This window comes from Sminthopsis crassicaudata, chromosome 1, assembly GCF_048593235.1.
Source record: "Sminthopsis crassicaudata isolate SCR6 chromosome 1, ASM4859323v1, whole genome shotgun sequence".
In the NCBI taxonomy this organism is placed as follows: Eukaryota; Metazoa; Chordata; class Mammalia; order Dasyuromorphia; family Dasyuridae; genus Sminthopsis; species Sminthopsis crassicaudata.
In genome coordinates, this window is record NC_133617.1 from 437858946 (window position 1) to 438147303 (window position 288358).

Below are 288358 nucleotides of genomic sequence, written 5' to 3' on the forward strand. Positions count from 1 at the left end.
AGTCTTTCCTGAGGAAGTGAAGTAAATTATCATAGTCATTGTGGGGGGAGATCAGGATGTGATTCTGAAGAATAACAACCACCAAAATGACACTTTTGCTAGCAGTATTTCCCTTTTAGTATTTGTCTGTGCCAACAGGACATAATGACCATGTACCTTCCTCTTCCTGCTTCTAGTAATACAGTTGCAATCTAAAAGCATCATCTGCCATCCCTTCCACCTGCCCAAAATACATGTACCTTTATCCTATGAAAACAGAGCCAATGTACACCATGAGCTATGCATAGTCCTAGGCCTTACTGTCCTGATGATGGCCTGGGTCATTAGTGATAGTTATAATATTCATTTTAGTCTATATGTTTGGAGGGGCAATATGGACAGAGAGTTGACCTGGTACCAGGAAGATCTGGATTCAAGTTTAATACATTTTGGCTGTGTCAATTAATCTTCAATGCTCTGAGCCCAAGGTATCAAATTCACTGCTGCAAAAGTCCACAGTGCCTACCTTCCAACCAGATTAAAATGTACTTGGGGAATGTTTAACAAAATAAAAAGAAATACAATACAACATAAGTACTATTAATTTATGGTTTTCTAAGTAATTTTGTAGCCTGCAGGAGTCAATTTCTATTTTAATTTGGTACTCCTTCTCCAGGCAACTCTATAGAACTTGTCTTGAAGAATTTCTTCTCCCAAGAGTTTCCTGTACTAGTGAAATCACAGTTCTAGTCCCAATTTTATCCCTATTGTCCTAATAATATATTGGTTGATTCCAAATTCTGTTAAATTATGAACATCAAGTTTCTGTCTGTGAAGAAGATGGATTATCCTGAGCAGGGAAGGATTTCCATCAGTATGTTTTCTGTTGTGACAATGAGGCCCCTGTAGTAGCTATACCCTTTGGGACTTGAACATGAACATCTTCCTCTTCTCAGTATTTTCCATGAGCAATGTAGACTGAAACTGGCTTTAAAGTCCAAGCTAATTAGCTGACAACTTCCAGAAAGAAAAATTCAGAATTAATTATTAATCTTAATAATTATTAATTAATTATTAATCTATTAATCTTAGAACTGTTATCTTGAGTATGGATAGCTTTGAGAGATAGGATTGAAAATTAGCAAAAGTGGAAATGGAGAACAGATCAGGTGTCTATATGTTGAGAGTGAGAAAGGAACTGATATGCTCTGACAAATCTCTAGTATCACTAACTGAAATATAAGATTAATTAGGAAGCACAGGTTTAGATAATGGGACTTATCTACAATCTCATTAGACAAAATGTTAACATGTGGTAAACCTGAAACCATCAGATTTGCTTCCAGTCCAGCTCCCAGAGTTATTAATTAGTGAGAGGAAAAATCATTATGAAAGGGCACAATTTCCTCATCACCTCTGGAAACAACTGCTAATCAGTTGCCACCAATAGGCAGATGGATACAAAAACTCTGAGAGTGGCAACATACTCTAGCCTAGTCCTTGTTTGTGTTGGGAAATTTTATAGAGAAAGGGCCAGCCATCCTCACCAACTGCATGCATAAGATAGTCAAATCTGTAACAAGTAGCAAGGTACTTTCTTGCTTCAGTCACTATGCTCCAGGCCCCTTGACTTCCATCTCCCCTCAGACCTGATGGAGACAACCAAGGACCCTGAACACAGTTCCCTCAATCATCATCCTAGAAAAAAAAACTACAAAGATTTAGTCTGGTAATTAATTGTTCCTGCAAGTGCTTCAGTCACAACTATGGAAGACTTAAAAAAGAAAGCTTTTGTCATCAAAGTCGTTGGCTGAGTCAAATGGTTCAACATCAAAAACTGATAATGATTTTGTCAGTGGAAATAACATTAACAGTAAGGCTTACCATCTGCTTGCCTCTGTCCCCAAAGGACTATGGGACCTTTTCATATGACATAACTGAAACGTGCATATGTGATGTATCTCCTAAAGTAGAATGTGAGCTATTTGAGAGTAGATAGTCTTACTTTCCAATTTGTATCCTTAGTGCTTATCATGATTTGCAGGTGGTAAGCACTTAGTAAATGTTATATTCATTTGTTCATCCCTATGTAAAGGAAAAACAAATTATGGCTTTTTGAGCCATAATTGTTCATTTCAGAAAAACATACTTTCAATTTCTGTTGATGTTTTGGTTTAGGCATCTTTTTGTTGTTGTTTTGGACCTATAATTTCATTGGCCTAAGGAACTTTTAAGTTATAGAAACTTCCTCAATCTTCCGAGAAAGATTAGCAGATCATCTGTAACTTAAATTTAAAATTGCCTGGGGCACTTAAAGGTACATTGTAACACAACTATTATGTGTCAGAAACAAGATAAGAATGACAATTTAGAGAAACTAAGGTCTTTCTTCATCTTTTAAACTTACAGATTGCTTCTCAAGACTTCTAGTTGAAAAAAAAATAAACAGAAAGAGAAAATTACTTGATTGCAACTTGATTGATATGCCACCAGAATATCAGTAAAGACTGAAAAAAATGGCAGAAAAACTGTATGCACAAGTTTCTGCTGTTTCAGTGGTGAATCAAAACAGCCTAAATGATTTCTTATAAATGCATACTCAGGTCTGAAATACCAACTGAACAAAGTTCATATTGAAAATGATGTATCACAATGTCTATTGCTTCATTAAGTGTTCCAGTGGTTAGAGCATGCTGAATTTTAAGTCTGTTAAGTTCAACTAAGGTAGCGTGGCATTGTTAAGTTTAGGGGATTTAGTTGCTTTGGCTTTCATCACAGCCAGGAATAACAGAAAGTATGACATATCAATCAATTAATTGATCAAAGAGCTTACATTTCACATAAGGAAAGTTCTACAGTAGAAAGCACTCTGGCTATGGAGTTGTAATATCCGAGTTAAAATCTCATTTCTAATATGTCATTAGAGAAGCCCCATAATCTTTCTGGGCTTCCTTCTTTCTTTTGTACTTAGCTGATGAATCATCATTATTGTTGAAGTTACTCACTCCTTTCTTCTATCATTACTTCTTTAAAGAATAGTTCTCCCAAACTGTATCTTCTATATGAATCTCCATCTCCTTGCTAGATATCTCCAAGATGGTGTTTGCCAACACTTATCCAGCACTTCAAAGTAAAAGTGTTCAAATTCGTGCTCACTACCTTTCTCTGTAGTAAATATGTCCTCCTCCTTCTAACTTCTATTTCTATTATCAATGCTATCAACCTTTCAGTCACCCAAAATCTCAGGCATCTTTTGACTCTCCCCTTTGTCTCACCATCTCATCCCAAGTGCTCTTAATCTGATCTCCACAAGATCTCTCCCAATCTACTTTCTATTTCTATTGTACCTGTTTTAAATCAGGCTTTTATCACCTCTTGTCTTAACTATTATGACAACGCATGTGTGCTCAAGCCTTCTGTGTCTATCTAATTCAATCCATCCTTCCCATTGCTCCCAGTGTAAGCTTCTTATGGATCATGGAGCTGAGAGTTTAGAGGTCTTTAAGCTCAACAACCTAATTTCACATGAGTAAATTGAGATAAAAATGAGGTTTTGTGATTTGCCTACAGTAGTACAGCTACTAAGTATCTCGGGTAGTATTTGAATTTCTGAACTCCCAGCCCAGCTCCTCTACGCACTATGCCGCCAGGAATGGACATACTGATTCTGATCACATGGTTGCAGTGCTCAGTCCTAGCCTGTAGCTCCCCTTTGCCAGCCCAAAAGTATGAAGTCCTCATCCTAGTATTCAAGACTCTTCATAACCTGGTTCCAATGTCTTGCTTACTGAAGAGTCAATGATGTATAACAGAAAAAGCACAGAACCAGGAACCAAAAGACCTGATTTCAAATCCCATCTGGATCACTGACTTGCTGGGCTTCAGCCCAAACTAGATGATTCCTAAACTGCCTTCTAGTCTCCACATTCTGAAAGTGGTGATATTTTGATAAAATAGGTACATGATTAAACAGACTCTTTGAATGGGAGTTGTAAAAGCTATTTGTATAAACACTTTAGGGAAGATGAATTTTTGTGATGCTATCTCTCTATCTGATCTGCCTTCTTTTCGCCCTAGCTTTTATTGAACTTTAGAGGCGTTTGTGCCCTCCTAGCTTCAGGGAATTGTTTAGACACAGATGTCTCTAAGAACTGATTACCACAGGCATTCTTTATAATTCTTAATTGTCCTTGTGGATCATCTATAGCAGGTGTTAGGAACATCCTGCATATATTCCAAAGGTAGTAGATGGGCCAGTCTTCCTTAGCATTGGGGCAGATACCATCAGATCCCTGCTGCTTGAGAAAGCTGCCTCTGGCCCCGTCGGTGTCATCATGATTAGGACTTTCAAATCCCTCAAAGACTGGTGGCCTTTCTGTGATTCATAACGAAGTTAATGATACAGGGAAATCCCAGAATTCCTTTTGTCAGTTTCAATCTCTGATGAAATGCAATGGCAATAATGAAATATAATGGCAATTGCTTTGCAATCTGCAAAGAGCTATATTAAACTTTTTTTTTTTGGCATAATACATGCTTTCACATGCCTTATTTTGTGTAGCTGAAAATTGCTCAGTTGGGAAATCAGATTGAAAATCAAAAGGTCTGTGGTCCAAATCTGGGTATCAGCCATTTTAAAGGCAATCTGGTACAGTGGAATGAGTGGTGGTTCTTGTATGAAAGGGTTTTTATTTAGAGTCCACTTCTTATTTGTGTGATCTTGGACGAATCACTGACTTTCAAGTATCTTCATCTATAAATTATAGTTATCAGGGGCAGCTAAGTGGCATAGTGGATAGAGCACTGGAATCAGGAGAGCCTGAATTCAAATCTGGCTCAAACACTTGACATTAATTAGCCGGTAGGTTCTGGACAAGTCACAACCCCAATTTCCTCCAACACAAACAAACAAACAAACAAACAAACAACCCAACACAAGCAGGTATACTTTCCATATCATGATGATTTCAATATATCTATGCTGGCATAAGAAATGAAATGGGGCTATTTTTGGAGTTTTGTAGAAGGGGAAGATGCCCCTAACCACTCACTATGTGGAAGAGATAACTGCAAAGTATATGGCTTTTGAAATTCCTTCTGACTCTAAATCTATAAAATTGTCCCATTATAACCTCTATTATCTATAGTTTCCTTATTTATAAAATGAAGATATAAATAGCACCTATCTCATAGTATGAAGACTGAGTTAGTACCTTGGATACCTTAGAATCAGCCGGAGTCAGGATAAGCAAAAGTCCTTGGTCTTTATTCTTGGTCTTTAGGGGTAGAAGTGAATTGGATGGACGCAGGATCTCCACGACCTCCCTTCTCCTTATCTACCGCCAAAGTGACTCTGGTTTGTCTTACTCCACCCCCTAATCCCTCCTACAATTATCTGTATACACCAAAAGATCAAGCCAGCACAGAACAGGGGGAAGGGCCATTTTCCAAGCATATGCTAATAGAGTATTGTCCAATGGGTAATTAGCTTTACGTTCTCACTTGTCTGAAACCAGTGCACCTATTCAAAGTTTCAGCCCTTTACATCATAGGATCAATATAAGTGAACATTAGCTTTCAATGTTCTAGACATCATCCCTCTCGTTGCAGCCTAACATCATATTAGCTTTTTAGCTCCCATGTCAAGCTGTTGATACATAACAGATAGCTGACAACTGTAGTGTTAATTTTCTACCACAAAAGTTAAGTGACTTATCCAGAGTTGCACAGTTTGTAAGTGTTAGAACTGTGGTCAAATACAGCTGGTCCTGATTCACATGTCCTCATTTTCCTATAAACCACTAAAAATCCCAACTATATTTTTTCACAAGAATTGTTGACTAGTCATGAATCCCCAACTTAATACTTGTGCAGTTTAATTTTTGATCTCATGTGATACTTTACCTTGAGAAATTTTATCTTATTATATTCAGCCCCTCACATTTAACCTGTTATCTTGATCTTAATTATTAATTATTTCAACCAATGTGATAATTTTGTCTTGCAACATTATAGCATTTGCAGACTTGACAGGCATGCACTTCTTTATCTAAATCATTTGTAAATATGTCATGCAGTGGTTTTTCCATAAGTGCAAATCTGACCATATTACCTCCCTACTTAAACTCCAGTGGCTCTTCTTGATCTTCTGGGATCAAATACAAAATTTTCTGCTTGAAATTCAAAGACTTACATAACTAATCCCCCCATCCTAGTCTTTTCATATAGTATTCCTGACTATACAGTAACACTGTATTCAGTTTGTTTTAGTGACACTCGCTTCCTTGCTGCTCCTCTTCCAAGACTTTCTATCTTCTTATTCCAAGCATTTTCTTTTGCTGACCCCTAGGTCTGGAATACTCTCCCTCCTCATTTCACCAGATTTCCCTGTTTCCTTTATGTTCCAACTAAAGCCCCATCTTCTATAGGAAGTCATGCTCTCTAAATTCTAATGCCTTTCCTCTTTTGACTTCAGTTTACTGAATTCTTTGCTTTCTATGTATCCTGTACATTGTTTATTGTTTTCCCCATCAGATTGTGAGCTCTTTGAAGGCAGAAAATGCCTTTTGATTTTATTTTTTATTTTTTTTGTATTCTCAGCATTTAACATAGTGCCCAGCACATAGTAAGTGCCTTATAAATTTTTGCTACTATTATTAACAACAACAATAATAAAAAATGCTTATTGGTTGATTGACAAATATAGATCCCCTTCCTAATCATCTAGTAATCTGTCCATATGTCTCCTTTCTAGGCACTAACAGACAGACTCACATACACACACACACACAGACTGACAAAGGCAGAGCCCCTTCCTAACTATCTAGACAGATTACTAGATCTTTGTACTGGTTGTTCCCCTTGTATGGAATGTTACTCACCTTACTTATTTAAACACATACAAAATTCACTCACCCCATCTCATCGATTTCCTCCCTTCCTTTAAGACAAAATTGAAGCATCACCTTGTATAAAAAGCCTTCCAAATGCTTCCAAACACTAGTGTCCTCCCCCTCAAACCACCTTGCATTTTTAACTATTCCTAGTTTGTTTTCTTTCTTTTTATTCCATACTGATTTATGTGCTAATTGTCTCCCTGTCTAGATTAAGGATTGCTTTCTTAATTCTATTTCTATCTCCAGAAAATTCTAGAAAATTCTATTTTCTATCTCCTAACATATGTAGGTACTCATTAAGTGCTTGTTAATTTGTTGAATGATGAATCCATTCACTCCTCTCTCCTTTCCTACCCTACCCTCTCAGTTCTATGATGAGCATTCAATCAAAGACATTGAAGAAACCTAGGACTTCTCTCCACAGGACAGTTGCACATTACTGCCAAGTGTTCTAACCACTAGTTAGCTAACAGTGAGTGTATTCACTGTCAGATAATAATTTAGGCAATGGAAGGATGTGATTTATAATTGACTAAAGTCTACTGCACAAAAGAGTAGTCATAGGTAAAGTTAAGAATTCCTTCCATTTCTAGCCCAAAGGATAATAAAAATCATATAGTTTTTAAGCTTGAAAAGGATCTTAAAGACCATTCTTTTTCTTTTTATGACTAGGGAATTTGAAGTATAGAGAGGTTATGTAGCATATGCATATGCAAACACACACAATATGTATACATATGTATCTATGTGTATTTTGTGGGTGTGTATTTATGCATGTATATGCAATTGTCTTCATGTGTTGATCCTTATTATTAGAAAGTAAAGTACTTATTTTTATATTTCCAGAGATTAGCATAGTGCTTTGCGAAGGACTTAATAAATATTCCTTTCCCCTACCCTTTTGCTCCCTCTCATTTCTCCTCTTTGCACTTCTTCTCATTTCTCCTTTCTTTTCCTTTCTCCTTCTTCTGTCTCTTTTCTTTCATTTTTCTCTTCCTCAATAATTATTGAAACACTGGAACCTTCCTAAAATATCTATAACAAAAGGTTTTTTTTTTTTAATTATCTAATCACTCAAGATTGTAGGTTCATAAATTTACTAGAAAGGACCTCAGAAGACATTTAATCCAACCCTGCCATTTTATGGTTGAGAAAACTGAGACCCAGAGATAAGTGTTTTATGCTCCTATACCATCTTTCCACTGAAGAAGGCACTATGGTAGAAGTACTGGATTAGGCTTCAGAAAGCTTGAATTTTTTTTATCCTAGAAGTTACTAGCTTAGTGACTTTGGACAAATGACTTCATTCCTTCCCCACTCTTTCCTCACATCAGTGCTATGAGGATAACAAGGGTTGATGTGTTTAAGAGCACATAGTGAATTGTAAAAACAAACACACACACACACATAAAAAATTGAAGGATTATTATAGTCCCTCTCTCCCCACAAAAAATTTTGCTCTTTCTTAAATCTTGGGTCTAAGTGTTCTAGATTGTGAACACATGGTTGTATCCTGTGAGCCATAAGCTCTGACAACTGAGCATGCTTAAAGAGAGTTTGGTTAGTGGCTTGGGGAGAGATCAGCTATGCTGGCAGCTCAATTTCTTCAATCCCAATTCAGCTCTCAAGAGACAATTCTTCTGAAGTGATTTGGCCCACCCAGCTTGGAGATCAGGCTTGAGACAACTTTCCTGGTGTTGATCCAGACCTTACCTTGGGCATTAGCCTAGAGAAAGAGGAACTTAACAAGGCCACCCAGTTAGACAGAGTCCAACCCTAAGAGAAGAAAGAAACAAGATAGAGATTGGAAGGGGGAACAGAGGCAATGCTGAAGTTGGGATCAGAGCATATATTCTATGGTTAGAGAAAGCTGGGTAGGGAAAAGTAGACTCTTTGAGGCACTCTGAATCAAATATTCCAATATTGAATGCAATATGTTTTCCAGAATGAGATCTCCATAGCTAAAGTTCTGGGTAATCCAGGGGTCAGATTTCCTAGGCCAAAGGCCAGATGCAGTGGTCGTCCTAAGGCACACTTGGTTTATGGTTGGGCAAGGAGAGTTGTTCTTGGCTAAGATACTATCTTGGCCCAGAAAGGCTTCAGAGAGGGAGCTGATTGGGGAGGGGAAAGGAAGCTAGAGTTTTGTTAATCATGATGTGAGGATGTTTGATCAAATGATCTTTAATATCCCTTCTGTCAGAAATAGTACATAAACCCATGAAATCTTCTTTCTTGCAGAGATTGGGGCTTGGAATTACCAAGTTATTTCATCCTATAATTGACTTAAGAGCAGGAATGCAGCTTTACATTTAAAGTGGCAGACCATTGTGTATGTACATATATTTTATGAATTTTTTCTTGATATCAATTGTTTTCACACTATTTTTATTTCCAAGTATATTCCTCCTTACTCCTTTTTCCAAAAGCAACCAGGTGGCACAGTGAGAGCTGAATTAGGAAGGCCTGAATTCAAATATGACCTCAGACACTTACTAGCTATGTGACATAAATCAGAGCAAGTCCCTTAATTTATCTACTTTAGTTTCCTCCTCTGAAAAAAAAAAAAGGAAAAATAATAGCATCTGCCTTTCTTGATTTTTGTAAGAATCAAATGAAATAATATTTATAAAGCACTTGGCAAACTTTAAAGCACTACATAAGTACTAATTGTTATTATCCAGGTAGGCAACCCTTGAAATAAGAATAAAAAGGGGGGAAAAAGAATTCTGCAAAATTAATTAACATATATGCAATATTTTATATCTACAATTTTCTACCTCCACAAAAAAAAAAAAAATGGAAGGCGGTGTATTTTTTTTAGTCTCTTCTTTTGGAACCAGAATGATCTCTATAATAAAACAGTCGTGAGTTTCATTTTTGATCTTTTCCATTTATATAATCATATATTATTTTCCATATATCATTTTCTTTGCTCTGACTTCAGTATGTCTTCTCATGTTTCTCTTAATTATTCATCAACCCTCAGAGTTATTTTGACTTGTATTTCTCAAAATAATAGTTACCTAGCAAATTTTTATATGATTATTCTTTTGAGAACTGTCTGTTCATATCTTTTGACCAATTGTCCATTGGAGAATGACTTGATCTACATATGTCCCTTTTATGCCTGGCATATCAAATCTTCATCATCAAATATTTGATGAAAAGGTTGTTTTTTTTCTCCATTATATCTCTTATTTAGTTAAGATTTCTCCCCTTATCATAACTATAAAAAGTAACTGATTTGGTTCTCTCCTATTATTTTTAATGGTGCAACTTTTAATAATCAAATTGTATGTAATTTTTAAAAATTTAATAATCTCTTTCAATCGTATGTTAAAACATATTTTAGCATTAAAAAAAATTACATCTGGGGCAGGTAGGTGGCGCAGTGGATAGAGCACCAGCCCTGAATTCAGGAGGACCCGAGTTCAAATCTGGTCTCAGACACTTAACACTTCCTAGCTGTGTGACCTTGGGCAAGTCACTTAACCCCAGCCTCAGGGGGGGAAAAATTACATCCAAATTCTCTCCCTTGTTTTCTTTTCCCCCAGTTGAGAAGGCAAGCAATTTGATTTAGGTTATGTATGTGCAATAAAGCAAAAGATATTTGCATATTAGTTATGTTTTAAAAGTAAGCACAAACCAAAAAAAAAACTTTAAGAAAAATAAAGAAAAAATTTCAAAAGTATGTTTCGATTTGCAAGCAGAATTCAGCCATTTTCTCTGAAAATGAATGATATTTTTCATGACAAGTTCTTCAGAATTGTCTTAGGTCATTGTTTTATTGAGAATGTTGATCATCATACAATATTTCTGTTACAATGTACAACATTCTCCTAGTTCTACTCACTCATCAGTTCATGTAAGTCTTTCAGGTTTTTCATTTTCCCTTTGTTTCTGTTTTTTTTGGTTTTTTTCTTGAGAGGCAATTAGGGTTAAGTGATTTGTCTGGGGTCATATAGTTATTATCTGAGACCAGATTAGAAACTAGGTCATTCTGGCTACAGAGCTGTACCATCTAGCTTCCAGGTTTTTCTGAAAGCATATTATTCATTATTTCTTATAACACAAAACTATTCTACTCCAATCATTTACCAGAATTTGTTCAGCCATTCCCCAATTGATGGGCATCCCTTCCATTTCCAATTCATATTTTAATACACATAAATCCTTTTCCATTTTTCTTTTATTTTTAAAATCTCTTTGGAATACAGACCTAGAAGTGGCATTGCTGGGTCAAAGCGTATACAGAGTTTAATAGCCCTTTGGGCATAATTCCAAATTGCTCTCCTAATTGTTGGATCAGTTCACAACTTCAACAATGCTACATATCAATTTTGAGCTTATTTTGGTATATAGTATAAGCTAATGGTCTAAATTTCATTTCTGACAACCTGCTTTCTACTTTTTCTAGTAGCAAAAAAAAAAAAAAAAAAAAAAAAAGTTTTTCCCCCAAGTATTTTGTTTTTAGGTTTATGAAGCACTGGATTACTGAATTAAATTATTTCTGATTCTTCCACATCTAATTTATTCTACTTTTATGCTTTTCTATTTTATTCTGTTACAGTTTTGATGATTGCTATTTTGTTTTTAATCTCAGAAGTATTATTCTCCTTTCTTTCATACTTCTTTCATTATTTCCGTTGAGATTGTTTATCCCTAAAATATATTTTGATCTTATTTTGACTAGTTTTATTATAGTTACTTTCTAAATAGCACTTGATATCTATATAAATTCATTTAGGAAATATGCTTATATTTATTGTACTGGTATGAACACTATGAGCAATTCATATTTCTCTAATTATTTATTTTACTTTTTTAAAGATTGAGCCAGTGGGATTTAGAGGAATTGTCAAATAATTTCTTGGCCACAGATTTGTTCTCTCCACTGGAATTGTTTTTAACCAGTTATAGATTCATTTGGATTAAAAACCCAATGTTTCTAGGAAGGCTAAGGGAAGAATTATCCATCATTTATATTTTAGGATAAATTAGTTTAATTAGATTTGCTTTCTGTTTTAGGGAATATGATTCATTGATAGGGGGATTTCATTTTGTGCTCAGGGGCATTAGAGGATTGGGAAGTAGGGATGGGGCATGCTTAGGTAACTAGAAAAAAATAACAGGAGGATGAATATTTACAAGAAGGGGACCTAGAAAAAGAGTGAGAGAATTCTAAACATAAATTCTGCTCCTTTTGTAATTTTTCTTAGGGCTTGCCTAAACTCTGCCTCCTTTTTCTTCTTCCTGGGACCAAATGCAAAGAGTTTCAACTTCATTTTACTTTTGTCAGGTACCTGGACCCAATCACATTGTTAAAATCTAAAATCGACAGCCTGCAGAGATAAGGGTAAGTTCTGTGACATGAACTTCTTTATCCTAATCCTTCTCCTAACCCTCCCACAGAAACAGGGAATGACTTCCTATTCTCTACTTCCCCCATTTATTTGACATTTCCCCTTTTTCATCAAACTGTGAGTTCCTTGAGAGCAAATACTTTTTGCCTTAATATCCCCAGCACTCAGTTCAGTACTTGATGTACAATCAGTGCTTAATAAATGCTTAATAAATAATAAATCCAAAAACCTGGCTCCTTTGGAAATGGGCACTGAAACCCTAATGAAACTTTAGAAGGATAAACAGGGTTGAATTAGCCTATAAGAGCCAGCTCATGGAGGATTCTTATCATTATTGTTCCTGATTGACCACATATGAGGCTTTGAGGTGACCTTCCAGTCATATGCCTCATGGCTGAAGGACTAGATTTTGAAATGCCAGAGTCTTCTTATTGATCTCAAGCTGTAAGAACTAATAATTCAGTGTATGTACAAAAAGGAATGGCCAGCCCTTTGGCCTCTCTCTTCTCAGAATTGGGCATGCTCCAGGGGTGGTCTATGGGAAGGCCAATTCAATCTCAGTACACAGAAATAAGAACAGGGCTAGGCTGCATGACATAAAGTGTAAGCAATAGTGGATACTTGGGCCAGAATTAAACAATGGTCCTTGTTCCTTCTAGATTTGTGACCTTTGGACTCTGAGCCTAAGTAACGCAGGAGTTCTCAGCAGTATCATAATAGCCCCCCAGGAGAGAGATGTTTTTAAGATTCATGGAATTCCATCCATGCTGAGTTCTGTGGTTTGTCATCACAATTGTTACCCTATTATCTGTTCAAACAAGTTTTTTAATATCTTAAGTAGAAAAAAATAGTCATCAGGAATTTTTATGGGGAGGAGAGGGAAAAATGTTCTCAGCTTTTCTTTTTCCTGTTTGATATATTAAAAATAACAGAAAGATGGAAAACTAATATTATGTCTTTAAACAATTCAGTGCAAATGGTTAAGAAAGGCTGAGTAATGTCCCTTAAGCTTGTGAAGATACAGATGTGATATCAAGAAATGAGACAAATAAGCTACCACTATATCTACTAAAACTGCAAATGGAGCAGCCTTGGATAACACAAGCAAATGAAGCATTTGAAAATAAAGCAAATTATAATTCTAAAAGTTGAGCTAATTTATTCTTAGTTATAAATATGGCAGGTAACAACTCTTTCCAAGTCCTATAATATAGAGCACAAGGCTGTTGAGTCTCAGAGACCACCAGATCAGATACTGGGGATGCAAAGACACAGTCAGATACTGTAATATCATATGGGAAAGTGAAATTTGGCAGATGTAAGTACATTAATATGAAATATCAAATAATTACAGGAGGCAGAGGGCTTTAATAATGACTTAAGTAGATCTGAAGACTCTGCTTCCTTCCTTTGCATTGCAGAAAGTCTGATTAAATGATGAGTTATGGGAAGAAATTAGGTTTTCTCACATTCAGGGTGATCCCAAGGTATAATCCTGCATGGATCAATATTTACTTTATCCAGATTAGATCATTCCACCACCAAGTACCTTTTGGAATATGAAAACACCATGAACTAAGGCAAAAGAAAACTATGGTTTATGCAAGTTTTCATGGAATTTCCTCAGAAAACATTTCAACATATTTGAAAACATTTACATTGTTAATGAACATTATAGGATCTAGGTTGGGGATACAGGAGATGAATGGCCCATAATTTCAAGGTCTAAGCTCTAGTGCTTTTTTGCTAATATCTTATGTAGCCTTGACTAAATAATTCCTGTTATCCATAATAGCATTAAACAAACACACACTTATTAAGTGCCCACTCTATGCAGATCACAGAGCTAGGAGCTCAGAGAGATACAAAGTTTGTATAAGGCAAAGCCCATATAGTCCTGGAGCTTATGGTCTTCTAAGGAGACAAGACAGAATCACAGATAACTTACACACACTTGATAACTACATTGTAAAATTGTCAAACAAAATGTTATATTAGGTCTTAATAGGCAAGTTGTATCCAAAGGATATAGGTCAGTAGTAGGGATCAGGATGGAGTGGAAAGCAAGATGCAATTTAAGTCAGAGAACATGGATTTATATCTTGGCTCTGCCATTTACTTCCTGCAAGTAAGGTACATTATATAAATGGTGAGCAGAGGATTTGGTGATAATGAATGAGGCAAAAAGGCAAAAGTTAGAACTGATGGTTTTTCTTAAGTTAAAAAAAGAAAAATATGCAGTGTAGAGAATAATCAACAGTGTTAAAATCTGCAGAAAGATCAAGGAGTATTAGAAATAAAAAGTCATTGAATTTTGGAACATGTTTAAGGAAGAAGTCTAAATGCAAGGAGTTTTAGAAAGGGAATAATGAAAACCTAGGAGTACTAAATTTAGGCCATCTTTTTCAATAAGTTTATTCAATGAAAGGAAGGAGAAATATAGGCTGGTGAGTTGGAACATGGAAGTCAAGAAATCTTTGGTATGGAATATTGTATGTATGTATATATACACACATATATTATACATACATACACACACACACATATATTCTGGTTTTGCTGAACTGCTTTTCCCCCTTTTTTTCTTTGTTACAAGGGGTTCTTGTGTGTATGTGTACACACACACATATGTAGACACACACAAATTGTATAAATTTGGAAACAAAAGAGAGCAATCTGTTTTTAAAAAATGAAACTATAAAAAATTAGTAGTAAATAAAAATATACAAGGGAAAGCTTTTTTGGTGTAGAACCAATGGTTCAGATAGAGTCATTAATCAACCTTAAAAAATATGACTTTTATTTATTTATTTGTTTGTTTTTGTTTATTTTCTAGATTACAACACTTATCAAACTTTTGAAGCTGATGAAGATTGTGCAGCATTTCCATGTGAAATGTTACAAGTCTAAAAATATTTTTTCTTATTTAATTACATACACAGAAACTGAGACAGTGGTAAAAAGAAAAAAAAAAGAGGTTTAATCAAGTAAAAGCATACAGATGTATTCTTTAACTAAATGAAGACTACCACTTTTCTAACCAGAGAGAATAAAGGGAAAGGATATGATGCTGCTGAGATGTTTTGAGGAATATATAACAGGAACACAGGGAGCTGACTTCGAAATGGAGGCTGGAGGATCTCTCTAATGAGAAATCAAAGACGAGATCAGACTAGTATGTGATAGTGCTATCGAAAAGAGAAATGAAAATCTGAAATGAATTTTCTGGGGAAACAGAGCGGGAATCAATAAAATCAGTGATGGTTATGTAACATAAATTTGGGATGGGTAAAGTTAAGATAACAAGATCATGGACTAAGTGCTTGAAGGAATCTTAGAGGCTTTCAAGTTCAACCCCCTATTTTATAAATGAATAAACTGAGATCTAGAGACATAAATGGTCTGTCCAAATTCATACAGGTATTATGTTGCAAAACTGCTCCATGTCCTCAGAGTCTAAATCTAGTGTCCTTCCCTGCCATACTGTGGCTAGATAAATTTTGTGATTTTCTCCAGCAGTATCCCTGAAACAAGAGTGGAGAGATCCAAGAATAGATATATCCCAAAAAATATAGATTCATAGGCTACAAATAATGGAAGATCAAAGAAGCAAGTGATTATCAAATTAGAGGAGAAAGAGCCTTAGAAGTCATCAAATCCATATTCCTTATTTTACAAATAAGGAACTTGAGAAAGGTTAAATAATTAGGAGCAAACCTAGTATTGAGAACTAGATCTCAGATGTCAAATCCAGAATTCTTACTCTGCAGCTCAGGAGCCTATGTGATTTTAATGTAGCAGCTATAGTGAAAATAGTATTATTGTGAATTGATTATTAGTTCATATCAACCAGACAGCCATAATTAATTAGTTTTTGGAATTAGCTTGGAAATTATTTACTAAGGGGGAATAGTAAGATCAATGAACATAAAACATTCCCTCTAACCCAAAAGGTCACTTTCCCATAAGCAAAAAAGAAAACCAAGAGAAAGAGTAACTCAAGGTTCCAGTGTGTGGCAAAAAGGATCATTCACAATTTCTGGAAGTCGTTTTGTTAATTTTTTCTTGCATCTTCATGGAGTCTTCCTTTTAGGTATGGTTGTTCCATGTAAGGTCCTAAGGCTGCCTTTCCTTAGGACCTAGCTTTTCTTGAGGTCTTGATATGGATACATTATAAAATGTTCCCAGGACACTACATAGGATTATTACAGTAATCCTATAGGAAGTTCAAAATCTTCTGACCTTTTTAAGTACAAAAGGTCACTCTATGATTAAAGGGGAAAAAACAACAACAAAAAACAAAGAAGCTCTTCTCTTTTATGTCCCTATCAAAGCAAATCTCTTGGCCCTAACTTCTTCTACCACTGAATTGGCCAGACATCAGAAGCTCAGGTTCAGAACTGGCTTACTATTTTATTCAAATCCCCATGGGGCACAACTGACTTATATTCTATTACTGTACTTAATGAAGGTGTTGTGGTTATTCAGTTCTGTGTCCAACTCTCCGGGACTCCATGGGCTATAGGACACCAGACCCCTCTATCCTCCCTATCTTTCAAAGTCCATCTAAGTTCATTGTTTTCATGACACTATCCATTCATTTCATCCCCTGCCATATCCTTTTCCTTTTGCCTTCAGTCTTTTCTAATATCAGTCTTTACCTCCTCTTATTATATGTCCAGAATATTAAGTTTGTTTCAACATTTGCCATTCCATTGAGAAGCCTGAATTAATTTCTTTAAGTATTGACTAATTAGATCTTCTTGCTGTGTAAAGAATTCTCAAAAGTTTTCCCCAGGATCACAATTCAAAAGCTCTGAGCTTGAAGATGTACTTCTCTTGATGTTTTGATTAACTGATTGATTAAATAGAGATATTCCCACCTAATAAGAGGTGAGCAGACAGATAGGGATTGGCCAGGAAGATCTTAGTTCAAATCTGCCCTCAGCCACTAACTAGCTTTATGATCCTGGGAAAGTTATTTAACCCTATTTGCCTCAGTTTCCTCACAACTGAACAATAACAAAAATCTTATTAATTATTGTAAATGGAATGATTGATTTAATCAGCCTCCATCCTTATATATATATTAATAACTTCTAGCTTCTCAATAAACAAAACAGAGGCCCTGGGTAGTACAAAAACCTCTCTCTTTCCCTTATTTTTTCCAAGATTTAGGCAGGTTTTTGTTATTGATGTTGTTATTTTTTTTAGAAATTAAGATATAAAGCCATAGTTTCAAGGATTATTCAATTGTAGTTTTATTTATGGAATTTATGGAATAGTTCTGATCATTTTAAAAAAGAGAGAGAGAGAGAAAATTGATTCAAAGTTATAAGAAAACAAGCCATTCTTCAATTAATATATATGACCTATATATGTCTGCTAAGTATAAAATATACACACAAACAAGCATATATGTACATGCATATATATTTATTGTAGATATATATACATGCACATATTATGTGTGTACAATTTCATATGCACATAATTGTTAACATGTTATCTTTGTCATTAGAATGTCAGCTCTCTGATGGCAGAAACAGTAGTGGGTTTTGTTTTGCTTTGTTTGCCTTTCTTTGTATCCCCCTAGTATTTAGCATAATACCTGACACATGGTAGCCACTTTAAAATGCTTGTTGATGTTGAAGAGAAAGAAACAAGGATCTCCAAAGGTCTATATTGCCAACTGGAATGGCTGAAGATCAAGCATCTAACATTAGTTTAGGTAGTGGTGGACTGATCAAGATCTTGGTTGGGTTGAGAGAAATGAACTTACAGTAGCTTCAGAAGGTCTTCCTTGCCTGTAAGAACAGTGGAAGAGTTTTCCCAGCAAATCTCAAGTGATGAATGGAGTGCCCAAGGAAGTAATTGAAATATCTCAGGGGTCTCTGTACCAAGGAATTACTATGAAAAGGTAATATGGGACTTAAGGAATTCTTATCCTAGGAAACAACTCGATTGTCCTTAATTTTTCACCTCTGATAATGAAGATTATGAAAATGAAAGATAGATTAGTAGGCAGTATGAATACTTAAGTAGAGAGAAAAGCAAGAAAAGCCCTTCTATCTCCCAAACAGAAAAAAAAAACACAATAACAACTGTTGAGAAAGTTTGACATTTTTGACTCTCAGCTGAGGGATAAATCTGCAAGAAACTTATCCTCAATTTCCAGAGTTGTTGTCCAATAATCTTTATTTCTAAAGGCTAAAGCATACCTACATGACTTTCTTATTGTAGTTACATTCACACATTTTTCCTTTCCTATGTTTTTTCCTATTGAATGAAATACTGTACTCCAGTTACAAACATTACTTTCACAAGATTTCTCTATAATGTTAATTCTCTAATGTCCCATAGGGAGAATGGCCAATTACTTTTGCAGAAGATTTTCCCATGTTTCATTATGAATTTTCTGATATTGTCACAGGGAATGATGTCAGGGTGAAAAGTTTCCCACATATATTTATTTTATCTGAATTCTCTCCAGTATAAGTTTACTATGGGTGAGTTAGGAAAGGGCTTAATAAAAACATCATGGATAAATTAATTGAATTGTCCCATCAGACTTTACTGTTTTTACTGCATTCAAGAGGTTTTTTGGCATTACAGTAGAAAGATTTTTAGTTCTTCAATCAAAGAACCTGGATTCAATTCCTACCTATGATGCTTACTGCCTGCATGATCTTGGACAAGGTCTTTGGATATTAACCCTTTGAGGCCCCAGTTTTCTTGCTTCTATAATAAAGAGATTGGATGTGATAGCCTCTAAGGTACTTTCTAGTTCTAGATTCATGAATGAAAATAGAGAATTGCCCTAGCTCTCCCTCTTATAGGAACCACATAGTCTCTCATGAGGTGCTATGAGAGAAATCACTTATACTTCTTCTTCCTTCCTCCCTCCCTCCTTTCCTCTCTCTGTTTGTCCTTTCCTTCCTCCTTTCTTTCTTTCCTTCCTTCCTTCCTTCCTCCCTCATTCCTCTTTCTCTCCTTCTCTCCCTTTTTCCCTCCCTCCCTCTTTTCCTTCCTTTCTTCTTTCCTTCCCTCCCTTTTTCCTTCCTTTCTCTATCCTTCTTTCCTTCCTTTCTTTCTATCCTATCCTTCCTTCTTTTCTTTCTATCCTTTCCCATCCTTCCTTCCTTCCTTCCTTCCTTCCTTCCTTCCTTCCTTCCTTCCTTCCTTCCTTCCTTCCTTCCTTCCTTCCTTCCTTCCTTCCTTCCTTCCTTCCTTCCTTCCTTCCTTCCTTCCTTCCTTCCTTCCTTCCTTCCTTCCTTCCCTTCCCTTCCCTTCCCTTCCCTTCCCTTCCTTCCCTCACCCTGCCTCCCTCCTGCCCTTCTCCCACTTATTGAGAAAGCAAGCAATTTGTTAATAATTATATATATGAAGTCATGCAAAACTTATTTCATTGCAAATTGGAGAGTGAATACATTTTTTCATCTTGGGTTTTTTGGAATTTTTAGCCCTCCTGCTAATATTTATAGAACATTTTGAATGCTCCTGAAACCAATCAGCCTTCCCTTCACCATGTAATTATCTTACCAGAACCAGATATGTTACTTCTCTTTAATTTTCCCAGAAACAAGCTCCCTAGCTATCTCCTCATGGAAAGGTTGCACCAATTGTGTAAGCTGATAGGACTTATACATATGCCAGATCCCTATTACATATGAATAGATAAATGAATTAATGAACAAACAAGTAAGTGAAAAACATCTATTAAGGGCTTACTCTAGACAAATATTGTGTTACATGCTAGGGATGCAAACATAAGCAAACAAGATAATCTCTGGGAAAGACAGCATATGAAAGGGACCTAGAAATTGGGAGATGGAGGACAATACTATTATGTAATGCTTAGAAAGTAGTGAGGTGGCCTGATTTAATGCAAGATAAGGTTTCTGAACTCAGGACCTAAGAGGCTATGTTCAGCTTCTGATAAGGGTTTGGGGGAGCAGAGCAGAAATGACCAGATCCTAAGAATTCTCTACAATTAACAATTAAATTCTCTACAATTAAAACAAATTAAATTCTCTACAATTAACAATTAAATTAGCTTTCATAATCACATGAATCAAGTTACTAAAGAGATGGGATATATTGAGCTTAAATTATAACGAATAATGTCATTAACAGGAAATCTGGGTTTGTCTGTACTTTTGAAATTCTGCCTAGATTGCCCATGCTCTATTAATTTCTTTTTATTATTATCCTTGAAGAGTATTGGGAGAACATCCTCTTTATTCAGAAGCAAATACTTTGAGGATCCCAGGAAAAAAGTCCCAGAAAAAAAAAAAAACATACAAAATTTTTTAAAACCTTGTAAATTATACAAATTGGAGCAGAAATCAGGGAATGCCATTATACTGATGAGAAAAAAAATGACTAATAAGCCTTAGTTTCAAATATGTGGGGGTGAATTGTTTATGGGAAAGATATCAAACACTCTAAATGTTCCAATCAAATCATCACAAAAAACTACAAAAATCAAATTCATAACAATAAAAACATCAGTTCCTTAGTGAAATAGTTCCAACCATCTGGCATTCATATGGAGCTTGTCAGAGCTGTTATTGTACAGACATTAATGACCCAATCTTACCTCCAAGCAAGGGCCTTTCATTAACTACATTTACCCAAATCTTTGTACCTGGCTAATATTACCAGTGCTCTTTTTTCAGTTCTTTGTCTTGTTAAGTTTCAAATCCTGACCTCATACATAAGAAAGAAGGAAAAGAATGAACTGACAATTTATGTGTATAGAATAAAGGGGAGGTGAAGAAGAGGGGGAATTAGAGAATGGGAGAACTTTACTGTCCCCAGGAAAAAAAAAATTCCTTTCAATGTAAAATATGGTTTCAGCAGTTTGTTAGTTGATTCTTCTAAACATATCATTTACACCTATTTAAATTACATTTGGGAGTATTCTTTCATTACTCTTTACGAGTTGACTTTGAACAAATCTGTCACCATCAGAAAAGATTGAAGCCTGACCTGTGTACACAGAACAGTCAGACCTACCACATCTCCCATTATAGACTTTTTATTTTTCTTTGTAAGTACTAGCAATTCTATCTCAGTAGCTTTCCCCCATCCTCTGACATATTTGTCCTATTTTGGTTTCTTCTTCCTTCTTCCAAGCAGCTAGAGTGTTGAATTTTACAGTTATAAAGTCCTGAGTTTCAATGCTTTTTCATATTCCTAGCTATATGACTCTGGGAAAGTTTTTCTTGTGGTTGTTCAGTTGTTTAATTGTATCTGACTCTTCATGACTCCATATGGGGTTTTCTTGGCAAAGATATTGGAGTGGTTTGTCATTTCCTCCTCCAGTGACTTATTTAGACTCCCTTAACCTTGGTTTCTCTATGTGTAAAATTATATTAATAGTAGCATGTACCTCCAAAGATTGTTGTAAGGAGCAAATAAAATATTATAGAAAACTTTTATAACTGATAATTACTATAACCATACTATAAACCATTGTTCAAAATGGAACTTTACTGCAAAATTCCACATACAACTATTTCAGTTGCTTATTATTCCTTCAAAAAATTTTCCAAGTAACTAAATTAACCCATTGGCTAATTATTTATCTATGCCAATTACTGTCCTTGGAATCTTGAGGGTTATGCCATTGAATAAAACCTATACTCTTGTAAGTTTTAAAGTTATGCTAGGAAAGCTTCAAGTGTGATACTGGCAATAGACAGCTTTCCAAGAATCAGTTTAGCTAAATATGGTGACATTCTACCTCTGCAGAGATGGTGTCAGAATGTTAGGAAAGGAGACAGAAATGCATAAAGAGGTGATAGACTTATGATGCAGGATGAGACATATTTTTAGACAGAGAATATGGAAACTGATTTTCTTTACAATGTATATTTGTTACAAGGAGTTTCTTAAAAAGATACAGTAGGGAAAGATGGAAGAGAGGGAAGATATTAATTTTAACCACACATCTGAAGATGATTTATCTTGTCTTATATTAGTTATCTTATATTGTGTTTGTGATAAGTATTAACAGAAAGACTGCTATCATGAAAAGCAATTGCAGTTTCTGCAATTTTATGTTTTTATGTGTTACAAAGAATGAAAAAGTAGATCAAATTCTGTGAAGAAATCTATTAGGCTCTCCAAATTAAATTAATGTCTTCGTTGACAATTGGTTATTTCAAAGCAAAAGTAAGAACAAGTTGTAGTGGCAAAAAAATTCTTAAAAGTATGGGTCAGATTCAAAAATACAGCTTGCCCAGATTAACAGAGGAAGAAGTAAATTGGTTAAACAGTCCCATTTTAGAAAAAGAAATAGAACAAGATATTAATCAACTCCCTAAGAAAAAATCCCCAGGACAAGATGGATTTACATGTGAATTATACCAAACATTTAAAGAACAATTAACTACAATGCTATATAAAATATTTGAAAAAATAAGGATTGAAGGAATCCTATCAAATTCCTTTTATGACACAGACATGGTACTGATACTTAAACCAAGTAAGATGAAAACAGAGAAAGAAATCTCCAATCTCCCTAATGAACATTGATGCAAAAATTTTAAATAAAATGCTAGCAAAAAGATTGCACAAAATCATATCCAGGATAATACACCATGACCAAGTAGGATTTATACCAGGAATGCAGGGCTGGTTCAATATTAGGAAAATTATAAACATAATTGACTATATCAATAACCAAATTAATAAAAATCATAAGATCATTTCAATAGATGCAGAAAAACCATTTGATAAAATCCAAAACCCATTCCTATTAAAAATACTACAGAGTATAGGAATAAATAGACTTTTACTTAAAATAGTCAGTAGCATCTATTTAAAACCATCAGTAATCATCATATGTAATGGTGATAAACTGGAACCATTCCCAGTAAAATCAGGAGTGTAACAAGGTTTCCCACTATTACCATTACTATTCAATATAGTACTAGGAACGCTAGCCTTGGCAATAAGAGCCAAGAAAGAGATTCAAGGATTTAGAATAGGCAATGAGGAAATCAAACTATTACTTTTTGCTGATGATATGATGGTATACTTAGAGAACCCCAGAGATTCTACTAAAAAGCATTATAAATAATCCACACCTTTAGCAAAGTTGTAAGATACAAAATAAACCCACATAAATCATTACCATTCTTATATATCACTAACAAAATGCAACAGTTAGAGCTACAAAGAAAAATTCTATTTAAAGTAACTACTGATAGTATAAAATCTATCTGCCAAGGGAAAATCAGAAACTATATGAGCAAAACTACAAAATACTTGCCACACAAATAAAGTCAGATATAACCAATTGGAAAAAATATAAAATGCTCTTGGATTGGGCGAGCAAATATAATAAAACTGACAACACTACCTAAACTAACCTATTTATTTAGCGCTATACCAATCAGACTCCCAAAAAACTATTTTAATGACTTAGGAAAAAAAACAACAAAGTTCATATGGAAAAACAAAAGGTCAGGAATTTCAAGGGAATTAATGAAAAAAAAAAAATCAAATGAAGGTAGCCTAGCTGTATCAGATCTAAAATTATATTATAAAGCAGCAGTTACCCAAAACATTTGGAATTGGCTAAGAAATAGACTAGTTGATCAGTGGAATAGGTTAGGTTCAAAGGAAAAAACAGCCAATAACTTCAATAATCTAGTGTTTGACAAACCCAAAGACCCCAGCTTTTAGGATAAGAACTCATTGTTTGACAAAAATTGCTGGGAAAATTGGAAATTAATGTGGAAGAAATTAGGCATTGACCCATACTTAACACCATACACCAAGATCAGGTCAAAATGGGTTCATGACCTAGGCATAAAGAATGAGATTATAAATAAATTAGAAGAGCATAGGATAGTTTATTTCTCAGACCTGTGGAAAAGGAAGGAATTTATGATCAAAGAAGAACTAGAGGTCATTATTGATCACAAAATAGAAAATTTTGATTATATCAAATAGAAAAGTTTTGTACAAACAAAACTAATGTGAACAAAGTAATAAAGTGGGAAAACATTTTTACAGTCAAAGGTTCAGATAAAGGCCCCATTTCCAAAATACATAGAGAATTGACTCTAATTTATAAGAAATCAAGCCATTCTCCAATTGATAAATGGTCAAAGGACATGAACAGACAATTATCTCAGATGAAGAAATTGAAACTATTTCTAGCCATATGAAAAGATGCTCCAAGTCATTACTAACAGAGAAATGCAAATTAAGACACTGAGATACCACTACACACCTGTCAGATTGGCTAGAATAACAAGGAAAGATAATGCAGAATATTGGAGGAGATGTGGGAAAATTAGGACACTGATACATTGTTGGTGGAGAAATTTGGAACTATGCTCAAAGAGTTATCAAAATGTGCAATACCCTTTGATCCAGCAGTATTACTACTTGGCTTATATCCCAAAGAGATTTTAAAGAAAGGAAAGGGACCTATATGTGCAAGAATGTTTGTGACAACCCTCTTTGTAGTGGCCAGAAACTGGAAACTGAGTGGATGCCCATCTATTAGAGAATGGCTGAATAAATTGTGGCAAATGAATATTATGAAATATTATTGTTCTGTAAGAAATGACCAACAGGATGATTTCAGAAAGGTCTGGAGAGACTTACATGAATTGATGCTGAGTGAAATGAGCAGGACCAGGAGATCATTATATACTTCAACAACAATACTATATGATGATCAATTCTGATGGACAAGGCCCTCTTTAACAATGAGATGAACCAAATAAGTCCCAATAGAGTAGTAATGAAGTGAACCAGCTACACCCAGTGAAAGAACTCTGGGAGATGACTATGAATCACTACATAGAATTCCCAATCCCTCTATTTTAGTCTGCCTACATTTTTGATTTCCTTCACAGGCTAATTGTACACTGTTTCAAAGTCCGATTCTTTTTGTGCAGCAAAATAACTGTTTGGACATGTATACATATATTGTATTTAACTTATGCTTTAACATATTTAACATATATTGGTCAACCTGTCATCTGGAGGAAATGGTGGGGAGAAGGAGGGGAAAAGTTGGAACAAAAGGTTTTGCAATTGTCAATGATGAAAAATTACCTATGCATAATTTTTTTGTAAAAATTAAATAAATAAATAAATTATTGAGAAAAAAGTTCCTATTAAAAAAAAAAAAGAATTCATTATTTGACAAAAACTGCTAGGAAAACTGGAAATTAGTATGACAGAAATTAGGCATGGACCCACACTTAACAGCATATACCAAGATAAGATCAAAATGGGTCTATGATTTAGGCATAAAGAATGAGATCATAAATAAATTAGAGGAACATAGGATAGTTTCCCTCTCAGATTTGTGGAGGAGGAAGGAATTTGTGACCAAAGAAGAACTAGAGATCATATTGATCACAAAATAGAAAATTTTGATTACATCAAATTAAAAAGCCTTTGTACAAACAAAACTAATGCAGAGAAGATTAGAAAGGAATCAATTAGCTGGGAAAACAGTTTTACAATCAAAGGTTCTGATAAAGGCCTCATTTCCAAAATATATAGAGAACTGACTCTAATTTATAAGAAATCAAGCCATTCTCCAATTGATAAATGGTCAAAGGATATGAACAAACACTTTTCAGATGATGAAATTGAAACTATTTCCACTCATATGAAAGTGTTCCAAATCACTATTGATCAGGGAAATGCAAATTAAGATAACTCTGAGATACCACTACACACCTGTCAGATTGGCCAAGATGACAGGAAAAAATAATGATGAATGTTGGAGGGGATGGGGAAAAACTGGGACACTGAAGCATTGTTGTTGGAGTTGTGAATGAATCCAACCATTCTGGAGAGCAATCTGGAATTATGTCCAAAAAGTTATCAAACTGTGCGTACTCTTTGATCCAGTAGTGCTGCTACTGGGCTTACATCCCAAGGAAATACTAAAGAAGGGAAAGGGACCTGCATGTGCCAAAATGTTTGTGGCAGCCCTTTTTGTAGGGGCTAGAAGTTGGAAAATGAATGGATGCCCATCAATTGGAGAATGGTTGGGTAAATTGTGGCATATGAATGTTATGGAATATTATTGTTCTGTAAGAAATGACCAGCAGGATGAAGACAGAGAGGCTTGGAGAGACTTACATGAACTGATGCTGAGTGAAATGAGCAGAACCAGGAGATCATTATATACTTCAACAGCAATACTGTATGAGGATATATTCTGATGGAAGTGGATATCTGTGACAAAAAGAAGACCTAATTCAGTTCCAATTGATCAATGATAGACAGAATCAGCTACACCAGAGAAGGATCACTAGAAAATTAGTGTAAACTGTTTGCATTTTTGTTTTTCTTCCCAAGTTATTTTTACCTTCTGAATTCAATTCTTCCTGTGCAACAAGAAACTCGGTTCTGCACACATATATTGTATCTAGGATGTACTATAACATATTTAACATGTATAAGACTGCCTGCCATCTAGAGGAAGGAGTGGAGGGAAGAAATGGAAAAAAATTGGAACAGAAGTGAGTGCAAGGGATAATATTGTAAAAAATTACTCATGCATATGTACTGTCAAAATAAAAAAAATGTTTAAAAAGAAGTAATCCACACCTTTAGCAAAGCTGCAGGATACAAAATAAATCCACATAAATCTTCAGTATTTTTATACATCACTAACAAAATCCAACAGTAAGAGATACAAAGAGAAATTCCATTTAAAATAATTGTCGATAGTATAAAATATTTGGGAATCTATCTGCCAAAGGAAAGTCAGGAACTATTATGAGCAAAACTACAAAACACTTTTCACACAAATAAAGTAAGATCCAACCAATAGGAAAAACATTAAATGCTCTTGGATATGCCAAGCAAATATAATAAAGATGACAATACTACCTAAACTAATCTATTTATTTAGTGCTATATCAATCAGACTCCCAAGAAACTATTTTAATGACCTAGAAAAAAATAACAACAAAATTCATATGGAAGTACAAAAGGTCAAGAATTTAAAGGGAACTAATGAAAAAAAAAAAATCAAATGAAGATGTGCTTGCTGTACCTGATCTAAAACTATATTATAAAGCAGCAGTCACCAAAACCATTTGGTATTGGCTAAGATATAGACTAGTTGATTAGTGGAATAGGTTAGGTTCACAGGACAAAATAGTCAATAACCGTAGCAATCTAGTGTTTGACAAACTCAAAGACCCCAACTTTTGGGATAAGAATGCACTATATGACAAAAACTGCTGAGAAAATTGGAAATTATGATGGCAGAAACTAGGCATGGACCTACACTTAACACCATATACCAAGATAAGATCAAAAAAGGTTTACAATTTAGATATAAAGAATGAAATTATAAATAAATTAGAAGAACATATGAGAGTTTACCTCTCAGACTTGTGGAGGAGGAAGGAATTTATGACCAAAAAAGACCTAGAGATCATTATTGATCACAAAATAGAAAATTTTGATTATATCAGTTAAAAAGCTTTTGTACAAACAAAACTAATGCAGACAAGATTAAAAGGGAATCAATTAGCTGGGAAAACAGTTTTGCAATCAAAGGTTCTGATAAAGGACTCATTTCCAAAATATATAGAGAATTGACTCTAATTTATAAGAAATCAAGCCATTCTCCAATTGATAAATGTTCAAATGATATGGACAGACAATTTTCAGATGATGAAATTGACATTATTTGTACTCATATGAAAAGGTGTTCCAAATCATTATTGAGCAAAGAAATGCAAATTAAGATAACTCTGAGATACCACTACACACCTGTTAGATTGGCTAAGATGACAGAAAAAGATAATGATGAATGTTGGAGGGGATGTGGGAAAACTAGAACACTGGTGCATTGTTGGTGGAGTTGTAAATGGATCTAACCATTCTCGAGAACAATTTGGAACTATGCTCAAAAAGTTATCTAACTTGCATACCCTTTGATCTAGCAGTGCTACTACTGGGCTTATACCCCAAAGAAAGGAAAGGGACCTCTATGTGTAAAAATGTTTTTGTAATAGCTAGAAACTGGAAATTGAATGGATGCCCATCAATTGGAGAATGGCTGAATAAATTATGGTGTATGAATGTTATAAAATATTATTGTTCTGTAAGAAATGACCAGCAGGATAAATGTAGAGAGGCTTGGAAGTTACAGTACAGAAGTTACATGAATTCATGCTAAGTGAAATGAGCAGAACCAGGAGATCATTATACACTTCAACAACAATACTATATGAGGATAAGTTCTGATGGAAGTAGCTATCCTCAGCAATGAGAGATCCAATTCAGTTCCAGTTGATCAGTGATGAACAGAACCAGCTACACCCAATGGAAGAACAGTGGGAAATAAATATGGACTACTTGCATTTTTTGTTTTTCTTCACAGGTTATTTTTACCTTTCCAAATCCGATTGTTCTTGTGCAACAAGAGAACTGTATAAATATGTATACATATATTGTATTTAAGATATACTTTAACATGTTTTTTTTTAAAGTATGAGTCACTCTTCAACAATGAGATAAACCAAATCAGTTCCAATAGAGCAGTAATGAACTGAACTAGCTACACCCAGTGAATGAACTCTGGGAGATGACTATGAACCACTACATAGACTTCCCAATCCCTCTATTTTTGTTTGTCTGTATTTTTGCTTTCCTTTACAGGCTAATTGTACATTATTTCAAAGTCCAATTCTTTTTGTACAGCAAAATAACTGTTTGGAAATGTATACATATATTGTATTGAACTAACTTATACTTTAACGTATATTACATGTATTGGTCAACATGCCATCTGAGGGAGGGGGTGGGGGTAAGGAGGGGAAAAGTTGGAACAAAAGGTTTTGCAATTGTCAATGCTAAAAAAAATTACCCATGCATATATTTTGTAAATAAAAAGCTATAATAAAAAAATTTTTTAAAAAGATTGGGAAAAAAAAAGTATGGGTCAGAAGAAAAGATAATAATAAATGTTGGAAGGGGTATAAGAAAACTGGGACACTAATGCATTGCTGGTGGAGTTGTGAAATGATCCAACTATTTTGGAGAGCAATTTGGGACTATGTCCTATATAGAGGTATAAAACTGAATATATCTTTTGATCCAAGTGTCACTATTGAATATATATCCCAAAGAGATCATAAAAAAGGGAAAAGGACCCAAATGTGTAAAAATGTTTATTACAGTTCTTCTGGTATTATCAAGGAACTGGAAATTGAAGGGATGCCATTCACTTGGGGAATAGCTGAATAAGTTATGGCATATAAAAGTAATGGAATATTATTTTTCTATAAGAAGTGATGAGGAGGCTGATTTCAGAAAAGCTTGAAAAGACTTACATAAACTGATGCCAAGTGAAGTGAACAGAACCAGGAGAACAATGTATACATTATCACCAAAATTATGTGATGATCAACTGTGATGAACTTGTCTCTTCTCAGTAAAGCAGTGATCCAAGTCAATTCCAATAGACTTGGGATTGAAGATTCTAGTGCATCCAGAAACTAAACTATGGCAATTGAATGTGAATCAAAGCATAGTGTTTTCACCTCTTTTTTTGTTTATTTGCTTGCTTTTTATTTCTTGTGATTTTCTCCCTTTTGTTCTGATTTTTCTTGGACAATACAAGAAATATGAAAATATCTTTTAAAATATTGCACATAATTAACCTACTGACTTCTGTATTGAGGAGGGAGAAAGAAAATTTTAGAACACAAAGTCTTACAAAAATGAATGTTGAAGACTATCTTTACATGTATTTAGAAAAATTAAATACTTTTGAGAAAGGGGGGGGGGGAAAGAAAGTACAGGATCAAGATAAAGGAATGAGAAGCAAAAGACATATACCATGCAGAAGCCTCATGCTGTTGAGAAAACAATCAGAAAACGCTGGATGTGGCAGCAAAAAAATTGATTATATTTCAGTGAACAGGAAATTACTTATTGTTCACATGGTAAGCTATTGTGGTGTAGAGATTTAGTATTCCTTCCATACAAAAGAAAATCTAACAACAACAACAAAAAAAAAAAAAAAAAAAAAAAAAAAAAAAAAAAAAAACACCAAGAAATAAGTTAATAATTTGACTACAATTTTAGAAAGACCTCTGCAGATTATTGTTTGGGAATAGAGAGAAAAACAGGTAATTATCAGCTGTATATCACACTTCTAGATAAATTAATCATGTATTATAGTATAAAAACCTCACAAGCAAATCCATAAAATCAAAAATATTAATCAAATTCCTTATTCACCACAATGCACTAAAAATATATTCACTAATAGATTATTGAAGAAATAATTAAAATTAATTAGAGACTAAGTAAATCAAAACGAAAGAATGGATGGATGAATCAAGGAAGAGATAATGAGAACAATAGATAAATTCATTAAAGAGAACAATAAAAATGAGAGAGCATACCAAAAATTTTTGGAATGGAATCAAAGCAGCCTTTAAGGAAAGTTTATATCTCTAAACATTTATCAATTAGCATGCTATTCATACATCAAAATCACTCAAGATATACCAGAAATAACCTTATTCAAAGACAATGCATAAAAGAGGAAGGAAGTTTACCAAACATGTTAGCAACTGTGATGAAGGAGAACCATATCAATGTCCATGTTAAAGAGAAAAGTTGGTTGTTAGATCTGTGGTTGATAAGATCTTAATGCTATTTAATAGATTTCTACAAGCCCTGGAGCATTGTAGAGCCTTCTGGAAGTGATTGATTGATTGAAATAGATTTCTACCAGCTCTGAAGTCAGAAGGACCTGAGTTCAAATGTGACCTCAGACATTTAATACTTCCTAGCTGTATGACCTTGGGCAAGTCACCTAACTCCTCATGGGGGGAAAAAAAGTTTGACCCATTATACCCCAAAGAGATTAGTAAAAGATGAAAAGATACTACGTACATAAAAAGATTTACAGTGGCCTTTTTTGTTTGTTTTTTGGCTACTACTAGTAGTAGCAAAGAACTTGAAACTAAAGTGGTTGCTGATCAAGTAGCAAATTGTTACAGAAATTATGGTATATGAATGTGATGAATGATGTAGGAAATTATGAAATTGGCAGTTTCAGAGAAATGTAGTAATATTTTATGAACTGATGCACAGTAAATTTAGCAGAAGAACAAATTACATACAATAGTAACAACATAAAAAATAACACATAAACACACACGTACTTTGAAAAACTTGAGAATGATAATCAAAAAAATGATTAACCACAACTTAAGAAGACTGAATCATCATGCTACCCATCTCTGAAGAGGGAATGGATTCAAGGTGCAAAATGAAGCATATATAATTGGACACAGCTAATGAGGGAATTCGTTTTTGCTCAACTATATATCATTGTGAAAATATATGACTTTGTCTTCCTTTTTCTTTTCCTTTTCCAGGGAATGCAGATAGAGCAGCAAAAATAAAGAAAAATAGGGCATTGAAGCATCTTATTTATTTATTTATTTATTTATTTTTCCTGAGGCTGGGGTTAAGTGACTTGCCCAGGGTCACACAGCTAGGAAATGTTAAGTGTCTGAGACAAGATTTAAATTTGGGTCCTCTTGAATTCAGGGCTGGTGCTCTATCTACTGCACCACCTAGCTGCCCCAAAGCATGTTTTTTTAAAAATGGAGAATAGAAGGAGAACTAGAAAGAAGAAACAAAGAGAAATAGAACACTTGAAAGCCACAGCTAAACTTACATTCTTAAGAAGAAAATCTGGATGCACATAATATATATTTGCAGTTCTCTATATATATATAGACAGTCCCTTTTTTCCATTGTGGTATGTATATGGAAATGTCCTTTTTTTTGGTATTCCTTAAGCTTAGAATTTTTTTTTTTTTAAGAGAGAGTTTGCCCTAAACATCCATACAAGACGAAAAACTTTACACTGAAAATGAAAGATTGACTCAGGTAAATCCATGGAGGTTACAAATGACTAGTTGTCCCCTCAGAATTTTAGCTGTATCCATCACATACCAGAGGAAGATAAGAAGAAAGCTGAATACTTGATGTGCTTAGAAAGATTTTCCCAGCACCAGTAAGTGAACTGTTTATGCCAGGGATCATTCACCACTATACATATGAAGGAAAATAAGAAACTAGAATGTGGTGACTTAATTTTCTCTTTGTTTTAATGGCCTTGATAGCAGTTGGATAGGGGAGGAGAGAATTGGGAGAGATGCTTGAAAGTAATTCCCTGCAGATACCAAGTACTCCTTCCCAATGAAAATAAGGTGTTTGGACATAGAAGACTGTAGGGGAAATTCAGAAGCATTAACACCACTCAGATATTAATGCTTAACACTTTACTTTCATTTTCAGTGAAATGCTATTTAATTTAGTCACTAATTAAATGAGGTTTTTTTTGAGAGTCATAATGAGTGAGGAAAGCAAAACCATGGAACTGTGTAAATCAGGACAATGAGATAATGAACCCTAGAAAGAAAAATTTTAAAATACTTAGAAAGTGCTTAACTTAGGAACATAATTTAGGAAAACTTGGCTGACTGATGTTAGACACATGTACACAGTGAATGAGAAGGAAGCTTAAGGTTGGAGGTGGCCGCATGTGTTGGTGTATGTCCAGTTAAATGAGCTGGTACCACCTGAATTTTGAGCTCTATCTAGTGGGTTACCCAGATAAAATACTCTGAGTAGCTTTTCTGAGCTATGCCTCAAGCACTATCAAATGAAATATTTCTAGTCTGTGTATTTCTGGCATATTCAACAGAGAAGAGTTGAAATATTTTACCTGAGAATCTTCTTGAGAGTGAAAAGACATGGTTCTAGATTTCTCAGTTTCAACCAAATTAGGTTTTCTCCATTCAACTGGATCTTTAAACCTTGACTCCAGTTGCAATGGCAATTAGGTCACAATTTGTCCTGGCATCTGTACTAAGAAATACTTCCCCCAGACTTTAGCCAATGTAGAGACTATCTGATTCCAGGTTGAATATATTAAGTGATGTGTTCAAATAAACACATTTTCCATTCCATTCTTATTTCTCTTCAAAAACAAAAGAAATATTATAATCATAATAATGACAACAATAATTTTATATAGTTAATATTATGTTCCAGGCACTATATTAAGTGCTTTACAATTATTATATCATTTGATCCTCATAACAATCCTAAATAACTCTGAGATCTTGCTACTACTTATGCTTTTTAGGTAAACCGCTTGGATTGGCATTATTTTCCCTTAGGGTGGTAGGGTACAACTTCAACAATACATCAGTCAAGAGTACCACCATAGGCAGTTATTTTAGGAGAGAAGAAGGTCTTTGTCCTTATATGTGTAAATGTAGAGAAGGCTATTAAAAGTGAAGGATCTTTTAATCTATCCATTCCTAGAATTCAAGACTACTCAAGAAGTTTGAAACATTTTGGTAATATCTCATTTCAAGGAACCAAACAATAATTTGTAAATAGGAGAGAAGATCTAACCCAATAGTCTCAGGGACAGTTTTTGAAGGTCTTTTAATTCAGATTCTCTCTCACACGAATGCTAGGTACCTGAGCTGTTAATGAGGGCTTGTTTGGCTAAACTAACTAAACTAATTGTGACCAAGCAGGAGACTAGTTCTATTTCTTGGGTAGCCACATATTCTACAACAACAATTTGTTATCATAAAACTCCCTCTGAGCATGATTCCTGAACTCTGAAGTCATTGTACCTTTAATTATAACTCAACATAGAAAACTTTTCCTACTCATATAGGTAGCTGGAAACTTTTTTGTGAACTTCTTGAATTGTAGTTAACAACCTGACATGAAGTTCTTCAGCATTCTCTTAATCCCCAAAGTGATTATCCAGTGCTGACAAGCATTCCTGTAATGTAACAGATGGATTTTCCATTTTAATATACACAGCACATCAAATTCAAGCCTCTCTGAAGCTCTCTGACAGTTGTCTTGGCTTTTCTGTGTCTAACATCTGCTATCCTTGTAGCATCTCAATAGCATATGCTACCAAGGGTTCAAATTTCTTCTCTCCTAGCCAGACAATGGTCTGTCTTGAGAATAATGCCAAATTCCAATAGGGGGGCAACTTAGGGAAGAGTTATAGCATCTATCTTAAAGGTTGCTCAAGTGTCTGGGTCCATACTTCTGGAAAAACAGTTCCAATTAAGACTGTAGTGACATGTTCTTACTCTAACAGTTTTGCTATATTTGACTTGACACATAGTTATCCCTGCCTTTTTCAAAAACTCCAATGTTTAAAATATATACATGCGTGTGTGTATTCATTTTCCTTTTTTGAGAGTCAGTGTTGCATAGCAGATAAGAATATTAAACCTGGAGACAGGAAAACATTGGTTCAAATTTCAACTTTGGCACTTTCTTCATCTCTGCAAAGGGGATGATAATTAAGTATAACACTTTGTAGATGGATGTAAAAATTAAATGAGATAGTATAAAAATTGCTTTGTAAACATTAAAGTACCACATAAGTGATAGTTATTTTTTCTCCTGCTTTCACTTATGCCCAGGTGTATCTCTTCAAATCTGGAAACCCATTTCATCTCAAAAGCCAAATCCAGTCAACCAGCATAATGGGAAAAGCAACATGAAAAGAATTATGTATAAATAGGAGATAGACAGGACAAACTAGGAGTATTCTGAGACAGAAGGCACAAAGACTGAGGAGAACGGGGGGAAACCATGCAGAAGATGGGATTTTAAATAAAAGTTGAAGGAAGCCAGGAAGTGAGGGGAAGAGAGAAAGGATAGGGGATATAGTTAATGGAGTTGGGAAATGGAGAATTATGTGCATGGAACAGAAAGGAGGCCAGTGTCACAGGACTGCAAACACATGGAGGAGAGTTGTCAAGATGACAAAATAATAGGAAGCCATTTAGTAAGCCACCCTTCACAAAACTCATCTAACCAGATCCAGAAAACATCCAAGGCTTAATCCTAATGAAGAAATCCAGAAAAAAAAAAATCACAGTGAATCACTTGTCTACCCTGCTTGGCATAAGAAGATGGACAGAGAGGTCTATAGATACTGGGAAAGTTACAGGTCCCCAAGCTGTCTCTGAGATCCTAGAATAATATAACACTTAGTACCCTAATTCTGCCACTCTGAATCAGCTGAATTTTTCCTTTGGCTAACAAGGACTAAATACAGTAGCAATCCATTCTTGCTCAGTCTCAAACCCAGGTAAGGATCTTGCAAAATTTAGACTTGGGGGATGGGGAACAGACTTTGCCCCAGATCAGAACAAGTTTTCATATCCTCAGACTGTCCTTGAGATCATTAAATAACACAACACATGGTACCACAAGAAAACTGTAATAGGGCCCAGACCTTCCCTCCAGAAGTATCACAAAAAAGAAACATAAAAAGATAAACATGAATAAACAATGATAAGGAACTAAACAAAGATAAACTCCACAAAGTATGTGGAAATGATATATGTGAACCCTCTGAATCTGACCATTATCAGTGTTTATAAAATAAGACCAATTAAACAAAGTCTGGGAGTGCTTCAAGAAAAGAATGGAAATTGAGGAGAAGAGAAATACAAGAGGAGAAGGGAAAGAAGGTTAGGGGAAAATTATGTCACATAATCAAGATAGACCATCTATACAAATAAGGAAGAGGAGGAAAAGGAGAAATGTGAAGACTTGAGCCCCACTTTCATCTGAAATAGTCAAAAGAAAAAAAAAGATATGAACACAAAGGTGGATACAGAAATATTTTTCACTCAACTGAGAAATAAAAGGGGAGGAGGAAAGTAGAAGGAAAGCATATTAAGGAAAGGACAATAATAACAATAAAAATGACAACTTACATTTATATATTTCTTATTATATTCAGATATTAAATTTAGCACTTTATAATTATTATCTTATTTGATCTTCACCAGAACCTTGGGAGGTATCCAATATCTCTATTTTACATAGGAAACTGAAGCAAAAAAGAAGTTGTATCTTATCCAGAGTCACTCAGCTATTGCTTGAGGCTAGATTTGAACTCAGGGCTTCTTGACTTAAGGACTGGCTGTCTATCCACTGTGTCATATTGGATTAGTCCTAATCAAGACAAATTCTATGTATAAAAATATTTATGGATTTTTGAGATGACAAAAGAATAGAGTTCTGAGGAAATGCCCATAAATTAGAGAACTGATGAACAAGTCATGGTATATAAATTTAATGGATTTTTTTTTTTTTGCTGAATTTTTCTGAATTCTAATCAGCATTTAATTACCAACTATAATTCCAGAGAATTAGTAATGAAATATACTACTTACCTCCTGATAGAGTAATAAAGCACTCACAAGGAGACAAATTATGGGAATTTACCATGAAGGAGCCATGAAGGGAGAACTTTGAATGGAGGGAAGGTAGTTAGGTGAGAATGTATGCAAAAGGGTAGATTTAAATGATTAAAATAAGTAAATTTAAAATAAAAACAAAGTAGAAAAGAGTAAGCTATAAGAAAACTAGAAAAGGAACCAATAACATAGATAAATCATTGGTTAATTTTATTTAGAAAAGAAAAGAAAAAACAAATTACCAGTATCAAAAATGAAAAAGGTGAATGAACCAACAAGAAGTTGGAATTATTTTGCTCAATTATATGGTCAACAAATCTGAGTATTTAATGAAATGGATTAATGTGTACAGAAATATAAATTGCTCAGATTAACAGAAGAGGAAGCTGAATACTTAACCCAATTTTAAAGAAAGAAGTTGGAAAAAGTCATAAATGTACTCTGCAAAAAATCCCCCAGAACCAGTTAAGTTGCTCATGCCAAACATTTAAAGAATAGTTAATTCCAAAAAATACATAAACTTTCTGGGAAAATGGGCAAAGAATGAATTCTACCAAATTCTTTCTGTAACACAAAGGTGATTTTGATACCTAAACCAGAAAGAACAAAAACAGAGAAAAAAAACCTATAAATCAATTTTCCTAATGCAAAAATTTTATATAAAATACTAGCAAAGAGATTATAGCAATATATCACAAAGATAGTTAAAATTTCTACCAGGAATACAGAGTTAATTCAATATTAGGAAAACTATAATCAACCATATCGATAACAAAGACAACAAAAATCATATGATTATCTCAATGGATGCAGAATGTAGTCTCAACAAAATACAACATTCTTATTTTATTTATTTGTTTGTTTGTTTATTTACTTGCTGAGGTAATTGGGATTAAGTGACTTGCCCAGGATCACACAGCTAGGAAGTGTTAAGTGTCTGAAGTCAGATTTAACTCAGGTCCTCCTGACTTCAGAGCTAGTAGTGCTCTATCCACTGTGCCACTTAGCTGCCCCTAACATTCCTATTAAAAACTACTAGAGAGGCATCTACATTATGTACAATGTACATGTACATTATACATAATTATAAATGTATAATTGATATCATTTTGCTTGCCTTATTGATAGGCAAGGGAAAAAATGGATGAAGGGAGACAATTCAAAAATTTTTTAAAGAATGTAAAAATTATATATGGAATTGCTTGTCATCTGGGGGAGGGAGTGGAGGGAGGGAGGGGAAAATTTGGAGAAGTGAATATAAGGGATAATGTAAAAAAAATTGCCCATGCATATGTACTGTCAAAAAATGTATAATTATAAAATTAATTAATTATCAAAAAAATTTCCAAAAAAAAAAGAATATAAAAATTATTAAGAAAAAGAAGATTGGAGAATGATGAGGGATTGAGTCATGAAGCACTTGAAAAGCCAAATAGACCATTTTCTATTTGATTCTGGAAAAAATAGGAAGCCTCTGGAGTTTACTGAAAAGGGAAGTGAGATGGTCAGACTTGGACTATAAGAAGATAAATTTGCAACCAAGCAGAGTCTGGATAGGAGTACAGAGAGAGTTGAGGAAGAAGCTCAGCCAATAGGCTACTGGAATAGTCCAGGGGTGAGATGATGGATATATAGCACAAAGTGGTCCCAGTATCAGGAAAAATAACAAATAGTCCCTCCTGGACATATTAATCAGTATTGTGTATCTGTCTAGAGATTTCAAAGCAGTGCACAGAGTCTTTTCATTGTTAATGACATCACAGTACACAGTGTGTACTCCAAAGAGTTTGGGGTTACATTTACATCAATCCACTGATCTTTTTTTTTTTTTTTTTTCCTGAAGCTGGGGTTAAGTGACTTGCCCAGGGTGACACAGCTAGGCAGTGTGTCTGAGACCATATTTGAACTCGGGTCCTCCTGAATTCTATCCACTGCGCCACCTAGCTGCCTCTATCCACTGATCTTCTAACAAGTAAAGTCATTTCCATAACACACCCTTACACAATAATGTCCAACAGGACAGTATTCACTAGACACAGAATCTGCCTCAGTGCTTGAAAAGAGAATTGTTGGTTTTACCATTGTCAATGCTGAAAAATTACCAATGCAAAGCTATAATAAAAAAAAGAGAATTGTTTAAGTTTGATTAATGCTAATGCAAAAGATATGTGCTTCAACAAGTAGAACCAGGAAAACACTGTACACAGCAACAAGATTGTGTGATGATCAACTGATAGACAGCTCTTCTCAGCAATTCAGTGATCAAAGACAATTCTAATAAATTTTGGATGGAAAATGTCATCTATATCCAGAGAGAGAACTATAGACTGAATGCACATTGAAGCATAATATTTTCATCTTTTTCTTCTGTTTTTTTTTTTGCATATGTGTGTGTGTGTTTTCCCCCTTTGTTCTGATTTTTCTTTCCCCACATGACTAATATGGGAATGTGTAAAAAATAAATATATATGTATCACCTAAAAAATTAAATTAAAATAATTACTTTAAAAAAAAAGATGTTCTACTGATCAGAGAAATGCAAATTAAGACAACTCTGAGATACCACTACACACCTGTCAGATTGGCTAAAATGACAGGAACAAATAATGATGAATGTTGGAGGGGATGTGGGATAACTGGGACACTGATACATTGTTGGTGGAGTTGTGAAAGAATCCAGCCATTCTGGAGAACAATCTGGAATTATGCCCAAAAAGTTATCAAAATGTGCATACCCTTTGACCCATCAGTGCTACTATTGGGTTTATATCCCAAAGAAATACTAAAGAGCGGAAAGGAACCTGTATGTGCCAAAATGTTTGTGGCAGCTCTTTTTGTTGTAGCTAGAAACTGGAAGATGAATGGATGTCCATCAATTGGAGAATGGTTGGGTAAATTATGGTATATGAAGGTTATGGAATATTATTGCTCTGTAAGAAATGACCAGCAGGAGGAATACAGAGAGGCTTGGAGAGAATTACATCAACTGTTGCTGAGTGAAATGAGCAGAACCAGAAGATCACTGTACACTTCAACAACAATACTGTATGAGGATGTATTCTGATGGAAGTGGATATCTTCAACATAAAGAAGATCCAACTCACTTCCAGCTGATCAATGATGGACAGAAACAACTACACCCAGAGAAGGAACACTGGGAAGCGAATGTAAATTGTTAGCACTACTGTCTATCTACCCAGGTTACTTATACCTTCGGAAGCTAATAATTAATGTGCAACAAGAAAATGGGATTTACACACATATATTGTATCTAGGTTATACTGTAACACATGTAAAATGTATGGGATTGCCTGCCATCGGGGGGAGGGAGAGGATAATTTAGAAAAATGGATAAAAAAAAATAAAAAAAAAAAAGATGTGCTTCAAAGTGAAACAAACAAAACAGTGGCACCACTGGAATATTATCTCCAGATCTATTTCTGGCTTATCTCTGAGTTGATTATCAACATTGCTGTTTATGTGGAATACATTTTTATTTCAAATTCTTATTTGACATTGCTATGCACTCTTTCAGCTTCTTATACCACATTTCCAATTGTTTGCTAAATATTCCATTGGCCTCTTAAATTCAGCAAACATGAAACTGAATTCATCTTCTTTCCCCCAAAATGTACTCTTCCATCTAACTTCACTATTATTTCTAGGTTCTAGGTTCTAGGAATCAATATTTTAACCATAAGAAAGAAATTTCCCCTTTTTTGCATTTATTTGTTTAAATAAAACATCTTTTAAAAAAAATCACAGCTGTTCTAAATATGCTCCTCTACCACCCTTGTGAATTTTCTCTTTGGGGGGATTGTTCAAAATCAAATTAAAACCATGATTGTATCTGGGAGTCACTATCCAAATGGAAAACTTAGTACCATATTTGTTTTTCTTTCTCTCACTTATTATTCAATCCCACCAGTCAACAATTCCTAGTGATGTATTTTGCATAGTATGATCCCCTCATTTCCCTACCCCCTCCCCTAGATAGCAGTTAGACAAATACATATTAAATATGTTAAAATATATGTTAAATACAATATATGTATAAATATGTATACATATTTATCTTGCTTTATTTGATGCACTCCTCCAAAATCATAGCTAGAAAATGAATTTTCATTTTTCATAGATTGCTTTATAGATGAATATGGACTATAAAGATATATTCTCTGTTTAGTGTTGGGAAGCCCAGATTTAGGTTGTTTTCCAGAAATTCAATCGAAAAATGAAATCAGCATTAAATTAAGGTAATTTTCTTCTTTTTTTCTAAATTCCCTCTCTTCATCAGTGGCATAAACAGTGGAGTGACTTTTGAATGGGCAAGACAGACAAGTTAAACCTAATTGTCCTTTGCACAGATTATCTTCAAAATGACTATTTCTTCCTGTTGGGATATATATTAAAGTTTCATATGCTTATCAAATTTAATTTATTTTTTGCTCCAAATTTAATTTAAATTAAAACCACACAAGATAAATTTGTTGTAATGGGGCATTGAGGGAAGGGGGGAGGGGATGAATCAGGAAAGGCTTCAAATAAAAGAGAGTATTAAAGTCTTTGGATTCTTCATTGTGGCCCAGAGATGTCTTTGAATTCTTAGAGGCTATGCCTGAACAATTTCTCTGGCATGTTCTACCATGACAGAAAGGCTTCAAGCATAGACTCAGCAACCAATTCTGACTTTCATCTAAGGCTGAAATTAGCACAGCTTTAAGAGGCTCAACAAAGAAAGGCTGTGTCCTTTTAAATTTTGTTATCTCTTCAACAACTAGTTTGGTGCCATATGGTGCCATATATTGATCACAATTGAGCTCAATAAATATTCCATTTTGTTGTTGTATTATAAGAGTAGAAATTTTAAAATATTTTATTCTTAAAGGAAATTTTTTAAAAGTTCAGGTTCTAAATATCTAAAACTAATTGAATTAATACATCTGTAAATAATTTCATTAATCTATTCCAAATGTTAGTATTAGTTAGTATTCTGGTTAGCATTCATCCAAATCCTGAATCTAATGTTGACCCCATGTATGAATAGGCTACCTGAATCTAGATTTTCTCTTGCCCTTAATACTTCTTAGATTGAAACCATCAATGAGGATTTCTCACTTTGCCAATAAAGCAAGCAATAAAGCAGCTTTGGTAAGCTGGAACCAAGCCAAACCAATTCTGGATCTGGGATGATTCTTAAATTTTCAGTATGACTGTCTGCACCTCAAAGATCTGAAAATTCTTAAAATTCAGAGCTTGACTTGCAGTTTTATTGATAGTCAAGATCTAAGAAAGTGACATAGGAATTGTTAATTATGCAGATGAAATTTAAAAGTGTGTCCTGCCATGAATTTTTATTTTAATAGAATTAGTTGTTAAACATTTACTAGCACACTTTTGATGGAAAGACAATCTCCCATTTTCGCGCCTCTATACGGAGCACCATCTATGCATGAATGTACTTCCTCAGAGTCCTTATCTTCCTTTAAGATGTATCCCACTGTGTGGAATGGGTGTTGGACCCCTTTCACAAATTAATTAATCAGAGACATCTTCAGGTAAAAAGAGAAAGCATTTACTTAGTCCCTGCAAAGAGCACACCCAGGAGGTATCTCAGTTTCCCAATATGTGCCTGACCTGACAAGCCAGAATTAGAACACCTGGTTAAATAGGAAAAAACCCAAGCCTTTTCACTTGATAGTGTCCAATTCCTGTGGGTCACATAATTTCCTGTAACTTCACTAACTTTGTGCATCCTCATCTTCAAGACCTCATGTTCAGACTCTGGGAACAGGGATCATGGGACTTAGTCTCAAACTGAGAAAACTTCATCCAATCAGTCCCATTCAGTCCCTCCTCTTCCACTAGGGCATCTTTGTGACCTAGGCCTTCAGGCTGGTCCCTCTTCAGTACTAACTGTTATCTACCCTTTATCATTTAGAACAACATCTGTGTATTAGTGGAAGCTTTCAGGAACTCCTTTAGCTACTCCTGAATTTAGCTAAACCTCGAACTGCTTTAATGATTAAGGGCTTAAGTAAGCAGGTGACAGAATACTGCTGCTTAAAACAATGAGCAGGAATCAGACCCCACTTCCACCAATTCCCACTATCTGTCTTGGAAACCCAGTCATCACAGAACAGATTGGCATCTAGCAATCATAGAACTACAGCACTGAGGCCCAAAGGGCCATTGTCACACCATTCCCACTCAAGCAGTCCAGACCCAGATTCACTTGGGACAAAGGGACAAAGATCTCATCTTTTGGAACGGTTTGAGGCTGACAAGGGGCTTATAGTTGGCCCTACCCAATGAAGTCCAGATTGAAAAGGGGAGATAAGTGACTGGTAGGGGACAGCAGCAGCCTCAAGTGCTGAATGTCAGAATCAGGTCTTAGGTGACTTCATGTTGACCAAATGGTTAGAATTTCATGACTCAGTCTGGAAGAAGTAACTCTCACAAGTATATTAAAAATACAAAGACTAAATATGAGCAAAAGAGAAAGAATAAACAAAATGTAGTTAATATGGAGGTTACTAGGAACAGTAACAGGAATCAGGAATTCCACCCAGAGGAAGGCTGGGGGGGGGGGGGGAACAGAGAAGAAGAGGTTATCATAAATGCCTCTCATCCAAACAGCTTTTCCTAGGATAGATGCCCAATAATGTTTTCCCAAAGTTCTTACTTTTGTTACCACAAAGGAATAGGTGCAATGGGTAGAAAATTGTGCCATTCAGTGAGTATCATCTCTCTCAGCAAAAATCCCAGAGCTTTACAAAGAAAGGCTTTTACCCAATTAATACATGTATTAACAAAACATGTTAGTTTGTAGTCCCTGCAAGGGGGTACATGTGCAGGCCTTTTTGACAGTCCTTTCAGAATTTATATGCCTGGGAGCTATGAAGGAATGAAAGTGTCAGGAGTGGGAAATTAAAATTGCCATGGTCAGGGGCAAATGGGCAGCTGATCTGTAATCCTGTTTCCCTTTACCTGAAGTGAATTCCTCTTCCTTCAGGAAACAACAAAAACCTCTTTAGGTCCATGAACAGCTGGAACTAATTGTTTTCCCTGCATAAATCCCTTTTCTTTCCATATAGCCCCCATGATCATATAAAACATGAAAAAATTCATCTGAAGTTAGTTTAGATCTTTTGGAAGTAAGCAAGGGGTCTAAAATAGGGTTCCAGAGACCTCTAGGACCTAGCCCCACCTTTCATCAACATACAGTGTAAAAAACTCTAGGCAGATTATTTTAGCTTTCAGGGTCTTAAAAACCTTGGCCTGATCAGGGCATGCTAAAATTGTTTGCTTCTTCTTCTAATGAACAAAAAGGAAAACACCCCTTAGGCAAAGTGGGCCTTTAGATAAAGAAACTGTAGCCCCAGGAAGCAAAAGAGTTTATAAAGATTTTATAACAGCAACCAGAGAATCCTCCAGGGCTGGGCTGCAAATCAAAATATAATTTGTATACTTGTATTGTGTCATATCTTCAACTGGCCACTTGCTCTGATTACAGAAATATGCTATAAGAGGAAGAATCAGTAGAATCAAAGTAGTATGTATATGTGTGTGTATACATATATATATATATATATATATATATATATATATATATATATATATATATATATATATATATATATATATATATATATATATAGTATCAAAACTGGTCCTTCAGGTCTTGACCTAAGAGCACATACAGGATAAAACACCCTTAATGCAGTTTTACTTCCAGTAACTGTCCTAATTTTAACAATTCCTGCTGAAACCAGACTTGGGAATAATCAAGTGAGTTATTCAAAGATCACCACTAGGAAATTGAGTTCAGCAGAGGCCAAGATCATTCTTCTAATTCGTTCCCATTTACTAACTTCCATCTGTAACAATTTCTTTTGAGTAGCTTGTGGCATATTGCTTTCAGATAGTGGATCACTGGCTTGACAATCAAACAGTTATACCTGAATTTAAAATTCCAAATAAATATCAGCTTCAGTCCTGAAGAGATTTTTTTTTAATCACTAATAGCAATTCTCATTAATCAAAGCTTCAGATGAATCTAGATCTCAAGGATCACAGTAAGAGATTCATAGCTATTTTTCATATCTAAATAGATGGTTTTAAGTTCAATATTACACAAATCATTTTGCTTTTAAAATGATCAATACACAGAAAAATTCTAAATTGCATATTGTCCATAACAGAAACATGTTCAAAGGGACAAAGGCAAAAACTATTATTCTCAGAGTCTCTTTAAATAATGGGTACAATTTTACGATAACTCAATACAATCAATTAAAACTCATACAGAATATAGAATATCCTAATTTCACATAAAAGAACTTTTTCAGAATGAACAATTTCTTCATTCTTAAAAAAAAAAAAAAGTCAACTTCCTCCAATTGATGAGTTCCTGTAAACTTTTTGGAAATATTGCTATCAACTTATCAAATCAGGTTAAAATTCTACTCTAGATTTTTGTAATCATATTCCTTAAAAACAAGGAGACTTATGCACCTAGATAGATATTAAATAATTTGCTGAAGACAGATGGACACCTTAGTAAAAATTAATTGCTTTAAGAAAACTTGCGGGTCCAACAAACCTCTTAAAGCATCTATAGATTTGAAAAATAAAAATAAAAACTCAATTATTAACACCATGTAAATGTAGTCTGTTCCTTTAAATAATATAAGCAATTAATGTTTCTACTAGTAAGGGGGAGGGGAGCTCCAAAGAGCTGCAGTTTTTTAAAAAGCAGCGGTGGGGAAAGGGGGAAGTTAGGTTGTCAACTGACAATCTAACCTGACAAGGTCCTTTTACCCTTTCCTTTACTCAGAGTGACAGCCCTTCCTACCATGCTTCCCAATCCCCACTTCTCACAGTTAAGGGGTGACAAGTCACCCAGGATCCAGACTGCCAGTCAGACATGCCCCAACCTGGTGGGGTTTCTCCTTTCCACAGGCTTGCACCTTTCTGTCCAATCTAACTGTTCTCCTCTTTCCCAATATGTTGTGCTCTTTCCCTCTCTCCCTCTTTCCCTCTCTCCCTCTCTCTCTCTCTCTGACATACTCTGACACACTCCTTTCTCTAACATGTTCCCAATAACCTTTCTCTTTCTTTTAACATGCTCCATTTAAACTATTAATTGCTTTTGCAAATCAATCTTTCTTGTCCCTTGTCTTTAGATGACCTTCTTCTTAAACTTTAAACTTTAAGATTCACAATTAAATAACTTTGGCCCAATTTTCATAAAACTTATACATATATCCAAGCAGAGCCAACAAAATTTTAAGGCATAAATCATATTTTTACAAATTACCTAATATACTTTTAGAAAGCAATGCCATTAATTAGGGGGATATAAACATGACTTCCCTTAAGGTAAGCTACTGGAATTTTGTTTTAATAACCTATATTTTAACTTAAAATCAAATACAGCTTTAAATTTCCAATAATAGAAAATTGCTTTTATTATCATATCTCAAATAATAAATTTCACTAAACTGATTGAACATAGTTTTTGTCTCTCCCTCTGGCTCCATATGTTTCTGCTATAGTTATATTCTAGTGGGGAAAAACATGGAAGAAGAGACTCTCTTTACTCTATGCACTATCTTCCTCCAGGAGGCCCCTATTTAATTGAATTGCTTTGAAATATTAAATGGCTAATTACCAAATGAGTTGGAATCTACAGGAAAGTCTGTGCTTCCTTTTTGTTTTTAAACAAATTCTACATCACAGACCTGACATGACAAAGACATTCTGCACAAAGACACAAACACAGATAAAAATTATGTGGAAGAAAGCCATCCCTTCCCCACACACAACAGAAATATCTAAGTGCACTTTTTTCCCCTTTTCTTGCTTGGAAGATTTGCGTTGGACTGCCCCCCTTTCAGAGCATCCAGTCTCACAACTTGATCTCCTTGGTGTCCGTGGTCAACCCTTGGTGACTCAGTAGATCAAGGCTTGGAAGGAGTCACTTATCTTCCTGGCCAACCCCAGAATGTTACTGTTCTGTGTGATTAACAGAACCTCCTTCCTGGCTCACCCCTTAACCTGGATCATCAGCCTTGATAAGCCCAGGGCTCATGCCACCTAAAGGCAATCTAAGGACACTAACAGAGTGCCACCATGGCTCACTCTTACCCTTGGACTTCATCTTTTTTGAAGACTTGTGTGCTTTCTGTTTGTATCTGAGTCTCTTTCTTAGACCCATTCTTCACAGAAAAGGAGGCTGAGAATCTAAACTCAAGATTGGTCAGAGAAATCCCAACCTGGTGTCTGCCTTGAATCAGGATCCCAGCCATCTTGAGAAGCCACAGATCCCAGGCCCAGTCGCCATTAACTGTGTGGGACCAGTGCCAGACCCCCTTTCCCAAATTAACTACTCAGACATATCTTCAGGTACAAAGAGAAAGCATTTATTTAGTCCCTGCAGGGAGAGGCCCAGAACACCCAGGAGACATCCCAGCTCCCACCATGGTGATGTGCTCAACCTGATCAGCAGGAAGTAGAACACCCAGTTAAATAGGAAAAGATCCAAGCCTTTTCACTGGATAGTGTCCAATTCACTTCCTGGCTCACATCACTTCCTGTAACTTCACTAATTTCATGCATCCCTGGTTCAAGACCTCATCTTCTGGCTCTGGGAATAGGGATCATGTGACTTAGTCTCAAACTGAGAAAACTTAATCTAATCAATCATTCACCAGGTAATATCTTCTGCATGAAGCCTTGTATTCCCCAACTGCTAGTGCCCTCCTTCCTAAATTAATATGAAGGAAGTATTTACTAAACACTTATATGCAGAATGCTATGTTGGGGAATATATATAGAAAAATAATACAGTCTTCATACTCAAAGAGCTCACAGTTTAATGGAGGAGATAATATGGAAGGTTTTAACTATAAGTCAGATGGAAAGGTCTGATAGGCTTTAGGAAGCAGGAGCAAAGAAGATATTAATCCTTCAAGTTGTCTCCATCCGTATCTGAAGGAAGGTGGTGGTGATGGTTTGACTTGCCTGGCAGATATTTTCAGTCTCTTTCTCAGAATGTCTTGATACTTTTGAAATTGGTTAACAGATGGTGGTTACAACTGGTGCCTCCTCTATGGGAATTGCTTCCTTTGATGATAGGTGGGAGGGCTAGATTGGAAGTAGGATTGTGATGGTGTGGTGTGGTATTGACACTCCCAGGGCTCTTGTGCCTAATTAATTGTGTCATATATACTTGTATCTGTTTATTCTAAATATAGTTGCATTAATTCATTCTATTAATATTTTTACTGTATGTATTTTATATGTTTTTGTTGTCTCCCCAATTAGAATATAAACTTCAGTGATTATTTCATTTCTATCTCCAGTGCCTAGCACAATGCTTAAAATATGGTAGGTAATAATAAAGATTGATTGATTATTGAAAAAAAATGCTATTTGATCCAGTCATCTCAAATGAGAAAGATCCTAAACTGTACATCAGATTTCATAGCAACCAAAAAATTACAGTGGGTTAAGGAGCATGTTTTGAGAGCAGCTACTGAAACACTAGGGACTAAACCCCACCTTTCCCCCTCCACTCCACCTTCATACAAATGAGGGCAAATGGGTGTCTTCCTCTGAATTTGCAATAGTAAATTCTTTACTGTGGAGGAATGTGCTCCCTTGCGTGTGTGTGTGTGTGCGTGTGTGTGTGATTACTGCCATGTGTTTGCACACCTGTTCATGTGCATATATGCCCACCTGTACATGCCAGATTAAAGAAAGATTAACAGATTTTTATATCTTATGAAAAAACAAGGACATAAGCAACAAATAGAAACCTGGTAGTCTATTGCTTGGCATAGGAAACTGGATAGATTTGAAGTCACAGTTCAAATCCTGGCTTTCTGGTGATATGCTCTTGGGCAAATTACTTAATCAAGAGCAAAGTAAAATATTTAGCCAAAGTTTTTTTTTTCCTTTTATTTTCTTTTAAATATTTTTATTTTCCACAGTTATGTGTAAAACATTCTTTTACAACTTGTTTTTTAAATTTTGAGTTCTAGATTTTCTTCCTTCCTCCCTACCCCTATATTGAGAAGACCCCTGTGAAGTTGTACAAATTATTTCCATAAATCATGTTGCAAAAGAAAACATAGATTTCCCCTAGCCCCCCAAAAGAAAACTTTCAAGAAAAAAAAGGTTTAAAAAAGTATGTGTTAATCTCTATTCAGACACAATCCATTCTTTCTCTGGGTACAGAGAGCGTTTTTTCCTCACAAGTACTTCACAATAATCTTGGATCATTGTCATGTTGAGTCATTCACAGCCAAGTATCCCACAACTTTGCAATTACTATGTATACAATATATTTCACTTTGCTTGAGTTCATGGAGGACTTTCCAGTTTTTCTGATAGCATCCTGTTCATCATTTCTTATAGAACAATAATATTCCTTCATAATACCATACCACAATTTATTCAGCCATTCTCCAATTGATGGGCAACCCCTCAATTTCCAATTCTCTGCCCTGAGAAAAGAGCTGCTATAAATATTTTGATACATACAGATTCTTTTTTAAAATCTCTTTTTTTGGATTCACTACCCTTTTTAAAATATATCTTTTGAAATTCTTGCCTAATAATGATATTGTTAGGTCAAAGGATATACATAATTTTATAACCCTTTGGACACAGATTATATGTTTTAATCATTTATCAATTAGAGAATGACTTGTATTTTTTTTATAAATTTTATTCAATTACCTGCAATTGAGAAATGAGTTGCCCAGAGGTTTTTACCTGGCCCCCAGACAAATTGTCAAAGTTGACAAAAGATGGGAATATTCAGTGTTGGAAAGGCTGTAGGAAGCATGCTAGTTATGGATCAGTACACCCATTTTAAAAAACAATATAGAATTATGCAAATAATTGACTATATTGACTCAATTATGCAAACAATTGACTATGTGACTAAAGTGCTCATACCCTTTGACTCAAAGATTCAACTACTAGGCTTAAATCTTAAGAAAAGCATTGAAAATATGAAAGTTTTCATGTATACAAAAAATAATTATAGCAGCACTTTTCATGATAGCAAAAAATAGTAGACAAAGTAAATTCTTATTGACTGAGAAATGCCTGATCAAATTGTGGTACATAAATGCAATGTAATTTTACTGTTCTATAAAAAATGATAAATATTATAAATGCAGAGAAGTATTGAAAGATTTATACAATATGATGTAGAATAAAGTAAGCAGAGTCAAGAAAACTATATATATATATATATATGTATATACATATATGTGTACATACGTGTATATAAAATGACCACTACAACAAAAATGGAAAGAACAAACAAAAAACACTAAAAATAAATAAATATTGCAAAACTGTAAAGGACAAATATGACCTCAAAAAAGAAACACAAGATGGCATTCCCCACTCCACTTCTTTAGAGTGGTGGGAGGTCCACAGCTGTGGAACATTGCTTAGATTTTCATTGTAAACTAAACACACTTAGAGGGTAGAACTCTGGAGAAGTATACTTGAAACAAGGATACTTACAACAAGGTGTTAACTCAGTGTAACTGATGAGATAATGGTTCTTTAGTTTACATATACTTAGAACTTAGTATGGTGATGCAATGGTTCTCTAATTCACACATAATTAGTATGCTGTAATGATGTCATTGTAATAGAATATTTAAGGGCTGAGAGAACTGAGGATACAGTCAGTCAGACAGAGTGAACAATCTGAAGGAGACAGGCTGTGAAGGAGACAGTAAAAACTTTAGACTCTATTTCTGATGATCTTTGTGGTAATTATCCTGCTGAGACCAAGGCCCCTCCGGAAGACCTCCAGAAAGCTAGCCCGGATATTACATACACACACATCAATCTTGTTGGGTTTTTTCCTCGCTTCTTCCTCTTTATCTTATTTTCTTTAAAAATATTCTTTGAGGGGCAGCTAGGTGGTGCAGTGGATAGAGCACCAGCCCTGAATTCAGGAGGACCTGAGTTCAAATGTGGTCTCAGACACTTAATACTTCCTAGCTGTGTGACCCTGGGCAAGTCACTTAACCCCAGCCTCAGGGGGGGGGGAATATTCTTTGAGTGCAATTCTTTTTGTAAGCAAAATTACTGTTTGGACATGTATACATATATTGTATTTAATTTATACTTTAACATATGTAACATGTCAACCTGCCATCTGGGGGAGGGGGGTGAGGAGAAGGAGGGGAAAAATTGTAACAAAAGGCTTGGCAATTGTCAATGCTGTAAAATTATCCATGCATATATCTTGTAAATAAAAAGCTATAATAAAAAAGAAAGAAAAAAAGAAATGTTATTACATGAGGAAAAAAAAAATATTCTTTGAAATAGCTCTCTGGAACTGGAAAGGGATACTGAGAAAGATTCTGTAAAATATTTTTTAAAAAAGATATCAATAAAAATAATAAATGTTACTATGTGTTTGGCACTGGGTTAAACAATCAAATTTAAGCAAACAGGACAATCCTTGCTCTCAGGAAATTTACATTCTAATGGGACAATAAATAAAAAAGACCTGTTTCTGGTAAGGCTGAGGCTAGTCTTGTGAGCTTGGGAGTTCTGGGCTGCAATAAGACTAAAGTTAATTAAATCTTCACACTAAACTGGCCATATGTCAGGTCTTCAGGAACTTGTACTTACTTGCCTGTCATCAATCCATGTAAAACTGTTAGGTTAGTTTCTTTTAGTCACCTGAGTGCCAGAATTTATCTAGGTGTTGAGGCATCAATATAGACCAAGGGTTTCCAATATCTTCAGCTTCAAGGTTTACCACTAGTCAAACAATAGACTTGTATGACTACTTCATAAAGTTACTTGTTGTATCATAGATATAGAGCTGAAAAGGGCCATGTAGGTAGACTCCTTTGGACCTAAACTAGAGATCATTCAGACTACTAACCACCAGGTTAGGAAGGTAAGGAAAATGGGGTGCAAAAAAGTTAAGTGGCTTCCTAATAATCACAGAAGGAGTATGGTAGAGCCAGAAATTCAGTCTCATGTCTGGGAATCCAAGGACAGTGCTCTTTCAACTACAACTTGCTATTATGGAAATCAAATAAGAAACTATTTATAAAATGCCATGTAAATCTTTTAAAATTATGTAAATGCCAACTATTAATGTTATTTTTGTTTTTATTATGACAATTGGGTCCAATGTGAGGCCTTGAGAGATAGAGTAGGGGGAAAGAGGATAGGATGGAAACAGAGGGGGAAAAAAGAGAATGTAAATAATGGGGAGTGTTGGAATTTTATTAACAATTACCTCATATATCTCTCATGGTACCATATTAGTAGTCATCTGTCCAAAGGACTACTGCGGTAGAAGGAGCCACGAAAATTATCTAATACAACACCCTCTTTTTTATTTTGTAAAATGAAATTTACACAATTAACAAAAACTCATCTTCTCTCCCAGTCTCTCATCCAGTCCCTCCCTCCAGTCCCTTCGTCCAGTCCTACACTATGAGGGGAGGTGTGGAAAGGAAATAAGCTCCTTGTAACAAATATGAGCCTGGAAAGCTCTTCTTTCTGAGTTTGTATCTGGCCTCAACTACTTTCTAATTGTGTGACTCTGTGCATATTACTTAATCCTGTATGCCTCTGTTTCCTTATCTGTAAAATGAATTGGGGAAGAAAATGGCATATCACTTCAGTGATTCTTTGTCAAGAAAACCCCAAATGGGGTCACAAAGAATCAGGTATAACTGAAATAACTGAACAAAACAACAGCAAATATGAATAATCAAGCAAAACAAATTCCTGAAGTGGCCATATCCAAAACTTCTATATTTCAATCTGTACCTTGAATCTTTCACCCCTCTGCCAGGATCTGGGTAGCATACTTCATTATGATTCCACTAGAATCATGGTTGGTTACTTTATTGATTACAGCCTTAAGGCTTCAAAGATGCTTATCTTTAGAATTCTTACTGTTATTACAGTAATTACAGAATTACTGTTCTTATTTTAGAAATCACATTCTCGGTTTTGCTCACTTTATTCTGTATCAGTCCATACAAGTCTTTCTAGGTTTCTCTGGAATCATCCTGTTCATCATTTTTAAAAACACAATAGTACTTCATTACATTCATATGCCCTGTGTTCATTCATTCTTCAGGTAATGAGCACCTCTTTAGTTTCTAGTTCTTTGTTGTCCTGTCATTGCAATTGTTTTTACTCTTCAGGATTCCATTTGGGATTTTTTTTTTTGGCAAAGATCTGGGAGTGATTTTTGTTGTCCAGATCATTTTATAGATGAAGAACTGAGGCAAATAGGGTTAAGTGACTTGCCCAGAGTCACACAGCTAGTAATTATCAGAATTTAATCCAGGAAGGTGGATATTCCTGATTCCAGACTGAGCACTTTGTTTATTCTATCACTTTACTGCCCTTCTAAATTTTTATCATTATGCAAAATGCTACTTAAAAATATTTTTGTATTATGAGAAACTGCTGTCTCTTTCTTTCAACTCTCTGGGATATAGGATTAGTGGTGACATTGTTGGATCAAAGAGAACTCAAAGTTTAATAGCCTTGTGGGCATAGTTCCAAACTGCTCCAAAACCATTACTGTTGATATTACTGCTTCATCAACAATGAATTTATGTGTCCATTTTCCCAGAGCAGGACCGTTAGTTCCTCACTGCAAATTGACAATGATTCCTTAATGTCTGTGTTTAGAAAGTGCCCCATGCTTTAGGACTGGCATAGCGACTCAGGTTTTCTGAGATAGGAGGCTTCATAGTCTTTTTTTTTTTTTTAGGGATATTTCTTTTTTGTGGGGGGAGAGGGATTAAGTGACTTGCTCAGGGTCACAAAGCTAGGAAGCATTAAGTGTCTGAGATCAGATTTAAACTCAGGTTCTCCTTTCAGGAATATTTCTTGACTAGTTTTTCTCTGTTTTGCTAGCAAGTCTCCTAAGGTCACATATAGCTCTTAAATGGGAGAATAGAGAATAAAAAGCGTCTGATTCCTAGTCCAATACTCTTTGTTGTCTTTTCTTTATATCACAACTGTTTGTCAGAATCCTAAAATTTCATCTTACCCATGCAATATCAGGAATTCATAGTAATTATACTTATTACTAGCATTCTTGTCATGCTTTGTTAAGAGGGTTGAAAGTTACTGTCTCCCATAAATACCCAGCAAGCAAAGAACAGTTAGTCCCCATGTTTTGTATATTCTTCCAAATTTATCTCCTCAATATCTAACTTAGTACCAATTAACCTTGATATTCTGGTATTTCCTGGTTTTTATTGTATTTCAAGGCTTCCAGAAAATCTTTTCATTTCTAGAACTTTGGGACACCATCTAGTCTGTTTCAAATAATGGCCCAACAGGTTCCACATGTTAATGATTCTTTTTGATAGTGACCCACTTGGATTTAGAAACTTCAGGGGAAGGAGATGCACTAGTGGGGATAGCCTAAATTCATTTGTCAGAAGGAACAAGGAAAGTCCTATTCATTGTCAAAGATTTTTATTGGCTACATAAAATTGGAGCTCTGAGTGGCCTCAACTCTTTTGTCAGCAAACCCTTTAAAAGAGACATCCCAAGAGAACTTAGCATTTTCAGGATCCTGCTAAGCAGAATGGAGTGCTAATTGAACTAATGATCAACAGAGTTGAGATGGTACTGTCCAATCTTCTACAGAAGATTGTAGATGCTTTAAAGATAGTATTTCCATATCAAAGAAGGAACTGGGCTCTATAAATGAAGTAGAATTTCAGTAGCTCAAAAGAAACATAAGATGTGCCAATTTAGAGATATTTCCATTCCAAATGATCATGTTAATTACTTATGCCTAACCTAGGGTAGGGCACTCCAAGTTCATATTTGTATGATTAACCCTCGTCAGACACACTATATCTTGACTCCAACATAGTAAGGTCATTTTGATCCTCTTGAAGAGGATCCTCTTCAAGAAAGAAGAAAAATAACCAAGCTACCAAAAAATCAAAGGGAATTCCTAATCAATTGTGAGCTCTGTAGATGACCTCTATTATTTATTCTAACTGTCCATTGAAGAAATCAAGATTTCTTGGGGGCTGGTCTTTCCCCTTTCCCTATCCTTCCCTCTCTCCTATTTAAATAATTAAGGAGAATAGATGGTATCTGTCTGCAAGCCTGCATGGTTTGTAGGTATATCTGGTAACTAATAGAAACTTTTAAAAAATATATTTTATTTTTAATTTATTGAATAAAACTTTTTCATAACATAATACAATTTTTTAAAAATTGGTGGGAATTTTTAAAGCAAAAGAATGTCAGAGAAAATAGAATAGCTCTACCAGGGAGAAGAAAAGGACTCTGGAGATGTTACTCTTATCTTGCAAGGGAGTGATGGCAACAAATGATTGGAGAAGCACAGCAACTTATCTTCGATTTAACAGGAGTTTATTAATTCCAGAGCTAGGGGAGATCTTTAAAGAATGGCAGAGAATGGAAGCTTTTCTCTGACATTTTCTGCCCCCTCCTCCACTTGAATGGGAGAAAATATCTAGTAAAGACAGGGTGCAGAAATTATGTATGGGGCACTTTGACTCAAGGAAGTTGGGTATATCCTTGAGTCTAATGGTTGCTCATTTAAAGATTTTGATTTTGTTTCCCCTATTTTAACAATTTTTTCCCTGTAGGCAGAAGCAGCTGGATGGTAGAGGAGATCTGAATTTGAATCTTTCCTTACTAGCTCTGGGAAAATCTCTTAAATTCTCTCAGCCTCAGTTTTCTCATCTATAAAAAACTGGGATAATAATTAGCAGTTCTCTTACAAAGTTGTTGTGAGGATCAAGTGACATAGCATAAGTAAAGAAAGGGTTTTGGCAACCTTGAAGTGCTATATAAATGCTAGAGGTGATACAGTAAATAAATAATGCTGACTTTGAAAAAAAAAAAAAACTGTGTTTGAATCCTGCCTTAGATATTTATTAATGTGGTTAATATTAATTTTTTGATTTGGAGGATCCTGGTCAACTTACTTAACTTCTCAGTCTCATTTTCTTCACCTGTTAATTTATTACAATAATATATTGTACATATATACAATAATACAATATAGCTTGTTTATGCATAATTATTTATATGTTGGCTCCCTCATTAGACTATGAATTTCTCATGGGCCTGGATTCCCTTCTACTTTGTTTTGTAACTCCAATGATTGGCACTATGTCTGATATATAGTAGGCTCTTACTAAATGTTTATTAATTGACTAGGGACAATAACAGCACCTACTTTACAGAACTGTTGTAAGAATCAAATGTAAAACATTGATTAAAACATTAAATTACTATGTAAATGCTAGATATTAATATCTAGTACTGTTACACAGTACTTTAAGGTTTAAAATATTACTTGAATTATTAATTAATTATATAAAATATAAATATCTAGTATTAATGTAGTATTTTAACATTAAATATATTATCTGCTTTTATTATTTTATTAATGGCATAACATAATTTGATAATAAATATTAATACTAATGCTCTTATTGTGATAATTATTAATATGTAAGAATAGGATTAGATGACCTCTGAAGCCTCTTCCAACTCTAACACAAGAGCTATAAGGATCTGTGCACTTTTAAACTTTAGTAATAAGCTCTAGGGTATCTTAGACCAATGTATAAATAGCAACCAAATGCATTTTGGAATGGTGATGGATTCCTCTCCCTTTTCACTGGCAGATTTCAGCAACTAAAAAACTATGATTGAAATTTACAAACTATGCCTAGAAAGAAGCAAAGTTGAAGTCAGAATTGTCAACTTGAACAAGAATTTGAAATCATTAACCGATAATAATCTACATTTATACATATTTATGTAACACTTTTCTCAATCATATCTAGTTACTTCAATAAGCATGCCTTTCTACTATTCCAATTTAAGGAGGTTATGTAACTAGCCTCAAGTCATATAGCCAAATTAGTGGGAGGTTGAAATTCCACAAATGAGCTTTTTACCTGTTGCTTATTCACTTTGGGTTGAACTGACTTTCACGTATTCAAGGTAAAGTTTATCAACATGATTTCAGACTTTGGTAAATTTAAAATAATTCTTAAAAGTATCAATAATGAGGTTAAAAAATAAGATAAGTAGATTGAATAGCCTGGGACTTAGAGAGTTATCCTTGTTTGTCACTTTTTCATTGTCATTAAATTCTCTTTTAGCAGAGAAGGGAATGTAGGAAATTCTAAAAATGTCAACTTTCCAATTTTTTATTAACACTGGCAAAAGTTTGGTAGGAGATAGAGATAGAATTATTGGATAAAATAAAACTTATGGATTACAGTTACTATTACATAATAATATTCTTAAAATCCCAAATGTATCAAAATTTATATTTCCAAATAAAGAATATACTTCAAAATAATCACTTTGGGAGAGTACATTTTTCCCCTAAAGACTGCCACCATTAAAACATTTTTGTATCTCTTCTTTTGGAATTATCTTTCAAGTCAATTGCTCAGAAATGTCTCATTATTTTATAATCACACCTCATTTTTAAAAAATAAATGTTGTATTTTAAACTTTATTCAAAAGCTTGGCTCTGAAGGACATTTAGCTGTTTTCAAAAACAATGATAACAGACATTTAAATCTCTTTTCAAGGTTTACAAAGTACTTTACTTACATTACCCTCACTTGACCCTACAACTTTGTGAAGAAGGTGCTATTGTCCATATTTTTCAGATGAGGAAATACCACTAATAGGTAACTGGAGATTTTAATATCCCTTTCTCAGTTTTGGAAAAATCTAAGAGAAAGATAAACAAAAGAGAAAATAAAAGAATAGAGCACATTGGCACACTTGCTTTCATGACTTTTGATACCTTATTTTAACTGTTTTCCAAAGTAGCAAATCTTCATCTTTTAAAAGTGGGTCATATTTTGTGGATTAAGTAGTGGGTTTAGAACCATCAAGACCTCAGTTCAAATCCTGAATCAAATAGTTACAGTTTGTGCATGAAGCTACTCTCTTTCAGTCTCACTTTCTTCATCTGAAAAATATGAATAATAGTGAAACTAGACCTTATACAAGAGCTTGACTCTGAAGAATATTTAGATGTTTTCAAAAGTAATGATAATAGTTAACATTTAAATACCTTTATTTCTCTCTGTTCCTATCTAAAGAGAAAGAGAAAATTTTAAAAATCCTAATCAGAGAAAATATTAGGTTATTAATCAGTAATTTATTTTTTATGTTTTATCATTAAACATGGGTATTATTATTAAACATAGAACTATAGTTTTTTATTACTTTTATTTCCTGTTGATGTTATTAACTTTTAAAATTCTTTTTAAAAGCTAGTACGAAATAATTTTGATAAATACTACTCTGTAATTTAGTTTGACATTTGGTAATGCTATGCCTCTTTCATTCTTACTTTTTTTGGGGGGGAATTATTTCCCTTGAAACTGTAGATATTTTGTACTCCCATATGACTTTTTATTTTATCCAGTTTTAATAAGTATCACCTTACAGTTTGATTAGTACAAAACTTAATCTGAAATTTAAGCAATATTATCATTGAATAGCTCTTTATTTAAGTCTATTTCTGTCAATATTGTCATTTTATTTTTATAAATTTTTAGTCAAAAATCTAATTATATTAACTTTATTAATAAACAAATGTTCCAAAATGTGTTACAATACATTATTAAGGAACAATTTACATGTCTATTTACAATATTTTTATAAATAAGGTTTTGGTTTTTTTTTAACCTACATTTAGAAAATTGGAAATGAGTACAGACACAAGTTTGGTGGGGAATTTACTTAAATTACTTATCAGTAGAGAACCAAATTGGGGGCAGCTAGATGGTGCAGAGGATAGAGCACCAACCCTGGATTCAGGAGGACCTGAGTTCAAATCTGATCTCAGACACTTAACACTTCTTAGTTGTGTGACCCTGGGCAAATCACTTAACCCCAGCCTCAGAAAAAGAAAAAAAAATGAGAACCAAATTAAAATGAAAGAATAGTTAAGAAAAAAATACCTCTTTAAAAATTATTTTAAAATTATTAAAAGCAGAAAATATTTTTATAAATTTTATTTTGGTAAGTTATAGAATTTCATGCACTTTTTTGAGTTATTTTGAATGGAATTGCTTATATCATTTCTTTCTAGTTTTTATCAGTACCAAATAGACATAATTATTTTTTACAATGTATATAGATTTCCTTTTTATCCTGCAATTTTGTTTTAACTAGTAATCATCTCAATTAAATTTTCTATTGTCCTTCTGTAGAAATGGTTTCAAACTTAAAGAGAAAGGGGAGTCACTAAATTTACCAAGGATCCCTTCAGATTTCATATTGCCTTGATCTTAAAATGTAATATTACCTATATTTTGTTTTATTTATGTTTATTTTTTAAGTATTTCCCAATTACATTTGAATCTGATTGGGGGACATGCTATGGGCTATATTTAGGCCCTCAGGCTATGAGTTTCATAACACTGCTTTGGGGCATTCTTAGTACACCCTCAAAGCCTATAGGCATAGTTCTGCCAGTTTTGCTAATGTTTATACTTTTATTTTTATTTTCTTCTCTACAGCTATCCAAACTGCTGAGCTCAAATCTTATAGCTAGTAAGTATTTCTAGCTAGAGATATATCAAATTATAGTGGGGAGACAAATTTTTTAAGGACTAGGAGACTTATACATGCATGTAAGCTACAGGGAAGGTTGCTGTTTGTCCATTGTTCTCAAAAAAGACTTTGACATCAGGAGAGTGATATTTTGACTTGCAATTGAATTGCGTTTAAGTGAGGCTGGGCTGTGCAAAATCACCAGCCTCAGTCTCTCCTCCAGAGCCATCTGGATCCAATGGCAATGGACATGGATGCAATGAAAGATCTTGGCCTTTTTAAGCTAAGGTCTTTTCCAAATTTGTTTGACTGAGACAATGCCCATTCAATGATTAAGTCTAGGAAGAAATGAGGCAGAAAATGGTCACTTTTACCTAGTAAATTTAAAAAATAAATCAATCTGGGAGAGATTGACTCTTAGAGTTTCTGGATAAAATAGAAACAATTAGAGCTGAAACAAAGATCAAGTAAGACTACAGGAAAGGAGTCAAGAGAAGGAGTCCAAGAGATGGAAGATGAAAAAAGGGAACATCATCCAAGAATATCTGCTTATATAGCAGTTCTCTAGGGAAATTTGAATTAAAATTTTGTTATTTATTCTTGTTTCTGGGATAGATTAGCATGTTTAGAGTATAAGCCTAGACTCTAGGCTTAGAGAAAAAGGTCAGGGGTAGGGTGGGCTTCTATACTCTTCAGGAATCTATTAATTTTCCAATGTCTTTGCTGTCATAAAAAGAGCTGTTAAAAACATTTTTGCTCATGTAGATCCTTTTTCCTTCTTTAAGATTTCCATGGGATACAAACCCAATAATGGCACTGCTGTGTCAAAGGGTATACACAAAAACATGATTTCTTAATATTCTGGAAGGAAAGTAGGGATGTATGAGAAGAGTTCCTCTAGGGTTTAGTATTTGGTATAAATAGTGATGAGATGGTGATCTGGGAAGTCAAGGATGCCTTCAGCTTGCATATTGACTTGTTGGAGTGGAGAGGAAAAAAAATTTTTTTTAATTGAATTGACTGATATGATGGGATAAACATAAGACCTGAATAAAAAGCTATTTGCTGAAAGTATACAAAGAGCAAGGTGTGATTGACTAGATATCAGGCCATATATAAAAGATCTAGGAGTATTTGAATGGTAGAAACAATTTAGATCATTTGATTCCAAATCTTTCTCCTATACTTAGAGGCAGGTAGATGGCATAGTAGATAGAGAGTGCTGGACCTGGAATCACAAAATCTTGAATTAAAATTGAATCTTAGACATTTATTAGCTTTAGGACCTTGAGCAAATCACTTAACCTTTATCTGCCTCAACTTCCTCACCTGTAAAATGGGGATAATATTATCTACCTCGGTAAAGGGCTAAACATAGAGCCTGAAGTGTTGGTTTTGTCTAATTGTCACCCCATGGTAGTTTTCTTGGCAAAGATATGGAGTAATTTGCCATTTCCTTCTCTAGCTTATTTTACATTTTACATTTACCCTGAGGCAAACTCCGAGGCCACATTTGAACTTAGGGAGATAAGTCTTTCTGACTCCAGCCCCAGCATTCTAACTACTTCACTCTAGAGTTGCTGTGACACATAGATGGTGCTAATTCTCCCTTCTTTAAACCATACTTTTCTTCTCTTAACCTACATTAAGTGTACCAAAAGAGGAAGGTGATAGTTTTTGCATTTGTCAGAGGCCAAATGGAACATTGAGTTCCTTTTTTCTTGCTACATTTTAGGAAATACATTGATAAGTGTGTCCATGAGATTAGAATATGGTAAAGGGTCTAGAAATCATACCTTTTTAAGATACAGTGTGTTTATTCTGGAAAAGAGTCTGCCAGGAGGAATGGGGATGGATGACCTTTGAAGAATGACAAAATATCTTTAAGCATTTGAAAAGCCATGATATTGGAATAGAGATTATCCTAGTTCAGTACCAAAGGGCAGAATAAAGAACAAGATAGGTGGGGGTTGGGGTGTGGGGGAAGTTTTTGAGTTGCTCTTTAGCAATTGAGTTGCTTTAGCAATTATTGCTGTACAAAAGTAGAAGAGAGATAGCATTTTCCTTTTCACTGATTATTTTCCAGGGGGCAATTGTTGAGTGGGGACCATTATAGAGGTGAGTATGGTTCAGGTAAGATAAGGTAAGGATTGTCGACAATAATCACAGAGAAACCTCAGTAGTCATTCAAGACAAATGTCATATGGAAAGGGCAGTTCCAGGTAGGATATGCCAACAGGCATTTGTGTCCTGGACATCTATATAAGAGTGAGAAATAGCACAATGCTTGGAAAGCCAGGTCCTGGAAAAAGAAATGTTAGAGGAATGGTAGTGTTGAAAGGAGGGGAAGTGGTGAAAAAGGAGGAAGGGGAACACTGAAGAGGAACACTGAAGACAGTGAACACTTTCTTCCTCTTAGAATCTCAAGGTTCCTTCAAAGCTCAGCTCAAGAGCTATCTTCCTTCAGTTACAAGTTATCATACCCTCACCCACCAAATTATATTGTATTTATTTTGCAAACACATTATCTGTAGTTGGTGCAGTGGAACCAGGAAGCCCTGCCTTCAAATCTAGTTTCAGACACTTACTAGCAAATCACTTACCCTTCTTGCCTCAGTTTCCCCATCTGCAAAATGGAAATATTAATAGGATCTCTCTCCTAAGATTATTGTGAGGACGAAATAAGATAATAATTGTAAAGCACTTAGCACAGTACTTGGAACATAGTAAGGATTATAATAAATGCTAATTATTATTAACTATAATGTGCAAATCTTATCATTCCCTTGAAACCCTTAAAGACATTTTTTCTTTGCATTCCTATCTTGGGGGCTCAAACAGAGTAGTGAATTGGATTCAAGAAAATCTCAGGTCAAACTCTGTTCTTGCTCCTTCCTGAGAAAGGGAATACTCCATGACTTACAATGAATGCTCTTTACAATTCTAAATCTATGATCCTATGACCCAGTAGCTAGAATGTAGTATTATATTGTTGCTATGGTATAATAAAAGGATGAACATGCATCTATGTAGCATCTACTTTATCAGTCAAGCATTAAAACCCCCTGTCTCCTTTGATCCTTTCCACTTCCATGAGAGAGATATGATTATGATCTCTACTTTACAGGTGAGGAAACTGAAGTAGACAAAGGTTACATGATTTACTCAATATACCATAGCTAGTAATGTCTTAGGATGAATATAAGTTCAGATCTTTTTGTTGCTGGATTGGTTGAATAAATCAATGAATGATTACATGGAGATATGCCCAAATCTAGGGATAAAACTTCATGATCTCAATTTTGACTCAGGGGTCAATAAGTTCAATGCTTACTTAAATAATAATTTTTGTTATCTCACAAAATACCTACTGTGGTGCTGTAATCTACTAAAAATTTAATAAATAAATACTGAATGGAAATTACCCACAGTGAATTAAGACAACCTAGAGAATGAAATCTAAGATATGTCAAAATTTATATTTGGCCTTTAACTAAAGGTAAAACATTCACCTAAGCAGCTTGTAAATATGAAACTTGGAGAGAATTATTTATTTGCTATTATTTATTTTTAAACAAAAGATTATAGGGATCTACTGCCTCAAAGTATGGTTAAGTGCTAGCATGGTAGTTAGAATAGGGATATTACTGAATAATGTGTGAGGCTAATGTGGGTGCATTTCATTCAGTTTTTGGCTGTTTTAGAAAGATCTCCAAGTACACAGGTCCTAAGCATCTCCTGTTCACTGCCCACTGAGTTCACTATAGGTAAACAGGAGCAGAACAGGCACATTACATTTCTAGCTAATTATGAGTCAGAGAGGTACTTCAAGATAGGGACAAGACAGTGTGAAGTTTGGATAGAAGTTTGGAAAACAAGGATTAGTGATGGTTAAATGGAATGAAGGTAGGAGATGTAACACAGCATGGTATTCCATAAGAATGTAGGGATTATTTTCAAGGAATTTGAGTTCATATTCTACTTTGCCACTCACTAATTTGTGTATAATCTTAGGCAAGTCACTTTCCTTTCCTTGCCCTCAATTTCATCTATAAAATGTGAAAGAAATAACCTATATTATATCTAATGCCCCTTCTAGTTTGATGTCCTAGAATGATATTGATTTTTTTAAAAAATATGACAATTCTAATTGTCTCTCTTCTCCCATTTGTTTACATATTGTATACCATTTACCTGCAGTAGAATAAGCTCCTGAGGCTTTTTTTTTTTATCTTGATATTGCCTAGCAACTGATAAAGTTGCTTGATTGTGTGTGTGTGTGTGTGTGTGTGTGTGTGTGTGTGTGTGTGTGTGTGGACTAAATTTTATTTCCTTAGCATATGGAAAAGGAAGAAAAAAACTGATAGAAGAAAAATCTTGGAACTTAATGAGATTTTGACTGTATTCTTACATGGGAAGATGGTTTCTTGTAACTTGTAAGAACTTTTCTCATTATTAGGGCAGTTTAGAAGGAAATATATATAACAAGGGTGTGTTTAGTTGAATGTGAGGGGGACTATATAGGGAGAAAAATGATATCATGGGAGGATAGCAGGAAGGGAAATTTTAGGTATTTCTTTGGGTCAATGCTCAAGGATCTTCAAGCCTACTCCAACTCTGAAGTAGATGAAAACCTTACTTGATTTTTCACAAACTGTCTTGAGAGATTTTCATCTCATCTCATTTCAGTCCTCCCTCTTATTTTGTACACTGAGATCTTTTCAAATTTTTTGTAACATAATTTTCACATTCTCTAATTCCTCATCTCCCCCTTCCGGGCTCTTGTTGATCTTCTTGGGGCACCATCAATCTTTTTTTTTTTTTTTTTTTTAAATAAGATTATCCCTTGTATTCATTTTCCCAAATCTTTTCCCTCCCTCCTTCTACTCCCTCCCCTAGAAAACAGGCAATCATATACATATTACATGTGTTAACCTAGATACAATATATGTGTGTAAATCCAATTTTTTCTTGTTGCATGTTAAGAATTGGATTCATCTCTCTTCAGTTGTCTGTAAGGTGCTTGGTTCTTCTTTGGAAGCTAAGGCCGCGTTGGGGTGAACCCTCACTTCAGCCGGCAACTAGCACCACTATAAACAAGTTTCTCCTCAATTATCTCCCGAAAAATGGCCGTCTCCAAGCTCGCTTGCATCTACTCTGTCCTCATTCTTCACTACGATGAGGTTACAGTCACGGAGGATAAAATTAATGCCCTCATTAAAGCAGCAGGTGTAAATGTTGAACCATTCTGGCCTGGGTTGTTTGCAAAGGCCCTGAATAATGTAAACATTGGAAGTCTCATCTGCAATGTAGGAGTTGGTGGACCTGCCCCAGCAGCTGGTGGTGCCGCTCCTGCTAGCACAGCTGCCCCAGCTGAGGAGAAAAAGAAAGAGGAAGCAAAAAAAGAAGAATCCGAGGAGTCCAATGATGACATGGGTTTTGGTCTGTTTGACTAAATTTTTTTTGTAACATTAAATAAAAAGTTTGTCAACTAAAAAAAAAAAAAAAAAATTGGATTCCAAAGGTATAAGTAACCTGGGTAGAAAGACAGTAGTGCTAACAGTTTACATTAAATTCCCAGTGTTCTTTCTTTGGGTGTAGTTATTTCTGTCCATCATTGATCAACTGGAAGTGAGTTGGATCTTCTTTATGTTGAAGATTTCCACTTCCATCAGAATACATCCTCATACAGTATTGTTGTTGAAGTGTATAGTGATTTTCTGGTTCTGCTCATTTCACTCAGCATCAGTTCATGTAAATCTCTCCAAACCGCTCTGTATTCATCCTGCTGGTCATTTCTTACAGAGCAATAATATTCCATAACATTCATATGCCACAATTTACCCAACCATTCTCCAATTGATGGACATCCATTCATTTTCCAGTTTCTAGACACTACAAAAAGAGTTACCACAAACATTTTGGCACACACAGGTCCCTTTCCCCTCTTTAGTATTTCTTTGGGATATAAGCCCAGTAGTAGCACTGCTAGATCAAAGGGTATGCACAGTTTGATAACTTTTTGGGCATAGTTCCAAATGGGCACCATCAATCTAATAGGCCCTTCAGCTTTCCCTTCCAACCTAATCATTCTGGATAATGAGTTTTGGACTATTCTATCGATCAGATCTAGTGCCTTAGCTATCTAATTGGTGATAATCTCTACAACTGTTTGAAGGCTAATTATCCTATTCAACATATATATTGGGATTCTATATCCCCAACTTCCATCTTGAGCCCAGGTGATTGGCCCATACTCTTTAACTCTTCTTTCTGGGGGCCAGGTGTCACCCCAACCATTTGCATCTCCAGTCTAGGTAATAGATGTATCTAAACCCCCATTTCCCTCTTCCCAAATCATCATACAACTGAATTCCTAAATATTTGTCTGCCTGTTCAGGAAGAAAGAAAAAAAAAATTGACCTTATTAATCCAATATAACAGATCCCTGTCCAATTAAGAGATAGGTGAGTACACTGTGAGGTTAAGGTGAAATTCCTAGGGGAAAATATATCGGGTCCCAAACAGGCGAAGAGACCCAAAGTAATTTTAAAAAGTAATAAGAAAAGTGATATATAGACAATTACAATGCCCTCAGTTCAGAGATTGTATTCCCATTCAGTAGAGGCCCCACCTCAAATGTAATTTGAGGTCTCCTTTATTATCTTCAACTGTCTATTCTGATAAAGGTGGTGCCACAGGTTCTTTTGTTCTGGTATGATGTGTCTAGTCTTGTTCCTGGATCCATCCCAGCACGGAGTAACTTCTCATCCTTCCAGGATCGGATCAAAACCCAATATCCAATTTGAATTCTATGTACAGGAGGAGTCTGAACTATTAACCCTTTTTGTTGTAGTTCTTGTAAATGTTGTACCAATGATTTAACATATCTCTTAAGAAATAAATCCTTCGTCCCTAAAATAGGGTCCCACTTTCCCATATTAGCCTGGAAAAGATGACCATACAATAATTCATAAGGTGAAAGCCCAATGTCTCTACATGGCTTGGTTCTGATTCTGACCAGAGCAAGAGGAAAGCATTTAGTCCAAGGTAGTTGGGTCTCTAAAGATAATTTAGTCAGTTGCTGTTTTATTTCTTAATTCATCCTTTCTACTTTCTCTGAAGAGGGAGGAGGCCCTAATCAGATTCTGCAGTACTAGGGCAGAAAAACATGTTCCCTGATCCTCTCCACTACTCCATATCTGGAAATAATTGTTCTAATAAGACCTTGAGGCAGTTGCTTAGGTGCCTCCACCATCAGATGGTCCACTATGGCCAGCAAATATTTGAAATGACTCACTGGTGGCAGCCCAGTGAAGTCCACCTGGATGCTTTGAGATGGTCTGATTCCCGGAGGTCATCTCCATTTCAGGACCTGGTGTTGAGTAGCCTTGTTAGTCCTTTGACAAACTAGGTAGCTGTTCACTAGTTGTCAGGCCATAGTATATAGGCCGGGAGAAACATACCTTGTCAGTACAGCATCACATAGGTTTTGGACATCCCAATAACTGCCCTGGTGCAGTTGCTGAAGGACCTGCCTCATACTTGCTTTGGTCAGTACCTTTCTGCCATCAGGTAAGAGCCATCGTCCTTCGGAGTTTTCAACTGCTTCTCTTTTTCCTTATGGGTAAAACTTGGAAAGGGCAGAGTAGGGGAAAGTACAGGTATCAAGGTCATTATAGGAGTAATCTCCTGGTCTCCATCTCCCTTGACCTCCTCATCTGATAACCTACTTCCCCTTGCCCCAAAAGAATTTCCCATTTGATGTCCCTTTATATGTCTTACTGCTACATTCCTAGGAGTTTTCCAGTACCTCTCTCTGACTTATGTATGTTGGACCAGTTCTTTACCCTTACTATTCACAAACCCTCAATCTTCCAAAATTTTCCAAATATATGCACCACACTCCAGGCATATTTTGAATTGGTGTATGCATCCCCATCTTTGTCCCTCAATAACGTCAATGCTTGATTTAAGGCATACAATTCACAAGTTTGAGCTGATCAATGGACAGGCAAGACTGCCCTTGATAAAGTGACAGTTTGATCTCCATCCACAATAACAAATCCATTTTTCCTTTTCCCATCTACTATCCTAGAAGAGCCATTTATAACCAATTTACTCCCCCAGGTATTGGTGATTCTTGTAAATCCTCTCTTACTTTTGTTTGAAAATCAATTAACTCTAAGCAACAATGTTCCTCTCTGGGGGATGGTTCTATTCCAGGGGACAAAAAGGAGATAGGATTAAGATTAAAGGAAAGCCACTGGTCTTTTCTGCCCCCCTTTTATTAGAGCAAGGACTCCTAGAGCCACCCCTCCACCCCTCCCTCAACATTGACAAACAGGTGGAAAGGTTTTTCCAAGGTGGGGAGAGCCAATACAAGTGGTGAAATTAACAAATGCCTTAAGTCCTCAATCTTTTGATCACTCTCTTGATCCCACATGATAGAATTTGGACTTTCCTCCAGCAGATGCTTATACAAGGGTATGGTGTTAGCAGTATTAGAATCTATCCATGTCTGACAATGTCCTACTAACCCCAGAAATTTGCATAGCTCTTTCTTTGTCTTAGCTTTGGGCATATTCCTTCAATTCCAGCAGGGTCCAATCTCTTGCTGCCTTCACTAATAAAATGCCCTAAATATTTCATCTCCCTCTTTTGATACTCTAAACTCTAATCCTCCCAGGAAATTTAATAGATCAATGGTACAACTATCATTTACATACTATAACACCCAAGTTCCCATTACTGGCTGGAAATCTCTCATGCAATTTTCTTCTTCTTCTTTTTTTTTTTTTTTTTTTTCCCCTGAGGCTAGGGTTAAGTGACTTGCCCAGGGTCACACAGCTAGGAAGCGTTAAGTGTCTGAGACCAAATTTGAACTCTGGTCCTCCTGAATTCAAGACTGGTGCTCTATCCACTGCGCCACTTAGCTGCCCCCTCTCATGCAATTTTCAAGGATTCCACCAAACAAATTCAGGGACTCAGTATCGCTTTGCAGGAAGAGGCACCACCTCATTTGCTGCTTCCTTCCAGTCTCTGGATCTTCCCATTGGAAAGCAAAGAAGTTTCTACTATTCTCCTCAAAAGGGCAGCTCTAGAATGCATCCTATTATGCGTCCTGTTAAAAGTGGGGTATTGGCTGAGATTTAAAGGAAGCCAGAATGTTGAAATGAAAATGCTTATATAGTCAAGCAAAACTAACTCTTGCATTGACCATATCCCCCAAAATAATAAATTACGCATCCATCTGCTCTCTGAGTCCATCAGAGTCTTTTGGAATTTTGGTTGGTCAATGTGTTGGATCAGTCTTCAAGTTTCAAAGTTGTTTACCTTTACAATATTGTAGTTACACTTATCCTTTCCACATCTCATCTCCATCATGGGTTGGAAAAAGAAATTAAATGGGAATTTTGGGGGAGTTTTTAGGAAACTGTACATCACACACAAAGGCCAGAAAGATGACTCAGAAAAAGTATTTTTACTTAACATTGGCCTACATCTTGCCTGTAGTAGTATAAACATCCCCTACAAGAAAAAGGAAAAAAAATTAGATTTCCTCTCTGGTACAAGAGGTCAAAAAATTTTATGCAGATTTTCTGAATCTTAGAGGTGCAACTCCCCTAATCCCTGGGACATGGAAGGGATAATTATTGTATAAATTATTCTGCTGGTTCTGTTCACTTTATTCACCAGTTCATGCAAATCTTCTTGTAAATAAAATTTTTAAATGATCATTTTGCTTTTTAAAAAAGAATCATTTTGAATAATTCATTATTAATACCTGCTTAATTTTAATTTATTAAAATTGTTACTTTAAATAATTTATCTTCAATACCTGTTACATTTTTCCCATGATATATAACAATTAATAAAAGTTAAAATGTTTTATATTATTGTCTTAGTTTAATAGATTATCATATCTTTACATAGGATGCTGCAAATCAAGAAATATCATATCTCTAAGAAATCAAAATTTTGATTCTCACAAAGGGCAAAGTATAGTTCCACCACTGAGTACTCAACAGCTTATCATCAATGATAAATTAATCAAAGAACCAATGTAAAAGATGGCACAAATTGATGATCAGAAAATAAAATGGACCAGAATAAGGGATACCAGATGTGAGGAAGGAGATGAAAAAAGATATACAAGAAGAGATGTGGGTAGATTATAATCTCACTAGGAAAGGGAGTTATCAATTTTACATCAAATCATGGATTCATTAAAGGGATTCTAGAAGTTTATGATCATCTTACATCTAATAAAGTAAACAGGATTTTCTTCTCCAGTATGTTTCCATTTTGCAGATGAAGAATAAAGAAATATAGGGAATTAAGTGACTTGTCCAGGGATAACATATCTCATAAATATCTGAAGTGGGATTTGAACTCAGATCTTCCTGACTCCAATTCTGGTATCCTATCCACTGCACCACATAAGCTACCCCATTGGAATTTGAAACTCAGTATTTGTCCATAATGATTCATTAATATAACAGTGAAATGGAATTATATATATAATAGAATACACACACATTCCATTTTTTTTTAGAAAGGGATTTATTCTATTCCTTTCTAACAAATAGTAAGTAAAAACCACATTTGGTCTATTTCCTCTTTCTTTGCATTTTTTTTTTTTTTAATTAGAATTGAGGATGGCCTAAAGGCATGTTATTTCAGAAAGGAAACTTTTTCTAGAAATGGAATTTGGACCTATACTGGCAAGTTGCAATCCTTGATATTTGTTTAAGGTACAGAGAGGTTAAATGATGTGCTTAAGATCACAAACAAGTAATATTAGAAAAAGATCTTCATTCCAAGACTAGCTTTCTCTTCACTAAACCATGTTATCTCTCTCCTTTGTCATCCTCTTCTAATTCAATCATTAAGTAGAGTTTACAGAGCAATTGTCAGGTCAAAGAGTTAATTTTGAGAAGCATGATATTTGGATTTCGTGCTGACTTATCTCTTTTAAAGTCTTACATGTTGTTACTGAAATGTTTTATTTAATTTTTGTTGCCTAATCTCATTTTATGCCCTTCCCTTAAGGTGAAGAAATAGGGAAGGAAAAATCTTTTGTATCTCTATCTGCCACATCTTCTGCTTTAAATCCAAGCTTCTATTCTGATAAGAAAAGTCATGTTGCTTGAGGTTTTGTAATTATTAGCATTGATTTTTTTTTATACCAGTTCTGAGATGTCTAGAAAAATGTTGGAATATTCCCTAATATAAATTTTCTGCTAATTAGCAATGAGACCTGAAGAAGTCACTTCATTTTTGTTAGTTATTATTATTATTACTTCTTCTCTGACCATCAATTTTCTCATCCATAAAATATAAAATTCAGCACAGATAATTTCTAAAGTCCATTTTAGCTCTGACACTCTGTGGCTCTAAGAGCAATGTAAGGAAATGGACAGTCCAGTCCAGGATAGGGATTTAACCAGAAAGGTGCCAGGACATCAAGGAATATAGGGTTCAAAGTAAGAGACATTAAAGACAGAATGAATCAGGGTGAATTATTCCTTTTCTGGTACTCTGTTTTTCTTCATGTTTAATTCATGACATGTTCTTTTCCAATAGTATTTTCCCCAATACATGCAAAAGTAGTTTTCAACATTCATTTTTGTAAAACTTTGTGTTCCAAAATTTTTCTCTTTTCTTTCCTTCCTTCCCCCTTTCCCAATGTTGTGTCACAGTTCTCTTTTAAAGTCTTGACCTAGTTTCCCTAATTGTCCTACTCAGTTACTCTGCCTCAGATTATAACCATTCCCTTTTAATGTTAGGATAAAGATTTTATATTTTAGACCTTAGGCTATACTTATTCCCTTTCAATGTTTGATGGGATAAAGGTCTTTATCCATGTTAGACATCATTAGAATATCAGGAGCCTCTCCAGTACCTCCCCCAATTAGGTCAGCCCCATCCAGGTACCTCCCCCATTATGTCATTGTTCTTGTTACCCTATAAAGAATCTTGTGTATCTGACATTGGTGCTGGATTCTTTGAGACAATAGTGTTATTCAGCCCTGGGACCAAACATGGATCCATTTCTCTCTCCATTTAATAAATTCTCTATTGAATACACTCTAATTTCTGTCTTGCTCAGTTTCTCTGGCATTATACCAAGACAGCAAGCAAATTGATACAGGTTAAATATATGTAATTCTTTTAAATATATTTCCATACTTTCAATGTTGTGCAAGGAAAATCAAAAGGGGAAAAAAAAAAAAAAACATGAGAAAGAAAAAAACAACAGGCAGACAATAAAAACAAAGGTGAAAACACTATGCTTTGATCCACAGTCTCTATAATTCTCTCTCTGGATGCATTTTCCATTCCAAGATTCAATTTGAAATTTAAGCATAACTTTAAAAGTTTCTACCTTTTAAAAATTATTATTATTTTTCTTTTCCTATTCTTTTCATTCCTTGAAAAAAAACAACAACCAAAAAACTAGATTTAATTCTTAAAGGTACTGACCTAAACCTGGTGGTTGCAGGGGTATTTTCCCAAAGGTCTAGTTTGAACTTGTCTGTAAAACTTGTCTGCCTAGACAAACCCTGCATTTTTGTTCTTTCACTCTATTTTATTATAGACTACAAATGGAAAGACCAAAAAAAAAAAAGATGTTTTAGGGCAAGTAGCATAGGATTGTCCTGTATGAGAGCACACAGACATCTACCATGTGCCAGGCCTCTCATCTAATCAATATATCTACTCTGTGCCAGGCATTATGCAGAGAGGAGATATAATTAATAAAAAGATAGTTCTTGTTCTCAAGGATTTTACAATCTAATCAGGGAAGACAATACACAAAAGGAGGTAGGAAAGAACAGTGGGGAGACTTGTTGAGGGGTAATCTGGTGCCATGGAGATGAAACTAGGCAGAAGAGCAAATGCAAAATGGTGTGGACTAAGAGCCCACTTTCTGCCTTCTATAAAGAAAGGCAGTCAGAAGAGTTTAGCCCTATAATGAGAGGGAGGCTAAGGGAGATGATATCAATTTAGGCTTGAGTTAGCTTCGTAGAGAAGAGATTATTTTGGGACGATCATCTTGTTTTATGGAGTATAAAAACAGACAGAACAATAGATCCACTTAGTACACTTAGCAAGAGGTGTATATTTATGTGTATATATGCACATGTGTGTGTATATATATATATATATATATATATATATATATATATATATACAGAGCCACAAATATATACATACATAATCACATATTTGTGTGTGCATACACATCACACACATATATCAGCTAGAGGACATGATTAATTCAAAGCATAGATATTTAGTGAAATGATCCTTTAAGAAAAATTGCTACAAAACATCCCACTCTATCAAACCTGAAATGCACTCTCCCATAGATACATATGGCAAATGGAAGAATGTGCATACATGGAGAACATAAATGGAGAGATTCACCTGTAGGGAACATGAGTGGAGAGGCATACACACACAGCAAATATGTGTGATAAGTAGATGTAAATGAAGTGGATAAATTTAGGGAATCCATGTGGTCAGGTACATGGGAGGAGAGACAACTCATTCCTTCAGTACTAATATTATGTCCCTAATCTTCAAGATGGTTTTAATTTCTTATGGATTTATAGACTAATTTTATATATTTTTGGTTGGCCAGTGAAGGATGCTCCTATACTTGTCTGCAGCTCAGCTAAATAATGTCAGGTGCTGTTCTATACTGGATATGTAATTTCCACACAATATCGCTTGGTATAATTTCTACTTCCTCAGACTTTTGGCAAAGCAAAAATTACGATGGGTGTTGCCATGCTCTTTTAGGAAAGACTTTTCCCTTTTTTCTAAATTCTGTTGTAGAACTAGCAGCAAGGTTCAATTTTCTCCTTCCTTTAGAGCCTTGGTATAAAGATATTTTAGTTCCCCTGTAGGACATTGTTAGCCTTAGGTCTGAGGAAGCTCTAAGCTAAGCCTTCTCATCAATTAATACCTTTAGGGGGGCAGCTAGGTGGCACAGTGGATAGAGCACCTGCCTGAATTCAGGAGGACCTGAGTTCAAATGTGGTTTTAGACACTTAACACTTCCTAGCTGTGTGACCCTGGGCAAATCACTTAACCCCAGGTTAGTCTTTTCCAACTAATGGACTAGGCATCCTTGTTCAGAAATCTTATTCTAGATTTGATGACTGTCTAGCATAATTTCCAGATTTTTAGTTCCAAAGCAGGGCCATAAAATAGATAATAGCTTTTTTTCTGTTTAATTTTCAGCAGCTGGAGTTTTGGAGGTTTTGAGTTCCTCACTTTTTAACCCTAAGTCTCTTGCATTCATTAAAAAAAAAAAAAAAAAAAAAAAAAAAAAAAAAAGAACTAGAGAAAACATTGAAAAGCAACTCAGCAAATTCATTGCCTCTGCTACAAGTTAATTCTTTGATTTTTCTTTTGCCAGTTAGGTTTTCTGGCCCCTTTTCTTTTTTGGTTGTTTCATGTTTTCAGGTTTGTAAGCTCCTTTAGCTCAAGGATCATATCTTTTTTTTTGTTTCTTTTTTTCTGTATATACCAGTGCATAATTTCTGGGTACAGAACAGAGGTTAATCAATTTTTTTTCTCCCTTGAAATTACTTTTGATTTCTTAGGAAATCTAATGCTCTTGACTGGGGTGGAGGAGTGTAAAGTCCTGCTGTCTCCAAAGACTGCCGATCGCTCTCTGGGAGGAGATCTGCTGTCTCAACTCAATCTCTCAGCTGCCAACTCTGACCTAGAGCAGAGACTTCTCTTCCTCCAGAGAGCCGCCCTCTTTTATCCTCCCAGAGAATGGGTGTGGAATAACTCAGGGGCTTCTGGGAAAAAAATACTTCAACCAATGAACTTGCTCCTCTTAAACATTAAACTCCTCCCCAGAAGTTCAAAGGGGTAAAACTCCCTTTAAAGGCCAGAACTAGAGAATTGTTAAGTACCTGACTTAGCACCTAGTAAGAACCTAATATCTCATTATCTCATTAGCACTTAGTAAGAACCTAATAGAGGAGGGCTACATTTTTTACATGGAGAGCAATGAAAGTTGAAGGTGTATGTGTGTGTGTGTATGTGTATTACTCTTTTGTTTGCAAATGATCTTACTTTCAATGCAGCCTATGAAGCAGAGATGCATTGAATATTGTGGACAAGTTCACTCATCTTGGCAGTGTACTTTCCAGGTATGTACACATTGATGACGATTGATACCACATGCATTGCTAGAGCTATTTCAGTGTTTGGAAGACTCTAAAAGAAAGTGTGGGAAAGGAGAAGTATTAGACAAACTGAAGGTCTACAGAGCCATTGTGCTGACCTTTTCATTGCATGCCTGTGAAACCTGGGCAGAATACCAGCTCTATGCCAGGAAATTAAATCACTTTCATATGAATTGTCTTAGGAAGATTTTGAAGATCACCTGGCAGGATAAGATACCAGAAATTGAGGTTCTTTCTCAAACTAAACTGCCAAGCATTCTATTTCTACCACAGAGAGCACAATTCCTTTGGGCTGGACACATTGTTAGAATGTCAAATGCATGTTTACCAAAAAAATTTATTTTATGAACTCACACAGGATAAGCGCTCACAAAGTGGTCAGAAAAAAGAATACAAGAACACTTTCAAGATCTCTCTGAAGAACTTTAGAACTAATTGTATGCCATAAGACTCACACCCAGGATTGCCCAACATACATGCATGCCCTTATCAGAGAAGTGCTCTATGAGCAAAAAAGAATTGAATTAGCTCAGAAGAAACACAAGAATCTCAAAGTTAGAGTCTATACTATTTGTCCTCTTCTACACCCATAAAGCCATCATCCTCATTCTTCTCTCTTTTAGACTATTAATATCACTTTCTTATAAATCTCATTGCCTTGAGGCTCTTTCTGCCACAATCCATCCTCCACTCAGTTACCCTAAAGTTATATTCCCAAAGAGTTGATCTTAACATGCCATTTCCCTACTCTATATATTCTTGGGACTTTCTGTACCTCCATGATAAATTTTAAAGTCTTCTTTTCCTGGTATTTAGAATTTTTCATAATCTGACCCTATCTTACCTTTTCAGTCTTCTTTCACTTTACTCCTGTCCACATATTCTTCATCTCACTCTACATTTTTCTTTAAAAAAATAAAAAATAAAATATATATATATATAATATGTGTGTGCATGTGTATTAATAGTATTTTATTTTTCCAGATACATACTAAGATACTTTTCAACATTCACCTATGCAAAACTTTTGTCTTCTAAATTTTTTAAATGTGCAGTTTAGTTCTTCTAAATATTTCTTCATATTTATCATGCTGTGAAAGAAAAATCAGATCAAAAGGGGAAAAAAGTGAGAAAGAAAAAAAATCCCACAAGCAAACAAACAATAATAACAACAAAAGAATGAAAATACTATCCTTTGATTCACATTCAGTCCCCATAGTTCTGTTTGTGGATGCAAATGGCTCCTTCAATAGAAGTCTATCAGAATTGCCTTGAATCATCTTATTTTGAAAAGAGTTAAGTCTATCTCAGCTGATAATCACATAATCTTGTTACTATATACAGTGTTCTCCTGGTTCTCACTTCACTCAGCATCAGTTCATGTCTTTCCAAGCTTTAATGACCCAGTAGAGACACTGCTGGATCAAAGAATAGTTTTATAGCCTTTTGAGCATAGTTCCAAATTGTTCTCCTGAATGTTTGGTTCATTTCACAACTCCATCAACAAGGTATTAGTTTCCCAGTTTTCCCACATCCTCTCCAACATTTAATATTATCTTTTCCTGCCAGTTTAGCTAGTCTGAGAGTCAATCTCCACATTTTTAATCCATTTTGAAATGTTTCTACCATCACAAAATTCTCTTCTACATATCCTACAAATAATTTCTTTCTATTCACATAGCTGCCCTTCTGATGCAGACCCTCATTTCTACACTAATTCACTAGCCTTTCAATTAGTTTCTTTGCCTCATTTTTCACCAGTTCTGTCAATATTCCACTTAAGTTTTCAAAGTTATATTCTTAAAGTGAAGTTCTTGATATGTCATTCCTCTACTCATTAAACTCCAGTGGTCCCCTATTACTTCCAGGACCACACACAAAATCTTCATTTGATTTTTAAATCTCTTTACAACCTGCCCTTTTCCTACCTTTCCAGTCTTCCTACACCTTACTGCTTTTGTAATGTTCAAGTCATATAAAGATTACACTCTTTATCTAATGACTGTTTCTTCATGGCCTTTTCTACAAGTCTGGAATGTTCTCTCTCCTTGTCATTGCTTCCACGTTTCGTGTTTTTTGTTAAGTCTCAGTTCAAATTGCACTTTTTGTAAAAACCTTTCATTGTCCTTTTTAATGCTTATGCTTTCCCTCTGAGCTAGATACCTTGTATATCTTGTATTTACAAAGTTGTTTGTATGTTGTTTTCTCCATCATATTGTGAGTTTCTTCAGGGCAGGGACAATTTTCCCCCTTTCTTTATATCCTTATTGCTCAGCACATAACAAGATGCTTAATAAAAGCTAGTTGACTGATTTCCTAATTAGCAACACCTCTTCTTCCCCTACTTCATTATCAATATTGTCTATTATTTTATTTGGGTACATGAGTGTTCCCCTCCCCTTTTCTATTTCTGTCACCATAATAAAATCTATTGCTTTTTTTCCCCCGAGACAATTGGGGTTAAGAGAGTTGCCCAGGGTCACACAGCTAGAAAGTGTTAAGTATCTGAGGTCAAATTTGAACTCAGATCCCCCTGACTTCAGGGGTGGTGTTCTATCCACTGCACCACCTAGCTAGCTACCCCCCAAAGCCTTCTTTAAAAATGTGTGGCAATCTACTCTCTGATGGCTCCAGATTCCCCCAGGGAGGAGTCTGGTTACCAATTCCAATACCAATTTGTATTTCTGACACTTTGATTAATGAAGAGTGATTTTAATTCATTTGTTCAATGATTTTTCTTTTTTGTCTCCATATTACTTAGGCCTAGTCCAGTACCTAATTTAAAAGGTACTTAATGCATAACTCTTGACTTGACTTGAATTTAATTAGAAATACCCAGAGTCAAGAAGAAACAAGGTGTGGTAACTCCAATTTGAAGAGTTGCTAAGTTTCAAGATTGATGATAGACGGTGATGAAGCTTCAGCAACTCATAATAGATGCTAACATCTTGCTTGCTTGCTTGCTTAGAGTAGCTAGAAGAAATCAGCCAATACTTGGGGTTAGTAGCATTTTTATTTATTTATTTTTTGCTTTTCCAATGGCTGAAAAGGAGCAGCTCTTTGGGAGATTGTCCTGGTTTAGTTTGTGGAGATAGTACAATTTTTCAGACAATGGTTTGATAGGGGCCACATGACCTGAGAGTCCAGATTAACTGTGTGATTAGCTAGCTCTGTGACCTTGAGCAAATCCTTTCACTGATTTTGGTTTCAGTTTTCTCTATCAGAGATTAAGTTGGAATTCAAGCATCCTGACTTGGATTTTCTCCTCTTCTCTACAAGATTGTTGTACATCACTTGAGCTTTCATTGATCAATATATGTGTATTGCATAGTTCCTGAGTTGGTGCTAGGTAGAAAAAGACAAAAAAAAAATGGTGTTTGTACCTCAAAAGAGTTCATATAACAAGTAACACATATAGCACCAGAAGCTTTACTGAATATCATCTCACTTGATCTTCATAACCAGCCTGGGAAATAAGTTCCATTATTATCCTTAATTTTCAGATGAAGAAACTGAGACAAGCTTTGATCACATGATTTACCTAGCATCACCTAAAATCAAATTAGCTCTCAAGATCAAATAGTTAAGGGGGCAGCTAGGTGGCAGCTAGGTGGCGCAGTGGATAGAGCGCCAGCCTTGAATTCAGGAGGACCTGAGTTCAAATTTGATCTCAGATACTTAACACATCCTAGCTGTGTGACCTGGGCAAGTCACTTAACCCCAGCCTCGAAAAAAAAAACAACAAAAAAAACAACAGATTAAATAGTTAAATTTGAACTCAGGTCTTGTTTAATTAGGTTTGGCACTATCGACTGCGCCACCTAGCTGCCTCTTCTCGAACCTCTCTAAGCCTAAAATTAGATTTAGATCTGGAACAGAGACCATGTAGTACAAATACTTCTCAAGTTACACATAAGGAAAAGGAGGATCCAGGGAACTTAAATTAGTTGCTCAAAGACAAAGGTAACATTTGAACCTAAATCCTTCTACTCTATTTCCTAAGTGATATTTTCCCTATGAAAAGGATAGCACTGTATTTTTTCCACCTTAATTTGTATTGCTAAAATGGTTGAGGACTGTTAGTTTAGGAAATAGGAGTTTTATTTATAATTATTAATTTGGGAAAAGGGCGGGGAGTGGGGGAAGGAAGAAGGAGTCTCTCCACACAGTCTCTGTCTGTGGACCCGATTCGGTTTCTAAAAGCAAAATAGCCACAGACCGACTTAGGAGGAAAAAGGGGCTCTCTTTTTCTCTTTGTTGTTTACTCGTTACCTTCAGATAAATATGTAAATATTATATTAGGAGAGCTTCCCTCTTCACTTTTTTTTTTTTTTTTTTTTTTTTTTTTTTTTTTTACCAGTCCAGTTTATTCCCTAACTCTAATTCTACCTCCTGGAAACTTACAGCAAGAGGTAAAATTAGGAGACTTGGGGTGGGAGGTGGGGGTGGCGAGGCGGCTATAGCTAGGCTTTCTCGAGCTCTCCAGTTTGGAAAAGAAGACAGTCCTTTTCTAACTTCACAGAAGGCTTTTAAGGCGGAGAGCTTAGAACACTGTTGTGAAGAGAAGAAGAAAAGAGGAGGTGAAGAGTATTTACAGAATCTCCCGAGTTTATCTAAAGAATAAGGGCCGGCAGTCTAATAAGTTGTATTCAAATGAATGTACAAAGAAAAGAAAAGGAAGATTAGGTAGCTCGGATAATTTAAATACTCAGAAAGTTAACTCACTTCTTCAGCGAAATGGGTGGGAGCCCCAGCTAATGAATGAAAGGCTGGGGGAGGGAGAGAAGGAGAAAGAAGAGGAAGCTAGGAAAGAGGTGGAAGGGGAAATGGGGTGTGGTGCGTATAGCGGGGTGGCTGGGGATGCGGGAGGGATAAACAGCAGCTCAGAGCCAAGAGAAAAAAAAGGAGGAGGAAAAAAGGAGTCCTAACTTTGCACGCCTTCTACTTGTCTCCTCCCATCTTCTCTTCCACTCCACCCCAGTGGAGCGGCGGCGGCGGCGGTTGCAGAAGCTCCCCACCGAAAATCGACTTCACTATCCTTAGCCCGCCGAAAAGTGGGAGTTAAAGAGAACGGTCTCGCTTTTCATCCTCCTCTTGCTTATCGTCCTCCCCGCCCCCCAAGCATCAATTCTGCCCCTCCGACCTGCGCTCCCAGAGCCCGCACCCTCCCTAGGTGTGCTAGTTTAGCTCCCATTCCTTTCTTCCCCGCCTCCTTCTCCTGTCCCGACCAGTCTAGTCTTTGGAGTCCACAGTGGGTTGGCCCAGGCTAGTAAAGGAGCCGGAGGGGGGGGAGGGAGGGGGTCGCCAAGCTATGGTGTTCTCTTGGGCGCCCGGAGCTTCTGGCAGCCTCCCGGACCAGTGACTGGGGCTGGAGGAGTCCAGTGGAGGCGGGGAGGCCGAAGGGGGAGTGGTGCTGGAGATCAAGGGAGAAATTCTAGGCGGCCGGCCGGAGGACAGGGAAAGCTGGAGGAAAGGCTTAGAAGAGGGCACGGGACTGCGGGAATACGAGAGCATCTGGACCGGTTCTGAGAGAGAGGAAGAACGTCTCTAAAGAGCACAGGTAAGGGGTCGGAATTGCTGGATCTGGGGGAAATGGGGGAGGAGACTGGCGTTCTAGCAAGGATTCTTCTACGGGCTAGTGAGAGGCTTAGCTTTTTCTCAGTTTGAAAGTCGGACCCAAAGCATCTTTCCGAACGCCAAAAACTTTTTTGGAGTCACTTTCTTGCAGCCACTTTACAAGGTCCTTCCAACCCCAGCTCTGAGCTTGGGTGTTCTGACTTGGACTGTGATAGTTTGCCTCGGGCACAACCGAATTCCAAACTTTGCTCTTCTTGCCTCGGGATAGCTTTTCTGAGCCTTTGGAAGAAAGTTTCTTTGGTGTCTGGTGGCGCTAGTTCCCGCCCGGTGTACACCCGGAGGGTAGTTTATTGTGTAGACTTGGAGGTTAGGGTGTACGTGGAAGGGGCCGAAGCCGGAGCTTATCCCTGGGGTTATTTTCCTTTCCTCCCTGAGTAGGGGGAATCGATAGACCAACACCTGGGAACCGGTGCTTCTGGGGGCGGAATGGGGGAAGGGAGACAGTTTCTCCTGCTGCTTTTACTATTGTGGACGAGTCGGTAGCCTCCCTGATTACATAGGCGCTTGGGGGAGGGGGTCTGAGGTGGGAGTAGGGTGGGTGGGGGAAAATATGGGCAAGAGGGAGGGGCAGAGGGGGAAAAAAAAGAGGACTGGTTGGTTTTACCCTTCTAATGCTTAATCTTTAGCTGATTGGGATCTTGAGGGGGTGGATGCTTTACTAGGCGATAATCCAGCGTTTTAAAATGGGTAAACCTTACCCGTGCGTGTCCGCCAAATGGCTCTTGTAATTCCGAGAAAGTATATCTTTGACGGAGTGAATGTCCCAGTGTCTCTCTCTGTGTCTCTGTCTCTCACTGGAAACTTTTGCTTTGGGCTAGTTCTTAAATGTGGGTACTTGTTGCTAGATGTTGCCAATAATGGTTTGAAGTTTATTCTTTGTTTTTTGCTGGACGATATATACAGTAGTGGAGGTATCATCCTGGACTTAACTGCTTTCATCCTAAAGTAGGTGGTGGTTATGTAGCACTCTTACAGGGCCTAAAATCTACTTTGTCTCTTGCTATCTTTTCCTCACCATTTCAGGTTTAAAAAGTTGTCGGAAGTTTCTTTTCTCTTGGATTAGAGTGCTTCTTTTTCCAATTTCTTCTTTGCCCTCACCCTACTTTTTCCCTCCATCCCTCTCCAAATGGGCACTTAAAATAATCTTACTGCACTATTCTACCTACTTGTCTGTTCATCTATGAAGTTGAGACATGTAATTTAGACCCCAAGCTTCTGGCTGGCTGAAGTCTTTGTCTCCTGGGGGAAAGATATATACGTGTGTATATATTAAAATTATTTTAAGAAGGTGCGATCTTGTCTGGCAGGAATAATACACAGTAAAGAGGATGTCTTGTTAAAGTTGTGAGTTGTCTGGGCCATTACATGAATTTGCTTAGGGATCCTTGGTTTTTATTATTTAAACTGCAGTGGGAATATTGATTATTTTGTCTAAAATTTTCTTTTCAACCATGATAAGAAAGAAAATTTGAATATGTACTAGTTATGTTAAGTAAATATATAATCCATTAATTTATTCAACTTTTATTTTTAAGACATGAATAAAAATGAATTCAAGAAGAGATACAGTTTGGTGTAGTAGAAAAATTATTGGATTGAAAAACAGATTTGGGTTCTAGGTCGAAATATACTAACTTGTTGGGATCTTGGCCTAGTCACTTAATTTACTAGGGCCTCAGTTTCTTAATTTGTTGGACTAAATTTTAAAAAGTAAGCACTGTTATCATCCCCATTTTACGTTGAGAAAACTAAGACAGATGGAATAATTTGCTCAGATGATCTCTGAAGTTCCCTTTCAGGCTCTAAAAAAATTAAATAGATAATACAATATTAAATAGAAAATAAATAGGAAATCGTTAAAAAAAACAAAAAAAAAAACCAAAAACAGAAGGAGGAAAGTTAGGGTATGAGAGGATATATGAATGGAAAGGTCAACTCATGGAAGGAAACAATTGGGTGGAAGACAGGGAACTTAAACTTTCTATATCTTTTCTCATCTTTTCTCTCATGAGAACATCTGTAATATTGTTCTCAGTATTCTTGGAATACTTTTTTTTTCTTTTTAAGTATCTGACCATTACTATTCTTATTTTTTTTAATTTTTAAAAAATTTTATAATTATAATTTTTTTTTGACAGTATATATGCATGAGTAACTTTTTTATAACATTATCCCTTGTATTCATTTCTCCAAATTTTCCCCTCCCTCCCTCTACTCCCTCCCCTAGATGACAGGCAATCCCATATATTTTACATGTGTTACAGTATAACCTAGATACAATATATGTGTGTAAATCCAATTTTCTTTGTTGCACGTTAAGTATTAGATTTCGAAGGTATAAGTAACCTGGGTAGATAGACAATAGTGCTAACAATTTACATTTACTTCCCAGTGTTCCTTCTCTGGGTGTAGTTGTTTCTGTCCATCATTGATCAACTGGAACTGAATTAGATCTTCTCTTTGTCAAAGATATCCACTTCCATCAGAATACATTCTCATATGGTATCGTTGTTGAAGTGTATAGTGATCTTCTGGTTCTGCTCATTTCACTCAGCATTAGTTCATATAAGTCTCTCCAAGCCTCTCTGTATTCATCCTGCTGGTCATTTCTTACAGAACAATAATATTCTATAACATTCATAAACCACAATTTACCCAATCATTCTCCAATTGATGGGCATCCATTCATTTTCCAGTTTCTAGCCACTACAAAAAGGGCTGCCACAAACATTTTGGCACATACAGGTCCCTTTCCCCTCTTTAGTATTTCTTTTGACCATTACTATTCTTAAAACTGATATGCTGTTCCTTGGGTCTACCTTATTATTAATATGATTTATTCAACTCAAATTTACATAGTGGCATTGCTAATGCCATCAGAGGCTGTTAAGGTTCTATTTCATTGTGTAGTGAAATGTGCATTATTGCTATTAATATATAATAATGATATATCAATAATAATAATAATACATATTTGTATAGTGCTTCACAGCTTGCAAAGTTTACCCAGCTCTACCAGGGGTTCTCAAACTATGGCCCTTGGGCCAGATGCAGCCCGCTGAGGATGTTTATGAGGCCCACCAGGTTATGGCAAATGGGCTGAGGGGCGGAGACTGAGTGTGGGTTTTGTTTTTACTATAGTCCCGCCCTCCAACAGTCTGAGGGACAGTGAACTGGACTCCTATTTAAAAAGTTTGAGGACCATTGTAGACAATCTAAAAATCTAAAAATTCATCTTATTTTACAGATGAGGAAATTGACTCTAGAGTGAATAAATTGGTTTATAACATGACAGTAGAGAGGAGGGAAAAGTCTAGAATTTGAATCCACCTCTTTTAATTCCAAATTTAATTCTTCACAATACCCTAACAATAACCCAATGAAATATCAGGAACAGTTCAGTGGATAGATCATTGGCCCTAAAGTCAGGAAGATCTGACTTCAAATCCATCTCTGTCTTTTTTTTTGCTTTATATTCCTCAATTGTAATATGAGGATAATAGAGTGCTGGATCTTGAGTCTGGAAGACTTATCTTTCTGAATTCTAATCTAGTCTTGCTTGCTAGCTGTGTGATCCTGGGCAAGTCACTTAACTCTGATTGCCTACCGAGAGAAAGACAGAAAGTCAGTGACTTTGGAAATTCTGAGTGGCAACCTTTCCAGGAAGGTTCATTTTGAAAACCTCTTTAAAAGTAATATCATTTTTGTGGACTTTGATTTTTTAGTTATGCCTTAAACTTTTCACAGTTTAAATAAAGAAAAACTCAAGGGAACCTGTTGTTAGAGCTATTGGAAAAATGTTGAAGAAAAAAAAAATCACACTTGCTAAGTTGGTTTGCTACACTGTAATATTCATTCTGATATCAACCAATTTCAGGTCTAAGAATCATATTTCAGCTTGGCAGGGAAAGCTGCAGGCCAGGCTGAATAATGCTGTATCATTAGAACTATGCTTTTGAGTTTCAGTAAGACAACATTGTTGAACTTTAGTTGAGTACAACATTTTAATATGTCACTAATGTTATACAACGTATTTTTCTGTCTTTTGATTGAAAAAATTAATTTCCATATTTACATCAGGAACAATGGTATGTGGACTGTTTCATGCTGCCTAAATTGACCACAAATATTATTATGTTGTTGAACCCCCAAATGGGAAATTTGTGGTTAGTGCTCTCCTATTGTTTAGGTCCTTATCTACAAATATAATTTAATCAAAAGAAACAAAGTAATTATTTAAATAACTTGAGAGCTGTTGTAGATGATTCAAATGCAGTTGTGAGGGTGAACAATATGCTTCAATTAGCTATTTGAGGAAAATAAGTATTTAAATTTAAATCAAAAGATCTTTAAACACATGGGAGAAGACTCTCCTTTGGAAGATGTAATATGGGAATGTGTAAGAATTAAAGCCTATAAATGATGTGTTATTTGGTAGATGTATTTAGCCCATGTGTGAGTATGATTAAAATATAGTAGCACTTTGTTCCTTTCCTTTAAATTGTGGTGATTTTTTGTACTTTTGAGGTATTTAGAGAACTTAGTGGAAAAAAGTTTTTTTGTTTTGTTTTGTTTTGTAATGATTCAGACTTGGCAAGACAGTGTGATGAAGTACTCTATGAAAATACTTTGCTAGTAAAGAAAAATGGTTAATTACTTGGAGGGCATCTCCTGTAATTTTAATTTAATATGACCATTTGGTATTTGGGAGTTTTGGAAATAAAATTTTTTGTTGGTTTTTGTCTTGGGGGCAAATAAAGAAGTTAGAGCCTATGGGAAGAACATTTTAGAATGTTTAGAACTCAAGAGAAGACTTAAAAGAGAACACTGGTACCTCAGAGTAGATGATAATTTGCAAATTCTGCAAAATCCTCTTTTCAGCTCAATGACTATGAGCCTCTTGCTGAAACCAATAAAATAATTCTTTAAGCTAATTTAGTGTTGTTTTTTTCTGGGGGTGGGGTGGGACAGAGTGGGGAGAAGGGAGGAGTTGGGCTACAGGGCTGCACTGGTTTGCTTTCTTAAATGGTTATCTCATTACCTCTCATACAGAGAATTTCTAACAGTGAACCATATTCTAGGAGTTCATGTTATTTCACATAATGCTTCATTTACAAGGATGGGACAAGTACCTCTACTTTTTGTATATAACAGCTCCTAAACTGATTGGATCATATTTTAAAATTATTGTGTCTATTGAAACACATTTATTATTTATTTTTTTATTTTTTATTTACAAGATATATACATGGGTAATTTTTTAGCATTGACAGTTGCAAAACTTTTTGTTCCAATTTTCTTCTCCTTCCCTGCCATCTCCTCCCCCAGGTGGCAGGTTGACTAATAATATGTTAAATATGTTAAAGTATAAGCCAAATACAATATATGTATACATGTCCATACAATTATTTTGCCGTACAAAAAGAATCAGACTTTGAAATAGTTTACAATTAACCTGTGAAGAAAATAAAAAATGCAGGTGGACAAAAATAGAGGGATTGGGAATTCTATATAGTGGATCATAGTCATCTCCCAGAGTTCTTTCGCTGGGTGTAGCTGGTTCAGTTCATTACTGCTCTATTGGACCTGATTTGGTTCATCTCATTGTTGAAAATAGCCATGTCCATCAGATTTGATCATTATATAGTATTGTTATTGAAGTATATAACGATCTCCTGGTCCTGCTCATTTCACTCAGCATCATGTAAGTCTCTCCAGGCCTTTCTGAAATCATCCTTCTGGTCATTTCTCTCTCTCTCTCTCTCTCTCTCTCTCTCTCTCTCTCTCTCTCTCTCTCTCTCTCTCTCTTTTTTTTTTTTGTACAATTTTTTTAAAAATTATAACTTTTTATTGACAACATATGTTTGGGTAATTTTTTTTTTTTTTTTTTTTTTACAACATTATCGCTTGCACTCACTTCTGTTCCAACTTTTTCCTTCCCTCCCTCCACCCCCTCCCCTAGATGGCAAGCAGTCTTATACATGTTAATTATCTTATAGTATATCCTAGATACAATATATGTGTGCAGAACCAAACAGTTCTCTTGTTACATAGGGAGAATTAGATTCAAAAGGTAAAAATAACCTGGGAAGAAAAACAAAAGTGCAAACAGTTTACACTCATTTCCCAGTGTTCCTTCTCTGGTGTGGCTGATTCTGTCCATCATTGATCAATTGGAACTGAATTAGATCTTCTCTTTGTCAAAGATATCCACTTCCATCAGAATACATCCTCATACAGTATCGTTGTTGAAGTGTATAATGATCTCCTGGTTCTGCTCATTTCACTCAGCATTAGTTCATATAAGTCTTTCCAAGCCTCTCTGTATTTCTCCTGTTGGTCATTTCTTACAGAACAATAATATTCCATAACATTCATATACCATAATTTACCCAACCATTCTCCAATGGATGGGCATCCATTCATTTTCCAGTTTCTAGCCACTACAAAAAGGGCTGCCACAAACATTTTGGCACATGCAGGTCCCTTTCCCTTCTTTAGTATTTCCTTGGGATATAAGCCCAGTAGTAGCACTGCTGGATCGAAGGATATGCACAGTTTGATAACTTTTTGGGCATAATTCCAGATTGCTCTCCAGAATAGAATGATTGGATTCTTTCACAACTCCACCAACAATGCATCAGTGTCCCAGTTTTCCCACATCCCCTCCAACATTCATCATTATTATTTCCTGTCATCTTAGCCAGTCTGACAGGTGTGTATTGGTATCTCAGAATTGTCTTAATTTGCATTTCTCTAATCAATAGTGATTTGTATTGAAACAAATTAAAAAAATCTTTTAACAAGCAAAATAACTAATTCCACTATATGAAATTGACTTCTGATTACAACTGGATTGCTGCTACCAGCCTTTTATGTTTTGTTCTGGGGAAAGAACATCAAGACTCTTTTTTTTTTTTTTTTTTCTTTAAACATATTTTTTGAATGGAAGAATCCTGAGTTTATTTTTTCTTCCTCCCTCCTTCCCTTCCCTCCCTTCCCTCCCTCCCTTTCCTTCCTTCCCTCTCTTCCCTTCCCTTCCCTTCCCTTCCCTTCCCTTTCCTTCCCTCTCTTCCCTTCCCTTCCCTTCCCTTCCCTTTCCTTCCTTCCTTCCTTCCTTCCTTCCTTCCTTCCTTCCTTCCTTCCTTCCTTCCTTCCTTCCTTCCTTCCTTCCTTCCTTCCTTCCTTCCTTCCTTCCTTCCTTCCTTCCTTCCATAGGACATATTCTTTTAGGAGAAAAAATTTCAAAGTAATGGTTATTTATTAATCCTTAATATTTCAGTGGATTTAGTATGTGTCTTACATGTTTATTTCAAACATAATTATTTGATCAAAAATACAGGAAAGTGATGAAAATAATGAGAGGGTTATATTTCATGAAATGGAGATGGTAAGATCTAACAGTTTCTATCTCACAAGGTTATTATGAGGCTCAAATTGATGTCAATATACATAAAAGGTATTTGTGAAATTTTAATCCCTCTAAATATATGTTAAAAACATTTATTGCAGATATATATATGACTTTTAAAAATAGAATGTAATCTTCTTGTGGGGCAGGAACTGTTTTATTTTTATCTTTGTAGCTCAGTAGATAACAGAGTACCTGGCACATACTAGGCTTTGAATAAAGGTTCATTGATTGCTTGGAATTCATTACAGCATCACCAGTCTAAAATTTAGTAGTATTCCAGAAAGGACAAAGTTAATAATGATTTCCATTTCAAGGGATTTAGCTTCTATTTTTCTTGGTTTATCTTTATACTGCTGGGGGAAAAAAAAGCAGTGGGATATCAGGAGAGTGTAGTCCTGTGTTAAAACAAACATATGCATAAAGCTGAAAAAGAAAAGCAGGATTGTTAGGTTTAAAAGAGTGATTAAGAAGTATGATTAAAAGTAACCTCTTCTTTAAAAAGGAATAAAAAAGTAACGAATTAATTGGCAAAAGTTATTCCGGGTCCAGACAGTGAGATTTCTAGTTTGGTAATCATTGGATTCAGAAGAGAAGAGATTAACATACACTATAGTGTAATAGTATAATAGTCATTTTACATCTTGCTAATAGTCATTTTACAAACTATTGGTGCATGTGAAAGATATACGATTGCTATAAGTAGATTATAGATAGTTAGCGGAAGGGAAAAAGCACTTGCTGAGTGTCTATTTTGTGCCAGGCATTGTACTACCTAAGTAATATACCAGACTTATTATATAGTTGAGAATGATACAGAATGAGAAGTGAATGATTTTGCTTCATACCAGAGGAATAGCATACATACAGAGAAGATCTGAGATGTGCCAATAGATATAAGTTCTGAATCTTAAACCACAAATTCTGTTTTTAGCACATTGGTTGATTTTTCTTTCTTTCTTTTCTTCTTTATTTATTTGAGCTAAGTCTACTTTACTGCATCTAGTTTCTCATTGTCCTGTACCCCTGGCACATAGTAAATGCTTAACAAATGTTTGTTGACTCCCATTAGATTGTGAACTTCTTGGCAGTGACTATCTTTAATTTTTTCTTTTGGTACCCCCCGCACCTAGCACAGTATCTGGCACATAGTAGGTGCTTAATGAGTGTTTATTAGTTGATCTACTGCCAATATAAAAATCTATTTAGAATTTATATGTAGCTTAAATTAAATACTTTTGAATTGACTTGAGAATGAAAATTAGAGACAGGGACACAATTTTCAGAGACTAGATAATATGAAGTGCGTCTCTTTCTAGTTTTGAAGCTATACTTTGGGCCATTGAAGAAACTTCACTGTATCTCATATTTTACATTTGGAAAAATCCAAGTAATGAAAACTGCCTGCAAGGTTTTTGTTTTGAATGTTGGCATTTTTTGGTATTCTGCTTATGGCAAATTTTCTAGGTTATCCTTGTCTGTTAATAGGTACAGGAGTCAGAATTGTTGAGAGTTAGCATTGCAGAGCTTAACAACAAAACCTCTTTTGCTATTTTTGATGCTATCTTTGAATAGAGAAGTCCTAAGCACCAAGCTGTGGTGGAGAGGCATATTTAATTCTGGATTATTACAATGTGCTACTTTGTATGAATCCTCAAAAACAATCCAATCTGCTTGTGCTCCTGTTTCAGTTACTTCAGGGATATGAATGAATTAGAGAAGTCCTCAACCAGAAAAAACATTTCCTTATTTATTTATTTGTTTTTTCTTTTCAGAAGGGGGTAGTGGGTCACCTCCAGTAGAAGCAAGTTTTGAAGAGTGCCTGAGCTGGTGTGTACCATTCGTCTTGAATTGCCTATTATTGCTTTCTTGTATGACCTTCCTCAAAAAAGAGCTTTTGTTGGGATGATTTGAATGTCTGGTTGTTCTGATAGGGAACAAGAAAATAATTTCCAGCTGTGTTGAAAAATGATAAATATCATCGTAGAAAGTGTTATTTATACAAGTATCCTATATCATTTGGGGATGAGTGAAGGGAAGGGATGTTCCAAATCACATGTTGTACATCTGTGATCCTTTTCTTAAAGTGAAAAAAAAAATGTGTGTCTGGAGCATTTGGGAAAGCTAGAAAGTAAGATTGGTAAAGTTCCTCATTATAGTTAGTATTTTTTTCTTTTTCTTCCGATAGTAATAAATAAAGATTCTTCCTGAAAGCTCATTCCTCATTTGATAATGTTACTTTTTATTAGTGAACCTGTTGAACATCAGTTCAAAGGACAAGACTTTCCATTGAAATAACAGTTCTAATTCCTTGTACTAAAAATTTTTAAAAAGAGGGATATACATATTCATGATATGAAATTATCCTTTTAATTAGTGGGTACTTAATGTAGCTTGCAAATGAGAGGTCTATTTAATTTTATATATGAAGAAAGAAAGTGATAAAGATTAAAATTTTTTTTTTCTTTCAAGGTCCTTAAATATTCAGATACTGCTTTTTCAATGAGGCTTTATCCCAATGATATAACTATCTTTTCAACTATTTTAAAAATCTTTTTGAGATTATTAAACTTAAATTTTATTCATCTAGTCAACCAGATCCCTTATTACATACTCAATCTTGCTTCAGTAATGAGGTGATATTGAGAGAAGAGGGCCATTAAAAGGACCTTCTGTATGATAATGTCATATGATCAATCTGCAGGAATTTAAATAGTTCCTATTATGTTCCAAGCAGCATGCTTGACAATGTAGCTCCAAAAAAAAAAAAAAAAAAAAGAAATCCCTGACATTCTATAGGAGTTCACATAATGTACACATATATACCATGAATGAGGAAGCACTGGCATTTTAGGAGATTAAGAAAGGCCCTAGTAAGATATGAAAGTTGAGCATTATAAGAGGTACATGTGATAAGAGAACACATTCCAGACACATAACAGAATACAAAGCCATGGAAGAGACAGGAAATGGAATGTTTAGTATGGGGAACGAGAATGTCAGTTTTGCTGGAAAATTAGGGTATATTTTAAAAAATATATTACAACATAGTAAAGGATAAAAGCAATTCTAGAAAGGTATATTGTAGCCAGACAGTTAAGTGGCATAGTAGATAGTGCAGTGGGCTTGGAAACAGGAAGACTCATTTTCCTGAGTTCAAATCTGGCCTCAGATACTTCCTCCCTATGGGATACTGGGCAAGTCACTCAACCCTTTTTGCCTCAGTTCCTCATCTGTAAAATGAGCTGGAGAGGGAAGTGGCAGACTACTTTGCTAAGAAAACTCCAAAAGGGATCGTGGAAAGTTGGACAAGTCTGAATGACAACAGCTTATACACACACACACACACACACACACACACACACACACACACACACATATAGATAGCCATCTCCATATGCTCACATGCATACATATATATGTTTGTATGTACAGGTATATACAATCTATCCATGCATGTATACATGCATGCATACACACATATACGTACATATATATATATATATATATATATATATATATATATATATATATATATATATATATATATATATATAAAACCATCTCTTATCTGACATAGCTGATTTGCTTGTGTGGGCCCTCGTCACTTCTTGCCTGAATTGTAGCAATAGTTTTTTGATTGGTCTCCCAGCTGCATCTTTCTCCACTTCAATCCATTTCCCACTTAACTGCAAAAGTGATCATAAAATACAGATCTTATCACATCACTCCTCTGTTCAATAAATTCTAGTGGCTCCCTATTACCTTATCAAATGAAAAATCTTATCTATTTTTTAAAACTTTTCACAATCTGGTCCTTTACAACCTTTCCAGTCTTGTTATACTTTATTCCAAATGCTTCTACCCTTATTTTCCCTCCACATTTTCTACAGTCCCCTGTCATGGAATGTCTAATCTTTGCTGTTCCTTGCACAGGACCCTCCATCTCCCTGTCTATTTCCCATTCCTAGAATTCTCTCTTTCCTCTTATCTGCCTCCTGTTTTCCCTGAACTTTCAGTTCAAACCCTATCTTCTTCCAGAAGCTTCTCCTGATCCCCCACAATGCTAATGCCTTGCTTCTGTTGATTTTCTCTCATTTCTCATGTATGTGTGTGTGTGTGTGTGTGTGTGTGTGTGTGTGTGTGTGTATAAAATCTTGTACGTAAATAGTTTTCCTGTTGTCTTCCCCATTAAGTGGTGAACCTCTTGAGGACACAGGGATTTTTTTTGTTTTGTTTTTGCATTTCTTTGAATCTCTAGCTCTTAGCATTATGTCTGGCACATAGTAGGTGCTTGATAAATGCTTGTTGACTTGGCTTTTTAAACAACCTCCCAAAATTAAAAAAAAAAAAAAAAAAGTTGTTTCCCATAAAACCAAAGCTCTAGGTATTGTCTGTCTGTGCTAAGTATATACTTCATATAGACTTGATTTTACTTGTCTCTGTACATATTGTATCTTTTCAATAGACTAAGTCCAATGAAGTCAAGGAATTTTTCATTTTTGTCAGCATCCTCAGTATCTTGGACATAATAGATGTATAACAAATTGTTTAATTAAATTTATTTGTTGAATACATCTACCAAATATTTCAATTGTGTGTCATAGGATTTGATACAATATTTTACTTTTCTCTAGGAGTCATCAGTCAAACTAGGGAGATAAGATAGTTGAACCTGAAATTGATAACTAGTGCAAATTGTTATTTAGTCAAATTGAGGTCTCAAAGTTGACAGATATTCCAAGTTGAAAAGGCTTTTACATATTTGATTATTTCAGCAAAATAAAAAAATTAATTTGGAAAATTAAAAGGAGTGAGGGCAGCTAGGTGGCTGAGATAGAGCACTGGTCTTAGAGTCAGGAACATCAAATCTGACCTCAGACTCTTAGTAACTGTATGATCCTGGGCAGGCTACTTAACCTTGTTTGCCTTAGTTTCCTCAGAGTTATAATGAGTGGGAGAAGGAAATGGGAAACCTCTCTGAGTCCTTGACAAAAAAAAAAAAAATAAACAAAACAACAACAAAAAACCAAATGGGGTCACAGAGAGTTGACAGAATTGAAAGACTTGAGAGGAAGCCACATAGTGCAATATATAGTGTGGTACTCACTATCAAGAAGTCCTAGGTTCAATCTATTTCAGGCAAGCTGGGGTAAATTTTGGTAAGTCATTTACTTACAGATTACTATTTTTAGCTTTATTTCCTCCACTCTAAAATAAGGAGGCTTAGCATCCTGTATGAGATACCTTCTTGCTCTAATTCTCAAATGTTTTCTTGAGCTTCATGTAATCTTTATTTGATATTTCATTAAAACTGCCAGAATTCAGAAAATTGTTTAAATTTAAAATTTGCAATTGCTTGTTATTCTTTTTCCTTCTGTCCTCTCTTTTTATATGGAGCTGATTATTTTTCTTTTGGGTGATGGAGGTGTAGCTTTGTATGGGAACAAAAAACAGAAAACACTAATGAATTCATGTAACTGACCTTATAAGCTTTTCAAAATAAGGAAGTTGCTGACTCAGTTAAATGTTGCAATTCATAGCTGTCATTAAAAAACCAAATTTGTTAAGTGTATAATTGGACATAATGTGTGTGATTTTTAAAGAAAACTATATAGACCTGGTTAATAGATATTAATGTGGGCATATAGTGCACATACCTGGCAAACTAAAATATTAAACTGTCATGTATAGGCAGACAAGTACTTACATCATGTACACTAGAATTAGGTATGAAAGGGAAGAAACAAATGTGAGAATTTCAGAATGGGGCTGAGATTAGGGAACTTCTAGGTCTAGACTAAACAAGGTCAGGTCATTTTCCTATTGTACTTCATACTCTTGAGTTTAAAGAGAACAGCAAAATTGAAAGACCATGGGATTTGGAGTCAAAGGACTTGGGTTCATATCTCACCTCTGTGTGACACTAATTTCTCTTTAGCTGGAACATAAGGAGGTTGCCCAAGGTAATCCTCAGGGTCTCTTGCAGCACTATATATGTGATCTTATTTAAATACAAGAAATTAATGGGGAAGAAGAATGGAGTAAGAGGAGATATTTTTATGGGGGGGTTGTTTTGAATTTTTCTGTTTTGACTAATTTTGGACAAAAATTTGAAATCTTTCTAAAATTGTGAGTCTACATTTATGCCATTCAGGGAGGGTTTCACAGACATGTGGTTCTTTGAGTTGGCATTTTTTTCCTGTGTGTAGTTAATAGGCTTTTTTGGGTGTGCCTTAAGAGATAGTTGGGTGGATTTCTGAGTGCAACATTCTTTTCTCTCTATTTTTTTCCTTTTTGGCTCCTGTTGATTCAGGATAAACCACATTGAATGGAAAGGATGTTTTTTGATGTGGTCATGAAGCAGTGATAAAATAGTATATGAGACAATACATGTTACTAAATATCCAGGAGAATGTTGTTTTGCCTGAAATGCTGTATAGCATGGTTAGCTTATATGTAACTGGCTGCTTGTGTAGCTGGGTGTGAGCTCTCAGACAAGTGAGAATAGATTGTAGATCACTGTGTATAAGTCTTTATTTGAAATATTTGGAAAAAGTCCACTAGTTTTTCTTATGATCACTAACATGCTGCGTGTGTTATTGTGAAATCATTACTGTGCCACATAGACGCTTCACTTTTTCTCAGACCACGTGCAAAGAAGCTGACACTGCTTTTTTGTCAAATTATTGTTCTTTTATTTCCAACTTTGCTTCTTAAATGAATCTTAAAATAGTGATTCTCATTTAACTTAAAGCAGAATTTTTAAAAAAGACATTTGTATTTTTTTGTGGAATTAGTGCCATTTTTTTCTTTGGTTTTGACCTCTGACTATGGGGAGTCCCCTATTGTAGAAGAGTCTGTTTCCAATATAGAGCTGTAAAGATTTATAGTTTTTGGTTTTAGAGAGCTTATTACCTGGGGCATTGAGCAGTTATGTGCCCATGGTCATCCTGTTAGTATAAATCAGAAGCAGGATTCAAATCCATTTTTTTGTGATTTCAAGGCCAATCTGTTGACTATACTGTGCTGTTTTTCATAGATTTATATATGAGGTTTTTTCTTCTTCATTTTTTTTTTTTAATAAAAAGAACAATTTTAGATTGAGAGCTTATACTCTGTTAATGAGACATTACCAGTTGAAATTATTTGCTCCTTTAGATTCAGTGGAGAGGGGAAAAAATAGCCCAGAATATTGATGGTTTGGGCAAAATCTGTAACATCTAAGGCAAAGCTGTAGAAGACATAGTTTTTGCTGGAGACAACTGGACAGTGGGTATATTCACTCTCAGAGAAGAAAGGCAGGCCAGAAAGGATGGCTCCTCTTTACCAGCTAAAATGAACTTGAGGATGTTTCCTGTCAGATGACATTAGAGACACAAGATATTGGCAGCTTTTGTTTCTTTCCAATAGTTAAAAATGGTTGAAAATATATTTTTCTTAAATTTTTTTTTATCACTTTTCAGAGTATTTCAGTTCTTGTTGCATAGTGTTAATTATTCATTTCTTTTATGTTTAGAAAATGAAAATATTTGGCTCATATATGAATTATTTATGAAATTTTCCTTTGATTTTTGGAAGTTTTTGTTATTATTGAGCCCAAAAAAAGTTTTTTTTGCGAAATTCAGATATGTTCTTTTCTGTGTGTATTTTGGTCCTGCTTCATCAGCTCTGTTCCCTCCCTCATTTTTCTATTGAATATCTTGCTCCATGGTTGACTGGAGATCAAACATGAAATGTTTATGGGTCACTGCTTTCCATCTGATAATTTTGCCTTTTTATTTGTTATATTGAGGGGTTGGACCTAGTTAGAGAAGAGGAGGAACCAGTTAAAATCTGTCCAAATAGCTGTTCTCTAATGGTAAATGCTTTGCAGGCTGTAGTACCTGTGGAATTCCTCAAATGCACAGTTCATTACTCCCACACCAAGCAAAAGGCAATTAAATTCTATGTGGAAGTTAATGATCATCCTTTGGAGACTCCTATAAAGGATACTTCTGAAATTACAAAGGCCAGTTGTGGTAGGGAGAGGAGGAGTTGGTATTCTATTTAAGATAAGGGTAATTGAATTCATATTTCTACCACATGGCTCAGGTCAGTAGAAAGTTATATTAGGATTTTACATTTATAATTTAGGATTTGGTCTCTTTAGTTGTGGACTTTTTTTTTTTTTTTTTTTTAGTCTGGCATTTTGAGAACTTAGTTTTGTGGTAGTATTCTTTCTACATACTGAACTACTGCTTGGTGGAAATGGAAAAGGCAACCTAATCTTTTTTAATATGCCCCTCCACCTCTAACCACCAAAAAATAAAAATAAAACTCACTTGAAAGAATTGTATCAAACTCTGTGCTGAATTAAGATTTGTTTGTCCTGGTTAGAATATGCCATCAGTGGATGCATGAAAGGAAGATGTGTAATTGTGGTCCTTTTTATGGAGTATTTTATTTTTAATCTAAGCAAATATGGAAATTAAGATCTCTGTTGGGGTATACAGTGGAGGATAACATTTTAAACCTTGACATGGTTTTCTGCTCATAGTAAAAGTCTTCAAAGTTCAGATGCGGAAAATGGGGTTTCTGAATATAAGGAAATCACAGGTTAATTCTTAAGCTATGGTGGTTTCCCCTATGTTCCCTATGATTTCCTTGATGTTAATTTTTCACAGGAGGAGATGGTTTTAAAATTCTCTAGCTCCTATCCCATTTTCTCCTTAGTCCCCAAATCTGTATGCAATTGTTGAGTTTTTGTTTCTGTTATATGCTGTTACTTGATTTTTAAAAGATACCTTTTTATGTCAATTCATATATCCACCTCTCCTCTTCTATCTCCTGAACCACTGCTTTTGACAAAGATTTAAGATGTAAGAGGGAAAATCCAGCTTTAATTTTGTCATGCTACTTCTTGGTTTTATATGTTAACAGAGAGGAGGAAATATATTTGATTTTTATTAAATTGACTTAATTTATGTAACCATGGGTTCAAAGCTGGAAATCATTTAGTCCAATCCCTTTATTTTATAGATGGGAAACTGAACCTCAGAGAGATGAAGTTCTTTGTTCAAGCCAGAATTTGAATACAAACTCCTTGGTATAAAAACCAGCATCATTTCAATTATACCATGCTGCCATCCTTTTCTCCTCCCCCCTTTTTTTCCCTGAAGGATGTGACTGTCACTTAGATAATTTGGTTATTTTTTCAGTGACATCACCAATTAGCACTGCATAGAACAAGTTATTTCATCTCTGCCCTTGTATGTTCATTTATTTTGGAGAACATTGAATATGTGTCCTGAATTATCTTCTTTTCCTATCTCCTATACACTTGCTCCTCATATATATCCTGAAAATGAGCTTTTTTTTAACTGGGGGAAATTTTCTAGTGAAGTACAAATGAGGTCTGGGTTTAATGTGTGAGAAAGATTTTGCACACCAGTCAAATACACATGGGATAACTTAGTGGAACCAAGGAGCTGGGGAGACAGATGCCAATCAGTTTTTCAAGTTCACTAAGAATCATCAGGGGCAGCTAGGTGGCACAGTGGGTAGAGCACCAGCCTTTAATTCAGGAGTACCTGAGTTCAAATCTGAACTCAGACACTTAACACTTTCTAGCTGTGTGACCCTGGGCAAGTCACTTAACACCAGCCTCAAAGGGGGGGGGGGGAGGAGAGAATCATTAGTTAAATTTCTTGTGCTTAGTTAATATATACTTCTTTCTTCATTCTCATACATCTATAGAGGGCCAGAGAAGTTATTCTCAATACTAGATGAACATAAGAGAATAGAAAGGTCCTTATAAAAATGATTCAAAGTGAATATGATGGAGAGGAAGAAGAGTAAGCCTGTGCAGGGAACCCTTTTGCATACTCTTTGGAAGAATGTTGGCTGGCTCCCTGCATTCCTAGTATGCTTTTTGCTAATTCAGGAGAGCTTGTATGATAGGTAGTTGGAAGGGATAAGAAGAAAGGAAACTGGAGGAGCTCCCTGATTTATGTCAGAGTCATTCTTGATAATAGTAACAATTGGGGGTGGGGGACAGAATTTCTTTCTTTCAGCATCAATTCATGTTGTAGGAAAATGTGATAGAAAAGCATTTTTCTGAAACAATTCAGAAAATAAAAGTTTAAAAATAAGACAGGAAAGAAATTTTAATGGGGTTCTTTTGGTTTAAACCTATGATTTTATTGGCATGGAAATTTACTGGAGGTTCTTGTTCCTTATAATCTAGCCAGAGAAGACAATATATAGAGACTTATGTATATACCAAGAAGTTCAATTCTCACATTTATGATCTTTGAGAGTTGCTTGGTTTCATTTTGAAGTAATTTGCTCATAATCACAGAGCTAGTTTGTATTAGAAGCAAGACTTGCACCCAGTTTTATCTAACTACATTTTTGTAAAGAAATTATAGTCTGATTAGAAAGATACTCAGCAGAAAGAATTTAGGTATCTAGATTCAGATATAACCTGTGATGCTTAATGGCGGTTTTCTCATCTGCACCCCTCACTTCAGTAATAAAATTCATGCCTAAAAGTCCCTCTTGAATAGTATCACTTCTAATTCTTCCACTTAGCATTCAAAGTAATCTTAAAGCATTGTTTGATTATCACTCCCTAGTCAATGAATTTCATCACTTACTTATGGGATATAAAATCCTTTGGTTTTTAAAGTACCCTGATGACTTTTCTAGTATTATTACTTTACTCTGCTCTTCATCCTTCTTGTTGTTCCTTGTACAAGAATTCTGCTTTTTCTTTGCCTTTTCTCTCCTCCCACATCCCCATCCTTGAAGCTCCTTGAAGGCAAGGATTATCCCAATATTTAGCAAAGGTGCTGGTACATAGTCCTTTTTATATGCCTTAATGCCTTTTGCCTTAATTTTCATTCATCTCAGTTTTAAATGTATTTATCTGCTTTAAAAGAATACCACTACTTAGCAGGTTTCTTGTAGGATTGTGGGTATTTTAGATTAAAAACTAAATGTTTTGTGATTTGATTAATCTCAAAGCTTCTATTCAAGATCCCTCCCTCCTCTCTCTCTCTCTCTCTCTCTCTCTCTCTCTCTCTCTCTCTCTCTCTCTCTCTCTCTCTCTCTCTCTCTCTCCTCTCTCTGAATTTTTTAAATAGGCAGGATTATGAAGATTGATACCATTTGGATTTATTCTGTACTTTGCTGCTAATTAAATGGTGGAATTTTTTTTATAATGTATGAGAATTTTAAAAAAAAAATTAATATTATGTCATTAATCAGTAAGGAAATGTTTGAATGTAATGAGAGAAGTTTTTTCTTTTATAAAGAAAATATATCTTGTCTTGAGTACTTTCAATTTTAAAATAAACAGTAAAAACTTTATCAGTATCCTTGTCACTATTTTATTTTAGTATAGAAATAAGATAGTTAGAATTTTATAACTTGTGCTTCACCTATTCATTTCTAAAATTTTCTGCCTCTATGGATTTATATGTTGATTGCTGTTTTGCTGACTTGTTTTCCTTTTTGTTTTTATTTAATCATATCATTATTATTATTATTGTGATTATTTTTGAAAGGAAGGTTCCCTGGGAAAGAGAATGATATGAAAACAAGCTTTAAAAATATAACAATTAAAAAACTCTATCTCCACAGATATTAATAGATCATATTCATATAGGAATTATAGTTTTTAAAATACTTTATCTGAAAGTAGCTCATTTCGTTTTCATAACAGCCTTATGAAATATGAAGTGGAAATGTTAGTCCCATTTTGTGGATGGGGAAATTGATTTACCAAGGTGAAACAATCTTCTTGCTGAAGACTATACAACTGCTTCAGTGTACATGTATGTAGTCTCAAGCCAGGACTTCAACCTCACTTCTGTATAATCCAGTATACATCTAACCAATTTTAGGGTTCCTATGAATAAAGAAATGATTCTTATCAATTGGATTGTGTAGTAATTTATAGTCAAAAGGCAGGCCATGTGGTCCAATGGGTAAAGGATACTCCTTGGCAACTCAAGGATTCCTGTCTTAAATACCTACTAGCTATGTGGCCACAGGAAAGTCAATTTTTTTTTCTTTCATGAATGAAAAAGCATCTATTAAGCATTATATTGCCATATTGCCATTTAATCAACCCTTTCTCAAACTATAGGCATCTACTTTGCTGTCTCTGTCACTAAGAATGCATTTAAATGCTGTTTAGCTTGAGCTAGAAGTTTAGTGACTTGACTGAGTTCACACAGCTAGTAAGCCATTTTAGGCTGGATCTGATTGAATTCAGATCCTTCTGACTATAGGCAGAGTGCTCTATCCACTGTGCAACCTAGGTTGTTATGCAAGCTACAACAAAATGGAGAGTTTTTCTTAAAACTAAAGAAGATTTTGTTGATATTCCTTGCTTTTTGATACTTGAGGAATTATTTTATTTCTATGTTTTTCAAATGTCCTCAGACCTGTGTTCAGTTTATTGGGCATCCTGCTTCAGAAAATACTAATAGTAAGATAAAAAGCAAAAGATTCATTGAATTCAGGAAAATAAAAGTACTTTGGGGGAAATGACATATAGAATGATATATATTTTGGAAGAACCAAAAATGCATCATATTGTGAATGAATACATTGCTTCAATGGAATAGCTTGACATTTTTGGTTTTTAGAAGAAAAAATAGACATATTGCTCAAAGTCTGATCAGAGGGACATCATGACCCAAAGTTCTGGTCAGAGGCAAAATTAGAACTCACAGTTCCTGAATTTTAGTCTTGTTCTGAACATTAGATACAACACCCTTAATAATTAATGTTCTTTGTTATGTCACCTCTGAAAATTTAGCTCTTAAAAACAAGATGTGATTCAAATGCCAGATTTGTTATGGGAAAAGAACCTTAGACATACTGCATCTCCAGGAGACATTTAGCACTGTCCCAATGGGACACAGTACTGTCCTTGAGAGAGCTGAGTATATGCATAATGATGAATATATATGCTAGTTAGTATCTCATTTGGATTGGCTTGATTAGGTACAATGCCTAGTTGAAAGTGGTCCAGATGAAATCATAATTTGGGAATGAACTTTTAACGATGTTGTAATTCTTGAAAGATGAAATTGGTACTACTTTTTTTCCCCTTAAATATAGCTGTTTAGACAGATTATGGGAAGAGCAGCTTTAGAGTAGGAAATGTGGGTAAGTGTAATGTGGAAGAAAAAAAAATCCTAATAATTAGAACTATTAAAAAATATAATGGATTAAAGCAATGCAATGAGGTAGAAGTGTTCACTGGTTTATAAGTTTAGAAGCTATGCCCAAAGTCAAGAAGATCTGAGTTCAAATTTGTTCTCAAGCACTTAGTAGCTGTTTGATCCTGGACAAGTTACTTAACCACTGCCTTCATCTCCTGGAGAAGGAAATGGCAAAGCACTCCAGTATCTTTGCCAAGAAAATGCCATAGACAAAAATCACATAATTGAGCAAAAGGTTTTCAAGGAAAATGATCACTTCAAAGACACACAGAGTCTTTTAGTAAGGGATCTCAAAAACCATCTTGTCTATTCAATATCCAAACAAGAATTCCTCTGCACTGTATTTGAGAAGTGATCATTAAATCAATGCTTGAAGACCTCAGTGAGGGAGAATCAGCTCTTTCCCAAGACAGTCCATTCCATTTAGCTAGTTTCAATTGAGGATTTTAATTGGAGATAGTTTTCTTTTATTGAAAATAGTTTTGATTGTTAAAAAGGAATCAAGGCACAACAGTACTAGTTTTGAACCCACATTCTTTATGGATTCAAATTTCCTTTACTACTTGTTTCCTGTGTCAACAGGTCTTTTCAAATCTCTGGGCCTCAGTTTCCTCATTTATAAAATGAACTAGGGGACCAAAGACCCCTTTTAGATCTAAATCCATGATTCAGTGAAACATATACACTACATCTTTATTCTTGATAAATATTGAGAGTGAGAATTCTGAAAAATCCCAAGTCATTTGGGTAGAAACATTTCAAGCTCTTTTGTTTGACTCCTTACCTTCTTTTTTTTTTTTTTAAATTAATAATTTTTTATTATATATATATATATATATTTTATAATATTATCCCTTGTATTCATTTTTCCAACTTATCCTCCCCCTCCCTCCACTCCCTCCCCCCATGACAGGCAATCCCATACATTTTACATGTGTTACAATATAACCTAGATACAATACATGTGTGTGAATATCATTTTCTTGTTGCACAATAAGCATTAGATTCCGAAGGTACATGTAACCTGGGCAGACAGATATTAGTGCTAACAATTTACATTCACTTCCCAGTGTTTCTTCTCTGGGTGTAGTTATTTCTGTCTATCATTGATCAACTGGAAGTGAGTTGGCTTTTCTTTATGTTGAAGATTTCCACTTCCATCAGAATACATCCTCATACAGTATTGTTGTTGAAGTGTATAGTGATCTTCTGGTTCTGCTCATTTCACTCAGCATCAGTTGATGTAAGTCTCTCCAAGCCTCTCTGTATATCTCCTGCTGGTCATTTCTTACAGAGCAATAATATTCCATAACCTTCATATACTATAATTTACCCAACCATTCTCCAACTGATGGACATCCATTTATCTTCCAGTTTCTAGCTATAACAAAAAGAGCTGCCACAAACATTTTGGCACATATATGTCTCTTTCCGCTCTTTAGTATTTCTTTGGGATATAAGCCCAGTAGTAGCGCTGCTGGGTCAAAGGGTATGCACAGTTTGATAACGTTTTGGGCATAATTCCAGATTGCTCTCCAGAATGGCTGGATTCTTCGCAACTCCACCAGCAATGTATTAGTGTCCCAGTTTCCCCACATCCCCTCCAACATTTGTCATTATTTGTTCCTGTCATCTTAGCCAATCTGACAGGTGTGTAGTGGTATCTCAGAGTGGTCTTAATTTGCATTTCTCTGATCAGTAGTGATTTGGAACACTCTTTCATGTGAGTGGATATAGTTTCAATTTCTTCCTCTGAGAATTGTCTGTTCATATCCTTTGACCATTTATCAATTGGAGAATGGTTCGGTTTCTTATAAATTAGGGTCAGTTCTCTATATATTTTGGAAATGAGACCTTTGTCAGAACCTTTGTTTTTAAAAATATTTTCCCAATTTGCTACTTCCCTTCTAATCTTGTTTGCATTAGTATTGTTTGTACAGAAACTTTTTAGTTTGATGTAATCAAAATCTTCTATTTTGTGATCAATAATGATCTCTAGTTCTCCTCTGGTCATAAATTCCTTCCTCCTCCACAAGTCTGAGAGGTAGACTATCCTCTGTTCCTCTAATCTATCTATTATCTCCCTCTTTATGCCTAAATCATGGACCCATTTTGATCTTATCTTGGTATATGGTGTTAAGTGTGGATCCATATCTAATTTCTGGCATACTAATTTCCAGTTTTCCCAACAGTTTTTTTCCAAATAATGAATTTTTATCCCAAATGTTGGTATCTTTGGGTTTGTCAAAGATTAGATTGCTATAGATGTACCTTTTTTTATCCTTTGTATCTAATCTGTTCCACTGATCTACCAGTCTATTTCTTAGCCAATACCAAATGGTTTTGGTGACTGCTGCTATATAATATAGCTTTAGATCAGGTACACTTAGCCCACCTTCCTCTGAGTTTTTTTTCATTAGTTCCCTTGCAATTCTCGATCTTTTATTCTTCCATATGAATTTTGTTGTTATTTTTTCTAGGTCATTGAAATAGTTTCTTGGGAGTCTGATTGGTATAGCACTAAATAAATAGATTAGTTTGGGGAGTATTGTCATCTTTATTATATTCACTCGGCCTATCCAAGAGCACTGAATGTCTTTCCAATTATTTAAATCTGATTTTATTTTTGTGGCAAGTGTTTTGTAATTTTTCTCATATAATTCCTGACTTTTCTTTGGTAGATGGATTCCCAAATACTTTATACTCTCAACATTTGTTTGGAATGGAATTTCTCTTTGTATCTCTTGCTGTTGCATTTTGTTAGTGATATATAAAAATGCTGAGGATTTATGTGGATTTATTTTGTATCCTGCCACTTTGCTGAAATTTTGAATTATTTCTAGTAGCTTTTTAGCAGAGTCTTTGGGGTTCTCTACTCCTTACCTTCTTAAGAACTAATTTCAAATAGAATTGAAGCAGGTAAACTGTAAATCAGGATTTCTTAACATATTATGTTAAGAATGTCATGGACTCCTTTGGCAGTTTGTTAAAGTTTATTTCCTTCCCAGAATAATATTTTTATATGTATAAATAAAATACATGTGATTATAAAGAAAACCAATTATACTTGGGGAAAAAAGTTCATGGGCCCCAAATTAAGAATCTTTGTGAGAATGTTTCCTCATCCTGGAAAAAAAAAAAATATCTATGCTTAAGTCATTGTCAGCTTCATTTATTCTGAACTCTTCTGATCCCTTATAAAAAGCAAGATGCTGATCTCCAGGTTAATCTTTCCTGGTTAGGAGTGTTAGGAAAGTGTGGCCTTGGGTTCTATGGTCTGATTTATGATTGCCTCTTTAGCCCACAAGAGTAAGTAAATGGAGGAGCAGGGGTAAGGGTGTGTGTGTGTATGTGTGTGACAGATACCATAGGGACAAAATTCTGGAATTAAAATAACTAATTTGTATTAATTTTCCTTTAAAAAAATAAGGGACAGTCTTCCTATTCTGCGGAGTTTATGGATGCAAATGTGTTTGGATAATCTAAAAGATTTCCCTTCATTCCTTCTTCTACTCCACCTTCTCCCCTCCTCCTACTTCACTCTCTTCTTGGTTAATGGGAATAGTTGATACAATGATTTGTGAGGACTTTTGGCCTAACCCCTGTTATCTATGGACTCAAAGTTTGGGAGACATTGTTCTAGTGAACAGAATATTTTGGAATAGAGAACTATGAATTATTATTACTTGCTGTGCTAGTGCTGGTATTAACTGCTAGGTTTTTTAAAGATAGTAGAGTCTTAGGCTTTCTGAATAGAAGCATAAAATACAGAATAAAAGGTGATATTTCTCTGCTCTAGTCAAAATACATTTGAATTATTATTTTCAACTTTAAGGACTATAGTTTAGGAATAAAATTTACAAGCTGGAGTAAATCCAAAGAAAGTTAGCCAGAATGGTGAGAGAATTGGAGACTTAAGCCATCTGAGGATAGATAGAAAGAAGCAAGATGTAATGGAACCTTATCTTCTACATGTTCAATTCTTGCGTTATATTTAAAATTCATTAGCTAAACCAAAAATAGTGACTATGTCCAATATTTCCACTGAGGAAACCCTTAGCTTCTTCTTGTTGTTTGTCCTTCATTCTTTAAGAGGACCATGACATCAAGGAAGTGATGCCATGACATGCAAGTATATTGGATTTAAGTGAGAGAGAGCTGTGAAAGGTCACCTGCCTCATTTTCCTTTCCTTTCCTTTTCCAAATGCTCCAATGGCCAGATATAGGTCAGGACTATTGGAGATGGCTCAGGATGCAGGAGAGAATGTTTGTGGTCCAGTTACTGAAAGAGGAATTCCCTAACACAGCAAAGTCTTCTGTACATTTATAGGTGCCTAGCTTTAGGGATAGAAAAAAGCCTTAAAAACCATCTTATCCCTTTTACAAAGGTGCTAACAAGACCAAGAGACCTTCCATGGTTTGTTTGGGGTCTCATAGTTACTGTTACTGTCAGTTACCAATAAGGTATTTTGTCTGGGGAAAAAAAGAGACTTTTAAGTAGAGGTTATTGTATACTCAGCTGGTTTAGGACTACAGCTTTCTCTGTGTTATAAACTTATCTGCTATGAGGAGAAATAAACCAGTAAGCATATGATTTACTGTGCTAAGATATAGACAGTAATGCAGCTTTCTATAGTTCCATCTCTACCCAGTATTCACCAGAATACCAGTCTTAGAATAAATTTAAATGTACTTATTATTTTTATAGGCTTGAAAGAGAAGTCAGTCATATAGCTCCTTTCCTGTTATGAAACAACTTCCCATGCAGGAAGAAACTTACTGTGTTAATAAACTGTACTGTTATGTTTTAATTCAAAATATTGCAGTATATTTCAATCTTTGGTCTGAGAAGATTCAGAGAAGATGAAATATATGTATATATACATATATATTTATGTATAGATACAGATATAGACAGAGTTCAAAATATCTATTATCTCCTTTGAGATCCCAATTGCTTAATTATTTTGTGAGTTATTCTATAGTGAACAAGTACTCATTTATGAAATAAACTTTGAAATCTGCTTCTGTAAATCATTCATATTAGTACAGCTTGTTCTGAACTTAGGGTTAAGGTTTGAAGCTCTGAGTGTTACAAAATAGCAGATCAGAAAATAACTTTTTAGATACTGAAATGATTTCCTTTGCAACAACAACAAAATATATATTGTACCTAGGATATACTATAATATATTTAATATGTATGGGAATGCCTGCCATCTAGGGGAGGGGGTGGAGGGAAAGAGGGAAAAAAATCGGAACAGAAGGGAGTACAAGGGATAATGTAAAAAATTACCTATGCATATGTATTGTCAACAAATGTTATAATTATAAAATTAATAAAAAAAAAGATACTGGAATGAGACCTTATAATGTCAAAATAACTATGAATTATTCCAATGCTAATTCAAATATTGTATCATATATAAAGAACATTAGTTGGGGGTAAAGTTATAGATAATAATTGCTATGCTAATTAGCATTTAGATTGTCTTGTAGATTAGATGATCTCATTTATTACAACCTGTGGATAGAGATGCTACAATTATCCTCATTTTACAGATGAGAAAACTGAGGAACAAAGAGATTAAGTGACTAGTAAGTTTCTGAGAGTGAATTTGTACTCAGTCTTTGATTTGATTTTCTGGCCCCATGCTCTATCTACTGCTGCCTTAAGAGAGATCTGATTGGAGTCAAGATCATGTTATGACTGTAGATTGCAAGACCCCTTAGAACTCTTCTTAATATAGCCACCTATTATCTTTCCAATCTTTTTACACCTTCTTTCTTTCTTTCCCCCTCCCCCCCCCCCCCCGAGGCAATTGGGGTTAAGTGACTTGCCCAGGTCACCCAGCTAGGAAGTGTTAAGTGTCTAAGGTCACATTTGAACTCAAGTCCTCCTGACTTCAAAGCTGATACTCTACCCACTGCACCACCTTGCTGCCCCTATTTCATTCACTTTTTACAAATAATTCCAAATTACTTTCCAAGATAATTATTTTAAATTACAGCTTTACTGACAAAGTAGGAATGTGCTTATCTTTCCATATCTACTCCAAACTATCTCCTTCTTTATTTTTTATCAATTTTGCCAATTTGCTTCATATAAGATGAAACATCATTGTAATTTTGACTTGTATTTCTCATTTTCAACATTTTTTAAAAGATAGTATTTTGGAGAGCCGAGAAAATTGCAAAGCTAAAGTTCAGGCAGCATTTGTGAGTACTTTCAAAAGTACCCATCATCCCAAATTGAAGCTATTTAAATTCATCTTTTAAGATGTATTTTAAAACAAAGTGAACCATATTTTCCTCTAGTTTTCCTTCCTTTTGGATTTTTTTAAACTTATTTTTATTAGTTGCATCATAGAAATGACATAAGACTCATTTATGTGGATACTTAAAATAATTATTCAGCAAGTCAGTCTTCCTTAACTTCTGGTTTGTTTCTGAATTTGTAAGAATAATAAACTTCCTATTAATGGGAGCAAATATACAGAATTTAGTTAGTTTTCTTTTAATTTCCATGAAATAAATATATTACATTTTTTTTGTAATGACTTCATTTCCTCCTACCCCCCCATATTTTCTATTGTGAATTTTTTTCTTTTGAGTACACATTTCTGATATTATAATACAGATCAATGGCCAACTAGGACTCATGCTATCACAATTTGCTTTATAGTCAATTTTCCTGGAACATAAAGGGAATAATAGGTGTTACTATTTTAATAATTATTTTAAAATTATTAAAATAAAATTTTAATAATTTATTTAAAAATAAAAACATTATTAAAAAAAGCTTAGAATAAGAGAAAGTGTACTATACTAGATAGAACATTGACTTAGGTGAGGAAACTTGGGAACTCTAAAGGTAAATGAATCCAATTCTTTTATTTTATAGATGAGGAAACTGAGACTCAGAGAAACTAAGTTTCCTTACTCAGTTAATATTAAAAGGTTTTTTTTCTCTCTCAGACAAAATGTCTTGAATTCAAATAGAAATTGACTGATTGGTCTGCCACTCTTTCCAACCAACCTTCCTTGTTTCCTCCCAAGTGTTAGTACTCTATACTTGAAATTATTTGGGGTGTTCTCTGCCCTACCCCTCCTCTTTGACATGGAGCTCCTTGAGGAATTTTGTCTTAGTATCTCCAGTGGCTAGCACTGAGCTTATTAAGTGACTGATTGTATGAATCATAATCCCTATGTAGTAGTTCTTTCCTCTTATGAATTCTGTCTAGGACTTCTTTAGCAAATTTCCCTTTGTTGGGCTCTTTTTCTTTCCTTAGGAAAAAAAAAAATCCTCTAAATGGCTCCTCTCATTAATAAACTTCCTTTTAACTTAATTCACACTGATTAATATCCTCTTTTCGCTGTCTGTTGTACTCTTAATCTGGGTCAAATTATGACTCTTAATTTTTGTTAGCAATTTCCCTCCCCCCCTTCCTTAACTTCTAGCCTATTATCAATTTACATTAACAAAGCATGGCTGACTGTCATAAGTCAGATTTGCTACAGGTCACTCACCTTAAAATTTAGTATCTCTCATCTACTGGGAGGCAGGAATTATAATGCCACAGATCAAACAAACTGCTGAAACTTTGACATGTTACTGAATTTGACTGAATTTTCAGTTTCCAAATGGACAAAGCAGGATAATGGAACTTGAAAAGTATTTTATTGATAGGAACATTATACAGGTGACTGAGGCAAAAAGTTTAAAAGCCTATGGATCTTGAAGCTGGTGGAGAAAATAGAATGTCTGTGGGTTTTCTGGGAGTGGGATTTTCTGTGGCTAAATGGGTGTTTTGGACCTCTCTTCATATGTTTGCTCAAATTGGCCAATAAAAGCCAGTTATTAACTAGCCAAACAAAACAATTTTGGAGTTATTTTTTTTCCTTTCAGGCCCTCCCCAATCTTGTGATTTTAAAAAAATAAATTATCACTGATTTATTATTTTTTTTTTCACCTAGATTTTTAAAATCATCCTTTCTCTCCTCCTTTATAACATCCTTTATCCTTTCTCATCCTTTATAACAAAGAATAAAGAAAAAAACTGGAAAAAACTAACCAACATCATGAACAGGCTTGACATATATGCAGTGTTATGTTCTTTTATCCCTATACCTCTTCTCTTTTGGAGCCAAGGTTGGTCATTATCATGATGTAGCATTAAGTTTTCTTGTGTTTGTTTTTTTTTTTTTTCTTTTTTTCCCCCATTTACATTGTTATAGTCATGGGTTAGATTGTTTCCTGGCTCCCTTCATACTCAGTTCATAATAAACCCTTTGCCTCTCCCACCCCCCACTACTCATAATTTTTTATAGCACTGCAAAGTTTAGTTATGTTTGTGTCTCACAATTGTTTGATTATTCCCTGATCAATGGGTAATTACTTTGTTTCCAGTCATTGCTACAAAAAATGCTTTTATAAATATTGGGGTGCATGGTGGGGGGGCTTTTTTATACTGTCAATTACTTTGGCAAATAACCAAGATAATTGGGTCAAAGTTATTCTTACTGTTTTCAGGAAGACTTCTTTGAACAGTAAATACTTAGAATAGAAACTTTATATTCTTAAGACAATAAGGAGAAGGAAATGTTCTGTTTCTTATTTGGGTCAGTTGGATACATTGGGTATAGTTGGGTACATAAATTTGAGAATACAGGGAAGAGGTAATTGAGGTAACTGGGGTTAAGTGACTTGCTCAGTCACATAACTGGTAAGTGTTAAGTATCTGAGTCTGCATTGGAACTCAGGTCCTCCTGTGATCAGGGCTGGTGCTCTAGCTCTGGTAACATCTAGTTTCCCCAAAGAAATACATTTTTAAAAGAGTATATTTTTGAAAGGTTTTATGGACATCAGGAGATTGATTTTGCAAGCTGTTTTTAATCTTTTATCTAGATTAAATAGAGTAACCTTTAGTTGTATTATTGTGGGAAGAGCTCTGGTTTGTCATCAAGAACCTAGATTCTAGTCACTGTGTGACTTGAAGAAAAACCCTTTAACTTGTCGGGATCTTCATTCTCTTTTCTGTAAAATTAGGGGGTTGATGCCAAATAACCCTTCTATTTAAAATGAGTCTATGAAGCTAGGTTTTTTTCCCCCTTTATTTTGCTACTGAGCTTTGAGAATAAATGAAACTTTCATATTTTTGAATAGTGAATTGTGGCAAACAACATCTGGAAGAGATTAGTCTCATTGGTAGGGAGAGGAAATTCCACAATCTAACATTTAATCATTAAATAATATACTGCTTTGTCATATTTTCATATTTAATGCAAGGAGAAGTGATTTTTGCCATATTACATATTGAAGGATGTCTTAGTCTTATTTGTATTTGTAATTCAGCAGCTTTTTTTTCCCTTTAAAGCATGATGCTTCATGTTCTTTTTTTATTTTGGACCAGACTTCTTCTTTCAGTGAGACCTATTTGATTTTTGGCAATGTGCCTTCTAATTCTTGTGACTTTGTCTGAGACACCTTTTCCTGTCTCCTCCAAAGACAAAATGTCCATGTCAGGAGTAGGAAAAAATTGTAACAGTATCTTTAAGCCTCTTTCTCTTAAAGTTTAAACTAGATTTAATTACAGGCACTCCTAATTCTGTTAACTCTGATTTATGAAAATCCTCTTTGACAAATGTTTTATTTTACCTACTAGAAGATGCTTTTTAAATGCTCAAAAATTTTTAAAAAGTTTTATAATAAGTCTGATTTACTTGTTTATCAAATTTTTCTCACCTAAGTAAAGTCTTAAATAAATTTTGTCAAGTTTCATATCCTTTGATGTTATGAGAGAGTTACATAGATGAAGCATTTATTGTTTACTAAATAGTTTACTATCATGATTTTGAAATGATAGACTTTGTCTTATATTTTATTGTTGAGCTCTTTTGCCCAGCTCTTCTATGATTAGATTTTACATTTGATGTTGCCATTTATTCAGTTAGTTGTATCCTTCACTTTGTGATCCTATTTAGGATTTTCTTGGCAATGATACTAAAGTGCTTTGCCATTTCCTTCTCCAGCTCATTTTGCAGATGAGGAAACTGAGGCAAACAGGGTTAAGTGACTTGCTGGTGGTCACACATCTAGTAAATGTCTAAGATTAGATTTGAATGTAGGTCATCTAGACTCCAAGGCCTGAACTCTATTTGCTCTGTCACCTGACAGCCTCTTTAATGTTCTAAAAGCTTAAATTCTTCCACCTTTTCCAGAGCTCTCTGTTTTAGATTATTATTCCCTGCAACAAACAAATCCTGGTCATGAATCTCCACTCAGAAGACAAAAATTTCAGACAATTGGCATGACTAATTATGGTTTTACTTCCACTTACTATATTGAATGAGATAATTTCACACATAAAAGTATCATATATTTGTGTGCATTTTGTCCAAAGGAGCTCATGCAAATTGTTAAAGATAAATACCAGCTTTTTTTTTTTTTTTTTTTTTTTTTTTAAAGGATCCAAATATACTAGCTTCATATATCACTTGGCCAGAGACAAAGAAATGGGAGCTTCTTCAGGTAGGCTGTCAGTTTTATTTATTTTTTTGAGACTAAGAATAAGAAATCACAAAAGAGGCAGTACATCGAAGTGGGAGGAAGCTATTCTCAGAATCCAGAATACCTGGGTCCCACTTTTGACACATAGGAACTGTATGCCCTTGGCAAATTAATGTTTTAGTGCTCCAGGCAACTCTGCAATTTATAGTCTCAGACAACCTCTATTAGTCCAGGGAGTTTCCTTAGCCTGAAGTTCTCTGTACCAATAAAATCACAGGCCCAGAACTCATTTCCTCTTCATAAATGAGGAAGTGGTTGATAGGGAGATAGATGGGAAGAACATACTGCTGCCTCCTCAATTTCTTTTGAGTACTGTAATTCCCATAAATATTAGAAAATCACTTAATCATTGAAGCAGAAATAAAAGAAATATGGAAATACAATTCTAAGCCAATAGAAAAATTAGACTGCAAACTGGAAAGTCCATTGGTTTCTTAAGTTCATACAAAGGACAATTTAATGTTGTTGGAGCTGAGTTTTTCTTTTTTTTCCCCTTCTCTGCTGGCTTACTCTCCACTTCTGAGATGGAGACACTGTTTGTTGCTGTAACTCTTCCTTTTATAAATCATATTTATTGAGGGCAAATTACATAAGCCCTAAGTGCTCTAGTCAGCTTGTTAAAGTGATAAATTGTGAAAAAGTTATGCATGTAACTTTGACAAAAGTTCCTCATATAAGAGAGTTCCTTACATTCATGAAATCCACAGGTCTAGAAAAAAATAGGAATATTCAAAAAGAGTATTATTGGGATTTTTTGTTTCCTATTCTTGTCATAGAATTACTTGGTTCATTGAGTTCTATCCCCTGAAGCTATCAGCTGAATGCTATATGGAAAGAATGAAAGAATTCTTTATAGAAAACTTACAAAGGGGAGAAAATGGCTAATGGGAAATTTCAAAAAAGCACATGGAAAAGTTGATCCTAATGTCTGGAAAAGGGAGAAATGATATAAGGAACATATGAGATGAAGTCTTCTTGGATACATGTTGAAGTTGGGTATGATCTTAGGGATATTTTTAGGGAAGATGGGACATTTTACAGAGACTGCATTTTAAAATAACTATGACTTGTGTGGTATTGCATAAGTTATTTTTTTTCTTTTTTTAAAACCTGTGTTCTAATTCAACATTGGTGAAAAAAGTGGATGAGAGAAAAGAGGAAAGAAGAGTATTGTAGAACTACAGGCTCAACTCAGCTAAGGCATTTGATTTCCAAATTTTTTTCCCCTAGGGAAATTTTAAATTCCTTTGTTTGTCATGTTCACTATTATTGTTTCTATCTTGGATTCCATTGTAATTTTTTAAGCTCATGTTAAGCCTGCTTTCTCGTTTATATGTTCTCTGGGACTCAAGATGTGGTTCAGGCACTAATAATTCTTGCCTTTGTTTTTCTTTTCATTTCTAAACATTACATTTTCTTTATATTTCTAAACATTGAATTTTCTTTCAAAGGTACTTACCATCTGCAGAGACGATACTATAGGGTAATGTAATATATGAAATTGTAATAATGAGGTCCTTCAGTTACTACCAGTGATTAAAAAGGCAATGTGACATTCCATTTTCTTAGAATCATAGAACCTCAGAGTTGCAAGACACCTTCAAGGTCCTCTAATACAATCCATACTTTCGCAAAAATCTCTAATCTTCTAATCTTCTGCTTGAAGACTTATGGTGAAGAAGTACCACCTCCTAAATTCCACTTTTTTATGATCCTCTAGTTGTAAGCAAGTTTTTAATTCTATCAGGTTCTTAATTCTATTTTTTGGGCTCAAGCAAAATAAAGAATTAAGGTAGTTAGATGGTGTAGTGGATAGAGCATTAAGTGTGGAGTCAAAAAGATTCATCTTCTTGAGTTCAAATTTGGTTCCAGATACTATGTGACCCTGGACAAGTGCCTAATCCTGTTTGCCTGTTTTCTCATCTGTAAAATGAGCTAGAGAAGAAAATGGCAGGCCACTCCAAAAAAACCCAAATGGAATCACTGAGAATCAGACCAGGTTGAAGCACAACAACACAAAAACTTAACCTTTGCTTCATGTAACAACTCTTCAAATAAGTGAAGGCAGGTATTATGTACATTCCCAGTTTCTTCATCAGACCAACAAGAAAGAAAATTAAATTTAACTTTAGCATTGGCTAACCATATGCTATATACATAAGGCATTGTGCTGAGAGTTAAGAGATACAAAAGTGAAAAACCACATGGTTTCTTCATGAAAGAATATACAACCTAAAAAGAACTGGGGTATGAAATGAATATATACCAGTATGATCCAAGAGACAACATGATGGGAGCCAAAGAAAGATCAGACAAAGGACCTTAGGAAAATTGAAGGTGAAATAAATCAAATTTAGCAGAATAAATCAGGGAAGACTTTGAGAAAGTAGTACCTGAGTTGGCCTTGAAGGAAGAGATTGATTTGTGCAAGTGAAAGATAAGGAGGGAGAGCATTTTAGACACAGGATACAAAAATATGTAGAGGAAGAAAAAGAACAAGACAAAATTAAAGCTAGCACATTGTGCACCATGAAAGGGAGCCAAGTAAAAATAAGGTTTCAGAAAATTAGAATGGAATCATTGTGAAAGCCCTTATATTCCAAACTAAAGAGTTTGCATTTTATCAAATAGTATTTTATCAGTTAAAAAAGGCTTAAGGTTTGTGAGCAGAGTAATGGCATACAGTCATTGACACTTTCATCAGGGAAATTATTTTGATGTGTAAAGAATGGATTAATTAAGGGAGCTGTTAGAAACAGGGAAACCAATGAAGAAGCCTGGGCAAGAATTCATGAAGGCCTGAAGTAGGATGATGAATATATGAGTGGACATACACATGATATCTCAATAGTCTTATTATCAATTTAAAATTGAATAGCTAGTAATATATTGAATCTCATACTTTTTTTTTTTTTCCTGATTTTCTAACTTGAATATTTGGAAATCCATGATATAATTCTCCTTCTTATATACCTTGATCCACTTAATTGGTCTATTCTGCTAGTAGTTGGGCTATTTTTCTTGATAAATTATTATTTAATATCTAGCAAGCTCTTAACACTTAAAACTGCATTTAGATTTGTGGGATACCATGCATGAGAGATTTTGGAAAAGTAGAGCCAATAGGACTTGGCAAATGATTGGAAGTATAGGGAACATGTAAGAAGAAAGAATCAAAGTTGAGTCTGATATTTTGAACTTGGGTAGTAATGGTATTGCCATCAATAGAAATAGAGAAGTTGGGAACAAAGACAGTTTTTTGGTGAGGTGGGGATGACAAGTTTAGTTTTAGGTTGCTTTTTGGGGTGTAGTTGGAATATCCCAGTGCTGACACTTGTTTATAGCAAGCAGTTAGAAATAAGAGATTAGAGCTCAGGGGAGAGAGTGGAACATTACATATATATATATATATATATATATATATATATATATATATATATATATATATATATACATATATATATATATATTATATATATATATATGGAATAATTATTAAAATCATGAGATTTGATAAGTGACAATAATGCATAGAAAGAAAAAGGTGTTAAGGATAGAGAAAGGAAATATAGACACTAAGGGAGCAAGAGGAGGATGAATCAGTGAGTGAGATTGAATCATACAGAAAATACTGTTGCTTACAAATTTAAAAAAGAAAGAAAGTATAGACAGGACAGGAAGAAAGAATGGTCAACTATGTTAAATGATGCAGAAAGATCAAAACATGATGACTGAGAAAAGGCAAATCACTGGCAGCCTTTCAGAAAACAGTTTCAAGTAGTGATGGGTGAAAAACCTGATTGCAAGGAACTGAAGTAGTGAATGGGTACTGGGGCATGTCAAAGGGTAAATAAATGTAGACAATCCTTGCTAGGAGTTTAGCTGAGAAAGTTTGGTGAGACATAAGATGATAACCTGAGGGCATAGTCAAGGAAAGATTTTTCTGTAGATAGTGGAGACTTAAGTATAATCATAGATACTAGGAAAGAAACCAATAGAGAAAATATTGAAGGGGAGAGACAGAGAAGAATGGTTAGCAACTTCTTAGAGGATGAGTATAAGGGCACAATTGGAAGGGTTGGCTTCGGGACTGAAGAGGACTACTTCATCCTTTGAATGGTGAGGACATAAGATGGGGATAAGATATATGAAAAGAATATACATCAGATGGTTTCAGATTTTTCATTGAAGTAGGGAGTGCTCTGCTAGATCTGTTAGGGAAAGAGGATGAAGAGTAGAGTTATACCTGAGGATAAAAGAAATTATGGATCAGCTACTCCAGGCAGTGTGATGGGGAGAAATGAATCAAAGTATGAAGTACTGTGAACCTGGTTGAGGTTACAAATTTCTAGTGGACTCAGCCAGTACAGTTTTGTGACAACATGTTTAATGTCTGGTGGCTTGGGAATAGAAGTGAAGAACGCAGATTGTGGGAGTGACCCACGGGCTGGAGATAAGCAGGGCACGAACAGTGGAAGGGACAAAGGGGCAAAGGATTTAAGGGTAGATGATGAGTTCATAAGGAAATAGCTAACTATTGAGTCAAGGCTATAAAGGAGGAGGGATGCCAAAACAGAGATGACAAACTGAGAGAACTGGTAGAGTTTTATGGATTGGAAATCAGGATAAGGATTTAGGGAGGATGAAAAGCAATGATGGAGGTGAAAATGAGAGACTGAATAGAGGGGAGGATTTCAGAATTTAGGGTCTTCTTGGTGGACTAGGCATTGAATATGCCTATGAATTTAGTATGCATAGAGCTCTGGAGTCATTTCAAATGCAGCCCTAGATACTTAATAGTTGGGGGACAATGAACTAGCCACTTAATCTCTGACTGCCTCAGTTTCCTGTAAAATGAGGATAATAACAACATCTCTCCAGGCTGGAAGTGCTAACTAATTTGTGTTCTATTGCAGTGAATGGTTAAAGTTGAGAGAAAATTGAGATTCTGGAAACTGAGAATACCATTCTTCTCTGATTTACTGAAGAATGTGAATGGAGAAGAATTAAGAGAAAGTATGAGCCAATTGTGATATTCTTGGCTCTTTTCAACAACGTGGTGATTCAAGGCAATTCAATAAACTTGGGATTGAAAGTGCCAATCACATCCAAAGAGGCTGAATGTGGATTAAAACCTAGTACTTTCAGCTTTTTTTTTTTTTTTAATTGTTGTTTGTTTGCTTGTTTGTTTTTTTCTTTCTTTCTCTTTTTTCCCCCCTTTAATCTGATTTTTCTTTCACTGTAAGACAAATATGGAAATTATTTAGAAAACTGCACATGTTTAACTTATATCAGATTGTTTGCTATTTTGGGGAGAGGGAAGATGGAGAGAAAGAGAGAAAAATTTGGAACACAAGGTTTTACAAAGGTGAATGTTGAAAACTATATATGTTTTTGGAGAAAATGTAAGCTACCATCTATTGAAAACTAAAGATGGTGGGAAAATGTTTTTAATATAGTTGTTTGCATGGTTTCATCTACGTTTAGATTGTAAGCTTTTTGAGACCAGGGACTTCAATCTTTCTTTGTAACTTCTGTATTTAGCACAGCACCTATCACATAGTGTACCTATGTGACTGACTAGTTGATCACAAGGTCAAGTGGAGTCATGGTATATTGGAAAGACCCTTTGATTTGGAGTTAGGAAAGACTAGGCCTAATCCTGCCTTCCACATTTACCAGATGTTTGGTTGTGGAGGCCATCTAATTTCTTTGAACCCCAGGTTACTCATTTGGGAATAATAATAAAATAAAACATATTATTATTATACATATTAATATTATAATACAGCTAAATTGATAGAGTAATGGATTTGGATTCAGGAAGACCTGAGATATTTAACTAATTGTGTGTCCATGGATAAATCATTTAATTTCTGGGTCTTACTCAAATGGGGATGATAACACCTACCTCAGAGAATTGTAGTGGGGATCTAATGCCTTCATCTATGTAAAGAATTATAAACCTTAAAGTACATAAAAGCTACCTATTATAATAGTCTCCCTTAAATTGCTACTATGAAAACCAAATGAGCCAATATATGTAAAGTGTTCTATAAACCATAAAGTGATATATAAGTATCAACTGATACTATTACTATTTTCTGTAAAAGGCAACTAGAGTGGTGTGAACTTCAAAGGAGGAGAAGTGGCTAATGGTTGTAGTTGGAAAGTCTGCAAAACTAGAATGGATTACTGGAAAAAATATTCAAATGGAAGCTAAATAGCCACTTGTCAGCAATATTTACAAAGGGATTCTTCTTCAAACATGAATTGGACTACAGGACCTCAGAAGTCTCTTCCAACTGTGAATTCTGCAGATCTGGCTCATTGTTCTAGCTTGTTGTTTTGGACATTTATTTTGTCATTCAGAACATACATTTATTCTCTATTTCATGGATTGGGAGTTAGGAGTTTTGATGGTCACTAATTACAGCTCAGTTTTCAGATTCTCAGCCATCTGTTCCTATCAATAATTTTGGGGACATTAGTTTGACAACTGAAATGGTTGTGATGCCTTCTAGCATGTTCATCAATTTCCAACTGCTCTTAAACAAAGTTTTAGTTCTATTGTGCTTTCTTTTTAGAAAAATATCTTGGTGATTTGGAAACAAAGTAATTTGAATTTTTCCATGTTTATTTCTTCATCTGCAAGATAAGATTGGACAAGATGCTTTTTAAGAATGCTTCTGTTAATATTAATTATGCATTTTGGACTTGAAATCAGATCTAATTTATATTACATTCCAAATTATCATCACTGAATTATGTCACAGTTATGCTCTCATGTTTTGTCATCTTTTTAAATCAGAACTGATTTTTACAAAATGCATTCCATGTTGTTTTGGTTGGCCTTGTGCAATACTTGCAAATTGTCACTTTTCATTCCTGTACTATGGAACAATTCTCATAGCCTGAGAGAACCTTTTCTTTTTTTCATTATAGTGAAATAAATTGCTGGGTGAGGCAGGAATGATCAATATGCTCATGAGTTATAATCATAACTGATGAACATGTGCAGATAAGGTCAATGAAGTGTAAAAATAGAATTTAGAGCAGAGATTATGGCTATATTTCATTTTCCTGGAAGCCAGCCTGATAGATAATTCCTGAACTCACTGGCAAAAGTCATTCAGCTAGTTGTGTAAATTTATGGCTGCTTTGAGGTTAGGTAGCCTGAGAAAACAGCAGGCTTGAATACAAAGAGGAGTGTATATCTTTTTTAAAAAATCCTGTTTGTGTTGCAATTGAGGGAGTCCTTTGATCTATGGAGGCAGTAGCAGATCGATCAAAGTGAGCAATCTTACCTATCTACCAGACCAAGTGGCATTTGTGCTTTGTATTGTCATTTTTGTCATGCTGTCAGGTTCAATATGAATGTTTGTGTTGGTAATTAATTTGCAAGTTGAAGGTAGCAAGGTGGCCAAAGCAGAGGAATAGAGTACCTGTAGCATAGCAATTTTAAGACTTCTGATCCTAAACCTTGATTCATGGTAGTAGCTTAGGAGATGCTGACAGCTTGTCCTTACCCCAAATTTCCTAGTTCCCTATGTCTTGGCTCATGACTAATAAACATCTTGAGCTAGGTTGTTGGGAGTGTGGCCTATTTCTTGTGTGGCATAAGCTCCTATAGGTTAAGGAGTACATCAGAATGAGTCCTTATGTAAAAAGCTTGGTACTGAAAGCACTTGCTGGGAGGTGTTTGGCAGTGCCTCCTCACCCCCAGCTCAGGCTGCCTGTTTCTTAAAAAGTTCAGCAATAAAGTTATAAGGTTTCTAAGTTGTTTCACTGACATCATTCTGCTTATATTTCAAATTTATTATTGTATGTTCAATCACTTCTCTTAGATACTCTTTCTTCTCCCCAGCCCTAAATCTGAGAGCCATTGATATTTTGGGATCTCTTGTTTACCTTATAATGTAAGCACTACACTCAAGATCAAATCTCCTAGATTAAGTGTTATGAAGACAGCTGACATCAAGATGGTCTTGGTTTAAAGTCAAGTACAGTTCACTATGATATGGGATTTAGGCACCTCTGAGCTCACCATAAGTAAACAGTATGAGGGGTAGCTAAAAAGCCAAAACATTTTTCTTTTATAGTGCTAGAAAAGTCTAGAATAAAAGGAGAATAGAAAGTGCTTTAAAAAAAAAAAAAAAGATGCAAGGTAATGAATGCCCATTGATGGGGAGAAGTTAAGGCTTCACTATTGGGGGATGCACAATTCACTGTCTTAGCAGTAGCAATGATATGTTTGTTAAACCTTTCTGTCTGAATAGAGAGGCAACTAGGGGCTGAGTTACAAATTATTATTATTTTTTTTTGGTGGGGAGCTTAGTTCATTAAGAGAATGGTTTGTCAAAAGCATTCCAATCTGAGAGAAGTTTCTGTTTTTTTTATGTTGTCATTGTTTTTTGGAGAATGCAGTTAATTTTGAGACTTGTTTTTTTTCCTTGTGCAAAATTGGAATAGTTCATAATCTTCGTTATCTACTCAGGCATATCAAGATATTGTCTCAAAAGTCCTTGTCATTTCTTTGGAGAAAATCTGAGATCTAAAAGGCAGTTAAAGTTATTATTATTTTTACTTTGATTTGTGTCTTTGATCAATCACTAAATATTATGTGTCAGGTACTGTGCTACTGTGCTAAGTATTAGTGCTTTAAAGAAAGGTGATATATAATCCCTGTTCTCAAGGAGCTTGTAGTGTAATGGGGGAGGGGAGAGAGATAACTATAGAAATGAAAGCAGGATAAATTGAAAGAATCAACAGAAAGAATGCAGTAAAATTAAGGGAAACCAGGAAAAACTTTTTGGAGAAAGATGAATTTTAGTTGGGACTTGAAGGAATACAGGTAAGTCAGAAAAAAGAGATGAAAACATTCAAGTCCATTCATTCTTTAGTGCTTTTTACTATGAAAACAGAACAGGACATGAGTTATTATTATTATTATTATTTGCAGTTATAACCATTTGTGATATTTTATACTGGTCAACTTCTCCCTTTATTCCTTCCTTTTTTTCTGATTGCATGGTTTTTTTTAAGGAGAGTCCCTGAGGCCTTTATTGCTATCTCTTTTTACAACCAAAGGGATCCATTCAAATTTGTTTCCTCAGCAATCCAGTAACTCTTTTTTCTGACCTTTGTCACCCTCTTGCTCTCTGAGTTTTATGAGCTCCCTATTACCTTCAGGATTAAATACAAGCTCCTTTGCTTAGCATTTTAAAGCTTTTCATAACCTGGTCCTTTCTACCTACATAATTGGTGTATACAGAGAATTATAGGAGGGATTAGGGGGTGGAGTAAGACTAGCCAGAGTCACTTCTGGAGAGGAGAGGTCTAGGAAATTCTGTGTCCATCCAATTCATTCTTACCCCTAAAGACCAAGAATAAAGACCAGGGATTTTTGCTTCTCCTGACTCTAGCTGATTCTAAGGTATCCAGGGTGCTAACGCTGTCTTCACATTAATGAGCACTCCCCAAAACAATAAACTGATACCTTTTCTATCAGACCTGCAAATTGTGCTGTGAAGTGACCTCTGTGAAAGCTCAATTTAAAGAGAAATCAGAACAAATTGACAGATTTCTTAGCCATTGACAAGTAAAGAAAATAAAAATAGTATTGAACTCAGTCAAATGAAGAGGAGAAGGAAATAAAGCAGCAATGAGCAGCCCTTATGATGTGATTTAGGAGCTAAATAATATATTTGGGATTTAGCTCCAAATGTTGAGGTTTGTTTAATGAATTCACAATTGACATTCTCTTTGGCAAAATGTAGGCCTATTTAAAAGAAGAGGTTATAGACTAAATGTAGAGATATAATAGACACCAGGAATGGTAAATATGAAATAGAGTTGGGGGATTATATAGTTAGCAAGGAAAGGGGTTTTGACTATTAATGATGAAGAAAACACTCATTGGTTGGGATATGCTCTTAGGTGACAGGCCAACTCTATAGAGGAATTTAGCCCCCTAAAAGAATTAGTTAGCTATAATAAGAGAAAGACATAATGAGACATGATTGCAATGAGAGAAGGGATACCATGTGGTATATGGGAGGAGTGAGGAGAAAGACACCCAAAGCAGAATACTGTGGCAGATCTAACCCAAAGAAATTCAACAAAGATGTGTGAGCCATGCAAAGATTTATAAGGAAAATGTAATCTCACGCATTTGACATAACTTAGATTTTTGAGCAGATATAGCTAAGTGGGACTACCCACGACTTCCATAGTGGGTGGGACCATAAGGCTAAATTGTCCTCCCCTGCTTGCTTCAGAGAGCAATTCCATCAATACTTCAGTCATTCTCTGCCAATATCACCTGGTTACTCACTCAGGATCTCATCACTTATTTACCTATTGATTCACAGAGATTTCAAAACTAAAGCATTTGACACTGTAACATGGATGATATTTTCAATAAAATAGATTCAAACTCAACTTTTTACAGTAATAGAAGCAGCTGGTAACCAAACTTTTATAACATCTACCATGTTTTTCTCTTCAATGTGGTGTGAAGTTTATCTGTGTTACTGTTGTTCCTTTCAGTGTTAGAATAAAAGTATTTTTTAAAAATACACCTCATTTAAACAAACATCTATATCATTACATTCTGAAGCACTGGTGTGACCTATTCATCCCTCACTCAGTAAGTTTCAGTGGCCTTCAGGATCAAATGTGAAATCCTCTTGTTTGACTTTTAAAGCTTTTTATAATATGGACTATTTATCAGTGACACTGACCTCCTTGCTGTTCCTTGCATAAAATAGACATTCCATCTCCTGACTCTTCCCCTTTTTATTAGCTATTTCTTTTTCCTGGAATGTTCCTTCTTTCCTGCTTATGCCTCATAGATTTTCTTGCTTGCTTCAAATTTTATGTCAGATTTTACCTTGTGCAGGAAGTTTCTCTTGATTCTCCTCCATGCTAATTAATTAGTGCCTTCCCGCTGAGATTATATGCATTTAGTTTGTATATACCTTGTATGTACATAGTTGTTTGCATGTCATTTCCCATATTAAAATGTGAGTTCTCTGAGGATGGGAATCATTTTGCTTTTCTTCCTTTCTTAGCACAATATCTGTCATACATAACTGCTTAGTAAATGCTTTTCGACTTGATGTAATGTTCTCTTCAAAACTGTTATTTCTTCTCTTTATATCCTTCTGAACTTCCTTCTTTCTGCATTTAAAAATATTTTAAAAGACTTCTTTTGGCATTGCTATAAATCCTTTGAAGACAGTTAATCATTGCTTTCATCAGAATTCTTCCTTTAAAGCTGCTTGACTTCATAATATTGCTGTTTCCATATAAATTGTTCTACTGGTTCTGTTCATTTTACACAACCAGGATTCTATGAAATTGTCTCTTTAATTATGTACATTAATTCATGAACCACATTTTGCTTATTTATTTCCTTATTTTCTAAGAAGCCTTCTATTACCCTATCTTTTAGTTAATAAGCATTTTTCTTCCATTTCCTCTTTCCAGTATGGGGGGGGGGGAGAAGAAGGAAAAAAAACCTCAAAACAAAAATGCAAAGTCATGCAAAACAAATTCCCATATTGGCCCAAGGAATGTATAAAGCTCTGCATTTCATTCTTCATATTTAGTTCATCAATTCTCTGTAAGCAGGTGGTTTAGCTTAATTTCATAAATAAGTTCCTAGAATCATGGTTTGTCATTGAATTGTTTATAGAGTTCTTAAGTCTTTTGAAGTTATTTATTTTCCTGAGGTGCTTGTTACAATATAAATTGTTTTCCTGGTTTTGCTTACTTCATTCTGTATCAGTTCATAGAAGTTTTCTCAAAGTTTCTTTTTTTTTTTTTAATTTTTTATAATTATAACATTTTTTTTTGACAGTACATATGCATAGGTAATATTATACCCTTCCTCTTTACTTTCCCCTGTAGATCTCAGCTTATTTTCCTGTTGAGTTTATTGTATTTCTACACTACACTTATTTCTCTGTGTGTGTATGTGTGTGTGTGTGTATGTATGTATGTATATGTGTAGGTTCAATCCTCCATTGTTCATTTCAGATAAAAGTGCGGTTCATCAAATGCCTTTTCCCCCTAACTCTAATTCTTACATGCCCCAATTATGTGAAAATAGCTGGTATTAATATAGTTAAATTTAAATATTAAACTTTGGAAAATATTACTTCTTTTTTACTTTTACAACATCCCTGAGAGTTAGGTGCTATTACCCCCACTTTATAGGTGAGGCAATTGAGGCCCAGAAAGGTTAAATTATTTGCATAGAGTCACACAGGTAGTAAGTGTCTGAGGTCAAATTTGAAATCATTACTTTTTGATATCAGGTCCAGTATTCTATTTTATGAGCTAGCCTCTAAAAAGAAAGAAGAAATAGCAAGTTTCCTCCTCCTTTCTCTTGTCTGTACTAGCATATTCTTTTTTCCCCGTCTTCTTTCTTCTCTTCAAATTCAGAACAGGATCTACTTCCAGGTTTTTGTTTTATCTCTCTTTTTAGATTGTAAACACTATAGCATCCTGTAGATCTTTCCAGTTGCTCAAATACATTTTCCTTTCTATTTTGTATTTCAGAGTTCCTACTCAAGTCTTTCTAGTCTTTTTATCAGAAATTTTTGAAAGTCTTCTATTTTATTAAAGGTCCATTTCCCTCTTTCTCTCTTTACCCTCCTTCTCCTGCCCTGGTAGGATTTTAGTCAACATTGCAGCCTATTTCATTTGCTCTTTGTTTATTAGAAGCTACCAGGTTTTATGTGATTCTAATTATAGTTTTCTTTGATGGGTGAGCTCTAGATTTAGGCTATGACTCCTGGGCCTTTCCTTTTAGGAGGGGATCTGTGAATTCTTTGCTTTTTTTCTCATATACCTGGAAAGTTTTAAATTTCCTTTCCTTAAATATGACATCCAAACTTTTTGGTGAGTTTATCATGGCTTTCAGGGAATCAGATGATTTTTAAATTCCCTCTTTTTGACCTATCTTCCAGCTCAGTACATCATATATCCATTTATAGAAGTTTGATATAGCTTATATTTGATATCATGTATCTTATATTTTCTTGTATTATTTGGTCTCACCTTGAATCATTCAGACAATGTTCTTAGCTTTTTAGGACAATGTTAGGGATCTCTGAATCCTTAGGCCTGAGCTCCTTGGATCTAAGTTCTGTACATTGGGATGATTAATACCACTCTGTTACTTCTCCCTGAGTCAGGTAGCCCTCTTGAACCTTTTCAAGGTTTCAAAACTAAGGTATCAGCTTTCCATCCTTGCTGCCTTTAGACACAGAGCCTTGTAAGGCCATACTTTATAGCTGATGTATGGGTATGTCTATGTACCCATTTTTAAAACTAAAATTTAAGTAGATTAAATAATTTTCCCAATATATTTTCCTATATTATAAATAGATGGCAGAATTGAGATTAGAGCTCATGTTAGGGCTATTGCATTTGCCACATGTATATAATGCATTGTGCTTGTTGCATCTGTGGTGCTCCTGGTATTCACCCCATTAGTGAGTTCCTGGTTGGTTGGTTTGTTTGTTTGTTTGTTTTTCTATTTCTCTTGGCCTTTTGGCTGACTTTTTGTGCATTTTCAAGGTGGACATGTTACTTGTTATAGTTTTTCATAGCTCTTTATTTGGTCTATTATCTCACTATTTTTCTGGAGTAGGTATGGAGGAGTTGGGCAAGTCGGCTTTCAATTCAGGCAGGAAGTCTGAGAAACTTCCACAAGCATTTTCTGTTTTTTTTTTTTTTTGTTTTTTTTCAAAATTGTGGCAGTTTTTCCTTTTTATTTTCTATTTCAAGTTAAAACCAAATAATTGCCCAAAATTGTTAATTGCTACCTTTTATAATATGAATAAATCAATGAAAAAGCACTAATAAGCACTTTTTACTATGTGACTTAATGGGCTAAGTGTTTTGAATAAGGGTAGAGATTGGCAACTGATTTCATTGTTATAGAGAACTCACAAACAGGGCACAGAAACTCTCTTCTGCCAATGCAGATCAAAGCTTTGAGAGTTATTAAATCACTGTGAAGTTATATTCTGCCCATGAATCACACACCTAGTATTCCAGGGTTGGAGAGGGTGATACATTGAACTTATCTTTACAAAGCAGACTTTAGTACAGATAGAAAAAGGAAGACAATTCCTGTCTTCCAGAAATTTAGCTTCTAATAAGGGAAGATAGCACATGTAAGGGATGCTTGGTGATCAGGGAGAAGTATTTTGGTTAGGAAGTCACAGGGATAGATACTGAAGACAATACAGAAGGCGTGTGTTCTTTTCAGGAATGGTAATACTGTATTGATTACTAGAGAAAGCAAGGGAGTGGTGGTGGTATGGTATATCTTGAAGATAGCCAGAGAATAGAAAATGATATGCTTGAGTAATGCTAGTTAGGATGAATAGTTATTAATCAAAAACTCATTATTTTAGACAATCATGGTCCCTTACAACTTATAAAACACTTAATGTTTACAAATCACTTTCATATGTAGTGTATTTAATCTTTACAATAACCCTGTCAATAAGCTGGCTGATATTATTGTACTCATTTTGTTAAACCGATGAAAGAGAAAACTGAGCCCAAGACTTTTAGAGTTGGCAAAAGTACTCTAAAATTCATCTTTTGACCAGAGTGCTTGACAAGCAGGATATGAACTTTCTAATGATTTAAAGTTCTCCAGGAAATCATGTAACCTTATCCTTTGTTGATGATCCTAGAAAATTATATTCTAATAACCTTGGGCCATTGGAAGAGGGGAGTGAGTGACTATTTCTTTTTTTTTTTTTTTTTTTTTTCTTCCAATAGAGATAATTTTTTATTCTTCCTCTTTTGTATTGTTATCCAAACATAACAGCATTTTGGCAAAATGGATGTTTAATATTCTAGTAAGGGGATTTTGCTTTAGAGTGTTCCTTGACTGGACATAGTACCATTGGTTATATGAAAGTGAAGTTTCTGCTCCTACACTCTTGAGCTACAACTCTTCTGTAATTTTTAGTTTTTTGTAGTTTTGAAGAAGCCTCAGAGGTAAAATTGCTTCTCCAGATGCTAATACTGCTGCCACAGGGGAAAAAAAAACACCCCACAACAACATAAAATATTGGCCTCTTTCTATGGTTATTGTTATGTGCTTTTCCCTTTTCAGTATTTTTAGTTATACACATATTTTCCTTGCAAAAATCAATATTTAAATTATCTACATGATTGCTTATCTTATTTAGTGATACTGACTTCTTACCCTCCGTAGTTGAATATAGATGACTCTCCCTATATTGCTCTGCCCATAGACACATAGAAAATAAATGTAAATTTATTTAAATATTACAAAAATGCCATAAAAGTAGCAGATGAGGCACCAAATGTTTGTATTTGGCTATGGGTTTACATTACATCTAATCTGTTATGGTGGCTAATTGGAAGGGTTTAATTTGCTCCTCCAATAGTTGATTATTATCATGATGCCTTTGTCTTATTTTCTTCTTGTCTATGATTTCCCTATTTGTCTAAGAATAAATCTTCTTATCTTTTTTTTTAGGAGCACAGAACTCTACCAGTATGACTGGCATTTGATAAATAACACCAGGACTTGGACTCACAGTTCAGCAGTGTTGAAGAAGGGCCCACTCTGTGCATCTCTTTAGCTACCATGGCTGCCCCCTCTGCTGTTGTGCCCTTTTCAGTGGTATCACAGCCACAAGTAAGTAACGTAAGGAAAGATTTGACTAGGAAAGAATTCACTACTCATTGCTGAGCTTTTGGATAGGTTTTTTTTTTTTTTTTTTTTTTTTTTTTTACAAGATATATGCATGGGTAATTTTTCAGCACTAACAATTGCAAAATCTTTTGTTCCTATTTTCCCCCTCCTTTCCCTCACCCCCTCCCCCAGATGGCAGATAGACCAATACATATTAAATATGTTAATGTATATGTTAAACACAATATATGTATACATATTGGATAGAATTCTTAAAAGTATGTAACATTGTATTTAAAAAAAATCTCTTAAAATAATCATTTGGTATATATTTAGTTTTTTTTTTCCACTAAAAAAGTAGTAGTTTATAAAAGGAGATGCTTTTTAGGGCCAGTAACCAGCAAAAATAATAAATGTGTCAATTTTCTAAAGCAGACCTATATTTAATTATAATTAGGAAACCTTGATTTTCTTTTTTAAAAAAAATGTCTTATTGATATTTTCTGTTTCTTATACCACCCTAGTCTTTTACATATTCCTTCACACTCCCACTCCCACTCCCCCATCTACTTTAAAAGTCCTTTAAACCTCTAGATGATAAATAGCATTTTTTTTCAGAGAGGGGGAAAAAAGTCAGCACAATCAATTTGATATATTGAAAAAGTCCAAAAATGTGTGTAGCTCCTATGGACTTCTGACCTCTATGAAGTGATAGGTGGGATTCCTTTCTCATTTTTCTTCATCTGAATCTCATTTTATCTTATTTTGTTTCATTTACTTTTGATTTTTTTTTTTTTTGGTATGTCATTCTTTCCATTTGTAGTACTTTGTGTATTGTTTTCTTGGCTCTGTTTTACTCACTCAGCAGCAGTATATATAGATTTTTCTGTGGTTCTCTTTATTCATTACACACAACATTTCTTATGTACTGTAATATTTTATGCACCATAGTTTGTTGAGCCATTCTTAATTGATGGGCAATTACTTTATTTCCAATTCTTAGCTATCACAAAGCATACTGCTATAAATAATTTAGAGTTGGGTTTTTTTTGTTTTTTTTTTTTTTGAAAGGGAAGCCTTGCTTTTTTATGATTGGAATGCATAACTAATACTATTGATTTCAAACTTAAGACACCTTAATTTGCTATGAGTGGAAAGATGAGGGTCAATATTATCTGTGTCTTTTAGATTTCACTGTAATATCTGAGAGATAGATATCAACCTACTAAAACATTTCCCAGTGTTACATGATTGTTTTAAGCTAATTTATCTGTCTATAATATCCAGGGTTTTCCTTTCATTATTTTTCTTTTACTTTCATAACAAATAAAATCTTTGACTCCCAAACAATTCTTTTTCAAAGGATATTGAAGTTATGGGAAATATCAATAATAATTCAGTAATATCAGTGATAATTCAGGAACCAAAAGAAGCTTAATGTCCTTTTAATTCATATTCTTAGCCCAGCGTGACGTTCCTGTTGACCTTTTTTAACTTTTTTCATCTCTGTGCATACAGATGACTTTTTTTGTATTCTTTTTCTTAGCTGCATTGTTGTTTTTGTGAGAATGTGCACTTTCATGTAGGAAACTCCTAACGTGAAACTTTTCCCCATTAATACAGACAAATATCTGCTTACATAAGGGCATTGAGAGATTAAATGACTTGCCTAAACTCATACAGTTAATATATCAAAAACAGTACTATTTTCTCATAAGTTTTGAATTCCAAATTCTATACTTTCAGCTTTCCTATTTTCCCCTCCCTGATATAGGTTATACATATACACGTCTTTATTAATTATTTCTCAGAGGCAACAAATTCTGTTATGTGCCTATATATGAGACTATATTGATCACTGTGATCTTTATCCTTTTCTCTCATGCCCAACACAGGTTATCTGAGCAGTCAGAACTTTGTTCTAAATGATTTGCTCTGTAGGAGTGGTTATCACTAGGATTTACTCCCAGGTATTAGAAGGAAAGTGAGTTGTTTTTGCATTTTATTCATTTGACTTTTGTTCATTGTCATATAAATCCCTTTTGTCTGTGAACATAAGCTTTCAATCTTTCTTCAGGCAAATTTATGGAATAACAATTTACACTCTAACATGAAACTTGTCTTTTAAAATTCCTGAGATTGTTAGAAATAGAACAAGGTGAAAATGGGAAGGTAGTGAACAGAAATTACTAGCAATTTTTGTTGGTCTGTGAATGATGTGTAGGTCATGTTTATAGATTGTTTACTTAATGTTAATTATTGTAAAAATGGTGCCAATGGCACAACCCAGAATATCACGTTAACAAGACTTTAGATAATTTAGCCCAGTGCAGGCCTATAGAATTAGTATTTATTGGCTAGTAGTTTGTTTTTGTTTGATCTTTTTTTCAATTGTGTCTGACTCTTCATGTTGCCATTTGGGGGTTTTGTGGCAAAGATATTGAAATGATTTGCTATTTCCTTCTGTTCATTTTATAGATGAGGAAACTGAGGCAAAGATTAAATAAATTCCAGAACTTGCTCAGCTGCCTTATTAGTACTCTTAATTTACCATTTTTGTTTTATCTTAAAATTTTTTAAAGTTTTATTAACATGCTTTATTTTTATGTTGCAAACATTCTAGATTATTTCTTCTCCTTGAGAGGTCTCATGTAACACAGTCAAACAAGAAAATCTAATTATACAGTGATCTCTTGTGAAAATGCATGTAACTTTCCACATTTGTAGCATCCCCTCCCCAACCTATTAATTGTTATTTTTTTATTATTATTACTAACAATATAAGTATTTTCTTTCACTCCTATCTATTATCCCTTGGAGAAAAAAAAACTCTCAAATTTTAATTTTCAAATTTGAAAAAAACTCAAGTCAAGCAAAACAAATTGCCTCATCATATGTAGTCAAGTGTAGTGTAGTACAATATCCCCTTTGTCAGGAAGTACATAGTATAATTTATTGAATTATATAATTCAATATATAATTATAATGAATAATAATCCATTGAAACTATGGATGATGATTGTGTTACTAGTAGGTTTTTTGCAGCTTCTGAGGTTTGTTTGTTTATTTACATTGTTGTTATTATATAAATTGTTCTCCCAGTTTTATGAATTTCATTTCTCCGCTTATAAAAGTTTTCAAAATTATTGTTCTTTTTTTTTTTTTAAGATAATTTTGATGTTAGAGTATAAATTATTCTAGTCTTCATTCTGCATCAGCTCCTGTAAATTTAGGTCTCTTTGAAATCATTTATTTCTTTATTTCTTACAGTGTAGAAATGTTCCATTACAATCTTAAATCCACAGTTTCTTTAGTTATTCCTTGGTTGTTGGGTTTTTTTTTTAATTTCCAGTTTTTTGGTTCCCCTCAAAAAAAGAGCTACTACAACAACTTTTATGGATACTACTTTTACTTAGCTAAGAGATGCAGTAGATAGTGTTTCCAGCCTTGAGTCAGAAAGACTCAAGTTCAAATCCAGCCTCTGATACTTCCTACCTGTGTGAACCTAGGCAAGTCACTTAACTATATTTGCTTCTTTTTTCTCATCTGTAAAATGAGCTGGAGAAGGAAATGGTGAACCATTCTGATTATCTTTGCTAGAAAGACCCCAAATGGAGTCATGGGGAATTGGAGGGGACTAAACAACAAAGAGTGCATAACAATATCATTCACCTATTCCATAAAAAGAATAAACAAAATCAAAGACTGGAACTTGAGCTATTGTCTTGTAGATATGCTATTGTTCTATGCTTAATTTCCTGTGTTTCAAATCCTGGTAAGGTAGAATGGAAAGAATGAACATTGGTTCTAGGATGTCACCTCTGAAATCTACCACTAGTGGCCTTGGGCAGGACACTAAATCTCACCAATTCTTTAGTCTCCTAATGGCAAAATTAAGGGGCTTTGACCAGATGACTCCAAATATTCCTTCAATGACCTCAGTTTCAATTTTGCCAGTTACTGACCATCTGTATACTCTTGAGTATAAGACTTGTTTTTCCATCTGCAGAATCAAAGATTTGGTCCCTTCTAGCTCTATTATGCTGTGTCATATATGTCCCTAATGGCTTCCATTCTACCACACAGATTTTAATGTGCACTGTTTGTTGATACTCATTATATATTCTTAAAGCAAATATATTCTTAAGCAGTTCAAGAATTTAATTGACAAATGGTCTATTTTCTAATAAGATAACCTTTGAAAACAAGAATGACAAATACTAACTTATTTGAATGTTAAAGAGTTTAAGTGACTTGTCCAAAGTCACATAGCTAGTATGTGTCTGGGGAAGAATTTAAATTCACATCTTCGTGTTTCTAGGTCCCTCACTCTATCCACAGTGGCTACTTAGCTGCCTACACATATACATATGTATGTGTGCCTGTGTATATAAATGTATATATGGACACGTGTACACACATTTTACCAATAAAAGAGTAAGCTATTTGAAGTCAGTAACTTTTCCTTTTTATTTTTGAATCTCCAGTGCTTGAAGCTTAATAAATGTTTGTTGATTGATTAAAGGAATAACTAGTAATCCAATTTAGCTGAAATATAGCATTTATGAAGAAGATTGACTGTTAGAGTAGGCTGGAACCATTGCAGAGGACTTTAAAGGCCAGTCTGTTCTTATTTTACTTTAGAGGAAGAGGGAACTATTGAAGATTTTTGGCATGATAGAGACACAATTGGACCTGTTTCTTGGGTGACTTTAGAAGCGAATGGATGATGAATTGGAGGAAGTAGAGACTGGAAATAGGGAGACCAGTTTGAAAGGCTACTCCAATAATCTAAGAAAGAGAATGAGGTCCTTAGGCTTGTGAGTAGAGAGAAGAGGGTAAAAGTGAGGAATGTTTGACATGAGATAATTTTTTTTCTCCATAGCATTTTATTTTTCCAAATAACTTGCAATATTAAATAATATCAAATACTCCAAAGAGAATTTTCAACATTTATTTTTTGTGAGACATTGTGTTCCAAATTTTTCTCTCTTCCTTACCTTTTCCCTCCTCAATTCAGTTAGCAATTTGATATAAGTTAAATATGTACCAATTTTTAAAAATATATTTTCATATATGTCATGTTGTACAAGAAAAATCAGAACAAAAGGGGCAAAAAAAAACTGCAAGAACAAAAAGCAAATAAACAAAAAAAAAAATGAAAATACTATGCTTTGATCCACATTCAGTATTCATAGTTCTTTCTCTGGATGGGGTTGGAATTTTCCACCCAAAGTCTATTGGAATTGTCTTGAATCATCACATTGCTGAGAAGAGCCAAGTCCATCACAGTTAAGCATCACATGACCTTGCTGTTACAGTGTACAATGTACTAAGATAAAATAGATATGGTTTTGGCAGCTTATTAGCTTTAAGAGATGAGAGAAGTTATAGCTGACTCTAGGGTTGGTTATTAATGTAGATATCTGTGAAGATGGTTGTGCCGTCCATAGACCTAGGAAAGTTTAGATTTTCACCTAGCAGTTTGAAATATGGTTGTGTTAATTATTCTAATGATCCCTCAAATGTTTAATTTTTGGGGTCATTCATTTTTGGGGTCATTCACTATTTCATATTATTCTGTAAGTAAGAAATCAAAGGTTTTTTTTTAAAACATTCATTCGTTAAATAATTTTGTTAAATTTGCTTCCACCCTTAGCCTTCTTTCCAGAAGATAATCTGAATCTGCAGAGTAGAATTCTGTGCTGTACTAATATGGTACTATATAGAAATTTAATACATTATGAAAGAATAAAACTTCCTTGTGATGGCATGGTGAAAGTGAAAGTGAAATGCTTTATTGACTAGGAGATAATCAACTGCATAGTTTAATGTGTTGGAAATGCTACTTTGACCATATATTTATGGATTGGAGGCAGTTCCTACATTATAAACTTAAGAGGATTTTACAAGTTAAAGTTCAAAGTTCAAGTACTAAAAATTAATATAGATCTGAAAGTTGGGGAATCCAGGTTTTAGGTCAATTTTCCCTACTATCTATGTACTTTGCAAGTATTTTTTAGAGAATCACTGAAATGGGAGGGTGATTTCAAATTCATTTTTCTTGTTTTTTTTTTTTTTTTTTTTTTTGGTGGAGGGGGAGGTGCTGTTTTTTTTTACAGCATGACTTAAATGGAAATGTATTTTGCATGACTACACATACATAACATGTCAAATTGATTGCCTTTTCAATGTGGGGAATAGAGAGAGAGGGAAATAATTTGGAATGCAAAATTTGAAAAAAAAAATTTTGAATATAATTAGAAAAAATTAAATAGAAGAAAAAACAATGAGAGGGCTTTCATGGACTGTCTAGTGTTCCAACCACATTGCCCAACACATGAATTTCTCTACACCAATTCTGATAAGTAGTCAGTTAACTTTGAATTGAAGGGTTGAACTAGATTTCTAAAGACTCTCCCAGCTCCAACATGCTATTCTTTATATATTATAGAATGCACAAATTTAGATGGAGCATGAGGTTTAGTGGGCAGCTAGATGTACCGTGGATAGAATACTAGGTTTGGAATTAGGAAGACTCATTTTCCTGAATTCAAATCTGGCCTCAGACACTTCCTAGCTGTGTGATTGTAGGCAAGTAACTTAACCCTGTTTGCCTCAGTTTCTTCATCTGCAAAATGAGCTGGAGACGGAAATGACAAACCACTTCAATATCTTTGCAATGAATTCCAAATGTGGTTATAAAGAGTCAGATATGACTGAAACAATTAAAAACCAACAAAGTTGTTGTGTCCGTGGTGTTGGTAGAAAACCATTTAATTGAAACATGAAACATGGGTTCAAATCCTGATCTTTGCTAGTAGATTGACAAAGCACAAATCACCTACTTCTTTCCTCTGAGACTTTTGAGTATCATTTTACTCATCTGTAAAAAGAAGAGGATAATGATAACTTTAATCATTGTTTCTTTTGGTAGTTGTGTGATTAAATAAAGTAATTCATGCAATCACTTTGAACCTTGAAAGGCTATGTAACTATCATCTGTATTTCAATGGAAGCAAATTTAATCCTGAATTTTTCTTCCTTTTCCTGATTAACCAATACCTTCTTTTTGCTATTACCTCGCTAAAAGCCATTATGGATTAGTGGTTAGCTTGCTATTCATTAGATGCAAAACTAATATAATTAGTTAATATCACTAGGCCGAAAAATAGCCTATTTTGCTAATAATGATCAATATGAGGTGATATTATTGAAAAGCTTTTTATACTTCATTCATAGCCTTTTTGTTTATAATTCAGGCTGAGCAAACATGGACTAATAGTTAGCATGATATTAAAAAAGACTGAAAATCATCTAACAACAGCAACAACAACAACAACCACAAAAGCCTTTGTTTTTGGCTTGCTTGTTTGTTATTCTGTGTTTTCTAACAAAGAACTTTTTTTTTTTTTTTTTTTTAGCCAAGGCCACCTAGTGTTAGATATAAATTAATTAATATAAATAAATAGCCTGAATTGTTTTGAACAGCCATGGAAAAGAAAGCATTCATTGTCCCTCTTCTCTGCTAGCAATTCACTTGCTAAAAAGATATGCTTCATGCTTTGAAACTTAGCAGGCTTCTCTGGCCTAATAAATTTGCTAGATTCTAAAGGGTTTTCAGATTCCCATGCTGAGAAAGCATCTTGAGTTTCTGAAAATTAGATTAAATGTGCTTAGTGGACTTTGACATGAGCTGCCCACATAAAGGCACCTGAAATAGTAGTGGCGAAAGCTTTGTGTGCAAAGTTGACATCAGATTCCACTTGTTTAGTTCAGTTATGAAGAATACTTCAGAGGTGTATTCATTTCATTAAACAAATGAGTCTTGCAGATGGATTTTTTTTCCAGTCTGACAATCTTAGTTGGCAAGATATTTCTTCTCCAGTCAAATCCTCACTCACAGTTGTCATAGTTAGGGTGTAGTTGATTGTCATGAGCAACATTAATCTTCTGGAAGAATAGGTTTGCAAATGACATATTCCATTTAATTTCTTTCAAATTAAGGTGGATGTGCAAAACCATAAGTGTTTTTAAGGTAAGAGATTTCTAGAAATTCCTTTGAGTTGTCAATAACTGATTTGCAACTTAAAGTTCAAGTTTCATGCTGTAAAGCAAATATTTATTAAGTACCTGCCACCAATTACTTGGATGCAAGAATAAATTAAGACATGTTCTCTGGGACACTAATTGGTGGAGTGGATAGAGCATCAGCCCTGAAATCAGGAGGACCTGAGTTCAAATGTGGCCTCAGACATTTGACACTTCCTGGCTCTGTGACTCTGGGCAAGTTACTTAATTCCAATTGCCTCGGGGGAAAAAAAAAGACATGGTCCTTGCTCTCAAGGATCCATTCGTCGATTATAGCCAGGAGCATTTGGACAAGTGAAAACAAGACATGTATGAGGAAAAAAATAATAAAAACAAGAGGGCATGAAATTGCATAGTGTTATGAGCAATGTCAGGAAGGGAATAAGTATAACATGACATCTTGTATAAGCTGTCATTTACTTTCTTCTTTTTTGGCATAGGGTTATTGGGCATCAAATTCAGTTAACCATAGCATTAGCATCAACATACCTCGTAAAGTATCTTTCTGTGTCTCTTAAATATTGTTACACAAATTAATCTCATGGTATAAAGAGTTTCTTGCTATTCATAGCATTATAGATCTACAGCAGGAAATGTTCTCAGAAGCTGTCTAGTCCCACCCTCTTATTTTTCTTGTTGTTGACTTTTTGGTGTTTCATTGGCAAAGATATTGGAAGGATTTGACATTTTCTTCTCCAGCTTATTTTTAAGGAACTGAGATAAATAGAGTTTAGTGACTTGCCCAGGATCACACTGCTATTCAGTTCTGAAGCCAGATTTGAAGACAGGAAGATGATGTTCCTGATTCTAAGCCCAGTTTTCTATCCACTCTGCCAGCCTAGGGCCTCTCCCCTCATATTATAGATAAAGATAGTGAGTCTCAGGAAGATTGGGCCTCATTTATAGATGATAAGTATGAAGCACTAGATTAACTAGGTAAGATAGTAAGTATGCGAATTTAACCCCAGAGTCTGTTTGACTCTCTAGTGCTGTTTTAAAAAACCAAGCTTTTGTGATTGCTAAATACAGTAGGTAGAAACTTTCATTTTAAGGATCTGATTTAGATTAAAACATTCTGCCTTTCAATCTTTACCCTAATCACTGATTTGTACATTCTAAAAGTCACCTATTCTATACATCTCTTCATGAGAATCATTATTTTATTAATGAGAGAGGTAACTTGGTACTTCTAAAAGATAGCATCAGTAACTGGAATTCCTCTCTGCAAAATACAGCAACATTTACTAAGATATTCTCTTTTAAAAGATTTCAGGGCCGAATTTGGGAGTAAAAACTTTTGGAGAAGATAGTGGACATCTACATTGGAAGAGAAACATTGTTTCAAGTATTAGTCCTCTTCCTATTCCATGTAGTGGAAAGAACATTGAACTAGGAATTAGGTGGCCTGATTTCTGCTTTCAAATCTGTTTCAGATTGACTATATGACCTTGAATACAAATATACTGGGTTTCAGTTTCCTCTATAAAATAAATGAATTTAGACAAAACTCTTTTAAATGCCCTCCAAGATCTAAATACTATAACTTCCATTCTTTTTCTCTTCTTGTTCCCAGCCAATTAATTTAGGCTTCTGTATACTGATTAGATTATTATTATTTTTTACAGCGGCAATAAGTTAAGTGACTTGGCCAAGGTCATACAAATAGGGCGTGTTAAGTGTCTGAGGCTAGATTTGAACTTGGGTCTTCCTGACTTTAGGGCTGGTGCTCTATCCACTGTGCCACCTAGCTGCCCCTTGGTTAGATTATTTTTTTAAAAATTTAAATGTAGATTTTTTAAAAAGAGAAGATTAATTCACTATAGATATTAAACATGAGCTAAATGTAATAACAAATTATAGGCTGCCCAAATACAAACAGAGATCTTAAATTTTTTTCCTTATTCACCAGTTCCTAGCACAAAGTATTATACTTATTAAATACATAAAAGTATTTAAACATAAAATTACTATTCAATATGTTCCCTTTTTAAAAATCAGAGATACACTAGAAGTAGATGTCTGGAAGTCATCATATATAATAAAGATAAAGGAAGCAATCTATTTTTTCATGACTAATGGTAAAAATAACTAAATATATAAATTTAGTGTTTAGGAAATGCTTTGGCTTTAGACTAAAGGGACTAAGTTTGATACGAAGCATTCTCTAATTATCATGAAATAAACAAATTCCATTAGCAAATTATATTCTGGCTGATGTGATAGATCCTCCTTTTTGGAGTGATCCTGGATGACAATTCCAATTTTTTTACCTTCACATATGGAATTTGTATTTGCTAGATTTTTTTTGTGTGATACATCAAAAAGTCTGTCAAAGAAAAGTAAACTTAAATCAGTGCTATGTGTATATGGAAAAGTACAAAATGGTGCCAGGAAAAAATATTTGCAGAGGTAAACACTGAGCCATCTAATTTATTCCATCTTAGACTCTGTTTTCTATTAAATCCTAAATGCCTTACATCAGCTAATGTAGTATAATTCAAAATAACATTTTGCTTATTAGTAAAGGTTAACCCATAATTTCCCTCTTTATTCTTTTGCTTTTATAAACTTGAAGCAAAATTTCTGGAGGTATATCTATTTTTAACCCAAGGGTGTGGTTTGAGTGTGTCCTATTCATAAGACAAAATTATAATGATGTCTCGGGTAGGCCACAAATAAGACCTTCTGCCTTTCCTTTTTATTTATAGTACAAACTTTCTAATTGTTTTATTTCTTTAATGATTAGTGAAACTTTCTTCCTTCAGCTCCCCCAATCCATTTCTTAAAAGTTAGAGAGCTTTCTTTCCCCCAGGCTATTTTTGTTTTCTTTGTAGTAATCTTATAGTGACCAAATACTATGAAAGGCCTACACCCTACTGGTCTTATGGGCTATCTGTGGAGGTGGTAATCATAGCTTCCAATAGGATTTCTGTCTTTTGTGGATTATACCTTGCTGTAATAAGACTGTCTTACTCTCTATCAGTCTTCATTTGATACATGATTACTCTGCTACTTGCTTATTATGTAGAGGCACCTAAGAAGTTCCCTTAAATTAAAGTGCTAAAATTGTTTAGTTAGAAAGTTATTTTCACAAATAACTTGCATGTGCTATTTGTGCATTTTTGTACTTATACTCTGATATTTAAGCCTTATCCTAAAACAGAAGGCATCAGAAATATGTTACTCAGTAGAATTTATAGAATAAAGCATTTCCACATTACAGAACATCAAAAAGAACTTTAGAATCTTAGATTTTAAAAGGATAGGTCACCCTGGGGAGGAATTTTTATCCTTGGAGTCCCTGAACTTGATTTTAAAAAATCTTGTGATAATGCTACATATTTTATTTTAGGCATTTAAAAACATAATTCTGAGAAGTGGAGGCTCCATATTCCAAGCATGATTAAGAAAACCTATTTTAAACCAAGTTTTTCATTTTACTGGAAAGGAAATTGAAGCTCAAAGAGTTGCAAAGTCAGGTCATATAGTCATGGCCGAACCAGACCTATGATTCAAGTCACCAACATCATATTTCCATGCTTTTTCTAATACATCAAACTGATTTTCAAACTCATACCCTAAAACTAAAGGTTTATTAGCATTATTTATATAAATTATATATGTATATATATGCATATATATATACATATATATATACATACATATATATATATATTATCTTATTTAATCTTGGTTGGGAGGGGAAGGGGATTTTCTCACCAAACAGCTCTTTTTTTTCTTTTCCTTTAAAAATTTTATCTTTCAATTATTAAGAGTATATTTTATCTCCCATCAATACCTCCTCCTATTGTAAAACAGCTACAGTAAATAGAAATTAAACTTATTTTTTTGTAAGTATATATGCATAGTTGTACAAAACAGATTCCTGCTTTGGTGATGTAGTATGCTTCATCTTTGCCCTTTTGGAAACATAATTGGTCATTTCATCTGTAAATATTGGGTAAAACTTGGTAACTTCCACCTTTTTTTTTTTTTTTTTTTTCTTCTCAAAATCATTTTGTGTTTTGCCTCCATTTAGAGATTTCCCAAGGAACACTAGAATTTGGTTTATTGATAGGTCTCTGAAAGAAAATGAAATGGCTCTCAAATTACTCACTTAATAAAGCATTAATCTTAGTGAAGACATTCTTTAACTTGACTCGTCCCATCCCCACCCCACCCCACCCCCCCAAAAAAGGAAGGAAAAGGAACAAGAATTTATGAAATCTTTATTAAGTTTCAGGCATCATGCTAAGTGCATTACAAATATTATCTTATTTTATATTTATGACAACCTTGTGAAGATAACAGTTGTTAGCCTCATTTTATAGTAAAGAAAATTAAGGTAATGTCTTGCTCAGAATCACTCAGCTAGTAAATATGGGTGTCTGGATTTGAACTCTGATTGTCCTGACTCTAGACTCATCTTTCTATGTACTATATCACCTAGCTGACTTATATCCAAGCCTATAAATAATGAATACAATTCTCTAGACTTTTAGTATTACCCTGGGATTGGGAAAGGGGACAGCATTTAAGGGCAACTAGAGAATTTACTCCTATCCTTGTACATATGTAGTCTGTAACTTATAGTGTAGTAAAAGGGGGCAAAATTCAGGTTTGCTTCTTTATTTCCTGTCTCTAAATGATACTATTCTTCATTTCTAGCTCTCACTCAGTCTAGAAATTCATCACCTTCTCTCTGGAAAGCTAGGTCCAGAAACTCTTTTTCTGGACATGATTACCTAGACATGGATTTGTTTCCGTAGAGAGGCTCTGTGCCTGGGGATGCTTTCCTCCAGGAAATGCATCTGACTAACTTCTTATAGATCTGATCTCTTAGCATCTGCACCTCAGCACCCCTTGACAAAGCCAAGTCCAAGCTTGTAGCTTAGTGTATGAATTGTCAGTCTCCTTCAAGATGAGATGATTTGGATCAGGGCAAGAAATTCAGGGAGCATCATGAATATCTGAACAGATACATCAAAGGGCTCATCAGTGAGGGCTCTGAAACCTCAGGATAATGAGTGGAAAGATAAATTATGTTACCTTTGTGACTTGGAAATGTTGTAGTGATTTCTGAGCAATGGATGCATATGGTTAGAGGAAATGAAAACACAGCTATTCCTTCCTCATCATGATTTTCACAACTTGACATAAGAAATTAAATGGGGATTTGTTTCAAAGGCTGCAGATGGCACAGAAAAAGTTCAGAAACTCAGAAATGCATAAAACATATGCATAGTTTTGTATAATACCAACATATTTTGTCTTTTAATACCATAATAATTCAAACTTCTTTTCTGATACAAAGAGAAGGCCAAAAACTTTTATATGGATTTTCCATATTGCAGGGGGTACAATACCCCTAACCCCTGGGATATGGAAGGGATAACTGTACTGGAATTAAGGGAAATTAGAAGCTATTTCCCCTCATAGTAAGAGAACATAGGTGATTTTTTACACAAAAAGGAAAAACAATAACTGATAAGAAGCCAAATAATAATATAGTTTTCTGTAACTGAATATCTAGGCATGGTCATATTCTTTTTCAAGTCAGGAATAACTGAAATTTCTCTGATGGGAATAATTTTCCCCATTTATCACATAGTAAATGTCATTCAGGGATATTATGTGGATTTGGCAAGTCAAAAAAGGTTCTCCAATCTTGAGCTTTAAAGATAGTTCTCTTTTAAATAGGTATAGACTTTATGAAACAATCAGTTAGGTATCAAAGGCAAAATTAGAGAGCCATACAGTTTGTATTTTTCTTAGATCTTAAGAAAATGGACTACAGCTTTCTGGTAATCCAGGCAGTTTTGAGGAAGAAAGACATTACTTTGTTACTTCTCTGAAATATTAGCAAGAACTCTGTTACTTTTAGTGTAATAGGAATTCTTATGAGCTCAAATATCCTTTGGGAAGAGTGTCTATTTTGAGGCAGTGTACAATCTGTTAGTGAACCTATCTTAAAAATGTTGATTAAAAAAGACTAACGGCCTAAAACAGAGAAGCCTACAATTTCAAATGGTAACCCCCAAATACAGGAATATTTGAGAAACTACTGTGAGTGGAGGAATCATGGAAAACAGGGGAAATTTCCAAATGAGAAGTGATAAGCATATTTTAAAAAAAGAACAGGTTAGATATCAGGGATAATTCTAGAATAGATGATTAAGCAGATAGTGAGGTTTTAGAAAGGTCCGTAGGACATACATTCAATAAATCATATTGTGCCAAGGCATACTTTGCCAACTTTGTTTATTTTTTATGATAGGAGGATTCAGGAGAATGCTATATGCTTAATAAATCTGAATTTTAGAATATTTGACAAAGCCTTTCATGATATAGCCAAGTAGATTTTTAATCAGATTTTATACTTATGTATTCCAAAATAATATTTACTAAGACAAAGCAGTATGAAGAAGACAGACTGATCTAGAAATCATAAATCTGAGTCCCCATTTTGGAATTACCATTTGATTTGGGATAATTTGCTCAAACTCTCTGAATTTCAGTTTTCTACTTTATAAAAATGGACAGTTGATGATGCATTGGATAAACCACTGGGTTGAATTCAAATTTGGGAAATAGATGAGAATGAAGTTGTATAGGAAGAATTAATAGGATCTGTCTTCAACTAAGCTTTAATAATCTCATTATACATTATTCCTTTTCCCAAAATGTATGGTCCAGGAAAATGGGCCTTTTCTCTCTTCCAAAGCATTCCACCTAGTATTAGCCTTTGCCATTAGCCATTACATGTATATAATTCATTTTTTCCTCAACTATGTCTATTAGAACCTTACTCCAAAATTTAGCTCATTCTCCATCTTCTACATGAAGATTTCTGATCCTCCTCCACTGATAGCATCCTGTCTCCCTCTATTATTTTGTATGTATTCTGTATATAATGATACATGCACACATAATCTCCCCTGATAGAAAATAAGCTCCAGGAGGAGCTGTTCCATTTTTATTCATGTATCTCCAGTATCTAACTTAATGCATAGTATATTGTAGTTGCTTAAAAAATATTTATTGATTGCTGGTGAGAGAGAATGAAGAGTCATGTGTGAATTGAGGCTCCAAATGTATATATTTTAGTAGTGCCTTGTGGAAATAGGAAAGTTAAGAGAAAAAGATATGTTTATGTTGGTACAGAGATGAAGATTCTTTTTTGGACATGCTGAACTTTAAGATCTCAATGGAACACTGAGTTGGATATCCTTATTAGACAGAGATGGCAAACTAGAGTTAAGATTTGGGGTAGATGAATATATTGAATGGAGTTCCTGACCATACCCAAGGGAACATACAAGAAATAGGGAAAAGAAAAGAAATGTTCCATGATAAAACCATGGGGAACACCAAAAAATGATTCAGACACTATTAAGATTTAGTCAGAAGCGTAGTTTAAATAACTTTTTTTTTTTTTTTAAAGGAGAAGTGGATTGGGTAGCTCAAGATTATATTTATAGTAAGCATCAGAGACATGATTTGAACTCATTCTATGGCAAGTGTCAGTATTTTTTCCATTACACTATGTTTAAGTCTAACATAATAATTGATCTATTCCAGATTGAAATGATCACATGAAATCTCATTACAAAGCTTTTGATAATTAAAATCAGTGACCTGAAATGAAATTTCTCTCCCTATAACTTCTTCCCAGTGGTGCCTCTGAAGAAAAACTCATAAATAGTTTAGAGGAACAAGGAAGAAATTACCTTTCTGCTCTGTGGATAAGTAAAATAGTCCTTGGCCAAATCAAGTGATAGAGTATCCCAGAATATAAAGATTAGATTTGATCAGAAAGCATATAATTAACTAGAAAACAATCTTTGCAACATCTCATCGATTGAAGTCTTATTTGGAAGGTAAATATAAGGAACTAATTACAATTTATAAGACAGACATTTCTCTATTGATAAGTGGCCAAAGGTAATAGTCAGTTTAAATGGAAATGTTCAGTAGCCATTTGAAAGAAAAATGCTTCAAATCAATAATAACTAGGAAAATGAAATTAAAACAACTCTGAACTTCTATCTTACACTCATTCTCTTGACAAAGATGACAAAAATAGAAAGTGACAATGGTTGAAAGTTCTAGGGAAAAGAGATACAGTAACACTCATTTGGTGGAACCATGAATTAGTCCCAGACACTCTGGTGTACTATACTCTGCATATTCTTCCACTTAGAAAATCATTAGACCTATAGAGTCCAGAAAGTTTGAAGAAAGAAAAAGAGTCCATACATACAAAAATGTTTAGCACCTCTGATTATTCATTTCAAAATGAGAAGTTTCTTCTACATCCATATCTATGATACTATGTAAATTTTAGCTATTATTATTACCAGAATTATTTTTACAATATACTTTTTAAATGTCATGACAAATATTCCCACACTAATTTGTGTCTTTTAATTTGAGTCCTAGTAAAGAATTGTAATTTTCTTTTGTCATCATCATCATTTTCCCAAGTCATTTCTTCATGTATTTTGATTAAGTATTGCTCATTGACTTCATGTTATAAAAGGAGATTTAAATTAGGAAACAACCACTAATTGTGTGACTTTGGGTCTATTCTCCAAGGTTCAAAATAAGGCCTTAAATTCAGTTTCTTGGTCTTTTGTCAAAAATTAATCTTTCCCACATGATTTAGAATGGAACTTTGAGTCTGGGTCACTTGTTGCCCTTTTAACCTTTCTGATAAAAGCTTAGACTCTTGAAGGATTCCTTCCCCACTCCCATTTTTCTACTCTGATTTCTGCCCTTAAGTAGGATTTCTGTCCATAATATTGAAACTTTAATAGAGGTAGTCCTATTATTATGTCTGGTTCTTTCTTCCTCTGAGAGTAAGAACTGTCTTCCCAAATATTAAATACCCCTGGAGCCGTTGTTTGAAAGTTTTTATGTCAAGATTTAATCATTTCTCTATGATTTAGAATGGAACTTTGAGCTTGGGTCATTTGTTTTCCTTTTCACGTGTCTCAATAAAATCTTAGAATCTTAGAAGATTCCCTCCTTGCTGTCCTTTCTTCATTCTTTTCTACTCCCACTGCTCCTTTATAAGTACATTACAAAGATGAGCTCCATATGTTCCTTCGAAATTTGGGCCAGGCAATTTTTGTTATGCCTTCTTTTGAGATTGTATGATAGCTTGAGGTAAACTAGGAGATCTGGAACATCTGTTCTACTGATCTAATAAATAAATCTTTTCTTCTTTTGAATATAGGTAGAAGTGATGGACTGGAAATATGGCTTTTTAACATTTTTTTAAATTCAAGAAATAACTATGTAAGTCATAGGAGAATGCAAAGGAGCAGATGTTTTGTTTTTTGGAGCTAGCAGTGTAATAGGGTAGATAAGACATACACACAAATCAGGCAGTTAGAACAAAGGAGACCCTTGATCCATGGAACACATTATCTGACCTGCACTTATTTCTGAAGGGTGCGATGTTCTGTTATTCTACTTATTATAATCTATTTTTGAATTAGGGAATGAATTTCTCAGTGACTCTTCCTTTCCCTTCCCCCTCTTTTTCTCTCCCCCTTTTTTTGCTTTTCTCTTTCCCCCCTCCCCTCTCTTTTTTCTTCTTTCTTTCTTGCAATTGAAGAAAAGAGTCCCTTTTTCTTGGCTGACCATCGGGAAAGAATCAGTGTTTCACTATTAAAGCACTAGTCTTGTTTGCTTTGGCATCCCATGGCCTGTGACCCTCGATTACATGGTTGGTCACAGTGGGAAGAGTTAATCAGCTGGCAGCTCCCCTGTTTGAACTTTATAGTGATTTGCCCTGATTACTATCCCAGCTGTGTTATGCTGGTGGTAATTTTGACCCCAGCCTTGCAAATAGCCAGGGTGAGTAACAGGTTATATGAGGCTAGTAGGAAAAGTAGTGGTTTTATTTATTTTTCTATCTGTGTATATCCTTGATGGAAGGTGGATTGTTAAGATTTTTCTATACATGAAGGAATTGTCTTTCTCATTCTTAAGAGCAAAAACTTTTTATGAGAAATACACTTAATTTTTTTCTTACTTTAAATTGATTTTATTTGAAAAAATAGAGCAAGAAAAAAGAAAAATAGAAAAGAAATACAAAACAAAAGAAAGCAAAATAAAAGAGAACATTGTCATGTGTCCAGCAGAACATCAGGGAGGATTCAAAATATATTACAACAATTTAGCAGATCAAGAAAGTGTGTGTGTGTTTGTAGGAAAAATTATATTCATGAATGTTCATTTCTTCTTTACTTCTTTGTACATTGTTCTTTGATTCTCTGCTGTATATTGTATTTAATTAATTATTTCCTCCACCCTTTCAAACCTCCATCACCCTTAAGCAAACTACAGTTAAGAAAAGATATATTTATGTAGATATATACATACACACACACTCACATCCATACACACCTAAGATACATACACATGACTTTCCTATTGCTGCTGCCTCTTTAATTAAATTCTGCTCCATAATTTGCCTTGCTATTACTTAACTACCTCCTACCAAAGAATCCCTCCCTTGTCTTCTTCCCTCAATGTTTGCTTCCCCATCTACCCATTCCTTCCTCCCCTTTATTTTTTTATAGATTTTGGAGGTTGCTATACCTTTTATGGTATATATGTAATATTACCTATTGAACCCATTTCTGATGTGAGTAGGTTTTCAGAACTACAAACCCTCTTCCCCCCTTTAATGTCTCTGTGTTTATTCTTCCTCTGCACCTCATTTATATAACCTGAAAACTATTTTTTATTTTGGCTCTACCAATCTTTCTTTTGAGCTACCCTATTGTTGATGTGAATCTTAAACATATAGCATACATTTTCCCATATAAAAAAATATAAACAATTTGTCCATGTTTAAACAGTTTGTCCATGTTAAGTTATTTAAAATTGATCTTTCATATTGATTCTTTTGGGTTTGGTTCAAAGAAGGTCCTGAAAATCTGCAAGTTTGTTGAATGCCTGTTTTTTTCTCATTGAAAATTATAGATAATTTTGCTGGATATATTTTTGGCTGTAGACCTAGTTTTTTGCTTGTCTGTAGAGATGATTCCAAGACTTGCAATCTTTTATTGTAACTGCTGGTAAATCTTGTACAATTATAATTGTAGCTCCAGCATATTTGAATTTTTTTTTCTTGTTTCTTGCAAAATTTTCTCATTGATATGGAGGTTTCGAAATTTGGCAATAATATTCCTACGTGCTTTCCACAAAGGATCTTCTTTGAAGATTTGAAGATTTTTTTTTTTTTTTAAATTTCTACTTTACCCCCCATGTTCTGTCACTCCAGGACAATTTTCTAGGATTATTTCCTGCATTATTGTGTCAAAGTTCTCTTTTTGGTCACAGTTTTCTGGCAGTCCATTTATTCTTATATTTTCTTTTCTCCAGATCTGTTGTTTTTCTTATGAGATGTTTCATAATCGGTTCTGTTTTCTCATTCTTTATAATCTATTTTGTTATTTCTTGGTCTCTCATAGCTTCACTGTTTTCCCCTTGCCTAATTCTAATTTTCAAAGAATTATTTTTATCTTTGAGACTCTGTACTTCCTTTTCTAGTTGGTTAATTTTTTTTTTTTTTTTTTATAATCTTGCTTTTCTTGGATGGTTTTAATTTTTTTCTTTAGTTTTTCCTCAATGTCTCTCACTTGATTTTTTAATTCTTTTTTGAGTTCTTCTATAATTTCTTTCTGGGCAGGGAGCCATTTCACATTTCTCTTTGGAGTAGAAGCTTTTTTTTTCTTCTTCCCATTAAAGTGTCCTACTCTGAAGATGAATCTCAGCCTTCCATGTTCCCATAATATGTTTCAATGGTGGGTTCTTTCTTTTTTGAAGATTCAAAAAAAAAAAAAAAGAGGTATTAATGTAAGCACCTTTAATTGGGGTGGCAGAATCTTGCCTCAAGCTTCCCTTTAGCTCTCTACGCTGACCAGGAATCCCAAACCAAGAACTCCACCCTCCTGCTAGTGCCCACAGCCAGCAGCTTCATGGCCCTCTGCCTCTGCATCCATCAGGTGCTGGTTCCTTCTGGCTCAGGGCTATGTCTCAGCAGCACAGCTGGCCCTGGCATTCCCAATCAGCCAAGGTTCACTCAATCTTCTGGGTCTCAAACCCCAACTCAACAAATACTCTGGGAGGTGAAAATCTCTGGTTCTTGTTGAGGCTCAAACCATATCCAGCTAGAGAGAGGGATCCCTACTTTCTGTGGAGCTAGTCTGGAGGTGTTTGCCCTTCACACAGGTTAATTCTGGCCCTGGGTCTTTCTTCAGATCTTTTTGAGTTGTATTTGGATGACCCCATTCTGCCCCAAAACTTCTTATTTCTTTTGCCAGTCTATGTTTGCTCTGAGGTGCAAGTTTGTTCTATTTGTGGGTGAAATCTCGAAGGCTTGAAATTTATCAGCCTACTCTGCCATTTTCCTAAAATCCTTCACTGAATTTTTTTTTTTTCACATGGATGATGACATTATAGTTAGTTCTGCATTTAGCTTTATAATAATGTTTTTATTAAATGTATACTATGTATAAGGCATATGTGATGCAGTAGATAAAGGACCAGGTCTGGAGTTCAAATTCAGCCTCAGATATTCACTAGCTAAATGATTCTGGGCAAGTCACTTAACCCTGATCACCTAAGTTTTCTCTCTGTAAAATGAACTGGAGAAGGAAATGACAAATCACTCCAATGTCTTTGCTAAGAAAATTCCATATATATGAGGAATTATATCTGACTGAAAAAGAATTCAACAAAATATGTTTAAAAGTATCAAAGACCTAGGGATGTGAGGTTGAAACAAAACTCAGTTTCTATTGCCAAGAAGTTAGCAACTAATAGGACAGCTACAAAAATTAGAACATGATACAAGTAGGATGTGATAGGGTCAACTTGAGAATCATTGAGCTATTGGACATACAAGTGCCTAGTTGTGCAGACACTATACTAGGCCCTGAATAATCTTCCAAGAAAACTTATAGAGGAAGAGATGATAGGAGAATCATATATGAAATTAGGAGATTGTACCAGATGATCTCAAAGTTCTCTTCTAGCTGTAAATCCTATAATAAATAGGGGTAGGGAGATATCTTGGGAAGATTTTCTGGTCCTTAAATGAAGACAGTAATTTTAAGAAGATATTCTAGGCATGAGAGATAGCCCACATAAATGAAAGTCAAAGATTGGAGACTAAATGGGATTGGGAAATAGCCAGGCCAGAATATCAGAAGTATATATAAAGTGTATAAGGCCAAAATTTTGCATTGGAGATTTTGGAGAGCCATGAATGCTATGTCAAAAATTTTATTTTATCCTATAAGCAATGGAGAAGATTTAAAAAAAAAAAAACAGACCAGACATAGAATGATAGCTGAATGAATAGAGAAGTAATGGTTTCTTTATTCCATGAAGTCCCACAACCTTCCACATCCCTCCAGTCAGAAGTGATCTCTCCCTCCCTGAATTTTTCAGGCTACTATGTGTAATGTCCTGACTAGCTTTCTGGAGGTTCTCTGGACAGGCCTTGGTCTTTAGGTGGAGAAGTGATGAAGGCAAGAGAGCCACGAGGATGGTCAAAGATGGAATCCCAAGTCTTCTGTGTCTGTGGTTGAGACTGAAAGAATTTTATGTCTGTGTCTGAGAGACTCTCAGTTCCCAGTTATATCATTACAATTACTGAGCATGTGCCAACAGCCCATTACATCAACATCACATTAAGTATATGTTTAAAGAGCCATTATCTCACACTGAATAGATACTTAACTATAAGCACCCTGGTGTCCCTGATTCAAGTATACCTTTTTAGAGTTCTGGCCCTCTATATCTCCCACTTTCTTTTGTTTTAGAATACAGGTGGTCATGCCCTCCCTGACATGTCAAGAAGAGAGGTGAGGACACCAAAGGGAAATAGGGAGTCAAACCAGATGTTGTTAGCAGATTTCCAGGCTGAAAAGTAATTGAAACAGGTATACATAAATCCATCAACATGGGAGGTATTACACAAGCATATAGTAATATAACATAGGCTAATAGTGATGTAACAAACAACATGAATCAACTTGAGGAATTATAAATATCCATAAGTCCTAGAAGGAGGGTATATAAATAACAATCACACATATACCTCTTTCAGCAGCTAAGAGAGAGTCCAAAACCAATCTGTTGTCCATTATTTCCCATGTCAAGGAATCCAGTGATTCCTGCAAGTTTTTAAGTCCTGCAACAGTCTCATCATGTTTCAGGGAATCCAATGATTCCTGCTGGTTTTAAGGTCCTGAAATAGTCTCATTGATAATTTTTTGATGTTCATGAATAAATTGCCATACACAGAAGGTTAATAGTCATGCTTTGTCAATGGCACATGTAGTCAGATTTAAAAAGATGGAGACATCTGATATTTCTTGGGTCTTCTTCATTTCAAGGGTTTTCTCCATCACTCTGATGGACAAGGTGAATATGGCTCATTGGCAACCATATGATTCTTTCTCCATCTGTAGAGATACAAGCAGACCTTCTCCCCCAACCAGTTAACCTATATGGTCCCTTCCATTCACCACTTTCTGGTCACCTGGCAATTATCTAAAGATGGTGAAGCTGCTCGCACTGGACATTGCCCTTCTAGTGGGTTATATAACCTGTCTGCCAGAGCCAGTGCATCTTTGTCAAAAATCAAAAAATTAATAGTGTAAAGATCTAAATTTAAAAGTTCTCTGTGGCTCCCCCTTTCTTTTGTTTTTGGAGGAGCATCTTGATATCTTTGTTTCTCCTCTCTACTATTGCCTGTCCTTGATGATTAAAAGGTATGTCAGTGGTGTGTAAAATCTGATATTGTGCACAAAAGTGTGCAAAATGTTTAGAAATATATTCAGGTCCATTATCTGTTTTTATTGCTTGTCTCACATCCATAATTGCAAATGTTTGTATAAGGAATTCAGTGACCATTTGGGCATTCTTTTGCTGTTGGTATTGCAAAAGTAAATCCTAAAAAGGTGTCTACTAGAACATGGATAAGAGACAGACGACCAGAAGATTTATAATGGGTCACATCCATTTGCCAAATTTCATTGGGTCTTAAACTATTTTCCTTGCAGGAAGCGTAGGAGTGTGGAAAGGAAGGCAAGCTGGACAGGCTTTTACTATGCTCCTTGCTTCCTTTTTTATTATCCCAAACTGCAAATGTAAAGCTCGAGCAGCCTGATGATATTTAGAATGAGATTCTTGAGCTGCCTGAAATAAAGGAGTATTGGTTGACAAGGTTAGAAGGCTATCTGCCTTTGAATTTCCATAAAAAATAGGATTTGGAAGTCCACAATGAAAGTAATATAAATTTTACCTGGATGTTTCTCACTTGCTCTTGAAGTTCCTTAACGAGCTCATTATATTAGAAGCTACAAATTTTATTTGGGCTGTGGCAATTCTTTGTCCCATACCAACTGAATAGGCTGAATCAGATATTATATTTATATCTCCTGGATAATAAGTAAGAGCTAGAATGATTGCATACAATTCATTCTGCTGAGTGGACTGAAAAGGAGTTCTGACTACTCTCTTTATAGGTAAGTCATGAGAGTATACAGCACAAATGTTATTATGTTTGGATGCATCTGTAAAGATAGTTGGTCCTTTAAAAGGAACCTTACAAACTTTTTCTTCAAAAATCCATTGCTGATTATGTAATAGCCAGGTTATCTTTAATGGAGAACCGTGTGTAAAATTTGGAGCTATGGCCAATAAAATTTGTCACTCTGGGGTGTTTTCACAGCATACAGTTCATTTGTGCATTGGTATAAAAGCTGTATATCTTGTCAGGTCTTATATAGATAATGGTACTACTTGCTTAAAGGCCTTTAATAAAATTCTAGCCACAAGCACTGGATAAGGAGTAAGGCTTTGGTCTGGTTATGCCCACTCTTATCACACTGTGTCCTTGATGTAGGACCGCTGTGGGTGCCTCTTTTGTAGCAAAAACTGATATTTCCCAGGGTTTTTGAGTAACTCTTTCGACCACATTGGATAAAGCCAATTCAACCTCAAAGCCTCTTGAGCTTCTTTTGTAAACTGGTGTGGTGAGTTAAAGCAGTATCTCCCCATAAAATGTTATATAATGGTTGTAATTGATAGGTAGTTCAACCTAACACTGGATACATCCATTGAATATCTCCTATCAATTTCTGAAAATCATTTAAGGTGTTCAACTACTCTGTTCTTAAAGAAAGTTTTTGTACTGTAAGCACCTTAGGATATACTTCATATCCTAAATATTGAAAAGGAGCATGCCTTTGAATTTTTTCTGGAGCTATATGCAATTTGTAGTTCCTTAGTGTTTCTATGGTCTTTAGTAGACATGCTTCTAACATTTGCTCCTCAGGTGCATACTCAAAGATATCATTCATATAATATAACAACATAACTTTTGGAAATGCTTTTCTTACTGCAGTAAGAGCAACAGCCACATATGTTTGACACATAGTATGGCTATTTTCATTCCCTGTGGCAAAACTGTCCATTCATTTCTTTTATAGGGCTTACCTAGATTAATGCTGGGTACTGAAAAGGCAACTCTTTTCATATCCTCCTTATCCAGAGGGATAGAATAGAAAAGATCCTTATTGTCTATAACCCAAAGAGGCCATTCTCTAGGCAATTGAGTAGGAGATGGAAGTCCAGGCTGAAGAGTTCCCATAGTTTCCATTTGTTCATTTACTTTTCTTAAATCAGTCCATTTTCCAGATTTTTTTTTTTTTTTAAAACTATAGATACAGGGGAATTCCAAGGACTTAGAGAAGGTTGTAAGTGTCCTTGGTCAAATTGCTCCTCTACTATATCTAATAAGACCTAATTTTTTCACTTGTTAAGGGCCACTGTTCTACCCACACTGGTGTATCAGATTTCCATTGAATGGGAACAGGTGAGAGTGCAGGCAAGCCTTTAACAGCAGCCCTGCCTAAAAAGCCAAAGTACTCAATTGTAATCCTAACTGTTGTAAGATATCTCTTCCCCATAGATTGATGGTGATTTTTTTCAACTACAAAAGGAGTAAAAACTCCTGTTTCACTTTCAGATATCCATCTTAAAGGGGTAGCACTAACTTCAGTTGCTATGTTGATCCTCCTATGCCAGACATATGGGTGTCTGCTTTAATCTTTGGCCAATGACTGGGCCAATTGGCACCTCTAATGACTGTATGATCTGCACCCATGTCTACCAACCCTTCCAATGGTATGCCATTTACATAGAGAGTGAACATAGGACAGTCAACTGTAACAGTTGAAGTCCAGAATATTCCTGGATTCTGTTGCTGGGAGTCAAAATCTGGGCAAATATCACCAGATTGCCTATCAGGTGTGTGTATCAGTAAACCTGATGCTATTACTTCTCCTGTATGATAAGTCACACATTGCCTACCTGTATTAGTGACTGAGATATTATCTACAGATTTAGTTTCCCAAATCAGTGTATGTAAGCACTCTCAGGAGGTGAAATGGTCAACCCTACTGTGCCTGGAGGCAAAGGATCTATAGGCCAGACGGGGATAGATTTCATCTCTTCAGGGGATATCTCAGTAGTCCCAGCTGTATACAACTCTATTCTCCCCATTTGTAATCCCTTTCTCCCATCAGGTTGCTTCTCAGCTGATTGATCATATAGAGTACTGAACTTCTCAAGACTCTTTGGGTGTAACATCAGCTGCCTCGTGCCCCAAGTGTTTTTTGCCTGGGGCCCTGGAGCTGGGCTTTGCCTCTCATTTCCCTGAGTCAATCTGCATTCTGATGCCCAATGGAAACCTTTTTTGCATTTTAGACATGGAGTTTTGGGTTTTCTTACTCTATCTTTATGCCAACATTGAATTGTCAAATGCGCTACTTTACCACATTGAAAGCATTGGCGAGCCTCTCTGGAAGTCCCTTGCCAAAAGTGGCACTGTCTTCCCATATTCAGATCTTGAAAAGTCTGCACGATAGCATCGGTATTAAAGGTATTTTTGCCCACTGTGGCACAGCATCTTATGATCTCCTCTAAAGGAGGAGTTCCTCGTGTAGTTCTAGTATAATTCTTCTACAAACTTCATTAGCATTTTCTTTAGCAAGTTGTCTTATAATTTCTGTTGCTACATTTTCACTAATAGTTATATGACAGCTGTTTGCAGATGTCCCACGAAATCAGTAAAGGATTCATTTGGACCTTGTACTATTTTCGTGAAGGCTTCCCCTCTATCTTATCTTCCTGGGAGGGTGCCCCATATTTTGATAGCAGCAGAACCAATTTGCTCATATGCTGTCAAAGTGTAATTAATCTGCTCTAAAATGGCTGCATAAGGACCTAAACCTGCTAGTTGATCAAAGGTGACTGGCATATTAACTCTAAGTTGCCTGTTTCATTGGACTTGTATTCTACAGTGTTCACTGTATTCAGAAAGCCACAACAAATTTTGTTCAGGTTCTAAACATGTCCTTGCTATAGATTTCCAGTCATTAGGAGTTAAAACTTCAAAAGCCAAATTCTCTAATAACATCTTAACATAAGATGATGTAGACCCATAAAGAGTGCAAGCCTTTTTCAGATTTTTGATAATTTCCAGATTAAAAGGAGTATATCTTTTTTTTTTTTTTTTCTTGACCTGCAAGTTAGAACAGGTTAAGGTATATATATATATATATTTGTTACATGTCTTCATTCATAAGGGTTTATAAGTGCTTTCTTAATCACTGACACTTAACACGTGCCTTATATCTAGAATATGGGTAGGGTTTGAACCTGTGTTTCATTAATAAGGAACTTATTATGGCTGTTAACTCCTTATCTCAACTTACAATCTTTTTTTTTTTTTATGTGATACAGTTGACTTCCCCTGAGCCACATAGCTATTATGTGTCACATGTCTGAGGAAAGATATGAACTCAGGTTTTCTTGACTCCAGGGCTAGCCAGCTTTACTTTGCTTATAGTCTTAAAGAGTAGCCTTATAGCATAGGTGTCATAGGTGGTAATTGATAGGCATATAAAGAAAGGAAAAAGAGAGTTTTTCCTTTCAAGTAGCTCATAGCCTGGTAGGGAAGATGGCATACAGATATTGTATATAAACAAGCGTCATACAGCATAAATTGTAAATAATCAACAGAGAAAAGAGTTATGGAGGGTTCCCTGTAGAAAATGAGATTTTAGTTGACTTGAAAGAAGCTAAGGAAGATTTTACTGTACTGGGAGCCAGGGGCAGGTTTAAGAGAGATGATGAGGAAACATGCCACACATACATCTATCTAGATTTGGGAGAAACATACTTATCTATTTTTTTATTAGATAATTCATATGGTCAAGAATCATATTGCCGATAGTTTACATTTAAACTGAACTGAGAATTTTAGGCCTTCTATGGACTATTTCCCCCAAATATATACCTGTAAGATCGTAGGCAACTCACTTTACCTCTGTCTGCCTTACTTTCTTTAATTGTAAAATGGGGATAATTATAATAATTATCTTACAGAGTTGGGAACACATGAAATAATCTTTGAAAAGCACTCAGCATTGTGCCTGGGACATAGTAGACATTTAATAAATGCTTGTTCTCTTCTCCCCTTCTCCCTCTTTTTGCTTACAACACAACTCACAGTCCTTTTGCTCCAGTCAGACTATTCATATCTTTATTTATGTACTTGTGATACCCTTTGGCTATTCAACACTCATTCATATCTATCTCTTTCTTTGCATTCGGTGTTTGACCATTTTTTAGTCATTTCTGACTTTTTGTGATTCTATTTGGGGCTTTATTGACTAAGACATTGGAATGATTTGCCATTTCCTTTTTTTTTTTTTTTTTTTAAATAGGTGCTTGCTGACAGTATTAATGTTAAACAATGTTAAGTGACTTGCTCAGGCTCACATAGATGATAAATATTTGAGGCCTGATTTGAACTCACAAAAAAAGAGTATTCTTGACTCCAGGCCTACTCCTCTATGCACTATACTACTTTGCCATCCATAATCCCTTCTTTTACAGTCTGATTCATCATTCCACGTATCTTTTCTGTTTCTGCCTAAAACTGATCACCCTTTACATGGCTTGACTTTTGTTCTTAAGTATAAAATTTAGGACCATTTTTTGCAATGTACTTTTTGCTATCCTATAGTTCAGAGTGAGTGAGAGTGTGTGTGTGTATTTGTTTCCATGAATGAGTTACAAATATTTCAAGGGTTGTAACTATATTCTCTAGTTATGCATTCTCCATAGAGTCTATTATGGGGCTGTAAACATAGTAGGTTTTGACTTAATTCTTCAGCATTAAAGACCTATTAGTTTCCTCCAAAAACTCAATGAACCATTTAGCATCTGCATGGTATTAGTTGGAATCCTTCAGTGCTTAACAGGGCCAAACAGACCTCATGGATGCTCAGGAAATAGCTATTGCTAACACATGTCACTAAACCATAATTTATTAAATGCCTATTAGGAGATGAGCATTATTTAAGGTTTCATGAAGGATAAATGTAAAAAGACATATTCCCTGTCTTCAGGGACCTTATGTTTTATATGATGATGACACTGAAGCATAAGGAAATGGATTTTAGCTAATTATTTGGTAGTTTAAAATGTCTTGGAATAAAATTTTCTCATGCTTATCTGTAATCATATTTTACTTTCTAGAGAAAGTATCCCAGTATTGCTTGCCCTTTGAAAGTTTCATTAATGTTATATGTCTTGTTAAAGACATTATCTAAAATCAAAACCATTGCACTTCATAGTTTGGTTAATGAGGATTATTTTGTTAATAGGAAGTTTCTGAGGGTAGCCAAAGCTGACCACAAAAAAATTTGAGGCATTGTGCCATGCTCCTTTGGTTCTTTGTGATCTCATTTAGAGTTTAAAATTCTGTGTAAGAAGCTGTTCTCTGAGATGCTTATTTGTACCTGGATGTCTGTGAGAGAATTTGCTACATGAAATAGCCCTACAAACTAATGGGATATTTATGTTACAAATGCAGATCAACTTTGTTTTGAATTTTCTTAAACATGCAAATGGTACATTTCTTAGTTTAGTAGGCCAGTTGTAATGTTCTGCCTCATTTTGTGAAATGATGTATTTTGAAGCGAAATTTCTCTACCATGTGTTGTTTCCAGCAGGCTTCAATGAAATTTGACCAGAAAGCTCAGACCTTGTTTCAGATTCATTAAATCCAGCTGCTTTTAATCTTGAGTCCAGTTATACTGTGACAAGGCCCATAGTTTTGATTTAACTCATAGAATATTATTATGCAGCATTAAGTTTCCAAATTTTTTTTCTGCTTTTTTTTTTTTTTTTATGACTGCCATATTTAAAGAAAATGTTGTGTTAATTAGATAGAATGTCTTTAAGTTCTGATTTGTGGTGTTTTTTTTCCCCCCCTTTCTGTTTCCTTTTTATTCCCCCTTTCTCTTTCAGTCCATGGCTATGAGTGAACCACAATGCTACTACAATGAATCCATTGCCTTCTTTTACAACCGGAGTGGGAAGTACCTCGCCACAGAATGGAATACTGTCAGCAAGCTTGTGATGGGACTTGGAATCACTGTCTGTATCTTCATCATGTTGGCCAACCTGCTAGTCATGGTGGCAATTTACGTCAACCGCCGCTTCCATTTTCCTATTTATTACTTAATGGCTAACTTGGCTGCTGCAGACTTCTTTGCTGGATTGGCGTACTTTTATCTTATGTTCAACACAGGGCCAAATACTCGAAGACTGACTGTAAGCACCTGGCTTCTTCGCCAGGGTCTCATTGATACTAGCCTGACAGCCTCTGTGGCAAACTTGCTGGCTATAGCAATTGAAAGACACATTACGGTCTTTCGCATGCAGTTGCATACCCGGATGAGCAATCGACGGGTGGTGGTTGTTATTGTGGTCATCTGGACTATGGCCATTGTAATGGGTGCTATACCCAGTGTGGGATGGAACTGTATCTGTGACATCACTAACTGTTCCAACATGGCACCCCTCTACAGTGACTCTTACTTAGTCTTCTGGGCTATTTTCAATCTGGTTACCTTTGTAGTAATGGTGGTTCTGTATGCCCATATCTTTGGATATGTCCGACAAAGGACTATGAGAATGTCTAGGCATAGTTCTGGACCAAGGAGGAATCGGGACACTATGATGAGTCTCCTGAAGACTGTGGTCATTGTACTTGGTAAGTGCTATCTTGACTGAAAATTTCTTTCTGAATTCCTAATGCTTTAACAACTAATAATAGAAATGAACTGGAATATGTGGGTCCAGAAAAATATGTGTATGTTAAGCAAGAAAAGAAAAAACAATCTGATCTCAACATTGAATCTTTAGGTGTCAGGCCTGCTAATGTTGGTATCTGTTTGAGGGAAGGGTTCCTCAATGGTATTGTAATGATGATAAGGGAATGGCCATCCATTGAAGACTTTAGTGAAATTGAAATTGTGAAACTTGGTCTCATTAAATTTTTTTTAACTTCAAAAAGCTTCCCTTATAGTTCATTTAGTTATGCCATAGGTCTTGTATGTATTTTTAAAATTCACCTATCAGATATTAAGCATTCATTTTCCATAAGTAGTTATTTGCATTAATATTTTGCAGTAAAAGTTCACTTTTTCTAATTTTTACTACCACAGGTAAGTGCTGATAAAGAATGCTTTTATTGATTTTTCAGATAAAGATTATCCACAGCAAATGATTCTAAAAGCCATCTTAATTGAATTATTTTTGCTTAGGTTACTTCTATAATACTTGTGATCCTATATACTTATAAATTGAGTTATGGCTGACAAAGCAATATCTTTGTCCTTCTCTTTTCATAAATGAAAATATTTCAGATTTTGAATAGAAAAGACTTATGTTGTCAGGTAAAGTTATATTTAAATGAATATTAATTTATCCTAAATTTAAAAAAATAAACAAATTTATTACATATTTTATTCCCAATTTTTTAACATTTTTACTTAAAGTTTTGAGTTCCAAAACTTCCCTCTCCCAGAGATAGTAAGCAATCAGATATATGTTATATATTTCCATATTCATCATTTTATATAAAAAAACTTGAATAAATGGGGGTATCCGGGATATCACTAAGTGTTTCTACTTGGCACCCCTCTACAGTGACTCTTACTTAGTCTTATAGGCTATTTTCAACCTGGTTACCTTTGTAGTAATGGTGGTTCTGTATGCCCATATCTTTGGATATGTCCGACAAAGGACTATGAGAATGTCTAGCATAGTTCTGGACCAAGGAGGAATCAGGACACTATGATGAAAGAAAGTAAAAAAAATAACATAATTCTATATTTAATCAATATAAGTTCTTTTTCTGGAGGCAGATAGTACTTCATCATTAGTTCTTTGGGATTGTCTTGGATCATTGTATTGCTGAGAATAGCTATGTTATTCAAAATGCTTCATCAAACACTATTGCTGTTACTGTACACAATGTTCTCTTGTTTTTTTTGTGCTGTTTTTTTTTTTTTTACACTTCATTTATGTTGCATGAGTTGATGTAAGTCTTTTTAAAGGTTATTTTGAAATCATCCTGCTTATCATTTCTTAAAGCCCAGTAATAAAAATTCCATTACAGTCATGTACCAAAAGCTTGTTTAGCCATTCCCCAATATGGGCATTCCATTGGTTTGAGTCCTGCCTTTGATACATTCTGACAGCTTTATCACCTTCTATTTTTCTTTCTTGTTTCATCATCTCCTTTTTTTTCCTATTTTAGGGACTTAAATTTTTTTCTCATAGACTTTTTTTTTTTTTTCTATTTCTAATTATTCTTGCTTTCAGTCAGAAATAGGGTTAATGTGAACTTAATTCTTGGACATTGTACCTATTCTGTGGAATGCTGGAATACTTGACCGGAGTCAGAGGATTGTTTTGTGTGTGTGTGTGTGTGTGTGTGTGTGTGTGTGTGTGTGTGTGTGTGTGTGTGTTGTCTGTAAGCCAAATTCTTCTCTGTAATCACTAATACAAAACTTTGGAGATAATAGTTATCTGTAAATTTGTATAATGCTATAGAGACAATCTTCCAGGTTTCCCCTTAAGATATTCAAGAGATAGAGAAGTAAAAATACTTTTACATTGAGAGGTGCCTTCTTGGTCTTCTCTTCCATATTCATCGGTTTGACAAAAATAAGGATTCCTTTAGTCTAGTACCTAACTGAAATATAAGTGCTGAAAAGAATTAAACCAAATTTAACTTTCAAGTGCCACCTTAGGTTGTGATGACTTTAAAGTTTTCAGAGCTCAAAAGTCTCCTCATAGGCAGATAATGAATAAAAGAAGTTGTATAGTTTTGCTCTGAAATTAGAAACTTGTCACAGAAGCATTGAAGAACTTCAGGGGATTATACCAGTAGGCTTGTGTGCTCCTGAGACAATTGCCTTTGGAAAATATCTTTAAATCGATTTCTTTCATCCTAAGTAAACTTTTCATTTTAGACATGTTTAGCATCCAAGATTTATGAGTTAAAAGACTGGATTCTTAAAAATAACTTTGAAAATGAGTATGTATTATTAGACCTAGAAACCTTGGCTACTTATGATTGGAATTTTATAGGGAAACTGGGGTCAGCTGTGGTTAGGTGTAAAGTTTAAATCAGGTTATATATTACTGTTCACAATGAAACAACTGACTCACACATTCATGTTAGCTCATGTTGATCTCTGCATATTCTTTTGTCTCTTTAAATGAGGAGTATTTTTTCTTTCTCATGATATGTGCTTTAATGTCAGCTTGGAAGAGTATTTCTAGTGGGTGGCCTTTTCAACACTTTTATCATGGCCTTAAATAAAGGTATACATAGCATGCTAATAAGATTTAATAAGAAGTTAATTGCTGGGTGGGATAAGCTATCTAAAGTTGTATGACCGAATAAAGATTCAAAATTTCAAAAGCCTTGATGGGATAGATTGATGGTTCATTCTATTCAGATAAAAATTGCATGAGAATAAATTAAAAGTTTTAAATTGGGTTAAATATCAATTAAGTACATTAGAAAATGAGAGACTTGGTTAAGGTAGAAGAAAAAAAGAGAGAGAGAGAGACAGACAGACAAGAAAATCTTGACCTGGAGTTTTACTGTAATGATCTGACAGTTTGACAAGAGAAAAAGGCTAACCAAAAACAAATAAATGAACAAAACGAATGTATGCAGTCTTTTTGAATTGCATTAATAGAGACTAACCTATAGCAGGAGTTTTTAATCTCTTTTTTGAGTCATGGATTCCTTTGACATTCTGATGAAGCCTATGTACCCCACCTCAGAGTAATGTTTTAAAATCAGCTAAAATGAATATGATTACAAAGAAAACCAATTGTGGTGAAATCTAATTACAAGAAAAAATATTTTTCTAAGTTCACAGATGAAAAACCACTGATATAGAGTATTAAGTTAATTTCTGGATATTGACAAATAGGAATACTAGAAGAGGTGATAAGGAGGATGAAAAGTCTTTAAACTACTGGCTGCAAGTTATCAGGAGTATAGTTTGGAGAAAAGAAGTCTTAGGGGATACATGATTTGAAGGGCTATCATCTGGAAGGAAGATGAGATTTATTCTATTTAACCTCAGAGAACATCTTTGGAGGGTTGTATGGAAGTGGCAAAGAGGGTTATTTTGCCTGGATGTAAAACATTTCTTTTTGTGGTAGAAAAGAAATGGAATAATTTCATAATTATTATTCATAATAATTCATAAATATTCATAATTTTAAAAGCATAATTTCTGAAAAATCTGAGAAGACCTATGAATTGATGCAAAGTGAAGTGAGCAGAATTATGCATAGTAATAACAACAATATTATATGATAAGCAATATGAAAAACTTAGCTATTCTAATTAATAAAATGATCCAAGACAGTTCCAAAAGATTCATTATAAAAATGCTATCCACCTCCAGTGAGAGAACTGATAAAACTGAGTCCAGATTGAAGTATACTTTTTAACTTTATTTTTTTCCTGCTTCATGGCTAATATGAGGGGACAATTGGGGTTGCCTTAGAAGGTCATAAATTCATGCCAGCCCATCAGGAAAAAATGCTTGGTGTTAAGATAATGTGAAGAATTTGCTTCATTAGATCAAAATTCTTTCTTGTCAGCCTGTTGAAACCTCTTAAAGGCAAAATAACTTAATTTCTATTCATTTTACAATATCCTTAATTGGTTAACATGTCCTTAAATGATCCAAAACATTTAAGCTTGCAACATTCTCATTAAGAATAATCTCAGACATTTCAATCCATTGCATGTAGTGCTTTCGAGCACGACTATACAAAATGAGAAGTTTGTCTGTCTCTTTCTCTTCCTTCCTCCTTTTTGATCTCACAAAGAGATAATTTAAGTTAAATTACTTAATGTTTGAGGAGAGTATATTTCCAAAGTCATGCAGTTAGTAAATGTTGATAGGGATTCAAGCCCCAATTTTCCCTGAATTCTGCCTATATCTTTTTACTTATAATGTATAGTGCCTCGTTTGAAATATAATATGAAAGGTATAAGAGAAGACCCTTTTTTGTATCATAATATCATAAATATATCATAATAGCTAACACTCTTAGCACTCTGTTTTGCAAAAGGTTTATCATATCTTAGTTGATGTATTAGAATATACACCCTCCTCTGCTTTATATCTTTGAATTTCAAGTTCCTTTAAGACTCAATTCATACAAAATATTTATTTGATGGTGATGGTGAGGGAGAAATCTATATAGACTGTCACTTTTTATTGTCATACCAATAATCTTCTGCCCTATGGGCTTCTTTGTGAATGAATCCTAAGGAAGTTTTCTGAGGAGACTTCATTGTTTGTTTGATTGGGAGTTGGCTTCAAGCTCTAACTGGAAGGGTTGAGAGATGGCAAATTCTTAAAGCCCTGCTGTACTCCTGGGACCCTATGTCTTGGGACTGAATCACAAGAGGAAGATATCTTTTTTGGGGAAAAGTTACTTTTTAAGCTCTTTAAAAATTTTCATAATAATCTTAAAAATGATAACCAAAAAAAGTCCTTTTTTGAGGTATGCTGCCTCAAGTAAGTAAGAACATAAAGTTTTTAAAATAAGACAGGACATGTTAGGTTCTGTATGGGGCAAATGATAGAATCTGTTTAGTGGAGCCTAGTATTCAATTAAGATTGGCATTATTCCAAAGTCATTTGTCCAATAAGCACTGGAAAATGATGTGAGAAAAGCCCTAAGTAATAGTAGCTGACTTAATTAGTTCCACTTCATTTCTTTCTTAAGAACACACACAACATTTAAAAGAGACATTTCTTTGCTTGGGAATGAATGAATGACCAAGCAACACATTAATTAGCAAGCATTTATTTAGAACCTGATATATCTAAGTCTAGTGGAGAGAATTGGGTTCAGTCAGGAAGCCCTAGATCATTCTAATTAAGATGGGCCACAGCCTGTTCAAAGACATAGGGGTGAGAGATAGATTTTCTGTGTTGAATAGATGGAATAGTTCAAGCAGTACAGCAGATAGCCTGCTGGACCTGGAATCAGGAAGACCTGCTTGTTTCAGTTTCCTAATTTGGAGAAGGAAAAGGCAAACTACTTTAATATCTACCAGGAAAACCCACAATGGGGTCACAAAGAGTTGTATATAATCGAAACAACTGAACAACAAGAGGACATGGTCAGTTAAACGGGTCTTTTCCATATATCAAAGATAAAGGAGTAATGATTCTCTGATTTCTAAGGTATGAAAGACATTTCTTTCCTAAGAAATTTTCTTGTGTAGAATCAACTCTTTTCTTTATATGCCTTGGTCCTATGTTGTGAATTGTGACTTTGATTTGGTTTTGGTAACTCTTAAAGTGAACTAAAGTGAATTTTTTATTGTAGTTATGTTTTGTTTTGTGGGGGGGGGGGTTAGGAGGGGATGTAATTTCTTCACACAAAACTTTGGAAAATGTATGAAATGAAATGAGTAAAAGTATGATAGAATGAGTAGTAGTGGGAAAATAATGGAGTGAGAAGTAAATTTCCTTATTACATAAAATGCAGCAAATCCAGAAATTGTGGAAAGAAAAGGTTTGAGAGCATACTATAATGCAATTCTTAAAGAAAACAAAGCAATATAAAACAAAACTGAAGAATGGCTCATAAGCTCATTGCTCCTAGTACTCGAGATCCCAGCAAGCACTGCCATTCTCGGAGTCTCCATTTGTGTTCTCTTAGGGCATTTCATTTCTTGATGTAGTTGCAGATTTATGCATCAACTATTGAAGATCATCCAACAATATTCAATATCTAGTAAACATCCCAACAGTGTTCCAAGAAGAGGTATTCTCAGCGTTTAGACTGATGAAATTTTTTTTTTTTAAGACTGATGAAATTTAAGAGGAAAGACAAGATTGATTTTTAGATACAAGTGAAACCTGAAGGAAAAGATTGGAAGAGAAAGGAGGAGTCTAAAAAAGCAATGGAGACTTATTTAATATTTTGTGTGGAGGAAAATAGGAAGAATGATAGGAAGTTAGAGAAGATTTCTAGGAGTTTTCTCTCTAGAAGGTCACTTTCATCTCTTGACAGTTACAGACTTCATTTAGCCCTGAGTGCTGGGAAAAAACTGAAAAGAAAAGCAATGTTGAGCCTGTAGAAAGGAAAGGGTTATAGGTTAGAAACATGTTCAATAGACAAATATGAAGTGATTGATGAATGCAAAAAAACCCCCCAAATTTGGAGGAAGCCACTTTATACTTTGTAACAAAGAAAATTGAGTCAAAATCCCTTTATTGCAATCAATTTGATAAGGCCTCCTGAAAGGACAGTGATATAATTTCAAGAATCCATGGCTCAGAAGAATAACCAATGATTTAAGTGAAAAAAAAAAAAAAAAGTAATAAAGAAAGATTAAATCTTTGATGGAAGAAATTCTTTTAAAAATAAATGAGCCTAGAGAATTTAGAAGAGAAGACAACAAACTTTTCTCTGGGGGAAAAATATAGCAGTATTTTAAAAAATATAATTTTGTTCTCAGTTCCAGTTTCTCTGTTTTCTCCCTCTATCATTCATTGAGAGAGCAAGAAGTCATGTAAAACAAATTTCCCCACTAGCCACATTTCGAATAAAGTCATCTCTCCCCCAAAAAAGGATAAAAATAATATACTTAGATTTTAATTTGGAATCCCCTCATTTTCTGTCTAGAGGTGGATGTTTCATGAATGTGTGGTGGGTCAATGAGTTGATCAGGATTACTATGCTTTTCACAGTTGTTTAATCTTAAAATATTGCTATTATATAAGCTGTTCACCTGGTTTTTCTCACTTAACTTTTGGATCAGTTCATGTAAAGTCTTCTTAAGTTTTTCTGGAACCATCCCCTTCATAATTTCTTAAAACATATCTAGATGGCAGAATAGAGTGCTGAGTTTGGAGTCAGAAAACTTATTTTTTTGAGTTCAAATTCAGCCTCAGACACTAGCCGAAACTGGATAAGTAACTTAATCCTATTTGCCTTAGTTTCCTAAAGTAAATCACATTAGTGTCTTTTTTAAGAAAACCTTAAATGCAGTCATGATTAAAATGACTATTCAAATGGTGAATCACAAAAATGATGTGACAGATGAATAATGTAATAAAGAGAATTTAAAAATAAATTGGCAATAAAGATAAGAACTGTATAAAACAAGAATCCTGAACTTAAAGGTAGGATTTAAAGGTATAATTTAAGGATAATGGGTCTTCCAAAAGAATCATGAAATTTGAATTCCATTCTTCTGGAAGTGATTCAGAAATACAAGAAAATTGTCCATAATTGTTGTGATACAGGAGCCACCTGCCAGTGGCTGCTGAAGGTCTAACTCAGACATGTAAAATGGATTTCTTCATGTGAGTGGATGATGATGATGATGATGCAAGAAGACTGAAAAGCAGTTGCTGTTCTCTTGACCTCTCCACTGAGAGACAGTTGCATTGTATGACTTCTTTCCTCTTCCCTCTGCCTCCAATTTCATTCCTAGTCCACAGGCAACACTTGTGTCAGTAAAAGCTGCTTCAAAGCTCCTTCAGATGTTATGATTACACCTGTGGAGGCTCTCAGATTGACCTGCCCCTTCATTTAGGCATGGTCCTTAAGACATAATTATTAGAAACAGATATATTAAGAAAATCCATAGAATACTAATATAAAGAAACTCCAATTTGAGGCTACCTTGATAAATTTTAATCAAATTCAAAATTCTATCATCAAGAGCACAGTTTTTACTAGTAAGAATAAAAACACTTTCTATTTCAAGGATAGGCAATCAGAATAACAAAAGATTATTCTTTGTTTATAATAAATACTAGGAAAAATCAGAACATGATAATCTGAAAAGCAAAGACTGGATGGCTTCCAAATATAACATATCCTGCAAAGCTGAACTGAAGCTTCAAAGAAAATAGTGGACACTTAGCACAAGGAAAAAATTCAAATCATTTCTTCAAAAGAACTCAGATGTGAGCAAGCTATTCATTATGCAAACTGTGTAAGGAAGTAAAAAACTTTCAGATAGCATTGAAATAATAAAATGAAGAGAGTAATAATAAACTGAAAAAGTTGAGGAAAAATCACAATGGGGAAAAGCAGGAGAATAAGGAGAAGTGGATTAATATTTCGAAGAAAAAAATCTTCTTACAAATTCTTATTAGTGATAGTGTGAGATTCTTTCTGAGAGGATGGGATGATGGGTGGGCCAGGAAAAGGATGACTAAAACTCATAGATCAGAGACCTTCAAAGGTAGAAGTGGAATTTAGAGAACCAGGGGAAATGTAGAGTTTTAATTCTGCCAAAAGAAATGATCCATAGAACATCAATGGAAAGGATAGAATATTGGGATCCAGATCACAGAGGGAAGACTAGAGTCAAATTCCACCAAGAGAAAAGATTTGCTTTTTCACTGTCAGAAAACATTTTTGCAGAGCTAAAAAAAAGGTAATTTTTTTTTTTTTTGAGTGAAGGTTAACACAAGACAACTTTTGCAGTCTAAGATCATGCTTCTCTGAAATAATTTCCAGCAGAAGGAAGACATGGTTGGGAATCTGGAAAGCACAACATAAGATCATGAGGGTCAGAGCTTCAAAAGGAAAATAATATGACATCAAAAGGAACAATCAAGGAGACTGCATATAGATATGCAAAGAATAGATTTGGTTCTCCTGCATTTGGGTTATAAAATAATTTTTACTGTATCCTACTGACATCATTAAAAAATTAACATTTCTAGGGATAGATTCTAGAGTGTTATGAAGAGGGAAAGAACTAAGAAAGAAGGTAGAACAGAAATGTTTCTTAGCAGAGAGAAATTAAGAAAATTAATGGTTGAGGAGAACATTATCCTTCAAATTGCCTCACTTTCTTCATAAAGAAGAGTAGGAGAAGACAATGGCATACTTGTCTAGTCTCTTTGTAAAGAAAATCCCAAATGAGATTACGATCAGATTGAAGAAGAGGGAAAAGAACAGGATCAGATTAATGTAAGCAAAACAAATTACAAATAATTAGTGAGTTAAGAGAGGATGGGTATTGAAAAATTATATCCATAGGCAGTTATGTGACATATTGGATTAAGCTTTGGACTTGGAATAAAAAATTTTTTAAAAGCATTTGATTTCAAATCTTGCCTTAGATGCTTCTTAGCTATGTGACCCCAGGGAAGTTATTTTACTTATCTGCTTTGGTTTCCTCATCTGTAAAATGGGGATAAGAATAGCTGTTGGTAGAGTTGTGAGGATCAAATGTGATCATATGACCTAGAAAGAAGAGATTAGGGAACTATAGAAGACGTGGAATTACAAGCTAATCATATTATCATTTAAAGAATAATTCCATTACAACAAAAATCATTTTCCAAAATAGAGAAAGCTTTGTTTTGAAAACATGGCTTTTTAGATACTTCCTAATCCTCTAGTTGTTCCAGTCTTTAACTTGAAATAAATTGGGTCACCAGATTTAAATCTGAAAATAAGTGGAAATAATACATAGTGTATTTTAATTATAATTATTTGATTTTTGTAGCATATTAGTATATGATCTATTATTGCTAGTAATCATTGGTGAATATTAAGAAATCATGAAAATGGGAGACTCATATGAACTGATATAGAATATGTAAGCAGAACTAAAAGAATAGTAGGTAAAGTAGTTGAGGGCAGCTAGCTAGTTCAGTGGATAGAGTGCCAGCCTTAAAGTCAGGATAACTTGAGTTCAAATTCAAAATTTTATTAATTGTGTGACCCTGGGCAAGTCACTTAACCTTGTTTGCTTCAGTTTCCTCATCTATCAGATGAGCTGGAGAAGACAGAGCACTCCAGTATCTTTGTCAAGAAAACTTCAAATGAGTCATAAAAGACCAAATACCTAAAACAAAATATGGCACACAACAGTTTGTAAAGCATCGTATGCAGGTTGTCTCAACAGTCTTAGTACTACTAAAACCTAAAAACTTACTACTTAACTTTTACTACACACAACCACAAAAGGTAGTATAGTGGATAGAGTGCCAGACCTGTAGACAAGAAGACCTAAGTTCACATATGGTCTCAAGACACTGTTGTGTTACCCCAAGCAAGTCACTTAATCTATTTGCCTCAGTTTCCTCATCACAAAATAGAGATAATAATTACATTTATTTTTCAGGGTTGTTGTTAGGATCAAATGAGATAATAGTGCAAAGATAGTGCAAAGCACTTAGTATAATGCCCGGTACTTAAATATTAGTTATTATTATTATAGTACTTACAAAAAAGTGTAAAGTGAGGGACAGTCTGTTGTGATTACTGAACTCTTTCTGTTTCTTGGCTTAAAATAATACCTCAAACCACTTCATGCCTCTCAGATTGGCTAAGATGACAGGAAAAGATAATGATAAATATTGGAGGGGATGTGGGAAAACTGGGACACTAATACACTGTTGATAGAGTTGTGAACTGGTCCAGCCATTCTGGAGAGCAATTTGGAACTCTGCCCAAAGGGCTATAAAACTGTGATGAATCAATGTTTCTATTGGATCTATATTTCATCATAAAAAAGTAAAAGAATTGACATGTGCAAAAATGTTTGTAGCAGCCCTTTTTGTAGTGGCAAGAAACTGGAAATTGTATGGATGCCCGTTAGCTAGGAATGGCTGAATAAATTATGTTATATGAATGTAATGGAATATTATTGTTCTATAAGAAATGATGAGCAGGCTGATTTCAGAAAAGCCTGGAAAGACTGAGTGAAGTAAGCAGAACCAAAAGAACATTATACACAGTAAAAACAAGATTAAATGATGATCACCTGTGATGAACTTGACTTTTTTCAACAGTAAAGTAATTGAAGTCAATTCCAATATAATTATAATGAAAAATGTCTTCCACATCTAGAGAACTATGGAAATTGTATGTGAATCAAAGCATGGTGTTTTCACCTTTGGTTTATTGCTTTTTTTTCTTCTTCATGTTTTTTGCCCCTTTGATCTGATTTTTCTTGCATAGCATGATGAATATGAAAATATCTTTAGAAGAATTGTATGTGCTTGCTCTCATGGGGAGGAAGGAGAAAATTTGGAACATGAGGTTTTACAAAGGTGAATGTTGAAAACTTATCTTTGCATATTTTGGGGAAAATAAAAAGCTACTTTAAAAAATAAATTACCTCAGGTTCTTAGTTTCTTGTAGGAGATAAAAGTATTCTTTTCTTTTCTTTTTTCTTTTTCTTTTTTTGTCTTTCCTCAGTGTCCAGCAAAGTTCCTAGAACATGGGAAGTCTTTTTTTTTTTTTTTTTTTTGATAAAAGTATTTTCACAAAGCTTTTGTTTTCTATTTGCTGGAAGATGATTTTTCCTATTAACTAGTAACTCTGACATTTCTTTAGAGTCTAAGGTAACTCCTGTTGCCTCTAGGAAACTGAATGGCCTCATGGATTTCAACGAAGATGACATTGTCTAGACTGAGGCTGGCTCTGGCTTTACTTAAACTCTGGCAGACCTTCTGTGCCAATGGAAGGGTTATTTTAATGCTCCAAAGCAAACATTAGGATGTAGTTGGGTGACACATCAATAACAAGATCTTCGAGCATAGTTGGGATTTAATTTGGCTTAGAGTGACTGGAAATTCATGGCTTCACCTATTCATCTCCCAGTGGAGTTCTGTTGACACAAGAAAAACTGAATTTTTAATTGGGTTTTCCATGAGATCATTCCTGCACTGAGAAGCATCTTTTCATGTGGCAGACATGAATTCGTTGACTTGGATTATTTTCCTTTCTCTTGGGAGAGAGAAGATGACCACATAGGAACCCAGTCTTAAAGTGCCTGGACAGGGGAATGATTAAGTACAAAGAATAAAATGACCTTGCTTATGTCCAGGAGGGACAGAATGGCTTTATTCTTCTAGAGCTCATGCTGATTTTGCCAGCTTTCCCTGGGGCTTGTGGCACAGGATCTTTGCCTTGTATATTGATTCAGCCCTAAGAGAAAAATAAGCCTATAAACTAGAGGATTGCAACCAGCAATTTTGGGATCTGGATAGTAGTTACTTTCTGTCCTAAAAAACAGGCTTTAGATGCATGCTATTTTAGATAAGTATATTTTTCTCAAAGTATATAGATAAATAACTCTTCATTTAATCTGAGAAAATTCTAATATCTTGAGAAAAATTTAAAAGTGAATTAAAAGTATTTCAACCCAAACAGCATGATTTTTATTGCCTTCTTAAACGATATAGAAGAGCCCTTCCTTTGAAGCAAGTATGTTCTAGAATATTCAGAGTCATTAAATCATAAATCTGGAAAGGGTCTTCAGAATGATTATTTCAATGAAACCATCATTAATAGAAACTTCAGTTTATATCATGCTTTAGACATTTAGTAACTGTGTGATAAATCACCTAATGTTTCTCTGCCTTAGTTTCTTAATCTGTAAAATGGAGGGGTTAGTTTTGATGATCAAGTCTCTTCCAGCTATAAATCTGTGATCTTCTGTGTTCCTAATCCCTGAAAATTCTCTTTTCCTGCCTCAAACATTTGAACAATGAATATAGGACTTGTCAATGTGAAGTAATAAAGATCTTATGTCTCTATAATATTTTACAGAGAGGTTTTGAGGAGGTAATTGGGATTAAGTGGCTTGCTCAGTATTACACAATAAATACCTAACTACAGAGTTGATATTCTATCTATACTTAAAGTTGTTAAAATATTCACATATTCATTAATTCATTTGAGCCCCAAAACAGCTATGTGTTACTTAACTGCTCCTGCCTTAGTTTCCTTACCTATGAAATGGGAATAACAGCAGTATCTCTCTCACTGGGATGCTCTGAGGATAAACTGAGAAAGCACTTTGTAAAGCGTACATAAACACTAAAGAATGTCATCATTATAGCCATTATCTCAAATTTATAGAAGGAAGTACTGAATTTTACAAGGGGTAAACTGACTTTTGATTTACACAAGATCACATGACCAGTGACAGAACCAGGAGCCACTTTTTTTTTTTTCTCTACAAGGCAGGTGTCAAAAAATGGAGTGCAGCCTGAACCAGATTCAAATGTATATTTAACAAAATAAATAAAAATACAAGAAAACATGACAATGTTAGCATGTATTTTTCGGGTTTTTTTTTTTTTTTATTAAAGGTTTTTATTTACCAAGCATATGCATTGCGTAGTTTTTCTCACATTGACCCTTGCAAAACCTTTTGTTCTGAATTTTCCCCTCCTTCTCCCCTACCCCCTGCCCCATGTTAAATCCAATATATGTATACATATTTATACAATTATCTTGCTGCGCAAGAAAAATCACATCAAGAAGGAAGAAAAAGAAAAACTGAGAAAGAAAATAAAATGCAAGTAAATAACAGAGAGTGAGAATGCTATGTTGGGTTCCACACTCTGTTCCCACAGTTCTCTCTCTGGGTATAGATGGCTCTCTTCATCACTGAACAAGTGGAACTGGTTTGAATCATCTCAGTGTTGAGGAGAGCCACGTCCATCAGAATTGATCATCTTATAGTCTTCTTGTTACCGTGTATAATGATCTCCTGGTGCTGCTCATTTCACTTAGGATCAGTTGATGTAAGTCTCTCCAGGCTTCTCTGAAATAAATCATCCTGCTGGTCATTTCTTACAGAACAAGAATATTCCATCACATTCATATACTATAATTTATTAAGCCATTCTCCAACTGATGGGAATCCATTCAGTTTCCAGTTTCTAGCCACTGCGAAAAGGGCTGCCACAAACATTTTTGTATGTATAGGTCCCTTTCCCTCCTTGAAGATCTCTTTGGGACATAAACTCAATAGATAGACTGCTGAAAAAATAACTGTTTGGACATATATACATATATTGTCTTTAACTTATACTTTGACATATTTAATATCTATTGGTCAACCTGCCATCTGGGGAAGGGGTGGGGAGAAGGAGGGGAAAAGTTGGAGCAAAAGGTTTTGCAGTTGTCAATGCTGAAAAATTACCCATGCATATATCTTGTAAATAAAAAGCTATAATAATAATTTTAAAAAAAGAAATTAAAAAAAAAACTGCTGGACCAAAGTTATGAACAGTTTGATAACTTCTTGACACAGTTCCAAACCGCTCTCCAGAATGGCCAGATCTGTTCACAACTCTACCAACAATGCATCAGTGTCCCACATCCCCTCCAAGATCTGCCATCATCTTTTCCTGTCATCTCAGCCAATCTGACAAGTGTATAGTAGTATCTCAGAGTTGTCGTAATTTGCATTTTTCTGATCAATAATGATTTGGAGCACTTTTTCATGTGACTACAAATAGTTTCAATTTCTTCATCTGAAAATTGTCTGTTCATATCCTTTGACCATTGGTCAATTGGACTATTTGTCAATTAGAGAATGGCTTGAACTATTATAAATTAGAGTCAATTCTCTATATGTTTTAGAATGAGGCCTTTATCAGAACCTTTGGATGTAAAAATGTTTTCCATTTTATTGCTTCCCTTCTAATCTTGTTTGCATTAGTTTTGTTTGTACAAAACCTTTTTAACTTAATATAATCAAAATTATGTATTTTGTGATCAGTAATGATCTCTAGTTTTTTGGTCACAAATTTCTTCCTTTTCCACAAATCTGAGAGGTAAACTATTCTATGTTCTTCTAATTTATTTATAATATCACTCTTTTTGTCTAAATCATGAACCCATTTAGATTTTATCTTGGTATATGGTGTTAGGTGTGGGTCTATGCCTAATTTCTGCCATACTAGTTTCTAATTTCCCCAGAAGTTTTTGTCAAATAATGAATTCTTATCCCAAAATCTGGGGCTTTTGGGTTTGTCAGATACTGGATTGTTATAGTCATTGATTATTTTGTTCTGTGAACCTAACCTATTCCACTAGTCAACTTCTCTACTTCTTAGCCAATACCAAATGGTTTTGATGACCGCTGCTTTATAATTTTAGATCTGGTACAGTTAGGCCACCTTCGTTTGCTTTTCTCTTCATTAATTCCTTTAAAATTCTTGACCTTTTGTTCTTCCAGATGAATTTTGTTGTTATTTTTTCTAGGTCGTTAAAATAGTTTCTTGGGAGTCTGATTGGTATAGCACTAAATAAATAGATTAGTTTAGGGAGTATTGTCATCTTTATTATATTCACTCAACCTGTCCACCAGCACTTGATATTTTTCCAATTGCTTAGATCTGACTTTATTTGTGTGGAAAGTGTTTTATGGTTTTGCTCATATAGTTCCTGACTTTCTCTTGGCAAATAGATTCCTAAATATTTTATACTTCCAAAAGTTGTTTTAAATGGAATTTCTCTTTTTATCTCTTGCTATTATATTTTGTTAGTGATGTATAAGAATGATTATTTACATGGATTTATTTTGTATCCTACAACTTCGCTAAAGTTGTAGACTACTTCTAATAGTTTTTTAGTTGATTCTCTAGGGGAGTCCCAGTTTTCTTAACACTTTATTCCCCTCCTCTTTACTGCCTAAAGACAGCTAGATGGTACAGTCAATAAAACACTGGTCCTGAATTCAGGAAAACTAATCCCGTCTCAGAAGCTTATTATCTGTGTGATCCTTGGTAAATTATTTAACCTCTGTTTGCTTTGGTTTATTCTATTGTAAAATGATGATTATAATGACACCTACCTCCCAGGGTTATTAGGAGGATCAAATGAGATATTTATAAAACACAACACATAGTTGTTGGTGATGGTCCTTTGTTTTCAGAAGACCCATGGCAGCACAAAGCTGTCAGCCTCAGTCCCAGAATCATCCAAGTCCAGCAATAAAGCAAAAGTCAGACCAATTAGAGCTGAGCAGGGGTGCAATGGATGGTGACTTCTCTATCACTCCACAATGCCTGCTGTACCTGCCTTCATGGCCCTTGGAACAAACTGTTTTCATCTACCCCTCCCTCCAAGGGAAGTCTAACATCCCCCTAACTCTCTGAGGAGTGTGAGGTCTCTCAGTTCCTCTGCACCCAGTTTTGCCCATCTGCCAAGACATGCTACTGCTACTGCAGTTTCTTGAAGTCCCTGTTGAGAGTTGGGTGACAGGTGGACACCAAAGATGGATGAGCATCTCTGAAAAAGGCTTTCACCCCAGAGGGTTGAAATTAACACTCCATTATATCAACTCTCGGAGTAAGGGAATAGTGTTGGACTTAAATATCTTGTCTTTCTAAGATTATAGATTTAGAACTAAAAGGACTTCTGAGGAAATCTGATCTAATTTCTCTTGTAGGCAAAAAAAAATTGAGGCCTAGGGAAAGGCAAGGTGTACAGATAGTATGTGTCAGAGGGATGATGTGGACCCTTTTTTATATATGACATTGAATTATGATCTTGTTTCTTTTTATATGATTAATTGAGAACTCATTATATAAAACTTCATTAAGGGGTCATTCCATATTTTCCCATATTTCTTTGTATTTCGGATGTTCATGGTTTCTTATGACACAATCATTTTACAACATTCACATATCCTTTTTAAAAAAAGTCCTAGTACAATTAGTTGGTTTCCAGTTTTTTGTTACTATTTTATGGAGAGGCAAGTACTTACATGGTGGTCAGAAGAAGCGATGCAAGGACACTTAGAGTCTCTCTGAAGAATTTTGGAATTGATTGTGAGCCATGGGAGACAGGCACTGAATTGTTCAACATGTTTTTGCATCTAAAAACACACGGTGCTCTATGAGCAAAGCAGAATCATGGTAACTTAAAAGAAACGTGAGATGTGCAAATGTTCACATTGGATTATTTGTACCCTAGAGCATTCAGAGCACCTATTGTTCTGATCAGTCACAGTTCAACATACTGTGCATTGACCCTAACATAGTGAAGTCACACAAAGGACAACAACCAACCAAAATCTCTGTTTCTAATTTTTGCTATCACAATAGTACTATAATATTTTCTGGAATATAGAACTTTTTTATCTTTCTACCTTTAACTTTCTTGGAAATATATTCCCATCAATGTGATCTCCAGGTTAAAGGGTATGAACTTTAGTGACTTCTTTTGATTAATATAAAAAGTGTTTTCTAGAATGGTCCATTTAAAACAGTCTACCCATGGCGATTTAGTGTGCTTCTTTTTTGCAACTCATCTAATGTTGACTAATTCTGTATTTTGTCTTCTTTGCCAGTTTACTTGATATGTTGAAATGTCAATACATTTCATCTTTATCTTTTAGTTTAGCAATATATTAGCTCATGGAAGCTTTTCTTATCCCAGATTGTGTCTTTTTCAGTGTTTGTTCAGTTATTTTTCAACAATAGCCTCCAGTTAGTCTTCATTCATTCTTTGTTCAGTCATTTCTGTGTGCCTGACTCTTCAGGACTCCATTTAGCATTTTCTTGGCAAAGATACTAGAGTGGTTTGCATTTCCTTCTCCAACTTATTTTATGGATCGAAAACTGAGGCAAACAGGGTTAAGTGACTTGCTAGTCACATGGCTAGTTGGAGTCTGAGGCCAGATTTTAGCTCAGGGTGATAAGTGAATTTGACTCCAGGCCTAACACTGTATCTGCTGCAAATGAAAAAATTTATTAATTGTTTCAGATTACAAAGATACTTGAAAAATTTTCCCCATGTTCAGCTGTACCAAGATTCCTGGATATTTTGAGTTGGGGAATACTTTGCCCTACCTTTTCTACTCACAATTAGTCTTTCCCCTAAAGCTAGTTTGGTGACTGAGTCAACCTCAGGTCACTGGTTGCAGCTGAATAGCTACATTTATAGAAATATTATACAAAAGCTCAATTTTTCATTTTTCTTATTCCACATCAGGCCTACAGGCAAACACCAGCTAACTTGTGCCACCCATAATTGTATTATGTATTTGCTAGAAATATGCTTTTATTAGAAATTGCATTGTTGGCTAAATTTCATGATCACTGTTCTCATATTAAATATTGGTAGAGTAGATTGTTACTTATATATCTTTATTGTTGATAACAACAAAAAGAAAAAAAATTACCTTGAAATGATATTCATTTCATTTTCAAATATTCAATTGAATTCAATTATTAGTGTTTCCTAAGATTCCTGAAAGAATAATTTGGAATATTATCTTTTTTTCTAGTCTTTTGAAGTGTGTCTGATAATTAAAGAACTCCATTACTGCTGAATTTTTCAAAAACAAGCCTAACACAGTTTTGTAGAACAGAAACCATTTGAAATGTGAACCTTTAATTTGGAAAACGTGGGAAAAACTCTTCTGAACTTTGCCTCCAGTGTAGCATTGAACTTGCTTAGGGTCAAAATGTTTTCTCCCACTTTTTCCTTCTCATTGAAATTTACTATATTTTCATTGTTTTTTGGAAAAACAAAAGCATAAAATGTAAAAGTGGAAGAGGGAACAATAATATTCCATAGCAGTCATGAACCATAATTTATTCAGCCATCCCCCAGCAGATGGGCATACACTCAATCTCCATTTCATTACCATTACAAAAAGGGCTGCTATAAACATTTTTTGTATATTTCTCTTTTTAATAATTTCTTTGGGATACAGACCCAGTAGAGTTTGTCCAACTCTTTATGACTAGGATGTCCATGGGATTTTCTTGGCAAAGTTACCAGAGTGGTTTGCTATTTCTTTCTCCAGTGGATTAAGGCAAACAGATTAAGGCCCAAAGTCACACATATGTTTGAAGCTGGATCTGAATTCAGATCTTTCTGATTCCAGGCCAGTGCTCTATACACTGAGTCCTCTAGCTACCTCCTAGGCAAACAGAGATTAAGTGACTTGCTCAGGATCATACAGCTAGTAAGTGCCTAAGTGTCTAAAGTTGGATTTAAATTTTCTGACTCTAGGCCCAGTGCCCTATACACATTGAGTCATCAAGCTACATCTAGAAGAAGAATTATAGAACAAATGTTCTATAAGGAACTACAGAGTAGAAGTTGCAGAAAGGCAAATTGAGGCTATTAAATGAAATTGGCTGTGCAAATTCTATGAAATAAAAACTCTTCTAGCAATATATAAATAAATAGTATTAGTATTATATGACACCATAAACATTTTATTTATCATTCTCAAGTAATGCATAATTTCAGGTTTAAAATTTTAATTTTGAGGGGGAATTTTTTTTTTTTTAACCTTAGGGAACTGGAAATTATTCTCCTGAGAAAAGGTATTTTCCTATCTTTTTCTGGCTCATATTTATAGTCATAAAATCTTTTTTCCCCCACCTACCTACTTTACATAGATGCTATAAGAGTTATTCTTTCTGGGCACCATGATGCCAAAACTGAATAAATATTCATAGCTGTTATTTTAGAATATAAGCTTTTGCTCCAGAGGCTATGAATGACCAGCCTGGAGAATGTTCTAATTTCAGTGCTCCAGTAGAAATTGAGAATTCTTTCTTTTTTTGGTCTAAAGGAATGATGCCTGGTCCACTCTTGTGAGGTGGTTTCTATGCCCAAATAACAGGTTTTTGGATAACAAATAAGCATGTAGCCTTGTGGTTTTAAGCCAAGGATCTAGGGTTTTTGTCTGACTGAGTTGCTGACTCACTTTTGTAATATAAATGAGCTGTTTGACCTTCTGTTACCCGGCTAGAAAGTTGAGTAAAGCCACAGTCAGGACCAGGCTGAAAGCTGAATGGTATGCCCCAGCCAATCTCACTTGCATAAATAAATATCAAGACTCACCCAAGGGAATTGTCTTGCAAATGTGTGTTTTAGATAATGGCCAGTTTCATCTGAGCAGCCTGGTCCATTTAAAAGACAGAGAGCTTTTCTGAAATCTATTAAACTTAAGGGATAAGTCTTCAATCTTGCTCAAAGTTCCTTTATTGCTATTGAAGTTATTTACTTGTGCTATGTGTGTTGGCCTATGGGAAAAATAATTTTCTTTTCACAGTGTTGGATTCTTTTTTACATGATCTATATTTTTTAAAAGAAATTACTGTTATCTATACACTAACAGGATTGTTGGCTTAATATTTTTTATGTAATTACAACAAATTCTTTCATTTTTTTCTTTCTTTGAAAAATGTCTCTTTTTCATTAAAAAATGTATAGGAGAATATACTTCCTTGTTATTTTTTTGTGGAAGATACTTCATCTTTCAATGTTAGGTGTATTTATTGCATGTCTCCTATGTCTTAAATTCTCTTTTTTCTCATCTTTGCCTTTGGTCTACTTTAAGTTCCAACTATAATCCTACTTTCTACAAGAAGCCTTTCCTAATCCCCCTTAAGACTTTCTCTCTATTGATTAGTTCTGATTTACTCTTTCTATCTCTTTTTGGTACATCATTATTTCATAATGTCTCCCTCTTATGACTGTGAATTCCTTAAAAATTTCTATCATCATTTCTTAACAAAGTGTCTGGAACATATTGGGCATTTAATAAATGCTAATTGACTAATACCTATGAATAACTAGTGTTACATAAATTTTTAAAATACACTTTACAAATATTGCCTCATTTTAATCCTTACAACAACATTCATGGGGTTGTTTTAACCCCATTTTGCAAATGAGGAAACTAAGGCAGGCAGCATTTAAGGTATTTGCCTAGAGTCATACAGCTAATACATAGGAGGTTGAATTTAAATACCTTTTAGCAGTGCAACTTAGAGCAAATCACTTACTCTTCCCAATTTCTGATTTCTAAATTCAAAGGGATGGATTAAATATAGTCTCATGTTCTAGTTCTAAATCTATGATCCCATTAAAATTTTTTTTAAATTTTATTTGAACTAAATACAAGATAAGAAAAAACAGAATAGAGCAAAGAAAGACAGAAAAGAAAAACAAACAAAAACATGGCATTTCCCCTAAATATTATAAGTACTGATATAGTAGGGATGTATATGACCAGAAGTAGAATGACAATTACCAGCACATAGTGAATCATGTATTTCTTTTGAAATAACTTTATTGAAACCATATTTTACATAGTAAAAATTGATTTACTCATTTTCATTAGTTTTTTAAAGCAGACATACTTATTAGAAGTAAGGCAAAAATAACTGCTATTCATAAGAAATGACTTTGATCTTGATGTTGCTGCTGTTTATATTTATTATGAATGATGTGGGGTCACTGGTTCAGGGATGGCTTCATAAAACTATGAATGCCCATAATTTAGGTTAAAAGGTCTACAGAACTACAGTAGGTCTCATATGGAAGGGTAGGAGGGAGTATCCTCTGGAGTAATAGGTGAAATCTGTGCTGAGAACACGTAGTTATCTTTTCTTGGTGAATAAGCTCCCAACAATGAAATTTGCCATTAGGTTGTATCCTCCTATTTAATAATGGCTTCATTGTACTTCTAAACAAGTCAAATTAGATTTCAGATGTCTGTTTTTATAATTGTATTTTTGCAATACCAACTTTTTATTGCCTTGCCCTAATTGGTGTGAACAATGATTCCTATATTAAAATTTGCACAATTCAGTGCTATAAGTATATAAAATAGGGTTATTGGTACTAGCCCAATGGAATTAAGCAATGCAAATTTGAATAATCTGACCACTTCTGGAGATTCATAGGGACTTGCAGATCAGATGCTTTTTGAATTACAGATTTTTTGAGAAAGGCCCTTATTGTGAAAGGAGAAACTTATTATGTTCACTCTTCTCTTCCTTTCTTCCAAATATGAAAAGAATTAAATGAATAAATGCTTGTAGGGTAATGGTATTTTAGAACTGAACAAAAGCTTTAGTGATGATCTAGTATAAGGGAGTTCTTAACCTTTTTTTTAAGACATGAATCCCTTTGGTTCTACAATAAAGCATTTGAAGCCTTTCTCAGAATTCTTTTTAAATAATTGAGGAAAATGCTAAATTTCATTTATTTTTTTAAATGCATAAAAATAAAACTTCAGATTGTAGAGGGAACTAATTATATTGAAATAAGTTATCAAACAAAACAAAGCACAAAATCACCTAAGTTTAAGAGGCTCTGAGTATAGTGTAACTCCTTTTTTGTTCCAATAAATTCTCCATTTTGTGCTAGACCATGAAAGACTTGTTAAAGTCTTCCCCACCCCCACCCCCACCTCCAAATCTGTGTTCCCATCTTGTGGTTTTCAAACCAGGGCAGCCTTTCACTCTCAACAACGGGAAGGGTTCACAATAAACTCAGATATAACATTATGGGTGGTCAAAGAAGGATCTATTTGGCTGACTTTTGGAATGAAGGTCAGTATTCCATTGGGTATTTTTTCCACTTTTCTTTCTCTTGAAATATTTTTGACCTTATGTAGTCACATTTTATTTTGTGTGGACTACAAGTAAATACTATTGTACTACATTAGAGTAAATTAACATATATTTCTGAATTAACATTTTTTTTCTAAATTATCATACTCTCCCTCATTTTCTGAATATTTGAAAATTAGTGCCACAAAATAGGCTTTTATTTAGAGATGCTACAAAAATTCACAATAAGTCTGTTAAGTTCTTGCTGTTATTTTTTAATCCCTCTGTATTTTTCTTTTTGAAAGATTAGCAGAAGTTTTAAGTGATATGCACTATTAAATCAAATAGATTAGTTTGTCAGATATAATTCATATAGAAAAGTATGCTTTACTTTTCCAAGGTGAGTGTATAAAAATTTAGATAACTGAATGCTAGTTTATTTTTGAAATTAGTTTAATCATTGCCTTTTTTGATCATAGAGGCAGTAAAATTGCTAGCACTTAGAGGTTTGCAATATTCTTTACAAATATCTAATTCAATAGTTGGAACAATCCTGTAAGATGGGTGCTATTATTCTTCCCATTTTACAGATGAAGAAAGGAAGTCAGAAGTTTGTTCGAGTTCAGCTCCTGTGAATACTAAGAGTGTGAATGAGTATTCAAGGCCAGGCAGAAGATACACTTTGAAATCTCCAGGGTATATATATTCTTTCAACTAGTATTGCATTAACACCAGCTACCTCTAAGTGATGCTATATCTTCCAGGGATAATGCACAGACCATACTTTGACATTTCAGTTAATTTTAACTAGCAATAACAAGAGATCTATCATAATAGGATCATCAATAACAGAAATTATCAGTAGCTAGGTATTTGTCAAAACAGTTTTAAATGACATAGTTGTGATGCCTTGTTCCTGTCACATGCATTCTCCATCAAGATTATTCTAAATTTATCTAGAGTATGTCTTTCATTCATTTTTAAGACATGGTGAGTCAATGCCTTAAGCAGAGCCCTCACAGAAAGCAGGTCCCATTTATTCATTTCTGCCAGACTAGGGTGGAGAGAGATGAGAATATCTTTTCATCTGGCTTCTTTGATGTCATTTCATCATATTAATCATTTTGTTGTTTTTGCAATTTACAATGTAAAAATCATTGTATATACTGTTTTCTTGATTCTTAATTCAGTTTGCTTCAATTCATGAAAGTACTTCCATGCTTTTCTATATTCATCATGCTCATTATTTCTTGCTGTTATCCAAGATGTATAGACAACTAACAGAAATATAAGACAAAAAGTCATTCCCTTGTGGCTAAACAATCAAAAGATATGAACAAACAGAAAAAATGCAAATTATTAACAACCATAAAAGAGATTTAATAAATGCTTGCATTGATTCAAATTAAATCCAGCCTAGTTTTTGAGGACACAGTTTACAGAGAGAACAAAGAAAAGATTGTATTTCTTTATGGACTGAGAATTTACAAATGTAACTTCTCCAAAAGGACAGGCATCACTCGGTAATGAAATTCTAATGTTGCAAATAAAATAAACAAATAAAAAGGAGAGCCAAATCAGAATATAGTCCAATAGTCAGGGAGCTCATCGGTGACCTCAGATTTTAAAGTGTATACTTCTATAAGAAGAAAGCAGAGCACCAAGGATGAATACAAAAGAGATGCTCCCACAAGAATGTCAGAAAGACTAAACTTGAAACAAGTTGAAGTTTTCAATGAATAGTAAAAAGAGACCTTTAAAGCTATGTTGAAAACAAGAGTAGAATCAAAGAAGGGATAAGACTATGTTTTGTGTCTGTAGCACAATGATATCCAAAAAAAAAAAAAAAAAAAAAAGCTGAAGATTGATTTACTTCAGGTTTTTGTTACAAAGGAGAATGTTCTGCTTAGGAACAGCAGAACATAAATAGATAACAGGAAACAAGAGTGATGAAGAGAGATGGTAAAAGACCACATAAACCTGGTCAAATTACATTTCAGGTTGCTGAAAGAACTTGTGAATGCAATTAATCTTTGACAAATCTTGGTGAGTGACATAAAGGATGCAGTAGTAGAAGTAGGCAAAAATTGTCTTACTTTTTAAAAAGGGGAAGAAGTTTAAGTATATTATTATTAGGTTCTTATAAAATTCTTGAATCTTTTTTTTAAGGAATGGTTTGTGAGCACTTATCATATGCTATCATTGGTGTTCATTTCCATTTTTTAGATGGAGTTGCTAGGCTAACAGATTTAGAAGATGGCCTCAGTCTGTATGGATTTTAGAAAGATTTGGAGAAAGTGTCTCATCCTTGAAAAAAATATGGAAAAAAGTAGGATGGATAACAGAATTAAATGGACTCAAAACTGATTGGGGAAAAACCAAGACTCAGAAAATGTATTGAGGGATAGATTTCTCCTGGGAGAAAGGGTAGTAGCCCTTTAGTGAGCCCTAAAGCTCTATTTAAAAAGCATAATTGTTTTTATTTTTAGTTCATTAAGACTCTCAGGTCTTTGTCATATGAGCTGTTGGCTATGTACTTCTCCATCCTGTATTTCTAAACAATTATTTAATACAAGTATTATGTTTTCATTTATCCCTGTGAAATGTTATCTCACTTTGCACATCATTCTAGTCTTTTGAGAAAACAGTTTGTCATCCAATTCACGTTATGGCACCATGGAAAGCATAATTCATTTGGAGTTTCGGAGAACTGAGTTTGAATTCTGCCTCTACTACTTATCTACCTGGGTAACATGACCAACTCAAACAACTTTGTCCGGAGCTTATTTTTTTCATCTAAAAAATAAGGTCTTACCTGGGCCATCTGTGTACACTATTCTAGACTGCCAGGGCCGTACATACCAGTCTTCGGAATATCCCCAGATAAACATGAAGATGAACCAATCTTATGGTTTGTTTGCTTTTTCTTTCTCATAATTTTTTCTTCTTTTGGTCTGATTTTTCTTGTGCAGTATGACAAATAGAAATACATTTTAAAAGAATTGTACATGTTTAACCTATATCAGATAGCTTGCTGTTTGGGGGAGGGAAAAGGAAGGGGGGAAAATCTGGAACACAAAGTCTTATAAAAATGAATGGTGAATATTATCTTTACATGGATTTGGAAAAATAAAATAAAAAGAGAATCAAGGTAAGCTGCTTATAGTCAAACAGGAGATGGAAAATTAAAAAAAAACTTGAATTAAAATTATGAAAAGTTTAAAATCAAAACAAATATTTTCATAAACTTTTTTTCTTTTTGCATTAGAATCCAAAGTCAAGTACTTTGCATGTAATTGTTTTGCAAATTTTTGTGGAAATAAAATGAAAGAGTTCAATCTCAGCAAAAAAAACCAAAACAAACACCCCCTCCCCCATCATCCTATATTCAGATAATATTAAGAATGAAGTAGGGAATGGCAATCATTCCATTATACAATATTTAGTATATTGTATTCAATCATAGAATCTACATTTTAAGAAGAATATTGGCAAATTAGAGTATTTTTATAATGGAATAAATAGGACAAGGGGATTTGAACACATTATACAAAGATTTGAAGGAAAGTAGGACTCTTTTGCTTAGAAAGAGATTACTCAGGAAATTCAGAGAAAAACAACTACTATCTTCAAGAACTTGAAAAGTTGTTCTTTAGAAAAGGTATCATTCTTTGTCTTATGTTGCTGTTGATAGCAAAATTAGCATCCATGGGATGAAAATAAGGAGTCATAATTTGGCTCGATAAAGGAAAAACTTCTAAACGGAACCATCCAAACTGGAAAGGGTTGCCACAGGAGGTTCTGAGTTATCCAAGTGCAGGCTGAATAGGGATTTGACAGAGAACATTTCTAAATCTGCATAGAGGTAGACCAGATGACTATTGAGGTCCTTTTGACCTCTGTAATTCTATGATATATGGTTTTAGTGAGTCAAAGAAATTTTACTTCTGAGTAGTTTTACTTCTTAAAACCTATATGGCCAGATAACTGATTCTTTTCCCTTGGATTCTGTTCCTGCCACACTGGCTCTTGATTCCCAAATCATACCCTCTGAGCTGTAGAGAGATGCTGAAGTTTTGAGGTAGAGAGTCTAAATCTTTTACTTATCACAATTACAATTTGCTTTGGCAAAAAAAAAAAGGGGGGGGAGGGTAACTGGATGATCTTTTATAACTCAAAATCTGTGATCCTCAGCGACATTCCTCAGCTGTAAAATTAAAGGGCTGAATTGGTTAAACTATGTTACATCTAGTAACATTCCCTGATCTTATGAGTTCCATAAGTGTAACCATAAAGGGTTTTCTCAGACTTTCATGTTTTTCATTACTCCCTGATTAGTGGCTGTGGCCACCATCCACATGACTTGTTCTAGTTCTTAAGTCTTGCTGCATCAGAGTGTATTTTTCCCCTTCTGAAAATATTACCCCACCTTCAATGGCCTGTTTTGTTAAAGAATCTGGGTTCATATTCCACATATTATGGGCAAATATCATTTAACTGCCTCACTTTCTTCACCTGTAAAATGAAAGAGTTGGACTCCATGATGATCAAGATCTTTTCCAAAATCTAATGAAAATTTGGTTCTTGCTCAATTGTATGGGGTGCCACATGACCTGGCCTCAAAGAATGTAAAAACAAAATTCTAGGTAGCATCTATGGCTGCCACATCTTATAGGCAGATTCCTGGTGAGAAGTGGTCTCTGGTCAATAAGTGAGTAACCATTAGAAGGAAATGTGAAAGACCCAGCTTGTTGATAGAAGGACTAGTGAACAAATCAAATTGTAGCATACATCAAAGATAATATTACTGTATTATAAGACATTACTTAAATGATGAATATAGAGGCATAGAAAGATATATGCACAGTGAAGCAAGCAGAGCCAGATAAACAATATGCACAGTGGTTATGACAATATAACTGGAAAGAATAACTGCCTTGAAATCACAGTAATGATCATAAAAATCTAAAACCTGGGAAATTCTAATGAATAAGGATGGCAGCTAAGAAGAAAAATGAAGAGACACCTTTCTTTGCTCTTTGGCAAAAGTTGTGATTCAAAGATGGAAAACATCACATATATTTTTTGAATGTGCTCATTGATTTTACTGAGTTTTTCTTTAAATTTTTGTTTTTATTTTAAAAGATGACCATCTCTGAGAGAGGATAGGGAGGAATCTAGGGGAAAATAGAGGTAATATAAAACCAAACCTATAGATAAAAATCAGTGGGTTTTTGTTGTTTATTTTTTAAAGAAGGGCTGGGGTCTACCTTATCTGGAGGCTTCAAAAATATTTTTCTATATTCTCTTTCCTTCCCCTCCCCTATATCATCCTTCTTTCCCAAGGGTTCTTTCTCTTTCTTTTGCTTTTTCTTCCCTCTTATCTCATTCCATTCTCTTTTGGGAATGCCACCATTTATGCCACTTAGAGAGAAGAGTAGGGAAAGTAGAAGACAAGGTTTTTATAATTAGCCAATGAATGTAATTTTTGACATTTCACTTTATGCTGGTGATAGAAGAAAACCAAATTATGGTAGAAATTTGGGGTTAGGATCTGTACTAGTAAACAGATAATTTATTAATATTAATTTATTGTATATATATTATCTATATTTATAAATTTCTTGTATTAGTGGGAAAATTGGTTTTTTCTTTTTTAATTAATTTTTATAATTATAACTTTTTTTTACAGTACATAAGCATAGGTAATTTTAAATTTTTTTTTTTACAACATTATCCTTTGTACTCCCTTCTGTTCCAAATTTTCCCCTTCCTTCCCTCCACCCCCTCCCCTAGATGGCAGGCATTCAGTGGGAAAAAATGTTATTCTCACTTCATCCTTGTCCTGATCATATATATATTAGTTAATGATCTTTTCATATCACAATCTCCATTTTGTGAAATACTGGAAGCATCTTTTTATCAACTCTGACAATGAAATTATCTAAGTTAACTACCAAATTTCTATGGTAAATAAGTTTCTAATAACCAAATATGTTTTGGTAACTTGGACCTCTTTGTGAATAAAGTTATCATTGTCATTGCATTAGTCTTCAAAGAATGATTTCATTGTAATTTCATTCCTTTTTGACCTAAAGTAAAATTTTTTAAAGGTGGTAAGTGTTTACTAGTGACAATGTATTGTGATCAATAGAAAGCTACATTCTACATTAGAGAGCTACATAAACCTACATTCAAGTTTAAAACAACTGGACATATGAGCCCTGGACAAGTCTCTACCTCTCAATGCCCTAGATAATTCTCTGACCAAACGGCAGAGAATGTCTTAAAGGGGTTTATATTGGTAGAGGAAACCTCTAACTAGGGGTTGTCTATGTGGGTGAAATCACAAGTGTGATCTTCTAAAAATCTTTTAAAAGAATCTCCTTGGCTTTCTCTTAACAAATGGAGTTTAGTCAGCTCTGCATTTATTCACCCAAATGGTAGAGAGGAAAAGAAAAATTGCCATATAGTGTAGTAAGTTAAAGAAGATTTGCTGACAATAAATTATCCTGTGAGCTTTAGTCATGGATAAAGTTAAAGATTGGCAGTTTATCAAAAAACATAAAGTGATTATTAAGTAATTAGAATTAATAATGGCTAGAGTGTTTTTTTCTCTCTCTCTCTCTCTTTGATTTCAGAGATTGTTAAGAGAAATAACAGAATAAAAGTAAATAATTAACTCAAGTTATCTTTTTTGTCAGTTCCCATCTAGTCAGGTGAAGGGGTTCAAACATAAGATAGTGAAAACAATAACCCAAACCATATTATATTTGAATAATACTTCTCCTTCCTTCTCTCTCCTCTCTCTCTCTCTCTTTCTCTCTCTGTCTCTCTCTCTCTCTCTCTGTCTCTCTCTCTCTCTCTCTCTCTCTCTCTCTCTCTCTCTCTCTCTCTCTCTCTCTCTCTCTCTCTCTCTGTCTCTGTCATCTTTCTCCTTCCTCTTTAACCTCCCCCATCTCTGTCTATCTATCTATCCCTGTATCTCTGTCTCTCTCTTACACACATACCCATTGTCTATTATTTTGTAGTGATTTGGTAATGATGAATTATTTCACATATACATCTTTTCTATTTCAATTCAATTTTGTAAACATTTAGTAAGTACCTACTATATGGAGAGAATGCTATGGTAAGTCCTCAGGGAGATACAAGTGACTGGTATAGAAAACACAATATAAGAGAATTAAGTCCAAAGTTCTGTGCAAAGTTCCAGGAAGAAAAATTTGTTTATGGCTGGGAGGAGGTGAGAAATACTTTGGTATATTATATATATATAATATAAAATATTTTGGGTATTTTTTTTTCAGCAAAGAGAAAATAAAATGAAATAGAAAACCACTTTTATTTCTGTTCCTTATTCACATTAAAAAAAAAAAAACAAACAAACCACATAACACTAATCCTTTGAAAGATTTTTCATCATAGTATTCTGATAACAACTTTTACTATTGTCCAATAATTTATTTAAGGACTTGTTCTTATGTTTAGTCTTCTGTTGACAATTAGCCACAAAACTTTATTAACTAGAGAGGATGCCCTGTGAAAGGAAAGCAGTGCTGGCTTAAATGAAAGTTCAAAAGGCCTGGGCTGCAAGCCTGGAGTTCTTACATTTTATTATCCTTGTGGGGGGAGGGGGAGAGGCGGGGGTTCTTCTCTCTGAGACTAAGGTTCCTCATTTGTAAAATGAAAGGATTGGGTTAGGTCAGAGTTTCTTAACATATTTTGTGTCATGGATCCTTGACAATCTGGCAAAACTTTTGGACCTCTACTCTGAATGATTGAAAGGAATGCTAAATTTCAATTAGAGGTTAGTAAAGATAAATGCTTATTTTTTTCCCCTTCCAAACTCATAAATTCTGAAACTCCCTTACAAGGGGTATTTAACTCTAGGTTAAAAACTCCTGAAAGAATTGATCTCTAATGTCCCTGCCAGCTCTGAAATTATTTAATTTTATGTCAGAGAGAGATTTATCTATAGAAGACATTTACTTTAGACCAAAAATAACACTAGTACTAATGTATATGATTGTATTACATGATCCATTAAATTTTTAAAAATTTAATACACACTATCATGTTTATTGAACACTGCAAAGGTATTGAGAAATATGATATATTGTGTGGTTTCCTGACCAGTCAATTAATCAAGCATTATTAAGTGCCTACTCTGCCCTACATAAATATGAGTAAGAGAGGAAGTTAACTGTGCTGTGTTCTAATAAATAGCAATTGATGGTCCTAAGGACTGAAGATACTTTCTACTTTAATCTCCCTCTTATATTCATTTTTGGGGTGACCAAATATTACCTAATTTTAAAATGTCTCAGATGTCTTTTGCTTTTAATCTCCCTCCCATTCTGTGACCAAAAAAAATTAAACAAGACCTTCTGATGACAGGACCATGTCTACTTATTATGGTTTTCTACCTTTCTAATGAGGTGATAGCAACATACCTCATAATCTTTGTCTTTGCAATTAATTTGAGGCCAACTGACTTATAATGATGTATTCATTACCGTTATTGTAGTTACCATGTACATGATTCTTCTGGTACTGTTTTTTTTCACTCTATACCATCTATTAACATAAGTCTTCTCATTTCTCATATTTCTTCATCTTTATTTCTTAGGGCACAATAATATTTATTTATATATTGTGATTTGTTATCTAATTCTCCAACTTTCTTTCTAGTTTTATGGTACCAGAAATAATAATTATTAGTGATCTTTTATATAGACTAGAAAGTAAAATTTGGGAAATTACATTTAGATCAATCTCTTAATTTATTTGGAATTATGTGGCATAGTACCATCATTAAAAAATGATGGAGACACACTTAAGATTTCATGACTAAAAATCTGTAGATTGTAATGTCTGGGCTAGCTTTCTGGAGGTCCTCCAGACAGCCTTGGTCTCAGCAGGATAGTCACCACGAGGATGGTCAGGAATAGAGTTTGAAGTCTTTATTGTCTCCTTCACAGTCTGACTGACTGTGTCCCCATTTTTCTCAGTCCTTAAATACCCTATTACAATTACATCATTACAGCATACTGAGTATGCACCATACTAACTACTAGGTATATGTAAACTAGAGAACCATTACATCACCATACTAAGTACTAAGTATATGTAAACTAGAGAACCATTATCTCATCAATTCCACTGAGTTAACTCCTTGTTTCAAGTATACTTTTCTCAGAGTTCCCCAATATCTTCGGTCCTTTATCATAGATGATCATAACAGCAAAAACATAAAATCAAGATGCTCTAGCAGAAACAAAATCAGTAGCAGTAGAAATTTACACTTGATAATTAGTATCATTTCCTCAGTAAACAAAAGGTCAAGTGATTAGAGAGGATGAAAGAGGAAGGTGCATTTTATGTATTTTTTTTTTTCACTAGATTTGTTTAATAAGTAAATGTAAATAAGCAAAAGCAACCTAAAAGAAACCACTCCTGCAAATGTGGTTCATTCATTTCAGTCATGACTGACTCTTTGTGACCCCATTTGGGATTTTTCTTGGCAAAGAGATTGTAGTAGTTTGCCATTTTCTTCTTCATCTCATTTTACAAATGAGAAAACAAGGGCCAAGTGACTTCCCCAGGCTCACACAGATACTAAATGTCTGAGGTCAAATTTGAACTCAGATCCTCCTGATTGCATGTTTGTCATTCTATCCACTGTGCCACCAGCTACCCATTTTACAGATTAGTATAATGCTTGACATATAGTAGGTACTTGTTTATTTATTTGCATGCAAGAAGCCTTTCCTGATTTTCACTATCACTGCTGTCACCTCTTTGAAATTATTTCCAATTCTCTCTCTGTCTCTGTCTCTTTCTGTTTTCCTCTCTCCATGCCTCCCACACACACTTTCTCTCTCTCTGTTTCCTTCTCTCTATTCCCCCTCTCTTTCTTTCTTTCCTCCTTTCTCCCTTCCTCCCTGTGTCTGTCTGTCTGTCTCTTTCCATGTGCACACACACACAAACATCTGTATTTTATATGTACATCTTTATTCGCATGTTGTTTTTTCCATTAGGCTGTGAGCTCTTGGAGAACAGATTATTTTTACTTTTTTTTTTTTTTTTTTTTGGCATAGAATATGGCAGACACTTAAGAAATGATAGTTAACTTGATTTAATATTGAAATTCCCTGGGGAGCTAGCTAATCTCCTCTCTGTAGAACAACAGTAGCTTGTAAACATTAAAAAAAATTGTACTGGGGCAGCTAGGTGGCACCAGCCCTGAAGTCAGGAGGACCTGAGTTCAAATATGACCTCAGACACCTAATACTTCCTAGCTGGGCAAGTCACTTAACTCCAATTGCCTTAGCAGAAAAAAAAAAAATGTACTGAAGACATTTTAGACCACTAGAAAATATAATGGAGACAGAAGACATTCAGAAATGAAGAATTTGGAGATTATGGTTGGATCCAATGAAGTGTTTTAGTACCATTGAAATACCTTCTTTTAAAAATATGTAACAGAAATAACAACTGGTATGTCTCAGATTATATATTTTTTTCCTTCCATGGAAGTAGTCTTCCGACAATTCTGACAATTCTGTGGTTCTAGAATAACCGTATAGACCAGACCTTTTATTTGGTGTTACTGGTCATTTCCTGATTTATGTTATTTACAGAAATAATATGGGAGTGCATTGTGTCATGCTAGATCAGACATCTACATCAGATGACCATTAACTGTGTGATTTTCAAAACAGTGAGAACAAGAACATCACCAGTCTTTCTCTAGTCTGACCCTTGTCTGTGAAATGCCAGAAAATTTTTATATATCTTTTGCTTTGAATTTAGTCCTAACATGGTATTTTGTTTGGAGAGATAGAAAAAGAAGAGAAAGAAGAAAAAAAGCTTATTTCCATCGGAACTCAAAATACAGTTAATTTGGGAATAAAAAAAATAACTGGTAAACGGGTTAATTATAGTTTTCATGATCTGGTTTATGTTTTTACCTGAAAATTTTCTGTCTAGTCTCCAGTGACACTTAAATGGAAAGTCTGTCTATTCAACTTTTCAAAGCTCCCAGGATTCTTCTCTAATCATTACCATCCATTCAGTATCATTGTGATAAGGCAGCACAAATTATTAATTTCATCCTGTTGAAGAAAAAAGGGGCCCAGAGAAAAATTTGGGGGTAGCTTGATAAAGCACAAATATAGATAAGCAAATACAGAACTGGGAATTATGAGATTGTTCTTTAAAAAAAATCATTCCGGGGCAGCTAGATGGCGCAGTGGATAGAGCACCAGCCTTGAATTCAGGAGGAGCTGAGTTCAAATTTGATCTCAGACACTTAACACTTCCTAGCTGTGTGACCCTGGGCAAGTCACTTAACCCCAGCCTCAGAGAAAAAAAAAAAATCATTCCAACAGGCTATTTAAACTTCCAACTACTTCATTTTTGCTTACCTATACTATTAGCACATTATCTTTCCTAATTGAAAATAATACATCTATGGTTTTGATTTTGTCTTGATTTTTTTTTTTTTTTTGGTATGTATAAAGAAGGGCTGTAACAAACTTTTCTCATGATTTCCCATCATTAGTATTTTGTTTTATTCTTCTTATGCTTGTACTTTATTAATTTTGTAATTTGGCAACAGTAGTAACCTGTTTTGTTATATATTCCTTCCCTATTTATTGATAACTGAGGCATCAGCTAATTAATATAATATTAGCTCATCTACAATGTTTATGTTATCAGAGACAAGACAGTACTAGGTTCAAAGATTGCCTCTGAACTTGGAAGTTTTTGTTTTGTTTTGTTTTGTTTTTTGCATTTAAAAAAAAAAAGGTGGCTGACCACTTTTGAAAATGTTATAGAGGGCATTCATTCATTTGTTAGAGAATAGGATTAGATGCTATCTATGGTCCTTTTTTGTGGTAGGATTCCATAATTATCTGAAATGTATTAGTCCTTTGGTACCCTCTCATTTTTAAGATTGAAAAAGGAACACAGACTTTTTTTTTTTTTGATGGAGTGAGAGTGGAGTGCCTTATAGTTTTTCTTTAGGAGAAAATCATTAAGTGTCCCAATTCTTAAAAGGTAGTTTCCAGTTGATAAAGCACTAAAAATTTCTGTCAGTCATTATACATACAGTACTGGATACCATCTTTGTCTTAATAAGACTTTCTCCCCTCCCCCCCAGGGCAAGGCCCAGAGAAAGGTAGTCATTTCCCAACATTTCTTTTCATCTTTTGATCTACCCTTAGACTAGTTTATACAGCTGGACCATCAAATGCCAGAATCCTTGCTGTGCAAAGAGAAGGTTATAGATCAACACGTCAGCCCAGAAACCTGTGTGGTATAAGAATGTTTTTCTTCTAAGCAAGATATAGATGAAAGCCAGGTGATTTCAGTTCAAGTAACCCTAATCAGGCCTGCAAACATATTGGTATTTTGGAGTGTTGGTTTTGTGATGATTTTGAAATGTTCCATTATGTAACTGGTCAGTTTGATTTTTAGTTTGAACTTCAAAGATGACATTCTTGGCCTTCTCCCTGTGATAAAATGAGAAATCACTCATTCCAGTGGTCATGTAAAGAGGAATTTTCTGTCTCATTCACATGATGCTAGGCCATTTTAAACTTCTTTCTTTCTAGATCAAATTATCATGTTCTTCATGTGTGTGTGTATATGTATACATATTACTATATATACCACTACATGTATACATTACTGTGTTACATAGAGTAACGTGTAACATGTAAAACGTGTGGTTTTAGATCTGGTACAGTAACATGATACCATGTATCACGTGATACATGATTGTGATAGATATTACTGTGCCATAAGAAATGATGAGCTCAATGATTTTAGAAAAACATAGATTACATGAAGTGATAAAGATCAAGGTAATAACTTTACAAATATAAATTCACTTTATCCTTATAAGTCTGGGAGATAGATTCTATTTTTATTCCCATTTTAAAGATAAGAAAACTAAGGCTAAGGGAAGCTTAGTGATTTGCTCAGCCTTCTTAGCTCCAAGGCTGGCAATCTATGCCACCTAGTTCCCTACAAAGAGTGCATGTAATATATGTGTAGCAGGGGGTCGTGTTTCAACAGTTTGGAGGTATTTATAACTGAGAAATGCTTCACTTTCTGAATACTGTGCCCCAAAAATGGATCATGCTGGCTCAGAGGGCTTTGCATTTGGGAGTTATCACAGGTCCAGGCTTTTGATCCTGTTGGGCATATTAAAGCATTATCCATTCTCAGTGTTGAAGGTAGCTAAGAAACTATATTAGTCAACAGAAGGTTGCTTATTAAACATGAAATCAGCTGGAAAAATGTGAGGGATGAAGTAAATGCATTTGATGGATATTTTCAGTCAAGCCATGATAAGGACAGAAATTATCCATGAGTAAGCATGAAATAATCTTAGCAATAGCTGATGTCTATATGGTTCTTTCACAAAGAACTTTCTGATATTACCCCATTTGGCACATATTAAAGCTCAAAATATGCTTGCTGATTAACTGATCTTCACAGCTTTGAGGTGGAAGGTACAGATATTAGTGTTTTTAACCTCCCATTTTATAGGACAAGGAAATTGAAACTCAACTATTTCAATGGACTTGCCAGGGATCACTTAGCTAGTAAGAGTTCAAGACTAATTTTCCATGCACATGATTTTCCCCCCAGTAGAATTTAAGCTTCTCGACAGCATGTATGGTTTTGGTTTTGTCTTTGTCTTTGTACTCTCATTATTAACAGCTCTTTGCATATGGTACTTAATAGATACATTTTTGCAATTGAAGGTAGATTATAACTATAGCATTACATGAAGGCAGTAGGTGATGCCCTCTTTGGCAATCAGGCTGGTAAACCTACAAGGTAAGGTGGCTGATCAAGAAGAGATATCTGGAAAGCGAAATTAGGATTTTGTGACTGGGCTCTCAGTCATTCATCAGGAGAGTAGGTTTCTAGGAAAGATAGTTAAAAAGGCAGTTGAAATAAAAAAGTTGTCAGGAATGAAAATATTGCCACTGAGAAAAGTAGGCCATATGGGTCAACAGGTTGGTCTTTAGAATCTTCATTTTTTTTTTTTTTAATCTTAGTTGAATTCATCATAATCATCATTCTTAATAAAGGGGGAGGGGGAGAAGTCCCAGAAAAACACAAGTTCTTAAGTGCAATTAGATGGAATATAATATTCAGTTTGAGAAAGAAATCATTTGAAAATTAAGCATAATAGAATGGTTTCCAAAGAAAACAACAAACCTGACATGGTGCAATACAAAGACTTTTGGCCTGATAATTCAGACCTTAGAGTCACAAATCCTGAGTTTGACTTATTTAATCTCTTCAACCTTCAATTTCCTCATCTGTAAACTGAGAGATTTTGGACACTAAAAAAACCCACACACAACTTTAAGCTATCTTCCCGATCTGATTCTGTAATCTGACAACTATCCTATATAAGTGTGGAAAAGTATAACATCAGAACATTGGCTGTGAGGCGACATATTTTTGGTTATGAATTTTTGGGCTCAAAAATGCGATTAAGTTATATACATCAGAAGAGACCTATGAAAATAGAATGAGGACTGGATATTGAGATAAGCAAATTCCAGTTCTAACACTAGGATAGCTCATTTAAACTCTTTGAGTTTACATTTCCTTATTTACACTGTAAAATAATATTTATATTCAAAGAGATCTGTGATTGCAGTAGGATGCAGGCCTCCAACATTGAGTATTATCTTTTCCTATCATCCTAGATAATCTGAAAGGTATGTGGTGGTATCTCAGAGTTGTCTTAATTTGCATTTCTCTGATTAATAATGACTTGGAGAATCTTTTCATATGGCTAGATATAGTTTCAGTTTCTTTATCTGAGAATTGTATGTTCATATCTTTTGATCATTTATCAACTGGAGAATGGCTTGATGTCTTATAGAGTCAATTCTCTATATATTTTGGAAACGAGGCCTTTATCAGAATCTTTGACTGTAAAAATGTTTTCCCAGTTTATTGCTTCCCTTATAATCTTGTCTGCATTAGTTTGTTTGTTCAAAAGCTTTTTAATTTGATATAATAAAAATTTTCTATTTTGTGATCAATAATGATCTCTAGTTCTCCTTTGGTCACAAATTCCTTCCTCCTCCACAGGTCTGAGAGGTAAACTATCTTAAGTTCTTCTAATTTATTTATAATCTCATTCTTTATGCCTAGATCATGAACCCATTTTGACCTTATCTTGGTGTAGGATGTTAAGTGGGGGTCAATGCTTAGTTTCTGCCATACTAATTTTCAATTTTCTCAGCAGTTTTCTCAGACAAAATCAAATAGTGAATTCTTGTCCCAAAAGCTGGGGTCAAACACTATAGATTATTAAAGTTATTGACTATTTTGTTCTATGAACCTAACCTATTTCACTAATCAACTATTCTATTTCTTAGTCAATACCAAATGGTTTTGGTAACCACTGCTTTATAATATGGTTTTAGATCTGGTACATCTAGGCCACCTTCATTTGATTTTTTTTTTTTTTTTTTTTTATTAGTTCCCTTGAGAATCTTGACCTTTTATTCTTCCAGATGAATTTTATTGTTATTTTTTCTAGGTCATTAAAATAGTTGTAAAATAGTCTGATTGACATAGCACTAAATAAATAGATTAGTTTAGATAGTATTTGTTATCTTTATTATATCGCTGGACCTATCCAAGTCACTGAATACTTTCAAAGAGGAATACAATTGATTCCTCATTTTATCAGGTTAACCTCTGTGGATCAATTGGGATTTCTCTTATTTTACTGATGTGCCACACTAGAGTATAGAGAGCTAGTTAGTTCAGAATGCCTTTGGTCACTGTTTTGAAACCAGGAATATAATTTTCTCCTGATTGTAATTTGAGGATCATAAAAAGCACCTAGATGAGATACTATGTCAGTGATTGCAACCCTGGTTTTTGTACTATTACAAATGTGTGGTGCAGAAATGGTGAGGGGTCACCATTTAATAAAAAAGCTGGAGAGAGCTCTAGAAAAAAATCAAAGTTTATTTTACATTCTCTCGAGAAGGGCTTCCCACCCTTCCAGCAGACAATTGAAGAGAGGAAGTGCCTCTTATGGGCAGGACAGCACCTTTAATCCCTAACGCAAACACTCCCTCCCACCACTGACCCTCATCCTCATTGGCTGAGAGTCTTACATTCTAAACACGAGATCTACCCACGAAATTGAACTTGACCAATAAGTACATAGTTGCCCATATTTGGCTGAAATAGGGAGGAGATATCATGAGAGGGGAAGGCAATTATGCCTTTGACTCCATCCATCTTCAGAGTCCTTCAGGCCTACTCAAACTATGAAGTAGATGAGGCCTTAGTCGATTTTCACAACTGTCTTGAAAGATCTCACCTCATCTCATTCACAAAGAATTAGAGAAAAGCACATGGGGATATCTAGAGAAAAAAAAAATAATTTTAATTTATACCCTTTTCAGAGAGATGGAAGAAAAAACAACCAACCAGATTTAAAAAAAAAAAAATTGTCTCTGGGGGATGGGAATAGGGAGCTATTAAGATTCTGTATGGTATCCACCTCTTTCACAGATGGCATAAGGATTACTTCTTCTTGGTTATATTTAATAACCATACTGTTACTCTCAAAAAGAAAAAAAAATCTCCTATCTATACTTATAGTTCAAGAATTTGATTCTCAGGTCTTAAACTCAAGCCTAAATTACATTTAGTATCTTTCTTCTAAAACCTTCCCCATTTCTTTTTAATTTTCCAGAGCACCAGCCAGTTAGTCAACAATCATTTTTTTAAGCACCTTCTATGTGCCAGCCCTGTGTTAAGCATTAGAAGCACTATCATCTTCCTAGTCACCTCAGGCTTGCTTATTTTCTGTTACCACCTCTCCCACTTCACTATCTAAGAAGTTGTTGCCAAGTTTTACTGATTTTTCCTTTGCATCATCTCTCCTATATGCCCTCTTTTCACCTCTGAAACTTCTACTACCTCAATACAGTCCTTCATTACCCCTCACCTGGGCTATTACAAAATTTCTTTTGATTTATCTCTCTGCTTCCAATCTCTTTCCATCCTAGTCCATTCTCTCCTCCATTCTCAAAATCATCTTCCTAATGTGTTGGTCTGATGTATCACTCCCATCATCCAGTAAACTCTACAGACTTCTGTTATCTTCAAGATCAAATATGAAACACTATTGTAACCTAGCCTCTTCCTTCCTGTCTAGTCTTTTTATGCCTTACTGTATTCCACATATTCTATGATTGGCAATGGCCTGGGATACAGTGGTTGCCATTGGCATCTTTCATAATTGACCAAGTTCCATGGGGACTGTTTCAAGTTGCCTTCGTGGTCATTGGAACAAATTTATTTCATCTGCCCATTCTGCAGTGGTAAGTGTTCACATATTGAGATAGATGCCCACATATTGAGACAGTTGTCCTCTTTACTTATCCTACAGGTTTGGGACCTGTCACTTACCCTCAATCTGGTTTAGCTCATCTGTCAAGAGTTTTATCAGGGGGTGGCTGATATGTATGCTATAGACATGGTAAATATCTTTTTTTTTTTTTTTTTTTTTTTTTTTTTTTGAGGCTGGGGTTAAGTGACTTGCCCAGGGTCACACAGCTAGGAAGTATTAAGTGTCTGACACCAGATTTGAATTTGGGTCCTCCTGAATTCAAGGCTGGTGCTCTATCCACTGCGCCACCTAGCTACCCCAGAATTGGGTAAAGGTGACAATAAATTTGGATGAGAAACCCTGAAAAGGGCTCCTACAGACATAGTATCATAGGATTTTCTGGATACAAGCAATTTAAAGATCATTTAATCCAATCTCTTAATGTTGTGGATGAGGAAAGTGGGATCCAGACAAATTAACATCTTCATCATTTGAAATACCATATTAACTCCTCAAAATCGAATAATGAAATTACTATCAAAATTAAATTGAAGGAATGTTGAATAAGATTAAATTTTGTTTAGAATTGTATGCTTTTTCTACTTCAATTATTAAACTTTTATTAAAATGTTCAATATGCAAAGCACTGTGTTAGACACAGCATGAGATTGAATAAGGTATTGTCTTTTTGCTTTGGTGGGGTGAAATGAAATTCTGTCATTAATTTGCTATCATAATGAGTTTAGGAGGCAATATATATCAATAACAATTGAAGGAACTGAGTATGGTTGATCTGGAGAAAAGTTGACTTAGAGGAACCATGATAGTTTCAGATATTTAAAGGATATTTAAATAGGAAAGAGAAGTAGGGAAATGAGTGGAAATTATAAAGAATTAAATAAGGCAAAATAAGTTTTCCAATAAAGAAATGTACTACCTCTAAAAGTAGTAGGTTTCTCTTCACTGATGGTTTACAAAAACAAATGCATAGTGATCACTTGTATAGGTATGCCTAAGTAAAAGTTAGTTGATTCCACCTTTAAAATACCTTCCAGAACTGAGGTTTTCTGATTCTGTGATGTTTTTACAATATGCTGGTTTGTGAGGCTCTTGGTTCACAGTGCTGAGTAGATGTTTTGTACCTTTGATGAACTTTTAATGGTTAGCCTAAGGTCTACTTAAACATAGTATATTCTCATGGTCTAAGTGTTTTCTCTGACAATTTGATAGGTTTCTTTTTGTAATTAGTCTTTACCTTACACCAAACAAATGCCAGGCTAAAAATAGGCCTGAAGAAGGTTGAAAGTCACTTTAGTCAACCTGGCAGTTCCTTCTGAACAGCTCCTTTACCTCAGCTTTCCTTTGCCCTTCCCCTATGTCAAATCTTGTTCCACAGAAGCCCATTCTAGTGATGGTGAGGAAAATTTGGTTCCTGATTCTCTGCCTAAAGTAAAAAATGGAAATGCTTGTTTTATTTAATAAATTTAAAATAATTTTTTTATTAAAGCTTTTCATTTTCAAAACATGCATGAGAAAGAAAACAAAGTGCAAGCAAACAACAACATCATTGGGACTGCTATCATTGGGACTGGCCTCAATCATCTCATAAAATAAAAATTTTAAAAAGAAATTTGATAAGGTCTAGATTTGAGGTACCCAAATGAAATTGAGGTCTAGTGGTAAGTTCGGGGTACAGGGAGTCTAATAGAGCTCTCCTGCAACACCTTTGGATTTGGCACAAGGATAGGGAGTTACATGAGGTCTAGTAGCAGCACAAGAGTCCCCTATAAAGGAATTTACTGACTCGAAAACCTAGATTGATAAAAGAGGTTTATTGTGGGGTTTGGAAGTAAAGTTAAAGTCTAGTTACTAAAAGGTATTAGGTAAAGAGAAGAGGGCACTGGAAACAGTGATCCAGTGGGCGGAGACCCTTGGAATGCCAGGCATAAGGTTGGCATGTTTGGAACCTCTGCTAAGAGAAGACTCCAGCTTGGCTCTTTTATAATGAGAGATTTAGCTAAAGGGGCCTGTGGGTGAAGTCCCAAGTTGGCTCAGATCCCATGGTGGCTGGAACAGGCCCCATCTCCTATTGGAATTCAAAATGGTGCTCTTGACCAGGATTTGTCAATCAAAGGTCCTAGCTTCTTGAATTGATAGCCAGGAGGGGTTGAGAATCAGAAATAAATCAATCAATCTGAAAGGACTAGTTTCTTAAAGGGATCACAACCTGCTTCAAAATTACTACCAGTATGACCAATAATACTCTCATATTTTTTTGGGGGGGGGTGAAGGGAGTTTCATGTATCTTCCGGTAATATGAATGATCCACTGTTAACTCTCCCAAATGTTAAAACTTTCTTTATTTCCCAAAGTGTGATATTAAGAAAATCTAATGCTCTTTTCTATATTATTTCCTATTAGTCATTTGACTATATATGTAAAATAGTATGCTTGCATAGGCACTGCTTCCCTTGGGAAGTTGGGGATCATGGAATGATACAAGGTCAGAAGAAAGATTTTTTGTTGTTAACCATCACACAAAATCACATATATAAAAACATTTCAGAGCAGGAAGGCGCCGATTCAATTCTTTTGTTTTACATATAAGAATTCTATGGTATAGTGGTGGTTTTTGTTCTTCATTCTCCAAGGGCTCTGTGACATCAGAGAGGTGATATTATTATGTACAAGTAATTTGGATTTAAGTGAGGGAAGGCTGTGCAAAGTCACCTGCCTCATTTTCCCCTTCAGAACCATCTGGGTTCAGTGGCAAATTATAGATCAAGATGACTGAAGATGATCTTGGATGAAATGGGAGACCTTGGCCTTTTTATTAAGCAAAGGCCTTCAACAAGTCTAAGGTTGACTGAGGCCGTGCAGGTTTGGTGAATAAGGCTAGGTAGCAATTAAGGCAAAAAATCTCCTCTTTCTCCTATCCATTAAAAAAGGCTAAACAAGCAAACACATATATAAGTAAATAAATAAAGCTGGTAAGGGAAGACCCTCAGGATTTCTGGCCAAAGCAGAAATGATTGCTATTTACATTCAATTTTAGTCAATCCAAACAATGACCAAATGGGGTTTGGCCTAGGACCTATTTTGGTTTATTAGAATCAGATTGATTTTGTTTTTAAGTCCTGGTTCTTTAGAAAGAAATTTAGTAAAATGTCTTGGGAGTATATGTATAGTGAGCATTGGAATTGAGTCAGGCATGGATTCTAATTCTGCCTTGGATGCTTGCTATCTGTAATTGTCACTTTAACCTATTGGTGCCTCATCTATAAAATCATGGGGTTAAACTTTCTAGCTCTAAATCTTTGATCCTTTAAGATCCAAAAAGTATAGATGACTACTCCAAAGTCACAGAGATAGCAATAGTGGCAAGATCTGATAATAAATAATGACCCACTGAAGCAAACAGGATTTAAATAATTTAAAAGAAAATTGTTCCCTCTCACCAGGTCTTATTTTATTCTTTATTAATTGGTTGTGTGAGGATAACAGTCAGATTAACAATATAGAATAAAGTGGCCCATTTATGATGGTTAGATTACTGAGCCTGTCAGAGTTCAAAGCAAGCATTTCTTTTAAGGCATTTTGCCATCTTGTATTTAATCTTAGAGCTCTCTGCCTTTTGCCTTCATAGAGACAAACGTAAGAGGAAAGTAAAAAGCAAACCAGCTATGTGACCCTAGGGAATCACTTCACCCTGTCTGCCTCAGTTCCTCATCCGGAAAATGATCTGGAGAAGAAAATGGCAAAGCACCAGTAATTTTACCTAGAAAACTCCATTTAGAATTATAAAGAACCAGACATGAATGAAAAAGAGCTAAACAACAAGCAAAAAAGAAAGCTAGACTTGCTTTGATGGATGGGATACAATAAATGAGCTATGGGGAATGAGATCTGGAATCCAAGAGAGCATTCTGATAAAATTCCTTTCACTAGTTGGTCACTGACTCTTATTCCATCCAAGTTCCTCTCTGAAAAAAAGTGCAAAGATATAATATAATTTCTCTTGGAAGGTTATATATTAGATGTCATAAATACAAACCATTTTGGAAACTATAAAGTTTTATACAAAAATTGTTAAGTTTTTAAAATGTAATAAGTCTGGGGTTGTTGGTTTTAGAATCTATGATATGGCTTAATAGATGTGGTTAAGAGTATTCCTAGATTAATACCTCCCACATTGCCAGGAATCTGCTTTAATCCTTCACAAATCTAGGTCAGTCCAGGACATTTGGGAGGGATGGGGAAGACAGCCAACTTTGCAGAATAGTTGTTGAGCATAATTTATGAAGTTTTGTAGATAATTAATTTTGTACTCATTAATTTAAAATTTTAAAAATATGATAAAATTTAATTTAATTTAGAAATTTTTTAAATCTATGTATTTTTGAGACAAATATGATTCCTCAAATTTTCAGACTTTTTGGGGAGAGAGAATCACCTTTTTTCTTCTTTTTGGTGACAAAATTAGAGATTAGGAATTAGCACCCCACCTTTTCCTCCCACTTCTTTTTCTGCTTGTCTACTGAGTAACACGGCATTCTTTTGATCCATGTCAATCACACATTAATTACAAAGTACTAATTTGGCAAGATTCTGTCATCAGCAATATTTCATAATGATTCTTTTGCCAGATTTTTATTCTGTTTTAGGCTCATATAATTTTTGGTGATCTTACTAGTCTTTTGAAGAATTAATTCTGTTGCGTATCCAATTGCAGGGAGATAAATATCAAAACTTCCTGTTTGTGTTGAGCTTTTGGTTAGGGTTGGACCCTAGAAGGGATGCCATTTATCTTTTTATGGGAATAAATATTATTCAAATTGCCTTGGTAACACATGACTCTCAGGCATATAATAAATATATTATCACTTTCTGACTTAGAAAGCAGCTTAGAGCTTTTACCATCAATATTGTGATATGGTTTCATGAAGAGTGTGCTGGACCTGAAGCCAGATAGTTCTGTGTTCAAACCTTTCCTTAGACATTAAAAACCCTGAGTGTCAATATCTGAAAGCTTCTAATTCTTCCTTTATAAATGAAGGTATTGGAATATAAAGTCTCTAAGTTTAAGATTTTTTCTTTCTTTTTTTTTTTTTTTAAAGACAGCATATTATATGGATATATATTTGTAATTCAAGTATCAGTTTTTAGCAATCAAAAACATTTAGCCACTTTAGGTATGACAAATTCCTTTTTATGAAGAACAGACTTATAGGAGATACCTTGAAGATCTAACAAATAGAAATGAATATAAATATCTTATTGTAACTCTTACAGTGTTGGCTGTGCAGGTATAGTTCCAATAATACATTTTATTAGTTTAGTTGACTGAGTCATTTAAAATTAAGGCCTAAAGGCATGATAATCCAGAGAGACAGCAAAAAGCCTAAAAATGGATTTAGAGTCAAGAGGGAGCTGGCATTGATTCTAGTTTTGCTACATGTTAGCTGTTTGACTCTAGGAAAGTGACTTGATATATTTAATTATCAGTCCTCATCTGTAAGAGGCTTATTCTAGGTAGCTTTGAAAGTTCCTTTCTGCTCTTAAATCTGTAATCCTCTCAGATTTCTTTTGTTCCATCCTCTCTCTTGGTCTGTTGTAAAGTATGTGTGCATGAGCTCATTCTTGGATACATTTCATGGCCTACAGTCTGAGACAGAACCCCCATTGACCCTAGAGTAGTTATCCAGTAAAAATGTGCGGTTGGTTGTTAGTGGACCAAGTGAGAGAGAGTACTAATGGATTAGTACAACTGATCATTATTATTGACAACATAACTCAAAACATATGTTTTAATTGTAAGAAGCCAGCACTATTCCCTTCATTTTAGAAAGGCAGTACAATTTATTTATTGGCTTTTAGAGAGAAAGGCAAGGGATGTGAACAGCAGTTAAAGCAAATGTTATTTGAGAATGGAATTTCAATTTTCTGAATCACAGCTTAAAATCTAAAAATGATAGCATTCTGGTATGGAGGCATAATACGATGTAGTAATGACAAGGTTGGTTGAATTACTGCTAAAACTCTATTTTATGGTAATAGAATTATAATTCCATCTTTACCTTTTGGTAATAATTATAACATTTACATAAATTCAAAATTTGTAAGGCTCTTTCTAAATGGTTGCTTCTCAAATATAGAACAACTGCTTTAAAATAAGCAATATAAGAATTATTCCATTGTACAGATCAGGAAACTGAAGCTTAGACATGTCAAATGGCTTGCTCATAGATAGCCACAATGCATGTAATTGGGAAGACTCATTGACAACAGACACCAGTTAGCTGTGTGACCCTGGGCAAATCACTTTACCTCCATTTCAGTTTTCTAATCTGTAAAAGGGGAATGCCTGCTTTGCGCAGTTGTTGGATCAAATGAGATAATATCTGTAAAGTAGTTAGCACAGTGCCTGGCACATAGTAGGCATTTTATAAATGCTAGTAATTATTATCATCAGCATCACTATTATCTTTAAAATGGGGATAGAAATAATATGTAACTGCTTCTGTTTTTGTGAAATTCAAATGAGAAAATAATGATGAAATGTTTACCACAATACTTGGTACGTAATAAACTGTATAAATATTATTGTTATTGTTATTATCACAAAGGTAACAGATGTCAGAGATGGGATTTGAACAAAGGTCTTCCTAATGGCAAGTCTAGTCCCACTATATCATGCTGCTTCACCAAAGCAGAAGAAGCAAAAAGAACTTTTCTGGTCTAATTAATACTCTTCTTTCACACTGCCTTTTCCCCTCACTCCCCCAAAAAGGAATTAGTTAAGGTAGAAATGATGGAAATCATGGAAAGATGTGAACATTCCATCTTAAAATTTATGGTAGGAAGAAACAAGCAACCCACACATGAAGAAAAGTTTACTTTTTTAGTGGTGGTAAACAATTGAAAAATGAGTAGACACCCATCAATTGGGGAATAGCTGAATAAGTTATGACGTATGAAAATAACGGAATGGAATGGAAAATAATGGAAATCATTCTATAAAAATGATGAGCAGGCTGATTTTAGAAAGTCTGGAAAGATTTACACGAAATGATGCTGAGTGAAAGAAGTAGACCCAGGAATACATTGTACACAGGAATAGCAAGATTGTAGAATGATCAATTATGACTGACTTGGTTCTTCTCAGTAGTTCAGTGATACAAAGCAATACCAATAAACTTTGGATGGAAAATGCCATCTGTACCCAGAGTGAACCATGGAGACTGAATATAAATCAACACAAGCTATGTTTACTTAGTTTTTCTTTTTCTTCTGCTTTTTTTCCTGTCTTGTGGTTTTTCCTTTTTGTCCCGATTTTCTCTTCCAACATGATTCATAAAGAAATATGTAAAAAAAAAAAAAAAGAATGCGCATACATAACCAAAATAAATAATTAAAAAAATTTAAAGAAAGAAAACAGCTCTTTTTTTTTTTTTTTTTTTTTTTTTTTTTTTTGGCTGAAGCAGTTGGGGTTAAATGACTTGCCCAGAGTCACACAGTTAGGAAGTGTCAAGTGCCTGATCCCAGATTTGAACTGGGCTGATGCTTTATCCACTGCTCCACCAAGCTGCCTTGAAACAAACATTTATTAAGCACCTACTATGTACTAGTAGAGGTATCTCATTTGATCTTCATAAATAACTCTGGAAAGGAAGTGTTATTATCCCTATTTTAGAGTTGAGGAAACTGAAGCAGACAGAGTCTAAGTATCCATGGTCCTACATTTAATGTCCGAATTCAGATTTGAAATTAGGTTTTCCTAACTCCAGGTCTAGTACTTTCTCTGCTCTGCTACTTGACTGATTCAAAGAAGGCTAATTATTATCTTTCATGCTGGCTATGGGTAGAAACAATTTTAGAAAGTTCAGAGAAGGAACACATTAAAAAGATAAGTACTGGAGAATTGTATTGGGCAGCTATGTGGCTAGTGAATAGAGTGCCAGGCTTCAAGTCATTTAACATTGATTGCTTCTCCCTTTGTCCAAAATAAAGAAGAAAAAAGATGGGAAGTCTCAGGACAAAATATATATATATAGATACATTGTCAAACAAGGTCTATATTTGATGTCTTTGTTTAGTGTTTTTTCTTTGTCACAAGAGAAGGTTAGGCTGGGAAGGAATGGGATATGAAGACAAAAAATATGTCATTGTATATGTTTTATTAAAATATGCCAAATATGGAAGCAAGGGAGAAACCCAAAAGGATGGTTCATAATTAAGAATAGTGTTGGTGGACTAAAGCTTAGAATGATCCAAGGATGGTAAGAAATATTGAGAATAAGAAAGAGCTGGGGTGATGGGATCTTTTTTGTTTTGTTTTGTTTTTAGAGCAAGGAGCAGGATCTAAGGATGGATAGGGCGCCCCTTCCCCCTTGGGAAAATGAGATTATGATAGTGGATAATAGAAAAGGCTAATATTTACTATCATTAATTTTAACACTATGGTTTTCCAATTCTCTTGAGTCAGCAGTGCAGATTTTAATTTTCACATGTTAATAAGCATACTTAAGGGCAATTATAGTATAGAAGTCAAAATTGCATGAGACTACCATTCTCCATGCATTTGTTAGTAAATATGCTCTTTGTGAAAAGCACGGAGGCTACAAAGAGGTGGCTTGAATAGAATGTTAGGCCTGGCATCAGGAAGAACTGGGTCCAAATCTAGTCTCAGACATTTATTGACTGCTATCCTACACAAGTTATGCTTCATGCCTCAGATTCCTCCTCTGTAAAATGAAGATAACAATAACACTTTTTTTCAAGGTTATTGTGAGGCTCAAATGTAGCATAGTATCTGGTACATAATAGTAAGCACAATATAAATACTGACTATTGTGCTCTTGCTATTATTACTACATATTATAACTTTGATTATTCATTTTGAACTGGAATACATTTGAAAGGAAATACTCCTTTCTTACGTGTTAATGATTCATACCTATTAGAAAAATAAGCATGAAATAATAGAAGCTCACATTCTGTCCTTTTTTTTTTTCTTCTAGAGATTTTTTAAGTAAATTATTGCTGGCTGAAATTCCCTGTTTAATTTACACAAATGGCTTTTTTGGAATAGTAATTGAAAATTAGGCAGGTAGGAAATGCTGTTGATGTTTAAACCAGAAAACAAACAAAACTTATTACCTCCAAAGTGAAAGCTTTCTTTGAATGTTTGTGAGAATTTTAACCCAGAACTTTAAAAATATTGTAGTTTGAGTTGGAAATCAAGATTTTAAATTTTATTTTTTAATAATCCCCGTTTTACTTTCAGTGATTATTTAAATGGTGTAACTTTTGGGTCTGAAAAACAAAGAAACATAAAGTATTGCCAAAACCAAACTCTGCCTGATTTCATGTAGAAACTGTGGCAAACCATAGTCTTTCAAAAGCTTTCTATCCCAACTCATACACTTCCATCTAAATTCCATATGAATTTAGGGACAGGTAAAAATGTAAAACTAAGTTCTTTGTTGTTGTTGTGTGTTTGTTGTTGTATGAAACTAGGAAAGGGCCACATTTAAAAAGAGGTGCTTTAGGTATGTAAGTGAAGAACATTTTGTTAATCTTTAATAGTTTTCAGGAATGGATTTATTTCAGTTTTTATAGTTTAATTTATCTCTACATTTCCCGGTTTTAAAAAGCAATTATAAGTCTTTAAAATTGCTAAACTTAAACTTCTTTTTGCTTGTTTATATTTTGGACCTGGGTCTCTCTGTCTCTCCAAGCTGTGAACGTAATGGCCCCTCAGAAGCCCAATTAAAATACTAAAAAAATACTGATAAAATACTGATTTGGACAGAAGCTTTAATTTGTTCTGTTACTCTGACCTGGGTTACTTCAACTTTCTATAGGCAGCCAGGTTTCGAGTGTTGGCCCTGGAGTCAGGAAAATCTGAGTTTGCACTTACTAGCTAAGTGAGCCTATGCAAGTCAGATATAGTAATAGTAGCTGCCTCCTGGAGTATTTGTGAGGATCAAATGACATACTGTTAAGAAGTGCCTAGTATAGTGCCTGGTTTATAGTAATGCTTAATAAATGTTTATTCCTTCCTCAGCTCTGCCCTTCTCTCCTTTCCTTCTTCCCCCATTCCCCACCAGTCAACCTGATGACATTTCATTTCTGGAGGAATCACCATATTTTTTGCAGGATTTATCCTTCCTACAACTCAGAAAACTCAAATTGAACCAATCAAGCCCCAAAGCAGGGATGGATACTATAAATCACTATACCTCAACTAGATTATTTTTCCACACCACATTGAAACCCATTCTATAATAAAGTACTGTTCTTTATGTCTCCTCTGTCCCAACATAATTCCCAGTTAGTAACTCCCTCCATTGAGGAAAATTAACCCACTCTCCTGATAAAGCACAAAAGCTTTGAAAATTATTATTCCTGACATACAATTCAGTTTCATCTTTGTCCTATATGTCCAGAATACTCTTTTCCTTCTCTTACCCAAATCAGCTAAGAAGGGTCAGAACTCCTAAAGTTGCCACAGTGACAGCAGATGTTAATGCCCAGAAGTGCTTAGGTTACATAAGTAAACTATATAACAGTGCTGCAGGTCTCTGAGGGAGCCTTCCTCCCGTTGTACCAAGCTGTCTTGTTCAGTAATATTAAATAGAAATGTATCTGTGAATTCTTTTATAAAAGTTCTGTTTCCACATCTTACTGTTGAAGTCAGGTGATCTTAAATTCACCAGGAGGTTTGGAAGCTCTTTGAATCTACTGTCTGAGAAGAGTATCATCATTAGAACGTTGGTCTCCAAATGAGGTATAATTTATCTGTGACAATTTATGAAAGGTAGATAAGAATGGATAAAAAAGTATTTAAAATTTTTTTTCTCAATAGTATTTTATTTTTCTAAATAGATGTAAAAATAGTTTTCAACATTCATTTTGTAAGATTTTGTGTTTCAGTTTTTTCTCCCTCCTTAGTCAATATGATGGTTAAGTTTTGGAGTTCCCTTTTGTCAGGGAACCAAATTATGAGGTCTAGATTTAGGGAACCCAAATGAGATTAAGATTTCTGGTGGTCAGGGAGTTAAATGATATGGTCTAGTGGCAGGTTCAGGGTTCAGGGGACCAAATGGAGAGGTTTGGCTCCCCTGCACTCCCTTGGGATTCAGCGCAAGGGAAGGGAGCTTTGGGGAACCCCCTTCTGGCGCCACAGAGATTCTCTGTAAAGGAATTTACAGACCCAAAAAGGCTAGACTGATAAAATGGGTTTATTATTGGGAGTGGGAAGTCAGCCTAAGTAAAGTTTCTAGTAGAGAAATCCTGACAGGCATAAAGTCTCATTAGGGAAATAGGTGAGGAAGATAAAGAGAGGGTCGCACTAGAAGAGAATATTATTCCAGTGGGCAAAGGTTTCCTTGGTATAGGATGGCATAGCATAGCATGTCAGGTCCTCTGCAAAGAAATGAGTTTTTAATTGCCATTTTTATAAGGAAATCTTTGGCTACATTCCTAGCCTGCTCTATGGGGGCTGGGCTAGTGGGTGGAGTTTCAAGTTGGCTCTTTTTTAACTACAAGCTGGATTTCAGCTTGAGCTGGAGTTAGAATTGAATGAGTTGCTTTAATTCAATAGGGTTGGAATTCTTTAGCTCTGGACTAACCAACCTCACCTAGGTAAACTACTTTATCTGATTCCCTGGGGCAGTCTCTCACTGAGGCAGAGTTGAAGGAAATTTTCTCCTTCAAGGAGTTTGAGTTTCAGGGTCCCTTCTTCACTTACTCCTCTCTCCTCAAAAACAGCAAGCAATCTGATAAAGGTTATACATATACAACAATCCATTTAAGTATATTTCCATATAGGTCATTTTGAGAAAGAAAAATCAGACAAAAGGGGAAAAAAACCACAAGAAAGAAAAAAAACAAAAAAAAGTGTAAATACTGTGCTTTGATGCTATGATTCAGTGTTCATATACTGGATGTAGATGACATTTTCCATCTCAAGACTATTAGAATTATTTTGGATTACCACATTGCTGAGAAGAGGTATTATAGTTGATCATCACAGAATCCTGCTGTTACTGTGTACAATGTTCTGGTTCTGCTCACTTTACTCAGCATCAGTTTATATACGTTAAAGAAAGTTTTTCAACTGATACTAGCAATAAAGACTTTGCAATAAATCAATAAGCATCTATTAGGTGTTCACTTTGAATTGAGAGACAAGAGGGGAAGGGAGAGGGGCAGGAGGGAGAAGTGAAGAAATCCTGCCCTTACTGAATTTTTATTTTGTTAGGTGAAAATCTGAATATGAGATTCCAAGATCTTTTCATCCTAAGACTGATGTCAGTAGCAATTAGCAGTGAATAGGAATGTCTAAGATATCTATGCATTATTCTGGAAAATGTAGTTCAAAGTAATTAATTTGTTTGAGTTTTGTAAATGGCTTAGCAGTCAAAAGAAACATTGGGCACTGATTAATTAATTGGGCACTAACTAATTATTTACTACATTAAGATGTAACTCTCATTTAATTGCCAGCTGTGGGCATGGAGATTTTTTTTAAAATAGCTTTTTATTTTTTCAAATACATGCAACGATAGTTTTCAGCATTCACCTTTGCAAAACCTCATACAACAGTTTTTTCTCCCTCCCTCTCCCCTATACCCTTCTCCTTGACAGCTTTTTTTAAAGAAATAACCTACCTCTTTATGTGTTGATAGTTACTTCAATAGCTAGCCTCCATTTTAAGGGAAAAAGTGTGGTTTTGAAGAGGGAGGGAAACTGTTCCCTTTGCTGAAGCTGTATTCCCTTTAAGATTCCTTTTATTGTGTCTCCTTTTTGATCTGAGAGATCAGAATCTCCTAGGCTCCAAGGAGTCTAGAGAAGGCCCATCTTCCCAGGATGAGAGAAGTAGCAAATCAACTCCAATTGATCTGTTTAAAATTATAAATTCTCATTCAATTGAGAAATCCTGGTCTGATCAGTTCAGGCTGTCCCAGTCCCCCACCAAGATACCCATATAACAAGTTTCCTTCAGCTCAATTCCTTGCAGAAGGCCTAAAGTAGATTGCTCAGCTGCTAGAACTCTGCCTGCTGAGAAAGCATTCTCTTAGCACAAAATTCCATTTCCCTAATAGGACTTTGCTACTATAGAAGTCAGTCTTTTAGCAAACTGGTTTCTATCCAACAATAAACTTTCATTTTGCAATTAATTCAGAAATAAGTGAATTCTTTCACTTTAAACCTGAGACCGATTAAAAGGGGATTTTTAACAACTGTCTTATTGCCACTAACCTCATCACCATAGGGAATTGAGGGGATTCAAACCTCATCATTTTCAATGAGATTTTGGAAAAGGAATTTTTAAAAATCATATCCCATTTTGAGAGTTGAAAAAGGGATCATCCTTTTCATAGTACAGTTTTATATCAGACTTTTTGAACAAAAATTTCAGAAGTGATTTACATTTTAAAAGGCCATTTTGTAAGTGAATTTTAGCAGCAAAGATTGCAAAGTTGGAGTAAAATTAAACTATGTGCTTACCCAGACATAAAGTCTGACTTGTTCACTAAGCCAGTAATGTTAAGTCCATTTACCCTACCTAACTTGTTTTCAGATCTGTGGGATGTCTGCTTTTTGCTTTTAAGCAAAACACAGATTCACCAGATGAATTGGAAATATTTTCTGTTTTCTTCATCAAACAGTTCAAATGTTGCCAAGGAGGTCTGTCCTTTCAAAGCACTCTCTCCCTGCCTCCTACTTGCTTCTTACTTTGGTCTCCTGCACTCTATCTGTAAAGATTGCTGTATTAACTTGAGCAAAGTAATTTAAAAAACAAACAGCAGATTGGCATAATTCATCTGAGTGACATTGAGGACTTGCCTCCAAATGGTGAGAAAATCACTCTTGTACTAAATAAAATGTTTAAGTTTAATTTGGAAGGGGCATTTTTCTTGTGTAGTCTACAGTTTTTGACCTCATTGCACATCCTTCTTTTTTCTTAGCAGAGCTTGCTGTAATTAATGGTGTTGGAACCCAGGGCAAATTTTACAATACAACAAAACAAATGAAGTTGAATGGGTAGAGAATTAGGGACACCTTTGGACCATTACTCTTGGGAAAATGCTTCCCACACTCTTCTGCTTTCCATGCCTTGCTTCCTTCACATTTATTATTTCTCATCTCCATTTTGTGATATATATATATATAACTGTACTTCATTTTCTACAAAAATTATATCAACAAAAGGAAACCGTTCAGCAATTTTTGGGGACAACTAGAATAATACACACATATATGTATACATATATGTTTATCCATATGTTCTGAACTTGACAAATACCAAATAAAATGGGTATTTTCATTAACATAGTAGAACAGAAATAGAGTATTACACATGAAAATGTTTGCTCTCCTTACATTGTTTGTTTTTCAAAGTTGTTTTGCTTGTTGTCTGTAATTCTGGTTTTCTATTTGTTTTCTTCTGTGCATTGTTTCAACAGCTGACTTAAGGACCCACACTTATTTTCTTTTTTTTTACTCTATTCCTATTCTTCCCCTTATCACCTTGATTTAAAAAAAAACCAAAAAACAGAAAAACAAAGCACAATCCTTGTAACATCTATGTATAGTGAGGCAAAATACATTTTCACATTAACTGTATATTTTATTTTGTATCTTTAGTCCCTTAACTTTTTTTCATAGTGAAACATCAAATACAGCTTTATATCAGACATTTTGAGCAAATATTTCAGAAGTAGTTTGTTTCTATTTTTTAAAAGACCATTTTGCAAGTATGTTTCAACTGCAAAGGTTCTCTTTCTATTATGCAACAAAGTCCTTTGGAATTATGGTTAATCACTACATTGATCAGAGTTCTCAAGTCTTTGAAAGTTAATTTTTTTCCTTCGAATTGTTCTCCTGGTTCAGCTAACTCAAATCTATATCAGTTCATACATTTTTCCAAGTTTCCTTTTTGTACTTTTCTGTAGCATAATAGTATTCCATTGCATTCATATAGTGTATAATTAGTTCATCTATTCCCCAAATGGTGAATCCTTAGTTTTCAGGTCTTCACCAGTACAAACAAAACAATAGTAATACAACATCTCATAGTATTGTTGAAAGGATCAACTCAAATAGTACATTTTGAAAATTATAAAATCTATGTTTATATGAGGTATTAATGATGATAAAGTTGATTCAGTGATAATTTTTTAATATTTCGTAAAGCAAATATTTTCAAGTTTGTGTGTGTGAATTTGCTGCTATGTATTATTACAAAGATCTGACTTATCAAAGCTAATACTCATCCTAGGAGTATCTCGGTAGTATAGTACCAGGGAATCAGGAATTCATCTTCCTAAATTCAAATTTGGCCTCAGCCATTTACTAGCTCTTTGATCCTGGACAAGTCACTTAACTTATTTGCTTCAGTTTTCTCATTTATAAAAGGAGCTAGAGAAAGAAATAGGTAACCAATTTGGTATCTTTGTCAAGAAAACTCCAAATGGGATTGTGAATAGTTGGACACAACTGGAAAGACTCAGCAATAACAAGAATACTTATGCTATTAATTTTCTTAATAAAATGAAACCTAGAGAGAGAAATTTGCTTTTGACTTTTAATTTTGAAATGTTCAAAGAAAACTTGTATTTTGGAGGTTGGGCGGGGAAGAAGGTCTGGGCTTGTGAATTCTCCTGGCATGGAAATTCCTTTCACCACTGCAGATCTGGAACTGATACTATAAAAAGGCTTCCTGGGTCACTGAGAGGTTAAATAAACTGCTCATGGTCACATACTAGCATGTGATAAAGGGAGAATTTGAGCATAGGTATTTTTGACACAAAGAGCAGCCTTCTATCAGTGATAATATGAAGCCTCTCTGGTTGCCTTTTAGTATACTTTAAGTACAATTTCAGTCTTGAATTTTCTATTCTTCAGCAAATTTCACTTTGTTTTGTTTATAAGGTAATAGCAAATGTGTTATCAATAATTAAGTATTTATTAAGTGCTTATTATATACCAGGCACCATACTAAGTGCTAAGGATACAAAATGAGACAAAGAAGTTTCTTCCTTCAAGGGAATGTAATAGAGAAGACAATAATATATTCATATACACATACGTATACATACCTATAGATGTATATGTATATATATATATATACAAATGTATATGTATATATATATACAAATAAGCTGTGTAAAAGATAGACATGACATATTTAAGATTTGAGAATTAAGGTTTGGGAAAAGGTTTCCTCTAGAAGATGTGATTTTAGTCATAATCTGATTTTTGCCTAAAAGAGATAAGTTTCTTAAAATCATTTTTTTCCTCAATAGTATTTTGTTTTTTGAAATACATATAAAGATAATTTCCAACATTCATTTTTGTAAGATTTTATGTTCCAAAATTTTCTTCTTCTCTTCCTTACCTTCCCTTTCCCCAAGACAACAAACAATCTGACATAGGTTAAACATGTATCTATGTAGGCCCTGAATTTTCAATGAATAGAGCTTTAAGAGAAGTTTTTTTTTTTTTTTTTTTTTTTTTTTTTTAAAGACACTCGATTCATGAAGGGTGTCAGTCTAGTTACTTTCTAAGTAAATTGAATAACAGGGCCACTTTGAATTAGCAAGAATTAAGCAGTTGTTTTCCCTGGGAATAAATTTCTTCCATGCTTCTCTCTGACTAATGCTTTATTCCCAGCCACCCAAGGAGATATCTCCTTTTTCCCCTTTATGATTGGTTTTCTGTTTTAATTATCAGGCCTGCTGTAAAATGCAGCTTTATTCACCAGACACTCAATGAAAGCTCTATAATGTTAACATTTGAGGTGGAAACAGCTTCTTAGTAATTAACTCCTAATAGTGGAAACCTCTTGGAAGAAAAAACTTGAAAGTGGTTTATTTATTTGAAATTGAACCAACTTGGACTATCCTTAAAGAAAGCTGCAGATATAAAATTAAATCAATAAATAGAAATAGTTGTAGAATAGAAGAATGTGTTGTAAAATAGTGGTGTCAGACTAAAGTAGAAACAGATACCTGATAACACATAATGCTTTAGAAAAATCATAAATTAATGTTATCTAGTTTGTATTTTTATTTATTTTGTCTAGCATTTCCCAATTATATTTTAATTTGGTTTGTCTATTCCTAGTGTAGAACAAAGAGCTTTCTGGAGAATGTCATGTTACTGGTTTTTTTTTTTTTTTTTTTTTTTTTTTTTTCTCCTCTGAAAACTTAAAAAAAAGGAACTATTATCTTTAAAGACTAGGCTTTGGGAGACTGAACTGTATTGATTTATTTTTTTTTAAGTTCTCTAAGTTAGGCAAATGTTCTAAAGCAATTTCATCCTTTCTTCCATGTACCTGTATGGGTTCTCATTTGAAAAATTCAGGAATTCTGTATCATTCCTATTCAAGACCAGAAGCAGAGCCTTTGCATAAGTTTGAATTCTCCCTCATATTATCTGTATTGGTAAAGTTATTGGTAAGTGGCCTTACATAGGGATTAGAATATAATAGTCCATTCTTTCAATTTCATTCAGCAATTCAATTTGATAAAATAAAGTGCTTTCTATATGTGAGGTATTATGTTGAGGTTTGGGGATGCAGAGACAAAAACAATACAGCCCTTGCCACTTAGGATCTTATGTATCAACATGAGGATTGAGAGAGGTAAAAATACAATTAAATATAATACAAATAGAAAGTAAAAGGGTCAAAGGAGAGATCTACACAAAACACTTATTTGAAGATTGAGATATAACTAAATTAGGGGTAATTAGTGATATTAGTGACAGTTTTATGGAAAAGGGTAGCTGAGCTGTAGGGAAATTATTTTACTGAACAAATAGAATGCAAATTACAAGAAATAGGGAATCTTCTTTACAAAAAATTCAAAAGCAGTGATTTTCAAAGTACCGTCTGGGGATCCTAGGAAGTCCTTTTAAAGTGTCCACGAAGTCAAAAGCTTCTTAGCTTTCTGCCTTCCCTCTCTCCAATACAAAGGATTTAGCTATAACCCACATAACTAGAAGGTCTTTGGGAGAGCCTTAGTTTTGGGGAATATGAGACAGTCCTTCACCAAAAAGTTTGAGAACCCTTGTTTTGAGGTTGCATCAATGAAAGTAAAAACGTTGGATGAAAGGGTATAGTGGGTAATAAGGAATGAGTTCAGTTTGAGAGACTTTGAGGTTTTGATGCTTAGAGTATTTCATTTGAATTTCAAGTAAAGTCTTACTAATTCTGTCTAGTTGGAAGGAAAGGGGAAAAGGGAAGATGGCAAAATAAATTAACAATTTCATTTTTATTATCTTCTGCTATATGTTTTTACAGAAAGGTCTCAGTAGAGTTCATAGAGATCCCTTGTTTTATGGATAGCTTTTGGCTGATGAATTAGCAGCCTCTCTGTGCATATAGAAAATAAAATCAAGTTTGCTCTTTTAAACAAAAGTGATTAGTTTAGATTATTTCTAGTTTCCCTTCTAGTTTTGAAATTTCACAATTCTGTGAATCTAAATAGGGCAAATATGCCTCCTACTATATTATTTTGTTTGCTTAAGCAAGTGTTATTTATATTTGATGTATAAGTAAACATCAGTTCAGAATTACCAAAGGAGTAAAATTCGAATAGATATAAAAATAGTTTCCACCAGAAGTCCCACTTGAATGTCTTTCATGGTGCAGAGGGAATCCTAGATTCTCAAAAATTATGCCATTCAGGGTAAACTCTGGCAGGTTCTACCAAGTCCTTCCATTTGGAACAAATGTGGGAACAGATTACCTTTTTTCTTTCTTCTCCAGAGACAAGCTTAGGTTCATTCAGAGGCTCATTTTTAAAAGTTTGTTCCACTGTTCTAGGAAAAAAAAAAAAAAAAAAGGTATAATTTATTTATTATAGATGGAATTGTAAACTAATTTTGGAAAGCAAATTGAAGTTATGCTCTAAAGGCTTACAAATTATGCATATTCTTTGATCCTTTAATACCTATTAGGGCTAAATCCCAAGGAGTTCAAAGAAAACAGAAAAATACCTATTTGTACAAAAATATAGTAGTTTTTTTCATAGTGGCAAAATAATAAAAACTGAAGGAATATCTACCAATTGGAGAATGGCTAAACAAATTGGGTATATAAATGTGATGAAATATTATTGTGCTACAAAAATGATGAAGGGAATGGTTTCAAAGAAACCTGGTAAGACTTATCTGAACTTATATAAAGTAAAATGAGTAGAACCAGGGGAATAATCTATACAATAACAGCAATATTGTAACAATATAGGGCAGCTAGATGGCACAGTGGATAAAATACTAACTCTGGAATCAGGAGAACCTAAGTTCAAATGCAGCCTCAGGCAATTAATAGTTCCTGTTTGTATAACCCTGGGCAAGTCATTTAACCCCAATTACCTCACCAAAATATATACATATATGTAATATATGTATGTGTGTATATATAGATATAAATAGATACAGATACAGTTATATAATAAAGATATTCAACTTTGAAAGACTTAAGAATTCTGGTTAAAACACTACCATTCCAAAGGACTCGAGATGAAACAGACTATCCATCTCCAGATAGAGAACTAATGAACTCAGAATACAAATTGAAATGTATTTCTTTTCCTTGACTTTTGTTTTTTGAACATGGTTAATGCAGAAATTTGTTGTGAGTGACCTGTGTGTCTTTAGATTCTATCACTCTAGCTATAAAATATCTTTCTTGTAAGACCACTTTTACCTCCATAGGAAGGAGAGTAGAACCTGTGCTCCTTGCATGTCTGTTAGAGAGGTCAATAAGTACTTGTCTGATGGTAGTGAGCTATCTTCTTTGTATCAGATATTCTGTATAATTAATGGTCAGTGCTAGCACATATAGCACCTCATTTCTACGAATTCTCCTTCCCGTCTTTCTTTTCAAGGATTTGTTTGTAGTAATGGCCAATACATATATTTTCTGTCTCCTTTTTAACTTTAGTACCTTCCCAGAGTAATAAACTGCTATTCAACTTTTTTTTTCTTGAGGTCTTCCAAGCCAGGGAGGATTTTAATTTAATAATCATATTTTTCTGGGAGTTTTTCCTTACATTCAAAACAAGATTCCCTTGTCACAAAGACATATTTTAGGTCTTTTCTTCAGGTTATTTTGACTCAAAGTTCTGAATGTTTGGAAACTGTGATTTTCCTGGGGGTTACTGATGTAGGGGTTATGTCGGTGTCTGAACCAGGACAACCCAAATAACTCCCAATAAGCACATGTGAACAACTACCTAAACTACATTGTCTGAATAATTTTTCATCTGCCACATCAAAGAAATGGATTCCTGACCCACCGATCTTTTAACTATAAAAACCTCATAAAACCATTTCAATTTCAATTTTTAGCTTCTCTTTCCTTATCTATTAAAGAATATAATTCTTGATGATTTATCTCAAAGTTGTCATGAGAAAATTGTTTTATAATCCTTCAAATGCTATATAAATCTTGAGGTTTTTTTTGTTTTTTTTTTTTTTTTTTTTTTTATTACTGTTCCTAGTTCTTATTATGAAACAACCAGAGTCTTATGAAGAGTCCATAATGAAGTCATTTGCTGGAGAAATAATCCTGTATGTTTGCTTATTAAAAATGATTAAATCTTTCTTTTTTTTTTCTTTCTACCCTTTCTCTCCAGGTGCTTTTATCATCTGCTGGACTCCTGGATTGGTCTTATTACTTCTAGATGTCTGCTGTCCTCAGTGTGATGTCTTGGCCTATGAAAAATTTTTCCTTCTTCTTGCTGAGTTCAATTCTGCCATGAATCCTATTATCTATTCTTACCGTGACAAAGAAATGAGTGCCACCTTCAGACAGATACTCTGCTGCCAGCGGAATGAGAATGCCAATGGCCCCACTGATGGCTCAGATCGCTCAGCATCTTCACTCAACCACACCATCTTGGCTGGAGTTCATAGTAATGACCATTCTGTTGTGTAGAAATCAAAAGGGAGATGAAGAACCAGCCATACCTAGACTGAGGGAGTTCCAGGGGAGAGTAATAAACTGATGTCTTTCAACACTAATCAACTACAGTATTGGTTTCTAGAAAACTCATTCAGGCACAAGACTGGTCATGTATGGAAACTGGCATATGCGAAAACACTCAACCTCTTTCTCCTCTCCGTGCTAAAAGTAGAAAGCTGATTCCTTGTAATGGAATTCCAAACTAGATCACAGAATGTCTCTTTAAACTACATTGATTAGATTTTCAAAGACTGCTTTGTTTTTGATGCCAGTTGAAAACAGTTCTGATTAATTAAGTTTGTGCCTGTTTAACTTCATTTACATGTAGAAACTTAGGCTCCCCCCCTTTCCTTTTTTTAAAAAGAAAACATTGCATGTAATAAATGTTGTGTTTATGCCTGTCAGCACTCTTCTGATGGATATTTTATACCTAGAGAGATCATAGTCTTCATTTTTTTTTTTTTTTTTTGCTACACTACCATAACTTCAGTATTTCTTTTTCCTGTTGCAGAAAACAGGAAAACAATGTAAATTACAATTTTTTTTTTTTTTAAAGCATGCATGTAATGTATTTATGCAGTTGTTTTAATGAAAAAAGAAAAAATGCTCATTGTAAAATCTTCTACAGTCTAGATCTAATTCCAGTATTTGTTTAGAGTATGAAATAAATAGTATTCTAGTCTCATGGTATTTAACTTCTCATTTGTGGTACCAAGTATATAACATATGCAATGGGATTTGTGCTCTAAGAGAACAGAATCATGGAAGAAAAATGAAGCACAATATTATCTTAAGTGTATTTCTGATCATTGTTTTCTCATTACCTGTGCATTACAAAGGGATTTTTTTTTTAATTGAGAAATGTTGTGTCATGTTTCACCTTTGTAAAAAGGAATTTTCTGTTTTTGCACTGAGTGGGGTGGCATTTTTAAGGATAGCTTATTAAATTACCCTTCTTTTTTTCCTTGATTACTTGAGTTAAATTGAGGTACGCTTTTTTTGTGTGTGCAAATCTAAATAGAAATATTAAGCTACCACAAAAGAAATTAAAATCTATTACTATAGCTAACAGTATTTTGTGTTGAAAACCTGATATATATTTTTTTAATTACAAAGAAATCAAAAGTATCATAAACTACCCAATGAAGAAGCCTCTTATTAGTGAAATGTAATGTTTAAAGGATTTGTATATTAAATAGCTTGGGCACTTATATTTGCAAAGTGAGAATAGGCGTGTGGCTGTATTATGTATCATCTCCCCAGGCTTCCCCCATAATAGATACTTCCATGTTGTTAGATGTTCTCATATTATGTAGTCTAAGGTCTGTGAGTAAGTATTGGTGTGACACAGGAGATTATATGTGAAGGAACACAATCACAAGAATGGTCTGGAGAAATGGAAGAAGGTAACCAAGAGAAATGTAGAGTAGTTGTTTACTTGTACATAGTACAATGTTTACATTGGAACACTGGGCACAAAAAGTGCAGAGACTTAAGAGCAGGAGAGAGGAAGTGCAAAAAATATTGAGATTGACATATAACCATAAAATATGTTAATATGAGCAAGAAGATGAGCCCTGGAATTTTCACTCATGTAAATAACATTGGGAAATAGGAGGGCCAGTTTAATTTTTAAGGGAAGAAAATGAAATACTAAGCCACTAATAAAGTTTTCTCAAAAAGTATATGATATTGTGGTGTTGGTCGTGATTGGTGTTTTTCTTTAAGACCCTTCCGATATAGTTTGTTAATTTTCAAAGTCTTCCTCTTCTGAATTTTTCTACTGTTTTTGAATTCCTTCCTGAAACAGGCATTAGGAATAAAAAATGCAGTTCTATTTTAAGTGGTCTAATAATTTAATATGTGAACTTTGAAGTGGGCTCAAAGGACAGAAACAAAAAAAGTTATTAATATTTTATTTTTCAAATATCTGCAAAGAAAGTTTTCAGCCTTAACTTTTTTTTTTAGAATTTTTTTCCACAATATATATGCATGAGTAATTTCCCTTTATAATATTATCCCTTGTATTCATTTTTCCAAATTAATCCCCCCCTCCCTCCATTCCCTCCCCCCGATGACAGGCAATCCCATACATTTTACATGTGTTACAATAAAACCTAGATACAATATATGTGTGTAAATACCATTTTCTTGTTGCACATTAAGTATTAGATTCCGAAGGTATAAGTAACCTGGGTAGATAGACAGTAGTTCAGCCTTAACTTATGCAAAGCCTTGTATTTCAAATTTTTCTCTCTCTTTCTACCTCTTCCCTCCTCCCCAAGACAGCAAGCAATCTGATGTAGATTAAACATGTTCTATTCTTCTAAACATATTTCCATATTTATCATGATGCACAAGAAAAATCATATCAAAAGGGAAAAAACTATGAGAAAGAAAAAAAAGCAAACAACCAACAACAAAAAAGTGAAAATATGATGGATCAAAGGATCCATATTTAGTCTCCATAGTTCTCTCTCTGGATATGGATGGCACTTTCAAGTCTTTTAAAATTACCTTGAATCATCTCATTGTTGAAAAGAGTCAAGTCCATCACAGTTGATCATATAATTTCGTTGTTACTATATACAATGTTTTCTTGGGTCTACTTACTTCAGTTAACATCAGTTCATGTAAATTTGTCCAGGCTTTTCTGAAATCAGACTGCTCATTTCTTATAGAACAATAATATAATATTCCATTGCATTCATATACCATAACTTATTCAACTATTTCCCAACTGATTGGCATCCACTCAATTTCCAGTTCCTTGAATGGTCTAATTTTGTTAAAGGGATGTTGTAAACTTTGAAGTGGGTTTAAAGGAAAGAAACAGAAAAATTTTAAAGTAGGGGTCATTAAAACTGGGATCCATGAACTTTTAAAAACATATACTATGTATATTGTACTATATACTATTTCAGTGTAATTGGTAACTACTTCAGTATAATTTTCTTATTTTATCATTTAAAAACATTAGTCTGAGAAATGACCTATAGACTTTATTAGACTGCCAATGGGAATTACACAAAGTAAAGAACTTCTTATTTAAAATATGAAAAATGAGAACCATGAGAAAAGGTTAAAATTTAAAGTGCAATTACTTTTAACTGGAAAGAAAAGCTTTACATAGTGTCCAGAAAGTGTAATTTCCTTCAAATGACAAAAAAGTCTCTATGGCATGAGTGATTTAAGTTGACTATATTGAAAGATTAGAGATCCTTTTATCCAAACCATACAAATGAGGAAAATGGAGGCTTTTATTATCATTAAAATTATTATCATTAAAATGATGAGTAAGCGCCGTTAGGGCAGAATCAGTTTTATATTATTTTCTTGTGCTCTCTACTTTGTCTAGCACAGTGCTGGCCATAGAGCAGATATTAGATAAATAATTCTTGAGTTGCAGAAATATTAGTTTTACAAGAAAATAGTGGACATCTAATCTAAATTCCTAGTCATTTCAGGAATTTCTTCTACAACATGCCAATCATCTAACCTGTGCTGAAATATTTTAAATAATGGACCCCTTTACCCTAAGGACACAGTCTATTCAATTTTTAGATGATGTAAATTATCAAAAAGTTAATGGAAATAAAGTTAAAAGGGATCTTTGAGATGTAGGCTAACACTAATTTAATAATTGGAGAAATTGGGGTAAAGCAAGTAAAAGATTTTTCCAGGGTTTATATTAAAACCAGACTGCAAATCTAGATTTTTGGACTCCAAATGCAGCACTCTTTCCATAATACCAGGCTTCTAGGACAAAATATATAATTCAATTAAACATACTTGGGTGCCTATTAGATGCAAGACAGTGCCAAGATCTGGACAAAAGGAGTTTCCATTCTCCTAAAGGGACATTATGCATGCAACATTATTTGAGGCTGTTACTACTTGGGATATTTAGTAGGACATGGCATGTGGGCTAAGTTTTGAAGAGAAGTAAGGACTCTTGCAATACAAATTAAAGAAAACTATTGCAGGATTGAGGATTGTCACTTATAGCTAAATGACAACCTTTACATGTGAAGACAGTGATCAAGTCTCTGTCTATTCTTCAGGCCAAATATCCCTAGTGTTGTTTTTTTTTTTGTTTGTTTTTTTGTTTTGTTTTGTTTTGTTTTGTTTTGTTTGTTTTGTTTTTCCCCCACATATTCCTCAAAAGACCAAAATCACTTTGGTCACTCTTAAATAGAAGTGCTCTAGTTGGTTTCTTTAAGCACAACCTCCATTTGAAGAGTATAATTATAATAATGTACAATAGAACCATCACTTTCCATGACCTTACCTATACTTGCTGAATATGCATTCTGTACAGTTTAAGTAAATGAAGTATTGATTTAAAATATTACTGAAGTTGGATCATAGTATCATGGTTTTGGGAGAGATTTTTAGAGTGTTGGAATGTTCTATAACCCTTCTCTGAAGGAAAGGGAATATACTAAATAATAACTCCTGAGCACAGGATTATCTTATTCTTTGACTATTCAATTTCTAATCATTCGTGATTTAGCAGTCTCAAAATATTCATATGATTACAGTTATCCCTTCCACATCATGACTTTCCCTATTGCGGTTTTGATATATTCTAGATTAGCATAAAAAAATTAAATAGGAATTTTGGGAAGTTTTGCAGAAGCTATGGATATGCAAAAGTCAGTAAATGACAGAAAAAGTTTAGGAACTCAGAAATGCATAACATGTATAGTATATAATATCAACCCAAATTTTACAATAAGATACTATAAATACCTTAAAAGAAAGAAAGAATTCAGATTTCTTTCTAGTATAGAGTACCAAAAATTTTTACATGTATTTCCAGACTAAGGAGGTGCTCACCCCCAATTCATGAGATATAAAAGAGATAACTATATTTTCCAGGGATTGAAATCCAACATTGGGAGAATCTCATTTTGGATTTATGAGAGGAAATATTCAACAGTCACTTAGGAGGGAAGGCATGGAAGTGTTTCAATCTACACTATTAGAGGAAATACATTGATTAGATCATAGGTCTATTCAAATATGGAAATATTTTGGAGCAAAATATAATAATAAACAGCAGCAGGATCTTTTACTTTTGCATCCTAAAGAGAATATAATGTTAATGAATGATTTACTCTCATCCTTTATAGAGAAGAAATGAACATGAACAAAAGCCTGATTTGAAAAAAATCAAAGTTAGTCATTCTTCAAATGAGAGAGATCTTGATGACCCTCTCACCCTTCAAGGCCCAGTTCTTCTATGAAGGCCTATCTAACTACTCCAGCTCTCATGGATCTCACTTAACTCAGCTTTTATAACATTTTCAGTCTATAATGTCAGCTTAATGCTTGTTTGATCTTAGTTTCATGTATCAGGCTCATCTTTCCACTTAAAACAGGATGTAAGAGATGTTTGACAGGATAGATAGAAATAGCAAAACTCATCACTAACTGAATTTGTAGTATATAAAAGTAAATCTGGGAGCAGTGGGCTCAGAGGCTATTAGTAATTATTTGATAAATCTCTGTTTTCTACCCCCTATTGTTGCAAGAAAACATGCCAATTAGCAGTATTTCATGGCTTCCCATTTTCTACTCATAAACTTTTTGTTAAAGGATTTGTTTGTATAATTGCCCACTCTGAGCATGTGTCCCCAGGATTTAGCAATTTTAAAATGTATAAACATCAACTAGATGATCATTATCTCAGTCATTTGGGAAATCCTTCAACTTTGCATGTTTTGCATTTTTTTAAAAAAGGAGAAAGGGCTACAGAAGAAAAGAAAGTTTTAAAGTACATCCAAATTTTTAGTTATATCAGGAAAAAAAAAGAGAAACTGTATTGTTCACCATATATGAAGAAAACACTTAGTGTTTTTTAGAAAAAAAACATGCTCTTTGTATTTTCCCTCTGAGGAATTGTAATAGTTTGGTGGATTTCCTTTCTCCCACCTTATCCCCAAAATGTGATTTTTCTTCCTCAATTTTTTCATACAATCTTAGAATTTTTAGTTGATTAAATATATGAAGAGCAAGGTGAAGGAAGTACATGTACATTCTAGGCACTGAGTTATAGAGAGTTGGAATTGTGAGCAAAGATCATTTTGTACTTTTATATATTTTATGAGTCACTACAGTTTAAATTATCACCTAGTAACCAGTTTTCTAGCCTTGAGTCTCTCCATACTTAAATTAGGCTGGCCATTCATTGGACAGATATTTAACTGGCTGTTTTCAATATGAGATCTTGATTCAATAACCAATGGGTTGACATTAATTGGAGAAGTACCTAAATAATATTTGTGATCTTACAATCAATGTAATATGAGTTGGAGAGCATAGATTTGTAATCTTGTTCTATTTATTAATTCCATGATTGAGCGAACTGTGTCACTTCCCTAATTTTTGGTTTTCCTCGTGTAAGAGAAGAGTTGCATCAAATTGGCAATACCACCTGTTTGGGTTACAACCAAAACATACAAAGTAACCAAGAATAGTCAATTAAAATAATTTTACAAAACTTGTGTAAAAAGGCTCATGCACCTAACTTTCTTTGTTTATTGTTGATTCACATACAATTCAAAGAATCTTGATTGTCTGGTTTCCAAATCCATAGCTATTTGGAAGTTGAATACTACTGACCCCAATAAGCAGAGAATAGTAAACATTTAGAGGAGATGTAACTCCAAAGTAGATCAAAGCACTCCCAAAGCTTAGTACTTAAGAGGCAATACTCTCATTAAACACCCTTTTAATTTGACTTCAAAGTCCCATGTAGCTTGCCATTGCCTCCAAGTTTTTGATATGTTAGTTATAAGCTTTTTCCCCCCCTAAAATGTATGTTGCATAATCTCTTCTGATCCTGACTGTGGTACCTTGATATAACATTGAATTGGCCTTCCAGGCCACTTGTATTTTTAAACATTTTTGATCCTGAGGCTTCAGAGGTTGGGTGTACTAAACTTTGAATTTCTTTTATATTTATAATGTACCCCAATTATGAGAAATAGCAAATTCTATTCCCTTCTTTCTCCTTTTTTTTATTCATGTATTTCTTTTGCTCTCCCTTGTTTCCCCCTCTCAAAACAAAACCAACCTACTCTTAGATCCTCCATTTTTCTCTTTCAGTTCTCTCAATACCCTTTGAAAACATTTTGCTTCTGAAGGGACATTTTTTTTTTCTCACCTTATTTGATTTGATTATTTGAAGGCTATAGGGTTAAGTGACTTAAGAGTCACATAGATAGTGAGCATCTTAGCTCAGATTTGAACTCAGGTACTACTGACTCCATGGTTCATGCTTTATCCATTGTGCCACCTAGCTGTCCCCTTTTTAAATTTTATTGGAATGTTAGCATTATATTATCAGTGTCAAACTCAAACAGAATTAGATTCCTCAACATGACATTTTGACTTAGGAAGACACAAATTAATATTGTTTATGTTATATAGTACTTTTATTTTGCTCAACATTTTCCTATTAAATTTTAATTTGGTTGTGGTCATACTTGGGAATTTTGTGGGCTGAAAGTTTAACACCTGTCCACTATATCATCTGAAAGTCCCTTCCAATTGCTCAAATCACTTTGCCCTTCTAAGGTTTCTCTTATGGACTCATGTATATTTAATTTTTTTTCTAATCAGCTCTGTTTTTTTGTTTTGTTTTGTTTTGTTTTTTTAATCAGAAATGTTTGAAAATGTTCTGTTTCATTAAAGATCCATTTCCTTCAGTTGGAATCAGCCAGTTCCAATAGACTTGGGAAGAAAAATACCATCCATATTCATGGAGACTGAATGTGTATTGAAGCATAGTATTTTCACCTTTACAAGTTTACTTCTTTCTTTCTTGTAGTTTTTTACTTTTTGATCTGATTTTTTCTTGCTCAACATGACAAATATAGAAATATGTTTAGAAGGATTGTACACGTTTAATTTATATCAGATTGATGTCTGGGAAGAAGGGAGGTAAAGAAGGGAGGGAGAAAAATATGTAACACAAAGTCTTACAAAAATGAATGCACTATTTGTGCATTTAGAAAAATAAAATGCTACTGAGGGGAAAAAAGGATCATAGTTAGCTCTGCAACCCTTAAAAGGGTTGAATTCCAAATTCTGCACTTAAATGAGAGTATGGATGGATATAAAGTGGTGTATAATTTTGTACTGAGCCTAAAATAATGCCTAGGTATTAGATGTAGCAAGAATTCAATCAAAGACAATGGTCAAACACATTTATCTCCCTGGATGCAGGATATCTTACGATATAATTCACAATAGACTTGGTTATGGCTTGGTTAATAGAAGAGAAAGGTAAGCTTTGGAATCAATAAGGCCTGGATTAAGTCATGTCTCTTACAGGTATTGGCTGTGGTTTCCAAAACAAGTGACTAATCTTTTCAATTCATCAGGCTACTCCCAAAGACTATAAACTGCAAACAAATTTTTGGACTGTGTTGGTTGAAAAGATTTAATCACCAGGATTTCATCCCATCAAATGAAATCCAGATTTGGACCAAAATCAATACATATGGGTACATGTGTGTTCATGCATGCATACTCACATACTCGACAAAATTATAACAGACTATTACAATAAATTGTCATTTTAAAATCCTGTTCTGATTTGTATTTTCTGGGCCAAAATTGTTTCAGTGAAAAGTGCTCTTATAATTCTTATGGTCTCTATGTATGGGATGTATACTACTACAATAATAGCTTTTAGAAACAATTCCAAGAAGAGATATCCCATAGTAGCCTCATGATATCATTGTACTATGTATGCTATGGTTACCTCATCTATTTGTCCAAGTTCATTTTGTCTGCTTAAATATAGTCTTCCTTTGGATCTATACTGTGACAGCCTCCCCCCACCCTGGCCCCGATTTTTTTCCCTTGTTCATTCTTCCCAAGCCAGTGCATTCCCAAATGAGGTCCTGGTGGATTGTCCCATTGGATGGGTAGAGAAATCCTAGGTTTCCTTAGGCAGATTCCAAATTTCTTTGAAACTCATGAATCCTTTCCCACTTCTCAAAATATATTTATTATAACATCTTTTTTCTGTGTTTATCTTTATAAATGTTTATCATTTATAGTTAAGTAATCTTTGGAGTTTCTCAAGTTTGGTTGTACTATCTCCTTAAAATACAAACTCCTAGTTCTGTTTTTCTGAACTAAACTGCATCCAATCCATCTCAAGTTTCTTTTGACCTTGAAGAATCTTTCAATTGGTTGCTCTGAGCCTGAAGCAGGTTTTTATCTGCAACTATCATCAAATTTATCTAAACTATATTAATACTAAAGAAAAAAGGTATGATAGTGAATGTCTAATGATGAACTGGGGAAAGATGCAAAGTAAATATTCAAGCTTTGTCATAAGTGTTATAGAGTTGAATTGAAACTCTTTGCTTATTCTAATAGATTTGTGATGGAAAGAGCCATTTGCAACCAGAGAGAGAAAACTGGAGACTGAATGTGGATCAAAGCAATAGTGTTTTCGCCTTTTTATTGCTGTTATTTGTTGGCTTTCTTTTGTTTCCATTTTCACCTGGTTTTTCTGGTGCAGCATGACAAATATGGAAATATGTATAGAAGAATTGCACATATTTAATTTATATCTGACTAATTTCTGTCTCAGGGAGGAGTCAAGGTAGGAGAAAGGGAGAAAAATTTGAAACACAATCAGTTGTAGATCTATATCCACTGATCTTGGCAAGACGATTGACAAACAAGTATTTCAGAACCATGAGACTAACTAATGTGAAGGGAAACCATGCAAACATACCTTAGTAGATTCAGTCTCCTGCTCATGTTTGTTGATGGTGTCATCTTGAGCTTTAACTTTAAGCTGGAGACATAATTCTTTCTTTTGTCTTTTGCCACTCTTACACATTTAACTGTAATTAGCTCCTGCTGAGCCATAATAACTTTTTCTTTGGCCTTAATTGCCAAAAGTTTTGTCACTGTTATGGATAGGATATATACTAAGGCAAGGTAATACTTTCTTTAAGTGATTCACTAAAGGCCCAGCCAAGGTTATTCAAATAAGAAAGGTCATTCTAAGATTCAAAAGAAACCATGAACTTCTATTACTTTGTATAACTTTCCATTACTTCTACCAATAAACTGAGAATCACCATCCATGAGGAGGGCCCATATATGAGGCTGCTTCTGTGATACATATAATAGTTCTGCCTCTCTGCATCATGATTTAATACTCCCTCTCCTCTCAACTTTGATTTCCCTCTGCTTTTAGGAAGTTTTTATTTTCACCTTTCCTTTTTACACCTCCCCATCTCTCTTAAAAAATGATAACCACCACAAAACCCTCTTGAGGAGAAATATTGCTAAAATTCTATCACTCCCCTTCTCATAGAGGATTTTGTGGTTTATGCTTTTAGCAGCATATAGAGAAAATCCATGCAGGGAAGAGGTGATTGCAAACCCTTCCTTTTTGCTAAAAAAAAAAAAAAAAAAAAAAAAAAAAAAAAAATTTCAATGGATCACAGGAGCTTTTGTATAGGCAGATTTTAAATTTTCATTCCTGTCCTCTCCCAGCAGCTGAGGCAAGTTGCTTTCTTTCCCACCTGAAATCCTACCATCCCCTACCCACCTCCCAAACCTTCCCCACCCAGGAATAGGCAGCAGAGCAGCATTCTCATAAGCACAGCTTTCCTGTGTTCACTCCTGTTCGAAGTGTAAGCAAAAGCAGGTAAAAGAGTGGTCTCCAGGCCTGGAGTCAAAAAGGTTAATCTTTGGGAGTTTAAATCTCAGACTCTTACTAGTTGTACAACCTTAGGCAAATCACTTAATCCTGCTTGCCTCAGTTTCTTCATCTGTAAACTGAGATGGAGAAGGAAATAGCATACCCCTCTGCTATCTTTGCCAAGAAAACCCCAAATGGAGTCATGAAGAGTAGGTCACAACTGAACAACAACAAAAATATATAAGGCTCTGGGGGAGTTACAAAGGGAAAAAACACAAATCTGCCTTCTCTTAGAGTTAACTGGTAGAGGGAGATCAAAGATTATGAATCACCAGATTAATCTTTATAGACGATCAAATGTAATAGAATTTCAGTGCTTTTCTTTAGTGGACAACCTGGGGATTAATTGGCTCCTATTACAACATAGACATTGGTGAGTCATGCTTCTCCCTCCACTCCCTCCCCACCCCCTCACTCCTTCCAATAGATTTGTGATTTCACTAACATAAAGAATCCTCAATGAGGACATTCCCGCTCAATGTAGGTTGAAACCTCTCTGTAACTTAGTCTTTGTTTAGTCACACAGATATGGATCAGAGATAGAAGTCACACCTAAGTCCTGAGATTTGTCTCATTTCTAAGGCTGGTTGTTATTTTGAAACTCAGTAATAAAATAAGGTATCACTGACTAATGATGATATCAAGAATAGAAAACTATTAAAAAAAAAACCAACCCCCCCCCCAAAGAATAGAAAACTATCATGCTGCTCCTGACATATACTCCATCTTTGCCTCCTGAATTCTTGTTTTCCAGGTATTACCTTCTCTGTGAAGCTTTGCCTTATCCTTTCCATTGTTAATTCTCTCTTCCTCTTCAGTTTTCCAAGCATTCTTATTTATTTGTATATATGCTGTATCTTTCAACAAAAATTAAGCAATCTCTAGCACTTTGCTGAGTTTCTTGTACACAATAGATGCTTAATAAATGTTTGTTAAAAATTGGAGGGAGCAAATGGGAAGTAAAATTTCCTAATTAGGTTCAAGGTTCTGGCAGAAGAAAACCCATGAATCATAGCTACAAGAAAGGATGATTTGGCTGACTGGCCACCATTAATGCTGCCATTACTCTTTTTGGTACATTGGTAGATGGCATATATTGAACTATAGTTATCAAATATTGGTGGCAGGGAGGAGCAGTATACAGACTACCTTGTAAATGTCTTGCAGTTTTCCCATAAGCTAACTTTTATACAATCTCTCCTTCAGTAGTAGGGAAAATCTAAATTTAGTGAGCTTTCTGGATCCCCTCAAATTACATCATGGGGCAGGTGCAATTGAAGAATATGGGAGAATATATTTGTTCATTACAATACAATCAATAATGGTTATAACAAATACTTTCTTTAAATATTATTTTGTTTAAACATAGTTGGCTTCTAAAAGTGCTTTCTGAAATTCCATTTTAAAATTATGTCCCTTTCCACTTCAAAGTCATTTGAGATATAGACATTATCTTCTGTCATTTACGCCATAGTTAGCATTATTAATTCTGGAATTTATAGATTTTCTTTTTCTCCCTCTCTCTCTTTTTTTTTTTTTTCCCCTGAGGCTGGGGTTAAGTGACTTGCCCAGGGTCACACAACTAGGAAATGTTAAGTGTCTGAGACCAGATTTGAACTCTGGTCCTCCTGAATTCAAGGCTGATGCTCTATCCACTGCGCCACCTAGCTGCCTGAATGTGTAGATTTTCATTGATGCAATTCTTCACTTCTTTTCTCTTAAAACTTGTTATTCCTTAGGTATTGATCTTATGTAATATAGTCTAATAATGATGTTATTTCTCATGGCTATTCTGCCTTGATTTGCAATATATCTTTGTGCAAATTGGAGCTAGGAACTCTCGTTGATCAAAAATATCTGACAATCAATATGAAGCCTTATTTAATAAGATCTATTTCCCATTGATGTATCGACATTTAATAATGGCACTCACATCTTCAGTCCATTTAATGAAGGAATTCTTAACTTAGAGGTCTCTTAAACTGATCCCTATCTCAATATTTCAATAATTGTACTTCAATATAATTGGTTTCCTTTGTAATCCTATGTTGTATTCAAATTCTTTTAAAATATGTATTGAAAGACATTCTTCTAAACAGGATGTCACCAGACTACCACAGGGATCTATGATACAAAAAGTTCATCCTACTTCAATAAATAATCATGGTTTGCCCACTTTAGAGGTCATTGCTATAAGTACTAAAGCATTTCCATCTAATATTGTTGTTTTTGATTTGCTCTGGTGTCTCTTACCTTTTTGAGGTATCAGAATATGAAGAAGCACCATTTACTCCATTATTTTCCATGTCAAATTAATGATGACAATAGTTTCAAGTAGAAACAGACTGCCACCTTTTGCTGCCTACCAATTTATTTGGCTCAGAAGGACATCTGTGTTATACTGAACAGCATTTCTAACCCACTCTGTAGAATTCCCAGAGCCTAATTTATCAATGTCCCAGAGCTTCCATTTAGTCAATGAGCATTTTTAAGCACCAACTATATGCTATGTATTGTACTGAGCACTAGGGATACAAAGAATACCAAAAGCTAGTCCCTACCCCCAAGATGCTTCCTGTTTAATAGTTTTCATAGCTACCATAATGGGATTAGGATACATGAAGTCTCCACTGAAGACAACCAGGCTGTTTTATAGGCTTTATATACAGACATGAGTATGGCTATCACATGTAGTACATTCATCTTATTTCTGTGGTCATACTTTAAGAACTGATTGATATTGAATTGTTTCTTTAGTTCTTTGTGTTTGCCTTGACTCTTTATTTTGCTGTATCTTTTTATTTACTTGCTGATGAAGGGAATCTAGAATTTCAGATATACTTTGTTTTCTGAATTTCTCAATATTTCTGACTTGCCTTTAACTGAACAATGTGTCACTCAAGTTGTCTGATTACACCAGTTAAATGTTAATGTAATCTCTTTATATCTCTTCAAACATCTTCAATGGCCTCTTTCAGTTTTCTGTCATAGTAGTGTCTGATGAGATTCTTGGGGAATATTCCTTGATAGCTCTATCTTTCCTCCTATCATTACTACCATGGCAACAGTTACCACATAACCTGCTATGTGAAATATTATACTTTTTTGTCATATATTTGTATAAATTGGGGAGATCATAAGTAGGGATTGTTGTCATTCCTCAAATAGTGCAAGGAATGAATACTTTTGAATTCATATTCTTCAAAATTATAAATATCCAAGATGTGTAATTATTAATAAAAATACAGCATTATGAAGATTTTTTTAAAATTATAGTTTTATTACTTTCAAGAACACATAGTGATTCAAAATAATTATTCATAGAATGATTCCAAGGAGAGGAGGAAAAAAGTTTGCTTTTCTGAGTGAATGAATTTATTGGAAATGAGCAACCTAGTGTTGGCATAAAAATGTATGATGTTGGGGCAGCTAAGTGGTGCAGTGGATAGAGCACCAGCCCTGAAATCAGGAGAACCTAAGTTCAAATCTGACTCAGACACTTAATCTTTCTGTGTGACCCTAGGAAAGTCACTTAACCCCAATTGCCTCAGGAAAAAAAAAATTATAATGTTAAAATGTTTGAAAAGCTTGTTTTCTCTAAGAGACGAAAAAAGCCTCCTTGTGATCTTGTTTACATCATTTATTTATTAATCAAACATTTTTTAAAAATAGGATCCAAAAGGAACATTTAAACCAGCAGGTTAGTTTAATTATCATACTTTCTAAATTTAGTAAATGATTTTATTGTACATTATTTATTTCTAGGCTGAAATCTCACTAATTATTGTATTGTTGCTATTTATCTTATCATATTTATCTTCCTAGTATCAAGACTTAATCCTGGATATAAAATAGATGCTTTAAGATTGTGTATTAATTAATTTGAAGAGTTATTCAAGAAGAAATATATAGTTATATATGTATTCATATATATATATATTCAAAGAGAAAGATGAAAAGTTGATTTGTAAGAGAAATGAACTTGAGAAGGCTTTGATCATTTCAATAAATCCTCATATTGCTTGACCAGCAAAATAGCACATTCACAAATTCTCATATTTTCAGTCTTTCTTTGCATAAATTTATAAAAAAAAAAGTAATCAACATGGAAAATGTCTGGTCAATCAAACCCAATTATCCTAGGATTACTGGACCCAAGAAATATGTTACCAGAAGATAACATTGCTTCATGGCATTTTCTAAATTATAACCTAAAAATTAAACATAGTCCTGATTTTCTAACAAGTCATATGTCTTAAAAACATTATTTGAATTTACGAATTTTCTATCATATCTGCAATAAAGCATCTCCAATTTTTTTTTTTACTAGTAGTTGTGTGAAATAGTTATTTCCTTTTATTTATACAAAATGTACCTTGTGCAAGTATTAGGTGACCTCTCCCATCCACAAATTTGGGAATTGGACATGTAAAGACATATTCACTTTTCCCAGAACCTTCATAATTTCAGAGATTCCTATTATTCTTTAAAACAAAACAAAACAAAACAAAACACCTCAACTCATTTCTCTCTGATTAAATGACTACTAGACTCCCTACAATCTCCATTCCAAACCTTATCTTCTCTCTTCAAGCTCATTTGATTCTCATAACAACCCTAAGAGGTAGATGCTATTATTATTAACCCCACTTTACAAATGATAAAAATGAAGCAGATGAAAATTAAATGACTTGATCCAATTTAATAGCAAGTACCTGCGTAAAGTTGGATTTGAACTTGGGTCTTCAATAACTCCAGGTCTCTTCCTTTGTGTGTGTGTGTGTGTGTGTGTGTGTGTGTGTGTGTGTGTGTGTGTGTATTGGTGAGGCAATTGAAATTAAGTAACTTGCCCAAGATCACACAGCTAATAAGTGTTAAGTGTCTGAAGTTGGATTTGAATTCAGGTCCTCCCAATTTCAGGCCCAGTGCTCTATCCACTGTGCCATCTAGCTGTCCCATTGTCCCTTCTGTTAAGAGAGCACTTCATTTCATATTTCAATGAAGGGGGAAAAAGAAACCATCCATTGTGAATTCTTTCCTTTATATATAAAATATACCTTAATATTATCTCCATATCTGATAATGCCTTTCCTCTCTCCCGATATGTAAGGGACAGGTGACCAAGTACAAATATTCAGCTTGTACCCTTGAACTCATCCCTTCCTGTGTCCTCCAACAGACTGTTTCCACTGTCTTCCCTCTCTGTCTTTCTAATTTTCAATCTCTTAATCCACTGGCTCCAACCTTGCTGCCTATAAATATGACAAGAGAGATCAATAACAATAGACCATTTTGCCTTCCCAATTCCTCACATCATGGTTTTCTTTTTTCCTCCCTTTCATTATCAGTCTTCTAGAACAATTTTTCTACACTCATTGTCTGCACTTTTCACCTCAATTTACTGCTCATTCCTACTTCTCAAGGAGGCAACAAGGTGATATAGCCCATCGAACACTGGATTTTGAGTCAGAAAAACTTGAATTCAAGCCCTGTCTCAAACACTTATGAGTTCCATGATTCTGGACAAGTCACTTCATTTGTTCAGCCTCAGTTTCTTCATTTGTTTTTGTTCTTAAGTCATTTCAGTTGTATCTGATTATTTGTGATCCCATTTTGTTTTTTTTCTTGGCAAAATGGTTCGCCATTTCCTATTCCGGCTCATTTTACAGATTAGGAAAATAAGGCAAACAGGGTCACAGAGTAAGAGTCTGAGGCTGGATTTGTTCTCTGGAAGATGAGTCTTCCTCTTCTTTAAAATGGGATGATAATAATAGTATTCACTTCACAGAATTGTTTTATTTGAAAAATTCTCTGAAAAATATAAAGAGCTGTATACATGTTAGCTAATATTATTCTATTCTTTGCATTCTGTCATCTGATTTCATTACTACACTAAGATTTCCTCCTAGATTGTCAATGACATCTTAATTCCTAAATCAAATGACAATTAAAAAATATTTTATTGACTTATTTTAGGTTACCTGGACTACTTTATCCTTACCAATCTCAGATTCCTAACAACAATCTTTTTAAAGAGAGAAAATTCAGCAAAATAAATAATTAAAATTCAAAATATGGATAGAGCACTGGACTTGGAATTGGAAAGATTCATTTTCATGAATTCAAATCTGGCTTCAAATAGTAACCGTGTAACTCAGGGCAAGTCACTTAACTCCATTTGCCTCAGGTTCCTCAATTATAAAATGAGCTGGAAAGAGAAATGGCAAACACCTCAAATGTAGAAAACCCCAAATGGACTCACAAAAAAATTGGACCTTCTGGAAATGACTGAACAACAAATAGATCTTTACTTTTATCCCTATCATATTTCATTTTAAAAAAAGATTTACTCAATCTTCTTGGTCTGTAGGAATATTTGGAATTCTTATTCTGATATCCAAAGTATTAGTTGTGATTCCCAATTTCTAAGTTATCTACTAATATGATATGTATATCATTTATTAATTCATTTAAGTAATCACTTTTTTAAAAATTTAAAATATTGAATAGATTAATCTCTGGGGAGTCTAGAGACTCCTTTTCAAGGTGTCAATGAAGTATTAATCACAATTCTTCCGGTCTTGTTATTCAATTAGTTCGTAATCCATTTAATTGTACTAACCACATTTTTAATCTTGTCCTTAAGGACATCATGAAGGACTTTATCAAGTACCCTGCTGAAATATAATTATAATAATATGATGATGATGATAATAATGATGGCTCTACTGGCTCACTGACATGGTAAAGGCACCAGTTCAATAATGAATTGCTTAGGAAGATTTAATATTTACACAATACAATTTGAATTATACTAAGTGACTCAAGAGATCCATACCTTTATTTCAGAGATCTCTCTGCTCAGCTCATCTACTAGGGAAGTCAAAGAAAGAAAGGTCCTATATACACTCCAATATCTATTAGCAACATCTTCTTTTAGTTGTAAAGAATTGGAAACCAAGTAGATGCCTTTTGATTGAGAAATGTCTATTCAAATATTGATATGTGAATAGTGATAGAATATCATCTTACTATGATAATCATAACTATGGAAAATGCACAGAAATGTAAAAAAAAAACAAAAAACAAAAAACTTATAAGAACTTAAGCAAAGCAATGCAAGAAGTACCAGGAAAAATAAACATAATAAGCAAAATATGTAAATGAAATAAAAATAGTCAAAAACAAACAGACCCAAATCTTATAGAATTATGAGAAGCTTTGTTGCAAAGAGGAGAAAATATATTTTGAAATTATAATAAGTGTAGAGGTATGACTATTGTCATACTTGGTGAATGTGTTGGTTAGTTTTGGTGAACTCCGTTTTATTTCTTTTTTTTTTTTTTTTTTGAAAAATAAGAAATAGCTTTCTAGACAATAGAAGGGGAGAGATATAAAATTTGAAAATGAAGGCAATATAAAAATAGAACAATATGGATTTAAAATATGTATGTGTCTGTATGTATAATTTTCTTTCTATCTATGCTTAATTTGGAATAAGGGAATCATTCAAATCTCAACCCTATCACTTGTGGATAAATAACTCAGTTTCCCTAGATCTCAGATTTCTCATCTCTAAAATGAGGGGAGTGAAGTGATGACTTCTCAGGAATTGAAAGTTCTAACTCCCTGAGCCTATGAAGAATAAAGAGGACATGAATAGAGTATGATCCATCCTACTCCTGCATTGATGAGATCATAGGTCTATTTAAGTTTTAAATATAGAAAGGAGTACCTACCTCAAAGAATCTTTATGGGGAGCCAAGTGACTCAGAGCACTTTGCAAATATTAAGATCCTATACAAATGCCATCTGTTATTAATGCTTTCACCTCCCGCCCTGTATCATTGCTGATGGACAGGGAATACAAATAAATAAAAGTTGGCATGAGGTTCTGAAACTCTGCCAATCTTAGCTGTTTTTTCTCAAGTGACTGATTCCTTCATTGTTATAGTCTTGCAGTTTGCCTGTGGTCATGAAGTATATTTTACATACCAATCTAACTCCTTGGCTTCAGAGAAAAGATGGGGAGCCCATTTCCATGAAGCATGAAAGGGAAAAACCAAACAGGAAACATGGCCCTGGCAGTCTCACAGCTTGGCCTGCCTCATACACAATGCCTCATAGAAAATCAACGTCTGGAAGTTGGCAGTTGACCCAACAAAGGTCACTTTGATATGGTAACTGGAGTATTTATCGGGAGATAATCTCCAAGTTTGAGGGACTTTTCAAAGATCAGTATGTGAAAGGCCATTTTTTTTTGTCTTGAAGAAAATTGCTATTGAACGATCCCTTCAAGAGGGTTTCTTGAACCACTTTATTTGAGAGGGATATGGTCATGGTCACTGGCAATTAAATTCCATCTGACACCCATGTGAATAGCTGAAGAATTGACTGAGAAGCAAGTGGTATGCACTTTTGTTTTAGTATGATCTTATTGGCTTCACAAGCTGGCTCTCTTCATTTTCCTTGAGGCTCTATTATCAATAGTTATGCTTTTACTGCCTAATTTGAAAAGACCCCAATGTTCTTGAATATTCATTGAATGTTCAATGAATGAAGTGATTGCTTATGTCAGGGTGGGAAACAGCTACCTATTTTTTTTTTTTTTTTCTTATGTGACAAGAAAGCAGAGGACCACCAAAGCAGGTTTTGTTTTGTTTTGGAATGAGGTAATGCTGGAACTCTGTCTTCCCAGAAATCAGCTGGAATCAGGATCACTAAACGTCTTTATTCTTGATCTTTTACAGTCAAGTTCAGGGGGTTAGGCCTAGCTCCCTCACAAACCTTCCTCCCTCAAACTCCAGGAGAGACTGAGTCTGCTTCCTCATCTCACTTCGTCTTCCTCCTCCTCCTCCTCCTCCCACACATGTCACTCCCCCCTCTTTGTCCCACCAATCAAGTCAGCACAGAACAGCTGGGGAGGGTCAACCTTCAAACAAGTTAATAGGGAACTGTCCAATTGGCAATTAGTCTCACGTGCTTCATTATCCAAGTGCATTGCTCAGTTCTAGCCCTTTATTTCAGAGAAGAGAAAAAATGCAGGAGATGCTCCTGAGCTGGAAATAAGACATCACAACTGACTTTTGGGTTGTCAGGGACAATGAGGAATATGGACATGTGCCTGCCTCTGTGGCCTGAACAATATTATTTCCTAAACCCTAGTTTTTTTTGGAGTCACTGAGATTAACTAAAGAGATGCCTTTCTATCAGTCCCAATTTAAAGAGTCCTAAAATCTGGCTCAATCTCCTAAAAATCAAAAATAATATCTAAAATGTGACATCTATATGTCTTTTTAGTATTTTGGGTTGTAGTTCATTGGTGCTTGAATTCTCTGCTCATAGCGTACTGTTAGGATTACAAGGTGAGAACTCAGGTTGTCTGGACAGTTCTCTGGCCCAGAATTCACACCTTTGGTTTGGGCCTTTGAAGAGAGTTTACACCTTTGATCTTCTGAGGTAGAGTTTATATGTTTAAAAGAAGTTTGCACCTTTAAGAAGCCTGTGTTAAAGAAGCCTTTAAGCCCTTGAGTTCTCACATGCCCCTTTAAAAGGAGCAAGTTCATTGGTTGAAGTATTTTCTCACAAGCCCCGTTGAGTTCTCACTATAATTTCTTCAAGGATAAAAGAAGACAACATTGGGCCCAGAGAAGGAGTCTACTCTAGGTCAGAGTTGGGACGGCTCTTTACAGGAAGAAGAGTCTGGCCGGGAGATTGGGTTGAGACAGCAGATCTCCTCCCAGAGAGCGATCGGCAGTTTCTGCAGACAATCAGAACATTACAGAGTACAGCTAGATAGTCTTTATACTGCTTATCTTCAATTTTAATTCTCGGTTCTCCTTTTTTCATTCTTCTAGTCCAAAGCTTATTCTCTCTAGAAGAGAAAAATAGAAGTCCAACATGAGTAAAATACTTCTGTCTTTTTTTTTGTCATCAGTGTCATTATCCCATATACCCATTCCTTTACACCTATCTTTGGTCAGGCTCCTGGTGGCAGGCTCTCCTCCTGCATTTCTCCACTGAGATGAAGGCGGTCTGAAAGGCTCTCCAGAAAGCTGCCCAGCCCCAGGCAGTTAACTTTTCTGGTTGCTTCTTATTCACCACTTTCTAGATCTCTCATAATCACCTGGCAATTATGTTGGAGCTGCTTGCACTGGACCCTGCACTAATGTTGGGTTAAAAAGCTTATATTCTCCCCAATACCCATTTCTCTTTTCTCTTCTTCCTGATCCCCTACTATTCTAATCATGATAAAGAATATAATTTCCTTTGAAATATTTGCCATCTCCCTTCATAATTAAAGGCAAAAAAAATTTTTAATTGCTATGAATGTGACTGAAAGTTTCACTGGAATTACTGTGTCTTGCCTATTACTTTGAAAACTAGATCCTGATGATAGGTTCTGTTAAAACAAAGAAGTCTTTTTTTAAGTATACATATTTTATTTTTCCCCAATTACATATTAAAATGATTTTAAAACTTTTAAAAACAAGTTTTGAGTTCCAAATTTAAGAAAACAAAACTTAAGGATGAGCTGTGGGGACAGCTCAGTGGCACAGTATATAGAGCACTGGCCTGGGAGTCAGGAGGACCTGAGTTCCAATGTGACTCAAGTACTTATTAGCTGTGACCCTGGGCAAGTCATTTAACCCTTATTGCCTCAAGAGGAAAAAGAATGAGTTAGGATTGATAAATAATACCAGCCATCCTGCACCTAACTTTCTAATACTTGTCTCTCCATCCAATACAGGTCCTGTCTCTGGCACAAGTAGCCCAAAGCATGATATAGAAGACCAGATGCCTTATAAGTCAAAGTATCTTGTGATGCAAAATATAAAATTTTAATTATATCAAGTCAAAAAGCTTTTGTACAAACAAAACTAATGCAGACAAGATTAGAAGGGAAGCAATTTATTGGGAAAACATTTTTACAGTCAAAGGTTCCAATAAAGGCCTCATTTCCAAAATATATAGAGAATTGACTCTAATTTATAAGAAATCAAGCTATTCTCCAATTGATAAATGGTCAAAGAATATGAACAGACAATTTTCAGATGATGAAATTGAAACTATTTCTACTCATATGAAAAGATGCTCTAAACCATTATTAATCAGAGAAATACAAATTAAGACAACTCTGAGATACCACTACACACCTGTCAGATTGGCTAAGAGGATAGGAAAAGATAATGACAAATGTTGGAGGGGATGTGGAAAAACTGGGACACTGATGCATTGTTGGTGGAACTGTGAACAGATCCAACCATTCTGGAGAACATTTTGGAACCAAAGGACTATAAAACTGTGCATACCCTTTGAACCAGCAGTGTTACTACTGGGCTTATATCCCAAAGAGATCTTAAAGAAGGGAAAGGGACCTGCATGTGTAAAAATGTTTGTGGCAGCCCTCTCTGTAGTAGCAAGAAACTAGAAATTGAATGGAGGCCCATCAATTGGAGAATGGCTGAATAAATTATGGCATATTAATATTATGGAATATTATTGTTCCATAAGAAATGATCAGCAGGATGAATACAGAGAGACTTGGAGAGACTTACATGAACTGATGCTGAGTGAAATGAGCAGAACCAGGAGATCTCTGTACACTTCAACAACAATATGAGGATCAATTCTGATGGAAGTGGATATCTTCGGCAATGAGAGGATCCAATTCAGTTCCAATTGAGCAGTAATGAACTGAACCAGCTACACCCAGCGGAAGAACTGAGAAATGAGTGTGGACCACAACATAGCATTTGCACTCTTTCTGTTGTTGTTTCTAGATCTCTCCTCATCACCTGGCAATTATGTTGGAGCTACTTGCACTGGACCCTGCCCTTCTGTTGGGTTAAAAAGCTTATATTCTCTGCATTTTTGTTTTTCTTCCCATGTTATTTTTACCTTTCTAAATCTGGTTTTTCTTGTGTAATAAGAGAACTATACAAATATGTACACATATATTATATTTAAGATATACTTTAACATGTTTAACATGTATGAGACTGCCTGCCATCTAGGGGAGGGGTTGGAGGGAAGAAAGGGACAAATTGGAACAGAAGTGATTGCAAAGGTCAATGTTGAAAAATTACCCATGCATATGTTCTGTCAATAAAAAGCTATAATAAACAAACAAATAAATAAATAAATAAATAAATAACATGATGGTACACATTAAAAAAAAGCATCTTGTGATGCAATTGAACTTCTGAGAACTAATCCCTTCCTCTACTCTTTTTCACCTCCCACTGTAGCTGACCCAGAACATATTTTCCAGATGTTGTTTGACTTAAGAACAAAAATAATCAGACACCTGCTATTTGAGGTATCATAGGAGAGCTCATAGGTCAGAGGCTACAAGCCTCACCCTACAGTACAATTCTGTGATATTGATACATTCCAGCTTTTTTGGATAAAATCCTGCTTAAACTACATATTGCACACCCTATTCAGTGCCCTAAAGGGATACCTTTAGAAGCTGCTCTTAACTTTTTATGGAGAAAGAGGAGTCAAGTGGTTGAATTGGGACTCAAGTCAATAAAGATTAATTTACCATCTGCTATGTAATATGCATAGTGCTAAGTGCTGGAGATATAAAGAAAGAAAAAAAATATTTCCTGCCTGCAAGGAGCTGAAGGTCCAGTTGAGTGAGGGGAGGGCAACAGGTGGTCACATACAAACAATTTTGACTAATATAGCCAGGATAAATTAGAGATAATCTTAGATGGAAGACCACTGGTAAGACTAAGGAGGACTAGAAAGGCTTCTTGTAGACCTCAAATTAGGATTTGCAATCTACAGGTCATTTCAGTGAGGCCCTGTGGCCTCCTGGTCAATTTTCTTTTCACTTGATTGATTCTGTACTTGGCAATTTTTCTAGCTAGAAGTTATATGTGTAGAGATGCAAAAGCCCTTTCTCTTTGGAATGTTGCCTTATGTAACAGTTGCACTAGAAATCCTCCGGTTCTCCTTAGACTTTTAAAATCAGGTCTATTCTTTTTGTTTCCTGATTTCTACATTTTCAACAATTAAATTAAAATTGCTACTAGTTGAATTCACAGATGTCCTAAATATCACAAATTCTGATGATAATTTTAAGAGTTTGTGACTCAGGAACAGATTCACATTGAAAATGCAAGATATCCAAATGGCCAAACTCAACCTGTTAACATATGTAAATAATTTAAGTCAAATAATAGTATGGAGATAGCCAACTTTTTCAGTTTGAAAAAAAGATTGAAGCTAAAATATTAAATGATGTACCTTGAAAGTGTGATATATTAAAACTCTAGACTATAAGCATTTCTTTTGGTCTCTGTTGGGGCTCCTTCTGCATTTAATACTGTTGTTAATTAAGTCATATCAGATTCTTCATGCCCCCATTTAGAGTTTTCTTAGTAAAGATACTGAAAATGGTTACCTGTGAGCATATCTTCTCAGTAATAAAATCCCATCTATCAAAGAAGGGACTATATGATGTTCAAGCGGCAGGGCCAGGTTTTAGATGAAGATACTTCTCTAGCTCATTTTACAGATGAGGAAACTGAGGCAAACAGGGTTATGTGACTTGCCCAGGTTCACACAATAAGTAAGTGTCTGAAGGCCAGATTTGAATTTAGGAAGAAAAATCTTCCTGACTACTGGCTCAGTGCTCTCTCCATTGTGCCTAGATTGACACTAAATAATAATAATAGCTACCATTTGAATAGTGCTTTTTATTTATCTGGACCTATGATAAATCCTTTTACAATAACAATCTCATTTGAAAATCACAACAACACTGAGAAGTAGTTGTAATTATTATCCCCATTTTACAGATGAGAAAACTGAGGCAAAAAAAAAGAGGTTGAGTGGCTTGCCAGGGATTATATAGTAAGTGTCTGAGGCTAGATATGAGCTTAATTCTTGACTTCAGGCCCTTTACTCTATTCACCACATCACCAATATCTTCTTCCTCAATCTATTTGAATCCTCTTTATTCTTCAAAGATATTCAACTCAAGCTATTGCTTCTTTAAGAAACTTTGGAGTCAGGAGATATGGGTTTCAGTTCTCTGTGTCCAATCCTTTGCATCTCTAACTTTTGTTTCCCTTAGTTTACATAATTATTAAATGAGTGTAATAGCACCCACCTTGAAAAGTTTTAAAGTTGTAAAATATACATTGACTATAGTATTCAAGAAACAAAGAGTTTAGTATTAATGAGTCATAAAATACATGGAGTAAAGTGTAAGAAGAGTAGAAAGATAGGATAGGGACCTTTAATAAATCCTTGTTTAGAATGGAGGATTGGGTGAAATTCCCTCTGATTCCTAATCATCTGTGTTATTCTCTATTCCTTCTTGTCACTCAAAACATACAGTTTAATCTGACCCCAACCAAGCTCCAGTTGAGTAGGAAGAAAACAGTGTCTATCATTAGAGCTCCTAAAATTCTTGTAGTTATGTTTCAGAATCTTTTCTTCCCTTTGAGGAAATCAGTCTACATACCAAACTAAACTTGAGTTTCTCTTTTTGAGACAGGAAGACCTGAGTTCAAATTCAGCCTTAAGACTTATTAACAATATGAACTTGGGCAAGTTATTTAATTGCTTTCTGCCAAAATTTTTATCAATTATAAAATAGAGATAATAATATGTTCCTCCCACGATTGTTGTGAAAATAATACCTGGTACCCCAGACTCTGGACTCATCACAGTGCCTGACACATTACAGATATATAATAAACACTCTCCCCACCTCTTTATTCCATAATGGAAGGAATACAAATTTCTAGAGTTTATGTTGTAATGTGTATAAATGTATACAAAAAATGCAAATAGATTAAAGAATACAAAACAAGTTAAAATTTTTTAAAAATTACTGAAAATAGTTACCTGTGAGCATATCTTCTCAGTAATAAAATCCCATCTATCAAAGAAGGGACTATATGATGTTCAAGCGGCAGGGCCAGGTTTTAGATGAAGTACTATAGTGAGATCTCTTTTGTTAGATACAAATTTTAAAAACCCATGGACTGAATCTAAGAAAGATACATCATATATATTTGTCATTTTTGTTTTTAAAGTCGTACTTTTAACCTGTGAAACAAACATTTCCATAATACAATATAAAAAAGAGATAATTTCACATTATATAGAATTTGCAATTCCTTTTAAAAATATAATAAAATTTACATGGAAATTTCTTTTTTTCCTTTTTATATTTTTTATGACTTAATTTCTTCATTTATATGTAATTTAAGAAGCTTAGGCTAATCTGTAAGATCCCTTCTAGTTCTAACTTTTTAGCAAAACAAAGAAATATAAAGATAATTAGAAAATAAGATATTCATGGGATTTTAGATTTGGAATTGAAAGGGCTCTAAGAGGTCATTAATCTAACAGAAAAGGAAACTGGGATCCAGACAGGTTAAAAGAAAGAACCAAATAGAATCAGGTTTTTGTACACATTTCCTTGATTTTAATTCTAAGACTCTCTGTACTAATATTGCTATAGTATACTACTATACCCTATTGAGTGGTCAGTCAATAAACATTTATCAAGTGCCTATTATGTGCCTGGGGAAGTGCTAGAGAAACACCGAAAGGCAAAGAAGGTTTTTGCTCCCAAAGAACTCCCAATCTAAGGAGACAATATGCTAACATTTATGTACAAATCAGGTGTAGATAGGATAAATTGGAAATAATAGAGACTGGGCAGTAGACTTAAAATAATTTAGAAGGGGCAGCTAGGTGGCACAGTGAAAAGAGCACCAACCTTGAAAAAACCACTGTTTTTTTTTTTTTTTTTTTCGTTGTCGAGTTTTAATTCTCACTGTTTTTTTTTTTTTTTTTTTAATTTTTTATTTTATTTTATAATTATAACATTTTTTGACAGTACATATGCATGGGTAATTTTTTACAACATTATCCCTTGCACTTACTTCTATTCAGATTTTTTCCCTTCCTCCCCCAACCCCCTCCCCCAGATGGCAAGCAGTCTTATATATGTTAAATATATTACAGTATAATTTAGATACAATATATGTGTGTAGAACCGAATTTTTTGTTGCACAGGAAGAATTGGATTCAGAAGGTAAAAATAACAGTTTACATTCATTTCCCAGTGTTCCTTTTCTGGATGTAGCTGGTTCTGTCCATCATTAATCAATTGGAATTGGATTAGTTCTTCTCTATGTTGAAGAAATCCACTTCCATCAGCATACATCCTCGTACAGTATCATTGTTGAAGTGTATAATGATCTTCTGGTTCTGCTCGTTTCACTCAGCATCAGTTGATGTAAGTCTCTCCAAGCCTCTCTGTATTTCTCCTGTTGGTCATTTCTTATAGAACAATAATATTCCATAACATTCATATACCATAGTTTACCCAACCATTCTCCAATTGATGGACATCCATTCATCTTCCAGCTTCTAGCCACTATGAAAAGGGCTGCCACAAACATTTTGGCACATACAGGACCCTTTCCCTTCTCTAGTAGTTCCTTGGGGTATAAGCCCAGTAGTAGTATGGCTGGGTCAAAGGGTATGCACATTTTGATAACTTTTTGGGCATAATTCCAGATTGCTCTCCAGAATGGTTGGATTCTTTCACAACTCCACCAACAATGCATCAGTGTCCCAGTTTTCCCACAGCCCCTCCAACATTCATCGTTATTTGTTCCTGTCATCTTAGCCAATCTGACAGGTGTGTAATGATACCTCAGAGTTGTCTTAATTTGCATTTCTCTGATCAATAGTGATTTGGAACACTCTTTCATATGAGTGGAAATAGTTTTAATTTCATCATCTGAAAATTGTCTGTTCATATCCTTTGACCATTTATCAATTGGAGAATGGCTTGATTTCTTATAAATTAAAGTCAATTCTCTATATATTTTGGAGATGAGGCCTTTATCAGAATCTTTAACTGTAAAAATTTTTTCCCAATTTGTTACTTCCCTTCTAATCTTGTTTGCATTAGTTTTGTTTGTGCAGAAACTTTTTAATTTGGTGTAATCAAAATGTTCTATTTTGTGATCAATAATGGTCTCTAGTTCTCCCTTGGACACAAACTCCTTCCTCCTCCACAAGTCTGAGAGGTAAACCATCCCATGTTCCTCCAATTTATTTATGATTTCGTTCTTTATGCCTAAATCTTGGACCCATTTTGATCTAATCTTAGTATGTGGTGTTGAATGTGGGTCCATGCCTAGTTTCTGCCATACTAATTTCCAGTTTTCCCAGCAGTTTTTGTCAAATAATGAATTCTTATCCCAAAATTTGGGATCTTTGGGTTTGTCAAAGATTAGATTGCTATTTTTATTCACTATCTTGTCCTGTGAACCTAACCTATGCCACTGATCAACTAGTCTATTTCTTAGCCAATACCAAATGGTTTTGGTGACTGTTGCTTTATAATATAGCTTTAAATCAGGTACACTTAGACCACCTTCCTCTGACTTTTTTTTCATTAGTTCCCTTGCAATTCTCGACCTTTTATTCTTCCATATGAATTTTGTTGTTATTTTTTCTAGGTCATTAAAATAGTTTCTTGGGAGTCTGATTGGTATAGCACTAAATAAATAGATTAGTTTGGGGAGTATTGTCATCTTTATTATATTCGCTCGGCCTATCCAAGAACACTGAATGTCTTTCCAATTATTTAAATCTGACTTTATTTTTGTGGCAAGTGTTTTGTAATTTTGCTCATATAATTCCTGACTCTCCTTTGGTAGATATATTCCCAAATATTTGATACTATCGACTGTTATTTTGAATGGAATTTCTCTTTGTATCTCTTGCTGTTGGATTGTGTTGGTAATGTATAAAAATCCTGAGGATTTATGTGGATTTATTTTGTATCCTGCGACTTTGCTAAAATTCTGAATTATTTCTAATAGCTTTTTAGCAGAGTCTTTGGGGTTCTCTAAGTATACCATCATGTCATCTGCGAAAAGTGACAATTTGATTTCTTCATTTCCTACTCTAATTCCTTGGATCTCTTTCTCAGCTCTTATTGCCAAGGCTAGAGTTTCTAGTACTATATTGAATAGTAATGGTGATAGTGGGCAACCTTGTTTCACTCCTGATCTTACAGGGAAAGGTTCTAGTTTATCACCATTACATATGATGTTTACTGAAGGTTTTAAATATATGCTCCTTATTATTTTAAGGAATAGTCCATTTATTCCTATACTCTCAGGCGTTTTTAGTAGGAATGGATGTTGGATTTTATCAAATGCCTTTTCTGCATCTATTGAGATGATCATATGGTTTTTATTAATTTGATTATTAATATGGTCAATTATACTAATAGTTTTCCTAATATTAAACCAGCCCTGCATTCCTGGTATAAATCCCACTTGGTCATAGTGTATTATCCTGGGGATGATTTTCTGAAGTCTATTTGCTAATATCTTATTTAAGATTTTAGCATCAATATTCATTAAGGAAATTGGTCTATAGTTTTCTTTCTCAGTTTTCGATCTACCTGGTTTAGGTATCAGTACCATGTCTGTGTCATAGAAGGAATTTGGTAGGACTCCATCAATCCCTACTTTTTCAAATAGTTTATATAGCATTGGAGTTAGTTGTTCTTTAAATGTTTGGTAGAATTCACCTGTAAATCCATCTGGTCCTGGGGACTTTTTCTTAGGAAGTTGGTTAATAGCTTGGTCTATTTCTTTTTCTGAGATGGGACTATTTAGACTACTTACTTCTTCCTCTGTTAATCTGGGCAAGCTATATTTTTGAAGGTATTCTTCCATTTCATTTAAGTTATCGAATTTATCAGCATAAAGTTGAGCAAAGTAGCTCCTAACTATTGTTCTAATTTCCTCTTCATTAGTGGTGAGTTCACCCTTTTCATTTTCAAGACTATCAATTTGCTTTTTCTCTTTCCTTTTTTTAATCAGGTTTACTAAGGGTTTGTCTATTTTGTTGGTTTTTTCATAAAACCAACTCTTAGTTTTATTAATTAATTCAATAGTTTTTTTACTTTCAATTTTATTAATCTCACCTTTTATTTTTTGAATTTCAAGTTTTGTGTTTGTCTGGGGGTTTTTAATTTGTTCCTTTTCTAGCAATTTTAGTTGTAAACCCAATTCGTTGGCCCTCTCTTTCTCTATTTTATGCAGGTAGGCCTGTAGAGATATAAAACTTCCCCTAATTACTGCTTTGGCTGTATCCCACACATTTTGGTATGATGTCTCATTATTGTCATTTTCTTGGGTGAAGTTATTAATTATGTCTATGATTTGCTGTTTTACCCACTCATTCTTTAGTATAAGATTATTTAGTTTCCAATTATTTTTTGGTCTATTTTCCCCTGGCTTTTTATTAAATGTTATTTTGATTGCATTATGGTCTGAAAAGGATGCATTTACTATTTCTGCCTTACTACATTTGATTTTGAGGTTTTTATGCCCTAGTATATGATCAATTTTTGTATAGGTTCCATGAACTGCCGAGAAGAAAGTATATTCCTTTCTGTCTCCATTTAGCTTTCGCCAAAGATCTATCATATCAAACTTTTCTAGTATTCTATTTACCTCTTTGACTTCTTTCTTATTTATTTTGTGGTTTGATTTATCTAATTCTGAGAGTGCAAGGTTGAGATCTCCCGCTATTATAGTTTTGCTATCTATTTCCTCTTGCAGCTCTCTTAATTTCTCTTTTAAGAATTTAGATGCTGCACCACTTGGTGCATACATGTTTAATATTGATACTGCTTCACTATTGATGCTTCCCTTTAGCAGGATATAATGCCCTTCCTTATCTCTTTTAATTAGATCAATTTTTGTTTTTGCTTGATCTGAGATGAGGATGGCTACTCCTGCTTTTTTGGTTTTGCCTGAAGCATAATAGATTCTGCTCCACCCTTTTACTTTTAGTTTGAATGTCTCATCCTGTTTCAGGTGTGTTTCCTGTAAACAACATATAGTAGGATTCTGACTTTTAATCCAGTCTGCTAACTGCTTCCTCTTTATGAGGCAGTTTGCCCCATTCACATTTATGGTTAGAAGGACTAATTCTATATTGCTTGCCATCCTATTAACCCCTGCTTATGCTTTTCCCCTTTCCTTCCCTTTTACCCTCCTATCCAGTATTAAACTGGTAAACACCACTTGCTTTTCACAGCCCTCCCTTTTTAGGATCCCTCCCCCACCTTAAAGATCCTCCCCTTATTTTACCCCTTTTCCTCGAAATTACTGTATTCCCTTCCCCTTAGCTTACTCCTTCCCTTTCACTTTTCAATGAAGTGGAAGAAGTTTCACCATAAATCGAATATGTCTATTGATTCACGCTATGTTCATCTCCCTCCTTTCTTTCTCTCAGATATAATAGGTTACCTTTGCCTCTTCATGAGATGTAGTACCACCACTTTACACTTTTTTATGATATAATCTCCTTTCCACCTCTAGTTTCTAAGACAAATTGTACATATGTTCTTTACATATTTTTTTGACAGAAGTATAGTTCTCAAGATTTCTTTTTACCTTTTTTAGAAGTCTCTTGAGTTCTGTATTTGAAGATCAAACCTCTTATGTAGGTCTGGTTTTTTCATCAAAAATAGATGGAATTCATTTATTTCATTAAATGTCCATCTTCTTCCCTGGAAAATGATGCTCATTCTTGCTGGGTAAGTTATTCTTGGCTGCATACCAAGTTCCTTAGCCTTTCGGAATATCATGTTCCAGGCCCTGCGTTCTTTTAATGTGGATGCTGCTAGATCCTGTGTTATCCTTATCGTGGATCCTCCATATCTGAATTGTTTTTTTCTAGCAGCTTCCAATATCTTTTCCTTTGTCTGATGGTTCTTGAACTTGGCCACTATATTTCTTGGCGTTTTGATTTTAGGGTCCCTTTCAGTAGGTGATCGATGAATTTTCTCAATGTCTATTTTACCCTCTGTTTCCAAAACGTCTGGGCAGTTCTCTTTGATAATTTCCTCGAAAATGGTGTCCAAGCTCTTTTTTTCCTCCCATTTTTCAGGGAGTCCGATTATTCTCAAATTGTCTCTCCTGGATCTGTTTTCCAGGTTTGTTGTCTTTCTGGTAAGGTACTTGACAGTCTTTTCAATTGTTTCATTTCTCTGGTTTTGCTTGACTCCCTCTTGGTTTCTCCTTGAGTCATTCATTTCTACTTGTTCCAGTCTAATTTTCAATGATGTATTTTCTTCACTCACTTTTTTTATATCTCTTTGTAATTGTCCAATTGAATTTTTTTCCATTTTATCCATTTTATTTTTTAGAGAGCTGATTTCTTTTTCCAGCTCTCTAATCCTGTTTTCCTTGGAGTTGTTTATCTTTTCCAGCTCACTAATCCTGTTTTCCTTGGAGTTGTTTACTTTTTCCAGCTCACTAATCTTGTTTCTCAATGATTTGATTTCTTTATCCATTCTGTCTTTGAATGCATGGGATGACTTCTCCAGGCTCTCTTGCCAAGCTTCCCTTTCCTTTTCCCATTTCTCTTCCAGCTCTCTTGTGAGAGCCTTTTTGATTTCCTCTATGAGGTTCTTTTGTATTGAGGAGCAGCTTATATCCCTCCCAGGGGATACATCTGGGGACATTCTGTTCCTAGTCTCCTCAGCATTTGAAGTCTGCTCCCTCTCCACACAGAAGCTGTCAATGGTTAGAGCCCTTTTGAATTTTTTGTTCATTTTGTCAGAGTAGGAATCAAAGAAAAGAAACTGACAAGAGAAACAATTGGTCTGTTTTGCGGGGGATAGGGCTGGATGGTATTAATGGGCTTCCTCTACAGACTGGGGGTAGGGCAGCAGAGAGCCACTAACAGAACAGCAATGACTGTACTGAGTCTGCACTCTGAGGCTCTGAGAACGCACCGAGTCAGTCCAGGTGGGGGTTGGGGGTGGCCGGGCTCTGAGAGATGATGGCTTTCTGGGGTTTTAATCTTCACCTCCGGTGTTTACACCCTCTCTGCTGCTCCTGGCTTGCTGCCAAGACGGAGTATCCACACTGGGGCAAAAGCCCTTTCACAGAAACGGCAGAGATCACACCCCTCCCCCTCCGGTCTGAGCTGTGTGAGCTGCCTGTCTTGCTCTGGCTGTCTGCCCTCAGTCTGCGCCCAGTCTGATTGACCCTCCCCTGAGCAAACACAGACCTTTTCTGGCGACTTTCAAGGATGTCTTCTCTTGGTGATAATTTGTGGATTTCTTTCTGGGTCAAGCATTAAGTCAGAGGCTTGTCATGAAGTAAGTTCTGAGAGAAAACGAGGAGCTCAAGCAGCTGTCTGCCTCCACGCCGCCATCTTGGCCGGAAGTCCCAAAACCACTGTGTTTAATATTTTTCTGCTTCTTTCTGTCTCGAGGAGGTTCCTTCAAGGCTTTGATGATCAAGGCTGAGGCAGAAGGCACAACCTCAATCTGGGCCTGTCTGTTCTGAATGGTAAGTTTCACTGTGATTCTCAGCCCTTTCTAGTCACCAGTTGCCTTGGCAATGTCATCACCAACCTTTTTGGGAGACAAACCCAAGGGACTAATTTTGGGGGCCAGAGCTGATGTGGCACCAACTTCACCACCAGTGCATCTTAAAAATACGACTTTAATTTCATTAGGATCAAACTTGGGCGGCATGGCGGCGACGAAGGTGGAGGCTCGGCGTGGAGGCTACGGGGTGGCTGCCGGTGTCGGATGAACCCGGATTCGGGACGACCGAAAGAAGTTGCACCTTCACCACCACGAGCTGGGAGCCAAGAGTTCAAATCTGGTCTCAGACACTTAACACTTCCTAGCTGTGTGACCCCGGGCAAGTCACTTACCCCCAGCCTCAGGGAAAAAAAAAAAAAAAAAAAAGAATTTGGGAAAGGCTTCCCAGAAAATGGGATTTAAGCTGCGATTGAAAGGGAAGACAAGAGGGAGAATATTCCAGATCTAGGAGATATCTAATGAAAATGTTCTATCTTGGGATTTTGAGTATATTATTCAAGGAAAAATGAGAAGGTTAGTTTTAATGAATCACAAAATACATGGAGTGGAGTAAGATGTAATAAGAGTAGAAGAATAGGAAGGGACCAACTTATGAAGAATTTTAAAAGTAAAACAGGGTTTTACTATATTTTACTATATTTGACCTTGGAGGTGATAGGAGCCACTGGAAGAGAGGGAGCAAAAGAAGGTGAGGGTGGGGAGAGAGAGAAACAGAGATAGACAAAGATGGAGAGGGAAGGATAACATGATTAGACCTATATTTGTAATTTATTTTTTTTTTTTTTGGCAAGGCAAGGTTAAGTGATTTGCCCCAGATCAGTTTTAAGTGCTTGAAGTCAGATTTAAACTTAAGTCCTCCTGACTTCAGGGACAGTACTCCATCCACTACATCATATAGCTGCCCCTAGATCTATGCTTTTAGATGATCACTTTGAGATATGAGTGATGGATGGACTAGAGTAGGGAGAGACTTCAGTCAAAGAAAACAAAAAGCTAATGCAATGGTGAGGTGGTGAGATCCTGTACCAGGATGGTGTGGTGTTCCACAAAAGGAAGCACATAAGACGTGTTTATGAAGGTAGAATCAACGGGGCTTTCCAAAAATTGGATAGTGAGAATGAAAGAGTGGGAGAAGTCAAAGATAACACCTAGGTGGTGAGCCTGGTGACTGAGAGGATGGTGGCTCCCTTGACAATAATAGAGAAGTTAAGAAGAGGGCAATGTAGTTTGGAGTGAAAGAATTAGAAGTTGATACAGCTGGTTTATACATGCCTCTCCTGACATAAGACCTTTTAAAGCAAATAAACATTCTTCATTAGAATCCAGCTGGAAACTAGTCCAAAACATGAATGCAGAGCAAAGGCTCCCTCTGAAGCAAAGGCAGCTGCAATGGCTCAAAATCAGCCTTGCTATGGAGTTTCTCTCTCCATCTGTGAACTTTTGGAAAGGGACTTCCAAAGGGGACCATGATCTTGGCACTCTCAGGTTCATGAACAGCTCTTTTTCCAAAGGCACTTTCACATCTCTGACTTCATTTTATTCAAACTGTCTCTGGAATCAGAGAGGAAGAAGAGGGACTGTTGATCTCAATTTGTAAAAGGAAGGTTGTCGATCTTTTTTTGAGGAAATTAGACACAAATTACATATAGAACAATAGAGACTAGAATTCAGATCTCTTAAGTCAGTATAGATTTGCCCTAAAGATGAATTTGAAAAATTTGATGTCACTTTCTAAGTAACGCAACCAAGGGGAGAATGTTACCCCTGCAAAAGGTGACTCAAAAGAAAACAAACATGGAGTAGACTAAAGAGTTGCTGGCTTAAAAGAAAAACTAGAGTATATTATAGAATGCAAAATGGATAACTTTGATTATAATAAGTTTAAAAGTTTTTGTACAAACAATACTAAGGCAGACAAGATTAGAAGGGAAGCAATAAACTGGGAAAAAAATTTTACATCCAAGTGTTCTGCTAAAGGCCTCATTTCTAAAATATATAGGGAATTGACTCAAATTTATAAGAATATAAGCCATTCTCCAATTGACAGATGGTCAAAGGATATGCACAATTTTCAAATGAAGAAATTAAAACCATTTCTAGTTGTGTAAAAAAAATGCTCTAAATCACTATTGATCAGAGAAATGCAATTTAAGACAGCTCTGTGATACCAGCAATGCTACATACCTCTCAGATTGGCTAAGATGACAGGAAAAGATAATGATGAATGCTGGAGGGGATGTGGGAAAATTGGAACACTAACACATTATTGGTAGAGTTGTGAACTGATCCAATCATTCTGAAGAGTATTATGCCCAAAGGGCTATATAATGTGCATACCCTTTGATATAACAGTGTCTCTACTGAGCCTATATCCCAAAGCAATCACAAAAAAGGGAAAAGAACCCACATGTTCAAAAATATTTGTAGCAGTCTTTATAGTGGCAAAGAACTCTAAACTGAGTGGATGCCCATCATTTGGAAAAATGGCTGAATAAGTCATGGTTTATGAATGTTATGGAATATTATTGTTCCATAAGAAATGATCAGCAGGATGATTTTGGAAAGGTCGGGAGAGATTTACATGAACTGATGCTAAGTGAAGTGAATAAAACTAAGAGATCCTTGCACATGGCAACAAGATTAAATGATCAATTCTGGATGTGGCTTTTTTTCAATAGTGAGCTGATTCAGGCCAGTTCCAATGGTCTTTTGATGGAGAGAGCCATCTACATTCAGAGAGAGGACTGTGGAGGCTGAGTGTGGATGACAACATTATATTTTCACTTTTTTTGGTTGTTATTTTTTTTGCATTTAGTTTTCTTTCTCATTTTTTTTCCCTTTTTGATCTGATATTTCTTGTGCATTATAATTGTGGAAATATGTCTAGAAAAATTGCACATGTTTAATATCTATTGGATTACTTGCCATCCAGGAGAGATGGGAAAATTTTGGGCACACAAAGTTTTGCAAGAATGAATGTCGAAAACTATATATAAATTTTGAAAATAAAAAAGCTTTATTTTTAAAGAGTTAAAGAGGTGGCTTAGAGACAGAATCTTATTGTGCTCTTGATAAATGTTTTCACCTCTCTCAATCTCAATTTTTTTTTCATCTATAAAATGTGGATAAGGATGTTCCTACTTTATAAGTCAGAACTTTTTTTGAAGATAAGTCACCAGCTAGCATTGGTTGAGTACTTACTATGTGCCAAACCAGTATCACTACAAAGTGACAGAAATTTAAAAAAAAGGATATAATATTTTTTAAAAAGTGCTTTGTAAACCCTAAAATACCAAGTAAATCAAAATATGCATTTTCAGGGGTTCATCATTGAGAAACCAAGGATCCCTGGCTTCTCAGTGATGCTTATTTATAAAAATTCAATTTGCATTGTGTTTTTCTCAGGAAACAGTAACCATGTAAAAAGAGTGGTACTTCTGTTGCAAAAGTAGCCAATTCAAAGGAGCTTGATGGTACTTGGAATGGGTCACATTTAGGATTCCATTTCTTTTTCCTCAGGAGATGTCCAATCAATCTCTAGGCTTTCTGGAGAGCACAGTGCCTGGGGAATGATTTGAACTTTTCCACTTTCAGGATGTCTGATAGTTTGAAAATTGTCGATTCTGTTGGGAATTTGAGGTTACAGGTTAAGCATGAGTTACTGTATCAACCAACTAGGAATTTCCTGAGCAGCTTGAACATGCTTGGAATTGTGTGTGTGAAGACAGAAGGGTACAAACTCCTTGATAAACATAGCTAGAATTCTTGGTCAATCTAGCAAGGGCTGGAAATGATTTTTCCTTCATAGTCAGTTTTGAGGCTTCCCAGGAGACATGTCTTCAAATGATACAGGAAGGCCATAGAGGTTAAATGCCAAAGATAGTCTTTCACCTTTTACCTAGTATGTTGGCAGGAAATGTTATTTATTTATTTACTTACTTTTTTTTTTTTTTTTTTTTTTTAAAGCCTATCTAGATTATACACAAGATTGTGTTGGAAAGCATGGATGGGGTAAGTGAATAAGATAAATAATTCTGAAAATGTTTATGTCTTTTTTTTTTTTTTTTTTTTTTTTTTTTTTTTTTTTAACAAGAGCTTACTCACATTCAGGTCCTCCTCTTTAAACATATTGACTTTATGACACAGGAAGCAGGTAGGTGGATAGAATGCTAGCCTTAGAGGCAGGAAGATCTAAGTACAAATCTGGCCTCAGATGCTTATAAACTGTGTGGCCCTATTTGCTCTAATCTACTGGAGAAAAAAAAATGGCAAACCACTCCAATATCTTGGCCATGAAAGTTCTTCATGACCGCATTAGGAGTTTCTTGGCAAAGATGTTGTAGTGTTTTGCTTTTGGTTTTGTTCTCTAGCTCATTTTACAGATGAAAGAATGGAGACAAACAAAATTAAGGCACTTGCCTGAAGTCACACAGCTAGTTTCTGAGGTTAGATTTGAACTCAGGTAAATGAGTCTTCCTGACTCAAGACCCACTATCTATCCATGACACCATCTACCTGTTCCCATGGAGAGGATTATCCATGGGCTCAGAAAGAGTTGGACATGACTAAACAACCACATATGACATTGGGCAAATCAATTTTTCTATCAGTTGTAGAGGTGTTGACCTGAATTAGTAGAGGGAATTTATTCCTCCTCTACCAATGAAATCACAAATTCTTGTCCCTGTCTATTTGTACTTAAATTTAAATATGAATCCATCTAATATTATGGAATGGTTATCATTTCAAACTACACACACACACACACACACACACACACACACACATATACACACATATGTGATGATCTAACTCAAAGAGCAGAAAATTGACTTCACTTCCCCCACCAATCTCTACATTCAGACATCTTCCTTCATGCTAGAGACAAATAGCATCACCTCTCTCAGACTAAGGGATTGCAATAGCCTTAACTGAGATTTATGTTTATTTTATGATCATTGTTATTAGCTATTTATGCTTTCCTTAAATAGGCAGTAATCACATATTTTGGTTTGAAAATGTTAGTGATGAAGTGGGCTGTAACTGAGGAAATAACACTGCATTCACTTAGTGAAAAACATGAAAAATATCAACAAAATTACAAGATTTATAATATAGTTAGTATAGCATATACAGTATAGTATATACAGTATATATATGTATGTATAGTATAGTATAGTATAATATAATATAGATGTCAAAAATAGAACACATGAAGATGAGATGAAACATTGCCCCTGTCCTTGGGTAACTTTACATCCTAATAGATAAGATACAAACACAGAGATATTAGATACTATATTACATGACACAGGCATCCAAGAGCCACAAAAGAAAGTGCTGTTGTAGGACTGAGAGGGAAGGTTGCTACTGACCTCAGGAATCAGAAAGGACTACAGAAACTTTGTTGGAAATAATTGAGTATGTATGGGACATTTCTTTTTTTTAATCATTGACCACCTTGGGTATATGCTTAGAAGTGAGGTCTCTGAATCAAAGGATCTGGACATTTTTCACCATGTTTTTTGAGCATAATTTCATATTGCCTTCCAAAATTGTTGGACAAATTCATAGCTTCCTCATCTGTGTCTTAAGGGGCTTCTCTTTGCTCAACCTTTTCAGGGTTTTTCTCATCTTTTTGATATCTTTTCTAACTTGCTGTGTGTGAAGTAAAACCTTAGCATTCTTTTCATTTGTATTTCTGTTATTAATGATTTGGAGGAGTCTTTTGCATCAAAACAGTCTCCAATGGTTCTGAAAATGATTCTTATCTTTTGACAATATGTTCAGTGGGAAATGACTTTTGATTTTATATATTTGTGCTAGTTACTTAAATATCTTGGATAGCAGGAGCTTATAATAAGTATGTGATACATGGATAGAATTCTTGAAGAAATATATGTATGTATGTACACATGTATATGTGCATGCATCGTATGTATACACATGTATATGTACACATATATACATGTATATGTGTATACATGCACATTCCCTTCTATCAGCCTTCAAAAGTTACATAAATAGTTTATTCCTCCATGTATTATTGTCATAATTTCCATCCCATTCTTAAGTGATCATGTTAATCTGCATTTAGAATTTTTATCAATTGCTTATCATGGCCAAAAAGGTAAGTGGATATTTGCAAGGCCATAATGAATTGTTAAAATATTCCTGCTTGATTAACATTTGAGGAAAAACTCTACATAAACATTTTATTGTTGTTGTTACTAACATGACTGAATAAATGGCTTAGAAACTTGTCCCTTATATTTGTTATTACTTAGTCCAACTTTACTTTTTCCTTGGTATGAGTAGAGCTAACTCAAAGGTATTTCAGGTGGTGTACTCCTTGAATGGATCTATTTATCATTCCTGGCATGCACATAATTTTCAGTGTCTCTTCAATTTCCTCATACTTAGATAACCTGCCATCCCTTTATATAAGTACCTATCACTGAGTCTTGATGTTCAGAAGGGACACTTTTTATTTTTTTCTTCTTATTTGTCCACTCCATTCAGTTTTTTCTTTGAGTTCATCTTGGGCTGCTTTGTGAAAGATTTCCAAAATGGACTGGAAAGGTGGAACTAATTCTGTTGGTATAGGTGCTTGCACTAAAAGGAAGGCCTTGATGTGAAAGGGGGGAGGTTTTTTGTTTTGTTTTATTTCTTTTAGTTTCTGATACAACTGATTAACGACTTTACTATCAGGCTAGATTTTAGACAACTATGTATATACTCTGAGAGAAGTTTGATTTCAAGTTGAGATTGATGGTATTAATTCTAGTAAGGATAGAGCAAAAGCAGATTCTAAATTTGGATCCTGAAGGGACCTTCAAAATTTTCTAGTCTAGTCTAGTTTAGTCTAGTCTAGTCTAATCCAAATCCCTCATTTTATAGATGAGTAAACTGAAGTTTAGAAAGTAAAGGGATGGGACAGCTACATAGTACAATAGATAGAACAACAGCCCTGTTGTCAGGAAAACCTGTGTTCAAATCTAGCCTCAGACACTTCCTAACTGTGTGATCCTGGGCAAATCATTTAACCCTGATTGCAAAAAGAAAGGAAGAAACAACAAATAATAAAGTGACTTGTCCAAAATCATAGAAGTAGAAAGTGATATTTGTGCTTAACAATTTGAAGAACAAGTTCCATTTTAAGAAACATAATTTCCCAGAAAATTATGGTATTTTCTTTGTATCAGCCAACTCATAAGAAGCTAGATATTCGAATTATGAGGACATATAACCAACTTAGTCAGGGCTGATCTGTGATTTGTATTACACGCCTGCTTCATCTAACTTCATTTAAAACTAGCTCATCAAAGAGAATGAATTAATCAAGAAACATTAAGTGCCTACTATGTGCCAGACACTATTCTAAGCTCTGAAAATATTAATAAGAAAAATTATCCCCACTCTTAAGAAACCTAAAATCAATTAGGAGAGATAGCATGCCAAAAAATAGATTTAAAACAAGCTACATACAGAATAAATCAAAGTTAATTAACTGAGGAAAATCATTAGAATTAAGAGGGATTAAGGCAGGCTTCCTGGAGAAAATAGGATTTTAGCTGTGACTTGAGATTAGTGGTCAGATGGGAGGGAAAAGGGGAAAGTTTCAGGACTAGGGCACAGTCAAAGAAAATCCTCAGAGTTCAAAAAAATGGAATGTCTTTTTACTTAGAGTCAATAGTTGGTTATTTGAAGTATGCTGTCTTTTCCATCTAACTTAATTTGTATGCTTATCAAAGACAATCTTGGGAATGATTCTCACTTCAAAACCCTATCTTCCACCCAGCTGCTCTCTTCCTCTCTCTGCCATCCTTCTCTCTTCATGTGTATTTGTGTGGGTTTAAAGTAGAAATCCAGAAATGGTTTTGAGGGACAGAAGCTTATAATTGTGGATTAAAGAAAAATTATAAAGAATTTGTTTAATACTCTAAATAGCACCAGATAAAGGCCTTAAAAATAATAACATACTTCATTTTGTTGTGTCACAGTTCTCTTTTAAAGTCCTGACCCAGTTTCCCTAATTGTTCTATTCCGTTACTCTGCCTCAGGTTATAACCATTCCCTCTTAATGTTAGGATAAAGGTCTTGTATCTTAGACCTTAGGTTATAATCATTCCCTCTTAATGTTTGATGGGATAAAGGTACCCATCCAGGTACCTCCCCCATTATGTCATTGTTTTTGTAATCCTATAAAAGAATCTTATATCTGACATTCAGGGATGGATTCTTTGAGATGATAGTTTCCTTCAGCCCTGGGACCAAACCATGGATCCATTTGGTACCAGTAAATCTCTCCTATTTAATAAATTATTAAGTTGTTCTCTAATCTCTATCTTGCTCAGTTTCTCTGGCATTACAATTTAGGGACCATCTATGATTCTCATTAGCTTCCCCTAGACAAGTTCATTCCTGAACATAAATCTGCTTGTGTCAAGGAGAGGCTTCCATAAGTATCACTGCTTCAACAAGTGGAAATAGAGAATGCAGTAAAAGACCCTAAAGTGCTGAAATGAATCAGATAGTAGCAAAGAACAACTAGGTTTTATTCTCTTGCCATCTGCATAGTGTGACTGCCGCCCAGTTTTTTCCACTCAGACCAGTATCCTGAGGACAGGAACTCCAGAATTGACTGCCCCACTCCTGGAGGATCTGCTGCTGTAAGGCTGATTGATAACTAAATGAGAGAAAACTTACCTAATTTATTATATCTAACCAGATCCAGAGGAAACCAGACTGTTCTTCTTGTCCAGAACTCTTAGGTAATTAGTTGACACACTTTCCCCCAAAACAATGGTACTATTTATTTGATTATCAAGACAAAAACAAGAGGTAAAAGGGATGTAGGAGGATGGCACTGCAATGGGATTGATAGTAAAATGATATGGATATATATATAAATGAATGGACATGTGCTCTTTTCCTTGGTCCCTACTTTTTTAGAGGTATCTTCTGTTAGAAAGGAAAATTCCTAGAGGGAATTTTTTACTACTTTTAAAAAATATGTATTTCTAGGGCTTGGTCAAGCAACAATCAACAAACATTTATTAAGTGCTTATTATGTACTAGGTATTGTGCTAAACAAGTGCTAAACACTCCAGATTAAAAACAAAACAAAACAAAACAAAACAAAACAAAACAAAAAACAAACAAACAAACAAAAAGATTCCTGGCCTCAAGAAGCTTACATGTCATTATGTAAAACAACTATGCACTAACATATATGAAGTATAAATTGGAAGCATTATCTGAGGAAAGGAATTAACATTAAGTAGGAATGAGAAAGGTTTCTTGCAGAAGGTAAGATGTTAGTTGACGCTTCAAGGAAACCATGGAAACCAGGAGGCAGAGATAAGGAAGAAGAGCATTCCAAGTGTGGACTACAAAGCTGGTAAAAATGGAGGTGTGAAATTAGGAGATGAGTTTCTGGTATACAGTAATTGCTTGATAAACGCTTTTGTCTTTATTCAATTCATTCATTCATGGATCCAAAGAAGATGCCTAGCAGAGATAGAATAGAAGTTTTATACAAAGAAAAAATCTGTAGAGATGGAACTATCACCAGAGGACGTAAATTGCTCTGCAAGGTTGGAGACATGAACAAGTTTCTACTTTTATGTTCTGGCCCCTTGGATTCTTTGTCTACTCCTTTTCATGCATGTTCCCTGGACACATGTATCCCCTATGTCATTATTGTCCATCTTATTTTCCTGGACATATACTTGTTCTATAATTTTATCCTTCCCTCTGTCAGAGTGAATTGAAACCTCATGTGAATGGAGGTTTATGCTGTTTGACTAAATGCCTTTTATTTTGAATGAATTTGTTCCTTGACTTGTGAAAATAAATTCATTGGTAGGAGCTCAAGAGTTACTGTATATATTTGAATAGCTTCTGACTTAGAATGCCTTGAATGTACAAGTGCAACATCGTATTTAAGATCTACAAATGCTTTCCTTAAAATAATCAGTACAATTATATTCATTTTACAGTGAAGGAAAGAATCTCACAGTGGTTAAATATATGCTCACTTGCCTATGAACATATAGCTGATGATATCTGAGGCTGGCGTCTGACACCAGAGACACCACATCTCTCAACACCAAGTTCTTTCCACTATCAAATTCTGTTGTATAGAGTTTCTTTGAAATTTAAAAAAAAATTATTTGATCCTACCTTTTGCTCTATCATTTAACTGGAATGGCAAAGCAGATGCTAGGAAGTTGAATTGACTTGAATTTCTTCCTTGAGGAGGAAACCATATGCCTTTGAAGACTGGACATGTCTCTTCACAGTGTTGCAAAATAAAGCTGTATGTAAGCCCCAGAATGCTGTGCTACTGAAGACTCCAGCTCCCACCACCTGCAAATTTAGCTTGGGAATGAACAGATGGCTGAAGGTCAATTGGAAAATTCTTGTAGCCTTGGAAAATGATAAGAGGTACTTGGCAATTCAGAGACATTCCTACTTAATGCCCATGCAGACATGATTTAAAATGATGTTGGCTGGGATTTTGTCATTGGCTTCAGGCATCATACTGCTCCTCATTTCCCCAAGTATCTGCCATTGCTGGAAGTGGATAGGATGAAGGAATTCCAGAATGTATTGACATGTGTGTGGTAATCTTATGAAGAGAGTCAGACCTCTGAATTAAAACCAGGTCTTATCTTTTAATGTTGGAGAAAAAAAGGAAGGTGAGAATTAGAAATGGCCTTTCCTTCCATATGTACAGTTTTTATTCTACATAAAGGAAGTAAAGTCAAGATTTTCCTATCCTCCTTGGTGGCAATTACTTTGAACAATATAATAGTAAATGTTAGTTATTACAATCAACAGGATAAAAAAAGAAATTTCTAAATATATAAATATGTATATATGTATGTATATTTTTTCCCTAAAAGATCAGAATGCCCCTTTTCAAAATCTTTGCTCCAAAGATGCTTTAAATCACTATTGATCAGAGAAATGCAAATTAGGACAACTCTGAGATACCACTCACTACACATCTCTCAGATTGGCTTAAGATGACAGGAAAAGATAATAATGAATGGTGGAAAATTGGGACACTAATACATTACTGGTGGAACTGAGAATGGATCCAGCCATTCTAAAGAGCAATTTGGAACTATGTTCAAAAAGTTATCTAACTATGCATACCCTTTGAGCCTATATCCCAAGGACATCTTAAAGGAAGGAAAGGGACTCATATGTGCAAAAATGTTTGTGGCAGCCCTTTTTGTAGTGGCAAGAAACTGAAAACTGATTGGATTCCTATCAATTGGAGAATAGCTGAATAAGTTGTGATTATATGAATATTATGGAATATTATTGTTCTATAAGAAATGATCAGGGGAGGCTTAGAGACTTCTATGAACTGATGCTAAGTGAAATGAGCAGAACCAGATCATTGTACATGGCAATATCAATATTATTGACAATCAATTCTGATGAACATGACTCTTTCCAACAGTGAGATGGCTGATGCCAGTTCCAATGATCTTGTGATGAAGAGAGCCATCTACACCTAGAGAGAGTACTGTGGATCACAACATAACATTCTCACTCTTTTTGTTGTTGTTCACTTGCATTCTGTTCTCTTACTCATTTACTCTCTTTTTGATCCTATTTTTTCTTGTGCAGCAAGAGACTTGTATAAATATATTTACACATATTGGATTTAACATATATTTTAACATGTTTTGCATATATTAGATTGCTTGCCATCTAGGGGAGGGGTTAGGAGGAAGGAGGGGAAAATTTGAAACACAAGGCTATACAAGGGCAATGTTGACAAATTATCTGTGCATATATTTTGAAAATAAAAACTTTAAAAATTAAAAATAAAAGAAAGAAATTATATATAGAAGTATAGATAGTATGTAGAGAGTCTGGAACTTAAAATGCAACAAAAATAAATAAATAAAACTAAGCTGAAAAAAAAAAAGAAAAAGCAAAAACAAAATCTTTCTCCAGCTTCTTGTTCATAGTCAGTTCACATCAGTTCAGTATAATTTAAAGATCATTTTTATCATGTTAGCAGATCTTAGGTTAATGTCATTCTGATTATCCAAAACTACATTTCACATTCTAAAAATGCAGATTAAACCAATTGCCTTCTCTTTATCGCTTATCCAATTTGTTGTTTCTCTCTGAAGCCTCCTTGATTGAAAGGCCTTCTTTTTAGTTTTTTTCCTTTGTTGCACTGAATGTCATAAGATATTCAGTAAACCCCAGGATACATTTTATGAATGAGGACTATGGTGAGCATAACATTATCATCTCATTTGGGCATGGAAACATTCAAAATTCTCTCTGAATAACCACTGTTTTGGCTGGTGATGGCAGTCTGATACTGCTGCTCACAACTGTGAATACATTTTCATTTTCTTTCTTCCTTAATAAGCTTTTAACAAATGGCTTTAATGCATGACACTTGTATATGAAGGAATTAACCCCCTACCAATAACTAAGTTCCCACTTCCTCTCTGAAAGGATTTTAAAAAAGAAATGAGAGAGCAGCATAAGTGTACATTCTCAGAATTTCAGGTTCAAGAAGTATTGAGAGCAGAATTTGAACCTAAGTCTTCGGGTTCTATGTCCAAAGTTGCTTAAATTAGATCATATATAGAACTATTTGAAAGCATTTCAATTCCAGCCATGGGTAAGCACTGACTTTTTTGTTCATATTTAAAATATATTGGGAAGATAAAGTCTTAGTTTAGTATCAGAAGTTTTAGTATAAGAGGTTAGAATATAGTATCTTACCTGCCAAATTACCTTATACTGAACCTTTTTCTGTCTGTGAATGTGTTAAGTTTATACTTATGTTGTATATATATTTTTAGGTACTAGTTTTCTACACTGTTAAGATGTAAGCTCCTTGTGAGAGGGGATTATTTGATTCTTTGTTCTAGTAACCTTGATATTTTAATGGTGGCTGACACATTTGATCAGTTATTTGAGTTTTTGTGAGCCTAATTGGGGTTTTCTTGGCAAAGATACTGGAGTGGTCTGCTATTTCCTTCTCCATCTCATATTACAGAAAAGGAACTGAGGCAAATAAGGTTATGTGACTTTCCTAGAATCACACAACTAATAAGTGTCTGAGGACAGATTGAAATTTAGGAAGAGGAGTCTTCCTGACTCCAGTCCAGTCCATCCAGCTGCCCCAATATTCGATAGGTAATCAACAGTTTTTGGTTGATTGACATAAGAGGCCTTCCATCACATTCTCAATAAGTGGACCTCCAAACTTTTCTTGAAATACTTCCAGTGTTGGATAGCTTACCTTAACTCTTGAAGGCTGTGACTGAATAGAAGCTCTGATCAGTTTTTCAATTTGTAAAGACTTTGGATGCAGTCCCCCAAAAGAGCAGTATTTTGTTTAGAGGCCAATCAAATTAATTACAGAGGTTCATAGCTAGAAGTTTGGCCACTACATGATGAATTCTTTGGTGATAGCTAAGTGAGAGGTTTTTAACTTGGCATCTATTGAACTTATGGGCAGCAATGAATGGATTTTAGGGAGTCTGCAGACTTGGAAAAGAAAAAATTACATCTTGGTTTCCCTTAACCTCTTCCTGAAATTTAGCATTCCTTTCAATTATTTTAAAATGTAATTCTGGAAAGGGGTGCTTAGATATCACTAGATTGCCAAAGGGATCCATGTCACAAAAGAACTTAAGAACCCTTGGATCTACATTTTATATAGCTCTCATTTCTGTTTGTCAATCTTCATTTTTCTTGATGTCTGCAATTTTTGATACTGTTGATCAATTTCTTATTCTTTTTTCTCTCATTTTTTTGTGACACTGCTCTCTCCTATTTTTCATCCTATCTATCTGATTGTTCTTTTTCAGTTTCTTTTGCTGGATGTTTATTTATATTATACCTAATAATCTCTTGAGGCAACTCCTGAGGATCTCTCCTAGACCCTACTTTCTTATTCCTCTATATTATCTTGATTGATGCTCTCAACAACTCCCATGTGTTATAAAGATGACTCTAAAATTATCCAACCCTAACCTCTCTTTTGATCTCCAGTCTCACATCTCCAGTTCTATATTGAACATCTCAAATGGGACATCTGAAATACCTCAAAGAAAAACAGAAGTCCTCCATTTTCTTCCCCTCCCACATTCATTTTTTATTATTAAATTTTTTCATTTTTAAAACATATACATCAATAATTTTCAACATTCACCCTTGCAAAACTTTGTGTTCCAATTTTTTCCCCCTCCCTTTTCCTTCCCCCCTTCCCTAGATGGCAAGTAATCCAAAACACGTTAAACATGTGCAATTTTTCCATACATATTTCTACGATTATCATGCTGTGAGAAAAATCAGATCAAAAAGGAAAAACATGAGAAAGAAAACAAAATGCAGGCAATTAACAAAAAAGAGTGAAAATACTATATTGTGATCCACACTCAGTCCCCATAGTGTTCTCTCTGGGTGCAGATGGTTTTCTTCATCACAAGACCATTTCGCCCTCCATTTTCTACCAGGTACCAAATCCAATTGATGTTATATTCTTTTTTTTTTTTTTTTAATGAGGCAATTGAGATTAAATAACATGCCCAGGATCACACAGCTAATGAGTATTAGGTGTCTGAGGCAAATTCAGGTCCTCCTGATTTCAGAGCCAATGCTCTATTCATGGTTGTCTCTGATTCTACATTCTTAACATCTCTCATTCCCTTCCCTAACCCTTCTATCCTGTGACACTGTCACCATCCTAGTGCATACCCTCATACCTGGACTATTTCAAGAGTTTTGCTGATTTATCTTCTTGTCTGTTGTCTTTCCCAATTCCACTTCATCCTCCACTTAGCTTCTGAGATCTTCCTAACTTTATATCTTACATATCAATATACATTCTATGTTTCAATGACACTGAGCTCTTTGTTATTACTTGCACACGATCTCCTGATTGTATGTTCATGGTCTGTCTCATATATCTTGGAATTCTTTTCCTCTTCATTTCTATCTCCTGGTGTCCCTGTCTTCCTTCAAATCTCAACTAAAATCTTACCTTCCAAAAGAAGCCTTTCCTATTTACTGCTAATGACTTCTCACTGAGATAAGCTCTAACTTGTCTTGCTTCAATTTTATTTATTTATTTTTTCTCAATGAAATTTTATTTTTCCCAATTACATGTATAGATAGTTTTCAACTTTAGTTTTTGTAAGATTTTCAGTTTCAAATTTTTCCCTCCCTCCCAGGACAGCAAACAATCTAATACAGATTAAATATGTGCAATGATTTTTTTTTTATTTTAAGCTTTCTACTTTTAAAACATATGCAAAGATAATTTTTCAATATTGACCCTTGCAAAACTATGTGTTCCAAGTTCCTTCATTCCCCCACCCCGTTTCCTAGATGGCAAGTAATCCAATATATGTTAAACATGGTAAAAAAAAAAATCTAAATCCAATTTAGGCATACATATTTATACAATTATTTTGCTGCATAAGAAAAATCTGATCAAAAAAGGAAGAAAAATGAGAAAGAAAATAAAATTCAAGCAAACAACAACAAAAGTAGTGAAAATACTATGTTCTTATCCACAGTCAGTTCCCACATTCTTCTCTCTGGCTATAGATGGCTCTCATTATCAAAAGATTATTGGACTGGACAAGTCATTTAACCTCAATTGCCTCAGCAAAAACAAACAAACATAAAAAGATTATTGGAACTGGCCTGGATCATGTCATTGTTGAAAAGAGCCATGTCCATCAGTGGAGAGGGCCTCAGATAGTGCTGTTGGAGGTCTAACTCAGATCTGTAGAATGGAACACTTCATATAAGAGGATGATGAAAAAACAAGGAGACTGAGAGGCAGTTGCTGACCTCTCTCCTCTTTCCTCTTGCCTCCAATTTATTTCATTCCCAATCCACAAGGAACATCTATATAAGTAAAGGCTGCTTTGCAATTCCTTCAAGTGTTATGATTCACAGCTGTGGAGGCTCTCAGAGAATTGACCTGTCCCTTCACTTAGGCATGGTCCTTAACACATCAGAATTGATCACTTATAATTTTGCTGTTGCTGTGTACAATGATTTCCTGATTCTGCTTATTTCACTTAGCATCAGTTCATGTAAGTCTCTTCAGGCATCTCTGAATCATCCTATTGGTCATTTCTTACAAAAAATAATATTCCATAACATTCATATACCATAATTTGTTCAGTCAACTTCCAATTGATGGGCATCCACTTAGTTTCCAGTTTCTTGCCACCACATAAAGGGCTTCCACAAACTTTTTTGCTCCCTTTCCCTCTTTTAAGATCTTTTTGGAATATAAGCCCAATAGAAACACGGCCAGATCAAAAGATATACAGAGTTTAATAGCCCTTTGGGCATAGTTCCAAATTGTTTTTCAGAATGGTTGGATCAGTTCACAATTCTACCAAAAATACGTTAGTGTCCCAGTTTTCCCATATCCCTTCCAAGATTTGTCATTATCTTTTCCTGTCATTTTAGCCAATCTGAGAGGTATATAGTGGTATCTCAGAGTTGTCTTAATTTGCATTTCTCTGATCAATAGTGATTTAGAGCACCTTTTCATATGACTAGAAATGGTTTCAATTTCCTTATCTGAAAATTGTTTGTTCATATCCTTTGACCATTTATCAGTTAGAGAATGGTTTGAATTCTTAGAAATTTGAGTCAATTCTCTATATATATTAGGAATGAGGCTTTTATTAAAACCCCTATCTATCTATCTATCTATTTATTTATTTATTTTCTGAGGCTGGGGTAAGTGACTTGCCCAGGGTCACACAGCTAGGAAGTGTTAAGTACCTGAGACCAGATTTGAACTCAGGTCCTCCTGAATTCAGGGCTGGTGCTTTATCCACTGTGCCACCTGGATACCCCTGATCTTATTTATATATAGCTATGTGCATGTTTTTTTCCTCTTTAGACTGTGAGTTTCATATCCCCAGTACTTTAAGGATAGTAACCATTTAATGACTATTAATTAACTTGATTAAACAGTGATTGTGGCAGAATGATAGAAGAGGGAATAAAACATTTTAATAATCATACAGGATTTGTTGTTGTTGTTTAGTCATTGCAGATATATCTAACTCTTTGTTACTTCATTTGGGGTTTTCTTTTTTTCCCCCACTTAATAATCTTTCCCCTTTACCTAGTTACATGTAAAGAAAATTTTCAAAATTCATTTTTGTAAGATTTTTAGTTCCAAATTTTTCTTCCTCTCTTCCCTCTCCCCTCTTCAAGACAGAAAGCATTCTGATGTACGTTATGCATGTACAATCATGTCAAACATATTTCCATATTATTTCATATATTCCATATTATTGAAGTCCATGCAAAAGAAATATTACAACAAAATGGAAAAACTACATGAATGGCAAAAGAATAAAGCTTTTATGCTTCAATCTTCATTCAGTCTCCATAGTTCTTCTGACTATAAATAGCATTTTTCTATCACAAGTCTATTGTGGTGTATTGCTGAGATGTGCTAAGTCTCATTGCTGATCTTCACACAATGTTGCTCTTACTATGTACAATGTTCTCTTTGTTCTGTTCACTTCACTCAGCTTCAGTTCATATAAGTCTTTCCAAGTTTTTCTGAAATCTGCCTGTGCATCATTTCTTGTAGAACAATAATGTTCCATTATATTAATATACCACAATGTATTTAGCCATTCCTCATAATCCCTCAATTTCTAATTCTTTGCTACCAGAAAAAAGAGCTATTACAAATATTTTTGTACATGTAAGTTCTTTTTTCCTTTTTTATGATCTCTTTGAGATACAGACAGAATACTGGTATTGCTAGATCAGAATATGAACAGTTTTATACCACCTTAGGTATAATTCTAAATTGCTCTCCAAAAAGGTTAGATCAATTCACAACTGTATCAACAGTACATTAGTATCCTGTTTTCCCCCCACACTCCCTCCAACATTTATCTTTTTCCATTCTCCAGAGATACTGGAGTGGTTTTCTATTTCCTACTACAGCTCATTTTGCAGGTGAGGAAACTGAGGCAAATAAACTTAAGTGAATTGTCCAGGATCATAAAGTTAGTAAGTATCTGGGGACAGATTTGAACTCAGGAAGAGAAGTCTTTCTGACTCCAACCCTGATAGTCTATCAATTGTGCCACTCTAATTGCTCCAATTCAATTTTAACTTACCAGTAAACATTAGCTTAATTGTTCATATTCTAAATGACTTATGACCTTATCTAATGACCTATGACCAGAAAAAACTATGAACTGAAGAATTTTAATACTGATATGCCCTTTATAAGTGAAAGCCGAAGATATAAGATATAAGTAGATTACAGAAAAATAAAAGTATGTTTGACAGTTTCCATTTGGAGAGATTGTTCAAGAGGTTGTTATAATTGATTTGATAGTTTCATGAAGTGTTTTGTTATCTTGTCTTGCAAGGCTTATGATGAATGTAAGTGTAAACACCACTACAAGGTTGATTGTAGCTTATGCATCAACATCAAGATGAAAGAAGTAGAAAATTTCTATAAAGAACTCACTAAAGTCCTCCAAACTAAGTCAATGAATATGTTAGTGGTTGAGTGAAAAGGATTGCCTGAAAGTTTTAATAATTACTAACTCATATCTCTACTTTCTCATTTCTATAAAATCTCTACCTACATGTACATTTAGATGATACTGCATGAACACTTGAGAAGGGAATAGGCAGCTTTTCCAAACAATTTTTACAGTAGTTTATATCTACATAGTTGATTGAAAGATTTAGAAAAAACAAAGTTTTGTCATGTTTATTGTCAGTTGTTATTTTTTAAAAAAGCATTTGATTTAGTAAAACAAAAACATTCCTAAAGGCTTTCCTCTAATGACATTTCTGCTAGGCATGTGCTAACACTACACATTAATCCTTGATACTATAATACCCTACAGGGTACAAAAAAACAACAATGACAACAAAAAATAGATAATTACAACAATAATATCTTTATTCAATTAGCTTCTGATTAGCCTTCAATTATCACTATTGAACATGATATAAAACAAAGAGTTCTATTTGAAAAAAGTAATAACCAATATCAAGAAGTATGCTCAGGATCCAATGTAATAGAAATTCTTTATAGGTGATTAATTAAAAGAATCCAGATGTTTTTAATTGAGGATGAAATTGTGATGATAATATCAAGCCCTGGAACATTGCAGAGCCTTCTGGGTCAATACAAACAATGTGATTTCCCAGGAAAGCTGGAAATATGTATCTCATTAGTGTAAAGTTTGCAGATGTTGGATTAGTTCAGCACAGAAGAAATAAAAATATAGAGAATCCATTCTAAAATTCTGTCCTTCAATTTTATCATAGTCTGTTTATAGGATAAGAAAAGGTTCAGATGAAGAAATCAGATGTAGGATTTTAAGAGATACCCACTAGAACCTCTTTTAGAGGAGAAAATAATTGTTTTATTGTTAATATATAGATTTAAATATGCAAAGAAGACCAAAATTTACATAAATTTTGGATTCTACCAGAGCTAAGCCCTGGAGGCATCTCCATATAGGAAATTTTTCTACAGAATTGAAAAACACAATTATGAGAAGGAAATGAAATTTCTGCATTTCTTTTTTTCTTATATAGAAGGCAAAGAATATTGTCAAACTTTTAAAGTTAATTATTTCATTAGATAAATGAAAAACATGTTGAATCACATAATTCCTTTGTGAAAAAAGTTTGCACAAGGTAAATAGATTGAATAGTTTGATCCAAATATGGATGTTTTAAACATTTGTCAGGTTGCATTTATATGGATACTTATAATACTCAGTATATGTATAAATCTACATATACATATATGTGTATGTTATATTCACATATATAGGGTGTTACAAAGCTCTTAGTGAAGTTTAAGTTTTATAGTTTATAATTATACTAAATTTTTTTTTTCATTTTATTTTATTTTGTTATTATTATTTTTTTTTCTGAGGCTGGGGTTAAGTGACTTGCCCAGGGTCACACAGCTAGTGTTAAGTGTCTGGTCCTCTTGAATTCAAGGCTGATGCTCTATCCACTGCGCCACCTAGCTGCCCCTTAATTATGCTAAATTTTAATATACCCTGCATGTAAGTGATAGGGTTAACATGGACTCATGAAGGCTTAATGAGCTTTAGGAATTCATTTTATGGAGAAAATTGATGTCAAGAGTGGTGACTTGATTTGCCTTAAATCCATGGCCAATTAGTGGTAAATCTAGAACTAGATCCATGTCTCTGTATTGAAAACTAAAAAAAAAGTGTGTGTATTTTGGGTGTCAAAAATTAGTGAGAAAAAGGCTTAAATGTAGCCAGATGATGTTTCTGGTTAACTCTTGTTCTAATAACATGTACATGGATACATTTTGCAAATATACTTAGGTTGATTTATTTTTTCTTTTGATTTTTACATTTTTCTTTTTAAAAATATTTTTATTAATTTTATAATTATAACATTTTTTGACAGTACATAGGCATAGATAATTTTTTACAACATTTCCCCTTGTACTCCCTTCTGTTCCGAATTTTCCTCTCCTTCCCTCTACCCCCTCCCCTAGATGGCAGGCATTCCCATACATATTAAATGTTATAGTATATCCTAAGTACAATATATATGTGCAGAACTGAATTTTGTTGTTGTTGTTGTTACAAAGGAAGAACTGGATTTGGAAGGTAAAAATAACCTGGGGAGAAAAACAAAAAATGCTAACAGTTTACACTCATTTCCCAGTGTTTCTTTTCTGGGTGTAGCTGATTCTGTCCATCATTGATCAATTGGAATTGGATTAGCTCTTCTCTATGTTGAAGATATCCACTTCCATCAGAATACATCCTCATATAGTATTATTGTTGAAGTGTATAATGATCTCCTAGTTCTGCTCATTTCACTCAGCATCAGTTCATATAAGTCTCTCCAAGCCTCTCTGTATTCATCCTGTTGGTCATTTCTTACAGAGCAATAATATTCCATAACACTCATATACCATAATTTACCCAACCATTCTCCAATTGATGGGCATCCATTATTTTCCATTTTCTAGCAACTACAAAAAGGGCTGCCACAAACATTTTGGCACATACAGGTCCCTTTCCCTTCTTTAGTATTTCCTTGGGATAAAAGCACTGTTTGATCAAAGGGTATGCACAGTTTGATAACTTTTTGGGCATAATTCCAGATTGCTCTCCAGAATGATTGGATTCTTTCACAACTCCACCAACAATGCATCAGTGTCCCAGTTTTCCCACATCCCCTCCAACATCCATCATTATTTATTCCTGTCATCTTAGCCAATCTGACAGGTGTGTAGTGGTATCTCAGAGTTGTCTTAATTTGCATTTCTCTGATCAATAGTGATTTGGAACACTCTTTCATATGAGTGGAAATAGTTTAATTTCATCTTCTGAAAATTGTCTGTTCATATCCTTTGACCATTTATCAATTGGAGAATGGCTTGATTTCCTATAAATTAGAGTCAATTCTCTGTATATTTTGGAGATGAGGCTTTTATCAGAATCTTTAACTGTAAAAATATTTTCCCAATTTGTTACTTCCCTTCTAATCTTGTTTGCATTAGTTTTGTTTGTGCAGAAACTTTTTAATTTGATGTAATCAAAATTTTATATTTTGTGATCAATAATGATCTCTAGTTCTCTTTTGATCACAAATATCTTCCTCCTACATAAGTCTGAGAGGTAAACTATCCTATGTTCCTCTAATTTATTTATGATCTCCTTCTTTATGCCTAAATCGTGGAACCATTTTGATCTTAGTATGTGGTGTTTAAGTGTGGGTCCATGTCTAGTTTCTGCCATATTAATTTCCAGTTTTCCCAGCAGTTTTTGTCAAATAATGAATTCTTATCCCAAAAGTTGGGATCTTTGGGTTTGTCAAACACTAGATTGCTATTTTTATTCACTATCTTGTCCTGTGAATCTAACCTATTCCACTGATCAACTACTCTATTTCTTAGCCAATACCAAATGGTTTTAGTGACTACTGCTTTATTTATTTATTTATTCATTTCTGAGGCTGGGGTTAAGTGACTTCCCCAGGGTCACACAGCTAGGAAGTATTAAGTGTCTGAGACCAGATTTGAACTCAGGTCCTCCTGAATTCAGGGCTGGTGCTCTATCCACTGCGCCACCTAGCTGCCCCAACTACTGCTTTATAATATAGTTCTAGATCAGGTACAGCTAGGGCACCCTCATTTTTTTTTTTTTTCATCAATTCCCTTGAAATTCTTGACCTTTTGTTCTTCCATATGAATTTTGTTATTATTTTTTCTAGGTCATTAAAATAGTTTCTTGGGAGTCTGATTGGCATAGCATTAAATAAATAGATTAGTTTAGGGAATATTGTCATTTTGATTATATTCACTCGACCTATCCAAGAGCACTTAATATTTTTTCAATTATTTAAATCTGACTTTATTTTTGTGGCAAGTATTTTGCAATTTTGCTCATATAATTCCCGACTTTCTTTTGGTAGATATATTCCCAAATATTTTATACTATCGGCAGTTATTTTGAATGGAATTTCTCTTTGTATCTCTTGCTGTTGGATTGTGTTGGTAATGTATAAAAATGCTGAAGATTGATGTGGATTTATTTTGTATCCTGCAACTTTGCTAAAGTTCTGAATTATTTCTAATAGCTTTTTAGCAGAGTCTTTGGGGTTCTCTAAGTTTACCATCATACCATCTGCAAAGAGTGATAGTTTGATTTCCTCATTACCTACTTGAATCTCTTTATTGGCTCTTATTGCCAAGGCTAGCGTTTCTAGTACCATATTGAATAGTAATGATGATGGTGGGCAACCTTGTTTCACTCCTGGTCTTACTGGGAAAGGTTTCAGCTTATCGCCATTACATATGATGTTTACTGACAGTTTTAAATATATGCTCCTTATTATTTTAAGGAATACTCCATTTATTCCTATACTTTCAAGTGTTTTTAGCAGGAATGGATGTTGTATTTTATCAAATGCTTTTTCTGCATCTATTGAGATGATCATATGGTTTTTGTTAATTTGGTTATTGATATAATCAATTATGCTAATAGTTTTCCTAATATTGAACCAGCCCTGCATTTCTGGTATAAATCCTACTTGGTCATAGTGGTGTATTATCTTGGGGATGATTTTCTGTAGTCTTAAGATTTTAGCATCAATATTCGTTAGGGAGATTGGTCTATAATTTTCTTTCTCTGTTTTCAGCCTATCTGGTTTAGGTATCAGTACCATATCTGTGTCATAAAAGGAATTTAGTAGGACTCCTTCAATCCCTATTTTTTCAAATAGGTTATATAGCATTGGAGTTAGTTGTTCTTTAAATATTTGGTAGAATTCACATGTAAATCCTGGGGATTTTTTCTTAGGGAGTTGGTTAATAGCTTGTTCTATTTCTTTTTCTGAAATGAGATAATTTAAACTATTTACTTCTTCCTCTGTTAATCTGGGCAAGCTATATTTTTGAAGGTATTCTTCCATTTCATTTAAGTTATCAAATTTATTGGCAAAAAGTTGGGCAAAATAGCTCCTAACTCTTGTTCTAATTTCCTTTTCACTAGTGGCAAGTTCTCCCTTTTCATTTTTAAGATTAATAATTTGCCGTTCCTCTTTCCTTTTTTAAATCAGATTTACTAAGGGTTTGTCTATTTTGTTGGTTTTTTCACAGAACCAACTCTTAGTTTTATTAATTAATTCAATTTTTTTTTTACTTTCAATTTTATTAATCTCACCTTTTATTTTTAGAATTTCAAGTTTCATGTTTGTCTGGGGGGTTTTAATTTGTTCCTTTTCTAGCATTTTTAGTTGTAAGCCCAATTTGTTGACCTTCTCTTTCTCTATTTTATGCAAGTACGCCTCTAGAGATATAAAACTTTCCCTTATTACTGCTTTGGCTGTATCCCACACATTTTGGTATGATGTCTCATTATTGTCATTTTCTAGGGTGAAGTTATTAATTATGTCTATGATTTGCTGTTTCACCCAGTCATTCTTTAGTATGAGATTATTTAGTTTCCAATTATTTTTTTGGTCTATTTTCCCCTGGCTTTTTATTGAATGTAATTTTCATTGCATTGTGGTCTGAAAAGGATGCATTTACTATTTCTGCCTTACTGCATTTGATTTTGAGGTTTTTATGTCCTAGTATATGATCAATTTTTGTATAGGTTCCATGAACTGCTGAGAAGAAATTGTACTCCTTTTTGTCTCCATTTAGCTTTCACCAAAGATCTATCATATCAAACTTTTCTAGTATTCTATTTATCTCTTTGACTTCTTTCTTATTTGTTTTGTGGTTTGAATTATCCAATTCTGAGAGTGCAAGATTGAGATCTCCCACTATTATAGTTTTGCTGTCTGTTTCTTCTTGCAGCTCTCTTAATTTCTCTTGTAAGAATTTAGATACTGCACCACTTGGTGCATATATGTTTAATATTGATACTGCTTCATTATCTATGCTACCCTTTAGCAAGATATAATGCCCTTTCTTATCTCTTTTAATTAGATCAATTTTTGTTTTTGCTTGATCTGAGATGAGGATGGCCATCCCTGCTTTTTTGGCTTTATCTGAAGCACAGTAGATTCTACTCCATCCTTTTACCTTTATTCTAAATGTATCACCCTGTTTCAGGTGTGTTTCCTGTAAACAGCATATACTAGAATTCTGGCTTTTAATTCAGTCTGCTAACTGCTTCCTTACCCCATTCATATTTATGGTTAGAATGACTAATTCCATATTGCTTGCCAACCTATTAACCCTGTTTACGCTTTTCTCCTTTCCTTCCCTCTTACCCTCCTCCCCAGTATAAAACTTGTAAACACCATTTGTTTTTTACAGCCCTCCCTTTTTAGTATCCCTCCCCCACCTTAAAGTTCCTCCCGCTATTTTACCCTTTTTCCTCACAATTTCTGTATTCCCTTCCCCTTAGCTTACTCCTTCCCTCCCACTTTTCAATGAAGTGGAAGAAGTTTCACCATAAATCGAATATGTCTATTGATATACACTATGTTTATCCCCTTCCTTTCTTTCTCTCAGATATAATAGGTTATCTTTGCCTCTTCATGAGATGTAGTACCACCACTTTACCCTTTTTTATGATATAATTACCTTTCCACCTCTAGTTTCTAAGACAAATTATACATGTGTTCTTTACATGTCTTTATGGCAGAAATATAGTTCTCAAGATTTCTTTTTACCTTTTTAGAAATCTCTTGAGTTCTGTATTTGAAGATCAAACTTTTTGTGTAGATCTGGTTTTTTCATCAAGAATAGATGTAATTTATTTATTTCGTTAAATGTCCATCTTCCTCCCTGGAAAATGATGCTGGGTAAGTTATTCTTGGCTGCATACCAAGTTCCTTAGCCTTTCAGAATGTCATATTCCAGGCCCTTCGTTCCTTTAATGTGGACACTGCTAGATCCTGGGTTATCCTTATTGTGGCTCCTTCATATCTGAATTTTTTTTTTTTTTTTTTTTTTTTTTAGCAGCTTCCAATATCTTTTCTTTCATCTGATGGTTCTTGAACTTGGCCACTATATTTCTTGGTGTTTTGATTTTTGGGTCCCTTTCAGTAGGTGATCAATGAATTTTTTCAATGTCTATTTTATCCTCTGTTTCTAAAATGTCTGGGCAGTTCTCTTTGATAATTTCCTGGAAAATAGTGTCCAGGCTCTTTTTTTCCTCACATTTTTCAGGGAGTCCTATTATTCTCAAATTGTTTCTCCTGGATCTATTTTCCAGGTTTGTTGTCTTCCCAATAAGGTACTTCACATTCATTTCAATTGTTTCATTTTTCTGGTTTGCTTAACTACTTTTTGATATCTCCTTGAGTCATTCATTTCTACTTGTTTGATTCTAATTTTTAATGATGTATTTTCTTCACTCACTTTTTTTATATATCTTTTTGTAATTGTCCAATTGAGTTTTTAAGTGAGTTTTTTTCTTCTATGGAATTTTCTTCCATTTCGTCCATTTTATTTTTTAGAGAGTTGTTTTCTTTTCCAACTCACTAATTTTATTTCTCAATGATTTGATCTCTTTATCCACTCTGGATGACTTCTCCAAACTCTCTTGCCAAGCTTCCCTTTCCTTTTCCCATTTCTCTTCTAGCTCTCTTGTGAGAGCCTTTTTGATTTCCTCTATGAGAGTCTTGTGTAATGAGGAGCAGATTATATCCCCCTTAGGGGATTCCTCTGGAGACAGTCTGCTTTTAGTCTCCTTTTGAAGTCTGCTCTCTATCCATACAGAAGCTGTCAATGGTTAGAGCCCTTTTGAATTTTTTGTTCATTTTCTCAGAGTAGGAATTGGAAGAAAACAAATTGACGAGAGAAACAATTGGTCTGTTTGGGGTGGAGGGGAGGGGGAGATTGGGGCTGGGCGGTGACTGGGCTTCCTCTACAGACTGCTGGAGATAGCAGCGAGGCACTAGCAGGACAGCGAAGGCTTAGTGCTGAGTCTGCACTCTGAGGCTCTAAGAACGCGCTGAGTCACTCCAGGTGAGGGTGGGGGTAGCCAAGTCCTGAAAGACGCTAGCTTTCCAGGGTTTTATTCTTTATCTCTGGTGTTTATACCTTCTCTGCTGCTCCTGGCTTGCTGCCAAGACAGAATATCCACATTTGGGTAAAGGTCATTCTGTGGAAATGGCAGAGATCGCACCCCTCCCCCTTCTGGTCTGAGCAGTGTGTACTGCCTGTCTCGCTCTCCCAGCTTGCCCTCAGCCTGTGCCCAGTCTGTTTGTCCCCTCCTCCAAGCAAACACAGACCTTTTCTGGCAAACTTCGAGGATGTCTTCTTTTTTTTTTTTTCCCTGAGGCTGGAGTTAAGTGACTTGCCCAGGGTCACACAGCTAGGAAGTGTTAAGTGTCTGAGACAAGATTTAAACTTGGATTCTCCTAAATTCAAGGTTGGTGCTCTATCCACTGCTCCACCTAGCTGCCCCCAAGGATGTCTTCTATTGGTAATTATTTGTGTTTTTTTTTTTTTTTTTTTTTTTTTTTTCCGGTCAAGCATTAATTCCGAGGCTTGTCAGGAAGTAAATTCTGAGAGAAAATGTGGAGCTCAAGCAGCTATGCACCTCCTCACTGCCATCTTGGCTGGAAGTCCAATTTTTGCATTTTTCAAAGAAATAGGACAATTGACAGAGTACATTTTCTTATTCAATTAGTATTAGAAGACATGTTATTGGGACCGTAAAGTCAATGAGATGCTGCTGTCCATCTGATGACAAAATGGGGGAGTATCTCATATAGTGTGTAGCATGTTTCTAGGAGATAATAAACCTACTTATAAAAGGCTGAACTTGAAAATCTAATAATAATAACTATTACTTCTCCATAGAATAATAAGATCATAGATACAGAGTTGAAAGAAGACTTAGAGACCACTTAGTCTTACCCATTTAGTTTGTAAATAAGGAAAATAGTGCTCATCTTAATATGTTTTAAGGCTTACAATAGTCTTTACATAGATAATTTATAAGGTGATGTCTGTATGATCTTGGGAAACTTACCCTCTTGAGGATTTCTGTTTCCTCACTTATAAAGTGAGAGGTTTAGATTAAATGAATTTCTATGGTTCCCTTTCAACTCTAAATCTATGGTATTAATAATACCTGAATCCAATTCAGCAAACATTTATTAAGTGCTTACTTCTGGTTAACTCTTGTTCTAATAATATGTACATGTACACATTTTGCAATTACACTTAGGTTGTTGTATTTTTTCTTTTAATTGTTGCATTTTGTTGCAAGGAAGGCACTGTTCTAAGGATTGGAGATACAAAGACAAAAATGAAATATTTACTGTCCTCAAAGAATTCACATTTTTTTCTGGAAGATAAATAGCACACACATACATGTTCTATCCTTTGATGGAAACTGAGAAGCTTAGAAGAAGAGCAGGATTGAGGAAGAAAATAATGGGTTCTATTTTGAACACATGGAGCTTCACATACCTATGGTCATCTAGATGGAGATATACGGCTAGCATTATATAATTGTAAATCATTTTGGTTGTGTCTGATCCTTTGTGACCCCATATAGGGTTTTCTTGGCAAAGATATTGAAGCGATTTGCTATTTCCTTTTCCAGCTCATTTTACAGATGAGGAAACTGACTTGCTCAGGAACATGCAGCTACTTAGTGTCTAAGGTTGGATTTGAAAGATACATTTTGTAGTTTGGTGCTCTACTAGTGAACCACCCAGCTGTGGTTTTGTGGATTAGTTTTTCATTTTGAGAATTGAGGCATACAGAGTTTCATACTAAAGTTGTTTGTTTTATCTTTTTTGTGTGCCTCCCTCTCCTTTTGAATTGAGAAAATACTCATAGAGTACCAGCCCTTCCCCAAAGAAAACTTTGTTGCTGCTGGATTTTGCAGCAAAAATTTGACTCTTGTCCTGTAAAACCTAGACCTGCAAGAAAGAAAAGGCTTAAAAACCACATGCAACAGTTCAGGTTTTGGGGCATTATAAGTGGAAGGTCCCGAACTGGTAACCTCAGGAGAGGGATTCAATTATTTTGTTTGTTTGGATTTAAACTTTTCTGACCTAGGCATGCTGAAATGTTTCTCCATTTAAAATCCCCTGAAGAGAAGCAGGAATCCTTGACATTATTTAAAACCCTGTTTTCAACAAAGAAGCTATGGGAAGAATTTAAAGATGGTCACAGGGTTATATAGTCTTAGGCTGATAAAGAACACTAATTAAAAGACAGTAGGGAAGAGGGAAAAAGGAAAGGAATCAGAAGGTCAATAAAAGAGAAGAATGCAGGTGGGAGGGGCATAATTATTGTTCAAGAGAAGGAAAGGTCAAAGGTGAAAACAGCAGTAATGATGATACACAACTGCATGGAGCATCTTTTTTTTTTTTTTAATACAAATCATGTTTTATTTGATACAGTATCTATTACAGTTGTTACAAAATATATTTTTAGATAAGGCTTCTTATGGTAATTAAGCTCTTACCATTGTAGAATACAGAAAAGCCATTTACAATATTTTGCAATTTAGTTACCTGTTTACAAGTAAAGGGCAAATATATGGTAAATATTAATTTGCAGCAATGTTGCATAATTTTCCAAGAACTGAACCATTTTTTTTTTTTTCTGGTACCATTAAATAAGGATAGTTGCTGAATGGTGCATGTTCATTACAACAGTGCTTTACGGACAAAGAAACTTTTTCACAGATTTAAAGCAGTATTTAGGCAACAATCCTGTAATGTAAAATACCAAAATCATGCTTAAGTTGTAACTATTTCATAATGTCCTCATTGGATTAAATTCTCACCATGCGTCTTATCCTTTGATTTATCAGTGTATAGTGCCTGGCATAAAGTAGATGTCTAATACTTATTGACCAAAACTTTTTATCAACATAATCAGTGGCAAAATAGGCTAAATTATGAAAATTTTCTACAACTTCAAAAAGCCCTGCTTGAATCTAAGACTTATAAGAAATAAATTTTGGTATATGAGCAGTAGTGGTATTTGGAACCAAATGATTAAACTTGAACATCACAAAAGTGAACTCTCTTGAAAATGATAATTACATTCAAGTATACGTGAAGAGACTGCAATATAGTGGTCTGTAAAATGTACCACAAATGATGTTATTACTTAAAACGCCAAGTCTAATATCTATTTGATGGTACTTTGAAAATACATCTAGTTAAAGTTCAAATTGTTAAACAAGATCCGAAGTTTTATTTCTATATTTCCACCTCTATTATAAGTCTATTAAGCTCTGACATCGTACCATAACATAATGGAACTTTATTGCAAACTGTTATTAAATATTTACTTCTGTTTAGTCCGTGGATTTATCTGTTCCTTGATATAAACCATTAATTATATGCTCCCTTAATGCTCAATGCATACCATGTAACCAATTTATATATCCTGCTACAGGTAATAAATTTCTTTTTAAGGAATTAATATTTTAAAAAATCAAGCAGCATAAAAGATCTACTTCAAGAATACAATGCAAATATCAAAATGGAAAAAGAAAACAAGGCTGACCCAGTATTTTTTTTTGAAAAGTAAAACAACAAAATAATTTTCAACAATAATGATATTTATGTTTTTTTAAAAAAGATTCCCCCCCCAATAAATTAAAACAGATGTGGCTTAAAAAAAATTTTTTAAGAGAGCTTTTATCACCACTTTGTGTGTGTGTGTGTGTGTAGGCTAAATAAGTACGATTTCATGGACTCCAGAAATTCAGAGTTAACACTGATAGTTAATCTTATTTGTATACACAAAGAATACGTGCTATAAAATTTCCAATTGAAGGAACCTAGCTTAAAATTAAAATTTCTTTATTTCTGGCTCAATCCAAATGCATTATTTTATTAAAATAATAATTTGAAGAGTTTCCAAATAATTATTTAAATTTCAACATATGGAAGAATATAATAACTTGGTCAATTTATTCCACATAAATACTGAGAAAAAAGCTGGGTATGTATATTCATGATAAAATATATTTCTCCAAAAAATTAATAATTTGAACATACAAAGTCTTGGTTTGCCTAACTCTTTCTTAGCCTATAAAAATTATATAAACTGGTATAATGCTATATAACAGTTTTCAAAGTGCTCCTGTGAAGCATGTAGGGCAAATATCATCTCTGTTTTATAGATCATGAGCTAAAAGAGACCTTTGTCCAGTTTCTTCATTTTACAAATGAAGGATCTGAGCCCCAGAGAAGATACACAACTTGCCCAATGACATGCTGCTGGAAGACTGGAGCTTGGGGCTGGATCTTCTGATTGTAATCCTAGTTCTCTCTATTTTACCACTCTTAGGGGTTAGGGACTATTTTCCCCTTTCATTTTTGTATCCAAAGTACACTGTGCAGTGCTTTGCATGCAAAAAGCATTTTTTATATACTTGCATTGGATTTCATTAAATTTCCCTTCCTGAAGGATCACCTCTCTATAATTCTATTTTCCCTTTTATACCACAAACACATATCACTCAAGAAGATAAAACTTTTATTTTTTGATCTTTAACTTTGAAAGTGTGGCAGTATTTTCTAACACTTCTGATTTTCAAGGTCAGAAAAGTGAAAAGAAATGAAAAGAAAAAACTTTGATTATATGTTTAGAAATAATAATAATGGAGCATCAATGCAAGGGAGCATGTCTAAATAATAGTTTACATCAGTAATTAAAATAGCTCAATCTTAGACCCAAGACCTAAAGTATTCCTTTATCCCCCTGGAAATGGCTCACACAATAGATTCTGATTTGCTATCAGGATTCCTGCCTCCATCAAATATCTTATGTGAGAATGTCGCTTCATTTTCATTTTTAGGATGCTGACACTCCTAGGATGATACTTTAGGATGGTGGCCAGGGAAGCCACCTCTATCTTGTTTCCAATTGATATTGGTATCTCAAGTGCTTTGCCTATACTTGATGTCTGATCATTGCCTTGAGGCTATTTTTCTGGTATTCAATAAGTGTGTAATTGACTACTGAGTAATGATTGGCAAGTATGTAATGATAACCTAGGCAGCATCTAATATGTGGCAACTATAGGGAACTTGGTCTTACTAAACTCAGATATGATTTTAGAGTCTTAGACTTAGCAGAGTTTCATTTAAGTTTTGGCCTTTAAGCATTTTCAATAAGGCAAAAAAAAGAGAACCTCCCAGACCAACCAGGATTTATCTATTACATGACACACTCAGGAGCACAAAAAAGCAACACACCTAATAATGTTGACCTCAAATTAGAAATATTTGTTCTGGGATTGGTCTTAAAATACAAACAAATGATGATGGGTAATCAGCCAAGAATTATACCAGGTATGTCTTGTGGATGTCTCAAATTCAAAGTCATATTTCATTTTCTACTTTATCTCAAAAATTATCTTACTTTTTAAATCAATTTCATTCTTTGTTCAAGATCATTCATATTTTGGTCTCTTTTAGGTTCTTGAACTATCTTCAGATGTCATAGAAAGATGCTTGTCTCATGCCATCATCTTAACTTCCAGGATGATTTTCACTCTGGTCTTTGCGGGTGAGAAAATCTATTATAAATATTTCCTATAGTACTTACTCTACACAATTTTCTCCATTGTGTTTCACTGAGATTCATGACCTTTTGACAACTAGGACAGTAAGGAATACATTTAAGGCAAACAGTCTTATCCACAACATATTTGTTAAATTCATTTTTAATTACAAAAATTCACTTCTTCTTAGGTGGAAAAATCTTTATAAAATATGCATCATTAAGCAAAACACATTTCAGTATTTGCTATATCTAGAAAAAATATATTTTATTCTGAATCCTGAGTCTTTAATCTTTCAGGAGATGAGTTACCTATATCATTACATTGATCATTGAAAGTTCTTAAGGGCTTTCAAAGTTGTTTATTTTTACAATGTTATTATATAAAATTCTGATTCTGGTTATTTCATTTTGTACAGGTTCATACAGATCTTCTTGGGTTTTTCTTCTGAGAAGATTCCCTTTGTTATTTCTTATGGTCCAATAATATTCTATCATATCATATCTTAACTTTTTAAGCTGTTCCTCAGTTGAAAACTATTCCATTAAATTATATTAAAATATTTTTGTACACATTGGTCCTTTGCCCCTTTCTATGGACCTAGTAGATACAATATATATATATATATATATATATATATATATATATATATATATATATATATATATATATTTATATATAGGCCTATGGAAATTACTAATTTAAAGGATATATGCACTTTAATAACTTCTGGGGTATAATTCTAAATTGCTTTCCAGAAAGGCTGAACCAATTTATAGTTATAGTTCTGTCAATAGTGTATGCATAAACATAATCTGCACATACTTCCAATATTCATAATCTTTGTCTTCTGACATCTTTGACAATATGAGATAAAGTCTTGTTTTAATTTGCTTTTTTCTCATTACTTTCTACATGGCCCTTTTAAAATATGATTGTTAATAGTAACAATTTGAGATGTGAAAACTTTATTTACCTTGAAAACTTCATATCCTTTGTTTTCCTTTTGGGCAATGGCTCTTGGTCATATATTTTTGTAAATTCCTTATATACTTTTGATAGCAAACTTTGGCAAAGATGACAAAAGAGAAAATCACAAATGTTGGAGGGACTATGAGAAAACAGACTAATAAATCAAGTGGATTGGTAGAGAGCTGTGAATTGGTCCAGACATTCAAAAAAGCAATTTGTTATGTTTTTGATATGCTAACATGGTAGTATGTTATTAATATGTTAATATTATGTGAAATTTATATGAATACTCTGAAAACTATTCAATCTAGAGATATCACTACCAGGTTTATACCCAAAAGAGATCAAAGAAAAAAACACCCATATATATGTATATATGTATATATATATATATATATCAGTTCTTTTTGTAATAGCTCCATATTGTTAAGTATAAAAGGATATAACCTACTAAGGAATAATTAACTAAATTATGGAATATAATGTAATATAATATTATTTTAGCATTAAATGATCAAATAAAGAGTTTCAGAAAAAACTTGGGAAGATTTCTATGAAATTATGTAGAGCAAACTGAGCATAATGATTTATATAATGACTATGAAGAATTTATAGGATGACAACAATTTATATAATGACAGAAAAATAACAAAGAAAAAAAAAGACTTTGTACTAAGATGTTACCACTCTGATAAATGCAGTGATAACCCCTAGACCAGAGGATTGAAGATAAAATACTGCCCACTTCCTACCAGAAAAACTAATAGATTTTAAAGTGAAAAATAAGCTATTCATTTATTTATGCATCTATCTGACTTTTTCAACTGGGGAGTAGGTGAGAAGAAGAGATAATTTTTAAAATTAAATCAAAAAATGCTCACGCTTTGAGATGAAGAATCTCAGGAACAATTTGAAGGAGATTTCAGTCAATGACATCATGTCAGAGTGTCATAGGTCATAAATTTCAATGATAATTGTGTTACAGGAAATTTAAATATATGCAAAGAGTTCACAGTGCCCTAACTGGTCTGATAGTCAGTTTCTTGTTGAAGATGCCTAGTGGATAGATAATATTAGTCCTTATTGCAGAGTAAGATAAGAACAGATTATTTACTCAATAAGGATTTTTTATTTGTTTTTTGTTTTTATCTTGAATGATTCTTCCATTAAATGAAGGGACTTGTTACTTTCCAAAGGCTCATAGGACAAGTGGATAGTGATATGAACTAATTGGAAGAACTGATATAGATGGATGATCTAATTATTTTTAGAAGGAAATTGGAGAAGTATGAGGAAAGGCTACTGAGAATATTATATAGCCCATGAATAAGCTACTCTAAAGTTATCACTTACAAGATTCCATTTCTACAATGCCTCTATCAAATGTATGAGTCATGTAATATTTTAATAAGGAATAAACATAGTTTTCAAACAGAAAAATACTCATGGCCTGGCCACATTCAAATTGTGTACTAGAGTTTTCTAGATTTTATCAGATACTGTTAGAACTAAGCCATCATTTCTATAAATGTCAATGATCTTATTGTAAAATATAAGGTCAAATAGAACTGGAAACAAAAAAATGAAGAGCAATCTGGTCTGAATCCTCTGGTTTATTAGAAATTTGGGGAATAAGAAATGTGGGCAAGGCTTTAAAGACTTGGTCAACTGCCTCAAATATGCATCATTAATACCCATAAAAGGATAGATTTAATCTGAAACATACTTGGATCCAGGTGGCCAATGAGAATGCAATCAAAAGCCTGAGAGTTCTACCAGTCAGTGTGTTTTCAGCACATATATGTTTCACTATATTGTACCAATGTCACCTGTCTAGGTTTTCCTTGGGTGATAAAAGCAACTAGATGAAGATATTTAAGAAGTGAAAGGAGTCAAGAAAAGGAGGTATAAACTGATGAAAATACACAAATACATGAGGTAAAAAAAAGATCAAGAAAAGGACCCAAGCTTTTTTTTAACCACTCAGTGAACAAGCATTTACTAAGTGCCAACTATATGCTGGGCACTGTATCTGGGTTTGTGGGACTTTGTGAAAATGTTATTTGTGAAAATATTATTTTATTTTATTTTAGCTCTCATTAGATGTACTCTCTATATAAACCAATAAAAGGGACATCATTTTTGTATTTTTAGTTATCATCCATAAATCTGGATACATACATCAAATACAATCTTCTTAATTAACTCTTCCTTTACTTAATCTTCATTTCTCTTCTGAAGTTCCTACCTTAAATTAGTTATAATTACTAAAATGTTACTTATTTGCATGAGGTTTTCAGTTTTTTGACCAGGACTTTATACTTGGTAGTAAAGTTAGAAAACTTTACTATGTTTTTGATACCATAATTTGTCTTCTTGTGAATCATTAGAAAAAAGTACTTGTTAAGTCTCTCTGGATGTCAGAGGGCCCAGCAAGATCAGGATCTAGGGGAACCCTTTCTTTCATGTACCTCACTGCCTACTCTGTGTCCATTGGTTAGTGGAGGATCCAGCTGAGTAGGTGCTCTTCTTGTCAATGACTCTTTCTGCTTTTCCAATACTGGATTGATGAAATTGCTAATGCCTTTCATCCCATCCCATCCCTTATGGGCAGGAATCCAGATTAATAATAATAATGCACATTTATGTACCACCTATTCCGTGCCAGTAATTGTGTTACTTTACAAATATTATCTCATTTGATCCTCACAACAACCTTCTGAGGTAAGTGTTTTTATTATCTCCATTTTTACAGTCAAGAAAAATGAGGCAGAGGGTATAGTGCCATATCCACAGTATAAGACTGGATTTTAATTCAGGTCCTTGTGACTTCAGGTCTAACATTCTATGAACTATGTCACTTAGCTGATGCAAAGCAGAATTCCTGTTCTCCTCTCTCTGATCTTTAGAACCAGTCTCTTCCTTTGTAACGATGATAAGCCAGGATTGTCTAGATCCCCACTTGATCTCTGGGCCTCAGTAAAAAAAAAAAAAAAAAATGCCTAGGAATATTGAGAGTTGTAACTTCTCCAGAGTCCTAAAATCAATTTTATGGAAGACATGGAATTTGGTTCTAGGTCTTGACTTCAAAACTATGATATAATGAATGTAAATTCAACTCAAAACTCAAAACTCATGAATGTAAATTATAGAAGTAGAAGAAAAATAAATGATAAGCAATTTTTTTTTGTGGTGGTAAGGAACTGAAAATTGAGGATATACCCATCAATTAGGAAATGGTTGCATAAATTTGTCTATTTAGTCATTCAGCAACTTAATGATCCAAAGAAACTCCAATAAACATTAGATGGAAAATGCCATCTGCATCCAGAGAGAGACTTAGGGAGACTAAATGATAATCGAAGAATATTATTTTCACCTATTTTTCCCTTCTGTTTTCTTTCTTTTTAGTGTTTTTTCCCCCTTTTGTTCTTATTTTTCTCTCCCAACATGACTCACATGGAAATATGTAAAAAATAAAAAATGAATGTACATATAACGACTTACAGGAACTGGGGCTGAGTAAAGTAAGCAAAAAACCAGAAGAACACTGTACACAGTAACAGCAGCATTAGAAGATAATCAACTGTAATAGACTTAACTTTCTCAAAAATTCAATGAACCAAGACGATTCCAAAAGATTCATAATGAAAATGCCATCCGCATCCAGAGAAAGAATTATGGAATTTGAATGCAGATCAAAGCTTACTATTTTCATTTTGTGTGTGTGTGTGTGTGTGTGTGTGTGTGTGTGTCTTCCTTTTGTTATGTTTCTTCTTCACAATATGATTAATATAGAAATATGTTTAACATGATTGTATATGTATAAATTGTATCATTGCTTGCCATCTTGAAGGAGAAGGGAAGGGAAGAGAGAGGGAGGAAAAATTGGGAACTCAAAACTCTTATAATAATGAATGTAGAAAACTATCTTCATATGCAATGGGGAAAAATACCATTTACAAAAAATGGGGGTTGCACCTTTTATGTCAGTAAGTAACAAAAGTAAAGGCTTGTTCTATCATTCAGTCTTACTTCTACAGTAGTACCTGAGACATTCATAGTACCTGGAACCCTAATATGGAGAGGAGCCACCCAA

At 34.6% G+C, this 288358-nt stretch overlaps 1 protein-coding gene and 2 pseudogenes across 4 annotated transcripts; 2 read left to right on the forward strand and 1 right to left on the reverse strand.

Moving 5' to 3' along the window:
* The first annotated feature begins 64187 nt into the window (after positions 1 to 64187).
* On the forward strand, positions 64188 to 64695 carry LOC141554908 (large ribosomal subunit protein P1 pseudogene; annotated as a pseudogene).
* Positions 64696 to 79374: 14679 nt separating this feature from the next.
* On the forward strand, positions 79375 to 219742 carry LPAR1 (lysophosphatidic acid receptor 1). 4 transcript variants are annotated; one of them, XM_074280630.1, is made up of 6 exons: positions 79830 to 79965; positions 89229 to 89283; positions 111145 to 111207; positions 126791 to 126952; positions 156461 to 157208; positions 217729 to 219742. In XM_074280630.1, the coding sequence occupies exons 4-6, from the start codon at positions 126902 to 126904 to the stop codon at positions 218028 to 218030; spliced, it is 1101 nt and encodes a 366-aa protein (XP_074136731.1). In that variant the 5' UTR covers positions 79830 to 79965; positions 89229 to 89283; positions 111145 to 111207; positions 126791 to 126901; the 3' UTR covers positions 218031 to 219742. The 4 variants fall into 4 exon arrangements, with proteins under 4 accessions (XP_074136729.1, XP_074136730.1, XP_074136731.1 ...); XM_074280629.1 differs by lacking the exon at positions 89229 to 89283 and having other exon boundaries at positions 79820 to 79965; XM_074280631.1 differs by lacking the exon at positions 111145 to 111207.
* Positions 219743 to 243863: 24121 nt separating this feature from the next.
* Positions 243864 to 251497, reverse strand: LOC141550354 (large ribosomal subunit protein uL11-like; annotated as a pseudogene).
* Between the last annotated feature and the right edge of the window lie 36861 nt (positions 251498 to 288358).

Coding starts and splice junctions, on each gene's coding strand:
- LPAR1 (XM_074280628.1), top strand. CDS start 126,902: ATGGCTGCCCCCTCTGCTGTTGTGCCCTTTTCAGTGGTATCACAGCCA. Junction 126,953..156,460: donor CAGTGGTATCACAGCCACAA/GTAAGTAACGTA, acceptor TTTCTCTTTCAG/TCCATGGCTATGAGTGAACC. Junction 157,209..217,728: donor GACTGTGGTCATTGTACTTG/GTAAGTGCTATC, acceptor CTTTCTCTCCAG/GTGCTTTTATCATCTGCTGG.